Source organism: Triticum aestivum, chromosome 2D, assembly GCF_018294505.1.
Source record: "Triticum aestivum cultivar Chinese Spring chromosome 2D, IWGSC CS RefSeq v2.1, whole genome shotgun sequence".
Lineage (NCBI taxonomy): Eukaryota > Viridiplantae > Streptophyta > Magnoliopsida > Poales > Poaceae > Triticum > Triticum aestivum.
This window is the reverse complement of record NC_057799.1, coordinates 453,938,800-454,227,157: the sequence shown is the minus strand read 5'-3', so window position 1 is coordinate 454,227,157 and position 288,358 is coordinate 453,938,800.

Genomic DNA, 288,358 nt, shown 5'->3' with positions numbered 1-288,358 from the left:
TAGCTAATTCGTTCTCCATCCGAATACCGTTACTAGATTCAACTCAGACTGTGGTCCTTACTCAAGAACATGGTTATCCAACAGGATATATCCTCTGCAGAGGGAGCACTATTTTCCCACGAGTAACGGATTTACTTAGTCCATCGGGACTAATTCCGCCTACGGCCTTTTAATTGAAAACACGCCTGACCTGCACACACCAGCTTAACTCACCGATGTCTGGAATCACCCACGACACCTGCCAAGCAAAACTCTAAGTGGGGAGGCTACAACCTCGACGTAGCATGGGATCAAATTTCTATATGCGCGCTCTAAGGGGTGCCCCCCTCTCGGTCCCAACCGGAAACACCCATGCCCCCGGACCAAGTGGCATGCCTACCGGAGGCCTCCGGTATCTTCCACTATGGCCTCTCTGTACGGTGTGTGCTTTGGTAAGGGGTTGACAACTTACTGAACCATACCCCGTCTGCGACAGGGACAAGTGGTGGTACCAACAAATAAGGAAGTTACTGATCAAGACTCGATCTACGACCGACTCAGGTGGTACAAGTATCCTCCAACAATATTACCATTAGTGGAATAATCCACCACTCATCAAGCCTCTCCATGCCATACCGGACATACTCGTCTCGACGAGGGACTAGGGACAAGCTCGTGTCTACCCAAGACCACGACTTTCCCGGCTTCCTTCCGGTATGCATGAGGAGCTAACGAGGATGATCCAAAACACTAGTGTATCCATTGCTGACCACAAAATATCTCCAAAAAGCACTCATGCACGAGACTTTATCGTTACATAAAGATAACGCATACTCCAAGCCAAATGGTGTTGTAATCGTATCAAAACACCACAACAAAATATTATGCCAGAGTTCAGAAATGCTTGCCTTCAAGAGTATGCAAGGGATGCACTTTTTGAAAGCTTTCTCTTCTCTCCATTATCCCTATTTTGCAAAATATCCAAATAACAAATATTTCAAACACAGTACAAAAAGTTGTCTCAAATATTTTTGAAATAAATCTTAAAATAAACTAGATGAAATTTGAAAGAGGTAGGAAAAAGAATCAACTCATTTGGAGTTTTATTTTAAAAGTTATAGCCAGTCAAAGATCAGTCAAAGTTCTATTTTATAAAAATCAGAAAAAGGAAAACGCTTCGGGGGAGAATACGCTTTCGAAGCAGAGACGACGTACTCGGGACTCTGCGCTTTCACTTAAACAGAGAGAACGGCCGCGCGGGTCACTGACAGTGGGTCCGGGGGGCCCACTGGTCAGGTTTGACCGTTCTTCCTCTCCCTCGTTTCTCTCTGCCCGAACAGGGCGGGGCTCCGGCGATCGCCGTCGGTGAACGGCAGCTCCCCACGGGGTCCCGAGGGCAGGGATGGATCTGTCAGACCGAGGCGGTTCTCCGGTGGGTGCTAGGCAGGCGGGGACGGAGGAGGTCACCGGCGGCGAGCTTCGCGGCGGACGATGGTTCGGGGGCAGAGTGGGTTTTGGGCTCCAGGGGTCCTTGGTCGAGGCCGAGGCGCTAGGCAGCTCCGCACGACTATGGGGAAACTCTTGGTGGTGTTGGATTGGCGGGGGAAGCTCCGGTTGCAACGAATGGCACTGGATTGCGGCGGCGACCGAGCTGCCCGGAGACGAGGAAGAAAGGTCTTTCCCCGACGATTGCTAGCTGCGGGAGCACTACGGGGGTGGACTGGGGTTGCCTGAGTGCTCGGAGGAGCACGGGGCCTCCTTTTATAGCACGACGGGGCTGGCTCCGCGGCGGTGGATAAGATCGACGACGGGTCGCCGTTGCTGTAGCTGCAGGGCGTTCGTGGCGGCGACGAACGCGTGCCGACGAGCATGAGGATAAGCACGGGCTGTTCCCTGGGGCAGCTGGCGTGCGCGGGTGGCTTGGGCGGCGCCGTCCACGGCAGAGCCCGCTGCCAACGCCGGCGTGCCGCCAAGGGAGATCTGGCGGCGGCGCTGTAGGGCGCCAGTGCGGCTTGGAGCGTACTGGTGAGAGGGCGAGTGTGTGGCGCGGCTCTGCAGGCGAGCTGGGTCCAGTGACGGGACGCGTCGACCCGAGCGCACGCACGTGCAAAACGCGCGCTCTGGCCGCGCCCAGAGCACGCACAGCAGGTGTTCGACGAAATGCCAGTGCGCGCTAGGGAGCTTGGGTGAGGCTGGCAGTCAACAGGCCAGGGTTAGGGACATCTGGGAGGTTAGTGGACATGCTGGATGGGTCAGGGGCTCAAGTCCACAATGCAAACCAGAGGACATGCCAAACTTGTTCCTGCACACAGGGTGTTCGACAGAATGCCATGGGCAACTAGGCAATTCTTGGGGTGGCCAAACTCTCCAGATCCTAGTCTCTTTAGGAGCTAAAGAAGGTGGTAAGGCTAGTTTGGCAAAAACAGAAACTTGATAGTGCAAGATTTTGAGAAAACCAGTTTTGGGCAGAAACTAAAGGCTGACATTGCATGCACCAAAAATACTCCAATGGGTCCAATCTCCTGGACTTAAGAGTTTGGTAGGGAGGACTATAGGTAGGAAAAAGCTCAAAGGTACTAGAGCAAAATAAAATGGGGTTGCAGTACAAATCACCAAACTGGACCAGAATAGAAATGAAGATGATTCACTCGAATTTTTCAAAGAACATCACTGGGTTTTTGCATGAAGATGAATTGTATGCATCCACTGACATCTCCAAACACTTGGAAGAATTTTTAAAGAAACATTTAAATGGGTTGTAGTGCAAAAGTGCCTACTGGACCAGATTGGAAAAGTTAGTGTAGAGCTCAAAATCTCCAATGGCCAAAAGGTATTTTTGCATAAAAGTGATGTGGAAACATCACATGACATCCCCAAATTTTGGTGGAAATTTTAAATGCATTTGTCAAATGGTTGTAGTGCAAAACAGGCTCCAAGTTCAAAAGAAATCATTTTAAAAGGATAAGGCTCTGAGAAAACAAATCTAGCAAATTTAAATCCACTGATGAAGAATTGTTTTATCGTAGAGAGTATTCAAGTCCAACAATACTCTTTGAAGGTTTTTCCACTAGAGGCAAAAATCCAAAATCACAAAGGGTAAATCTTGACAAATGGAAAAGTTTTATTTCCTGGAAATTTTTTAAATCAATAAAACAAGGCCAAAATTTTGGGGTGTCACACATTCTGCACTCCAAACACCCGGAGCAGTGTGACGACTGGATTACATGTGAACACATCAGGACTTTCGGCAGTTGGTTGGAAACACGTCTTAGAGGTGACAACACTGTTTCTGATGAGCTGTACTCGTTGGCCAGGGGACCATCTTCAACTGTATTTGTCGGCGTTCTGGGAACGGGGGTCCCCAGACTTGCCTGCCTGCGGCCCACGGCGTGGCTCTGTGAGCGGGCCCGTACGGCCCATCTTCACCAACAAGCTTTCAAGACCCTCGCGAGGCGGAGGACACAAGATCTCCTCGGGAGCGGCCTCACCAGGCTGGCTCGCGAGGGGCGGAGAGATCAAGGCAAGGCAAACCTCGCGAGGTTCTCGTGACGTGAGCCATGACGATCGAGACCAGGTGGGCGCTAGGCGGGCGCCAGCACGCGCAGTGTCCTTGTTTCCTCTTTGGTGCTAAGGGGGCAAGTGCAGGCGAGGAGTACCGAGGCGGCAAGCAAAGGTTTCCCTATCGATGCAACGAGACCAAGACCGGCAGGACGGCAGGACGGAGGTCACCGTGGAGCCCAAGGCGGCATCACCACCAGAGCCTTTGGCAGGCGAAGACTACTTTTGTCAGGATAAGTTGTATTAGCTGTCCCCTTTCAAATTGGCCGTTGTGGGATCCCTTCCCGCTCAATATTTGGGAAGAGGACCCGGGCCTCTATAAATAGGACTAGCCACCACAGTAGGAGGGGACGGGAAGAGAGCAATCCCCACACCCCCTCAAGTTTACCAAGCACAAGAGCACCTCCCCTCAGGAGGCTGTTCTTCCCATTGTACTGTTCATCCTCAGCCCAAGAGGCAATCCACCACCACCACACTGGAGTAGGGTATTACACCACAGCGGTGGCCCGAACCAGTATAAATCTTGTGTCCCTTGTGTTGCAAGTTCGTCGAGCTAGCCTAGAGATCGCGAAGCGCGTGAGGGCGTAACTTGTGAGGGAGAGATCTTCGCGTGCACCCCAGAGTTCGAACCTTAAGGGTTTTGCCGGAACCCGAGATCCGACATTTGGCGCGCCAGGTAGGGGTGTGCTGGAGTTTTCCTTCCGTGATCCGCGTCCCATCGCTTCGTCGCATCGATGGCGGACGCCCGCCGAGCCCGCGCTGAGCGCGGGGCCACCCGCATCGCCCAGATGGCTCCCGTCGGCGGGCCACCCCGTCGTTCTCCGTCGCCTGCCGTCAACGCCGCCACCGGCCCGGCGGGGAACGAGCAGCAAGCCTCCTTGCTGCACCCCATGGTGCGGCGGGACAGCCGCACCGCCACTCCATCGCTGACCCCGGCCGGCTTGCCATCTCATGCCCGTCGCGCTCCCGTGGATGCGCAAGCCGCGCTGTGCATGGCGCGTGAACTCCTGCGCTACCGCCCCATCAACGACCTCTATGAGGACTCGCTGGACCGCATCGCCGAGCTTGTCAGCGCCGTAGGGGGCTCCCCCGCGCCGTCCCTCTCGCTGCCTCGTCCGCCGCCAGCTACGGGCGACGTAGCTCTCAGAGCACCTCCACCACCTCTGCACCAAGACGGCGCCCTGGCACCAAGGCGCGCGGCTCCGCGGCGCGACCCACCGCGTCCGGTGCCCGTGCGCGAAGAAGGAAGCTGCCAAGAAGTCCCTCGCCCGCGAGAGAACGCTCCAACGCTCCCCGCACCGCCATGTCAGGATCGCTTGCTGCGACAGGGCCCTGCGCCGCTTGCCGTGGCGGCATGCGGGCGCCAAGACCAAGCTCCACCTCCAAGACGGGCCCCGGTGACCACGGCCGGTTGCCGCGCCTTCACCCCTGAGCTGCGTAGCGTCACCTGGCCGAGAAAGTTCAAGCCAGACCTGCCTCCGCACTACGACGGCACCCCCGACCCCGCGGAGTTCCTGCAGCTCTACGAGCTGAGCATCGAAGCGGCCAACGGCGATGAGAAAGTCATGGCGAATTGGTTCCCCATGGCGCTCAAAGACGGCGCTCGTTCGTGGCTCCTGAACCTGCCTCCAGGCTCGATCTTCTCCTGGGACGAGATGCGCGACCGCTTCGTCGCCAACTTCCAGGGCACTCGCGACCGCCCCCGTCCGCGGGTGATCTGCGCCGCGTCAAGCAACAACCAGGAGAGACCCTTCAGAAGTACATCCAACGCTTCGACAACGTTCGTCTCAAGATCCCCAAGGTGACGGACGAGGCCATCATCTTGGCGTTCTCCGACGGCGTCCGTGACGTCAAGATGAAGGAGGAGCTCGCCATCCACGAGGAGCTGTGCACATCCCTAGAGCTGTTCAACCTGGCGACCAAGTGCGCAAGGGCTGAGGAAGGGTGCCTTTCCCTTCTCGAGCTCCCAGCTGCCGACTTGGAGGAGAAGAAAGCCAAGACCATGGACGTGAAGCGCAAGGGAGCAGCCGTGCTCGCGGCAGAGCCAGACTCGAAGCGCGGCAGGGACCAACCCGAGTCATCCAAGAGCAGTCGACCGTTCTGCGCCTTCCACAACGTGCACAGCCACAACACCAACGATTGTCAGGAGCTCAGGGCCATTCTCGATGGACGCTTCGGTCAACGCCCCGAGCGCAACTACCGGTTCTATGGCCGAGGAGGAGGACGTGGCGGAGAACGCTGGGACGACCGTGGCCCACGCCAGGAGTGGCGCAATCGGCCTCGTGAGGACCGCTGGCAGGATCAGCCTCGCGAGGGCACCTAGAGGGATCAGCCTCGCGAGGGCACCTGGAGGGATCAGCCTCGCGAGGACCGTCCTCAGGGCAATGCTGGGCTTCCTCCGCTGCCGCCACCGCCAAGAAGGAATGATGACCACCATCAAGATGAGGGAGCTGGGGGATTCAAGGAGCCATGTGCTATCGCCTGCATCTTGGGTAGGGCTCAAGCCCCACCCTCACAGCGAATCTTCAAGCAGTTTGCCCGCGAGGTGAACGCAGTCCTCCCCAAGCTCGAGGCCACACGCCCGCTCAGGTGGTCCAAGTGCACCATCACTTTCAGTTTGGCAGATCAGCTTAAGTGTGCGGCCACTGCTGGTGTTCTCCTGATGCTTTGTTCGCCCGTCATCAGCAACATACAAGTCACCAAGACCCTCATCGACGGCGGCGCAGGACTCAACGTCTTGTCCGTCGACACATTCGACAACCTGCAAGTCCCCTACGACCAGCTTCAGCCTACCAAGCCTTTCTCAGGAGTGACCGACGGTTCCACCACACCGATAGGGCAGGTCCGCCTCCCTGTCACCTTCGGAGAACGCAACAACTACCGCACTGAGCTCATCGACTTCGACGTCGTGCACATCCGTCTGCCATACAATGCCATCCTCGGGTATCTAGCCCTGGCAAAGTTCGTGGCGGTGACGCACCACGGCTACAACGTCCTCAAGATGCTAGGGAGCGGCGGGATCATCATAGTCCTCTGCGAAGAAAGAGATGCGGTGTGCTCCCTCGAGTGCGCCTTCCAAGCTGCGTCAATCGAAGACCCCGACAACAACGCAGCTCGATACCCTCCTGAGGCTGTCCCCAAGAGGAAGAATCAACTACTCCGTGCAGGACCTCAGGAGGGTGGCTTCGCGAAAGGTACCTCGTCAGGATCAGCGCCCGCGCCTGGGGCGCCTCCCTCCCTTGCATAGGAAGGCGCGCCCGATGCCCTCCTTGGGCAGGGCTCGGGGGCTCTCTTCTGGAGGGCCTCAGACCTCGCCAACGCCACGAGGGAGGCGCTCGGGCACCACTTGGAGGCGTGCTTCGCGGCACGTCTCCCTCAGGTGGACACCAGGCGAGGAGCGCCCACTGCTCAGGAGTTCATTACCAAGACCACTCAGGAACTGCAGGATGCAAGAGCCATGCGCGGCGACCGCCGCTCACCGGGCGCAACTCCCCATCCAGGCGAGGATGCTGGGCTGCGTCTGCATCGACGTCCCAGGGCTCAACCGGGCCGCGTCTCAGGAGCTCTTCTGGCCTTCGCGCGTGGGACGCTACGAGGGCCCACCGCACAACTATGTTCACATGCCCTTCGGCCTGCCGAGCGTGGCATCCGCTTATCAGCGCAACCTGCGGCGTGTCCTGGCATCCCAGGAGGCCAGGCACCACGCCGTCCTGACGGAGACGGTCCTCAAGGAACCGCCTGGACCCCCAGAGCCTCCCGAGGCTCAGGGCCCCGGCGGCTCGTGAGGAGCAACCCCTTCGCCGCGTACCTTCAGCTGCCTCAGCATCCCTTCATCAACAGAACCAGGTGACATTTTCCATGTTTATTTAGCTGGGAGCGCCCCTCGGTCTGCATCATTCCCAGGCCGCGTGGGTCCGTCCCTGTGGCATGTATCCATTTTTACGTCTTTAGCTTACCTTGTTGGGGGCGCCCCTCGGGCTGCATCATCCCCAAGCCGCTCGGGCCTGACCCAGTGGCATGTATCTTCCCTGCATTCACTTGAGCCAGTTTGTTTCCATGCTTAATCTATCTATGACTATCACCTGCTTGATTGTCACCCACCACGGGAGCTGCTCACGCTGGCACGACGCTTGTGCTCGGGTCCGTCCCTGCAACGTCGACAAACCTGAGCGGTCGAGCTCTGGCTCGCGGCACGCCCCGCGCACGTCACCTCACCAGGCCCTCAGTGCCTTCGTCTCCTCGCGGAGCAACCGGTAGCAGACCGGCAACCATAATGGTGAGCTGTGTTTCTCCTTGTGCTGGCTTGCAGGAATTCCCTGAGGACGACGGCAGGCGGCACCGCGAGCTCCCTCTTCTCCCATGCAATCTGCTTCCGTGTTAAAAGGGGGGCTCCTGAGCATCGCGACTCAGGAGCTCTTACTGGCACTCCAGCCCTCACCCCCTGGCCTTGACCACGGCATCGCGACCTGGCATACCAGTGGCGGCTGAGCTCGCTCGAGGGCCGGGACCTGAGGACATAGAGCACAGAGGTGAACATGGAGAAGAGGAGGCTCGTATGGGCCCAGGCTAGCTGTGCTACAGACACCTACGCACGAATCTGGCGCATCGCGAGGAATCGACCCCGGACCGTCAAGATAAGTCTCGCGCCCGGGTTGGCTAAAACCGCTAAGGCCTAGGAATCACACTAGCCGCAGCCCTGCCGCGGTAACATCACCCCCCTTTCTTACCTCCTGATGTCTGCTTGAGCACTAAAGGGGACCTCCTGAGCATCGCGCCTCAGGAACTCTTACTGGACCTCGGGCCGCTCACCTCCTGGCCTTGACCACGGCACGCAACCTAGCATACCAGCGACGGCTGCAGCCTGCCTGGGGACCGGGACCTGTCACCGTAGAGCACCAAGTCATCACGAGGATAGAAAGGGGAGACCAAGCCGAACCAGGACTCGCGCCCGCGCAAGTTCATAATAAGGATGATATCGACAAAAGACATTACAGACCCTTTACACGCCCCCACGGGGTACCTCTCGATTCTTCGCAGGAAACAAAAGGGAAAAGCTTCAAGGAGTCATATCTACACGCACCCCTGCAGCTGACGCCATCATCAACAGTGGGCCACCAGAGGCCGGCGCCAACCTGATCCAGGTCAGCGGCGGCGGCCGGCCGCTGCAGCCCTCCTTCGGGCTCGGCGAGAGCTTGGAGGCACGTAGCTGTCGTCGCTCGTCTCCGGAGTCTCGTAGAGCTCGGGAGAATCGCTGGACTCCCAAGCGTCGCTGCGGCCTCCGGAGGAGCCGCTGGAGACGGGGACAGTAGGCCCTGCCCCTGCTGCAGCGTCAACCTGCCGACCCCTCCCAGAGCAGCACTCCAGACGACGGCCGACCCTGAAGAGCAGCGTGGAAGCACCGTCATACTCGAAGTGGATCGCGAGGGCGCCCTCCGCACGGCACACTCGGGCGACCTCACCCCAGCCTCGGGTCATGAAGATCTTGCCCGAGGAGATGGCTTCAACCTCCGCTCCAGTCGCTGGCGCGTCGCAGTCGGCGTGCTGCAGCCAAAGCGCGAGGGGCCCCCTCGGCGACATCTCGGCAGAGAAGAAGGAGGGGAAGCGGATCCAGGTGCTCAGGGGCATCGCTGCCCACAGGACCAGCTCATGCGAAGAGTCCGCAGCATGGACTCCAGGGGCAGCAATGCGCGCCACCGCGGTACGACGACCATGGCCGCGGGACGCGCGCCGCCGCTCGCCGCTTCTTCCTCCTGAGCCTTCGGCTTGGGTGTACAAGGGCAACGGGTACCCAGGAGGAGGCCTCTCGCACCAAGGCCTCGTCACCACCTGCATCGCCGCTGTGTCGCTGCGGTGGACCGGCCTCTTCTTCGGCGGGAGTGGCCCCACCCGTCGAGGGGGGTCTTTCCTTTCTCCGCAGCAGAAAACCTTCGGATGGGCACCATTGGTGTCACTGCTGGCAATGGAGCAAGGGGGAGAAGCGAGCGGAATGGGAAGAGATGGGCGACGGGGGCTCTGCCCCCTTCCCCATTTATAGCAGGAGAAGGCCAACCAGCGCCCCCATGATCACAGGCAATGATGGTTTTTCCTTACATGTCGCAGGGACTTGTCAAGTCAGGCAGTTGCCGAGGCAGCGTGGGGAAGCGGAGACGCCCACGTCCAATCAACCGCCACGCGTCGACCAAGGCCGCCGGCTATTGGGGCCCGCAGCGCTCCGCACTTGCCCGTTGGTTTTGCCTCGAAGCCAAGTCCGAGCGCGCCTTGGGCCCGGGGGCTACTGTCGGCGTTCTGGGAACGGGGGTCCCCAGACTTGCCTGCCTACGGCCCACGGCGTGGCTCTGCGAGCGGGCCCCTACGACCCATCTTCACCAACAAGCTTTCAAGGGCCCCTCGCGAGGCGGACGACACAAGACCTCCTCGGGAGCGGTCTCACCAGGCTGGCTCGCGAGGGGCGGAGAGATCAAGGCAAGGCAAACCTCGCGAGGTTCTCGTGACGTGAGCCATGACGATCGAGACCAGGCGGTCGCTAGGCGGGCGCCAGCACGCGCAGTGTCCTTGTTTCCTCTTTGGTGTTAAGGGGGCAAGCGCAGGCGAGGAGTACCGAGGCGCCAAGCAAAGGTTTCCCTATCGGTGCAACGAGACCAAGACCGGCAGGACGGCAGGACGGAGGTCACCGTGGAGCCCAAGGCGGCGTCACCACCAGAGCCTTTGGCAGGTGAAGACTACTTTTGTCAGGACAAGCTGTACTAGCTGTCCCCTTTCAAATTGGCCGTTGTGGGATCCCTTGGGATCCCTTTCCACTCAATATTTGGGAAGAGGACCGGGGCCTCTATAAATAGGACTAGCCACCACAGTAGGAGGGGACGGGAAGAGAGCAATCCCCACACACCCTCAAGTTTACCAAGCACAAGAGCACCTCCCCTCAGGAGGCTGTTCTTCCCATTGTACTGTTCATCCTCAGCCCAAGAGGCAATCCACCACCACCACACTGGAGTAGGGTATTACACCACAACGGTGGCCCGAACCAGTATAAATCTTGTGTCCCTTGTGTTGCAAGTTCGTCGAGCTAGCCCAGAGATCGCGAAGCGTGTGAGGGCGTAACTTGTGAGGGAGAGATCTTTGCGTGCACCCCAGAGTTCGAACCTTAAGGGTTTTGCCGGAACCCGAGATCCGACAGTATTGACTTACAAAGGGTACGAGATAAAGGGGAATACATTTTACATGATCGCCCAAGATCAAAAGAGCACCAACCAAAAGCGGTGTCCGCTTTGATGCAGCAACCAAGAGGGGAAATGACACATATTATGGTTACATAGTGGACATATGGGAACTTGACTACGGACATGATTTTAAGGGCCCTTTGTTTCAGTGCAAATGGGTCAATCTGTCAGGAGGCGGGGTACAGGTAGACCCACAGTACGGAATGGCAACAATGGATCTGAACAATCTTGGATACACAGACGAACCATTCATCCTAGCCAATGATGTGGCGCATGTTTTCTATGTGAAGGACATGTCTACTAAACCGAGAAAAAGAAAAGATAAGGAAGCGAATACATCATACGATGAGCCAAAGCGCCACATAGTTCTTTCAGGAAAAAGAGACATCATGGCATTGGAGGGCAAGACAGACATGTCTAAAGATTATGAAAAGTTTCATGAAATTTCTCCCTTCAAAGTCAAGGCTAACCCAAGCACCCTGTTAAAAGATGAAGATTATCCATGGTTACGAATGAGTTTTCGTCCGAAAACCCTGATACTTCGAAAGAGATTGTCCATTTTGTACATGAAGTGCATCCAGTTTTTGCCGTAACCCTCTCAACTTTTTAGCACATGCTATGTGGGTGAAATAATGATACCATGCCAACTTTCAACCTTGCAGAGTTCATTTGTAGCGCTTTTCAATTTCAGGGTCATATAGCTAAAAAATCAGTAAATGCATGAAAATAAACAAATGAAGTCAGAAAGGGTTGAAAATTGATGATGTGGCTTTGAATGGTGCATTTTGAACACACAAAAAGTCTGGAGTTCAAATAAGTTCAAAAAAATGAAACCCCTTTGTAAGAGATGAGTTTTTGTTCGAAACCCTGATACTTCGAAAGAGATTGTCCATTTTGTACACGAAGTGCATCCAGTTTTTGCCGTAACCCTCTCAACTTTTCAGCACATGCTATGTGGGTGAAATGATGATACCATGCCAACTTTCAACCTTTTCATAGTTCATTTGAAGTGCTTTTCAATTTCAGGGTCATTTAGCTCCAAGAATGAACTAATAGCAAAAAGAATGAACTAGAAAACTTTTATGAAACTCTAATAGCAAAAAGAATGAATTAAAAATAATCAATTAAAATATTCTGTTATGATCAACTAAAACAAAACTATAATACTCTTCAATAGCAAAAAGAATCAACTAAAAAGCTTTTATAAAACTCTAATAGTAAAAGGAATCAACTAAAGATATTTTATAAACCTCTCGTACTTTTTAAACTATTTTTTTATAAAATTTATGCAACTTAAATTATCAAAGTATTTTTTAAAACATTAATAGCAAAAAGAATTTTCATAAAGATTTTTTTGTTAGAAACTTTAATAGCAAACTAAAATAACAAAATCTGTTTTTGATTAGAACAGACATTTAAAATAACCTAAAAATTATCTAAAGCAAAATGAATGACTCAAAAACTCTATAAATTTAAGTAAAGCATAAAACAAAAAAAGTACAGAAAAAAATAAAAAATGCCGCCTACAGGGCCACCACGGCCTGCATACGACTAGAAACCCAACTAGCATGTTGGGCCAGGATGCAGGCCCGCAGCGGGCCTAGTAGGCCCATATGCATAGTAGTGTTGGATTAGGCCCGTAGGCCTGCAGTTCATAGGAGTTCGAGAGGGATGAGGCATCAGAGCTTATAAACCGGTGCGGGGCTCTCTCAAGTAGCGAGGTGGGAGTAAACTCCCACCACGCCGCTGTGCAAGGCAATTGGTCCCGGTTCGTGGCACGAACCGGGACCAATGCCCCCCTTTGGTCCCGGTTCATGCCACCAACCGAGACCAAAGGGTTGTGCTTCCGCCCTTTCACCTGGCCAAAAGAGACCTTTGGTAGCGGTTGGTGGCACGAACCGGGACCAAAGGGGGGTATTGGTCGCGGTTGGTGCCACCAACCGGGACTAAGGCCTTTGCCATATAAGCCAAGACTTAGCAGTTTCTCCTCATTCTCTCCCCCGACGCCGAAACGCACTCGACGCCGCCAGGCTGCTGGCCTCGACGCCGACGCCCTCGCCCTCATCGGGCCTCCTCGCCGTCGCTGCCCGTGATCCGGCGCCGTCGTCGTCGCCGCCAAGCTGCCCCGACGCCGTCCCCGCTCCCACTATGAGCCACCGCGCCGTTCCTCTCCTCTTCCCCCCTGCCCTGCGCTACCGCCGCGCACCGCCCCTGCCCTGCGCTGCCGCCGCGCCGCCGCCCCTGCCCTTTGCTGCTGCTGCGCGCCGCCTCTGCCCTGCGCGGCCGCCATGCCGCCGCCCCTGCCCTGCGCTGCCGCCGCGCGCCGCCCCTGCAAATTTGACAAAAAATACATAAAAGTTAGAATTTTTTCTGTGTGTGTATGTTATATGCATATATGTATGTGTGTCTATGTATATATGTATGTGTATATATGTGTGTATATGTTCATAGCATTTTTTTTCATATATGTATTTTTTTGTCAATTTATGTATATGTTCATATATATGTGCATATTTAGAAAAAAATTGTGTATGTATAGGAAAATTGTGTATGTATAGGAAAATTGTGTATGATCAAAGTCATTTATGTATATGTTCATATTTAGAAGAAAAAGAAGGAGAGGAAAAAGGAAAAAAAGAAGAGGAAGAAGGAGAAGAAGAGGAGAGGAAGAAGAGGAGAAATAAATAAGAAGAGGAAACAAAAGAAAAACAAAAGAGGAGAAGAAGAAGGAATAGAGGAGAAGAAGAAAAAATAGAATAATATTATTCTATTTTTTTCTTTTTCTCCTCTATTCCTTCTCCCTCTCCTCTTTTTTTCCTTCTTCTCCTCTATTCCTTCTTCTTCTCCTCTTTTTTCTTCTTCTTCTTCCTCTGTCGAGGATTTAACTGACATGCTCGACTACGCCTCCGAAGACATCTGTGGTATGGACGACGATGCCGGAGACGAGCAAGGCCAAAACCCACCATTCACCGGACGCTGGACGGCCACCTCCACATATGATGCGTATATGGTGGACACACCCAAAGAGGACGACGACGACGGCGAGAAGGATCCGGTTGAGGACAAGCCCGCTGAAGCACCTCCGAAGCGTCAACGTCAGCGGCGCCGCTCAAAATCACGTCGCGACAAAGATGGAAATGCTGGCACCGGAGACAATAATTCTCCGGAGATTGCCGAAGACCCTGAAGCCCCTGTCGAACCAACATCCGAACAGGATGACTGGGAGGATGGGCAAGTTAACCCCGAAGATCCTGCCGGGAACGAGGGCTCGGAGGACAGTAACTACCTACCGATTTCCGAAGGCGATGTGAGCCTCGGCGACGAAGATTTCATCGCGCCGGAGGAACCCCTCGAACAGGAGCTCTTTAAGCACCGGCTAATCGTCACAGCAAGAAGCCTGAAAAAGAAGCAGCAGCAGCTTCAAGCTGATCAGGATTTACTCAATGACAGATGGACTAATGTCCTGGCAGCCGAGGAATACGGCCTCGAACGCCCAGCCAAGAGTTACCCGAAGCGCAAGCTACTACCACAATTTGACGACGAAGCCCGAGAGCCCATACCGCCAACGCGTGATGCTGCTAACAGACCTGACCGACCACCACGTGGCCGGGACAAAGCGACAACTCAAGCCGAACACCAGCCCGCACCACCTCGCTGTAGAGGCAGAGAAACAACGGCTCCAGGATACACCTACGACCTACGACAGGACCTGGACAATAGAGCCGGCCAGACTAGATCAATCTACGGATCAAGGGGCGTGCCCCAGCACGAGAAGACGGCCATCAGGCCTGGTGCGACAAGCACAACCTAACCCGGGCAGAAAATCGCATACAGACTTCATCCGAACTGCGTCGAGACGTTGCCCGGTACAGAAGCACCACACACCCCCTATGCTTCACCGATGAAGTAATGGAGCACCAGTTCCCAGAAGGGTTTAAACCCGTGAACATCGAATCATACGATGGTACGACGGATCCCGTAGTCTGGATTGAAGATTTTCTTCTCCACATTCACATGGCTCGCGGCGACGATCTACATGCCATCAAATATCTCCCCCTTAAACTTAAGGGACCAGCACAACACTGGCTAAATAGCCTTCCAGAAAACTCCATTGGCAGCTGGGAAGATTTGGAAGATGCCTTTAGGGACAACTTCCAGGGTACCTATGTACGGCCCCCAGATGCCGATGACCTCAGTAACATAGTCCAGTAACCCGGAGAGTCATCCCGGAAACTCTGGACCAGGTTCTTAATTAAAAAGAACCAAATTGTAGATTGTCCGGACGCCGAAGCCCTCGCGGCCTTTAAACACAGCGTCTGCGACGAATGGCTCGCCAGACACCTCGGCCAAGAAAAGCCGAAGTCCATGGCAGCCCTTACCGCACTCATGACCCGCTTTTGCACGGGAGAAGACAGCTAGCTTGCCCGTAGAAGCAATAGCACCAGCGACCCCGGCACCTCCGAAGCCAGGGACGGCAATGGCAAGCCATGACGCAACAAGCACAAGCGTCGAATCAATAATGACGGTACCGAAGATACGGCGGTCAACGCCGGATTCAGTGGCCCTAAATCCGGCCAACGGAAGAAGCCTTTCAAAGGAAACAGAGATGGTCCATCCAGTTTGGACAGAATACTCGATCGGCCTTGCCAGATTCACGGCACCCCCGATAAGCCTGCCAATCATACCAACAGAAATTGTTGGATTTTTAAACAGGCCGGCAAACTCAATGCCGAACACAAGGGGAAAGGGCCGCCCAGCAAGGATGACGACGAAGAGCCTCGTCAACCGAACACAGGGGGACAAAAGAAATTTCCCCCCGAGGTGAAAATGGTGAATATGATATATGTCACACATATCCCTAAGCGGGAGCGCAAGCGCGCATTACGGGACGTCTACGCCATCGAGCCGGTCGCCGCAAAATTCAATCCATGGTCGGCTTGTCCGATCACCTTCGATCGAAAGGACCACCCAACCAGTATCCATCATGGAGGTTCGGAAACTTTGGTCCTCGATCCAATCATCGACGGATTCCACCTTACGCGAGTCCTTATGGACGGTAGCAGCAGTCTCAATTTGCTTTACCAGGACACTGTCCGCAAATTGGGCATTGATCTGTCAAGAATCAAGCCCACTAAAACTACCTTTAAAGGAGTAATACCTGGTGTAGAGGCCCATTGCATGGGCTCAATAACATTGGAAGTCGTCTTCGGTTCGCCAGACAAGTTCTAAAGCGAAGACTTGATCTTCGACATTGTCCCCTTCCGCAGTGGCTATCACGCACAGCTCGGACGCACCGCTTTTGCCCGTTTTAATGCAGTCCCACACTATGCCTATCTAAAGCTCAAGATGCCCGGTCCACATGGCGTCATTACAATCAATGGAAACATGGAACGCTCCCTCCATACTGAGGAGCATACCGCAACCATCACGACTGAAGTACAGAGCGGCCCTGTCAAGGCGCACACCTCATCGGCTATCAAGCTGCCAGACTTTATTACACAAGTCCGGTCAATTCCGCACGCTGACAGCTCGGCAATTCCAGAGCTAGCTTAGCAGTTTCGCCTCCATCGATCGCCACGTACGTCCGCGAAATTCGTACCACGTGTGCATAATTATGCACTCAAAATACCTCGGGCATCAGCGGAGGCACAATACGGACAGGCCTACAGTACGGTTCAACCCTATATGGCCTTCCCCTTTTCTTTAAATATTTTTTCTCTTTTACCACAGGTGAATCAAAACCTATTCATCCTAAGGACCTACAAGGACTCTCTCCGAGCCCGGTTTCGTACAAATAGTCGAAGACCAATCCTCTCAAGGAATCTTTCTCTCTAAGGCGAAAGCGGCACAGATGTGCGGCAGGAGGTCCAAAGGATTTTGTAGACCAAAACCTTATGCAAGAACCTGTATAGAGCTTTTCCCCTTAGTCTTAGACCCCCAGCATGTAAAATGGCCTTGGTGATTATGGTACCCTCTGTAAGATTACGTTTTGACGTATCAATCAGATTCTAGTGAACACAATTTTTATTCGGTATCGCCTTTATTCATAGACTGAAACCGTCTCTTCAGTTGTGTCACGCACACACCTCGGCACAAATTGCTAGGGGCTCTATATGGCAACATATGTGTTGCCAAACAAAAGCCCGAACAGCTTTATAGCACAATTCGGCGTCCCGAGCTTGGCATTATATGCATCGGCTCCGAATCACGTCTTTGGTCAATAGTTGGGTTGCCCGGCTCCTGTGTTTGCTATCTTATGTTACGTCTGACCGGCTAGGGTAGTAAAGGGAGAACTACTGTGATTGTGTTTCCGGTTCGTCCGGTTAAGCACCTCAGTAGAGAAAGCTCAAAACTGATTGTCATGATGCGGCGAGAGCTGGTCAGCCACTCGGCGACTTATTAAAATCTTTAGCAATTTTTTCCGTATTACACGAAGGACTATTTTCCAGTCACATATGTAACGCATCTGCATCCGGATAGCCGCGTACATACTAGGGGTACCTCGTAGACCCATCGTCAAACTCCTATGGCTAAGTGAGAATGGTAAAGCCTCATAGTCCGATTACCTGGTTCGCCGCACTGACACCTCCTTTACGGACCAAGACGTTGGATCAAGTGTGATCATGTGCTATTCTGAACACCCCCGTAGTATCTACGTGGGGGCTAAAGCCGACGACTAGAAAACTCAGGAATAGAAAAATGGCCGCACAGGAGGATAGAACTTTCCGATAAAGGCACAAATATATCGCAAAGCCTTAATACATAATGAAAACATCCAGGCAGATCAGGTACATCCATTGGAACATAATGTCCTTTGAGCACTGACCCTCTATCAAGCGGGCACCCTCTAGGACGTCGTCTAAGTAGCGCTCCAGCGTGCAGTGGTCCTTGCCTCTGGGAGGGCCCTTAATTGCAACATCGGTGGCCTTCATCTTCTCCTAGTACATCTTGACGCGGGCGAAGGCCATCCACGCACCTTCTATGCACACTGACCGCTTGACTGCGTCAATTCGCGGCACTGCATCGACAAATCGCCGCATCAAGCCGAAATAGCTGCTCGGAAGGGGTTCGGTTGGCCATAGCCGAACTATGACGTCCTTCATGGCCGCTCCGGACATCTTATGCAGCTCGGCCCACTGCGCCATTTGGTCGTTCAGCAGCGCCGGGCGCTCCTGCGCTGCGAACTGTGACCAGAACAACTTCTCCATCGCATGTCCCTCCTGAGCCTGGAAGAATTGCGCGGCGTCGGCGACACTCTTGGAAAGATCCGCAAAAGCATCTGGAGAACTCCAAAGTTGATTAAGCAAGGCATATCTCTGATCGCCAATTTTAGTTTGTAAAAGAAAGGGTTTACCAGCCGCTATCTGTCCGGCCTGCCGGATCTCCTCGCGAGCCGCTCTGGATTCGGACTGCGCGTCTTAGGCCTCCTGAAGGGCTTTGTCGAGTTCGGTTGCCTTGGCTTTATTCTCCTTCTCGAGGGACTCACACTTGCAGGCGTCATCCTTGAGCTCTTGCTCTATGATGGATATCTGCTCCTCGAACTGGCGCCGGGTGGCCTGTTCGGCCTTCAAATATGTAGCCGCTTTATCAGCGGCCGCATTGCTTACCTTGGCCTTCTCCTTGGCCCAGGCAAGTTCACCCCTGAGGGTCTCGACCTCGGCAGCGCCATCTGCAATTATCCAAATAACGATGTCTGATTTTCAACCTAGTGTTCGCACATTCATATAGGCACAAAAGGGATGTTCGAAGCATACCTTGCGCCTCGTCGAGTCACTTGTTAATGAGGACAATATCCTCATTGGCCAGCTTCAGTTTCTGCTTTAGTTCGGAAACCTCCGCGGCCTGGGCGGTTGCCGCTAACTGTGAAGCCTATTTTTCCAATCAAATAAGTATGTTACTTCCCGCAGATATCTATAGATCCTCTGTTCGCCCTTCTTCATGGGCCGACCAGAGTCTCAGGGGCTACTATCTATATACAGGCGTATAGTTCATATGGAAAGCGGCTAAAGACATTACATCGCATACCTCGAAGCCTGTTAGTAGGCTCGTGAAGGGTTCATTCAGCCCACTTTTGGCGGACTGAATCTTCTCAACCACCGTACCCATCAAAGGTACGGTGCTCCTCCAAGACGGACGCACTCTGCAGTACGTCCATCAGGGTGTTCGGCACCTCCGGGTTCATGGAGGTCACCGCAGTATTAGGCGCTCCCCCTCCCTTGAAGGGGGCCGCTCACCCGACTCCGGATCCGTCTCCGGAGCGGTATTCGGCTGGGGGCCGAACAACCCAGGGCCCCCATCGTTGGTCTTCACGGGGACCGCACCCCCTATGCCCTCGACGACCGAGGTATTGCCCTCTGGTGCCGTGTTGATGGTCCCCTGTACCTCTTGGTGATTTGGAGAAGTCCTCTGGGATGATACCTCGATATCATCCACCCTAGGGGGCAAGGAAGCTTGTGGTGGCGTCTCACTCTCCATCATCTCCGGCGGTAGATCCCCCAATGACGATGACACTTGAGGGAGATCGTGGGCCGGACTGAAACACGTAATTTAACATGATTATCTCAATTCACAAAGGATTGGAAGTATGTGAAGCATCCTTAGGTACTTACGATGCGGCAATAGTCTTGGTCCGGGGGCGGTTCTTGGGGATTGCTTTGGTGTCCGAATCTGAGTCGTCCGAAAAGGATATCCTTCCCCTCTTGGACGCTCCCTCCTCCGGATCTGCGGAGGCCTCCCTCTTTTTTCCTTTGAGAGGAGGGTTCTCTTCTTCCTCCTCCCCCTCCTCCTCGTCTTTGTCTTGGGAGGAAGGAGCCTGGGTCCCTCCGGACGTAGCGCCCGGAGTACCTTTGTGGTGGAGGCCATCTTCGGCCTCCTTGCCCTTCTTCTTCTTGTCTTTCTTTGCCGGCGCCTGATAGGGCGCCGGGACTAGCATCCTCATTAACAGAGGTTCGACTGAGGCTTCGGGGAGCGGAGCCGGACATCTGATCCGTTCCGCCTTCTTTATCCAGCCCTGTTCAAGGGGTGGAATTTCAGTACCCCTCCCTAAATATTGACGAACTAGGTAATGTTCAGAAATTTAACACTTACTAGGGAGGCCGGATTGTTGCAGTCGAGGCCGGTGTCGTCAGACGTCCTTGGCCACGTCTTCTGACTCTTGAAAATCAGCTTCGAGATCCCTTTGTGCGTCGTGCCAAAGAATCACTGCAGGGTCCGTGGCCCTTCCGGATTAAACTCCCACATGTTGAGAGGCCGTCGTTGGCAGGGAAGAGCTCGGCGGATAAGCATCACTTGGACCACGTCGGCAAGGGTGATGTCCTTTTCTATCATACTCTTGATGCGCTTTTGCAGCATCAACACCTCGTCAGAGGATCCCTAGTCTAGACCTTTATTGGTCCAAGATGCGAGCCGCAGCGGAGGACCGGATCTGAAAGCAGGAGTGGCCACCCACTTGGTGCCGCGGGGTTCGGTGATGTAGAACCACTCCTGCTGCCATACCTTTAAAGTGTCCACAAATGTCCCTTTAGCCAGGTAACATGGCGGAGCTTGCTCACCATAGCGCCGCCGCACTCGGCGTGTTGACCGTCGACCACCTTTGGCTTCACATTGAAGACCTTGAGCCACAAGCCGAAGCGTGGGGGGATGCGGAGGAATGCCTCACACACGACGATGAACGCCGAGATGTGAAGGAAGGAATTCGGGGCCAGATCGTGGAAGTCCAGCCCATAGTAAAACATGAGACCTCGGACGAAGGGATGGAGGGCAAACCCGAGTCCTCGGAGGAAGCGGGGGATAAATACCACCCTTTCGCCGGGCTTTGGGGTAGGAATGACTTGCCCGGGATAGGAAGCTTGTGTGTAATCTCCGCTGTCAAGTACCTCGCTTCCCGTAGATCCTTGATGTCCTTCTCCGTTACGGAGGAGGCCATCCACTTGCCCTGGGAACCGGATCCAGCCATGGCTGGAGGAGTGGGGGTGAAGGGAAAGATTGGGATTGGGGCGCTTGAGCTCGAGGATGTAGAGGCAAGAAGGAGGAAGGTGCGGGGAAGAGGGATAGATCCTTATCCTTTTATAAAGGCAATGAATGTCAAGCGCCCCCTCCCCGGCCTTAAAATTTTCCTACTCCCAAGGGGTCGTGCGGATGGCACGGTTGGATTACCCAAGCCCTCATTTATGTGAATCCCGTAATAAGGGGGCCCGATCTCTGCTTTGACAAGACGTGTGTCGGATGTGGGGTTCCGGCAAACCCTTAAGGTTCGAACACTAGGGTGCGCGCGGACTCTTTTCCTCCTACCGATCTGTGCCCTAGCTCGCTAAGATCTCGTGGACGAACTCGACGAACTCGCAACACAGAAAGACACGAGATTTATACTAGTTTGGGCCACCGTTGTGGTGTAATACCCTACTCCAGTGTGGTGGTGGTGGATTGCCTCTTGGGCTGGTGATGAATAGTACAGAGGGAAGAACAGCCTCCTGAGGTTGAGGTGTTCTTGTGCTTGGTGTCTTAGCGGGTGAGAGCTGGGTGAACTGCTCGATCGGATCAGATGGGATCCAGCCGAGATGAGGTGTGATCAGATGCCCCTACTGTGGCGGCTAGCTCTACTTATATAGGCCCTGGTCCTCTTCCCAAATATTGAGCAGGAAGGGAGCCAACAACGGCGGGCAAATTTGAGGGGGACAGCTAGTACAAGCTATCCTGACAAAAGTGGTCTTCGCCTGCAAAAGGCTCTGGTGGTGACGCCGTCTTGGGCTCCACGATGACCTCCGTCTTGCCGTCCTCCTGGTCTTGGTCTCGTTGCACCGATATAGCAACCTTTGCCTGATGCCTCCGTACTCCTCGCCTGCGCTGGCCTTCTTAGCACCAAAGAGGAAACAAGGATGCTGCGCGCGCTGGCGCCCACCTGGTGTCGATCGTCACGGCTCACGTCACGAGGGCCTTGTGAGGTTTGCCCCGCCTTGATATCTCCGCTCCTCGTGAGCCTGCCTGACTAGGCCACTCTTGAGGAGGTCTTGTGTTGTCCGCCTCACGAGGCTTGGCCCCTCGTGAGGGTCTTGGATGCCTTGTTGATGAAGATGGGCCGTACGACCTGCTGGCTTAGCCACGCCGCGGGCCGCAGGCAGGCAAGTCTGGGGACCCCGTTCCCAGAACACCGACAGTAGCTCCCGGGCCCAAGGTGCGCTCGGGCTTGGCTTCGCGGCGAAGCCAAGGGTCAAATACAGAGCACCGCGGGCCCCAAAAGCCGGCGGCCCCGGTTGACGCATGGCGGTTGATTGGACGTGGGCGTCTCCGCTTCCCCATGCTGCCTCGGCAACTGCACGACTTGACAAGTCCCCGCGACATGCAAGGAAAACCATCATTACCTGCGATCGTGGGAGGCGCCGGTTGGCCTTCTTTCGCTATAAATGGGGAGGGTAGCGGAGCCCCCGTCGCCCATCTCTTCCTCGCTTGCTTGCTTCTTCCTCCTTGCTCCACTGCTAACAACAATGGCGCCTATCAGAAGGTTTTCTGCCGAAGAGAAGGGAAAGGCTCCCCGGGACGACCCGGGGCCACTTCCGCCGAAGAAGAGGTCGGTCCACCGTCGTGATGAAGAGGCGATGCAGGTGGTGACGAGGCCTTGGTGCGAGCGGCCTCCTCCGGGATACCCGCTACCCTTGTACGCCCAAGCCGAGGGCTCAGGAGGACGGAGCGACGAGCAGCGCCGCCCACACCGCATCCGGGGTCACCACGCCTCAGCGACGCGCGTCGTCACCCCCGCAATCCATGCCACGAACTCCTCGCGCGAGCTGGTGCTGTGGGCGCCGATGCCTCCAAGCTCCTGGATCCGCTTCCCGCGGTTCTTCTCCGACGTGATGCCATCGAGGGGGCCGCTCGAGCTTTGGTTGCAGCACGCTGACTGCAGCGCTCCGGCGACAGGAGGAGATATCGAAGCGGTCCCCACCGGCAAGATCTTCATGACTCGCGGCTGGGGCGAGATCGCGCGGGTCTGCCGTGCGAGGGGTGCCCTCGCGATCCACTTTGAGTTCGATGGTGTCTCCACGCTCTTCTTCAAGGTCTTCGATGTTGAGGGCCACCGCCTGGAGTGCTGCTCCGGAGAGGGGCGTCAAGCTGACGCGCGCTTCGCTCGCGGCCACTCCAGCAGCAGCATCCCTTGGGAGTCCAGCAGCTCTCCTGAGCTCTATGAGACTCCGGAGATGAGCGATGATAGCTACGTGCCCCCGAGCTCTCGCCGCGCTCGAAGCAGAGCCGCAGCGTCTGGCCGTCGCCGCCGCTGATCTAGATGGGGTTGGCGCCGGCCTCCCGTGGCCCACTGTTGATGATGGCGTCTGCCACGGGAGGGTGTAGATAGGATCCCCCTTAGTTTTAGCTTTTGTTCCCTGCGAAGAATCATGAAGTGCCCCGTGGGGGCATGTAAGGGTCTGTAATGTCTTTTGTGCCTATCTTCCCTGTTATGGGAATTTGGTGAAGGCATGTCCCGTTAAGGCTCGGTCCCCCCTTTCTTTCCTCGCGATGGCTTGTTGCTCTATGTTGATAGGTCCCGGTCCCCAGGAAGGCTACAGCCGTCGCTGGTATGCCAGGTCGCGTGCCGTGGTCAAGGCCAGGAGGTGTGCGGCCTGAGGTCCAGTAAGAGCCCCTGAGGCGCGATGCTCAGGAGGTCCCCCTTAGCGCTTAAGCAGCCATGGTAAGGCGATAAAGGGGGTTGACGTGGGCGCAACGGGGTTGCGGCAAGGCGTGAATGACCATTAGGCCCGAACATTTAGCCGATCCGAGGGCGGGACTTATCTTGTTGACTTCGTGGCGACTCCTGACGTTGCGCTAGGGCTGCGCGCCTACTTGTGCGGCATAGCTAGGCCGGCCCATACGAGTTTCCCTCCCCCCATGCTCTCCTTAGTGCTCTACGTCCTCAGGTCCCGGCCCTCGAGCGAGCTCAGCCGCCACTGGTATGCCAGGTCGCGATGCCGTGGTCAAGGCCAGGGGGTGAGGGCTGGAGAGCCAGTAAGAGCTCCTGAGTCGTGATGCTAAGGAGCCCCCCTTTTAACGCGCAAGCGAATTGCACGAGAGAAAAGGAGACTCGCGGTGCCGCCTGCTATCCTTCCCATGGGATCCCTATGAACAGGCACAAGAAGAAACATGGTTTGTCGTTATAACTACCAGCCTGCCGCTGGTTGCTCTGGATGAAGTGAAGGCACTGAGGGCCTGGTGAGGTGACGTGCGCGGGGCGTGCCGCGAGCCAGAGCTCGGCCGCTCAGATTTGTCGACGTGGCAGGGACAGACCCATGCACCAGCGCCGTGCCTGTGAGGAGGCCCCCGTGGGAGGCGATGGTCGAGCAGGTGATAGCAGTTGGCAGGTTAAGTATCAAAAGCAGATCAGCTTAGGTAAATGCAGGAAGATACATGCCACTGGGTCCGGCCCGAGCGGCTTGGGGATGATGCAGCCCGAGGGGCGCCCCCAGCAAGGTAAGCTAAAGACATAAGCAAAGGGATACATGACACAGGGACGAACCCATGTGGCCTGGGAATGATGCAGCCCGAGGGGTGCTCACAGCTAAACGAGCTTGGAAGATGTCACATGGTTCTGTAGACGAAGTAGAATTGGTGCAGCTGAAGACGTGCGTCGAAGGAGTGACTCTTCATGAGCCACCGGAGCCCTAAGCCTCGGGAGGTTCCCTGAAGACCATCTCCATTTCCTCCAGGACGGCGTGGTACCTGGCCTCCCGAGCCGCCAGGACACGCCGCATGTTGCGGAGATAGGCTGACGCCACGCTCGGTAAGCCGAAGGGCATGCGAACGTAGCTGTGTGGCGGGCCCTCGCAGCGGCCCACACGCGAAGGCCAGAAGCGCTCCTGAGATGCGGCCCTATTGAACCCTGGGACGTCGATGCAGGCACGCAGCCCAGCATCCTCGCCAGGATGGGGAGCTGCGCCTTGTGAGCGGCTGTCGCCTCGCATGGCTCTTGCATCTTGCAGTTCCTGAGTGGTCTTGGCGATGAACTCCTGAGTGGTGGGCACTCCTTGCCCTGTGCTCTCCTGAAGGAAACGTGCTGCAAAACACGCCTCCAAGTGGTGCCCAAGCGCCTCCCTCATGAGGTTGGCGAGGTCCAAGGCCCTCCAGAAGAGAGCCCCCGGGCCCTGCCCGAGGAGGGCGCTGGGCGCGCCTTCCTATGCGATGGAGGGAGGCACCCCTTGGATGGACGCTGATCCTGATGAGGCTCCTGCCACGACGCCATCCTCCTGAGGTCCTGCGCGGCGCAACTGCTTCTTCTTGGGGATGGCCTCTGGAGGGCCCTCACTTCTGCTGTCGGATCGTTGATTGCTGCAGCTCGGAAGGCGCGCTCGAGGGAGCACACCGCATCTCTCTCTTCACATGGGACCGTGATGATTCCTCCTCTTCCCGGCATCTTGAGGACGTTGTAGCCGTGGTGGGTGACTGCCATGAACTTGGCCAAGGCCGGATACCCGAGGATGGAGTTGTACGACAGGCGGATGTGCACGACGTCGAAGTCGATGAGCTCGGTGCGGTAGTTCTTGCGCTCCCCGAAGGTGACAGGCAGGCGGACCTGCCCTATCGGTGTGGTGGAACCGTCGGTCACTCCTGAGAAGGGTTTGGTTGGCTGGAGCTGCTCATACAGCACTTGGAGGTTGTCAAACGTGTTGACGGACATGACGTTGAGCCCTGCGCCGCAGTCGATGAGGGTCTTGGTAACCTGCACATTGCTGATGATTGGGGAACACAACATCGGGAGGGCGCTGGCGGTGGCCGCGCACTTCAGCTGATCTGCCGAGTTGAAAGTGATGGCGCATTGGGACCACTTGAGCGGGCGCGTTGCTTCGAGCTTGGGGAGCACCGCGTTCACCTCGCGAGCGAACTGTTTGAAGATGCGCTGAGAGGCTGGGGCCTGGGCGCCGCCCAAGATGCATGCAATTGCACGCGGCTCCTGGAAGCCCCCAGCCCCCTCGTCCTGATGGTGGTCGTCGTTCCTTCTTGGTGGCGGCAGCGGGGGAAGACCGGTGTTGCCTTGGGGGCGATCCTCACGAGGCTGGTCCCTCCAGGCCCCCTCGCGAGGATGGTCCTGCCAGCGGTCCTCACGAGGCCTGTCGCGCCACTCCTGGCACGGGCCACGGTCGTCCCAGCGTCCGCCTCCACGTCCTCCTCCACGGCCGTAGCCCCGGTCGCTACGCTTGGGGCGTCGACCAAAGCGTCCTTCTCGTATGGCTCTGAGCTCTTGACAGTCGCTGGTGTTGTGGGTGTTCAGGTTGTGGAAGGCGCAGAACGGTCGGCTGTTCTTGGATGACTCGGGCTAATCTCTACCCCGCTTGGTGTCGGGCTCTGCTGCTAGCACTGCTGCTTCCTTGCGCTTCACATCCTTGGCCTTGGCTTTCTTCTCCTCTGTGCCCGCAGCTGGCAGCTCGACGAGGGAGAGGCGCCCCTCCTCAGCTCTTGCACACTTGGTCGCCAGGTTGAACAGCTCCTGGGATGTGCACAGCTCCTCATGGATAGCGAGCTCTTCCTTCATCTTGACATCGCGGACGCCGTCAGAGAACGCGGAGATGATGGCCTCGTCCGTGACCTTGGGGATCTTGAGGCGGGTGTTGTTGAAGCGCTGGATGTACTTCTGGAGGGTCTGTCCTGGTTGTTGCTTGACGCGGCGCAGGTCACCCGCGGCCGGAGGGCGGTCGCGAGTGCCCTGGAAGTTAGCGATGATGCGGTCGCGCATCTCGTCCCAGGAGGAGATCGAGCCGTGCTGCAGGTTCAGGAGCCAGGAGCGGGCTCCATCCTTGAGAGCCATGGGAAACCAGTTCGCCATGACTTTCTCATCACCGTTGGCTGCTTCGATGCTCAGCTCGTAGAGCTGCAGGAACTCCGCGGGGTCGGCGGTGCCGTCATAGCGAGGAGGCAGATCCGGCTTGAACTTGCCTGGCCAGGCGATGCTACGCAGCTCGAGGGTGAAGGCGCGACAGCCAGCCGTGGTTGCTGGGGCCCGCTTTGGAGGTGGAGCTTGGCCTTGGCGAGGTCCGTGCGGCGCTGCTGCGGGCGGCCTGCGGTCTTGACGAGGCGGCGCGGGGAGCGCAGGTGTAGCTTCTCGCAGCCACGGGATTTCTTGGCAGCTTCTCTCTTCACGCGCGGGCACCGGGCATGGTGGATCGCGCCGCAGAACCGCGCGCCTTGGTGCCAAGGCACCGTCTTGTGGCAGTGGTGGTGGAGGCGCGCCATGGGTCTCGTTGCCCATGGCTGGCTGAGGGTGAGGCAGAGAGAGGGACGACGCCGGGGAGCCCCCTGCGGCGCGGACGAGCTCGGCGACGCGATCGAGCCACTCCTTGTAGAGGTCGTCGACTGGGTGGTAGCGTAGCAGTTCGTTCGCCGCGAGGAGCGCGGCCCGCGCCTCCATGGGAACACGGCGCGCGTGCGACGAAGAACCGGCCGGGGTCAGCGATGGAGTGGCGGTGTGGCCGTCCTGCCGTACCGATGGATGCAGCGAGGACGCCTGCTGCTCGTTCCCCGCCGGGCCGGTGGCTGCGTTGGCGGCGGGAGACGGAGAACGACGAGGTGGCCCGCCGACGGGAGCCGTCTGAGCAACACGGGCGGTGAGGGCAGCCCGACGCTCAACTCGAGCACGGCGAGCGTTTGCCATGGAGACGACGGAGCGACTGATCGACGAGAGGGAGGCTACGGCGCACCCCTACCTGGCGCGCCAAATGTCGGATGTGGGGTTCCGGCAAACCCTTAAGGTTCGAACACTGGGGTGCGCGCGAAGTCTTTTCCTCCTACCGATCTGCGCCCTAGCTCGCTAAGATCTCGTGAACGAACTCGACGAACTCGCAACACAGAAAGACACGAGATTTATACTGGTTCGGGCCACCGTTGTGGTGTAATACCCTACTCCAGTGTGGTGGTGGTGGATTGCCTCTTGGGCTGGTGATGAACAATACAGAGGGAAGAACAGCCTCCTGAGGTTTAGGTGTTCTTGTGCTTGGTGTCTTAGCGGGTGAGAGCTGGGTGAACTGCTCGATCGGATCAGATGGGATCCAACCGAGATGAGGTGTGATCAGATGCCCCTACTGTGGCGGCTAGCTCTACTTATATAGGCCCTGGTCCTCTTCCCAAATATTGAGCGGGAAGGGAGCCAACAACGGCGGGCAAATTTGAAGGGGGACATCTAGTACAAGCTATCCTGACAAAAGTGGTCTTCGCCTGAGAAAGGCTCTGGTGGTGACGCTATCTTGGGCTCCACGATGACCTCCATCTTGCCGTCCTCCTGGTCTTGGTCTCGTTGCACCGATATAGCAACCTTTGCCTGATGCCTCGGTACTCCTCGCCTGCGCTGGCCTTCTTAGCACCAAAGAGGAAACAAGGACGATGCGCACGCTGGCGCCCGCCTGGTGTCGATCGTCACGGCTCACATCACGAGGGCCTCATGAGGTTTGCCCCGCCTTGATATCTCCGCTCCTCGTGAGCCTTCCTGACTAGGCCACTCTTGAGGAGGTTTTGCGGTGTCCGCCTCGCGAGGCTTGGCCCCTCGCGAGGGTCTTGGATGGCTTGTTGATGAAGATGGGCCGTACGGCCTGCTGGCTTAGCCACGCCGCGGGCCGCAGGCAGGCAAGTCTAGGGACCCCCGTTCCCAGAACGCCAATAACGTGTCACCGAAGGTTGCATCTCGAAATGCGAAGCGAGAGGACAAAAAGCAATTCGAAACAATGAAGTGGCCAGACATAACGTCTCGCCAGTAAAACTGTCAGGAAAGACATATCGTGTTCTTTGATTTAGTATTATGCCCTTGCGATAGTGGGTTGTAACTGTTAAACAGAGCCAGATATAGTTCTTGATTGATCAACTACTTTGAAGTGTTCGGAGGAGGAACCCGCCTTGCAATGCCGAAGACAATCTGCGCGCCGGACGTATCGTCATTGAAGCCTGGTTCAGGGGCTACCGAGGGAGTCCTGGATTAGGGGGTCCCCGGATGTCCGGGCTATGAGACGTGGGCCGGACTCGTGGGCCGTGAAGATACAAGATGGAAGCCTTTCCCCCGTGTTCGGATGGGACTCTCCTTGGCGTGGAAGGCAAGCTTGGCATTCGGATATGAAGATCCCTTTCTCTGTAAACCGACTCTGTATAACCCTAGCCCCCTCCGGTGTCTATATAAACCGAAGGGTTTAGTCCATAGAGGCAATCATAATCATACAGGCTAGGCATCTAGGGTTTAGCCATTACGATCTCGAGGTAGATCAACTCTTGTAACCCCTATACTCATCAAAGTCAATCAAGCAGGAAGTAGGGTATTACCTCCATTAAGAGGGCCCGAACCTGGGTAAACATCGTGTCCCTGTTTCCTATTACCCTCGATCCTCAAACGCATAGTTCGGGACCCCCTACCCGAGATCTGCCGGTTTTGACACCGACAATGGCCAACCGATTGAACCCAGGCGGACCAAGGAAGCATTTTTTGCTCAGTGCGGGGCTATTGTTAGGGACATGATCCCGATCAGCATCCAGCAATGGAATAAGCCTAAGAACAAAGACCCTCAAGTTCCTTATGTCAAGGATAGATAGAAAGATGATCTTTGGGCCGCGCTGAAGGAAAATTTCAGCCTACCACCAGAGGAGGATCCGGATAAGCCAGTTATAGAGCCATTGGTCAAGGCTCATGCTCTTAAGAAGATGGCAGATCTATTCAGGAGGTGGAAGAATGAGTTGAAATCAATGTATGTCGACAAAGGGAAGACTCCAGAATTCACTTGCCAATTTGAGAAGATAAGAGATCACTGGCCCGCATTTGTGGCCTACAAGACATCGGAAAGGAGTAAGAAGATGTCAGAGACAAACAAGAACAATGTTGCAAAGAAGTTGTATCACCATCGCACGAGGTCAGGTGGCTACCTCAAAGCCCGGCCGTTGTGGGACATGGCCGAGAATGACCTGCTTGCTAAAGGGGTCGAACCAGAGACATTGAACTGGCCAGACCGTTCAAGGACTTGGTTCTTCGGGGTTGGGGGAACCTTGGACCCTGCAACAGGGAAGTGCGTTTGGACGAATGAGCAACTTGAAATACCCGTCAAGAAGCTTCAGAATGTATTGCCGCAATGCAGCAAGGGACGTTCGTTCCCAACAGAGAGAATGACAAGCTCACCGAGGCCCTCGGGAATCCTGAGCACACTGGATGAACACGAGGCACGCCAGGCTCCGTTGCATGGAAGGTTGGGTTTCCCGACGTAGGCGGTTACAAAACCCGGGAGAGGAGGAGGAAACTGGAGCAGTGTGAACTGCAGAAGCTGAATGCAAGAGTACGAAAGCTAGAGGAACAAGTTGAGAGCCAGCGAGGTGTCGGAGCTACCCCAGAAGGTACCCCGCCATCTCAACGGAGAAGCAGCGGGCTTCCACCCAACTCGTTCAGCAGCCTAACTTCACGGATCCTAGCTACCCCGTGGATGCGATCACGGAGGCTCAACATTGCCAGCTTATGACGCAATGGCAGAACCTCAAAGTCAAGGCGGCTGTCGGCTCTGTTGCACCTCCTGAACCCGACGCAACTTTTCACTGTCGTCCGATTACACAAGGCTATGTTGTTGTGATGGTGGATGAAGTAACAGAGGGATTTGAGGAGCTCGAGCTTGACCACCCTATAGGTGAAGGGGAGACTTAGCTGGGTCTTGCTCTTAAGACTCCATGTCTATGGCGGAAGGAGCACATCAAGCTTCCGAACTGGATGCCTCCGCCTCTCCTCCTCCTCCGGCGAGTCAGGGCACTCCGCCTCCTCCTCCGCGAGTGATCAGGGCACTCCGCCTCCTTCTCTGGTTGCTCCGGCGCGTGAGGGAGGCACTCCGCCTCCTTCTCCGCCTGCTTCGGCGCGTCCGAGCAGCCCGCCTCCTCCTCCGACTCGTCATCAACGGCGGAAGACAGAAGCCGCCACTCCGGCTGCTCCGACGCGTCGGAGCACTCGGCCTCCTTCTACTACTCGTCAGCAGCAACGGAAGAGAGACGCTGCCGCTCCGTCGTCTAGCAGTACAGCCAGAGGCGGGAGGCAATACAGATTCGGTCCATCTCTCAAGCCTCTAGAGAAGTTACCATACGAGATGACCATGGAGGAAAATGCGAAGATCTGTGAAGCCCAAGTGAAGGACTTCTTTGAAACGCGAAGAGCTATGAAACATCCACCTCCGGAGGAGAAGATAGATCCGGTGAAAGCGAAGCACACTATCAATGCCTTGAAGCGATCACCACCGCCTCCGCCGGATGACAACCATGTCCGCTGTCTTATTAAGACACTTCGAGATGCGCGGGACTTGGGAACTACTTCAAGTGATAAAATGTTAGCAGAACAAAGAAGTGGGAAAAAATTCCCCAACTCGGAGAACATGAGAACCAATCATGCCCCCCGCTCAAGGTGTCTAGCGATATCGTCGCAAATCTGCCACGGATGCTGCCTAGTACCAATCATGGTGATTACCTGCCCAACGATGTACATTTTGATACAATGGAGGTGGATGAATTCAGATACCAATACGGGAAGCCTCTCGTCAAAGATGGAAGTCCTCCTCTAACAACGATGATGCGAAGATTCCATCAATGGTACATGAAAACCTGCAGCGAGTCTGGGAAGGATGCTTTGACGATGAGAATTAAAGAGGACCATGACTTCATTGGACAAGAACTATTAACTGTCGATTTCCATGATTTTTTCCAGTTCTACAATCAAAAGGCCCTCGACAAATCATTCGTGGCTTGCTACTGTATGTAAGTACTACTTTCTGTAATCAAGTCTCTACTAGCACAAATGCCCGTGCGTTGCAACGGGAAAAAAATTCTGTTCTTATAAACCATGTCTGGTCGGGTCGAGGAACTATATCACGGGATAAGTTGCTTATGATAAAAAAATGTATAATTTGAGGATCACGAGTTCATGACATGGAGCTTAGGACATGGGTGCGATTCAGAGTAAATTGATCTGCTGACAACATTTTCTTTTCGTAAAACTTTTGATCTATTCTGAACATCATGGTAACATAAAGAACATCAAAAATAATAAAATGTAGTAAGTAATAACAATTACGTCGAGCATTTCAATGGAAAATAAAATTGTTGCAAATTTATTTCTAATATTAATGCCCATGACAACGTCTGGGAAAGAAATCTAGTTCCTATGAACAAAGATAGAACTTGGGGTACGATTCGAGTAAATTGATCTGATTAACAATATTTTCTTATGGAAAAAGTTCTGTTTTATTCATAGCATCATTGTGATAATATAAAGCACATTAAAAGTAATTAAATTTAATGAGTATTCGAAACTACATCATATGTTTCAACGAAAAATAAAATTAACACAAATTTAGTAAGGAATATTAATGCCGATGGCAACGTCCTCCTCTACCATGCATTATAAACCAATGTGCAACATCCTCTCCAATCATTGTGCAATGTCTTCCTTTCATTATTTTGTTGTTACTTGTGCGCCCAATCCCAATGGATGGTACTTTCTTTCTACCTTGCATGTATGTGAAGCCCCATAATTACCCCACAATTCTGGGAATTATTTCCTACCCAATCGATGATGCATCTTTTTTTTAGATGCATGCCAAGCTCCCATGGTTGCGATGGTCAAGACTCGAGACTGCACTTGGTAATTCTACACAAATATGGCAATGGAAAAGAAAGATAAGGGTACCTGTCCACGTAATTGAAGCTTGGTAGTGGTCATGGCATGCTGGTTCAATTAGCTTGGAGCAATCCCAGGTCAAGGTCACAACAACGGTGATTTGGATGCATGCATGGTTGTAAAGCTACATCGACAGCACTCGGTCCTTCAGCCTCTGCCGCTTTTTTTATCTAATGAATTTTGCTGCTCTACTCCTGCTGCTATTGTATCACACAACATAATTTGATCGAAAGACGAAATCTGCGTCCACTGCGACCACAAGGCTGGGTACGAATCCTTTTATGACTGTGATTGAGACGTGTGTTCTCAACGAGTTCATTTTAACTGCGTCACCTGCATAAGAGAACTCGGCAAGGATGGTCCTTGTCGTCGGCAGCGGCGAGGCCGCAAACAGAGGAGTTGAGCCGGATAAGCTGCAAGACGCTCTTGTAGAATGCTGGCTCAGGTATGCGGCTCGACGACTGCTTTCGGAGACGCCGAGTACAAACGCCACGCTTGAACGATTCTCTTTGGAGAGATACACGTACAAGGCCGAGATACACGTACAAGGCCAATGCTAGCTAGCCAACGCTAGCGCCTTGATTAGAACATATAAGTTGAGCGGATCGATTTCGCCGGCTACGGACGCACACACGATGAGATGGTAGTCGACGATAACCGGCTTGCCGACGGCGCGCGGTGATCAGTACGTGCGCCAACGCCGAGGACGTGGAGGCGGAGCAGAACTGATTTCTTCCAGCGGAGGTATCCATCCTCTCCGTCCAGAGCAAAGGCAACGGCGGCGACGATATTGATCCCTTCACATCTGCCGTGTTGTGATTCTTCCTACGATCTCACGATTTGAGCAACGACTTCGATCCCGATCTAGCATCGAGGTGAGAAGCGGCGGCGGTGGCGGCTTCGTGCGTGTGGAGGACGAAGGGATTGTGTTCGTGATGTCTTTGTTTGCTCGTAATATGTAACCTGGTGGAGGCCCTATGCTTTCAGGAGGAGTCATGCCCGTGCTCTCTCCTTCGAGGCCCAATACAATCCTGGTGGCCCAATCGATCGAATCGTCATCTTTCTGCGACACTTATTATTATTATTAGAACCACCTCACGTATTAGTACCACCTCACGTATATGTTTTAAATTCAAACTGAAAGCGTAAATTCATAGAAAGAAAGCGTATTGTGACGGTGAACCCAAGGATTCAATCCGTGCTTTATTATATTATATATATATATATATATATATATATATATATATATATATATATATATATATATATATAATATCGCATGTCCTCTTTCTGTGATGTCTCAAGACCCCTCTTCTCTCTCACACACATACACACACATGCATGTGCCTTGTATTTTGACATGACACCTGAACCCACATCGGCCGTTCATCACCTGATCACAATGTATCCGGACATGGTCGATACCAAGGCGACGAGCTCATCCACGACAGCTGCTAGGTTCAGGTGTCACAATGTATCCGGACATGGCTTTAATCTCTTTAGTGACCGGTCCAACAGCTGCTAGGTTCTTCTCCCTAGCATTCAGCGTGCCCACCACCGTTCTATTATCCAGCTCAACATGCAGCTTCTGCACATGCGACTCCGCAGCTAGTTGAACTCTCATTCTGCATGCAAGGATTTCTGAAAACTCTGACCGGAAACGGTGGCAGACCGCCCCTCTGAATGCACCTGTGCGATCCCTGAGCAGCTTGCAATTTGCACGTACATGCATGACATATCTCAGTAATTTGAAATGAGCCCAGTTTCATTGAACCGATGCTTGACGCAAGGGACGCAGGAAGCAACGAATACCGATACGACTTCCCTACTTCCAGATCAAGAGAACACGCAAGAACATAAAAAATAGCACGAAGTTCATGGCATATAGAAAATTAACAGGTCGATATGGAGGAGGCGGAGCTTGGCCTGGCACTATGCTCGAGCTAGCAGGGATGGCCGAGCCGCCGAGGTCAAACCACCATGGCACCACCGTCGTGGGCATCCTTTTGCAGCCTTAGCTGACGCTCCACCCCTGCCTCTCGTCCGCTCCTTTCTCTCCTTCCTCACATCTCTCCCTGTCCAAACTCTCTCTTCTCTCCCTCGACAGGAACCGGAGAACGCCGCCGCCATGGGCGACCATGGAGCTCAGTGCCCCGCCTTCCTCCACCTCGCTCGTGACCCCCTCTACACCGGATCCACCTAGAGCCAAGCCTTGTGTCGCGTCTTCCCCGCTGAAACTGGCGTTATCCGGATGAGAACTCCAGCGCCGCCCGCTTCGATCCCGAGCACCGTCGTCTTCGATCCCTGCACCGAGCGAGACGACCTCCGCGTTGACCACGCCCTCGATCTGGCAGCCCAGCCGCTCGCCCGCGTCTGAGCCGCGCCACCCCCCAACCAGCTCTTGCAGCGCCCAGCCGGCCCACACCAAAAAAAGTCAGTTCTATGCAGGCCCAAGCCCAGCAACGAAACTAACGAATCTAGGAGCTACGTAAGTGATTTTTGTGCGATGTAACGACAGAACGACCGCGGAGCAATAGTACCACCTCGGATGTAGAAAATAATATAGGTGAAAAAACTGAAAGCGTAAATTCACGGGAAGAAGCGTATTGTGACGGTGAACCCGACAAAGTCAATCCGTGATTTATTATTATGGATATATATATATATATATATATATATATATATATATATATATATATATATATATATATATATATATATAGGGATAGATATATAGCTCAGCTCTTTCATTACATGTATATATAATTATCCTCACTATATTATGCAGATTGAAGATCGTCGAATGGAGAAAAGCACAAATTTATGACATTGGGTTCATTAACCCAAATGTCATACATGAATATACGGTTAAACACAGCATCTCAGAAACCGAGGACAACTTGCTCAAACCGTTGCTCAAAAATCAAAGCAAAGATAAAATACTCTTTCCTTAGAACTTCAAGTGAGTGTTACTATCTCATCCACATTCGGTACTCGAGGTTATAGTAATGTAACTGATGAGTTATGCATGCGTGCATAATTTCCACTTTATTCTCCTAGCGGTTAAGCTTGCGCGGGGAGAAGTAACCGTCTTACACTCCAGACGAAAAGATCCCGAGGAGTATGCGAACATGACTCGAATGCTCGAGAAGTAAGTTCAATCGATCATTATACCACCATATCGGCAACTTTGTTCATTTCCTGATATCAAGTAATTATTTTCTTTGCCTGGCAGGGTTTGGAAAGAGATCACCACAATTTCTCCGGGACAGCCGACCGAGCTGCAATTTAAACACCCGAAAGTAAGTACTACTACCTAGTTCCACGCATCTCCCATTGATTCTAGCTAGTTTCATCAATACCATTTAGCATGCTTGCTTATTAGTTTGATTGACCTCTATTTCTCGTAAAGTGCTTGTGGCAGGAAGCCGGGAATGATTTCTGTGGATAGTATGTTTGTGAGTTCATCTACAACGTGGCGGCCTCTAATAAGCGGGGCTACTCTGAAAAACAATATGAAGTGCGTAAGAAAAAATATTCACAATTTTATTTTATTACCTTCATTTGTGTTGAGTTTCATTCATACACATGTACTGACCCTCTTCTTTAATTTAGATCTGGCAGATGCGGGATGAACTCCTATCACATGATCGCATAAAAGCAATTCAAGAGGAAAATCACGGGATTCTTTCTTGACCACGTCATCAATAAATCCGGAGAATACCATGTGGCACTTGACTTCAGATGTTAGGGATTGTAAGAGATCCTATATTGTATATATGTAGCTATTAGCATCGGATAGATATACGAAAACTTGTTGTTCGATCAATCTCTCGGAGAAGGAGGAGGTGGATCACTTCTCTCTGTATATGTTCATGACGATCTTGTGTACTTAATAGTTTCCTTCATTTGCTTACTAGCTAGCATGTCGCGAGTTCTCTCTCTATGTATAGTACGTCGCATCGACCAAGCATGGAGATAAGAGAGGTCACTTCTCTCTATTAGCTAGCTAACACAATATATGAAACCCCTAAATTAACCCTCCAAACCCCCCAACCCCCCTTTCAAAAAGAAACAAAAACCCCAGTCCCTGAGCTGCTGACGCGTGGATGCTTTTTGGTCTCGGTTGGTGTTACCAACCGGAACCAAAGGCCCTCCTACCTGGGCTCGCCGCAGCGGCCACGTGGAGCCCCACCTGTCCCGGTTTGTAAGAGAACTGGGACTAAAGGTCATGGGCTTTAGTCCCGACCCTTTAGTCCCGGTTCCAGAACCGGGACAAATGGGCCTCTGGAACCGGGACAAATGGGCGTTTTTCTACTAGTGCCTAAGGCATGACATGGACAATTCCACGACTAGAAAAAGGGTTCCACTATAATCTTTGAAGCGGTGGCCGATCAGGAGACTTGGATTTGGCATGCTTTTTTCAGAATGGTTGGATCTTGCAATGACATCAATGTTCTTCAATGGTAGTCACCACTCATGGATAGGATTGCAAATGGTGAAATTCCATCGGTGGAGTTTGTAGCAAATTGTCATACATACAACTATGGCTACTATCTTGTGGATGGCATCTACCCAAGGTGGCAAACATTTGTGAAGCGTTGACAAAACCACAAGGTAAGAAAAATCTTGATTTCCACAATGCTCAGGCGGCGGCTAGGAAAGATGTGGAGAGAGCTTTTGGGGTTTTGCAATCCCAATTTGCTATTGTGAGAGGACCGGCTAGATTTTGGGATCAAAATATCCTTTGGTACATCATGAACGCTTGTGTGATCATGCATAACATGACCATTGAGAATGTGCATGGGCGAGATTTAGACTATTCTCAGTATGAGTTATTGGGACATCCCGTGCGAGTCCGGAGGAGGGTTGCGAGGGTGGCCCACTTTATTGCCTCCTATCATGCCATTCGACGTGCCGAAACACATGATGACCTTCAAAAGGATCTAGTCGAGGAGTGGTGGTCATGGGCTGGGCGACAAAACTAGTTTGATGTTGTATGTTTGTTGTACTGTTGACTATTTGTTGCATTGTTCATGAACTATTTGTTTTATTGGAAAATAAACTATTTGTTTGGGTTGTAATAATAATGCAACTATTTATTGTTGATTTATTTTATGTGTGTTTGATCTTGTTGGTTCTATGTTGAATGGGAAATGTTGTTTGTGCTAGGCGCGCGCTGTAATTTAGCGCCCCTGTTGGACGCTTCCTGCGGCGCGCAATATATAGCGCCTCTGCTAAAGCAAAACACCTGCCGAGCGCGCTAAAAGCTATTTCGGTGCTGCAAAAAAGTTTAGCGCGCCGCGCGACCGCGCGTCTATTAGAGATGCTCTTAGGGCATCTCCAAAGTGAACCCTCAAACCTTTCCTAAGAGCAACTTCAACCGGGCGATTCAAACGGACACGCGCTTTGCCCGCTTCTCGTCTGTTTGGGCGGCTTAGCAGATGCCCATGCCTGGTTTCGCGTTTGGGTTGACGCTTGCGCCCAACACTGATCCGGCCCTTTTTTTTGCGCACGTGAAAATAAAAAAAATAAAAATATTTTGAAACTAAAAATGTTAATTAAACATAATGCCAGCCATAAAGGCCGGCGAGAGTCCACATTACATTAAACATTAATAAACAAAACAAAAAACGAGGCGCGCTGCCCTAGGCGTCCTCATTGGCGTCGGGCCGGTGAGTTCGATGAGCGTCGGCGGCAGGCCGACCCAGGGGAACACCGTCTCCCATACTTTGGCGACGTCCTCCGCTGCTGGCTGGATGAAAGTGCAACTAATCCCTGGGTGGTTTTGGTAATTCTTCACAACATATAGCTCATTGAACGAATATCCATTCAATATAATCTTTTCAGAAAGTTCAATGATTGACATGGCATGGACTAGAGACATGGACCCCTCAAAATGCCAAGGACACATATTGGCTCAAGCTCAAGACTCTACATTTTAATTTTACTGATCCAAAATCACATTGAGTCCATAGGAAAAGCCAATACTATTAAAAGGGGATGAGGTGTTGCTTAATTGCTTGCTTGCTAAAAATGCTTAGTGATATGCTCCAAAAGCCCTCAACCACTTTCTCATATCCACATATGTCCAAAACCAAAAGTCAAACGCGGCCCCACCGATTTGATCTATCCGGCGCCACCGAGTTCATTTGACATAGCCACTGCCAAAAACCCTAATCAGTTCGGTCTCACCGATAGGGATATCGGTCTCACCGATTGCAAACTCTCTGTTTTCCTTTGTAACATTTTGGTCTAACCAAAATGAGCGATCGATCCCACCGAGTTCGCAATGCAAACTCTCTGTTTCCTTTTCGTAACATTTCGGACTCACCGAAATGAGCAATCGGTCCCACCGAGTTTTCCTGACCAACTCTCTGTTTTCCTACTACAAAAATCGGTCTCACCGAGTTCATGTGATCGGTCTCACCGAGATTACATTATGCCCTAACCCTAACACAATCGGTTCCACCGAGTTGACATGTCGGTCCCACCGAAAAGCCTAAGGTTCAGATTTTGAACTAAATCGGTCTGACCGAGTTTCACTATTCGGTCCCACCTAGTTTGGTAAATTGTGTGTAACGGTTAGATTTTGTGTGGAGGCTATATATACCCCTCCACCCTTCCTCCATTCGTGGAGAGAGCCATCAGAACGTGCCTACACTTCCAGCATTCATTTTCTGAAAGAGAACCACCTACTCATGTGTTGAGACCAAGATATTCCAATCCAACCACAAGAATCTTGATCTCTAGCCTTCCCCAAGTTGCTTTCCACTCAAATCATCTTTCCACCAAATCCAAATCTGTGAGAGAGAGAGAGTTGAGTGTTGGGGAGACTATCATTTGAAGCACAAGAGCAAGGAGTTCATCATCAACACACCATCTATTACCTTTTGGAGAGTGGTGTCTCCTAGATTGGTTAGGTGTTACTTGGGAGCCTCCGTCAAGATTGTGGAGTTGAACCAAGGAGTTTGTACGGGCAAGGAGATCGCCTACTTCGTGAAGATCTACCCTAGTGAGGCAAGTCCTTCATGGGCGATGGCCATGGTGGGATAGACAAGGTTGCTTCTTCGTGGACCCTTCATTGGGTGGAGCCCTCCGTGGACTCGCGTAACCGTTACCCTTCGTGGGTTTTGAAGTATCCATCAACGTGGATGTACGATAGCACCACCTATCGAAACCACGCCAAAAATCTCCGTGTCTACATTACGTTTGCTCCCTCTAAACTCCTTCCCTTTACCTTCATATGCAATGATTTACATTCCGCTGCTATACTCTTAGAATTGCATGTGTAGGTTGATTGCTTGACTTGTGATAAGTTGCTAAAATCTGCCAAGACTTAAAATTGGGAAAAGGCAAGATTTTTATTTGGTCAAGTAGTCTAATCACCCCCTTCTAGACATACTTTCGATCCTACAAGTGGTATCTGAGCTTTGGTCTCCATTTGCCTTGATTTCCATAGCTTTGTTGATCATAGCCTTGGTTTCACAACCTAGGAGAGTATGGCGTCTAGCGAGGGAAATTACCACCGTAGAGGTCCTTACTTCGATGGTACTAATTTTGCTAGTTGGAAGCATAAGATGAAAATGCATATTCCTGGACATAACACTGCCGTTTGGGCTATTGCGTGTATTGGCTTGCAAGGTGAATTCTTTGATGGGACAGAACCAAATCGTGAAGCTACCGCAGAAGAATTGAAGATGCTGCAATACAATGCTAAAGCTTGCGATATCCTCTTCAACGGATTGTGCCCCGAAGAATTCAACAAAATCAGCCGTCTTGAGAATGCAAAGGAAATTTGGGATACTTTGATTGATATGCACGAAGGTACCGACTCCATCAAGGAATCCAAATTGGATGTGCTTCAAAGTCAGCTTGACAAGTTCAAAATGAGGGATGGTGAATGTGTCGCTGAAATGTACTCTAGGCTTGCTCTCATCACAAATGAGATTGCCGGCTGATACGTCTCCAACGTATCTACTTTTTCTCACGCTTTTCCTCTTGTTTTGGACTCTAATTTGCATGATTTGAATGAAACTAACCCCGGACTGACGTTGTTTTCAGCAAAACTACCATGGTGTTGTTTTTTGTGCAGAAATAAAAGTTCTCGGAATGGAACAAAACATTGCGAGGATTTTTTTATATCAATAATAAGAATTTCTGAGCCAAGACCTACCGGAGAGGGGCACCTGGGTGGGCACAACCCACCAGGGTACGCCCCCCTCTCCTGGCGCATCCAGGTGGGTTGTACCAACCTGGTGGCCCCACAGACGACCCCCCTGATACTATAAAATCACATTATTCCAGAAAAATCAAGGAGAAAGAATTATCGCGTTCCGCGAGACGGAGCCGCCGCCAAGCCCCGTTCTTCCTCGGGAGGGCAGATCTGGAGTCCGTTTGGGGCTTCGGAGAGGGGGATCTTCGTTCTTCGTCATCAACAACCCATGTCCATCGCCAAATCCATGATGCTCCCCACCGGGAGTGAGTAGTTCCTTCGTAGGCTCGCTAGTCAGTGAGGAGTTGGATGAGATACATCATGTAATCGAGTTAGTTTTGTTAGGGCTTGATCCCTAGTATCCACTATGTTCTTAGATTGATGTTGCTATGACTTTGCTATGCTTAATGCTTGTCACTTTGCACCCGGGTGCCATGAACTCAGATTTGAACCATTTATGAATTCATCATTATATCCATGTGTTAGATCCGATCTTGCAAGTTATAGTCACCTACAACGTGTTATGATCCGGTAACCCCGGAGTGACAGAAACCGGGACTTCTTCCAGTGATTACCGTAGTTTGAGGAGTTCATGTATTCACTATGTGTTAATGGTTTGTTCCAGTTCTCTATTAAAAGGAGGCCTTAATATCCCTTAGTTTCCAATATGGACCCCGCTGCCACGGGAGGGTAGGACAAAAGATGTCATGCAAGGTCTTTTAATAAAGCACATATGACTATTTACGGAATACATGCCTACATTATATCGATGAACTGGAGCTAGTGCCGTATCGCCCTAGGTTATAACTGTATCATGATGAATATCATCCAACAAGTCACCGATCCAATGCCTACGAGTTTATCTTATATTGTTTCTGCTAAGTTACTACTGCTATCATCACTGTTACACTTGCTACAAAATTACTGTTATCACTGTTACTGTTACCATTGCTGCTGTTACTATTATCAAAACTATCAAACTACTTTGCTACTGATTACTTGCTGCAGATAATTAATCTCCAGGTGTGGTTGAATTGACAACTCAGCTACTAATATCAAATATTCTTTGGCTCCCCTTGTGTCGAATCTATAAATTTGGGTTGAATACTCTACCCTCGAAAACTGTTGCGATCCCCTATACTTGTGGGTTATCAAGACCTTTTTCTGGCGCCGTAGCCGGGGAGCATAGCAATATTTGTTGAGTCACTTGGGATTATTATCATATTATCACTATGAAGAATCTGAAGGATCCAAAGACTAAGATATTTCCCTCAAAGACGAGGGGAGGTAAGGAACTGCCATCCAGTTCTGCTTTAGATTCACCTTCTGTTTTGAGTAAACTTGCAACACCACCACATGCTATCAATTCTAATATGTCGCAAGTTATTGATGATGCTACTTCTGCATGAATGATGCTTATGATGATGCTAGTACCACTACAAAAAAAAGACACATTCGTGACATTTTGGGCCGAACGAAAATCTTTTCTGTCATACTTATGACACTTCTATGATGATAATTGTGACAAAACCCGGTATCATCATAGATGTGGTGGGGTCCTACTTCTATGACAAAAAATCATGACAGAAAATGGGCTTTTCGTCCTGGGCGGGCCGGAGACGCAGCTGCATGACATTCTTTGGGCCGTCCATGACAGAAAAAACCGTGGTAGAAGCGAGGGCGCGGAAAATATCGGGGAGTCCCCGGTTACGGTGGGTGGTCGGGGGCCGAGCGATGCGCGTTTCTCTCGTACATACGCGCGTGTGTGCGAGGCGTTGGGGTCTAACTGAACCCGAGTGATTGCACTGCAGGCTACGCGTTACTGAACCCGAGCGATCGATCGATGGCTGTTAACTGAACCTGATCGAGCGATTCCTTCGCTACTGCTGCTAACTGAAGCCGATCGATGCTGCCTCTGGATGAACAGTGAGCGTTGCACGGGGGGGGGGGGTGGATGAACAGTTCCCGGTGGGGGTGGATGAACAGGACCCCGTGGCGTTGCCTCTGGATGAACAGTGAGCGTTGCTGGGGGTTTGGATGAACAGTTCCCGGTGGGGGTGGATGAACAGGACCCCGATCGTTCGAGCCGTTGGGGCTGGATGAACAGGACCCCGTGGAGGGCAGGATGAACAGGACCACCCGGTGGAGGGCTAGGATGAACAGTAGCCCGTGGAGGGGTGTTGAACAGGAGCCCGTGGAGAGGGCTGGTTGAACAGTAGCCGGTGGAGTAGCGCGCGTGGAGGCTGATGAACAGGAGCCCGTGGATGAACAGTCGCAGGTGGAGGCTGGAGGAGGTCGACGGTGGATGAACAGTAGCCCCGTGGAGGCTGGAGGGGGTCGACGGTGGAGATGAACAGTATCCCGTGGAGTCCCGTTTTGTCGGTACGCCACACCCTCCCGATGAACAGGACCCCCGTTTCGACCGTAGCGCTCCAACACAAGTCCGTTTCTCCGTTTTTGCGGTACGCCACACCCTCCCGATCAACAGGACCCCGTTTCGACCGTAGGAGGTCCGTTTCCTCCGTTTTGCGGTACGCCCAACCCCTCCCGATGAACAGGATCCCATTTCGAACGTGGCCGGTCAAACACAAGGCCGTTTCCTCTGTTCTGCAGTACGCCAGGCCTCGTTTCCATCGGCTGTTCCATCCAAGCCCTCCCGATGAACACGACGATGCATTCCGTTCTGACCCAGCCGGTTGGCTCCCCATGAACACGACGACGATGTTGTTTCTCCGTTCCGACTTAGCCATGTACACGAGCCCTGGCCGTACGTATGCGCGAGTAGGCGTTCGAGACCCTGCCCGTATGTACGTACGTGGCCGTATTTTCTTTCTTGCACACTGGCCGCTGTACGTACCTGTACATGCTACGTGCGCGCCTCTACATCGACCAGTATGTACGTACACGTTCGTGACCAGAATGACAACGCTATGTACGCTTCGACTAGGTGGGTCCCGACTGTCAGGCACTTCCTTGCCTGCGAAGATGTAGCTAGTGGGTCCCAGCAGTCAGGGGGCGAATCAATTTTTTTGCCGGATGCACTTCCTTGCGTGCGAAGATGTAGCTGGTGGGTCCCAGCAGTCAGGGGGAAACGTTTTTTTCACGACATACGGTGGCCCGTCTGGTGGGTCCCCGCTGTCAGGTGGAGGAATAATTATTTTGCATGTAATAAGGAGGCACTTCCTTGCTGCGGCCGTGGACCCAGCTGTCAGCCTCTCCACGTATAGTCCACGTCCGATGGAAGCCGTTCCTTGACCACGTTGACCACGCCGCGCAGAGAGCACCAGGGCGGTGGACGACGGCGAGGCCTAGGAAGGGGACGACGTGGAGCCGGGGAAGACGCGGCAGTGGATGCCCACGCGTAGAGGAGTACGAGGGTTCACTGGTTCGCTGCGGTGTGAGGCTGCCGTCGCCGGAGAATAACAGGGGGTGTGGGTGAGTAGAGGGATGGCCTGGCCAGCGGTAGGAATAGTAGGGGGCGGTGAGGCCTCCGCGGCAGCACAGTCGACCACGGGAGATAGGAGCATGCGGCACGACCGGCGCTGCTTTGGGCGGCTGGAGCAACAAGACCAGAGGTTGAAGAAGCACTACGGCCGTTGGATGGACATCGTACGGTCACTGGAGCTAGAATCGTTCATATTGACTAAGTTGACAAATCACTCCGTCCCCGTCAACTTAGTAGGCCCACAAGTCAGCCTCCCACCAAGGTGGGTCCCAACTAGCAGGGGGAGTATTCATTTTTTTGTGCGTAATAAGGAGGCACCTCTGGTGGGTTCGAGCTGACAGCGGGGGGAACGTTTTTTTCGCAAAATATGTTGGCCCGTCCGGTGGGTCCCAGTAGTCACGGGGGAAACAATTTTTTCGCCAAATATGGTGGCCCATCCGGTGGGTCCCTGCTGTCAGGTGGAGGAATAATTTTTTTCCGCGTAATAAGGAGGCACTTCCTTGCGGCTGCCGTGGACCCAGCTGTCAGCCTCTCCACGTACAGTACTCTTTCGGTGGAAGTCGTTCCTTGACCACGTTGACCATGCCGCGCCGAGAGCGCCAGGGCGGTGGACGACGGCGAGGCCTTGGAAGGGAACGACACAGAGGCAGGGAAGACTCGGCAGTTGTTTCCCACGCGAAGGGGAGTACGACTGTACGAGGGTTTACTGGTTCGTCTGCTGGCGCCGGAGAATAATAGCAGGTGTGGGTGAGTAGAGGGATGGCTAGGCCAGCGATGGGAGTACGATGGGGCGGTGAGGCCTGCGCGGCAGCACAGCTGGCCGCAGGGAGGAGGGAGCAGGCAGTCCCGCCGACGCTTGTTTGAGCGGCTGGAGCAGGAAGAGCAGAGATTGAAGAAGCATGATGGCCATTGGATGGACATCCAACCGTCACTGCTTGTGCGTCAACCTTTTTTAAGGAAAGCCTCAAATCTGTGGAAAACAGCATACAACCCATCTGCCATTATTTCTTATAATTTACAGTCCATTTGCTAATTCTTAAGGTTTTTTCGGAGCCCATATTCTTTTTTTTAGCATTACAACCCATATTGTGGCCGCAGTTAAAAAATTATACAAAATTTTGCATATTTCGGTGCAGTCCGAACTATTTTTAATCCCGAAATTTCGAGTCACATTCAAACTGATTTTAAAAATAAATGTATATCAATATAAAATCCAACAAATTGTCCATGCATAAAAATTAATGCAATTTAAAATCTCGAAATGAAAAAAAGAAATTTGAAACTAATTGCCGGTTTGATGTGTTTTAAAAATGTACAGCCCATTTCTCATTACTGATAGGCCATTTTCTCGGCCAGCTGAATGAAGCTCTCCTCGTCTTGAAAGATTTGCAGCCCAACAGGCCTGACAAAGCGACTTACTTGGCAAATCACAAAAAGACTGGGCCATGGCCGTGGACCCAGCAGCGGCCGTGGACCCAGCTGTCAGCCTCTCCACGTACAGTTCTCTTCTGATAGAAGTCAGTCGTTGACCACATTGACCACGCCGCGCCGAGAGCACCAAGGCGGTGGACAACGGCGAGGCCTAGGAAGGGGACGACGCAGAGCTGGGGAAGACGCGGCAGTGGATGCCTAGGCGGAGAGGAGTACGCGGGTTCACTGGTTCGGCTGCGGTGTGAGGCTGCCGTCGCCGCAGAATAACAGGGGGTGTGGGTGAGTAGAGGGATGGCCTGGCGAGCGGTGGGAGTAGTAGGGGGCGGTGAGGCCTCCGCGGCATCACAGCCGGCCACGGGAGGCAGGAGCACGCGGCACGACCGGCGCTGGTTTGGGCGGCTGGAGCAAGAAGACCAGAGGTTGAAGAAGCACTACTGCCGTTGGATGAACATCGTACGGTAACTGGAGCTAGAATCGTTCATATTGACTAAGTTGACAAAGCCCTCCGTCCCCGTCAACTTGGTAGGCCCACAAGTCAGCCTCCCATGATGCTGGGTTCCAGCTGGCAGGGGGAGTATTCATTTTTTTGTGCGTAATAAGGAGGCACTTCCTTGCGTGCGAAGATAGCTGGTGGGTCCGACCTGTCAGCGGGGGGCATGTTTTTTCGCGAAATACAGAGACCCTTCCGGTGGGTCCCAGATGTCAGGTGGAGGAATCAAAGACTTGAGAAGGCGTACAGAACAAGCTAGTGTACCAGTAAAGAGACGTTGCTGAGTTTTAGAAAAAAGAGAGACGTGCTCCTGTAGCTGGTTCGAATCCAAACCTAGACTATGACTATATATGGTGCTATGCTACTCTGCAAGTAATGAAACTGACATATCCAACGTTCGCTTCTCCTCTTCTCTACTTACTCTGCCTAGCATCAGAAGCTCTGGCCGCAGCAACCATGTCCGCTGGCTGCTCGTCCACCTGCTCTTCAGCAGGCAACAACCAAATATGCGCCAAGTCCCCACCCGTACCATCGCCTGTGGGTCTCATCACACCCCCGCCGGCACGCGCACCGCAGTCGGTTGCTCATCGCAACCCGCTGCCGTTGGTGTGGTGCCACTGCTGCAAATCACGCAGAGTCATCCGTCGCGTCTCAACCACAATCCTCAACCCTGGCCGAGTCTTCTACAAATGCCCGAATCATGGGGTAATAATATGTTTAAGTGTTGTTCTGCTGCTTTCAGTTGCTGATTTTTTTAATAGTTTGGTTGATGATCTTCCAATTTGATTCGTGCATAAAAGGGAAGATTCGTGTGATTTGTATTTCTGGGAAGTTGCTGATGTGGGGGACTGCAACTACGCTGATTATTTGGTTAGCCGAGGAATCCCAATACCAGCAGGTTGGGGTGTTGGACAAGTAACTGAAGGAACGGCAGAAGAGGAAGATGCAGAGCAGAAGGTTAAAGATGCAGTTCCTCTGATCATGGCCAAGCAACAGCTGTTGAACGGCCTTGACAGCAATGAGGAGATGAAAGAGCTTGTGAAGATAATGGGCAAAATCGATGTGCTCTGTAGGATGATTGTCTCTTTATTTGCAGTGTATGTAGCACTCGTGATGTATTCAGTGGCTATGACATGAGCACTTTGCTGAAACTAGTAATGAATGAAACCTGTGTAGCAGGCTGGGCGTCGTGTTGTGAGCATCTAATGATTTCTATTAACGGAAATCAGGGGGTATCCCCTTTTGCTCATAAATAAATAAATAACAGAGCCCCTTTTGGTAATAAATAAATAAATTAGCAGAGGACCTGTCGGGTCAGCTTTGTTCTCATTCGAAGACGTCGAGCAAATTGCAGTCCAACAGCAAACTATGTCATCAAATTCAAGTTTCACAGCCAAATATGAGTACAACTAAACAACAATGTCATCATGTTTTAGTCGTCATACAATCACCAAACACAAATCAGCATACATAACAAGTGATGTTCTCACAGGAAAATACTAAACAACATGTTCATCAGGTTTCAGTTGTCATAGCAAACACAATTTCACATAGTAGATAAAAAAACGTCTTCTGACAGGCAAATACGACAAAAGCAATGTAATCATCATCCGCAGCAGCAGCGTCAACATCTTCGCCATGTGTATCAGTCTGAATCGTAATTCCCCATGGTGTCATCTTCTTCTTCGTCCTCAACGTCCTCGAACGTTGGCTTCTTCTTGATCAACTCTTGTATGTCCACAGCACGACAGGCAATCTTTTCGCCGGCGTCATTAACGTGATGGTTCTCAAAGATATTAGGAACATCTGTGTTATCTTGTACATCAGGAGCAGTGTAAGCATCATCTTGTTGTGCAACTTCATTAAACGAATTCCTCTGCTCAAACCTTTGCACTACTCTCCAGTCATCGCTACGTGCAAATGTGTCTTCCAAGAAAAATATCTGTGTTGCTTGATTTGCCAAAATAAAAGGCTCGTTGGTCTGGTACGCCGCCTTGACATTGATGGATTTGAAATAATCATCAGCTCTGGGTTTTGCGATCCTGGAAAACATGTTATACCAACGACAGCACAACAGAACCACACACCGATGATCCTTGAAACTGGAGATATACTGCAACTGAACAATGTCTGTTATGTTAGCATACATTTCAGTTGTCTCTTTGTCATACGTATCCGTGCTCATGATGGCACTGTTTTGTGTCTTCCTGCCTTCGTCTCGTGCAAGGGTGTTGTAGCGCACATCTCCAACAATGCAAGATTCATAATGTCTTACCCGAGTATCAGGACCCATTGCTAGTGAGTAAAGGGCATCATCAACTGCCTGCCCATCCTCCCGCATCTTCTTAACCTATGGTTAGAAAATAGACAAGCTGATCATCTTATGTACTCAATATATTAAAAAAAACTGACAGTGCAATTCAAAAGCTTACATGGCTCTTGAACCATTTCGCAAATCCTGCCATAACCAGTTTGTCAATGTTTCTTGGATTTTGCGGCAGTAACTCCTTTTTGTAGATGCTGCACAACATAGTGATCGCGTCAAACATCTAATATATAAGAATGCTGCAAGTTTAGTAGATTACGATGTATAAGCTGCAGTACTTAGCACTTACTTGATATAAGGTAGTATCTCAGGACAGTTATTCAACACATACCAAACCATTTTGTCCAAATCTTTAGGTTTGTCCTCTTGTCGACTCTTCCCTGTAACTCGAACAGAATAATCGAAAACATTGAGCCCGGGATTGTCTTCATCCACGTCTTTGCTAAGCTGATCAGCTGTTTCAATGTATTTTGAGCAGAATGTCAACGCTTCTGTAGCAATGTAGGCCTCTGCAATGGAACCCTCGGGTCTAGCTCTGTTCCTAACATAGCCCTTGAAAGTGCCTAGCCGCCTTTCAATAGGGTACATCCAGCCATACTGTACTGGACCTCTAAGTAGTGCCTCATCAGGTAGATGAACAGCCAAATGCACCATCACATCAAAGAAGGCTGGAGGATATATCTTCTCAAGGTCGCATAGGATAGTTGGTATCTTGTCTCTAAGACGCTCCAAAGCATCTATCCTGATATTTCTACTGCAGAGTTCCCTGAAGAATTGTCCCAACTCTGCAACTGCTCTGTATAAGTCAGGGCGGGCCCAATCCTCTAAGGATAACAGGTAAAACCCTTTGAAGTAGGACGTGGCAGTCATGAGTTTTCAACCCTTGTACCTTGTCTCCATCTGCACTGACTCTCCTTTCAGGGTTGGAAGCAAATCCATGTGGGAATCTCACACGTGACAGGACCTTGCAGAATTCTTTTCTTTTTACCTTGTCCAAGACGTACACAGCTGGTGCCATATCCCGTGGTTTACCTTCATCTTGCACCTGCAAATCCTTTCTGATACCCAGGTGTGTCAAATCAATCCTAGATTTTAAGGTATCTTTCGTCTTGCCTTCAATATTAAGAAGTGTGCCGATAATGCTGTCACATATATTTTTCTCGATGTGCATCACATCAAGATTATGCCGCAGATCCAAATCTTTCCAATACTCCAAGTCCCACAAAGTGGACCTGCGGGTAAACAATAATCTCTCTTCTGCCCTGCCACGCTTCCTTTTCCCGCTACCATTATCAGGATGGTTTCCTGGTGTAATATGCCTGACCTTCTCTAATTCCACTTGCAACTCATCGGCGGTGAGCCTCTTTGGCGCATCACGGTTTTCATGCTTTGCATTGAACACATGTCTTCGGTATTTTCTAGGATGCGGCTTGTCCTTGGCAAGGAAACGGCGGTGTCCAATGTAACAGATCTTGCTAAGTATTGCGTATGACAGCGGATTCCTGTCACAGCGAACACATGCATTGTAACCATGTGTCGTTCGCCCTGACATAGTGCCCAAAGCCGGATAATCATGGATGCACCAAATTATAACAGCACGCAGAAAGAAATCAGCTGGTGGGCTGCTATATAGGTCTCGAGTGAGAACACCCCTCCATAGCTGTTGAAGTTCCTCCACAAGAGGCTCCATGAACAAATCAAAATCCTTTCCAGGACTTTTTGGACCTGGGATGAGCAAGGCCATCATGTAGTTTGATTCTTTGGTGCAGACATTTGGAGGCATGTTGTAAGGGATAACAAGCACTGGCCACATGCTATATGTGGCGCTCTGGTGGCCAAATGGGTTAAATCCATCTGAAGCTAAGCCAAGTCTAATGTTTCTCGGGTCAGCAGCAAACTTTTCGTGCTTCTGATTGAAGCTTTTCCACTCACTACCATGAGATGGATGGCTCATTACATTCTGATCTCTGAAATCCTGGTTCCTAGAATGCCACAGTACATCCTCTCTTGTTTCAGCATCATGAAACAACCTCTGCAATCTTGGTGTAATTGGAAAATGTCTCAGAACATTATGAGGAATCCTCTTCACAGCATCGCCATCTTTCCATCTTGATGATTTGCATTTCGGGCATTCACTTAAGTTGGCATAATCCTTCCGGAACAGAACACAATTATTCTTACAAACATGGATCATATCATATCCAATTCCAACTGCACGAAGGAAATTCTTCATTTTACTGTAGGTGTGTGGCAGCTCAGACGCATCTGGGAAAGCTTTGCGGAAAGCAGCCAACATCGCATCGAATGATTTGTTGGTCATCCGCTCAGATGTCTTAACCTGAAGAAAGGTGACCATAGCTGAGAATACTGACAGCTTATTTCCTGGGGTGACAGCCACGTTGCATTGTTCCAACATGCGGGCCCACCGTTTTTCTTCTGCAGGTGAAAGTTCACGGAATGCACGAGCATTTCGTAGCATTGTTTCAATGTTGGTCAAACTCACTGGCTCCGCCACCACCTCCTCCTCCTCCTCTTCCACCTGAGCATCAGGCAGATCAAGATGGTGATCTGCTGCTTCCACGTAGTCAATAACATTGACGTTCACAGCTTCACCATGATGAACCCACCTAGTATATGTGACCGACATCCCATACAAGTGTAGATGATTTTGCACAGTTGACTGGGGTCTTGTAACTGAATTCATACAACTGCTACACGGGCAGAGCACATCTGATTTCGGACCACCGTACTCAGCTCTGATAAAGTTCATGAAGTTTTCAACCCCCTCGACATATGCAGCGGAGAATCTTCGAGCAGAAGTTATCCAAGTCCTGTCCATCTGTTAGACATACAAATTAGTTCTTCTACTAGATATTACAGGAAAAACATATATGCTTTTTTATGAAGTCCAGAAGAAAATACCTAGGTCGATGTCTAAAGCTATGGCAAGATATTTGGACGAGCAGATCTAAGTAACGAAATATATGTAAAGCTAATTCAGCAAACAGATTTGAGTGCTAAATTATGGCAGGCTGTTTCAGCAGTCAATGAGGCCGAGCACACAGCCATCGAACTATCGAAGGCCATCGCAGCAACAAAGATCGAGTATAAAACGGTGTAGAGCTATTTCACCTAACAGATTGGCTACTAGACCATGGCAATCTACGTCACAATAAATATATGGCAGGATATTTTAGCAACTAATCGGCCTTGGCATGCCATCTCAACTAAGCAGATTGAGTGCAGAACAGGGCAAGGAAGCTTCTTAAGCAGAGCATATTGACTGTAAACTACTTCGGCAAACAGTGAGATTAACAACGTCTATTAGCTAACATTCAGCGCTACACCGACATGCACGGGGTCTCAGTCTAAAATGCACGTACCGTGGGAGAAGCTGACCGCCGTGCGTCTCCACACGAACATCGCTAGCGGTGGCGGCGCTGACCGCCGTGCGCCTCCACAAGAATGTCGCCAGCGGTGGCGGCACGGCTAGGGGACAACAGTCTACGATAGCATACTGTGGGAGCGAGAGGATCACCGTGCGTCTCCTCGACGAACCGCGGCACCAACGTATCAGCGTGGCGGGGAGGGCGGCTTTGGCAGAGCGAATGGAGTGGAGGGGGACGGGGGGAGGGGGGTTTGGGGAATATTATTGGCTAGTTGGCCGAAGGGCAGTTGAATCTAGGATTTGGGGGGAATTTTTGGGTGGGGGGGAGGATTTTCGCGCGGTGGGCGGGGGGAGTTTGGCGCATGGTAGGTTTCTCCAAGTGCAGTCCCACGTGTGAGTGAAGAGGCAAGCCGAAGCGCGTTCCGTTTGCATGAGCCGTGTGCAGGACCGAACGTGTGTGGGGTGCAATGCGACCGCGACAGGGGTGCTGTGAGTGTACCACCTTTTTTCCTTTTAAACTAGGTGCTTCGCCCCCTCAAAAAAACTTGTTGCTTCGCGCGATCCATCGATACTACTACTAGTAATCCGGTAATCCCGACTAAAACGGCGCGGCCGGGTCTTTTCCCGCGCGATATGCTGGGAGGTTGGCTTAGTTGGGTTTTTTAGGACGAGTAATGCTACACCTACGTAGTCCCAGTTACGTAATTAACATAATGTGAAACGTGTGAGCTGTTGATTGTAGATTGGGGGGAGGGAGGGGCCCACCACCATGAAAATCAGGGGAGGAGAGAGAGAGGCAATTTACGTTAACCCTTTCGTAGGTTCCCGTAGATGTAGAAAAATGTGAAATGCGTGAATGTGCATTTGCAGATAAGGCCTTCCCTCGTTCATCCTTTTCTCCCACAAGATCTTGATCTTCCGTGCAACGCACGGGCATCTTGCTAGTACTCCTACAATATACTATATTATTGTGAAAGTTCATATACACCGGCCGAGATTAATGCAAACACGGCAGATTTTCATTACATTTCAAACTTTTATAGGACAGAAAAATAAAAGAAACCCGACCCTAAACCTATTCTACGGCGGCGACCGACGTCCTCCATCTGCGATCTCCATGTACGGGGGCGGGGTTCAAGACCCGTGAAGTGAAGGTGCGGTCTCCGGCGAGGAAAAGTAGAACACGGGAGACGGACCGGCCAGTTGGCACACCATGCCCTGCCGCCTCCCATGCCCTACTCATCCTCGGAGGAGTCCCCGACCTCGGCGGTGCCGGACGTTGGACGGCGGCAAGTAGGACGCGTGGCTGACGGTGCTCCCGTCGTCGGCCGCCAGCGTGGCCACCGCTTGTGCGGCGACTTGAGCGAGGGCGGCGACCTCGAGCTCCATCCCCGAAGACAAGCTCGCCCGCAGAGCGTTCGCGCTTGCGGTCATGGCGGATGTGGTGCCAGGTAGGAGGACGATGCGCTATGGTGTGGAGGTTAGCTGGGCGTTGCCGCTTTAAGTAGCGCATTCCGGTGAGGCCAAGCGTCCTGGTGCGTCATTAAGTCGCCGGAGTTGGTTCCTCGGGCACCGAGCCTCTTAACGACGGCATACGGACGGACGGCATGAATGCGGGCAGCTGGCGCCGGCTGGGAACGCACCGCGCGACGGCGCGAGGGACGAGGGTTTTTGGTGTGCCAGGGTAGTCAGCTGCGGTCGTGGCAACGTTGGAGATGCCCTTTGCTCACATGCGATCGACGCATGTCATTGAAAAAGCAAGACGACCCGGCATGGTCTCAGGTCCTGAGGATGCAGTTGGCCGCGCTACACCACTCCGCGGACGCGTCCCGGCGCCCCGTGCATCCTCGACGAGCCGGGTGTTGGGGTGTGTTTGGATTGTGGCCAAAGTGCACCTTACCAAAATTTTGGTCATGACCCAAAGATTGGTCTTTGTTTGGATGGTTGCCATTTTTTTGAGGTTTTGGTCATGACCCAAAAATGGATGGTTGCCATTTTTTGGCATGCCAATGAACTCTAGCCAACTCTAGTTCATTTTTCTTGCCGATGTCGGCCAAATCATGGGCAACCAAAACCTCAACCAAAATTTTGGCTACCCAATGCTTTGATGGGGCAACCTTGGGCACAAACCAAACATACTAGCTGTTGGTCGTGCCACAGCACTAACGCCACCCTCGGCACACTGAAACCGACCGTGTCTAGCGACGATGAGCGTGTCGCTCACCGCGGTCGCCGTGTCCAGAGGCGGTGCTGGAGCTGCGCCACGTTGTTGGCCCCCACGACCCACATGAACGGTTGCCGGTGGCGAGGAGGTCGTGGGCCAGCTCCTCCATTGGACTAGTTTGCGCTACGTCGTCCCGACAGGTGTGCCCCACATGTCGGTTTCCCTGTTTTCCCGGCCATATTCGAGCGTCAGTGCTCCGCGTTGCGCATTAGGCCTTTCACTATGTAGGCCAAGCGAGACAACTTATTGTTTATTTGAGCCGGTCAAGTATAATCATGTGGCGTTTGCTTATTTCTCATTCATCTCCAACCCTCTTCTCCATCGATCATGTCGCCCTCCGGTCGAGTCCATCCTCCCGCATGCCTCATTTGAACATTCTGCCGAGTATCATTCGCATGTGGGCCTAGACCATGCTTGTATTTCCAATGTTTATTTGTAATTTGTCCGACATGCATACAAACAAACGGTTCGTTTGAAGTTTCACTTTGCCTCCACTACGTGTCGCTTCGCGTCTTAGTTTTGGCATCCCATTCGGTTCATGCATGCCCCGACACATGTTGACGAGATCGATTGATGTTCAGAGATCAATTGCGTGTCGTGCAAGGAGATAAAGGTTTGGTCTGTTTCTATGATAGAAATGACCCGCGGGGGGGGGGGGGTCTGTGTGGATCAGAGGGAGTATATTGTACGTTCATAAGCGAAACGAACGTATTGTACCCACCCTAGTCCTCTTTCAATCGATCTCCGGACCCCGAGATGAAATCGAGAGAGAACGAGTGGGGGCATGTGTGATACCTAAGGCGGATTCAAAATTTTGAACCGGTGATCATAGCATCCGCAAATCATATATAAAGGGTATTCAATGTTCGTTTCGTTTTTGAACGTACAATATACTCCCTCCTATCCTTTCTAGTTTACATATAAGTTTTATGTGTAGTCAAAGTATCTCTACTTTGATAAAAAAAGTATCAACATTCAACAACGCCCAATCAATATTGTTAGATTCGTACGTACTCCTAGATTTGTACTCGAGATGGTTTCCAATTTGTTTTCAACCACGTGAATGTGCTTGTTCTCGCGCATGCTCTTCCTACTAGGATTTCGCCACGTATAGCCAGTCCAATAGTAACTTTTTTAAGCTCCCTGTCCAATAGTACTAGTGGAGTACTGACAACATCTGTACTAGAGTATGCAGTGCTCATAGTTGTACTCCCTCCTTCCATTTATATAGGGCCTATGTGGAGGAGAGAGATGTGAAAAAGTAAGGGGAGTGAGCTCTCATGCAAGAGCCTAGCTATATACGCATTCCTAGTTAAATACGTACAATAAATATGAAGAAAGAGATGGAGAGGAGATGGAAAAAAGTACTAATACAATAGCCAACCTTATAATTTTTTTGCGGGAAATAGCCAACCTTATAGCCCACACTACTGTATGAGTGCATATAATAGATGATGGCTATAGATGACATGGCAGTTCCTTATAGCCATCGACTGGCTATATTATTAACCATGCTCTAATGCGTTTTTCAAAACCGCATTTGACTATTGACAAGATTAATAGTACATGAGATGTATAATGTGAAAATTATATCATTGGAAGCTCCTTTCACATACGTATCCCTGCCTTACCCTCCCTTTCGGTCACTTACTGGCGGACCCCATGCTTGCTAGGCCCCGCATGTCAGTTACTCAATGGGTTCGGCCATGTCAGGGGATCCTCATCCGTAGTATACTCCCTCTGTTTTTATTTACTCCGCATAAAATGACGCGGGCGGGGGAGGGGGAAGGACGTCGGTTTGCTCTCAACTGCGGTCCCACAAGCGAGCGAAAACGCAAGACGAAGCGCGTTCCATTCGGTGAGCAACGTGGAGGGTCCAGCGTGCCGGGCTGCAACGCGAAGGCGACAAGAGCGATGTACAGTCAAAACCGATTGACCGGTCGTCACCGGAACCACTATTCACACCAGAACCTTCGCTGCTCGGCCTACGCCAGCCACTGCCCTAAAACCACACCTAATCTCCAGCCCCTTCCCCACCTTTCGATCCCCTAGCCTGCATCAAGCGTCCCCTAGTTCGCCGGAAAGCCATGGTGCGCCGCAAGATCACGTACTACAAGATGCTGACGCCGGAGCGCCGCGCAGAAATCGCGGCGGCGGTCGGCGCCAGAGACCTCCGTTCCCAAGCTCGCTTTGCGGCGGGCCAATCCCCGAGTTCTCTGGAGCCAAGCTACGAGGAGGAGGAAGCCGATCCAATGTTCATGGCAGAGGTCGCGGCGCAGAAGGCCCCCGATGGGTATGAGACGATGGACGTCGACTTCGTGCCGGCGTCCGAGTCCCCCATGGTGCAGGCAGACCAGCGGTTCAACCTGGCGATACTAAAGGAGGACCGGGAGGTAGAGGCTCAACTCGACGCGGAGCGCGCGCATGCCGCTGCCATCGAGGCCCTCCTGCAGGCGGAACCGGATGTCGTGGATGTGAACCGGGCGGCGGAGGCTCAACTTGAGGCGGAGCGCGCGGATGCCGCTGCCATCGAGGCCCTCCTGCAGGCGGAACCGGACGTCCTGGACTTAAACCGGGCGGCAGAGGCTCAACTCGACGCGGAGCGCGCGGATGCCGCTCTCATCGAGGCCCTCCTGCAGGCGGAACCGGATGTCTTGGACTTGAACCGGGCGGTGGAGGCTCGATTCGACGCGGAGCGCGCGGATGCCGCTGCCATCGAGGCCCTCCTGCAGGCGGAACCAGACGTCCTCGACTTGAACCGGGCGATGCTCTCGTCCGTGTAGAGCGCCCGCACGCTCCGCGTGAATGAGTAGCTGGAGGCTGAGGACAACCACAGTGCGGAGACACACGTTGGCAGCTACGGCTGGTTCGCGCCGGCAACCAAAGACGATGAGGCCGTCTCGTTTCACGAGCAGTGATAGTTTTTATTTATGTTGTTGTTTTTATGGATCTTTTGCTGTGTAAAAACATATATTGTTATGCAAGTCACCTGACTTGGGTTAGTCTACCATTTTAGGCGGTTGGATGAATATCCTACGTCTCCTAACCCTTCTTCCTCACCTCTTCTTCTTCCCCAACAGACCACCGCACGGGCCGTACGGATACTCCCCAACATGCGGTTGGATAAACATACTCTATGAACGAAATTTATGTGTCAGCGGTAGGATGGCTGGGTTTGGTTTGTTCACATGCGACAACACGTGTCAGTGAGGGTGCGTTCCCTTGGTTGGGCTTGCGGCGTGCAGGAGCGACTGTGCATGTGAGGGTGCGGTGCGACCGCGGCGTGCAGGAGCGACCGTGTGAGGGTGCGGTGCGACCGCGACAGCCGTGCGCAAGTGTACCTCCTTTTCATTTTGAAAACTTTAGGCAAGCTTGGCAAAAATGTGTGGCGAAGTATGGCAATGCAAGGCCTAGACCCAAACAGGATAAGTACGTAGTACTACATAGTAGGAGTACTAGTGTTAAAAAAGAAAGGCGGGGTTTTCCTTCGCGGGATTAATCGATACAAATCCTCATTTCACGTGTCAATTAATGCGTATTTTTTTCTCCAAAGCCCAAAGAGCTAACCATCTCACTCCTCATCGCTTGATTAATGCAGCGCCATGCAAACCAACCTTCTCACTTCCGCATGCATGCAGGGGATATTAATGTCCTTGGTTGCTAGTACGAGGCAAACCCCATCAATTTTGCCTCGATTAGTGTTAGTGGCCTTTTGCAAATTGTAATTTTGATATACTGGCCTTGTGTACAAAAAATGGAGGTAGTAACTATATTTGACTTCCTTCCCCATTGCGGTGACGTCGACGATATCTCGAACGTTGTGGTTTGGCGAAGTGCGTTCGACGGAGAACACCATTGAGGGAGACCACGGTAAGTCGTTCGCAAGTGCCGCGTGCAAGCCGAGACAACCGCCTTATTTGCATCCAGGAAGTCCGTTGAACCAAAGGACGCGTAAATGTACTAGTACTATTCGTACACAATAGCGTCGTCCATCCAGCTTAGTGCGGTGAGATGGTTTCTCGAAGAAGACGATGGAGAAGCGGAGTCAGCGAAGAGTGAAATGATGGTTGCTTCGTCCGTGCTTTGTGATTTGACGCCTCACTGCTTTGTGATTTATGATAGAAGGGACAGGGGAGTAGACTCTGTCCTCTATACTGTACATGCGTCCAAGCACGGGAGAAAGAGGAGAGACGTTGCATTTTCTATTCCTTCAATCAATCAATCAATCAATCAATCAATCAGGGAGCTTCGGTTCCATCCTTTTGGCTTTGGCAACACCGTCCATAATGGTTCCCACGATGCCAAAAGCTATTTTCACATTTGGCTACACATTGTGGATGCCCTTAACCGTACCACTTGGTTTTGCTCCTGTGTGCTATCTATACAAATCTCAATTATGTTGATCTAAAAAATTATAGAATCAAGATTAGTAAAAAGGAGGTGATTTTGCCGCGCGGATGGCGGGGAGGTTTATTATTTTTAGAGGACGTTGTCCTGGCGGTTTGCTAACATGCGGTCCCACGTGTCAGTGCTTTACCAAGCCGATCCGCTTCCCACATGAGGTAGAATAACGGCAGAAGCAACACGAGGTTAACTTGAAGAAGATGAGGGAGAAGCGGATTCAGCAACGAGTGAAATGATGGTTGCTTCGTCCCTCCAACTTCTTTTTTAGCATTATTACTTCGTCCCTCCAACTTAACTGCGGGAAAGGTGCAGCTTTGTGATTGATGCCTCATTGCTCATTACTACGCCGGTGCCATGACTGGGCGCTTCACCCCGGCTGCTCTGCACTGTATTCCGGTATGGCACGTGGACCCGGTAGCTTGATGCCCCACATGTCGGCGAAAGGGACTAGAAGATTTATGAAAGCGAGCGCTCCACTCTTACGACGGAGGAGTACACGACTTGTACTGTATATAGTACTGTAGTTTTGCTGTTTCGCACGATCCATCGATACAAACCCGATTAAACAGGAAAGGGCGGGATTTTTCCCGCGCGGTATATGATACAGGCCATACATTTCAAAGGCAATTTTAATGTATGCAAACTGAATAATTAAGTAACAATATGATATCTAGTAAAACTAAAAACACATATGATTTATTGTGTTAGAGTGTAGTAGTAGTGCTATATTGCATAGTTGTTAGATGTAACATGCGAGAGCGTGTAGAGATGTAGTTTTGGAGGGCCTATAGAGAGAAAAGCGTAATACGTTCACTGAACTTCAGAATAAGCTGATTACAATCACTATATACGTTTTGCGGTGATTATACGGTCACTTGCTCACGGTTCAGCATCGGATTGCACTCTGTTGACTGGCCAAATAGTCTGCGTGGCACCATGTTGACTAGTTAAATTGACCACGTACCTTGTGGGTCCCACCTATCAGTTCGCATAGGGAAAAGTTCAGATAAACACAAATTTACGTAGGCGCGACAAGACTCCACCCCGTGCGCGGGAATCACCTGGTTGTGTATGTGTTTGTCAGGGCCTGATGTGTGCGCATGCACGTGTAGGTTGAGCACTTGAGCGTGAGAGTGTGTGTTGGTTGTGTGGTGTACTGGTGTGTGCATGCATGCGTGCGTGTGTGCGTGTGAGTGTTGCGTGCGTGCGTGGCTGCGTGTGTACGTGTGAGTGTTGCGTGCGTGCGTGGGTGCATGTGTTCGTGTGAGTGTTGCGTGCATGCAGTTCGTGTGCATGCGTGCGTGTGTGTATAATCACCACACCAGCTCCTGTGTGTTAGAACAGACGGCTCAGCATACCAATACAAGGCCACCTTGTCCGCTGTGCCCGCGGTCATGACTTCGAACCACCGTCCAATATTTTTTTGTCGCTTGTTTTCATTCTTACTAGCAAGATGCCCGTGCGTTGCACGTAACATCAAGATGCATTTGTATGACTAGTTTATCTTGTGAGAGAAAAGGATGAACGAGGGAAGTGAAGGAAATATGCCCTAGAGGCAATAATAAAGTTATTATTTATTTCCTTATATCATGATAAATGTTTATTATTCATGCTAGAATTGTATTAACCGGAAACATAATACATGTGTGAATACATAGACAAACAGAGTGTCACTAGTATGCCTCTACTTGACTAGCTCGTTAATCAAAGATGGTTATGTTTCCTAGCCATAGACATGAGTTGTCATTTGATTAATGGGATCACCTCATTAGGAGAATGACGTGATTGACTTGACCCATTCCGTTAGCTTAGCACTCGATCGTTTAGTATGTTGCTATTGCTTTCTTCATGACTTATACATGTTCCTATGACTATGAGATTATGCAACTCCCATTTACCGGAGGAACACTTTGTGTGCTACCAAACGTCACAACGTAAATGGGTGATTATAAAGGTGCTCTACAGGTGTCTCCAAAGGTACTAGTTGGGTTGGCGTATTTCGAGATTAGGATTTGTCACTCTAATTGTCGGAGAGGTATCTCTGGGCCCACTCGGTAATGCACATCACTATAAGCCTTGCAAGCATTGTGACTAATGAGTTAGTTGCGTGATGATGTATTACGGAACGAGTAAAGAGACTTGCCGGTAACGAGATTGAACTAGGTATCGAGATACTGACGATCGAATCTCGGGCAAGTAACATACCGATGACAAAGGGAACAACGTATGTTGTTATGCGGTCTGACCGATAAAGATCTTCGTAGAATATGTGGGAGCCAATATGAGCATCCATGTCCCGCTATTGGTTATTGACCGGAGACGTGTCTCGGTCATGTCTACATAGTTCTCGAACCCGTAGGGTCCGCACGCTTAAAGTTACGATGACAGTTTTATTATGAGTTTATGTATGTTGATGTACCGAAGGAGTTCGGAGTCCCGGATGAGCTCGGGGACATGACGAGGAGTCTTGAAATGGTCGAGACGTAAAGATCGATATATTGGACGACTATATTCGGACTTCGGAAAGGTTTCGAGTGATTCGGGTATTTTTCGGAGTACCGGAGAGTTACGGGAATACGTATTGGGCCTTATTGGGCCATACGGGAAAGAAGGAAAAGGGCCTCAAGGGTGGCCGCACCCCTCCCCTTGGTCTGGTCCGAATTGGACTAGGGAAGGGGGGCGCCCCCTTCCTTCCTTCTCTTTTTCCCTTCCTCTTTTCCTATTCCATATGGGAGGTGGAATCCTACTAGGACTAGGGAGTCCTAGTAGGACTCCACACTTGGTGCGCCCCCTCCTAGGGCCGGCCTCCTCCTCCCTTGCTCCTTTATATACGGGGGTAGGGAGGCACCCCATAGACACAACAATTGATCCTTGAGATCTCTTAGCCGTGTGCGGTGCCCCCCTCCACCATATTACACCTCGATAATACCGTTGCAGAGCTTAGGCGAAGCCCTGCGTCAGTGGAACATCATCATCGTCACCACGCCGTCGTGCTGACGAAACTCTCCCTCAACACTCGGCTGGATCGGAGTTTGAGGGACGTCATCGAGCTGAACGTGTGTAGAACTCAGAGGTGCCGTACGTTCGGTACTTGATCGGTCGGATCGTGAAGACGTACGACTACATCAAACCGCGTTGTGATAACGCTTCCGGTGTCGGTCTACGAGGGTACGTGGACAACACTTTCCCATCTCGTTGCTATGCATCACCATGATCTTGTGTGTGCGTAGGAATTTTTTTGAAATTACTACGTTACCCAACAGTGGCATCCGAGCCTGGTTTTATGCGTTGATGCTATGCACGAGTAGAACACAAGTGAGTTGTGGGCGATATAAGTCATACTGCTTACCAGCATGTCATACTTTGGTTCAGCGGTATTGTGAGATGAAGCGGCCCGGACCGACATTACGCGTACGCTTACGCGAGACTGGTTTCACCGTTGCGATCACTCGTTGCTTAAAGGTGGCCGGCGGGTGTCTGTCTCTCTCACTTTAGTTGAACCGAGTGTGGTTACGCCCGGTCCTTGCGAAGGTTAAAACAGCACCAACTTGACAAACTATCGTTGTGGTTTTGATGCGTAGGTAAGAACGGTTCTTGCTAAGCCCGTAGCAGCCACGTAAAATATGCAACAACAAAGTAGAGGACGTCTAACTTGTTTTTGCAGGGCATGTTGTGATGTGATATGGTCAAGACATGATGTGATATAATGTGTTGTATGAGATGATCATGTTTTGTAACCGAGTTATCGGCAATTGGCAGGAGCCATATGGTTGTCGCTTTATTGTATGAGATGCAATCGCCATGTAATAGTTTTACTTTATCACTAAGCGGTAGCGATAGTCGTAAAAGAAATAAGTTGGCGAGACGACAACGATGCTATGATGGAGATCAAGGTGTCGCGCCAGTGACGATGGTGATCATGACGGTGCTTCGGAGATGGAGATCACAAGCACGGTGCTTCGGAGATGGAGATCACAAGCACAAGATGATGATGGCCATATCATATCACTTATATTGATTGCATGTGATGTTAATCCTTTATGCATCTTATCTTGCTTTGTTTGACGGTAGCATTATAAGTTGATCCTTCACTAAATTATCAAAGTATAAGTGTTCTCCCTGAGTATGCACCGCTGCAAAAGTTCTTCGTGCTGAGACACCACGTGATGATCGGGTGTGATAGGCTCTACGTTCAAATACAACGGGTGCAAAACAGTTGCACACGCGGAATACTCAGGTTAAACTTGACGAGCCTAGTATATAACAGATATGGCCTCGGAACACGGAGACCGAAAGGTCGAGCGTGAATCATATAGTAGATATGATCAACATAGTGATGTTCACCATTGAAACTACTCCATCTCACGTGATGATCGGACATGGTTTAGTTGATATGGATCACGTGATCACTTAGAGGATTAGAGGGATGTCTATCTAAGTGGGAGTTCTTAAGTAATATGATTAATTGAACTTGAATTTATCATGAACTTAGTCCTGATAGTATTTTGCAAATTATGTTGTAGATCAATAGCTCGCGTTGTTGCTTCCCTGTGTTTATTTTTGATATGTTCCTAGAGAAAAATTATGTTGAAAGATGTTATTAGCAAAGATGCGGATTGGATCCGTGATCTGAGGATTATCCTCATTGCTACACAGAAAAATTATGTCCTTAATGCACCGCTAGGTGACAGACCTATTGCAGGAGCAGATGCAGACGTTATGAACGTTTGGCTAGCTCAATATGATGACTACTTGATAGTTTAGTGCACCATGCTTAACGGCTTAGAATCGGGACTTCAAAGACGTTTTGAACGTCATGGACCATATAAGATGTTCCAGGAGTTGAAGTTAATATTTCAAGCAAATACCCGAGTTGAGAGATATGAAGTCTCCAACAAGTTCTATAGCTAAAATATGGAGGAGAATCGCTCAACTAGTGAGCATGTGCTCAGATTGTCTGGGTACTACAATCGCTTGAATCAAGTGGGAGTTAATCTTCCAGATAAAATAGTGATTGACAGAATTCTCTAGTCACCATCACCAAGTTAGTAGAACTTCGTGATGAACTATAGTATGCAAGGGATGACGAAAGTAATTCCCGAGCTCTTCATGATGCTGAAATCGACGAAGGTAGAAATCAAGAAAAACATCAAGTGTTGATGGTTGACGAGACCACTAGTTTCAAGAAAAGGGCAAAGGGAAGAAGGGGAACTTCAAAAAGAACGGCAAGCAAGTTGCTACTCAAGTGAAGAAGCCCAAGTCTGTACCTAAGCCTGAGACTAAGTGCTTCTACTTCAAAGGGACTGGTCACTGGCGGCGGAACTGCCCCAAGTATTTGGTGGATAAGAAGGATGGCAAAGTGAACAAAGGTATATTCGATATACATGTTATTGATGTGTACTTACTTGTATTTATAGCAACCCCTCAGTATTTGATACTGGTTCAGTTGCTAAAGAGTAGTAACTCGAAAACAGGAGTTGCAGAATAAACAGAGACTAATAAAAGGCGAGGTGACGATGTGTGTTGGAAGTAGTTCCAAGATTGATATGATCATCATCGCACACTCCCTGTACTTTCGGGATTAGTGTTGATACTAAATAAGTGTTATTTGGGGTTTGCGTTGAGCATGAATATGATTTGATCATGTTTATTGCAATACGGTTATTCATTTAAGTTAAGAGAACAATTGTTGTTCTGTTTACATGAATAAAAACCTTCTATGGTCATACACACCAACGAAAATGGTTTGTTGGATCTCGATCGTAGTGATACACATATTCATAATATTGAAGCCAAAAGATGCAAAGTTAATAATGATAGTGCAACTTATTTGTGGCACTGCCGTTTAGGTCATATTGGTGTAAAGCGCATGAAGAAACTCCATACTGATGGGATTTTGGAACCACTTGATCATGAATCACTTGGTACTTGCGAACCGTGCCTCATGGGCAAGATGACTAAAACACCATTCTCCGGAACTATGGAGAGAGCAACAGATTTGTTGGAAATCATACATACAGATGTATGTGGTCCGATGAATGTTGAGGCTCGTGGCGGATATCGTTATTTTCTCACCTTCACAGATGATTTAAGCAGATATGGGTATATCTACTTAATGAAACATAAGTCTGAAACATTTGAAAAGTTCAAAGAATTTCAGAGTGAAGTTGAAAATCATCGTAACAAGAAAATAAAGTTTCTACGATCAGATCGTGGAGGAGAATATTTGAGTTACGAGTTTGGCCTTCAGTTAAAACAAATGTGAAATAGTTTCACTACTCACGCCACCTGGAACAACACAGCATAATGGTGTGTCCGAACGTCATAACCGTGCTTTATTGGATATAGTGCAATCTATGATGTCTCTTACCGATTTACAACTATCGTTCTGGGGTTATGCATTAGAGACAGCTGCATTCACATTAAATAGGGCACCATCTAAATCCGTTGAGATGACGCCTTATGAACTGTGGTTTGGCAAGAAACCAAAGTTGTCGTTTCTTAAAGTTTGGGGTTGCGATGATTATGTGAAAAAGTTTCATCCTGATAAGCTCAAACCCAAATCGGAGAAATATGTCTTCATAGGATACCCAAAGGAGACAGTTGGGGACACCTTCCATCACAGATCCGAAGGCAAGACATTCGTTGCTTAGTATGGATCCTTTCTAGAGAAGGAGTTTCTCTCGAAAGAAGTGAGTGGGAGGAAAGTAGAACTTGATGAGGTAACTGTACCTGCTCCCTTATTGGAAAGTAGTTCATCACAGAAATCTGTTCCTGTGACTCCTACACCAATTAGTGAGGAAGTTAATGATGATGATCATGGAACTTCAGATCAAGTTATTACTGAACCTCGTAGGTCAACCAGAGTAAGATCCGCACCAGAGTGGTACGGTAATCCTGTTCTGGAGGTTATGTTACTAGACCATGACGAACCTACGAACTATGAAGAAGCGATGGTGAGCCCAGATTCCACGAAATGGCTTGAGGCCATGAAATCTGATATAAGATCCATATATGAGAACAAAGTATGGACTTTGATTGACTTGCCCAATGATCGGCGAGCCATTGAGATTAAATGGATCTTCAAGAGGAAGACGGACGCTGATAGTAGTGTCACTATCTACAAAGCTAGAATTGTCGCAAAAGGTTTTCGACAAGTTCAAGATGTTGACTACGATGAGAGTTTCTCACTCGTATCTATGCTTAAGTCTGTCCGAATCATGTTAGCAATTGCCGCATTTTATGAAATATGGCAAAGGGATAAACAAAACTACATTCCTTAATGGATTTATTAAAGAACAGTTGTATATGATGCAACCAGAAGGTTTTGTCAATTCTAAAGGTGCTCACAAAATATGCAAGCTCCAGCGATCCATCTATGGACTGGTGCAAGCATCTCGGAGTTGGAATATACACTTTGATAAGTTGATCAAAGGATATAGTTTTATACAGACTTGCGGTGAAGCCTGTATTTACAAAAGGTGAGTGGGAGCACTACAACATTTCTGATAAGTATATGTGAATGACATATTGTTGATCGGAAATAATGTAGAATTTTTTTGCAAAGCATAAAGGAGTTTTTGAAAGGAGTTTTTCAAAAAAAAGACCTCGGTGAAATTGCTTACATATTGAGCATCAAGATCTATAGAGATAGATCAAGACGCTTGATAAGTTTTTCCAATGAGTACATACCTTAACAAGATTTTGAAGTGGTTCAAAATGGAACAGTCAAAGAAAGAGTTTCTTGCCTATGTTACAAGGTGTGAAATTGAGTAAGACTCAAAGCCCGAGCACGACAGAAAATAGAAAAAGAATGAAAGTCATTCCCTATGCCTCGGCCATAGGTTCTATAAAGTATGCCATGCTGTGTACCAGATCTATTGTATACCCTACACTGATTTTGGCAAGGGAGTACAATAGTGATCTAGGAGTATGTAACACCCCGCATGTAACTTGCCATATTTGTAACTCCGACTCTTGCCATTTCCGGCTATGTGTTATGTTTTTCCCTCCGTTGTCGGGTTTTGTCTTTCGTTTTGTATTTTGTCTTGTATGCATTTTTATATCATGTCATCATGTGCATTGCTTTTGCATACGTGTTCGTCTCATGCATCCGAGCATTTTCCCCGTTGTCCGTATTCCAATCCGGCGCTCCTGTCTCCTCCGGTGCACCCCTCTTGTTTTCTTTCGTGTGCGTGTGTCAAACGTTCTCGGAATGGACCGAGGCTTGTCATGTGGCCCTAGTATACCACCCGGAGACTACCGGTCAAGTTTCGTTCCATTTGGAGGTCGTTTGGTACTCCAACGGTTAACCGGGCATCCGCAAAGTCCATTTGAGTGTCCAGCAAAACCCCCCTCTAAAACCAGCCCAAAACCCACCAAACTCTTTTTCATGCTCTAGGTCGTTCGATCACGATCGTGTGGGCGAAAACCGCACCTCATTTGGAGTCTCCTAGCTCCCTCTACCTATAAAACTACATCCCCTCCCGAAAACGCTCGCAGTCCAACCCTAGACCCGCTCCTCGCGCCGCGCCGGACGCGTCCGCCGCCGGCCGGACAAAACCGCCTCCGCCCGCAGCCAATAGGCGTGCGCCACGTCACCCCTCGGGCGCCCCACATCGCCGCCCGCGCCGGCCCGTGAGCCCGCCGCGGGCCCGCCGGCCCGTTCACCGCCGCCCGCGCCCCGCGCCTGCCGCCTCCACCGCGCCCGCGCCGCCGCCGCCTTGCTCGCCGCCGCGGCCATCGCCGGCCGGCCCCGCCACGGCTCGCCGCGCCCGCCGGCGCCCCTCGCCGCCTCTCCCCCGCGCCCTCCGGCGCCCTCCTCCGTCGCCGGCCCGCCGCCTCCACTCCGACTCCGGCGGCCGGAGCCCCGAGCCCGAGCACGAGCATCGCCAGATCCGATCGATCCTGTACGCGTTGACTTCCTCTTCGTCCCCGTTTATTTCTCTAAGTCCTTCAATTTTCTCAGCATGTGCACTTGTTCGTGATGCTATAACTCCTTGCATGTAGCTCCGATTCGCGCGTGTAATATGTCAAATTGTTCCTCTCGTGATGCTCTTCACTTTGTTCAATTGCACCATGTTCATTAGAGGTCATCTTGATGCCCAAATCTCTGTGAACCTGTTTTCTTTTGCACTTTTGCCATGCTTGTTTGAGCTTGATATATTATGATCTAGCCGTAGCTCAGTGTTCATCTTTTGTCAAGCATCTCCTGTAGATTACTGCCATATGCTTTGTTGCTATGTTGGAGTGCTGTAGCATTGTTGCTTGTTGCATTTTAAGTGCTATCTTGCTGTTAATCGTAGATTCGTGTCATTCTTGTTTTGCTTGCCATTTGCAAACCGTGCATCCGATTCCGGTGATCTTTATATCGATTTGGACCGAAATCATCTCATCTTTCCAGTGGCATGCTTGGTTTGCCAAGTTACTGCCATGTTCATCATTTTCCTTCCGGAGCACGCATATGCATCGCATATCATATCTTGCATACCATACATGTTTTGCATCATGTTGCTTGCGCATTCCTCGTTGTTGATTGTGGTTCCGTTTGTTTGTGTTCTTGTCTTGGGTAGAGCCGGGAGACGAGTTCGTGAACCAGGAACCCGTCGAGTACGCTTACGAGGATCAAGCTTTCGACAACTCTGAGAACCTTGCAGGCAAGATGACCACCCCTCGAAATCACTTCTATCCTTGGTATTCTAGTTGTTCGCTCCATTGCCATGCTCCACTACCTATCACTTGCTATATCATGTCTCCCATTTTAGCCATGTCAGCCCCTAACCATCCTTTCCTAGCAAACCGTTGTTTGGCTAAGTTACCGCTTTTGCTCAGCCCTTCTTATAGCGTTGCTAGTTGCAGGTGAAGTTGAAGTTTGTTCCATGTCGGAACATGGATATGTTGAGATATCACAATATCTCTTATTTAATTAATGCATCTATATATATTTGGTAAAGGGTGGAAGGCTCGGCTTTATGCCTGGTGTTTTGTTCCACTCTTGCCGCCCTAGTTACTGATATACCGGGATTATGTTCCTTGAGTTTGCGTTCCTTACGCGGTCGGGTGATTTACGGGACCCCCTTGACAGTTCGCCTTGAATAAAACTCCTCCAGCAAGGCCCAACTTTGGTTTTACCATTTGCCGCCTAAGCCTTTTCCTCCGGGTTTTCGCGAGCCCGAGGGTCATCTTTATTTAAACCCCCGGGCCAGTGTTCCTCTGAGTGTTGGTCCAAACTAGAGCCACTTGCAGCGCCACCTTGGGGAAACTCGAGGATTGGTTTTAGCTGTACGTAGTGTTCATCCGATGTGCCCTGAGAACGAGATATGTGCAGCTCCTATCGGGATTTTTCGGCACATTCGGGCGGTTTTGCTGGTCTTGTTTTACCATTGTCGAAATGTCTTGTAAACCGGGATTCCGAGACTGATCGGGTCTTTCCGGGAGAAGGTTTATCCTTCGTTGACCATGAGAGCTTATGATGGGCTAAGTTGGGACACCCCTGCAGGGTATTATTTTTCGAAAGCCGTGCCCGTGGTTATGAGGCAGATGGGAATTTGTTAATGTCCGGTTGTAGAGAACTTGTCATTTGACCCAATTAAAATATATCAACTGCGTGTGTAGCCGTGATGGTCTCTTCTCGGCGGAGTCCGGGAAGTGAACACGGTCTGAGTTATGTTTGACGTAAGTAGGTGTTCAGGATCACTTCTTGGTCATTGCTAGATGACGTCCGTTCCGTTGCTTCTCTTCTCGCTCTCATTTGCGCTAGTTAGCCACCATATATGCTTTTGCCGATGCAGCTCCACCTCATTACTCCATCCTTTCCTACAAGCTTAAATAGTCTTGATCTCGTGGGTGTGAGATTGCTGAGTCCCCGTGACTCACAGATTCTACCAAAACAGTTGCAGGTGCCGACGATGCCAGTGTAGATGATGGCGTCGATCTCAAGTGGGAGTTCGACGAGGAACGTGGTCGTTACTATGTGTCTTTTCCTGATGATCAGGAGTGGAGCCCAGTTGGGACGATCGGGGATCTAGCATTTGGGGTTGTCTTATTTTCATCTGGATTTTGACCGTAGTCGGTCTATATGCTTGTATTTTGGATGATGTATGAATAATATTTATGTATTGTGTGAAGTGGCGATTGTAAGCCAACTCTTTATCCCATTCTTGTTCATTACATGGGATTGTGTGAAGATGACCCTTCTTGCGACAAAACCACTATGCGGTTATGCCTCTAAGTCGTGCCTCACCACGTGGGAGATATAGCCGCATCATGGGCGTTACAGAGTAGATCACTGGACAGCGGTCAAAATTATCCTTAGTGGAATAAGGATATGTTTCTCGATTATGGAAGTGACAAAAGGTTCGTCGTAAAGGGTTACGTCGATGCAAGTTTTGACACTAATCTAGATGACTCTAAGTCTCGGTCTAGCTACATATTGAAAGTGGGAGCAATTAGCTAGAGTAGCTCCGTGCAGAGCATTGTAGACATAGAAATTTGCAAAATACTTACGGATCTGAATGTGACAGGCCCGTTGACTAAAATTATCTCACAAGCAAAACATGATCACACCTTAGTACTCTTTGGGTGTTAATCACATAGCGATGTGAACTAGATTATTGACTCTAGTAAACCCTTTGGGTGTTGGTCACATGACAATGTGAACTATGGGTGTTAATCACATGGTGATGTGAATTATTGATGTTAAATCACATGGCAATGTGAACTAGATTATTGACTCTAGTGCAAGTGGGAGACTGAAGGAAATATGCCCTAGAGGCAATAATAAAGTTATTATTTATTTCCTTATATCATGATAAATGTTTATTATTCATGCTAGAATTGTATTAACCGGAAACATAATACATGTGTGAATACATAGACAAACAGAGTGTCACTAGTATGCCTCTATTTGACTAGCTCGTTGATCAAAGATGGTTATGTTTCCTAGCCATAGACATGAGTTGTCATTTGATTAACGGGATCACCTCATTAGGAGAATGACGTGATTGACTTGACCCATTCCGTTAGCTTAGCACTCGATCGTTTAGTATGTTGCTATTGCTTTCTTCATGACTTATACATGTTCCTATGACTATGAGATTATGCAACTCCCGTTTACCGGAGGAACACTTTGTGTGCTACCAAACGTCACAACGTAAATGGGTGATTATAAAGGTGCTCTACAGGTGTCTCCAAAGGTACTTGTTGGGTTGGCGTATTTCGAGATTAGGATTTGTCACTCTAATTGTCGGAGAGGTATCTCTGGGCCCACTCGGTAATGCACATCACTATAAGCCTTGCAAGCATTGTGACTAATGAGTTAGTTGCGGGATGATGTATTATGGAACGAGTAAAGAGACTTGCTGGTAACGAGATTGAACTAGGTATCGAGATACCGACGATCGAATCTCGGGCAAGTAACATACCGATGACAAAGGGAACAACGTATGTTGTTATGCGGTCTGACCGATAAAGATCTTCGTAGAATATGTGGGAGCCAATATGGGCATCCATGTCCCGCTATTGATTATTGACCGGAGACGTGTCTCGGTCATGTCTACATAGTTCTCGAACCCGTAGGGTCCGCACGCTTAAAGTTACGATGACAGTTTTATTATGACTTTATGTATGTTGATGTACCGAAGGAGTTCGGAGTCCCGGATGAGATCAGGGACATGACGAGGAGTCTCGAAATGGTCGAGACGTAAAGATCGATATATTGGACGACTATATTCGGACTTCGGAAAGGTTCCAAGTGATTCGGGTATTTTTCGGAGTACCGGAGAGTTACGGGAATACGTATTGGGCCTTATTGGGCCATACGGGAAAGAAGGAAAAGGGCCTCAAGGGTGTCCGCACCCCTTCCCTTGGTCTGGTCCGAATTGGACTAGGGAAGGGGGGCGCCCCCTTCCTTCCTTCTCTTTTTCCCTTCCTCTTTTCCTATTCCATATGGGAGGTGGAATCCTACTAGGACTAGGGAGTCCTAGTAGGACTCCACACTTGGTGCGCCCCCTCCTAGGGCCGGCCTCCTCCTCCCTTGCTCCTTTATATACGGGGGCAGGGGGCACCCCATAGACACAACAATTGATCCTTGAGATCTCTTAGCCGTGTGCGGTGCCCCCCTCCACCATATTACACCTCGATAATACCGTTGCAGAGCTTAGGCGAAGCCCTGCGTCGGTGGAACATCATCATCGTCACCACGCCGTCGTGCTGACGAAACTCTCCCTCAACACTCGGCTGGATCGGAGTTCGAGGGACGTCATCGAGCTGAACGTGTGTAGAACTCGGAGGTGCCGTACGTTCGGTACTTGATCGGTCAGATCGTGAAGACGTACGACTACATCAAACCGCGTTGTGATAACACTTCCGCTGTCGGTCTACGAGGGTACGTGGACAACACTCTCCCATCTCGTTGCTATGCATCACCATGATCTTGCGTGTGCGTAGGAATTTTTTTGAAATTACTACGTTACCCAACAGGAAGGCCTTATTTGCAAATGTGGAGAGGTGTGTGGGTACATCTTAGGCAAAATTTTCATAGTTTCTTTCCTATCCGTCAGATATAAATCGGGCGGCCTATATTGCAGGATGGCAGGCACACCATCATCACCAACTCTGTTTGTTATAAGAGTGTATTTTATCCCTACTCTTATAAAAAGCATAGCCGGTGATGATCGTGTGCCTGCCATCCTGCAATATAGGCCGTCCGATCTATATCTGACAGATAGGAAGGAAACTATGGCAATTTTGCAAAAATATACCCACACCCCTCTCCACACTTGCAAATAAGGCCTTCCCTTGTTCATCATTTGCTCCCACAAGATAAACTACTCATACAAATGCATCTTGATGTTCCGTGCAACGCATGGGCATCTTGCTAGTATTTTATAAGAGTGTAGATGTAGAGTAGATACAAGCCGACAGGTGGGCCCGATGGTAGTGAGATAATGTGATGCAACACTAGAGGTGCCACGTGGAGCGTTTAACTGGTCAACTAGTCGTGTCTTGAGCAAATACAGAGTTGTACGGTGAGCCCGTGACTGTATAATAACCACAAAACGTAAATGGTGACCGTAATGAGTGGATTCTGAAGTCCAATGCATGTATCGTGCTTTCGCTTCAAATACAATGATCGTCACTGTATATATCGCGAGAGAAAGATGAAACATGCGTGAATGTCCTGGGGGCTTACTTTTGGAGGACCTGGAGATAGTTTGTGTGCGTACCTGAAAGGGGCGTAGAGGGGGGTATGCGATGGAGAGAGAGATGCTCTTTGTTTCTCTTTATTATGACTACCTTTATATATAGTATAAAAATATACAAATTCACAGTGCGGAATAAATATCATTGTGGGCACCATGCAATGCAAACTTTCATACTCCTCCATATAACTTTGTAATGTTGTATATATGTAGAAATTCTAAAATATTTTTTTGGCCACACTTTATTCAAAAGGAATGTTGTATGCGAAATAAACGTGAAGAGAGGGCTTTTTAGATCAATGGGGTACGTGATGTAACATGTGTGAATGTGTAGTTGATGCATTTGGCAGGGCCTAGAGAAGTATGTGTGTGTATTACATATTCGAGAGAGGCATGGATAGAGGGGCCGACAGGGGGCGTGGGAGAGATAGCACGAGAATGAGAGTGGTCTAGAGAGAGAGATGAATATGATGTCACAGCGAGAGATTCCCTTGAGTGTGTATATGCAAGGGGGAGTGGATAGAGGCACCAGGAGAATATATTTTTTGTGTGTGGTGTCTGTGTTGGTATGTGTGGGTGTGAGAAGATAACGAGACATGGGGGCAGAGGGTGTGTCACCGCGTGAGGTCCGGTGGGTCGAGGTGAGGCCCTTCGTTCGGTTCCGTCCCGCGCCACATTGGTCGGCCCGTGACGCATTTAGGGAGACCCATGGATGACTAGTCGTACAAGACAAAGATAGCATAATTGTGAAGGACTCTATGTCCACTGACAAAGCCGGCTAGGATTTGTAACCCTGGGTTCTCGGACTAAGGTAACCCCTTTATCTCTGATATTACTATTCATCCAACCTAACTTTAAGGGGCATCCTACAGAATGCTCTGCTAGAATCATACTCGTCGATTAGGAAGAGAGGTGTGAGACAATGCGTGAGAGACATGCCTAAAGATAATGTGCATACAGGAGACACGTAGGCAGGTCTATGTATATAGAAAGGGTCGATGGGGATTGTGCGTGTGTATGCTTGCGAGAGGAAGAGTGCTTGTGATAAAGGTTAGTGAAAACAGTCGTAAATGGTTACGAGAGGGAGGGAGGGTTATATCGAGAGCATGTGTGCGAGAAAGACACCTCGGGAGAGAGTGTGTGAGCATGTGTGAGAGACCACCGATGGAGAGTGAAACTACACGTACAAGACTGCTGTACACATTGATTAAAGATATAAATTGTATCCAAATATTAGGATGGGATCATGATATTTGCAATTCGCGTAAGGAACGGTCATTGATCCATCAGACATCTAGATTCTATCGAATTTGAGCATGTCTATGTTATTATTCGACACAATTGATCCACATAGTTAGTATTTTGAACTCCAGACAATGCATCGCTTTAGCAATCGAATATAAACGTGAGTATAGTTCATGTTGTGTGTGTAAAGCACATTATACATACGAAAGTTACACAATGAACATTATAAATAGCTACCTATGAACTAGCATACATTTGAATTCAACTTAAGGTGGTTTTAAAAAATCGAATTCAACATGAAGTCCATTCAATTATTTGAATTTGATATCATGGCGTTTGTAAATCATACCTAAATTATGGGGGCACCAATCTTTGCTCTGATTTTGTACATAATAGCATATGTAGTCGTGTACAAAATAGATTCTAATTTAGCTCCTCCATTCCAAAATAATCATAGTTATAGGATTTTCAAGTGTCAAAATTTCAAAAAGAAGCGGATAATTTAATGAGGTTTTCAAACATACAAGGTCAAATTTAACGTTGTCTATTTAGGTCAATCCTCAAAGTTCAAGAGTACTCTAAACGTGAATGCTTGTGTTTCAAAATTTCGAACGAAGCGCCAAAAGAGCTACTCGCCCGAAACTGCGTGAGACCAATGTTTGGTAGTACAAGGAAATTACTTTTCTAATAACTCCGACCCGTGAAACCTACCGGCCCGACATCCAAAGGTCTAAACCGGGGTAGTTTTGTAGCTTCATCTAGACGCCACGCAACCGCCTCCGAAAAACATTCATACACAATGGCCGCCTAAGCACACATGCGCGCAGCTGAAATCGCTCCTGCCCACTATTTGGGACACCTGGGATTACCATCCTAACCCCGACCCGCAGTAGGGCCGTAATTTAAGAGGGGGGCAAAGTTTGTACTTTCCCCAAATTTCAAACAAGCGCGTCCCATCTTCTGTTCAAAAAAGCCAAAAACAAGAGCGTCCCAGACCGAGATATGGTTCTCCCCCTCCCCCCCGCCCACCCGTCCGATTCCCCATTCGTACTCCGTGGGCGCAAAAACTACCTCTTCACCAGCCACGAAACCCCGGCGTCCTCCGTCCGCCACCCCATTCCACCCATCAACCGCCGCCCTCCTCCATCACGCCGGAGCCGATATCCCAACGTCGTCGTCCACCGCAACCTCAACCGCAACGCCCTCCATGGCTAGTAGTTGAAGCCGAGGCCGAGCCGTCCGTACCCGAGCCAGTTCAACCACACCGTCCTGCGTCTCACCGCTGCCGCTCCAACTTCGCCACTCTCCACCGCACCGGAGCTGTGCCTGCTACGCCGTCCTTCCACCTCAGATCTGCTTCCCCTCCGCTGACATACGACCACGGCAACACAGTAAACAATTTGGCCATGGGTTCGTCCAAGAATCCACGGTTCTCCAAAACATTGGTTCCCCCGGGAGAAAAAAGAAGATCGCCGCGACATAAGGAGGAGACCACACTAGCAACCGATAAGGGTACTCCTCTTCCCTTATTCATGCAAATCTTACGTGTCCGCTTGCACGGTATTCATCCAACAGAAGACACTAGTTGACCGCTTCTTCTTGATACTAGATGTTCCTAGAAACTCGCGATGCACAAGGTTTCTCCTCATATACTCTTTCACCTTAGCTAGAGGTCCGTCGCCCCCCTGTATTTCAATTCCTGGTCACTTGATTCCCAATTAACGGAAGCATTCCCCGGCGTAACAGGCGCTAGTCCGCCTATTAAGCCGGGGAAGCAGCACCTCGGTGTTTATCAGCGCCTCGGTGTTTATCTTAGGGGCGTGTGGGGCCTAGAGCTAGTGGCGCCCGATCTGGAGGTCGGCCGGGATTAAAGGGATGGCCTGGGGGCGCTGCCAAGCACGGAGGTGGTGTGAGGTCGAGGGGAGGGCGGGGCGGTGGAGGCAGGGGTCTGGGCCGGTGGTCGCTGGCGGTTCGAGAAAGATCGTCAACAGTGACTGGCGGGAGGTAGACGAAGGCCATCTGCCCGTTCCTTATAGATCGGACGGTTCATTAAAAAAACCGACTGACCTATTTATTTTCAGTCGACTGTTATCTTGACATGACCACATCTGGTGGTGTGCTGGAGGAGTACCTGCATTTCCTGTGCTCATATATTAGAAAATCATACGGAGTAGAATCTAATTTTGTTTGCCATGCAATGTTGTAGAGCTATCATATGTCTCCTGTCATTTATTTTTCAGCCACCTGCTATCTGCTACTTTTACAGTGCACTAGTTCTGCACACACTTCACCCATACTCTCACTATTGTGTTTTTATGCAAGGGTATTTCAGACCCTGCCTTGACAGAAGCAGAAAAGATAAGAGAGAAGTCGCTCCTGCGTGGTACGCGGCTAAGCCAGACACGTTTCAAGACTATAAAGGGTGTAGTGTCAGCAGATGGAGACGGGGAACGTAGCTCTGGAGTTGATGATCTCGCTCGCCATGAACCACCATCCCAGGTGCTTGCTTTAACTTCACGGTGTCATATGTGGTTGCATGTTCCATATGGTGTCTAGCTTGTATTCGAAAGGCCGAAGTCGGTCTTTATTAAGATAAGGAAAGATATTTTTTACATGAACCACCATCCCGTGAGCACCAGAAGACAAATAGCTAGTCAGGGCACTGGCCGAGCCAGTGACAAGCCCAGCAAAGAGAGGCATCACCTGGAAGCCAACTAAAAAGCCGCGATGGTGGCGAAGCAGCCCACCTCCCACCAGGCTCTCAGGTCCTAGATGATCATGCTTACCACTCCAGCCGGATGTCTAGCTTGTATTGCTTCCAATTTGGTTAAATTGCATCTGCTTAGCTTACACATTATACCTTTGAATATGACATGCCTTTCTGTTTTTGGTACATACTAGTACATCTGTGTATTAACCATGTTCTTACATCAAACTAATGTTCTTGTGTATCCCTCATCAATCACTTATGATGAGGCAGTCAGGCAAGCGGAATACTCCTCATTTAAAGAATGCAGCGTCAGCCTCCCGACATGATTCTCAAGAAACAGCAAGGCTAGATGAAGATAGTGAACGTAGCTCTGTAGTTGATTACCGCATTTCCCCTACACTAGCATCGCAGGTGCTTGCTCTAACTTGGCAGCGTGATATGTGGTTGCATGTTGCATATGGTGTCTAGATTGTAATTCTTCCAATCTGGTTAAACTGCATGTGCTATTCTGCTTAGCTTATACATTATACCTGTTAATGTGACATGCCTTCCTGTATTTAGTACATAGTACATCTGTCTATTAAGCATGTCCTCACATAAAACTATTGTTTTTTTGTATCCCGCATAAATCAATATGACGAGACACCTTCAGTATATGCAGTGTGATATTAGTTGCATCTTTGATATGATTTATAGCATGCGCTGCTTCTAATTTGTTGAAATGCCATTTATGATGGGACACTTTTAACTTGGCAGAGTCATATTGGTTGCATCTTTCACGTGGTGTCTAGCTTGCATTGCTTCTTATTTGGTGAAATGGTTTCTGCTTAGTTTACACAAACAGTTGTGAATATGCCATGCCGTCCTGTTTTTCGTATTATTCCATCCTGGAATCATGTGTTTGCCTTACATCAAAGTAGTGATTGTCAGTATCATGCACGAATGAGTTCTGAAGAGTGAATTTTATTGCTTTTTCTTGTCGGTTTTACTTGACAATTCAAAATCAATAAAGCGGAAGGAAGTTAGCAAGGCAGCGGATGAAGGTGCTCCTTCCAAATGGAGGGCCTCTACATATTCTACTCCTCCATCCCCCAAGATGATTTCCAAGACAACACATGCATAGACACTCAACGTAGCTGTGTTGGTGATGAGCACGTCTCCCCTAGTGCACCATCACAGGTGCTCCCTCTAACTTGGCACTGTTATATGTGGTTGCATGTTATGTATGATGTCTAGCTTGTATTGCTTCTAATTTTGTTGAATTGCATCTGCTTACTTTACACATTATACTTGTGACTAAGACACGTGTTCCTGTTTCTAGAACATACAATATCTGTCTATCAAACCATGTTCTTACATCAAAGTACATTTGTTCTGAAGAACTAAATTGTTATTCTTTTTTCTTGTCGGCTTGACTTAACATGGCACTGAGAAAGAGGAAGCAAGACAGAACGACAGGGAAAGGGAAGCGGAACACTCTTGCAGATTCTGCTGGTACTGATGGTGCAATAGAAGGTCAAAGTCCAGCGGAAAATTGTACCGACAGGGTATCCCATGCTACACGAGCTGCAGAACAAGCCAAACAAAAACAAATAGCTGCCACCAAACAAGCAGAGACAACCCTAGTTGTTGCAACACCTTCCACAGTACACCAGCTGCACGATTTACTCGTTCGTCAACTCAACTAGCAGCACGTTCCCAAGCTCCCTTGCCACCTGACACTACTTTCGAAGCACTCTTGACACAAGATGAGTTGGCAAGATCAGATGAACTTTGTGAGCTTCAACAGCAAGAAGGTAGTTGCTGGAGTCAAGTTACAGTTGCATGCTTCTTTATATGTAGTCTCACAGTTTGATGTACACTAACACTTCCTATGTTTGTTGTTGGACTAGCACCTAGGCGCAAGAGGAGACAAACATCAGGGATAATGCTCGATAGGTTAACTAAATCTAGAGGAGGAAGAATGGAGATCCATTTTGAGGCAGGTTTAAAAAGGCCACGTGATGCTACAGAGTCATCCAAGTTAGTATCAGAGGCAGCGGTTGTTGTTAGGTGTCATGTACGTATCCTCCCAACATGGATTCAGTATAGGAATGACAAAGACGAAACCCAGTTCAACACCTTCCTCGACCATTTATCTGTAAGTATGGTTATGTATGGAAACTAGTAATATCAGCTCGCTCTGTCCAATACTTTCTAGGTTGCTGATAATGAGACTCCCATAATTTTCAACAGATGAGGTTCAAGTTGGATAGCCAAGATGATGCAACCAGACAAGCTTGCACCCATGTTTTCAAGTCTGCTCTGCGACAGTATCGGTATAACTTGAGGAAAACTCACTTTGAAGGCAATGCTAACAGTGAACTTGCCCAAACATCTCCAGTGGAAAATATATCTGATGAAGACTGGAGAGGCCTTGTTAAACACTGGTCCGATCCGAAGTATTAGGTACATTATATATATGTGATCAGATCACATGTTGAAGTCCTATTTACGCATGTGCCACACAAATCTATCTTCTTGTAGGTGAACTGTTCAAAGAACAAGGCCAACCGTACGAAAGTGAAATTCCAACAGACGACAAGATCTTGTAGCTATATTGCACACTGCGAGGCTCTTGTAATTAGCTGCTGTTTCACTCTTTCCGTTGTACCATATTATCATATCTATATTGACTTGTTCCAAATGCAGAGGAAAGCCCGCAAGGACCAAAAAGTACCTGAACCAAATGTTGTGGAAATCTTCAAGGACTGTCACACCAGCAAGAAGAAGGGCATGACTACACCAGTCAAAGCCGCTGTTGTAAGTCCTTAATCCTCATGCCTTTTAACTACTACTTACTCTGACTTGTGCCTTGAACTGCATGGTTTGCAGCCAATGTCTATTAATCTTTTCAATTTTATACACAATTGTCTTAGCGTATCATTGCACCTTACAAGGTTTAAAAGAGAGGAGTGATGTTCCTTTGATCTTGACCTGTAATCTAGTTCCGTGCTGGACTTGCCCACACAACGTTACAATTGCCTGTTTGTTTGTTCTCAGTTGTTTTGTGATATGAATGATGTCATACTATGCTTACCGTATTATAAACTTCGTCTCTTTATCCTTAGCCCTCAATACAATGTGAAGAAATAGACAATACATTAGCGATGGTACATGGTCATATGTTTGGAACCTGGTTTTATTATGTACTTTGCAATAAAATACAACTATTATTTTACATGGGTTCACCAGAATAAGTTTTGTATATAGACCAAAGCTATTTTGTTTGGTTTTGCTGCCTCCTTAATATCTTCTGTTTTGGTACTACTAATGTAAAACCACAACTTTTTAGTGAGCTATGGAAAAAATGGTGGAACCGCCACCTTCTGAAGGTGGCGAGGCAACTATAACCGCAATGTCAGCTCTTGCTGCAGTGGGTCAGTACCTGTCCACTAACAGTGCCAAAAGCACGTTCCTGCGTAATACTGGGTTGGTTGTTAAGGCAATCTCGTCCAAACTGCCTCATGATCAAGATATGCAAGCTCAAAACAATGTTGTATCTGCGCTCCAGACACAAGTCCATTCCCTAACAGAGACCCTTTGTGAAACAAGGAGAGACATTGTTCGATGTTGTCAAGATATGCATGGTTTTGAAACCAGACTATCAGACATTTGCTATGTTGTTCAGGAGCCTAGGAGAACTGAAGGCCAAGGTTATGGTGCTCCATCGGATAATACAACATGAAAACATAACAGTCAGGTCAAATGAACTGAGCTTCTGAACTTCTGGTGGTGCATTTATCTGCTAGGCTGTTAACTTTTATGCCAACCTTCCTTTTGTTTTATAGTTGTAATTTGTTTTGGTGCGATACAAAATTTGTTCTTAACGTGCAGCCACCGGCTGAAGAAAACATCAAGCCATTTTTGTATAGTGTAGGGTGTTCCCTATATTTGCACTGGTGGCGAACTTTGATGCCGACCGGCTGTAGTTTACATGGGTCTCCTACGGGCCGTAGAAACAATGGGCCTTCTACGTGGCGTAGAAACAATGGGCCTTATACGGGCCGTAGACACAATGGGCCTTCTATGGGCCGTATCATCAATGGGCCTTATACGGGCTTATGATCGGTTCGCCAAACATGGGCCAATAACAGACCACATTATGGCCGTAAATGGGCTAGAGTTGAAATCGTCCGTTCATGGGCCGACCATAACGGGCCGTCGTTAATCGGCCGTATTTTGATGACGCTATCAAAACGGCCCAACGTATTAACGGGCCACAAACGGGCCAACTGTAACCACGGGCTGAATTTGGCCCACAAGCAGAAAATGACAGTAACGGGCCGTAAGTAAACGAATGTGGAAATGAGCCCAAGAATAAATGGGCCCCGAGAAGGCCGAAAGATAACATGGGCTGGAAATGGTCCAACTGAATAATGGGTCGTTAATGGGTATAAAGTGATACACTGTTCATTACGGGCCAGTTTCACCATGGGCCGTTAATGGGTATAAAGTGATACACTGTTCATTACGGGCCAGTTTTAGCACGGGCCGTTAATGGGCCGAGAGTAATAAGGGCCTCATATGGGCCGAAAAACGTCATGGGCCATACATGGGCCGGAAGTTAAAACGGGCTGGAATTATATTGGGCGGCCCAGATGACGCTACTGGGCCTAATTCGGTTAGGCCGTAAACGGGCCCTGGGTTAGCGGGCCGTAAATGGGCTATATGCGAACAGGCCGTTAACAGGCTTGCCGTGGGCCAGCGCGCCACCTTTTGACCAAGTCAAACGGGCCGGCCTTTTCACAGGAATGGGCCTCTGTTGGGCCGTGCCACGTGTCGACGTATCATAGGCGCTTTGTGTCCAATGAGTGGATGACATCTGTCCCAACGGTGAGCTGACAAGTGTTTCCTCCAGCCAATGATGATTTTACACGTGGAAAATCCCCATTGGTCGGGGCTGTTAACGGGTTATCGGATCCAAAACCGGACCTGATAGCTTAACGACGTTCCATTATGGTGGATGCCACATGTCGGTCACCCTTGACGAAAGCACTTCTGTGGCGCGCGATTTATCGTCATGGAAGTGGACACTTCCGTGATGATAATTTTGGTAATGTCATGGAACACTTCTACGATAGCACAGGTATGACTATCTTGATTCTGTCATAAAATTGTCATGGATGTACATGCATGACAAAAAATGCGGCCTACTGTGACAAACACGTATCATCGCAGAAGTGTATTTTTTTGTAGTGTACCTTGCTTGATAATGATGATGTGCCACTTGGTGATTTTCTTGATGCACAAATTGCTAGAGTAATACAACATGATGTTGTTGAATCTGATGATGAGCTTGAAACTGAATCTCCTGAAACACCTGCTAGAACTAGCCCTCCTAGATATGAATTGCCTAAGGTACCGGAAGGTTATGTTATGAATGAGGAGACAACTAGAGATATTCTTGCTTGTAAGGATAGAGATGATCTAGAGAAATTACTATGCAAGTATAAAGAAAATTCTCTGAATGCTAGAATGAAATGTGATCCTAAGTTCATTACTTCACCTATCTTTATTGATGACAAGGATTATGAATTCTCTGTCGACCCAGAGTTAATTACTTTGGTTGAATATGATCCTTTCCATGGTTATGAAACTAAAACTGTTGTGGCACATCTTACTAAGTTGAATGATATAGCCACCCTTTTTACTCATGATGAGAAAACTCGCTATTACTTTATTCTCAAATTATTTCCTTTCTCATTAAACGGTGATGCTAAAGCTTGGTACAATACTCTTGCTCCTGGTTGTGTGCGTAGTCCCCAGGATATGATTTATTACTTCTCTGAAAAATATTTTCTTGCTCATAAGAAACAAGCTGCCTTACAGGAAATATTTAACTTTGTGCAAACTAAAGAAGAGAGTCTCCTAGATAAGAAACAAGCTGCCTTACAGGAAATATTTAGCTTGGGGGAGGCTTTGCGAGTTACTTAATGCTTTGCCTGATCATCCTCTTAAGAAAAATGAAATACTTGATATCTTCTATAATGGACTAACCGATGCTTCTAGGGACTTCCTAGATAGTTGTGCTGGTTGTGTTTTCAGGGAACGAACTGTTGGACAAGCTGAAGAATTATTGAATAACATATTGAAAAATTATGATGATTGGACTCTTCCTGAACCACCGGCCAAACCCACTCCGAAGAAGAGGGGTATATTATATCTCAGTCCTGAAGATATGCAAGAGGCAAAGAAATCTATGAAGGAAAAAGGTATTAAAGCTAAGGATGTTAAAAATTTACCTCCTATTGAAGAAATACATGGGCTTGATACACCACCACTGCCTAAGGTGGTAGAGGTAAATTCTCTTATGAAGTTCAATGAAAATGACAATCCTCACAATATGCATCCTAGTCAATGCCTTTATGAGTTTGAATACTACATTAGAAAACAAGATCACTTCAATGCAAATGTTATGAAACAGTTGAAATATAATTCTGATATGAGTGCTCGCTTGAGTGACTTGTTATTTAGAATTTCAAATGATGTTAGAGGTGTTGGAAAACATGCTTCTATGGTTCAAACTCAACTAGAAAAAGTTGCTAAATCTCAAAGAGAATTGCTTGATGAAATGAATAATAATATGCATGACTTTGCTGTTAGAGTTGCAACTAGAGGAGGTAAAATGACAGGAACCACTTTATCCTGAGGGACACCCAAAAAGAATTGAACAAGACTCACAAAGAAATAACACTAGTGCACCTAGTTCCTCGAGAAAGAAAAAGAAGAAGAAAAATGATAGGACTTTGCATGCTTCGAGTGAACCTGAAATAGAAAAACCTCCTGATAATAAAAATGAAACTTCTATCTCAGATGCTGAAACTCAATCTGGTAATGAACACTCACCTAGTGATAATGAAAAGGATAATGCTGATGTTCATGAAGACACTCAACCAAATAATGAAAAAGAACCAGATAATTATGTTCAAATAGAACCACCTGTTGATCTTGATAACCCACAACCTAAGAATAAAACATATGATAAACGAGACTTCATTGCTAGAAAACACGGTAAAGAAAGAGAACCGTGGGTTCAAAAACCTATGCCTTTTCCACGCAAGACAACTAAAAAGAATGATGATGAAGAATTTGAACGCTTTGCTGAAATGCTGAGGCCAGTCTTTTTGCGTACTCGCTTGACTGATATCTTGAAAATGACTCCTTATGCAAAGTATATGAAAGACATCATCACAAATAAGAGAAAAATACCGGAAGCTGAAATCTCCACTATGCTTGCTAATTATACTTTCAAAGATGAAGTGCCTACAAAACTTGGAGATCCGCGAATACCAACTATACCTTGCTCCATCAAAAAGAATTATGTGAAAATTGCTTTGTGTGATTTAGGAGCTGGTGTTAGTGTTATGCCTTTCTCTTTATACAAAAGACTTGATTTGAATAAACTCACACCTACTGAAATATCTTTGCAAATGGCTGACAAATCAACTGCCATACCTATCGGTATCTGTGAGGATGTGCCCGTTGTTGTTGCTAATGTTACTATTTTGACTGACTTTGTTATACTTGAGATGCCCGAGGACGACAACATGTCGATTATCCTCGGTAGACCCTTCTTGAATACTGCAGGCGCTGTTATTGATTGCAATAAAAGCAAGATCACTTTTCATATTAATGGTAATGATCATACGGTGCACTTTCCGAAGAAACAATTCCAAGGGAATAGTATTAATGTTATTGAAAAATCTCTGACAATCACTATTGGAAGTTTTCAAAGACCTCTACCTATTGTCAAAAAGAAATATGAAATGCTTATTGTCGGGGACATCCATATCCCCATTGAGGTAACTTAGTGATTTACGTAAGTTCTTCGGTTTCATGCTAATCAGAAGTGGTTGTTAAGAAGACCTGATCAACCTTATTAATGAATCATTTTTGAGAGGTATGAAGTTGATGAATTTAGTAAGCACTACCTTTGTCCTTAGTTTTTATTAGTTAAATAAAATAAAATGTCATGTTTTGTCTGTTTTCTGAATTCCCCGTGCAATAAAAAAATGACCCAAAAATAAAAGTTCTCAGAATGCCCTGAAAATTGAACATGATTTTTTTTGAATATTTCTGAATTTTTGGTGCAAATAATACCAGAGGGAGCCGCACCAGCTGGGCACAACCTACCTGGACGCGCCAGGACCCCCAGGCGCGCCCTGGTGGGTTGTGGTCCCCATGTGGGCCCCCTTACTTATCTCTTTAGCCCACATGTCGGGGGTGTCATGTGACATATGCCAGAGGATGGATTATCATGGTGGGGGAGAGTAAGACATCGCCGGTGCCTGGAAACGGGATAAGGCGTAGACATGTACACCGACGCTTCTTACCCAGGTTCGGGGCTCTCCTAGGAGATAATGAAGGAAATATGCCCTAGAGGCAATAATAAAGTTATTATTTATTTCCTTATATCATGATAAATGTTTATTATTCATGCTAGAATTGTATTAACTGGAAACTTGATACATGTGTGAATACATAGACAAACAGAGTGTCACTAGTATGCCTCTACTTGACTAGCTCGTTGATCAAAGATGGTTATGTTTCCTAGCCATAGACATGAGTTGTCATTTGATTAACGGGATTACATCATTAGGAGAATGATGTGATTGACTTGACCCATTCCGTTAGCTTAGCACTTGATCGTTTAGTATGTTGCTATTGCTTTCTTCATGACTTATACATGTTCCTATGACTATGAGATTATACAACTCCCGTTTACCGGAGGAACACTTTGTGTGCTACCAAACGTCACAACGTAACTGGGTGATTATAAAGGTGCTCTACAGGTGCTTCCAAAGGTACTTGTTGGGTTGGCGTATTTCGAGATTAGGATTTGTCACTCCGATTGTCGGAGAGGTATCTCTGGGCCCACTCAGTAATGCACATCACTATAAGCCTTGCAAGCATTGTAACTAATGAGTTAGTTGCGGGATGATGTATTACGGAACGAGTAAAGAGACTTGCCGGTAACGAGATTGAACTAGGTATTGAGATACCGACGATCGAATCTCGGGCAAGTAACATACCGATGACAAAGGGAACAACGTATGTTGTTATGCGGTCTGACCGATAAAGATCTTCGTAGAATATGTGGGAGCCAATATGAGCATCCAGGTTCCGCTATTGGTTATTGACCGGAGACGTGTCTCGGTCATGTCTACATAGTTCTCGAACCCGTAGGGTCCGCACGCTTAAAGTTAGATGACGGTTATATTATGAGTTTATGTGTTTTGATGTACCGAAGGAGTTCGGAGTCCCGGATGAGATCAGGGACTTGACGAGGAGTCTCGAAATGGTCGAGACGTAAAGATCGATATATTGGACGACTATATTCGGACATCGGAAAGGTTCCGAGTGATTCGGGTATTTTTCGGAGTACCGGAGAGTTACGGGAATTCGTATTGGGCCTTAATGGGCCATACGGGAAAGGAGAGAAAGGCCCCAAAGGGTGGCCGCACCCCTCCCCATGGACTAGTCCGAATTGGACTAGGGAGGGGGGGCGCCCCCTTCCTTCTTTCTCCTTCTCCCTTCCCTTTTCCTACTCCAACAAGGAAAGGAGGAGTCCTACTCCCGGTGGGAGTAGGACTCCCCCCTTGGCGCGCCCTCCTCCTAGGCCGGCCGCCTCCCCCCTTGCTCCTTTATATACGGGGGCAGGGGGCACCCCATAGACACAACAATTGATCATTGATCTCTTAGCCGTGTGCGGTGCCCCCCTCCACCATATTACACCTCGATAATATCGTAGCGGTGCTTAGGCGAAGCCCTGCGTCGGTAGAACATCATCATCGTCACCACGCCGTCGTGCTGACGAAACTCTCCCTCAACACTCGGCTGGATCGGAGTTCGAGGGACGTCATCGAGCTGAACGTGTGCTGAACTCGGAGGTGCCGTGCGTTCGGTACTTGATCGGTCGGATCGTGAAGACGTACGACTACATCAACCGCGTTGTGTTAACGCTTCCGCTTTCGGTCTACGAGGGTACGTGGACAACACTCTCCCCTCTCGTTGCTATGCATCACCATGATCTTGCGTGTGCGTAGGAATTTTTTTGAAATTACTACGTTCCCCAACAGTGGCATCCGAGCCTGGTTTTATGCGTTGATGTTATATGCACGAGTAGAACACAAGTGAGTTGTGGGCGATATAAGTCATACTGCTTACCAGCATGTCATATTTTGGTTCGGCGGTATTGTGAGATGAAGCGGCCCGGACCGACATTACGCGTACGCTTACGCGAGACTGGTTTCACCGTTGCGAGCACTCGTTGCTTAAAGGTGACTGGCGGGTGTCTGTCTCTCTCACTTTAGTTGAACCGAGTGTGGCTACGCCCGGTCCTTGCGAAGGTTAAAACAACACCAACTTGACAAACTATCGTTGTGGTTTTGATGCGTAGGTAAGAACGGTTCTTGCTAAGCCCGTAGCAGCCACGTAAAACTTGCAACAACAAAGTAGAGGACGTCTAACTTGTTTTTGCAGGGCATGTTGTGATGTGATATGGTCAAGACATGATGCTAATTTTATTGTATGAGATGATCATGTTTTGTAACCGAGTTATCGGCAACTGGCAGGAGCCATATGGTTGTCGCTTTATTGTATGCAATGCAATCGCCATGTAATTGTTTTACTTTATCACTAAGCGGTAGCGATAGTCGTAGAAGCAATAGTTGGCGAGACGACAACGATGCTACGATGGAGATCAAGGTGTCGCGCCGGTGACGATGGTGATCATGACGGTGCTTCGGAGATGGAGATCACAAGCACAAGATGATGATGGCCATATCATATCACTTATATTGATTGCATGTGATGTTTATCTTTTATGCATCTTATCTTGCTTTGATTGACGGTAGCATTATAAGATGATCTCTCACTAAATTTCAAGATAAAAGTGTTCTCCCTGAGTATGCACCGTTGCCAAAGTTCGTCGTGCCCAGACACCACGTGATGATCGGGTGTGATAAGCTCTACGTCCATCTACAACGGGTGCAAGCCAGTTTTGCACACGCAGAATACTCAGGTTAAACTTGACGAGCCTAGCATATGCAGATATGGCCTCGGAACACTGAGACCGAAAGGTCGAGCGTGAATCATATAGTAGATATGATCAACGTAGTGATGTTCACCATTGAAAGCTACTCCATTTCACGTGATGATCGGTTATGGTTTAGTTGATATGGATCACGTGATCACTTAGATGATTAGAGGGATGTCTATCTAAGTGGGAGTTCTTAAGTAATATGATTAATTGAACTTAAATTTATCATGAACTTAGTCCTGATAGTATTTTGCAAATTATGTTGTAGATCAATAGCTCGCGTTGTTGCTTCCCTGTGTTTATTTTTGATATGTTCCTAGAGAAAAATTATGTTGAAAGATGTTAGTAGCAAAGATGCGGATTGGATCCGTGATCTGAGGATTATCCTCATTGCTGCACAGAAGAATTATGTCCTTGATGCACCGCTAGGTGACAGACCTATTACAGGAGCAGATGCAGACGTTATGAACGTTTGGCTAGCTCAATATGATGACTACTTGATAGTTTAGTGCACCATGCTTAACGGCTTAGAATCGGGACTTCAAAGACGTTTTGAACGTCATGGACCATATGAGATGTTCCAGGAGTTGAAGTTAATATTTCAAGAAAATACCCGAGTTGAGAGATATGAAGTCTCCAACAAGTTCTATAGCTAAAAGATGGAGGAGAATAGCTCAAGCAGTGAGCATGTGCTCAGATTGTCTGGGTACTACAATCGCTTGAATCAAGTGGGAGTTAATCTTCCAGATAAAATAGTGATTGACAGAATTCTCTAGTCACCATCACCAAGTTAGTAGAACTTCGTGATGAACTATAGTATGCAAGGGATGACGAAAGTAATTCCCGAGCTCTTCGTGATGCTGAAATCGACGAAGGTAGAAATCAAGAAAAACATCAAGTGTTGATGGTTGACGAGACCACTAGTTTCAAGAAAAGGGCAAAGGGAAGAAGGGGAACTTCAAGAAGAACGGCAAGCAAGTTGCTGCTCAAGTGAAGAAGCCTAAGTCTGGTCCTAAGCCTGAGACTAAGTGCTTCTACTGCAAAGGGACTGGTCACTGGAAGCGGAACTACCCCAACTATTTGGTGGATAAGAAGGATGGCAAAGTGAACAAAGGTATATTGGATATACATGTTATTGATGTGTACTTTACTAGTGTTTATAGAAACCCCTCGGTATTTGATACTGGTTCAGTTGCTAAGAGTAGTAACTCGAAACGGGAGTTGCAGAATAAACAGAGACTAGTAAAAGGCGAGGTGACGATGTGTGTTGGAAGTAGTTCCAAGATTGATATGATCATCATCGCACACTCCCTATACTTTCGGGATTAGTGTTGAAACTAAATAAGTGTTATTTGGTGTTTGCGTTGAGCATGAATATGATTTGATCATGTTTGTTGCAATACGGTTATTCATTTAAATTAGAGAATAATTGTTGTTCTGTTTACATGAATAAAACCTTCTATGGTCATACACCCAATAAAATGGTTTGTTGGATCTCGATCGTAGTGATACACATATTCATAATAATGAAGCCAAAAGATGCAAAGTTAATAATGATAGTGCAACTTATTTGTGGCACTGCCGTTTAGGTCATATTGGTGTAAAGCGCATGAAGAAACTCCATACTGATGGGATTTTGGAATCACTTGATTATGAATCACTTGATGCTTGCGAACCGTGCCTCATGGGCAAGATGACTAAAACGCCGTTCTCCGGAACTATGGAGAGAGCAACAGATTTGTTGGAAATCATACATACAGATGTATGTGGTCCGATGAATATTGAGGCTCGTAGCAGGTATCATTATTTTCTGACCTTCACAGATGATTTGAGCAGATATGGGTATATCTACTTAATGAAACAGAAGTCTGAAACATTTGAAAAGTTCATATAATTTCAGAGTGAAGCGGAAAATCATCGTAACAAGAAAATAAAGTTTCTACGATCTGATCGTGGAGAAGAGTATTTGAGTTACGAGTTTGGCCTTCAGTTAAAACAATGTGAAATAGTTTCACTACTCACGCCACCTGGAACACCACGGTGTAATGGTGTGTCCGAACATCGTAACCGTACTTTATTAGATATGGTGCGATATATGATGTCTCTTACCGATCTACCACTATCGTTTTGGGGTTATGCATTAGAGACAGCTGCATTCACGTTAAATAGGGTACCATCTAAATCCGTTGAGACGACATCTTATGAACTGTGGTTTGGCAAGAAACCAAAGTTGTCGTTTCTTAAAGTTTGGGGTTGCGATGCTTATGTGAAAAGGTTTCATCCTGATAAGCTCAAACCCAAATCGGAGAAATGTGTCTTCATAGGATACCCAAAGGAGACAGTTGGGTACACCTTCTATCACAGATCCGAAGGCAAGACATTCGTTGCTAAGAATGGATCCTTTCTAGAGAAGGAGTTTCTCTCGAAAGAAGTGAGTGGGAGGAAAGTAGAACTTGATGAGGTAACTGTACCTCATCGCTTATTGGAAAGTAGTTCATCACAGAAACCGGTTCCTGTGACACCTACACCAATTAGTGAGGAAGTTAATGATGATGATCATGAAACTTCAGATCAAGTTGTTACTGAACCTCGTAGGTCAACCAGAGTAAGATCCGCACCAGAGTGGTACGGTAATCCTGTTCTGGAGGTTATGTTACTAGACCATGACGAACCTACGAACTATGAAGAAGCGATGGTGAGCCCAGATTCCGCAAAATGGCTTGAGGCCATGAAATCTGAGATGGGATCCATGTATGAGAACAAAGTATGGACTTTGATTGACTTGCCCAATGATCGGCGAGCCATAAAAATAAATGGATCTTCAAGAGGAAGACGGACGCTGATAGTAGTGTTACTATCTACAAAGCTAGACTTGTCGGAAAAAGGTTTTTGACAAAGTTCAAAGTGTTGAATACGATGAGATTTTCTCACTCGCAGCGATGCTTAAGTCTGTCCGAATCATGTTAGCAATTGCCGCATTTTATGAAATCTGGCAAATGGATAAACAAAACTGCATTCCTTAATGGATTCATTAAAGAAGAGTTGTATATGATGCAACCAGAAGGTTTTGTCAATCCTAAAGGTGCTAACAAAATATGCAAACTCCAGCGATCCATCTATGGACTGGTGCAAGCATCTCGGAGTTGGAATATACGCTTTGATAAGTTGATCAAAGCATATAGTTTTATACAGACTTGCGGTGAAGCCTGTATTTACAAGAAAGTGAGTGGGAGCACTACAGCATTTCTGATAAGTATATGTGAATGACATATTGTTGATCGGAAATAATGTAGAATTATTCTGCAAAGCATAAAGGAGTGTTTGAAAGGAGTTTTTCAAAGAAAGACCTCGGTGAAGCTGCTTACATATTGAGCATCAAGATCTATAGAGATAGATCAAGACGCTTGATAAGTTTTTTCAATGAGTACATACCTTAACAAGATTTTGAAGTAGTTCAAAATGGAACAGTCAAAGAAAGAGTTTCTTGCCTGTGTTACAAGGTGTGAAATTGAGTAAGACTCAAAGCCCGACCACGGCAGAAGATAGAAAAAGAATGAAAGTCATTCCCTATGCCTCGGCCATAGGTTCTATAAAGTATGCCATGCTGTGTACCAGATCTATTGTATACCCTACACTGATTTTGGCAAGGGAGTACAATAGTGATCTAGGAGTAGATCACTGGACAGCGGTCAAAATTATCCTTACTGGAATAAGGATATGTTTCTCGATTATGGAAGTGACAAAAGGTTCGTCGTAAAGGGTTACGTCGATGCAAGTTTTGACACTAATCTAGATGACTCTAAGTCTCGGTCTAGATACATATTGAAAGAGGGAGCAATTAGCTAGAGTAGCTCCGTGCAGAGCATTGTAGACATAGAAATTTGCAAAATACTTACGGATCTGAATGTGACAGACCCGTTGACTAAAATTATCTCACAAGCAAAACATGATCACACCTTAGTACTCTTTGGGTGTTAATCACATAAGCGATGTGAACTAGATTACTGACTCTAGTAAACCCTTTGGGTGTTGGTCACATGACGATGTGAACTATGGGTGTTAATCACATGGTGATGTGAACTATTGATGTTAAATCACATGGCGATGTGAACTAGATTATTGACTCTAGTGCAAGTGGGAGACTGAAGGAAATATGCCCTAGAGGCAATAATAAAGTTATTATTTATTTCCTTATATCATGATAAATGTTTATTATTCATGCTAGAATTGTATTAACTGGAAACTTGATACATGTGTGAATACATAGACAAACAGAGTGTCACTAGTATGCCTCTACTTGACTAGCTCGTTGATCAAAGATGGTTATGTTTCCTAGCCATAGACATGAGTTGTCATTTGATTAACGGGATCACATCATTAGGAGAATGATGTGATTGACTTGACCCATTCCGTTAGCTTAGCACTCGATCGTTTAGTATGTTGCTATTGCTTTCTTCATGACTTATACATGTTCCTATGACTATGAGATTATGCAACTCCCGTTTACCGGAGGAACACTTTGTGTGCTACCAAACGTCACAACGTAACTGGGTGATTATAAAGGTGCTCTACAGGTGCTTCCAAAGGTACTTGTTGGGTTGGCGTATTTCGAGATTAGGATTTGTCACTCCGATTGTCGGAGAGGTATCTCTGGGCCCACTCAGTAATGCACATCACTATAAGCCTTGCAAGCATTGTAACTAATGAGTTAGTTGCGGGATGATGTATTACGGAACGAGTAAAGAGACTTGCCGGTAACGAGATTGAACTAGGTATTAAGATACCGACGATCGAATCTCGGGCAAGTAACATACCGATGACAAAGGGAACAACGTATGTTGTTATGCGGTCTGACCGATAAAGATCTTCGTAGAATATGTGGGAGCCAATATGAGCATCCAGGTTCCGCTATTGGTTATTGACCGGAGACGTGTCTCGGTCATGTCTACATAGTTCTCGAACCCGTAGGGTCCGCACGCTTAAAGTTAGATGACGGTTATATTATGAGTTTATGTGTTTTGATGTACCGAAGGAGTTCGGAGTCCCGGATGAGATCAGGGACTTGACAAGGAGTCTCGAAATAGTCGAGACGTAAAGATCGATATATTGGACGACTATATTCGGACATCGAAAAGGTTCCGAGTGATTCGGGTATTTTTCGGAGTACCGGAGAGTTACGGGAATTCGTATTGGGCCTTAATGGGCCATACGGGAAAGGAGAGAAAGGCCCCAAAGGGTGGCCGCACCCCTCCCCATGGACTAGTCCGAATTGGACTAGGGAGGGGGGCGCCCCCTGCCTTCTTTCTCCTTCTCCCTTCCCTTTTCCTACTCCAATAAGGAAAGGAGGAGTCCTACTCCCGGTGGGAGTAGGACTCCCCCTTGGCGCGCCCTCCTCCTAGGCCGACCGCCTCCCCCCTTGCTCCTTTATATACGGGGGCAGGGGGCACCCCATAGACACAACAATTGATCATTGATCTCTTAGCCGTGTGCGGTGCCCCCCTCCACCATATTACACCTCGATAATATTGTATCGGTGCTTAGGCGAAGCCCTGCGTCGGTAGAACATCATCATCGTCACCACGCCGTCGTGCTGACGAAACTCTCCCTCAACACTCGGCTGGATCGGAGTTCGAGGGACGTCATCGAGCTGATCGTGTGCTGAACTCGTAGGTGCCGTGCGTTCGGTACTTGATCGGTCGGATCGTGAAGACGTACGACTACATCAACCGCGTTATGTTAACGCTTCCGCTTTCGGTCTACGAGGGTACGTGGACAAAACTCTCCCCTCTCGTTGCTATGCATCTGTCGGGACCCCGATTCCAAGTCACACCGATCTAGCCTGTAACACCTCATATCACTTTGCGGCCTCACGCACGGTACTCCCACGGGTGTCGCCTTACCATGGCCCGGGACCGTTTGCGCCTTTTGGCTCACGTATATGACAATGTCGCTAGCATCCATATGACAGAGAACCCGGGCCGACATGGCTAGTCATGAACCCAAAGCGGCACTAACGTATGGGGACAGGCATACATGAATCAACACCGAACGTGTCGGTCAACAGCGTGCGAATCCAGGCTGTAGCACTGGGCTAACAGGACTCCGGGAACCCGGGCTGTAGCAGGCTAGGCAGGACTCCGGATGTCACCGCGTGACATTTCCCCGAAGGGACAGACACAGGAGCGATATGAAACACATGCCGGCCAGTCAAGTGTTCCGGAGCAGTAGTGCTGGGCTAGCAGGACTCCGGTGAACCGGGCTGTAGCGGACTACTATGGCTCATGGGAGCACAAGACTACATTTCCCCATAGGAGAGGCTACCAAGGATAAACAACCAGGTTGTCGGATCCCACACATACCAAGCATTTCAATCATACACACAATATGCTCGATATGTGCAAATACAACATGGCATCACAACAAGACTCTACGACTCAGAGTATTTATTCATTAGGCTCCGAAGAGCCAGATATTACAAACATGGGTCTCATGACCCAACATTCAGAGCATACAAGTCAAAGCACATGCGGAAGCTTAACATGTCTGAGTACAGACATCTACAAATGAAAAAGGCTGAGAAGCCTGACTATCTACCAGATCCTGCCGAGGGCACAAGATCGTAGCTGAGGTATCAAGCTAAACGTCGAAGTCCACACGGAAACTACTAGCGAGACTGGCGTCTCTCTGCAAAACATAAAATAGGCAAACGTGAGTACAAATGTACCCAGCAAGACTTACATCAGAACTAGCTACATATGCATCGGTATCAACAAAGGGGGTGGTGGAGTTTAACTGCAGCAAGCCAGCTTTGACTCGGTGGCTATCCTAACTACGACTGCAAGCAACTCTTTTGAGGTGGCGCACACGAGTCCACATAATCACCATATCAATACTCCACTATGGATCCGCTCCCGTCTCCCTACGAGAACGCCATCCATAGCACTCACGCTTATCTTGCGCATTTTAGAGTATCCACTTTCACTTGTCTATGAACTGTTATAGGCAACCCAGAAGTCCATTTCCGCGGACACGGCTATTCGAATAGATGATGTTAACCCTGCAGGGGTGTACTTTGTCACACACGCTCTCGCCACTTACCACCATGTACACGTCGTGTACCTCGGCAACCTTCAAGCGGAAGCCTGGCGGGGGAGTCGGCCACAGCCTACCTAAACACTCAAGTCTCTAGTCCAGGTTTATCGCCTATTCAGGTTCCATCCGCAGGGAGTCCGGCCGAGGTTTCCACATACGGCCCCGAACGATGTGTGCAGGGTTCCCGAGACACCAAACGGGCGCCCGGTACACCGTGCCACGTGCCTACCGCATCACAGCCCACCCCTCGGTCAGCGCTGTCCACGGCCTCCAGCATACTACTAACACCAGAAACTACTTGCAACTCCTGGACAGAGGACAAGGGTGATTAAGAAGCCGAGAGGGTCCATTGGTTTCGGGCCCAATGCGTGGTAGTAACTGTATCATGGATCACAAACACAGAACTCAGTTCCTGAGGACGGCTTCAATGAGACAACCCACCATGTACTCCTACATGGCCTCTCACCGCTACCTTTACCAAATCGTGTTCACACACTTAGCTCACACACAGTAGGACATGTTCATCACCATTCCAATTCATCCCCGACGAATCAGACCCGACTCAACTCTAAGCAGTAGCAGGCATGACAAACAAGCATGAATGAGTAGGCACATCAGGGCTCAAACAACTCCTACTCATGCTAGTGGGTTTCATCTATTTACTGTGGCAATGACAGGTCATGCAGAGGATAAGGGGTTCAACTACCGCAGCATGTAACAGTTGAATCGTTGTTGTCCTAATGCAGTAAAGAGAGCAGGAGCGAGAGAGTGGGATTGTATCGGAATGAACAAGGGGTTATGCTTGCCTGACACTTCTGAAGATAGTATAGCTCTTCATCGGTGTCATCGATCTCATCGTCGGAATCACGGCTATCGAGAGGGGACAATCACCCGCAAACAAGGAAGAACACAATCAATGCAATGCACAATATGATGCATGATCATGACATGGCAATATGACGTGATTTGGCCTAATGCAACTAGCAACAGTAAGGTTTGGGTTGATTTGAACTCAAGGTTCAAATTCAAATTCAAACTATGAATTCAAATAGTGCATTATCATGTTTTCACCTATACAGCAGGTATAACTTAGTTTGACATGCATGAAAATGATACAGATGGATAGATTGCATTTTTCTGATAATTTTTCATATATAAATTATTCATTCTGAGCTACGGTTGATTTTATATGATTTTTTAGAAGTTTATACTATTTTCTGGAATTTCCTGATTAAAAATAAATCCAGAAAATGTAATACTGCGTCGCCTGACGTCATCACTGCGTCAGCGAGTCAACGGCTGGCCAGGGTCAAACCTGACCCGTGGGACCTGCCTGTCAGTCTCTCAGTGCCTAATTAAGTTTAGGTTTTAAACTAAACTAACTTTTAACAGGGGCTGGCCCCACGTCAGTGGGTCAGGGGGGAAGTCAAACCCCGGTCAAGCAGGGTCAAACCCACCGGCGTCGTGACGCCGGCGAGGCCAGACGCGGCGGGGCACTCGGGCGCGGGCTGTGGTGCCCCGTTCGCAGCGTGGCTGGGCTCGTTCGAGAGCCCAGACCAGCGCGCGTCGGGCGGTGGCGCCAGTCGGGCCTGGGGTGGCCGGAGGCGATGGCGAGGAGCTCGACCGCGCGGCCGGAGCTCGGGCGCACTCGGGAACGGGGCTGCGGTGGCCGTGGAGTGGCGTGCTTAGCTCCTACGGCACCTACGCGGCGCGGTGAGTACGTGGGTGTGCTCGGTTGGGAGCTATGACGACTGTGGCCACGGCGGCGAGAAGCTCGGGCGGCGCGTGGTTCGGTGCTCGTGGGGAACGGTGCTACGGCAACCAAACGGGGAGCAGGGTTAGGGGGGAAATGACCGGGTGCTCACCGCGGTCACGAAGAGGTTCTCGGCGAGCTCGGGGAGGCACGGACGGCGTCGGAATTTGGCGGCGGCGATGCACGGCTGTGCGCGGAGACGACGGGTCGATGGCGAGGCGACAGGGCGTCCGGCGATGCTCGCGTTGAGGGGAAGCTTCAAGGCGTCGAGGCGGAGCTCGTGGACTCATCGGCGGGGCGAGGGGTGGCCGGTGGCCACGGCAACGGCGACGGTGGCGACGGCTCCGTTCGGTGGTGCTGCGGGGAGAGAGACAGGGGAGGGGAGGAAGTGCAGCGAGTGAGGGAGAAGTGAGAGGGGGTCGGGGAGGTGCCGTGGCACTCGTGGAGGCGTCCAGAAGCGGCGGAAGCAGGAGGTGGCCTCGCGCGCGGCGACCACACGCCCGGCGTCCCTCTGGCGTCCTTCTGGCGCGAGGTGGGAGACGGTGGCGGCTCTGGTGGGCTGGGCCAGCTCCTGGGCCGTGGTGGGGCGCCAGGTATGTCCAGGTGAGGGGCCCAGTGGCCTTCTCTCTCTCTCTTACTTAATTGTTTCTGTTTTCTAGTTTAATTTGTTTTGTTTTGATTTAGTAAAATACTAAACCATTTTATAAAATCCTGGAAATAATTAGGGGTGCTGTCTGAATTATTCCAGTGACCCATAACAATTTCCAACATTTTTGGAGCACCTAAAATGTATATAGCATTTAAATAGCTCCAATTCAAATATGTTTGAATTAATTTCAAAGACCATAAATGCCTTGGAAAAATGTGCATGACCTCTGGTAAAGGTTTTAACCTTTTTCCATAAATAATGAACATTTTTGAAGGGCATTTTGGGTTTAATGAAAATATTTTTATTTTGAACCTAGTTGAATTCATTTGGTGCTAGGGTTTGGTCATCCCAAATTCAAATTCATTTGAATTAGACATGATGACATGAATGCTTTCATGCAACTAACTACAAGCAATTCTAGGGCTGTGACAGCATCACCATGATCTTGCGTGTGCGTAGGAAATTTTTTGAAATTACTACGTTCCCCAACAGATAACACCCCTAGTCCTGCTCTGCGGGGTCTCTGCATGATCACTAAATCAACAATGGTGGCTACAAGCTTGCTCCTTGAGCTGTTTCTCTAGAGGAGGAAGAAGAACAAGGGTAGCCCTAGCTTCACTCTCTCTATGTGTGTGTGGGTGCTCTCTATGAGGCTAAACCATTTGCATGGGTGCCCTGGGGGGTTTATATAGGCCTACCCCCCAAGGGAACAATGGTAATCTGGCCGGGTGTAGGACTCGACTGTCAGTGTCTATGGTCGCCGGCTTCTCCGCCGGCCGCTGGGGCCCGCCGCCTGGTGGGTCCCGCCGGCTGTCTCGTACTCGACCGACAAGCCGCGCCCGCCGTTGGCGGGTCCTGCCGGCTTCTTAGTACTGTGGTAGTGCCACTGATGATGCACGTTTTGTCGGGGAGAGCATGGCTACAGTACCGCCGCCTGGCGGGTGTTCACTGTAGCCATACCCCGTCTCTTCTGATTAATGGAGCACAGACTTTGAGGGAGGGGGAGGGCCACCTGGTGGGGAGTCGGCGTCCCCGTGAGCCGACTGGTCAGGGCTTGCCGCCCGCTGGCTTCTCGCGGACAGGTAGGGCCCGCCGCCTGCAGGCCGTACCGACAGCCCATCGTGGGAGCATGGCCTTCTCTGCTATGGATGATATCATGGGCTGCGTGGCAACAGTGCCGCGCCGAGCGAGGGATGTGCGCCCAACGCGCTGCACTGTGGCCACGCTCCGCCCTGGATTCGGGGGTGGTAGGCCGGGCTGTAGCCACCCCACGTCTCGTCGTAATTATGTGGGTGCTAACTTTGAGGGCACAAGGGGCCGCCTGCTAGAAGTCAGCCCACTCCGTGGCCGTCTTCTAGATTCCACCGCCTCCTGGCAGCCGACTGCTTGGACCAGCTGGCCCCAAGAGGGCAGTCGTTTATCTTTGATGTTTGAGGAGCGCGACCAGCCCCGATGTCTTGAAATACCAAGGGAGCCGGATGAGGCTACCCGTGGTCATTTACTCTCACAGTAGTCCCCGAAGCTGATGGGGCGCTGCGGCTGAAAAGGCAAGGAGCCTCAGCGGCTTCCTACTCCGAGTGGTTCATTGATCTTGCTTCGTCCATCTGCCAGAGCGCGGACTGTGAGGAGTCGGTCATGACCAGGCAGGTCGCCTAGTGATTTCTTGAAACGTCGTGGCGGGAGGCAAGTGGCACGCCAGCCGAGCGCCAGGCTTGCCGCCTGCTGCCCGCACGCCATGCGGCGTCAGCCAGCCGAACCTGCCTGCCAGCCCACGCGAGAGACAGGACGTTGCCGCATGCCGGGGCCCACCACTACTGGGCCTCAGCACGCGCGCAGATCCGCTGCGGCCGAGGCAGACAGTTGGGATTCCGTGGCAAAGTAAATGCATGCCGTTACCGCGCAGTAAAAGTGGGGTCGTGGGGTCGTGGGGGCAGTTAATCCCGTGATCCCCATGTCCCACCCCCTCGGCTCCGCCGCCAGGGGCTATAAGTAGGGGGAGGAGGGGTGTCGGTGTCAAAACCGACGGATCTCGGGTAGGGGGCCCGAACTATGCGTCTAGGATCGATGGTAACAGGAGACGCGGGACACGATGTTTACCCAGGTTCGGGCCCTCTCTATGGAGGTCATACCCTACTTCCTGCTTGATTGATCTTGATGAATATGAGTGTTACAAGAGTTGATCTACCACGAGATCGTAATGGCTTAACCCTAGAAGTCTAGCCTATGTGTATATGGTAATGAATATCTGCCTTCCGGACTAACCCCTCTCGTTTATATAGACACCGCGGGGATCTAGGGTTTACATGGAGTCGGTTACATAAGAAGGAATCTTCATAGTTGGTCACCAAGCTTGCCCTCCACGCCAAGTAGAGTCCAATCCAGACAAGGTGCAGTCTTCGGCCTTCATGTCTTCACAGCCCATCAGTCCGGCCCATGGATAACAGGCCGCACGCCCGAGGACCCCTTAGTCCAGGACTCCAACAGTAGCCCCCGAACCAGTCTTCAATAGCAAGGTGCTCGGCACACATATTGTCTTCGGCATTGCAAGGCGGGTCCCCCCTTCAATAATCTCCAAGTAATGTATTCGGCCATTGATCCAATGTCGCCTACTTGGCTTCCGCACATTAAATAATCTTCATCCTCCACGTGTCGAGCGAATGTGGAAAGTCAGGGTATTTTTGTGAATAACACCCCATCCAGGCGAGGAAGAGCGCCTATTTAAAGAGATTGGATCCCAAATCCATTCAGCGCTACGCAGAAGAAATCCCCAGAGACTGCTTAGGAGAAACCATTCCAGCATGGCTAGTGTTCCCAGCTCCTCCGCTCGTCCCGGCCTAGAGAAAGGCAAGTGGGAGAGGTGTTCTGTGTCTCATAGCCGATTGACGAAGTTGCAAACGCAGGGATTCCTTCCTCATGCAGATCTAGTCCCTGTTTGATCGGGGGTCGCTTCCTTCAATGAGGGGACTCAGGCAGAGGACTTCCCCAATCCGTCCGGGGGAGAGCGAGTGTGCTTTGTCCCCTACCTACTAAGAGGCGTTGGATTTCCAATCCATCCGTTCCTCCGAGGGCTTCTGGAGTACTACGGCCTCGAGCTGCACAACTTCACTCCGGCCTCTATTCTGCACATTGCGGGTTATGTCGCTTTATGCGAACTATTCCTGGGCACCGAGGCTCATTTCGAGTTGTGGAGGAAGCTATTCTGTCTCGTCCCGCGCAATCACGAAGGGTCAATATTTGAAGTGGGCGGAGCCAAAGTATGGCGCGTCGCCGATACCGGATATCCATCCGGCACACCAAGGAAGGCACCTGATGAATGGCCCTCCGAATGGTTTTATATAGAGGACGTTGCACTTCCCGACCCGGTTCGAAAGGGTCTTCCTGAATTTGTGCACATCCCGCTGAAGAAACGCCACAGTTGGCGTCCCCGGAGTCTTGAAGAGGAAGATGGAGCGGAGGTTCGTCAGCTGATGAGCAAGATAAAAGAGCTAACTTAGTCCGGACTCACAGTGATCGAGGTTATGGCGATCTCCATAGCGCGAAGGGTTCAGCCGCTCCAATACAGAGGGCTTCCAATGTGGCACTACAATGGGGACGACGACACTTCTCGCTGCTTTGGCTAAGATATTAGCCAAACTGTTCAAAGGGGAGGAAAAGGAATTTCTTCGCATCAAACTCAGAGACGGGTACTCTATGTATAACCATCCCAGTTGGGCCCAACCCCTCTGTTTTTACTCCTTCCATCTCCGAATTGCCTTTGATAAATTTCTAGTTTGTTTGCTTATGACAGCACTGGCGAAAGGTCACCGAGGGATTTTATAGTCCCTCACCACAGCCGGAGGACCACAACTGGGAGCTTGATCCCGGGTTTGAAAAGGATCCGGATATATTTGTGGTGCTCGCGGAGGGGGTGTTTTACCAGACGAGCTCTGATGGCACAGAAGTGGCCATCATTGCCGACTACCCTGGTCATCTTCCTGCTTCACAGGTAAGTGATCAAGAAACACCTTCTCTGAGAGGGTGCTCTTACTCTGCCTCATCCACCGCATTGTCGCGCGTTCTACAGGGGAGGCGTTTGACGACACCGAGGAAATCGGTTCCTGCGCCGGGCAGGCCTTCGAAGAGGAGGGCCGGTGAAGGCACCGCGGGCCCTCATCGAGGAGGTACGGATGAATATATTTTTCAGTGTCCGTGTCCAACTATGACCTATGCGCCTGTTTGATTACAAGAAAAAGGTTCGCCAAACTATGTCCAGGGATCCGGCTGGCCGAGCTCCCAACAACCAAGATTTAGATCCAGTCGGGGAGACGGGGGCCGATGTAGGAACAAAGCCAGACTGCCCTTCGGTCGAGGGTTCGGACAATATGTCTGTTACCAACTCGGAAGTAGAGAGCGCCATGAATCATCGGCGCTGCAGAGCTGTTTTGCGAGACCCAAAGTTCTCGGATGAGGAATTTAATGCCTTTAGCTCGGGTGACGCATACATCCGAGCTGCTCGAGATAGGCTTAGAAAAGCCATGAGGCAATATGTGACAGATGTGGAGGTAAGTTTTCTTTGTTAAAAAAGCATAGCCATATACCCGTAGCCCCCAAGACTGAAAGCATTTGGCACAACTGATTTAAGGATTGTTGAACAACTAGGTCGTCGCAGAGAGGAATAGTCTGCTAGCCCAAGAGCTAGAGCAGTGTCAGGCGCAGCTAAAAGCTGCTATCGCCGAACTGGGAGACTTGAAGAAGTCGTCCACTGGTAACGTTCCCTCCATCGAGGAACAGTAAGTGTATACCAACTGTGCTAATACTGCCACTGATCGCATAATAGGGTTGCCTGATCAACTTGAGAACAAGTGGAAGATCGCCCAAGAGGGAGAAAAAGAGGCAAAGAGGCAACACGCTGCAGGCGAGCGTGTGTTGACCCGCGTTAGGGATGAGAAAAACAAGCTACATGATTCCAACACTAAGTTGGGTGAAGAGTTGAAAGATGTGCGGTCCCAGCTAGCCGACTCCGTAAAGGAGAACAAGAAGCTGCGGGGCGGAATGTTCAGTATGTTTCCGAACTTGTTGTTTTTTAGTAGTTCGGAGATAAATGGAACTGATATAGGTATGCTTGCAGGTATATTGATGGGGCCGTCCTGAAGAGGAGGTGTCCGGATCAGCAAGTGATCTGCTGCAAAGATTGTCGCAGGTGCACGAGCATGCTCAGCTGGCCATGCGGAGTGTTGCCAAGGCCTTATGGCCATCTGCCTCCCCTCCGGGAAGTATGGAGGAGCTTGTAGAGCTTTCAAGGGAGCACGGCGGCGTATCCGGCTATGGAAGATATCGGCCTGCCGAGAGGGTGCGCGGGAAGGCTGGGCCATGGTGAAAACGCGATATACCAAGCTGGACCCGAATCATATGGCCAGGGTCGGACCACTAGGGTCAGATGGGGAAGAAATTCCCGTAAGTTTAGTATATGACCAAGTAGAGGTGGCCACAAAATATTCCCAACAGGATTGTAAGCTAGACTGCCTGTTGGATGGTATAGAGGAGGAAGTGTTTGAGTCCAAGTGACTATGTACTTTCCTCACCATGTGAAATTCTAGCTGAATTGTATATCATTTGTCATGGCAGACCTTTTCGCTTCAACCTCCGGACCCGAAGGTGCGGAGTGTTTCCGAATACCGTTACGGCCGAATAGGCCGGGGTATGCGTGGAAAACTAAGCGTAGGGGTCATAGTTGCTTGAACAGACAAGTTGTATCCGGCTAGTTATGTTATATTACATTGAGATTGTAAGAAACATCTTCCAGGGAGAATAGTTCCGTTAAGGGTTCCTTTCCCTGGGTGTGCATGCATTAGTAGACATGTCCGAATTGTGATGTAAAAATCACAGTGTGTATAGCTTCTGGGGGTTCACAATAGAGTGAGTACAAAGAATATTTTTCATCCACCGACCGAATATTCCCTTAAGAATGCTAGCTTTCGGCTTCACCCAGTCTGAGGTACACATCCGGATGACCCGGCAGTAACAATCGCAGAGGTGCTCCCTTTACCACCTAGCCGAACAATCGGGAACGTAGGGGTAAGCACAGGAGCCAGGCAACCCAGCTTGGCCAAAACTTAAGTCATATCGATGCATATAATGGTGAAGAAAAGACACACGGGAAAAACGCGTATGTATGATGAGCTTGACGCTCGGCAAATAATGTTAACAAGCTTCTGTTCAAGAAGCCCCCAGGTATAGTGGATGTACATATGTAAAGATGTGTACGTCAGCGGTGTTCGGTCGAGCCGAATGAGAGTTTTAAAGCGAGAAAAAAAGAATTGTGTAAAAGGGAGAAAAAGTAGTGGAAACTATAGGGGAGAAGGAGACTAACAAAGAGTTCGGCGCTTAGGCATAGAACCTTCGGAGTCTGGCCGCGTTCCAGGGGTTCGGCTCTAGGCGATTGTCTGATGCGTCACGAAGACGGTACGCTCCTCCGGTAAGAACTTCGTCAATTATGAAGGGACCCTCCCATTTGGGCTTGAGTTTGTCCTTTTTCTTCTCCGGCAAGCGTAGAACGAGTTCGCCAACATTGTAAGTCTTGGCCCGTACTTCTCTGCTTTGATATCTTCGAGCCTGCTGCTGATAAAATGCTGAATGGGCTTTGGCGACGTCGCGCTCCTCCTCCAGGGCGTCTAGGCTATCCTGCCGATCCAACTCGGCCTCTTTCTCTTCATACATACACACTCGAGGTGAGTCATGTATAATATCGCAGGGCAATACAGCCTCTGCACCGTACACCATGAAGAAAGGTGTGTATCCGGTAGTACGGTTGGGCGTGGTCCGCAGCCCCCAGAGTACGGAGTCAAGCTCCTCGACCCAGTGTTTGTCTGATTCTTTCAAAGACCGCACTAGCCTGGGTTTGATGCCGCTCATAATAAGACCATTAGCTCGCTCGACTTGACCGTTTGTTTGCGGGTGGTAGACAGAGGCGTAATCGAGCTTAATGCCCAGATTAGCACACCAGGTTTTCACCTCATCAGCTGTGAAATTGGAACCGTTATCAGTGATGATGCTGTGCGGTACACCATAACGGTGCACCACATCGGATATAAATGCGATCACCGGTCCGGACTCGGCCGTTTTAACTGGTCTAGCCTCTATCCACTTGGTGAATTTGTCCACCATGACCAGCAGATATTTTTTCTTATGGCTTCCCCCTTTAAGGGGTCCAACCATGTCCAAGCCCCAGACCGCAAAGGGCCATGTAATGGGGATTGTTTGTAGGGCGGTTGGGGGCATATGGCTTTGGTTGGCGAAGAGTTGGCATCCAACGCAGCGCTGGACGAGGTCCTGTGCGTCTGCCCGGGCCGTAGGCCAATAAAATCCTGTCCGGAAGGCCTTGCTGACAAGTGCTCGGGCTGCGGCGTGGTGCCCACCGAGACCGGCGTGAATTTCTGCCAAGAGTTGCCGCCCCTCCTCCTCGGAGATACACCTTTGAAGGACTCCGGTAGTGCTTTTCTTGTAGAGCTCTCCCTCGTGAACTTTATAGGCCTTCGAACGCCGGACGATGCGGCGAGCCTCGTTCTGATCTTCTGGGAGCTCCTTCCTATTAAAGTAGGCCAAGAATGGTTCGGTCCACGGGGCAATTACTGCCATGATAAGGTGGGCCGATGGTGTTATTTCGGTGGCTGAGCCTCCGATGATATCGGCGTGTTCGCTATCTGTGTTTGTGTTCGGAACGGGACTGTCGTTGCTGTCTCCCCCTTGCCACACCACGGATGGCTTAAAGAGCCTTTCGAGGAAGATGTTAGGTGGGACGGGGTCGCGCTTAGCGCCGATGCGAGCAAGGACGTCTGCCGCCTGATTACTTTCGCGGGCGACGTGATGAAATTCGAGCCCCTCGAACCGAGCCGACATCTTCAAGACGGCATTGCGATAAGCTGCCATCTTTGGATCTTTGGCATCAAAGTCTCCATTAATTTGGGATATTGCGAGGTTTGAGTCCCCGCGCACCTCCAGGCGTTGTATGTCCATTGATACGGCCATCCGAAGGCCATGTAGCAAGGCCTCGTATTCGGCTGCGTTGTTGGAGTCTGTGTATAATATTTGGAGTACGTACTGGACGATATCTCCTGTGGGGGACGTTAATACGACGCCCGCCCCTAGCCCTGCCAACATTTTGGAGCCGTCAAAATGCATAACCCAGTTGGAATATGCGCCGTACTCTTTAGGGAGTTCGGCCTCTGTCCATTCGGCGACGAAGTCAGCCAGTACCTGGGATTTGATGGCTCGACGTGGTTTGTACGTGATGTCGAATGGCAGGAGCTCAATGGCCCATTTGGCAATCCGGCCCGTTGCATCCCGGTTGTTGATTATATCATTGAGGGGCACTTCGGAAGCCACCGTGATCGAACACTCCTGAAAGTAGTGTCGCAATTTTCGAGATGCCATGAAGACTGCATATGCTATCTTTTGATAGTGAAGGTACCGGGATTTGCATGGTGTGAGGACGGTGGATACGTAGTATACCGGCTTTTGGAGCGGAAATTTGTGTCCGTCCTGTTCTCGTTCGATGACGAGTACGGCGCTCACCACCTGGTGTGTTGCCGATATATATAGGAGCATTGGTTCGCCGACGTTTGGCGCGGCCAGGATTGGGTTGCTTGCCAAAAGGACTTTTATTTCCTCCAGTCCGGCTGTCGCTGCGTCTGTCCATTTGAAGTTATCGGTGCGCCGCAGAAGGTGATAAAGGGGCAGCGCCTTTCCCCCCAACCTGGAGATAAAAGCGGCTTAAAGTTGCCATGCACCCGGCGAGTTTTTGGACCTGTTTGAGTTCGGTTGGCGTGGCAAACTGCGACATAGCTCGGATTTTCGCTGGATTTGCTTCAATTCCTCTATTGGAAACGATGAAGCCCAGTAGTTTACCGGCGGGGACGCCGAAGATGCATTTTTCCGGGTTAAGCTTGATGTCGTATGCGCGGAGGTTGTCGAATGTTAGACGCAAGTCGTTTATTAGTGTTTCGACGTGTCTAGTTTTGATGACGACGTCGTCCACGTAGGCCTCCACTGTCTTGACGATCTGTTTCTCGAGGCATGTTTGGATCATGCGCTGGTAGGTGGCGCCGGCGTTCTTGAGCCCGAAAGGCATGGTGTTGAAGCAAAACGGCCTGTATGGTGTAATGAATGCTGTTGTAGCTTGATCGGACTCCTTCATTTTGATTTGATGGTACCTGGAATATGCATCGAGGAAACATAGCGAGTCGTGTCCTGCGGTAGCATCAATGATTTGATCAATGTGAGGAAGGGGGAAGGGATCTTTAGGGCGCCAGGATTTATCCTTCTTTGGTACCATTACCAAGTTTGCCAGCTAGTCCGGATGTTTAATATCTTTGATGAATCCGGCCTCGATGAGTTTGGCTAGCTCCTCCCCCATAGCTTGTCGTTTGGGTTCGGAAAAGCGCCGCAGGGTTTGTTTGACCGGCTTATATCCCTTTAGTATGTTGAGGCTGTGTTCGGCCAACTCATGTGGGATTCCTGGCATATCTGATGGGTGCCAGGCGAATATATCCCAGTTTACGCAGGAAGTCTCGTAGTGCTGCGTCTACTGAGGGGCTGAGTTGCGCTCCGATAGAGGCTGTCTTCTTCGGGTCTGTTGGATGGACCTGAAATTTGACCGTTTCTTCTGCTGGCTTGAAGGAGGTAGATTTGGGTCGTTTGTCCAGGATAACATCATTTCTGTCGACAGTGGAGCGTAGTGCGGTTAGTTCTTCAGCCACAAGGGCCTCAGATAATGCCTCGAGGGCCAAGGATGCAATTTTGTTCTCGACGCGGAGTGCTATATCCGGATCGCTGACGAGGGTGATTATTCCATTAGGCTCGGGCATTTTTAGCTTCATATACCCATAAGGGGGTATGGCTTGAAAGCGCATGAAGGCCTCTCGCCCTAACAGGGCGTGGTATCCGTTGTTGAAAGGGGCCACCTGGAAGGTTATTTCTTCGGATCGATAATTCTCCGGCGTGCCAAATACCACATCGAGTGTAATTTTTCCCGCACACCACGCTTCCCGACTAGGAATGATACCACGAAAGGTCGTGCTGATTTTCTCGATGTGGCTCCTATCTATTTCCATCTTGTGGAGCGTGTCCTCGTAGATGAGGTTTAGTCCGCTGCCGCCGTCCATGAGGACCTTTGTAAGTCAAAAACCGTCCACGATGGGACTGAGGACTAATGCAGCTAGCGCTCAGACTGTTCTGTATTTGGGTTCATCACTGGCGTTAAAGGTTATGGCCGTGTCGTTCCAGAGGTCAATTGTGGCGACCTGGCAAACATCGGCGAGATCGCGCAGTGCCCTTTTACGCTTATTGTTTGAAGCGAATATCTTGAAGACTGTCAATACTCTAGTGTCGTCGTTTGCTGGAGGGTGCTGTTCTGGGGTGTCCTTGATAAGGATGTATTCGCCGCTCTTGGTTACCTGCCGAAGTATCCAACATGCTCTAAGGCTATGGGTTGCAGCGGTATCCGGCGTCGTGTGTATTTTGCACGGGCCATTAAGCCATCCCTCCAGAACGGTGTCGTTCCGTATAGCGGCTTTGTGCTTTTTGACTGTTGGACTGGGCATGCCCCGAGGGTACGCCCTTTTCGCCTGTAGGGGAAGTTGGGTTGGGGCTGGTGGTTCCCAGCGAGCTGCCCGAGTTTCCCAGGCGCTTTCCATCGCGCAGTATTTTTGTATGATGGTTGCTAAGTCAGCAAATTTTAGTATGCGGCGGCGATTGATGGCGTTGAGGATTCCTTCATCCGCGCAATTTTTGCGGAACGCTGATATTGCGTCCTCGTCACGGCAATCTTTTACCTTGTCCTTGACAAGGAGGAATCTGGCCCAGAAGTGGTGGACCTTTTTCTGATACTGTTGTTTTATGCTCATGAGAGCCTCTGTATCTGGGTGGGTGGGTGGAATGAAATCCGAACCCTGACCCGATTTTGGATCCGGAGTTTGAAGATCTACCGGCCCTGGCAGTTCGGGTTCCGGGATATCGACTGTTTTTTTAGGCTCATCGTCCAACTCCATGTTCGGGGGACGGGACATGCCTTTCTGCCTGAGAATATCCGGCCCTTCAAGATCGGAGATCCGGACATAGTTCGTCCTCAATATAGTAGAAGAGTTGCTCCGCTCCTCGACTACCGCTATCTGGTGGGTGATCGGCGGAGTTTTAATTTCTCTCTGGTCAGGTTTAAGCCCAACCCAATCATAGTCTGTAGCGACCCCCAAGGCGGCCATGCGATCTAGGAGTTCGTTCAACAATGATAACTCCGTTGGATCCATCCGGGCGGAGTATTCGGGATCAACACGGAGGCGATTTTCGATGACTTGAGAGGTCATCGTCGGCTTAAGGGCCGACCTGGCGGCCATGACGAAGCCGCCCAGCTAGAGGGTTTGGCCTGGGGCCAGGGCTCCTCCGGAGATGATATTATCCTTGAAAACAAGGCGAGCCATCAACCCTCTTGGCGACGGCATAGTGGAACTCCCAATGAAAGCACCAATGTCGGTGTCAAAACCGGCGGATCTCGGGTAGGGGGTCCCGAACTGTGCGTCTAGGATCGATGGTAACAGGAGACGGGGGACACGATGTTTACCCAGGTTCGGGCCCTCTCTATGGAGGTAATACCCTACTTCCTGCTTGATTGATCTTGATGAATATGAGTGTTACAAGAGTTGATCTACCACGAGATCGTAATGGCTAACCCTAGAAGTCTAGCCTATGTGTATATGGTAATGAATATCTGCCTTTCCGGACTAACCCCTCGGGTTTATATAGACACCGGGGGATCTAGGGTTTACATGGAGTCGGTTACATAAGAAGGAATCTTCATAGTTGGCCGCCAAGCTTGCCCTCCACGCCAAGTAGAGTCCAATCCGGACAAGGTGATGTCTTCGGCCTTCATGTCTTCACAGCCCATCAGTCCGACCCATGGATAACAGGCCGGACGCCCGAGGACCCCTTAGTCCAGGACTCCCTTAAGGGGGTGGCAGAGGCACGCGCACCCTCCTCTCCCTTCACCATTCTTCCTCTTCTTGCTGCCACTCCATTCCCGCACTTTGCCGAAGTGCTGCCGCAGCCCATCATCACGAAGCCTGTACTCCCCGCGGCATCGCTGCTCCGCCGCGGGCTCGCGCATTTGTCGTCGCGCCGCCCTCCGTCGAGCTCATGCTCTCATGGCGCGCGAGCGGGCCAATGACTGGGACGGCTCGAACATCCACGATGATCACCTCTCCTTCTTCCGCCAAACGCGGAGGCTGCCCGGCGAGGGCTACGTACAGGTACGCGCTCCGCCCGAGAAGGAGATCTTGCCGGCGCAGGAGGAAGGCGAACACGTCGTCTTCCGGTCGCATTTCCTCCGCGGCTTCGGCCTACCGGCAAGTGGCTTCCTCCGGTCCTTCCTCCAGTTCTATCGCCTCCAGCCGCACCACCTCACACCGAACATGGTGGTGCTGCTGTCCGCCTTCGTTACTCTCTGCGAGGGTTACCTCGGCGTTCTCCCCACCCTCGAGCTCTAGGGGGAGTTCTTCTACACCAAGCTCGGCACTGCCGCCAAGGGGGAGGCGGCCCAGTGCGGAGCCTTCATTGCGGTGCTGCGTCCGGGCGCCGGGAATTGCTTCCCGGCTATCAGCTTGACACAGTCGGTCAAGCTGTGGCAAAAATCATATTTCTACATCAAGAACGTCCACCGATGCTGGATTTCGTGAACCAGCCGGCTTATACAACTGCCCCACCGGCTGAACCCCACACCAACTGGACTTTCAAGCCGAGGACGCTGTCGGCCGCCCCCACCGCTGCCATCGCTCGGCTCAATGTGATGACAGAGTCGGAGGGCCTCAAGGGGTCGGACCTGCTGACCGCCTTCGTGGTGCGCCGGGTGCTCCCTCTTCAAGGTCGGCCTTATCTGATCAGCCGGATGAGCGGGCATCGAGACCCATGCCGGATGTGCACCAAGGAGATGCCGGACATGGAAGTGGCCCGGCTGGTGAACTATATCTAGAACTGCAAGCTCTCGGAGGCAGAGTGGCAGTTCGGAAGCGACCATACTCCCACGCAGCCCACTGCCCGCGGTGAGTTTTCAACTCTTTTCTCTTTATTTGCCGGGTTCTGTTTAGCGCCTGATCAGTCGGTCACGATGCAGGTCTTCACAACCCAGCGGGCAGCCAACACCCTAGAGAAGGGTCAGGAGTACCTGCCGGACCGGTCAGTGAGTGATGCGGACGACCCCGACTTCAGGGCGGCCGCCCTGGAAGAAGACGATGCCACATGTGGCGGTGGCGGAGCAGGCGGCTCCGGAGGAGGCGGTGTCGAGGACTAGCCGGACAACGACGAGGAGGAGGCCAAACCGCGCCGCCCGCAGGGCATCGACAAGGCGGGCACGAGCTCCTTAGCGGCGCCGACCGCACTAGGCGGCGTGCCGAAGCGCTGAGCCAGCCCGCCGCTGTTCGGCAGCCGGCCGAAGAAGCCCCAGAACACGGCCGCCGCGACCAGGCGGCAGGAGGCTGCCGCCAAGGCGTCCCAAAACAGCCCCCGATGGTGTCGGCGTAAGTGCTCGATTTTCTTGTGTTTCCTTTTCTTCTTTCTTGTAGACTCTTTCTGAGTTTGTTCTTTTTCTTGTTTGAACAGGCCCCACTCTCTCTTGAGCGGTCGGCCTCTGCTTCCGTGATTGAGGCGACGGAAGGTTCCACCAACACCCGTCGTGTTGACCCATGCGCCGAGCTCCAGGCAGCAACGGAGCAGAACACGCAGGAGGCGTGCAAGGAGTGGGAGGAGGCAGAGCGGCAGAAGGCGGCGGCAACCAAGGCGGCGTAGGATGAAGCGGATGCGACCACCAAGGCTCAGGCCGACGCCGCGGCCAAGGAGCAGGCGGACGCGGCCGCCAAGTTGCAGGAGGTGGAGGTGGCCCACAGCCAGTCTCTGCGACTCGTCATCCCACTGCGCTCCGCGCCACCCGCGCCCGAGATCCCAGCGCCGACTGGGGGAGCCAGCAATGACCAGCCGGTCATGGAGAGGGGAGGGGGTGACGTCATCATCTTGGGGGCGGAGGTGCCCCCACAAGTGCCGACTGCTGATGCATAGAGCAGTCGGCCTGAAGTACCACCGGCGCCACCAGCTGGCAATGAGTTAGTGGTGGGCTCGACTCCGGTGGTCCGCACTCCGGGGCGCCGTCGTTCGGAGAAGGCGGCATCAGCGCCAAGGCCGCTGGACTTTGGGGCCCCGAGTTCTTCGACCCCTGACGCCGAGGCCAGCAGCGCCGCCCCATGAGAGTGGACTCCTGGGGGTGGGACGGGCGTGCTGAATCGGGCGGTGAATGACGTCCAGGCCCATATTCAGGCCCAAGGCGCCGCCCTCCAGCAATACACAAAGGAGATCTTGGCGACGCATACAGCCATCTGGGTATGTCTCTTGATTGCTTGTTTTTGATTCTTGCGATCTTCTTGAAACCTTCCGTGGGGGCGCGCCAGCGCACCCACTGGGTGTAGCCCCCGAGTTCCAGGCCGGCTGCTGAGCAGGTAGCTCAGAACTTAAAAGTAAGTTCCGAGTGCTAACCTTTTTCTTTTCTCTTATGTTGTCTTCGTTGCAGGACTACCACAACATCCGCGCGGCCGCCTTCAACTCCCATGTCCGGCAGCTGGCCAAACGGATCGCCGACCTGTCCGATAGCCGGAGTAAGCACTCCACCCTTATTCTCACGGGGGCGCGCCAGCGCACCCGCGGGGTGTAGCCCCCGAGATTCGGGTTGACTGCTGAGCAATCGGGCCGGATGTTCCAGCAACTACTTTTTTCTTTTGTTGATTTGCTGACTATCTTTTCTTTCTTGTCTTCTGCAGGAGCCAATGGCACATTGCAGCATCAGCTGGGCGAGGCCCAAACCTCGCTCCATGCTAAGGAGGAGGAGTGTCGCAAGGCGGCCGAGGAGCGCGACCGCCTGGCCAAGAATCTAGTTGACCAGGCGGACCAACACAAGGCGGCCCTCTAGGCGGCGAAGGACAGCGAGGCCAGCCTCCTGGCCGAGTTCGAGTCCGAGCGCTCAGTCTGGGCTGAGACGGAGAAGGCGCTGACCGATGGCTATGGCGCGATCGAGGATATGATCGACGGTGCGTTATCCTTCCTTCCTCTTCGCCGCCGACCGCTGTATGAGCCGGCCTCAGATTTCAGATTTCTTCTTTCTGCCTACGCAGAGTTTTTCCCTGGTTATGCCGTTGCCACCAACCAGGCCATCAACGAGCGGAGACAGGCTGGCGCACAAATCACGCCCAATGCCCCTCGGTCCCTTAGCGAGCAGCTTCTTGTCGTCCAGGCTTGTCTCCAGCCGGCTCATCGGATGCTCCGCCACCTGCAGCGTGTCGGAACCCAGGTGATCTCAGCCCTCTGGCCAGGCATCCAGGCTCTGCGCACCCCCAGGCGGACCACCGACTAGATGGAGGTGGCCGTCGGCCACTTCGTGGCGTGGAAGGGCTCCTCAGCCCGGGCAGGCGCACGGCGAGCCTTGGAGTTCGTCAAGACGTGGTATCCTGGGCTGAGCCTAGACTAGCTGGCCACGTTTCAGCCGGAGGCCCGCGAGGAGTTGGCGGCGGTGGCGCCTGCTCTCACTCGGCGTGCGGCAGCGATTGACGAATACACCGAGACCAGCGTCTTCGTCCCCGAGTTGGACGAGGAAGGTGCCGAGGTGCCGCCGAACTGGTTCGGGCTGAACCCGGACAACAATGAAGACTCGATGGAGGAGATCGCCTCCAACGACGAAGGCGAGGAAGAGGAGGGCGAGGATGGTGAAGACGACGCGCCGGAGGACAGGGCGGATGGCCAGCCTCAGCTCGACCGTGCCTCAGGCAACGAGTCGCGTGCGAGTGCATCGACTGCTGCTGATGGCGATCAAGCCGAGACTCGCCAGGCGGCCACTCCACCAGCCGGCGCCGCCGACTCCACCAGCCCGCCGGACCCGTCTGCTGCTCCTTTGGCCTAGGCGGCCAATTTTATCTTAACTTTCCCTGCTTTTGTAGTCTCGCGAACAAACTTTGTTAAATTTGCATAGTTCCACCCGCTGGGGGTGTATTCAAACTCTATTGAATGCTGGACGAGGGCCTTTTGCTATGTAAATAACTTTTGCCGAGTCCCAACTTGTCTTGCTTTCTTGCTCTTTTGGCTTTTTCCTTTGCCGCCTTCCCTTGGTTGCCGTCTTGCCAGCCAGAGAGCCGCTCTGCGGTCTGTGGCTGGGTCAAGTACTTGGCCGTTTGGGAAGGCAAGTACTTTGGCCATTTAGAATGTAGAAAGTTAAGTAAGAAGTCGGCCGGCCGGCTGCTCAGCAGCCGGTCGGTGAGGCGAGGAGCCGGCTTGGCCTACGTGAATGCTTTGGTCCTTCATTTTTCATGTGGGCACCGTTTCTGGCCTTTGACTCTTGCCAGACGGACAGTCGCTCTGCGAGCTGCGACTTATGGCAAGAGAGGGCTTAGATGCCGGCACATTACTTGTCCGACTGCAGGTAACACCAACATAGTACAAGGCGGCAAGCCCCCGGGACGACTAGTCGAACCCGGTGCCAGGAAGTAGAATAGAATAACACATTCATAGGCATAGAGCTTGTCATATAGATAAAAAGGGTAGCCCCCGAGTGCTCCTAAAGGGACCCGATGTCTTAGCGCTTAATACAAAAGGTAGCATGGTACATACTGCATCAACTGTAAAATCTCCGGAGGAGGTTTGCGTTCCATGGACGCTCCGATTCCTTGCCAGAGTCGTCTCTCTTGCGTGCTCTGGGCTTCTATGCATCGATCAGGTAGTAGGAGTCATTGCCCAATGCTTTGCTGATGATGAAGGGGCCTTCCCAAGGGGCCGAGAGCTTGTGCTGGCCGGCTATTTGTTGGATCAGCCGGAGCACAAGGTCTCCCTCTTGGAAGGATCTTGGCTTGACCTTGCGACTGTGGTATCGACGCAGGCTCTGCTGGTAGATGGCGGACCGGCTGAGTGCCAACAGCCGGCCCTCTTCAAGCAGATCGACGCTGTCTTCTCGTGCTTCCTTCGCCTCCGCTTCTGTGTACATGGTGACGCGAGGTGAGTCGAACTCAACATCAGTTGGGATGACAGCCTCGGCCCCGTACACAAGGAAGAAAGGAGTGAAGCCGGTTCATTTGTTCGGAGTGGTGTGCAGGCTCCAGAGGACGGCCCGTAGCTCGTTGATCCAGCTGCCGACCGAGCGCTCTAGGGGCATGACCAGTCGGGGCTTGATACGGGATAAGATGAGGCCGTTTGCTCGCTCGACCCGGCCATTTGACTGCGGATGGGCAACATACGCTTAGTCCAGTCGGATGCCGTGTGTCGCGTAGAAACAGGCCAAGGCGCCTTTGGCAAAGTTTGTGCCATTATCGGTGATGATGATGTGTGGTACACCGTACCGGACGGTGATGTCTGCGACGAAGGTCACAGCAGTCGGGCCGTTCAACTTCTTGATTGGCTTTGCTTCAATCCACTTGGTGAATTTGTCCATGGTGACAAGCAGATGGGTCATGCTGCCGCGTGCTTTCTTGAATGGTCCCACCATGTCCAGCCCCCACACGACAAAGGGCCAAGTAAGGGGGATGGTCTTGAGTGCAGAAGCTGGCAGATGTTGCTTGGAGCTAAATTCTAGCATCCCTTGCAATGCTTGACCAAATCCTTGGCGTCTTCCAAAGCAGTCGCCAGAAGAAACTATGGCAGAAAGCTTTGGCGACAAGGGACCTGGAGGCCGCGTGGTGGCCGCACTCGCCTTGGTGGATATCTTTGGGGATTGCTTGGCCCTTCTCTGGTTCTACGTAGCGCTGGAAGACCCCAGTCACGCTGCGTGTGACAAGCTCTCTGTTTACTATCGTGTAGGCTCCTGCTCGGCGCTGCACTTGCCGGGCCGAGATCTCATCAACCGACAGCTCTCTGTTCACCAGGAATTTGAGGATGGGCTGTGACAATGATGGTGCTTCGACTTCATGTACTGCTATCACGACCACTTGTACTAGGGCGGTTGGGTTGGGGGCGGTGGGTTGGAGTCAGCCACCGCTTGCTGCACTGTTGAAGTCCTCGGGCCGACTGCTGCAGTCCCCGAGCCGCTTGTGAAGTACTCGGGCCGACTGTTGTAGCCCCGGGCCGGGTTGTGAAGTCCCTGGGCCGTGTGCGACTGCTGCAGTCCCCGTGTCGCCTGCCGAAGTCCCCGGGCCGGCTGTCGCAGCCCCCGAGTTGGATCCGACTGCTTCGGGGGCAGCCGGCATGAAGATGGACTCGGATTCTAGGGAAGGCTTGATTGATGGCTTGCGGAGGCACTGGAGGGAAACGCCGGCTGGTATCGCTTGACGGGTGGAGCCGATCCGTGCCAGGGCATCAGCTTGCTCGTTGTCGTTTCGTGGCACGTGAAGGAACTCGCACCCCTCAAAATATCCACTGAGCTGCTGGACGAGGAAGCGGTAGCTTGCCATATTTGCATCCTTGGCGTCCCTGTCGCCCGACGACTGCTGGACCACCAAGTCTGAGTCACCGTAGCACAGGATCCGGCGGATGCCGAGTTCTTTGGCCAGCCGGAGTCCGTGTACAAGTGCCTCATACTCGGCCACGTTGTTGGAGGCTGTAAAGTGGATTTGCAATGTGTATCTGAGCTTGTCGCCTTTCGGAGATGTAAGGACAATGCCGACTCCCAAGCCGGTGCACATCTTCGAGCCATCAAAGTGCATCCGCCAATGAGTGGAGTTCGGAGCTGGCGGCAGGTACTGGGTCTCGGCCCAGTCAACGAGGAAGTCGGCCAGTGCTTGGGACTTGATTGTGGTACGTGGCTGGTAGAAGATGGTGTAGGGGGCCTCGATGGCCCATTTGGCCACTCGGCCTGATGCATCTCTGCTGCCTATGATCTCGGCAAGCGGGGCGGTGCAGACAACCGTGATGGGGTGCTCTTGGAAGCATGGCTTGAGCTTCTTGGCGGCAAAGTGCACGCCGTAGCACATCTTCTGGTAATGGGGGTAGTTCTGCTTGGAGGCCGACAGCACCTCGCTCAAGCAATACACATGCCTCTGGACCAGCAGTGCTTTGCCGTCTTCTATGCGTTCCACCACCACTACCATGCTGACCACCCGGCTGGTGGCGGCGATGTAGAGGAGCATGGGCTCCTTAGCAGCCGGGGCGGCCAGGACAAGCGGCGTGGTCAACATCTTCTTGAGCTGGAGAAAAGCTTCATCCGCCTTGTCGTTTCACTCAAAGTGAGTGGTTTTCTTCATGAGCTGATACAGGGGAAAAGCCTTCTCGCCCAGCCGACTGATGAAACGGCTGATGGAAGCCAAGCAGCCGATGAACTTCTGAATGTCTCGCAGTCGGGTGGGTCTCTCCATCCTCTCGATGGCCTTGATTTTCACGGGGTTGCACTCAATGCCACGTTCTGAGACCAGGAAGCCAAGGAGCTGGCCGGCTGGTACTCCAAAAACACATTTCTCCAGGTTGAGCTTGATCTGAAACCGGCGCAGATTTTCAAAAGTTTCATTGAGATCTTCCAAGAGGGTACCACGCTTCTCCGTCTTCACCACAATATCGTCTACATAGACGTGGGCATTTCTGCCGAGTTGCTTGAGGAGGCACTTCTGCATGCAACGCTGAAATGTGGCACCGGCATTTCTCAAGCCGAATGTCATGGTCAGGTAGCAGAAGGCCCCGAATGGTGTGATGAAGGCGGTCTTCAGGCGGTCTGCCGGGTCCAACTTGATCTGGTGGTAACCTGAGTAGGCATCCAAAAAACTCAACAGCTCGCATCCGGCTGTGGAGTCTATCACTTGGTCAATCCGAGGCAAAGCAAACGGATCCGTGGGGCAGGCTTTGTTGAGGCTGGTATAGTCAATACACATGTGCCATTTGTTGTTCTTCTTTAGTACAAGAACTGGGTTGGCAAGCCACTCTGGGAAAAACACTTCCATAATGAAGTCGGCTGCTAGGAGCCGGGCTATCTCTTCACCAACAATTCTTCTCTTCTCCTCTGACAGTCGGTGGAGGGGTTGCTTGACTGGTTTTGCATTCGGTCTGACATGTAGCTTGTGCTCGGTGAAATCCATCGGAACACCCGGCATGTCTTTTGGAGACCAAGCGAAGATGTCCCGATTCTCACGGAGAAAATCGATGAGCTTGCTTTCCTGAGGTTGGTACCTACAATAGCGTGCCTCTCCCGGTGCTCGGGGTCCAAGGGGATCTTCTTTGTTTCTTTGGCCGGCTGGAAAGAGCCCTGGGTCTCTGACTCTTTGGGCTCTGGTGACAGGTCCGGCTGCTTGCTGGCCATGGCCACCACCCAGTCCAGGAGCTTCTTCTCGGCAACAATCACTAGGGACACGGCCAGCCGGCTGCTGGCAGCAGCACAGGCAGACGATTTCCTATAGTCTCGAGCTATAGTGATAATGTCCTTGGTTCCCGACATCTTCATCTTGAGGTAGGCATAATGTGGCACTGCCATGAACTTGGACAGAGCAGGCTGGCCAAGCAGCGCGTGGTAGGGGCTCTCCATGTCAACCACCTCAAACTAGATTGCTTCGTGGCGGAAGTGATCTTTGTCTCCGAAGAGGACGTCTATCTTGATCTTGCCGATTGGTGAGCAGGAAAGGCCAGGTACAATGCCGTGGAAGACAGTCCGACTGGGCTGGAGTTGCTTCTCTTTGATGCACAACTTCTCCATGGTGTCGCGGTAAAGGATGTTGATGCTGCTACCGCCGTCTATCAGAATCCGGGAGAAAAGAGCAGCTCGCCTCTCTGTTGCAAAGGTGGCATCCGACACCAACACATAGGAACCCAGAGAGGGAATCACCTCCGGGTGGTCAGCTCGGCTCCAGTTGATGGGCTTCTCAGACCAGTGCATGAACTCTGGGGCTTCTGAGGCGACTGCATTCACCTCTTGGTGCTGCCGACGCCGGCTATGCTTGTCATCGGCCACACTGGTGAAGACAACATAGGCTCTGTGCTCTTCAGGGAATTCGTCTAAGATGGCACCGACTGCTGGACGGGCCACCGGTTGCTGAGGAGGAGGCAGCGGCGGGCTAGCAGGCGGAGGAGTTGGCAGTCCTTCGCCCTTGGAATTTCGGGTGAGCCAGTGGCACTTTCGGGTGGTGTGGTTGAGGGAGTCCTGGACTAAGGGGTCCTCGGGCGTCCGGCCTGTTAGCCATGTGCCGGACTGATGGGTCGTGAAGATGCGAAGACCGAAGACTGTACACGTGTCCGAATGGGACTCTCCTTGGCGTGGAAGGCAAGCTTGGCGACCGAATATGTAGATTCCTTTCCTTTGTAACCGACCTTGTGTAACCCTAGATCTTCCCGGTGCCTATATAAACCGGAGGACTTAGTCCGGAAAGGATAGATACTCATTACGTAGTCATACATGCTAGACTTGTAGGGTTTAGCCATTATGATCTCGTGGTAGATCAACTCTTGTAATACTCATATCCATCAAGATCAATCAAGCAGGAAGTAGGGTATTACCTCCATAGAGAGGGCCCAAACCTGGGTAAACATTGCGTCCCCTGTCTCCTGTTACCATCGACCTTAGATGCACAGTTCGGGACCCCCTACCCGAGATCCGCCGGTTTTGACACCGACATTGGTGCTTTCATTGAGAGTTCCACTGTGCCGTCAATGAAAGGTTCGATGGACCCTTCAATCATGATAGTGATGCTGTCCAAGGAGAAACCTTCCTCCCCGGACAGATCTTCGTGTTCGGCGGCTTCATACTGCGGGCCAACTCGTTTGGCCACATGGAGCAGATCGATAGCTACGCCCCTGGCCATCAGGTCAGATTTGGGAGTTTGAACTACGTTGCAGACATCCGCGGAGATTTGATCTTCGTCGGATTCGAGACCGCGGTGACCGCTCCCGGTCACCTTGACGAACATGACCTAAATTTGTCGTCAGACCGCATCCAGGAGACAGCTCCTGTGACTGCTTCGGCCTTAGATCCAGAGCACACTACGGCATCCAAGGATTGGAGGTTCAACCCCACCATGGAGGCCACAGATTCTCCGGCGCTGGAGCCGCATATGGACTTAATCCCACGCAATACTCGTGTCACCGGAACTCCGGACTCTTCTCTGGGTATGAGTTCTGAACCATGCGAATCTGCGGATACCGAGCTTGAGCATTTATCGATCTTCGAGTTCAGCGCCGCAGACATCTTCCAGCACTCGCCCTTGGGCGATGTGCTAAACTCATTAAAGAGCATGTCCTTGGCGGGGGACTCACAACCGAACTCTGTCCGGTTCGGACTAGGGGCTGATGATCGAGAATTTTGCTTCCCACCCGCCACCCACTTCATAGCCATTGTCGAGGATTTAACCGACATGCTTGACTATGGCTCCGAAGACATCGCCACTACGGACGACGATGCCGACAAGGAGCAAGGCCAAAATCCGCCATTCACTGGACGACGGACGGCCACTTCTTCCTACGATGTATACATGGTGGACATGCCAGGAAAAACTAACAATGATGACAAAGAGGATCCAGTTGAGGATAAACCTCCTGAGAGACAGCCCAAGTGCCAACTTCCTCGACACCGTTCTAAGTCACGTCGTTCCAAAGACTGCAGTACGGGCACCGAAAAAAAATAATACTCCGGACGATGTCGAAAATAATGAAGACCCCGTCAAGGTAACCTCCGAACAGGGGGAACGGGAAATTGGGCAAGATAGCCCTGATGAACAGGCCATACACGAAGACTCGGAGGACAGTAATTATCTTCCGCTCTTCGAGGAAGAGGAGAGCCTCGGCAATGAGGATTTCACCGTGCCTGAGGAACCTCTCGAGCAGGAGCGCTTCAAAACACCGGCTAATAGCCACTGCAAGAAGCCTGAGAAAGAAGCAGCTGCAGCTCCAAGCGGACCAAGGTCTGCTCAATGATAGATGGACCGAAGTCCTCGCTGCCGAAGAGCACGGCCTTAGTGGCCCAGCCAAAAGCTACCCGAAGCATAGATTGCTACCTCAGTGCGATGACAAGGCGCTGGAGCCCGTACCATCATCGCACAATGCGGCAGGTCGACCACAAGTCAGTCCGGATAAAGCGACAACTCCAGCCGAACACCAGACCGCCCCACCTCGCCGTAAAGGCAAGAACAAAACAGCTTGGGGATGTACATACGACCTTCAACAGGACTTGGATAGTAGAGCAGGACACACAAGATTGATCTACAGATCGCGAGGACATGCCTCGACACGTGACGACTACCTATTTGGACATGACAAACCTAGCCACGCGCAGGCCGAAAACCGCAACTGGACTCCATCGGAGGTACATCGCAGTGTGGCCCAACATAGAGGCGCCGCACACCCTCTTTGCTTCACAGACGAAGTAATGGCGCATGAATTCCCAGACGGGTTCAAAAACAGGAATATCGAATCATACGACGGAACAACGGATCCTGCGGTATGGATCGAGGACTTCCTGCTCCATATCCACATGGCCCGCGGAGATGACCTTCATGCCATCAAATATCTACCACTAAAACTCAAAGGACCAGCTCGGTACTGGTTAAACAGTCTGCTTGTGTAGCGACCAGACCTCAAATGGTCTGTGCTGCTGTGCACCATTGTCATCCCTGGATCAGTAATGCTGACACGCACAGTACAAATGGAGGATTTATAACAGAGTAACAATCACACACTTATTACATCGAATATCTCCGAAGAGATTAAGTATGATAAACATGGCTTAAGGCCATCTAACAACGATAACAACGGAAGACTTGGAAGATAAGTGAGTCCATCAACTCCAGCGGCATCACTGAGTATAAGACCACGACCTAAGGCACCTTACTCGTCGTCTGAAAAGTCTGCAACATGAAACGTTGCAGCCCGAAAACGGGTCAGCACATAGAATATGCTGGCAAAGTACCACATAGAGAGTAATGAACAATAATAATGCTATACTACATGCATATTTGGCTGGTGGAAAGCTCTATGGTTACAGTTTTGCGAAAAGCCAATTTTATCCTACTTCAAAGGAATAAATTTTATTTAACTATCATGGTGGTTGTGAAACATTGAGAAGGTACCTCCAACTCAATCCCAATTAGGTGTCATCATTAACCCAGCAAAATTAATTAAAAGTAACATAGTGATGAGATTCAAATGATAATCCAGGTACTAGATACTCAAGTTGTCCATAACCGAGGACACGGCTAACCATGATTAGTTTGTACACTCTGCAGAGGTTTGCGCACTTTTCCCCACAAGACTCGATCGCCTCCGCTTGATTCTCGCACTACATGATGTTTGAAAAACGGATGACCGAGACACAGTCTTTCAGAAACAATCACTCTTTACTCTGGATGGACCGGTACACCTACTTTCCCCTACATCTGCTAGCCCACCTCTTCAAGAGATCCTGTAACCTACTCAACTATGCTAGAGCCCATAATAGCTTGTGGCTGCACACGGAAGTTTCTAGCATGAATAATCTTATGATCCCTTTGAGCCTGGGTGGCGGTCCTTATACAAACAGACAACACTGGGTTCTCCAGGTGCCCCAGTCCACCTAGATGTGAGTTTTAGTTGCCACCTTAAGTTGAACCATTAATAAACATCTCACATCTGTCATGGAAAATTCACTCAAACCTAATCCACGTCTACGAGCATAGCATGGCAATAATAAAAGCATCGTAGAAGTAACTCCCAAGGGTTTGAATAGAAAACAGGTAATAGGTACTACCTCAACTACTTCCCAATACCCACAATTTAATTAGATCCTATTCATGCAATTGTTTGAGGAAAAGATCTAATGCAATAAAACTGGGTATGAAAAGTATGATCAAAGTGTTACTTCCCTTGCTGATGATCCGCAAAACCTAACGAGTCGAAGTAACAAGCGGCACACTCCGGGTACTCTATCGCAAACAAACAAGCAAACAATCAGTACTCATCTAATGCACAGGTAAAACTCGAATGAAAGATCCAACCAGAAAGTTCAACTTAAGAACTCCGGTTTGCAAAAAGAATCAACTCGAAAAAAGCAACGAAAGTCAACGGCGAAAGAAAATAGCTTCGTTTACTAATCTGGATCTAGGTCAAATTTTACTGTAGCAAAAACTTGTTTGAGTAGGTTAAACGGAAAGAGAATTTCGAGACGAAACTCTTGGCGCTTGAATCGCCTGATTCCGATAAACGAGCGAGAAGTTAAACAGAATCGATGTTCGATCAGAAATCAAATCTGAGATAATCGCGGAAAAGTCCGACGAACAGAAAAACGGACGAATGGTTAAACAACGGACGTTCGTTAACAGAGAAAAACCGACGAACGCGTTCGTTAAATCGAACGGTTCGGTGAACGCTCGCAAAATAATAAAACCGAAAAAAAACCGATCTAGGGTTTTTTTTAAACGAATGGTTTTTTTTAGAAAAGAAAACCGGCAACCGAACGGGCGGCGAGGTACCTCGTCGGGGGCGTGCTCCGGCGGGGCTCCGGCGGGTCGAGGCGAGGGGCGGCGGGGTCGGGCGGCTCGGGGCGAGGGCGGGGCTCCGGCGGCGGCGCGGGCTCCGGTGCGGGCGGCGGCGGGTGCGATGCGGCGGCGGCGGGGTGAGGTGAGAGGAGGGGGGTGCGGGGTATTTATATGGGGGGCGGAGGTTTCTTGGGGATGGGGGCGCCGGCGGGGCGTGCGGAGCTCGGACTCCGAGAGGCGGCGGCGGCCGTGCCGTGCGCGAGGAGGAGAGGGCGCGGGGTGGGGCCGGCGGCCTGGGCTCGGCCCAGCGCGGGCGCGCGCGCAGCGTTTTTTTTAAATGTTCTGCGGGAAATAATTCACAGAAAAATAAATAAAAATCAGAAAAATATAAAATAAAATTTCCCCGTCTAGTTAGAAAATCTAGAATAGGGTGAACATTTTTTAACACGAAATAAATATTTGGAAAAACATGCAATATTTTTAATGCAATAAAAATTGCAAATAAAATCCAAATAAATTCCAATAAATGAGTTTAACATTTTTCCTCCAGTATTTCAATTGTTTTGGAGAAGTCATATTTTCTCCTCTCGTTTATTTTTAGAATGAAATATTTTTCCGGAGAGAAAATAATTAAAACCAAAATCCTTGTCTTATTATTTGATGAAAATCAAATATGAAAATTTGAGAAAAATCCCCAACTCTCTCCGAGGGTCCTTGAGTTGCTTAGGATTTATTGAGGATTTGTCAAAATGCAATAAGACATGATATGCAATGATGATCTATGTATAACATACCAAATTGAAAATTTGGGATGTTACAAACCTACCCCCCTTAAGATGAATCTCGCCCTCGAGATTCGGGTTGGCTAGAAAACAGGTGGGAGTGGTCTTTCCGTAGATCTTCCTCTCGCTCCCAGGTGGCTTCATCCTCCGTGTGGTGACTCCACTGGACTTTGCAAAACTTGATAACCTTGCTGCGGGTAACTCGGCTGGCATACTCAAGAATCTTAACTGGTTTCTCCTCATAGGTCAAATCACTTTCCAGCTGAATCGCTTCTAGTGGCACAGTATCTCTCAGCGGTATCTCAGCCATTTCTGCGTGGCACTTCTTCAACTGAGAAACATGAAATACATCATGTACTTCAGACAATCCTTCGGGCAATTCCAGCTTGTAAGCAACCTCTCCCATACGTTCCAACACTCTGTATGGGCCGATAAACGGGGCGCTAACTTTCCCTTAACTCCAAAGCGCTTCACTCCTCGAAGTGGTGATACTCGAAGATACACTCTGTCTCCGACTTCGTGAACTGTCTCCTTTCGTTTAGAATCAGCATAACTCTTCTGCCCGGACTGGGCTACCTTGAGCCTATCGCGAATTAACCTCACTTTCTGTTCAGACTCCTTAATCAAATCTGGTCCAAACAACTGACGGTCTCCAACTTCGTCCCATAACAACGGTGTTCTACACCTCCTTCCGTACAAAGCTTCGAAAGGGGCCATCTTCAAACTGGTTTGATAACTGTTGTTATAAGAAAACTCCGCATATGGCAAATTGTCGTCCCAACTGGATCCGTAATCTAGTGCACATGCTCTCAACATGTCCTCCAAAATCTGGTTGACTCTCTCGGTCTGTCCATCTGTCTGTGGGTGGAAAGCTGTACTAAATTCCAGCCTGGTTCCCAATGTTTCATGTAACTGCTTCTAAAACTTTGAGGTAAATTGGGTTCCTCTGTCTGATACAATGGTCCTCGGAACTCCATGCAAACATACGATCCTGGTCATGTAGATCTTGGCCAACTTAGCACTGGTGTAAGTGGTCTTCACTGGAATGAAATGAGCCACTTTCGTCAATCGGTCGACTATAACCCATATTGAGTCATAGCCTGAACGAGTCATGGGTAATCCTGTGATAAAATCCATGCCTATTTTATCCCACTTCCATTCGGGTATCGGCAATGGTTGTAGCAATCCTGCTGGCTTCTGATGCTCTGCCTTCACTCTCTGACACACATCACAAACTGCTACATACTCCGCAATATCCTTCTTCATTCCGGTCCACCAGAAAGTATTCTTCAAATCCAAATACATCTTGGTATTCCCTGGGTGAATCGAGTACGGTGAATCATGGGCTTCCTGCAGAATCAACTTCCTGATCTCCGGATCATTTGGCACATAAACGCGGTCCTCAAACCATAAGGTATCGTGCTCATCCTCACGAAATCCCTTGGCTTTTCCTTTGCTCATCTTCTCCTTTATCTCTTCAATCTCCTTGTCTGTCTTCTGAGCTTCTCTGATCCTTTGCATCAAGGTAGACCGAATTTCCAATGTCGCTAAATAGCCTCTTGGGACTATTTCCAAACATAGCTCGCGAAGGTCCTCGGCTAACTCCTGAGGTAACTCTCCTGTCATGAGGGTATTGACATGACTCTTGCGGCTCAACGCGTCTGCTACTACGTTAGCCTTTCCAGGGTGATAATGCAATCTCATATCATAATCCTTAATGAGCTCCAGCCATCTCCTCTGTCTGAGATTTAACTCCTTCTGCGTGAAAATATACTTCAAACTCTTGTGATCCGTGTACACCTCACAATGGTTTCCGATGAGAAAATGTCTCCATGTCTTCAATGCATGCACCACGGCTGCTAACTCCAAATCATGCGTAGCATAGTTCTTCTCATGGGGTTTAAGTTGTCGTGAAGCATATGACACAACTCTCGGCACCCGGTGGTGAAGTACTCTATGGCTTGCACTTCGTGCACTCCTTCGCAGGAGTTGCGCAGTTTAGCCCATCGCGTCAAGTAGTCGCGGGTGGACTCGTCCTGGCCTTGAATGCACAGCGAGAGCTGGCGAGGCTTGGGCGGCCGCTTGTAGGTGCTGGTGAAGTTGCGAATGAACACTTCGACAAAATCTACCCAGCTGTTGACGCTGTAGGGCTTCAGGCTGTTCAGCCATGTCTGGGCCGTGCCCTGGAGCATGAGCGGAACGTACTTTATGGCAACGCACTTGTTGTCGTTTGCTATGTTGACGGCCGTGGAGTAGTCGACCAGCCAATCTTTTGGCTTCACGGAGCCGTTGTACTTGGGCATGTCTCGTGGGAGCGAGAACCCTTTTGGGAAGGGCTCGTCACGAATGCGGGGGCCGAAACAAGGCGGGCCCATCGCATCTTCTTCTTCTAACGCCAGGGATAGAGCGAGGTGGTCGATCCGATGGTGGGCGTCATTCTCCCCGACTCCTTCGTGGCGGCCCAGCCGGTCGCCGAGAGTCGGGTGCTCAACAGGCGGCGGGGAAATGTGCCTCTCCCTGCAGGGAGGAGGAGGAGGCGGGTAGTCATCCCGTCGTTCCACTACTCGTGGGCAGCCGTCTTGGTCGCGCTCGATGGTGAGGCATGTGCGGCTACGGCTAGCAGCCGGCTCTCGGCCTCGTCTGTTGCGGACGCCGCCTGTCGGCATCCGGGAGGTCGCACCTTGGTCTTGGCGGGGGGGGGGGGGAGGATTCTTGACCCACTGTCCGGGCTCTTCTGCGCGGCAGCCGGCTTCTTGCTGCACGGCAGCCGCGTCGCTGAGCTGCTGAACGCGCTCCGTCATGTAGCGACGCTCATCGCCCTCTAGGTGATCCAGCTCGTCTGCTGTCGCCTGGGCAGCTCGTATGTTCTCCACGGGCGTGACATAGACAGGGCGGTCAACCCTGAACATGCTAGCAATGGCAGCGCCACACCGTCGAACCGTGCCTACGCGGCTGGGCCTACCAGCAGCCGGCATGCCGCCAATGGCGCGGTCGATCTCACGTTGGTAGGCCTCGGAGAGGCGTCTCATGGTAGCCAATTTCTTGGCGTTCTCGACGAGGGAGACGTGGTAGGCTTCTAGTGTCACAGCGTCAGCGTCTTCTGCAATGGGTGCGGACAAGTCCTACAGTGCCGCCTGCAGCGGGTCCTGAGCGGCTCCGCCAGATACTCCATCGTGGCTGATGATGAGCACCTCCGTGATGGTGCTGCCGCCGCTATCCGCTCAAGGAAGTGGATCATCGATGACCACCAGGTTGGTGGGGAAGGCATCGAGGGATGCCGTGTCGGAGTCGACAAGCATCGGGTTGGTGGAGCCAATCGACTCTAGGTCGAAGGCCGGCTCGTTGGCGATGTGGAGCTTGCCAAGGAGGTCGATGAGGCAGCTCTAGGAGCTGGCTGCCCCCGCGTCGGCTGCGGGCTCGTCGGATAGGCGGACCTCGCCGATGAGATCAGCAAGGCAGCTTGCTGCGCAAGCGACTTCTGCGCCATGCAACGCATCGGTGCAAACGCCATCGGCCGTGCCGGGCTGGCTGCGCTCACCAGGGAGGAAGAGGGTTCCCGTCCAGAACAGATCTCCGGACGACGGTGCACCTGGCCCCATGGTGGGCGCCAAAAGTCAGGGGTGTCGTGCGAGATATGCCAAAGGATGGCTTATCATGGTGGGGGAGAGTAAGACGTTGCCGGTGCCTGGAAACGAGATAAGGCGTAGACATGTATGCCGACGCATCTTACCCAGGTTTGGGGCTCTCCTAGGAGATAACACCCCTAGTCCTGCTCTACGGGGTCTCCGCATGATCACTAAATCAACAATGGTGGCTACAAGCTTGCTCCTTGAGCTGTTTCTCTAGAGGAGGAAGAAGAACAAGGCTAGCCCTAGCTTCACTCTCTCTATGTGTGTGTGGGTGGTCTCTATGAGGCTGAACCCTTTGCATGGGTGCCATGGGGGGTTTATATAGGCCTACCCCCTAGGGGTACAATGGTAATCTGGCCAGGTGTAGGACCCGACTGTCAGTGTCTATGGTCGCCGGCTTCTCCGCCGGCCGCTGGGGCCCGCCGCCTGGTGGGTCCCGCTGGCTGTCTCGTACTCGACCGACAGGCCGTGCCCGCCGCTGGCGGGTCCTTCCGGCTGCTTAGTACTGTGGCAGTGCCACCGATGATGCACGTTTTCTCGGGGAGAGCGTGGCTACAGTACCGCCGCCTGGCGGGCGTTCACTATAGCCATCCCCCGTCTCTTCTGGTTAATGGAGCATAGACTTTGAGGGAGGGGGAGCCACCTGGTGGGGAGTCAGCCTCCCTGTGAGCCGACTGGTCAGGGCTCGCCGCCCTCTGCCTCCTCACGGACAGGTAGGGCCCGCCGCCTGCGGGCCGTACCGACAGCCCGTCGTGGGAGCATGGCCTTCTCTGCCATGGACGATATCATGGGCTGCGTGGCAACAGTGCCGCGCCGGGCGAGGGATGTCCGCCCAACGCGCTGCACTATGGCCATGCTCCGCCCTGGATTCGGGGATGGCAGGCCGCGTTGTAGCCACACCCCGTCTCGTCATAATTATGTGGGTGCTAACTTTGAGGGCACGAGGGACCGTCTGCTAGGAGCCGGCCTCTCTGGAGGCCGCTTGCTAGGAGTCGGCCCATTCCGTGGCCGTCTTCTGGATTTCGCCGCCTCCTGGCAGCCGGCCGCTTGGACCAGCCGGCCCCAAGAGGGCGGTCCTTTGTCTTTGATGTTTGAGGGCGCAGCCAGCCCCGATGTCTTGAAATACCAAGGGAGCCGGATGAGGCTACCCGTGGTCATTTACTCCAACACCACATCATCACTTACCTCCAGGGAAAATCTCCATTGGTCTCTCTCCCGTGTTCTTGAGCTCAAACCCGCGGATTTCGATCTCTTTGCTCGAAGCTCCATTTCCGAAACTGTTTCCGGGGATTGTTGCTTCGTATGTGACTCCACCGTTTGTGCAATTAATTTTTGCTTTAGTGGTTTATACTTTGAATAATTAGCTACTCTTGGTGCTGCTGTAGATGTGCTTGCATGTTGAATTCTTACTGTTCTAAGTAGTTTGAATGCTTTCTATGACCTCTATGTATCCCTATGAGTAGTTCCTATGAATTTTATAAAGTTTTGTTGACAAATTTTTGTCACCTCAATTTTTTTTTCAGAAAATTGTACGCGGACATGAATATCTTCAGGAAGTTTGGCTCTAAGAAGAACTCCAAGGGTGTTATTGGGGAGTCTTCTGATAGTGATCTCCATCCTCGGAGGTTGGCGGAAGTACGGTCGTGTGAATGGCCGCACACCCCTTTCCTGGAAGAGGCTGGAATCCTTCTGGAGTTCACGCAATATATTGCTAATGCTGGCCTCACCGACTTCATCGCAGATGAGTGTGACCAGCACCAAATCCTCACAAACATCTTTGTTCATAGCTTTACTTTCTTGCCTAGAAATAATCTTCCTGAAGTGAGCTTTGATTTATATGCTGAAAACCATCAGATACCACTTACTGAGTTTTGTGACATATGAATGATCCCTTCTGATGGGAGCTTGACTGAACCTAGGCCAGTTGGGTTTGAGGACTTTTATCGTACTTTGACTGTGGGAGATAAGAGAGGAGTGTCAGCCACCACTGCTGTTAGCTTACACTTTCCTGCTGTACATTAATTTGCTTTATTTGTTGCTAAGAGTCTGTTTGCTAGAAAGAAAGTAGGTGCGCTCAGCGCACCAGACTTTGTTGTTTTACGCCAGGCACTCGAGGGTGGTAACACTTATAGGTTGGGAGCTATTGTGGCCCGTCGCCTACATCTTAATAAATCCTGGGGGAAATACATGGTGGGATTTTTGCTACTCGATTGGCAGCTCACTTCAATGTTGAGATACGCCCTCATGATTACCCTTTGACCAAGGTTTATCTGGACCGTGCAGCCATGGAACACCATCACTTTCTTGCACATGACCTGATATTGCCATTCCATATAAGCTGGTATTTAGCGTTAAAACTCGTGATGTTATCCCATTGCCTGCACCTACTTTGTTTGATCCTTTTGCCAGGGGCGGATATAGGATTATGCCTGTGGACATCATCGCCTACCGGGACGCTCAGGCTGCTGCGGAGGTAGCACATGAGGAGCCTCAGCAGTTGGATGAGTGGATGCCAGCTCCTCAGGATCCCTACTACCCTCCAGGCTACTGATCGATAACCAAGTTAGGCCAAAAGCCTAAGCTTGGGGGACTACGTGTTTCTCAACGACATTATATTCAGATCTACATACCATTATATTTGTCGGTGTTCACACTTTTTCATTGTATCATCCATGCTTAGATTTATTTTCTTGCTTTCTTCTTGTGTGTTTGAAAAACTTTAAAAAAACCAAAAAATTAGTTGTAGTAATTTACTTTCTATGCATGCTTAGTAGTAGTACTAAAAAGAAAACCCAAAAAGATTTCCTTGTTCTTCTTTTGCTTGTTGGGAGCTTTCCCGTGTAAATAGTTTTTCTCGTTTTTGTTTTTCTCTTTTAATTTGCCTGCTGAAGAAAACTAAAAACTCCAAAAATATTTCAGTGTGTTTCTCTGAATTCCTTTTCTTTTTATTTGAGTTGTACTGAGGAGAAGACCATGATGAAAATGTTGAGTGGCTCTCATATGAATAACTGTTGAACTAATAAAGAGCACATTTTACCTTGTCTTTTCCTGTTGAATAAAATGTTTGTAGATTCCAGCTTAGTCCACGACACTCTTGCACTATTATTATTTTCATATCGTTCGGTCGTGCAAGTGAAAGGAAATAATGACGACATTCGATGAACTGGCCGTGGCAGAGAGAAACTAGTATGAACTCGACTTGTTCTGTTTGTGTAAATATGTTTAACCTAGTATCCATGATTCAGCCCATTATGAATAAACATGTTTGCAATGACAATTAGATATTATAGTTTCTCGTGCCATGCATATGTAGCTGGGAGTTGATAATGATTTATCTTGGATATCAACATAGCGTTAAAATGATTGTGATGTAGTATGATGATATGGTATCCTCCTCTGAATGTTCGAGTGGCTTGACTTGGCACATGTTCATGCATTTAGTTGAATCAAAACCAACATAGCCTCTATGATATTTATATTCATGGTGTCCATATCCTACTCATGCTAGTGTCCAAGGTTACTTATGCATAATGCATGGCTATGATCGTTGTTGCTCTCTAGCTGGCCGCTTCTCAACCTAATTGCTAGCCTTCGCCTGTACTAAGTGGGAATTCTGCTTGTACATCAAAAACCTTGAACCGAAAGTTATTCCAGATGAGTCCACCATACCTGCCCATATACGGTATTACCCTGCCGTCCTAAGGAAATTTGCATGTGCCACCTATAAAAAACTTCTAAAAACTATCCTTTTGTGTGCCTGGATCGTTCATGGAACAACAGGAGGTGGTCGATATCTTCCATGCTAAGCGGGTTATTCTCAGGTCGAGTGTTTATTCACTCGCCATCGCACGATAAAATGGGCGGTAATAGGGATGCCCAGTCCCAAACTGCAAAAATGAAAAAGACTTCATCTCTTAAATAATCAAACAACTCCCAATGGAGTCAAAACCTTTACTTTTATCGCTTGGGAACTGCAACTAGCGTGCTTAGCACGGAAGATGTTGACAACCGATGGTCGTGAAGTGAATAAGAAGGGTGCATGTCTCAAAATAATCATTTATCTCTGTTTTAAAAATTGAGCTCTGGCACCTCTGCAGATCACTGCTTCCCTCTGCGAAGGGACTATCTATTTACTTTTATGTTGTGTCATCACCATCTCAAACAAGCGCTAGAAACTGAGAGAGCACAACTGTCATGATTTATGCATTGTGTATAGCTAATGTTGGGTGCATCATGACTGGATCTTTTCTACCATGAATTACAATGTTTAGTCGCTGCTTGGACTTTGGAGGTGCTTTGCATTTATGTTTTGCGGTCTCAGAAAGGGCTAGCGAGATACCATTATTGTCATATTATATCATGGTTGTTTTGACAACGTGTTGCCATTTGAGATATCTTATTATTGCTTGCTAGCTAATTATGTCATTGATATGAGTCATTATAATCTTTAAGTGTTATTGTCGACATGGTTAATTATAATGCTGGCTGAAAATCTGGGTGTTGTTTAAGCTTATTTATGCAAACAAGAGCAAAAGAGTTCGTAAATTTTTTTCTTTCTCACTTTCAGTTTATGAACTGAGTTGCTTGAGGACAAGCAAAGGTTTAAGCTTGGGGGAGTTGATACATCTCCAACGTACCTATGTTTTCTCACGCTTTTCCTCTTGTTTTGGACTCTAATTTGCATGATTTGAATGAAACTAACCCCGGACTGATGCTGTTTTCAGCAGAACTACCATGGTGTTGTTTTTTGTGCAGAAATAAAAGTTCTCGGAATGGAACGAAACTTTGCGAGGATTTTTTATATCAATAACAAGAATTTCTGGAGCCAAGACCTGTCGGAGAGGGGCATCTGGGTGGGCACAACCCACCCGGGAGCGCCCCCTCTCCTGGCGCACCCAGGTGGGTCGTACCCACTTGGTGGCCCCGCAGACAAACTCCCTGATACTATAAAATCACATTATTCTAGAAAAAATCAAGGAGAAAGAATTATTGCATTCCACGAGAAGGAGCCGCCTCCAAGCCCTGTTCTTCCTCGGGAGGGCAGATCTGGAGTACGTTTGGGGCTCCGGAGAGGGGGATCTTCGTTCTTCGTCATCATCAACCCATCTCCATCACCAAATCCATGATGCTCCCCATCGGGAGTGAGTAATTCCTTCGTTGGCTCACTGGTCGGTGAGGGTTTGGATGAGATTCATCATGTAATCGAGTTATTGTTAGGGCTTGATCCCTAGTATCCACTATGTTCTTAGATTGATGTTGCTATGACTTTGCTATGCTTAATGCTTGTCACTTTGGGCCCGGGTGCCATGAACTCAAATCTGAACCATTTATGAATTCATCATTATATCCATGTGTTAGATCTGATCTTGCAAGTTATAATCACGTACTACGTGTTATGATCCGGTAACCCTGGAGTGACAGAAACCGGGACTTCTTCCAGTGATTACTATGTGTTAATGCTTTGTTCCGATTCTCTATTAAAAGGAGGCCTTAATAGCCCTTAGTTTCTAATATGGACCCCGCTGCCATGGGAGGGTAGGACAAAAGATGTCATGCAAGTTCTTTTAATAAAGCATGTATGACTATTTACGGAATACATGCCTACATTATATCAATGAACTGGAGCTAGTGTCGTATCGCCCTAGGTTATAACTGTCTCATGATGAATATCGTCCAACAAGTCACCGGTCCAATGCCTACGAATTTATCTTATATTGTTTCTGCTAACTTACTACTGCTATCATCATTGTTACACTTGCTACAAAATTACTGCTATCACTGTTACTGTTACCGTTGCTGCTGTTACTATTATCAAAACTATCAAACTACATTGCTACTGATTACTTGTTGCGGATAATTAATCTCTAGGTGTGGTTGAATTGAAAACTCAGCTGCTAATACCTTCAAATATTCTTTGGCCCCCCTTGTGTCGAATCTATAAATTTGGGTTGAATACTCTACCCTCGAAAACTGTTGCGACCCCTATTCTTGTGGGTTATCACCGGCTTAGAAAGTGAAGAGATGACCGACAGATTCATCATCAAGAAGATCCTAAGAGCCTTGGATGGAAAATATGATACCGTGTGCACATTAATCCAAATGATGCCCAATTACAAAGATCTCAAGCCAACCGAAGTCATTGGAAGAATTGTTGCTCATGAGATGTCACTCAAGGATAAAGAAGAGCTTCACAACAAGTCTATTGGTGCTTACAAAGCCTCATGTGATGCTCCTACATCATCAAGTGAGAAACAAGTCTTCAATGAAGAATTGAGCCTAATGGTGAAGAACTTCAACAAGTTCAACAAGAGTTGAAGCAAATAAAGAAGTTCCAAGTCAAGGTCCTACAATGACAAAAGATCTTCTAGTCGTGAGCGTAATTGCTACAATTGTGGAAGACCCGAACACTACTCCAATGAGTGTACAGCTCCCTACAAAAGAAGAGAAGACTCGCCTAAAAGGAGAAGCAAAAGAGAAGAATCACCTCCAAGAGAGAGAAGGAGTAGAGATGATCGTTATGAACGAAGAACCTCTCGCAGAAGTAAGGATTCGAAAAGAAAGGACAAGTCATCAAGGAGCTACATGAAACGAAGACATCAAGCTCACGTTGGTGATTGGGTTTTCGGCTCCCACTCCGACCACCACTCCGAGAGAAGTTATCACTCCGACTCCGAATATACTCAAGATGAAGGTGTTGCCGGTCTAGCACTTGTGTCAACCAACTCCTACGACATATTTGACTCACCAAATGAAGGAATTGGAAGATGCTTCATGGCTAAAGGCCCAATGGTATCACACCCCGATTATGTTGATTTCAATAGTGATGAAGATGATTTTCTAGGTGATGATGATTTACTTGTTGACAACTCTAGTGATGAAAACTATGATGAACTTGCTATTAATCATGCTAATAAAGATAAAATGAATGACGATGATAAGGAGATTGAGAGTCTAACTAAAGAAATAAACACTCTTAAGTTAGCTCATGAAACTACCATAGAAGACCATTGAGAGCTTTTAAAGACTCATGAGAAGCTACGCTTTGAAAAGCTCAACCTAGAGCAAGAGCATGAGTTCTTAAAAGCAATCAATGATGATCTTCGTAAGAAAAGTTCTTCTTACATTGCCAAGCGTTTACTCTTGTCTACTTACATGCCACAAGAACAAGAAAGATTCTTCATCTAGTAGTAACAATAATCATGCTAAATCCAATATTGTTGCTTCTAGTAGTTCTCTTGATTCCACTAATGATTCTCTTAGCCAAGTTACACTTGAGCAAGAAAATAGCTTATTGAAGGGAATTATAGAGAAAGGTGTTTACAAGAGCCTTGTCGGAAGTAAGCAATTTGAGGAAATTGTACGCAATCAAGGAAGGCACCGGAAGAATCAAGGTATTGGTTTTGAACGAAAGTTAAATGCCAATGGAGTTGAGTGGGAAGAAGATCACTACCCCAAGATGAAGTTTGCTCCTCAACAAGAGAAATATGATCCTACCTCCTTTAAGGGGACACAAGCTCAAGATGATCTTCCACCACAAGACCACAAGCAAAAAGGCAAGGACAAGCTTCAAGAGGAGATTGATGCATTTGAAGAAGCTCCTAAGGCCTTGGTCTAGTGGGTTCCCAAGTTCTACTTCATCAAGTACGACTACAACTCCAAGGATTCCCATCAAGATGATGTGGATCCCGAAGAAGAAGAACTAGAGAGTTCTTGAGGGTGACTTCGCCAACATATTTCATTCATATAATTTTGGCAAGAACAACTGCAATCAATTTCCACCTCTTGCACTAGTTCAAGGTGTCACAAACCCTCTTGTTGGTAAGACAAGTGACAAGGTAACCTAATGCTTTCATGGACATCATCTTGTGTGTACCTCACTCTATGTCTAGGGATATCCTTGTTTGTTCCTTGTGGGACTAACCCATCTAGGTATTGAAAGTGCAACTCACTCCAATGGATTGCTCCAAATGATCTACATCAACATTGAGCATCCACATCTTCAACATCTACATGAAGTCATCATTGACAAAACCCAAGGTTCTCTAGGGGGAGCTTTACTCTAAGAATTGATCTAAAGCAACTCTAATGGTGTGAACACAACTATGCTTTATGTAAAAGTGGTAACCCCACTTGTGCTTAAACGGTGAGTATGACCTATGATCAAACATTCTCATTTGACTCCTAAGTCAATATACTCATATATAGATGACTTAGTCATCGCCAATTGCTTGATAGATGCTAGAATGTTTGTGCATGCTTTGTCACATATTTCATTTGCCATCTTATTGTGTGAGCATGTTGATTGCATATTTTTCTTATTCGAGGACATCCATTTGTTGTTTAGATTGTTTGGTCTTTTCTTTTTGCCAAATGGATGGACAAGAATGCCTAAGAAGTTCCTCTAGCTATCTATGCTTTTCTCGTCTCAAATTCTATTCATGCTACATCACAAAGTTTGATCAAGTCAGATTTGAACCCTTTGGGTGAGGAGCACTCGGAGTCACCGGTTCATCATAGACTTCAACTTCCAAAACCTCTCTGTGTATTTCGGTTTGACCGATTCATCCCTTTCGGTCATACCGAGTTCACTGAGTTGATCTAGGTTTTCAATCTTGGTGCAACCGATTAGAACCGTTCGGTCACACCGAGTTGCAGTAACCGCTTGCGATTCTGCATCTCGGTGCCACCGAGTCGTTCCACTCGGTCACACCGACAGGGTCAGGATATAAATACCCACGGGTCAAATTTGGAAATTTCTCTGAAACCTTTTCGTTCGCGTGTATCCTGCTCTGCCGACTCGGATCTCTGGATCGTCCTCTCATTGCCAGCAACCCCCTGCCGCTGGTCTCCGCCGCCGTCAACGGGAATCTTCACCGCCATTGCCGCCGTAGCGAGCTCATCGCCAATTTAGGGTATGAGTTCGATCCTTTGTTCAATCTTTAACTCCGATTCTTAGCACAAAGTCAATGCCATGATTCTTACCACATATGAGATCATCCTATCCAATAAAAACTTCCTTTAGATTAGATTTGATTCGAGAATTTAGGGTTAGGGTTCCGCTGAACTCATCTCGGACCAACCGAATTGTAGAAATCGGTCTCACCGATTTGGCTTAGGCCATTGCTCTTGCAACCTTCGGTCTGACCGAAAATTGCAAATCGGTGCGACCAAGTTCAACTCTCAGTGAAACCCTAGCAATCTCGGACTCACCGAACCGTGTCTCAGTCTGACCGATCTCACTAGTTCAGACTCCAAAGTTGCTTCGGTGACACCGAGTTTAACAAATCGGTAGCTCCGAAATGCTTTTTGGGGAAAACTAAAACCAAGTTTTTGACTCAATTGTTTTGCAAAATCTCTGCACTTTGTGATGCTCATCCACTCTATCTCATCTATATCTATTCACAGGGTCAGCTCTTAGTTTGCAGTGTCAGAAATGTCTGACCAGAGTGATAGCCAGAACAAGTCTGAGGAGCAAGTTAATCTGAGTGAGGGCACTAGTCCCTCTGGCAACTATGATGATGGGAGTAGAAGTACTCCTAGCAACCTTCCTAAGGCTGCTACTAGGCAGAGGAGAAAGAGAAATTCTGATTCTGAAGATGAAGATTATGTTGCTGCTGAGGTGGAAGTCAGCTCAAAGAAGAAAGTGGTTAAGAAGGAATTTGGTACAGCTGCTTCAACAAAGCCTGGTCTGAACAAGAAAACTCCTGCCAGAAGGATTCCCATGTCCAAGCCCAGGAAAGTTCCAAAAAAAGAGACCATGAAGTTCACCATTTAATAATCTAGTGATGATGAGGCAGCTGGAGATGGGAAGAAGGAAAGAAAGAAAGCCAGAACCACCACTGCCAAAGTGCTTGGATATCCTTCTATGCAAAAATCTGACGAAGAAGATGAAGAAGAGGATGCTGCACCAGCACCTAAAGCTCAGAAGCTGATGGGGGATGCCATCAAGTCTGGGGCTGCTCCATCAAAGCCCAAGACTGCCCCCAAAGCTCCTACTCTAGCCCCCAAGTATGCACCCAAGAGAAGCACAAGAAACATACCAGCTGCTGAGAAGAACAAGGCCCCGGTGCCTGAAGTGGAAGAAGAAGAGGAAGCCCAAGTGCTTAGAAAGTTGAAGCCCAAGATCCCTGATCACGATGATACACATCCAATGGCTGAAAACATGAAGATAAGGAAGGATGCATGTCTCATACTGTGGAGACAGTCAGATCCTTATGCCTCAAGAAGGAGAACTGCTATAGATTACATGTTCCATACCAAGGAACAAACAAGACTTCTATGAGACTGTGCTCGTGGACAAGAAGCCCATTGTCTGTGACATGAAGTGAGTAGATTGGAAGTACATTGACAACAATGAAGACCACTTCCCTGGAGTTCATGGAAGTTTCAGACTCAATGGAGTTAATGTCTTTGTGGGTCAGAAGTTGACCAAGTGGAATGATGAGCTCATTATGCAGTTCTATTCAACAACTCACTTCTACCCTGATGGAAGGATTGTTTGGATGTCTGAAGGTACAAGGTACCAGTCAACCATTGCTGAGTGGGCCAAGCTAATCAACGCCCCTGCAGAGCATGAAGATGACACTGATGTGTATGCCAAGCCAAGAAAGGGACATAACTCCATGGCACATATGTACAAAGAGATTCCAGATGCAGACTTAGAACATCACAAAGTTTGGCTATGTCTATTATCTCCTGCCAAGTCTGCCTACTATCAATACTATCCTGAGGCACACTCTGTTGCCCAAGTCTGGAGATCACATGATGATAAGAGGGCATTCCATCAATTTTCTGCATATGTTTGATGTGCCAGAAAAATTCAAAGTGATGACATTCATTGTAGAGACAATCAAGAGGACAGCTGCTGACCAGAAGAGATCATGTGGGTATGCTCCACACATTCAGATGCTCATCAACTCCAAGATGGGCACAAGCACATACTTGTTGGGCAAAGAGCACCTTCCCCTGAGGCCAGACTTTGAGGACAACGCAGTTGTCATGGGTGCCACAGATCCTACTTCAGTAGAAGCTCAGGAGAAGAGAGAGAAGGCAAAAGCAGAGAAGGCAGCCAAGATGCCAAGTGCTGAGGAGGCTTCACAAGTTTTCCTCAAGTCAAGACAAGATCAACTTGGATATATTATTCAAGCCACTTTGAGGATTGAGAAAGGATTGGCCACCCTGACTCAGAATCAAGAGAGCCTTGAAAGGATCATTGAAACAATGTTCTATGATCTAGACTTGAAGGTTATAGAGATGCAAACAGCTGTTGAGCAGCTCCAGGATGAAGCTGAAGAGAGCAAAGGGAAAGCTACCACTGAAGCTTTTCAGAGAGTGCCTAGGGCATAGAGATCTGCAGCAGTGCCAGTGACAAACACTAGAGCTACTACGTCAGCACCTGCAGCCGCAACCTCAGTCGCTCCTTCAGTTGCAACTCCACTAGCTCCAACAACCTCAACAGATGCATTTGTCCGAGGAGTCCTCTCCACGCCACCTCCCGAAGATCAAGCCTAGAGAGCCGCGTAGCACTATGCATTTTCAAGCTTTTTGGTAACATGTTGCCAAAGGGGGAGAAAGTGTATAGATCATAGGCTTCGAGAGAGAGAGAGAGAGCTTTGCTTCTATTGCTAGCTTATTTGCTACTTGTTCGTTTGCTTGCTTGGATGATACTTTATGTGTGTGTGTGAGATACTTGTATGGTCACGTGTTTGATCATATCATACTTTAATGCCTATGCTTGAATGATGATATTATCTATCTCTCATGTATGATTATTCCTATCTTGCCTTGGTGATGAGTGCATATTTTATTTACTATCATTTTGAGCGCTCCACCAAGATGTATGTGACATGGAAGAGTAACCCATGATCCTAATCGATTGTGCATTTGCATTCAAAAGCAAATTTTATATAATGCACAAATTTAGGGGGAGCTCTTGCTTATCACATACTTCTCAAAGCGACGACGTATTTCATTCTTATTATCATTTGTCGAATCTTTGATCTATATGTTGTCATCAATTACCAAAAAGGGGGAGATTGAAAGTGCAACTAATCCCTGGGTGGTTTTGGTAATTCTTAACAACATATAGCTCATTGAACTAATATCCATTCAAGATAATCTTTCCAGAAAGTTCAATGATTGGCATGGCATGGACTAGAGATGTGGACCCCTCAAAATGATAAGGACACATATTGGCTCAAGCTCAAGACTCTACATTTTAATTTTAGTTATCCAAGATCACATTGAGTCCATAGGGAAAGCCAATACTATTAAAAGGGGATGAGGTGTTGCTTAATGGCTTGCTTGCTCAAAATGCTTAGTGATATGCTCCAAAATCCCTCAACCACTTTCTCATATCCACATATGTCCCAAACCAAAAGTCAAACTCGGCCCCACCGATTTGATCTATCTGGCGCCACCGAGTTCATTTGACAAAGCCACTGCCAGAAACCCTAATCAGTTCGGTCTCACCGATAGGGATCTTGGTCTCACCGAGATGGGATTGCAAACTCTCTGTTTCCATTCGTAACATTTCGATCTAACCGAAATGAGTGATCGGTCCCACTGAGTTGCAATGCAAACTCTCTGTTTCCTTTTCGTAACGTTTCGGTCTCACCAAAATGAGTGATCGGTCCCACCGAGTTTGCCTGACCAACTCTATGTTTGCCTATTACAGAAATCGGTCTCACCGAGATTACATTATGGCCTAACCCTAACACAATCGGTCCTGCTGAGATGACATGTCGGTCCCACCGAAAAGCCTAACGTTCACATTTTGAACTAAATTGGTCTGATCGAGTTTCACTATTCAGTCCCACCGAGTTTGGTAAATTGTGTGTAACGGTTAGATTTTGTGTGGAAGCTATATATACCCCTCCACCCTTCCTCCATTCGTGGAGAGAGCCATCAGAACGTGCTACACTTCCAGCATTCATTTTCTGAGAGAGAACCACCTACTCATGTGTTGAGACCAAGATATTCTAATCCAACCACAAGAATCTTGATCTCTAGCCTTCCCCAAGTTGCTTTCCACTCAAATCATCTTTCCACCAAGTCCAAATCTATGAGAGAGAGTTGAGTGTCGGGAGACTATCATTTGAAGCACAAGAGCAAGGAGTTCATCATCAACACACCATCTATTACCTTTTGGAGAGTGGTGTCTCCTAGATTTGTTAGGTGTTACTTGGGAGCCTCCGTCAAGATTGTGGAGTTGAACCAAGGAGTTTGTATGGGCAAGGAGATCGCCTACTCTGTGAAGATCTACCCTAGTGAGGCAAGTCCTTCGTGGGCGATGGCCATGGTGGGATAGACAAGGTTGCTTCTTCGTGGACCCTTCATGGGTGGAGCCCTCCGTGGACTCGTGCAGTCGTTACCCTTCGTGGGTTGAAGTCTCCATCAACGTGGATGTACGATAGCACCACCTATCGGAACCACGCCAAAAATCTCCGTGTCTACATTGTGTTTGCTCCCTCTAAACTCCTCCCCTTTACCTTCATATGCAATGATTTACATTCCGCTGCTATACTCTTAGAATTGCATGTGTAGGTTGATTGCTTGACTTGTGATAAGTTGCTAAAATATGCCAAGACTTAAAATTGGGAAAAGGCTAGATTTTTATTTGGCCAAGTAGTCTAATCACCCCCCTCTAGACATACTTTCGATCCTACACTGGACCACCACCAGTTGGGCTTCCCCATGCGGGCGCGACGCTCCTCCTCCGCCTCGCACTGTCGTATTCTAGGTTCCGGCAAACCCTTGAGGTTCAAACACTGGGGTGCGCACGAAGATCTCTCTCTCCCTAGCTTGCTCTCACAATGATCTCAAGGCCTAACGCGACGAACCCAAAGAACAGGAGACACGAGGGTTATACTGGTTCGGGCCACCGTTGCGGTGTAATAACCTACTCCAGTGTGGTGTGGTGGATTGCCTTGTAGGCCGAGGATGGACAAGTACAAGGGATGTACAAGCCCCCGAGGAGAGGTCTTCTTGAGCTCGGTGAGCTTGTGTGTGTGGATGGTCTGAATGATCCCCCTCCCTAGGGTGGTGGCTAGTCCTATTTATAGAGGCCCCGGTCCTCTTCCCAAATATTAGGCGGGAAGGGATCTCACAGCGGCCAATTTTAAAGGGAGACAACTAGTACAAGTTATCATGACAAAAGGTGGTCTTCGCCTGCCAAAGGCTCTGATGGTGACGCTGTAGTGGGTTCCGCGGTGACCTCCATCCTGCCATCCTGCTGGTCTTGGTCTCGTTGCACCGATATGGAAACCTTTACCTGATGCCTTGGGACTCCTCGCCGATGCTTGCCCCTTTAGCACCAAAGAGGCAACTGGTACTCTGCGCCCGCTGGCGCCCGCCTGGCATTGATCATCACGGCTCACATCACGCGCACCTCGCGAGGTGCCCCTTGCATAGATATCACCGCTCCTCAGGAGCCAGCCTAGTGTGGCTGCCCCTGAGGAGGTCTTGGCGCCGTCCACCTCGCGAGGCTTGGCCCCTCGCAAGGGTCTTGAGTGGTTGTTGACGAAAATGGGCCATACCAGGCCGCTGGCTGAGCTACGCCCTGGGCCACAGGTAGGCAAGTCTGGGTACCCCCATGCCGCCTTGGTAACTGCCCGACTTGACGAGTATGTCGGATTTCAGGTTCTGGCAAAACCCTTGCGGTTCGAACACTAGGGTGCGCACGAAGATCTCTCCCTCCTCCTAGCTTGCTCTCGCAACGATCGCACGGCCTAACTCGACGAACACAAAGAACAGAGGGACACAAGATTTATACTGGTTCGGGCCACCGATATGGTGTAATACCCTACTCCAGTGTGTGTGGTGGATTGCCTCTTGGGCTGAGGATGAATAGTTACAAGGGAAGAATAGCCTCCTGAGGAGAGGTGTTCTTATGCTCGGTGAGCTGGTGTCGTGTCTCTCCAGCCGATCTGGATCTCTCGCCTCTACGGTGGTGGCTAGTCCTATTTATAGAGGCCTTGGTCCTCTTCCCAAATATTGAGCGGGAAGGTATCCCACAACGGCCAAGTTTGAAGGGGGACAGCTAGTATAAGTTATCCCGACTAAAGGTGGTCTTCGCCTGCCAAAGGCTCTGGTGGTGACGCCGTCTTGGGATCCACGGTGACCTCCGTCCTGCCGTCCTGTTGGTCTTCGTCTCGTTGCACCGATATGGAAACCTTTGCCTGATGCCCTGGGACTCCTCGCCTGCGCTTGCCTCTTTAGCACCAAAGAGGAAATGAGGACACTACGCGCGCTGGCGCCCGCCTGGCCTTGGTCATCATGGCTTGCATCACAGGGAACTCGCGAGGTGCCCCTTGCCTTGATCTCTCCGCCCCTCGCGAGTCAGCCTGGTGAGCCCCCCCCAAGGAGGTCTTGCGTCGTCCGCCTCGCGAGGCTTGGCCCCTCGCGAGGGTCTTGAGTGTTTGCTGGTGAAGATGGTCCGTGCAGGGCCGCTGGTGGAGGCACGCCATGGGCCGCAGGCCGACAAGTCTGGGGACCCCCATTCCCAGAACGCTGACGGTAGCCCCCGGGCCCAAGGCGCGCTCAGACTTGGCTTTGAGGTGAAGCCAAAGGGCAAGCGTGGAGCGCCGCGGGCCCCAACTGCCTGCGGCCCCGCTTGACGCGTGGTTATTGATTGGACGTGGGCGTCTTCGCTTCCCCATGCTACCTTCGTAACTGCCCGACTTGACGAGTCCCTGCTGCATGCAGAGAAAAATCATCATTACTTGTGATCGTGGGGATCACCGGTTGGCCTTCTCTTGCTACAAATGAGGAGGGGGCGGAGCCCCCGTCGCTCATCTCTTCCTGCTCCGCTCGCTTCTTCTCCCATGCTTCGTTGCTAGTAGCAACACCCATGGCGCGTGCGAAGAGGTTCTCAGCCGCAGAGAAGGGGAAGGCCCGCCAGGAGGGGCTCGGTTCGCCGCCGCCCAAGAGAGGGCGCAGCCGCCAACGGAAGCACGCTGCGACCCTCGCCGTGGCCCCTCGCGGCCGCGGCGGCGCCTCTTCGCGTGGTGGGAGTCGCCCAGGTCGTGGCTCCCTGTCGACGAAGGGAGGCGCGCCATGGTCGCGCGGCCTCCCCGGCTGTGCTTCCACTCGGCGGAGGTGCTGCCGGAGTTCGTCGTGTGGTCGGAGTACCCGACCGGCACCTGGCTTCAGCTCCCACGCTTCTTCGCCGGCGAGCTGCCGGGCACAGGTCCAGGCGTTCTCTGGCTGCAGGCGGACGGCTGCTGCAGCAAGGCTTCATGGGTCGAGGTCGAGGACTCTGTCGCGGGCAACGCGGCCCTGGCCCGCGGCTGGCAGACGTTCACCCGCGCACATGGTCTGGGCCGGCGGTGCACCCTCCACTTCAAGTATGACGGCAAGGTGACCCTCTACATGAGGGTGTTCGGGGAAGATGGCCGCCGCGTCGGGTGCTGCCCTGAGGACAACGATGGTGGTGAGGTGCTCGGCCTTGGCGACAACCGCGATGAGGGTGAAGGCGGGCTTGTCCTTGGCGCCAGCCATGGCTCGTCCAGCTACGGTGACTCTTCTTCCGGCGACAGCTCCAGCAGCGGCGGCTACGACCAACCGCCGCGTCGCCGCGCCCGCTTTGAGGGTGGCAGTGGGTCGTCTCGTCGCCATGCCCCAGTGAAGCACGATGAGGGATCTGGCTGAGCTCAGGAGAGCGCCATGGGTCCATCCTCGTGAACTGCTGCAGGGGCACGCGCCACTTTTGTTTCGTTCTTCCTTTTCTTCCTGCAGTGAGAGAGAGACAAGTATGGGGCCCCGTAGGGGCATGCAATGAACCATAATTTCCAAGTTGCTATGCTATGTTTATTGTTCCTGTGTCATGTTGCAGCATCAATGTTTTATGTAAGCGCGTAGAAATGACTTAGCTCGACGCGCTTGAAGCAGTTTCCGCCTCATGAGGAGCGCGTTTCCCAGTACCTGGCGAGGCCTCGTTGACTTGGGAGGCGTCTTGGGACTGCAAAAATTCGTTAGGAAACTCTTATTCTTCCGAGCCCTTCCAAGCCCTGGTCGCGAGCGCAGCTGGCCATGACCCGGCGCTTCACATTGCGGTACCCGAGGGGCACGGATTGAGAGGGGTGCGCCAGTTTGCGAGCTCGAGCGAGGGTGCCTCACGAAGAACAGGAAAAAATGCTCACGAGGGCACCTGTGCAGCCCCCTCGCGAGGCATGCGAGGGAGAGTACGGGCCAAAACAAGGAACGGAGGGCAGAAAAAGGAGGCAAAAGGCGATGAAGCCAAGCCGGCAAGGAATATCAGAGAGCATATTTTCGTTAAAGAGGGGCAAGCCAACTGCGGAAAGCAAATGAAAAGCCGCGTCCAACACCTAGTCTAGTCTTCATGTCTTCTCACCAGCGCGGAGCTAAGTGCTGCCAGTAGGACGTGGGAGGGAGCCCCCAAGGCCCGAGGGCGGCACTCCTGAGACTCCGGGGTGTGTATAGCCCCACTCATTATTACGTGAGAGTGTCACGAGTGCAGACCTTCACAGGCATTTGGCCTTGCTTCACAGGCGCCGGGCCTTGCTTCATGGGTATAACTTCCGGAGGTGCTGGATGTTCCAGGCGTTCTGGATGGGGATCCCGTCCTGCGTCCCCAGGCGCGCGGCGCCAGGCCTGGAGACGTGGGCGACCCAAAACGGGCCCTCCCACATGGGTGAGTGCTTGTGCAGCCCTTCCCTGGAGAGCACCCGCCTTAGGACGAGATCACCCACCTCGAGCGTCCTAGAGCGGACGCTGCGGCCGTGGTACCGCCGCAGCGCCTGCTGGTACCTTGCGGCTCGGAGCGAGGCTTCACGGCGGCGTTCCTCCCCCAGCACGAGGTCCATCCCCCGCATGGCGTCCTGCTGCATTTCATCAAACGCCAGGACCCGCGCGGAGCGATGCCTGACCTCGTGTGAGAACCACTTCTGCCCCGTAGACGAGGAAGAATGGGGTCTCGCCTGTCGGCTTGGTGGCGGTGGTGCGGATGGACCACAACACGGACTGGAGCTTGTCGTGCCAGCCCCTGCCGCAGGCCTCGAGCTTCTTCTTGAAGGTCCTGGTCTTGAGGCCCCTTAGGACTTCCGTGTTGGCGTGTTCGGCTTGGCCATTGCTCTTGGGGTGCCCCACGAAAGCGTTGCAGATCTGCGTTCCAAGGTTAGCACAATACGTTTTGAAGAGATTGCTAGTGAACTGTGAGCCGTTGTCGGTGATGTGTCACGACCGGTTTTTCAATAAAATAATTATTGAGAGACCAATCCCTTTTACGGACCAGCGAGGAAGAATTCCTTCTCACTGGTAGACAATATCTTGGTCACAGAAGAAAAATACCAGGAGTACTAAATATAATACAAGGTTGAGCGGAGACTGCCCAACAATTTATTACATGCACGCCGATAAAACAAGATGGCGGATAAGGTGGCAAACTACTAACTCACGATAATAACGGTGGTGGAAATATCACCGCGAAGCGAGTGACATGATTCCAGAAGACTACAGCTCTTCGAGCATCGGAGTGAAGCTCGAGAAGACTTATTGCGGGTGGCGGAAGCGTATACAATACAAGTGACCAAAATCCGGGATCGCGCAGGACTGACTGGGACTCCTCTAGGCGTCGGACACGCTATCAAACTCTTCATCCAAGAGATCGCCTTCGTCAACATCTGGCCAAATCAACAAGCCAGTGAGTACTATGGAAGTACTCGCAAGACAGTTCGGACATAAGATATAACAAACGTAAACATGAAGCATATGAACAATTAACCAGTGCGTTCAGACATAGAGATAATAAATACTGGGTGCCAAGCGAGGGTCTGAATGACGCCTCGAGCGGAAACTGTAGAATAGTAATACTGGTGCCAAACGAGTGTCTGAAAGACTCCTCGAGCGGAAAATGCGGAATAATAATACTGGTGCCAAACGAGTGTCTGAAAGACTCCTCGAGCGGAAAATGCAGAATAATAATGCCACAGTCGGGTGTCGAGGCGACACCACATAAAGGGCTTATAACAGAAAATAAAGGCAGTCCATGCCACAGTCGGACGTCTGAGCGACATCACATAAAGGGCTTATAATTGAAGTAAGAAAAACAAAGACATGCCACAGTCGGACGTCTGCGCGACGTCACATAAAGGGCTTATATTACAGCTCAATAATACAATAGTTCGGGAACATAAATTATCACAAGCATGAGGTAATTATAAAATTAGTCCATCCACAGGAATAACAATAAATCTGGATTTACCACTTGAGCTTGTTCACCGGGGACAAGTTTTCCACGCGGATAGATATGGATATAATGTTTTCACTACTTGATCATGGATACGATGACTTGGAAGGAATTGACTCTGCAGAGTTTGTACTTAACCACAGCCAACATATTTCAGTAGTCACGGGGACTAGTTCCGTCTACGGTGTTTTGGAAGAAACACGTCTAACCAGTACACACCCAATTCAACCTTCCGAAGCCAGGGATCACCCTCGGCAACGTTCAAGAAAAACCTTGAGACGGGGAGGCTACAACCTCGCGTAGCATGGGATCAAATTTCTATACGCGCGCTCTAAGGGGGTGCCCCCCCTCTCGGTCCCAACCGGAAACACCCATGCCCCTTGACCGGATGACTGGCTTTAATCCTAGGCCAAGGTACCATCATCCCGGCCTCTCTGTTTGGTGTGTACACGGAAAGAGGTTACCAACTCACTACACCGCATCCTGGCAAATGAAACATGTGGTAGCACGGAAGGGGGAAAGAACGACAACGTGACTCCATCCACGTTAACGTCAGAAATAGTCGGATGATGCAAGGCTGGTATGCTACAACAGTACCACCTTGCTGCCCTTCATCTCACCACATGATTAGGCCATCTCTCACCAGAGATCATCGCAACTATGGAACATGCGGGAAAAAGAACGATAACGTGGCTCCGACCACGTTAACGTCGGAGAAAGTTGGATGACGCAAGGCTGGTATGCTACAACAGTACCACCTTGCTGCCCTTCATGTCAGCACATGATTAGGCCATATCTCATCAGAGATCATTGCGACTTTGGAACAAACAGGTAGTTGCTTTACAAGCAACGAGGTATTTACCGACACTCATATGCCACGCACAAACTTTCAAGCAAACATGCAAAACACATATCATATCAAATGTTCAAACATGCTTGCCTGGTTCGGAGAAGTCGGAGTCTAGCTCGGCGAAGTTCGCGGCTCCGTCACCTCTCCCGGAACCTACGGCAATCACGAAAACGGGCACTAACGTGAAAACCAAGGGGTGCACAGAAACTTCTCCAGATATTTTTCAAATAAATCCCATAAAAAACTAGACAAAATTTGAAGATTGTCAGAAAAACAATCACTCAAAAATCCCTTTTTATTAAAAAGTTATAAAGGTTTCTGTCGAGGGACTTATCTGTAATGAAACAGAAAAGTTCCAGGGTTTTAACTGAGAAAACAGAAAACGGTTCGATTGGAAATGCGCAAGCTCAAGAGGGAAAGCGTATTTGCCCGAAGGCGCCAACAGAAAACGGTTCGGGGGAAAATAAAACAGAGGCTGACACGCGGGGTCCACATGTCAGGTTTGAAAAGCTCGCCGGCGCCCGAAGACTGCGGTGGACGCCGGCGTCGAACCACGGCGAGTTAGGAGGATCGGAGGGTACCAAGAGCTTCAGCGTCTTCTTCCGCGTCGGTGGGTGGTGGACTCGTCCAACGGGGAGCACCACGTCGACGGCGACACTATCTCCGGCGGACGGCGGCTCGGGTGAGGATGGGGAACTCCGGTGGAGGGCTGCAAACTTCGAATTGAAGCGTGGGTCAGCAAGAGGGATGCATGGTGAAGCTACTGGCAAAAGAAGGGAGGTGGAGGAGCACACGCGGGGGCGAATCGAGCTGGACCCCGTGGCGGGTCGCGGCGGCCGGAGTCGAGGAAGGAGACCTCCTCGGGGCTCTTCCAGTGGCTAGGCGTGCTCTAGGTGGAGTGCAGGGGTGGTGTGTGCTCGAGTTGAAGCTTGGGGCCTCTATTTATAAGCGGATCGACCGGGTGGCCGTGAGCGGAGAATCTCCGGCGAGCGATTACGGCGGAGCAGTGGATTTTCAGGAGGTTTGAGTGGCCAGGCAGCATCAGTGGAGGTTACTGGAATCATTCCACAGCTAAACGGAGTTGGTCTTGGCGTAATGGCGTCGGTCCACGGTGAGGTGGCCGCACGGGCTCGACGGCGGCAGAGAGCGCGCTCTGCGCCCTGCGGTTCACGACGAGAGTGGCAGCGCGTTCGGGGGAGTGGAAGGCCACGCGGCGAGCTCCGGTGGTTTGGGTGGCGCTGGGTGGCGTCGTCGGCGCCGTGCCTCCCGCTGGTGGCCGCAAAGCCGCCGCTGGCGTTGGTCACGGGGCGGCGCACCTTTTGCTGCTCGTCGCTGACGCCCGCAAGGTGCCAGGCGTTCGTGCGGTGCAGGAACAAGAGGGAGGGGACGAGGACCAAGGCGACACAGTGGCACTGGCGAGATTGACGTCCATCTCTGAAGAAAACGACAGTGGGCACTGAACTGAACTCTGAATTTTCTGAACTTGACAATGACCATGCACTGCAGGTGTTCGACAGAAAGATTTTGCAATGAGATAAATTTTTCTGGAGCTGGTACTTGGTGAGGTGACCACTCAATGCACCCAGAGGCTGCCTGATTTTACTTGGAATTTTTGGAGAAGGTTTTGAATGAATTTCACCAAATTTGACAAATCTGGTCCAAACTTGCAGTAGGTGTAGTTTGAAAATTTTGAACTGAAGACCAGTGGATCTTCATGGATCTAGGTTGAGGGTTCAAAGGACTAGGAGGGGCAAAAGGTTTGGGGGCAAAAATCAAGACAAAAAGTGGAGTTCCTTTGTAATCTCCAAGTGCTAGAAGAGAAGGCAAAAATTTGTTTGAATAAGATTTAAATGAAAAAAAATCACAGGGGGAGGTTCAACTTGCTGGATTTGATGCAAATCATGATCCAAAGGTGAGGGAAGGGTTAGGAGAGAGGATTTGCACTAAGGCCATGGCAAGAAGGAATTGTTGAAAGTGGCAAAGGGTTATTCCAAAAGCCATAGTGCAAATTTCAAAGAGATTTTCAAAAGGCATTTCCCAAGTGAAAAGTATTTTGTCTTGAGTCCAAATGAAAAGCAAGAACCTCCAAGACCAAAGACAGATCTTGGGTGAATCCGAATAAAACTTTTGCCATAAAGAAAAGAAAGTATTTGGAAGGGAGAGTTCTCTTGAAGAAAAATTTAAATCACTCCCCTCAAGTCAAATAAAATCTTTTGAAAAATCCAAATAAAAACTTGGGTGTCACATGATGATGCGGTTAGGGACCCAAAAGCGGCTTACGAGGCCCTTGATGAACTTAACTACTGACCCGGCTGGGATGGTGCGGACAGCTTCCACTTCCGCCCATTTGGTGTTGTTGATGGCGACGTAGAGGTAGTGGTAGCCTCCAGGCGCTCGAGGGAATGGGCCCAGGATATCCAGCCACCAGACCGCGAACGGCCATGAGAGTGGGATAGTCTGGAGGCCCTGAGCTGGCTGGTGGATCTGCTTGGCGTGGAATTGGCAGGCCTCGCAGGATTTCACCAGCTCGGCCGCGTCGTTGAGTGCCGTGGGCCAGTAGAACCCGATGCGAAAAGCCTTGCCGACTAGGGTGCATGACGATGAGTGGTGCCCGCAGTCTCCGCCATGTATGTCGGCCAGCAACTCATTCCCCTGTTCCCTGGAGATGCATCATAGAGAAACATCATTTGGCCGCTTCCTGTATAGCTCACCGTCCTGAATGCAGTACACCGTAGCCTGCCGGGCCACACACTCCGCGTCCTCTTCCTTCTCCGGCAATGTGCCTTGCGTAAGGTATGCCTTGAACTCCTCGATCCAGCACCCCTCCTGAGGCTCGAGCGCTAAGAGCAGGCGCGCTCCCGAGGTCGGGCCGCAGGCGGGGGCTCCCGAGGCTGGTGGCTGGGGGAGTTCCTCCTGAGGTGGCGCCGGTTCCGCTGGCGGAGGTGCTGCCGAAGGCTTGAAGAGCCGCTCCTCGAAGATGCCAGGCCCTTGGGATAGCTGCTTGGATGCTCTCTTGGCAATGTCATCGGCCTACTTGTTGGTGCCACGAGGCACATGCTGTAGCTCCAGGCCCAGGAACTGCATCTCCATTTTGCATTCCTCCGTGAGGTATGCCTCCATGTGCTCATCCTTCGACACGTACGCCTTGTTGGAGAAGTTGACGAGGAGCTGCAAGTCTCCCTTGATGGTGAGGCGTTTCACCCCCAGGGCCACGGCAGCATTGAGGCCGGTGATGAGGCCCTCGTACTCTGCGATGTTGTTGGAGACCTTCTCGCCCCGCTGGAAGCAGAGCTGCACAGCGTAGCAAAGCTTGTCCTGAGTGGGCGAGATGAGTACTGCTCCACCCCCGCGCCCTGGCGTGTGAACGCGCCGTCGAAGTACATGACCCAGCCATCCGGAGCTTCAGTCCCTGCCGAGAGGGATCGGTTCTCGCCTGCTTTGAGTTTCGGGGTGTCGGTCCATTCTGCCACAAAGTTGGCATGCGCAGCCCCCTTGATGACCCTGGTCGTGCTGAACTCCAAGTCAAACGCTTGCAGCTCGATGTTCCATTTAGCAACCTTTCCCGCGGCATTGGGGCTCCTGAGCACTCTCTCCAGCGGGTAAGAAGAGACGAGCTTGATGGGGTGACCCTGGAAGTAGTGGCGTAGCTTACGCGAGGCCACCAGGAGCGCGAGCAAGAGCTTCTGAGGCATGGAGTATCATGCTCTCGCATCTCGTAGCACTGTGCTGACGAAGTACACCGGGTGCTCGACGAGGGCGGGAGAGCTGACGGTGTCTTTGGCTCCCGGGGACTGAGGTGCTTCTTGTGGATTTCCAGCTTCAGGGGCTTGATGACTTGCCGGGGCAGCCGCTGTCTCAGGAGCATCACCTCGGTGTTGCGCCGCCTCGTCCGGCTTGGCGGGCTCTTGACCTGGCGCTCCTCTCTGAGGGCAACCAACACCGCGCTGGCGAAGTTGGGTGTGGCAGACAGGTAGAGTACCAAGGGCTCGAGAGGACAAGGTGCCACCATCACCGGTTTGCTTGTCAAGTATCTCTTGAGGTCTTGAAATGACAGGTTGGCCTTGGGGGTCCACTCGAACGAGCCCTTCTTCTTCATCAGCTTGAAGAACGGCAAGGCACGCTCCCCCATCCCGGAGATGAAGCGGCTCAGCGAAGTTACGCAGCCTCCAAGCTTCTGCATCTCCTTGAGGATTTGTGGTGGGCTCATGTCTTCGATTGCCTTGACCTTCTCCGGGTTGGCCTCGATCCCCTTGTGGGAAACGAGGAAGCCCAGCAGCTTGCCGGATGGGACACCAAACACGCACTTCTCCGGGTTGAGCCGCAATTCCACCTGGCGCAGGCTCGCGAAGGTCTCCTCCATGTCCTGAATCAAAGTTCTCGCCTCCCGAGACTTCACCACAATGTCGTCGACATAGGCCTCAGTGTTTCTCCCGAGTTGCCGTCCCAAGGCGATGTGCATCAGCCGCTGGAAGGTTGCTCCTGCGTTGCGCAGTCCGAGTGGCATGCAAGTGTAGCAGTATACCTCGCACGGGGTCAAGAAAGCCGTTTTCTTCACATCTTCTGCCGCCATCTTGATCTGGTGGTAGCCCGAGAATGCATCCAGGAAACATAGCAGGTCGCACTTGGCGGTGGAGTCGACAATCTGGTCGATGCGCGGTAGCGGGAATGGGTCTTGAGGGCAGGCCTTGTTGAGGTTGGTGAAGTCGACGCACATGTGCTCCTTCCCTCCTTTCTTCGGCACGACGACCGGGTTCACCAGCCACTCTCGGTACCGGACCTCACGAATGACACCTGCTGCCTCCAGCTTGCGGGTTTCCTGGACGATGAAAGACTGCTTCTCCGTGGACTGTCGCCTTGCCCTCTGCTTCACAGGGCGCACATTGGGGCATACCTTCAGATGATGCTCAGTCACTCCTCTCGGGACCCCAACTAGCTGCTTGCGCTCCCAGGCGAACACTTCCTTGTTCGCCCGCAGGAAGTCCACCAACTCCCTTTCTTGATCCGGGGCAAGGTCGGCGCCTATAGTAAAGGTGGCGCCTGAGGCTCCGTCCTCGTCGACCAGTATTTGCTTCGTCTTAGCTTGACCTTGAGTGAATAGGTGCTTCTTCTTGGTCGGCGTAGTCCCCTTGGTCCCGGGTACGGCCTTGTCGGCCGGGCAAGCTGCCGCTGTGGCCCCGAAAGCGAGTTTGAGGGCCGCCAAGGCTTCCTTGGTGTCTCCGGCCACGGTGAGGATGCCCTTGCTCCCTGGCATCTTCATGAGGTTGTAGGAAGGATGAGTAGCTGCCATAAACTGGGCCAGAGCTGGGTACGGTAGGTCGATGCGGGCGATGTCAAAGTAAATTAGCTCGGTGCGGTAGTTGTCACATGTGTCGAAGGTCACGGGGAGACGGATCTGCCCCAGGGGGTTGGAGGAGCTGCCGCCGACCCCGGAGAAGGGCTTGCTAGGGTGGAACCGCTCAAGCGGTACATGAAGGAGGCTAAAAGCCTCCACAGAGAGCATGTTGAGGCCGGCGCCGCCGTCGATGAGGGTCTTGGTGACGGCTACGCTGCAGATGGTGGGCGTGCAAAGCATTGGGAGCACGCCCGAGACGATGGTGCTGACTGGGTGATCCCCCGAGTCGAAGGTCAGGTCGGCCTTGGGCGCCGCCCAACCCGGGGGAGGCCCCTGCCGCGTAGAGGCGGTGCCGATCTGGCAAAAGAACAGCTTGGTGTGACGTTCCGAGGGCGGCGCCTGCGAGCCGCCCAGGAGAGCCGCGATGGCGGGGGGGTGCAGGTCCCCCGAAGCACGCGATGAAGAGGTCGCGCAGGTACTCCCAGGAGGCCACAGAAGATCCCGGCAAGTGGAGGAGCCAAGCATGCGGCACGCCAACGAGGGCCATGGGGAGCCAGTTGGCCATGACCTTATCATCGCCCCAGCCTCTAGAACGGCATCCTCGTATGCCAGCAGGAAGGCCGCCGGATCCGCCGGACCATCATAGCAGTGTGGCGTCTCCGGCTTGAACTCTTATTCTTAGCAATGCGACGTCTCCAGCAGTGCGGGCTGAGGATGAACTCGTAGCAGTTCACCATCGTAGCAGTGCGGCGTCTCCGGCAGGAAGGCCGCGCTTGTCCATGAGAGCCGCTCGGAGAGGCGAAGCCATCGGGGGGGGGGGGCGGAGCTTCGGAGCACGCCTACCTGGCACGCCAAATGTCGGATTTCGGGTTCCAGCAAAACCCTTGAGGTTCGAACACTGGGGTGTGCACGAAGATCTCTTCCTCCCCCTAGCTTGCTCTCGCAGCGATCGCACGACCTAACTCGACGAACCCAAAGAACAGAGGGACACAAGATTTATACGGGTTCGGGCCACTGATGTGGTGTAAGACCCTACTCCAGTGTGTGTGGTGGATTGCCTCTTAGGCTGAGGATGAACAGTTACAAGGGAAGAACAGCCTCCTGAGGAGAGGTGTTCTTGTGCTCGGTGAGCTGGTGTGGTGTCTCTCCAGCCGATCTTGATCTCTCGCCTCTATGGTGGTGGCTAGTCCTATTTATAGAGGCCTTGGTCCTCTTCCCAAATATTGAGCGGGAAGGGATCCCACAACGGCCAAGTTTGAAGGGGGATAGCTAGTACAAGTTATCCTGACTAAAGGTGGTCTTCGCCTGCCAAAGGCTCTGGTGGTGACGCCGTCTTGGGCTCCACGGTGACCTCCGTCCTGCCGTGGTCTTGGTCTCGTTGCACCGATATGGAAACCTTTGCCTGATGCCTTGGGACTCCTCGCCTACGCTTGCCTCTTTAGCACCAAAGAGGAAATAAGGACACTGCACGCGCTGGCGCCCGCCTGACCTTGGTCTTCATGGCTTATGTCACAGGGACCTCGCGAGGTGCCCCTTGCCTTGATCTCTCTGCCCCTCGCGAGCCAGCCTGGTGAGGCCGCCCCCGAGGAGGTCTTGCATCGTCCGCCTCACGAGGCTTGGCCCCTCGCGAGGGTCTTGAGTGTTTGCTGGTGAAGATGGGCCGTGCAGGGCCACTGGTGGAGCCACGCCGTGGGCCGCAGGCAGGCAAGTCTGGGGACCCCCGCTCCCAGAACGCCGACAGAGTCCCTGCTGCATGCAGAAGAAAAGCCATCATTACCTTCGATCATGGAGGCCGGCGGTTGTCCTCCTTCTGGCTATAAATGAGGAGGGGGGCGGAGCCCCCGTCACTCATCTCTTGCTCCATTCCGCCCGCCTCCTCTTCTTCCTCCTAGCTCAGCCGCTGTCGGCGTTCTGGGAACGGGGGTCCCCGGACTTGCCTGCCTGCAGCCCACGGCGTGGCTCCACAAGTGGGCCCGTACAACCCATCTTCAACAGCAAGCACTCAAGACCCTCACGAGGGGCCAAGCCTCATGAGGCGGACGTCACAAGACCTCCTCGGGAGTGGCCTCACCAGGTTGGCTCGTGATGGGCGGAGAGATCAAGGCAAGGCGAACCTCGCGAGCTTCTCATGACGTAAGCCATGACGATCAAGGCCAGGCGGGCGCCAGCGCACACAGTGTCCTTGCTTCCTCTTTGGTGCTAAGGAGGCAAGCGCAGGCAAGGAGTACTGAGGCATCAAGCAAAGGTTTCCATATCGGTGCAACGAGACCAATACCAGCATGACGGCAGGACGGAGGTCGCCGTGGAGCCCAAGACGGCGTCACCACCATAGCCTTTGGCAGGCGAAGACTACTTTTGTCAGGATAAGTTGTACTAGCTGTCCCTCTTCAAACTCGGCCGTTGTGGCATCCCTTCCCGCTCAATATTTGGAAAGAGGACCGGGGCCTCTATAAATAGGGCTAGCCACCGTAGTAGGAAAAAACTCGTCTCGAACTCATTCAGTTCATCCACACACCCACCAAGCACAAGAACACCTTACCTCACGAGGCTGTTCTTCCCCTTGTGTTGTTCATCCTCTGCCCAAGAGGCAATCCACCACCGCCACACTGGAGCAGGGTATTACACCACAACGGTGGCCCGAACCAGTATAAATCTTGTGTCCTCATGTTCTTTGGGTTCGGCGAGCTACTCCATGAAATCGTGGAGTGTGAGAGCGTGGGAGAGGAGAGATCTTCGTGTGCACCCCGGTGTTTGAACCTCAAGGGTTTTGCCGGAACCCGAAATCCGACATTTGGCGTGCCAGGTAGGGGTGCGCTGGAGCTTTCCTTCCGACGATCTGTGCTTTTCCGCCACCGGGCTCCGCCCCCAGGGGAAGCGCAGCACTTCCCACTCCGACGACCAATGCCAGCGGCGGGGCCAAGGGGCTCCGAGCCTTGGCCCTCGCCTTACGACAGGTGCAGTGGCTGCCCAAGTTCAAGCCAGAGATGCCACCGCCCTACAACGACGCGGCGGATCCGGTGGCTTTCCTGCTGGCGTACGAGGAGGGCATCCTCAAAGCTGGGGGCGACAACAGGGTCATGGCCAACTGGCTTCCCATGGCCCTTACGGGCGCACCGCTTGCCTGGCTGCTCACCCTCCCAGGATCTTCCGTGGTGTCTTGGGAGGTGTTGCGCTACCTCTTCACCTCACGCTTCGCGGCGCCGACACGACACGCAGTAGCGGCCCTCCTCGGTGGCTCGCAAGCGCCGCCCTCAGACCGCCACCTCAAGCCGTTCCTTCGCCAGATCGGCACCGCTTCCACGCGCCAGGGGGCTCCCCCGGGCTGGGCGGCGCCCGAGGCCGACATCACCTTCGACTCAGGGGACCACCCCATCACTACCACCGGCTCGGGTGTGCTCCCAATGCTTTGCATGCCCACCATCTGCAACGTGGCCATCACCAAGACCCTCATCGACGGCGGTGCCGGCCTCAACGTGCTCTCCATGGAGGCCTTCAGCCTTCTTCACGTACCACTCGAGCGGCTCCGTCTCACCAAGCCTTTCTCAGGAGTTGGCGGCGGCACCGCCCACTCCCTGGGACAGATCCGCCTTCCTGTCACCTTCGGCATGCGCGACAACTACCACACCTAGCTGGTCGACTTCGACATCGCCCACATCGGCCTCCCATACAACACCATCCTCGGGTACCCAGCTCAGGCCCAGTTTATGGCAGCAACCCATCCGGCTTACAACCTCATGAAGATGCCTGGGAGCAAGGGCGTCCTCACAGTCGAGGGGGACACCAAGGAGGCTCTGGTGGCGCTCAAGCTTGCCCTCAAGACCGCCGCGGCGGTGCAGCCCGCCGGCGTGGGCGCCTCCAAGGCCAAGGGAGCCGCACCAACCAAGAAGAAGCAGTTGTTCACCCAAGACAAGGTTGAAACCAAGCAGGTGCCAGTCGATGAAGACGGGTCCTCAGGAGCGACCTTTACCATAGGTGCCAACCTCGACCCTGATCAAGGGGAGCGTTGGTGAAGTTCTTGCACGCGAACAAGGAGATATTCACATGGGAACCCAAACAGCTGGTGGGGTCCCGAGAGAGGTGATTGAGCATCACTTAAAAGGTGTGCCCCAATGTACGCCCTGTGAAGCAGCGGGCGAGGCGACAGTCCACGGAGAAGCATGCCTTCATCGTCCAAGAAACCCGCAAGCTAGAGGAGGCAGGTGCCATTCGCGAGGTTCGGTACCCTGAGTGGCTGGAAAACCCCGTTGTTGTGCCGAAGAAAGGCGTGAAGGAGCGCATGTGTGTGGACTTCACCAACCTCAACAAGGCCTGCCCCCAAGATCCGTTCCCGCTTCCACGCATCGACCAGATCGTCGACTCCACCGCCGAGTGTGATTTCCTGTGCTTCCTGGATGCGTTCTCAGGCTATCATCAGATCCAGATGGCGGTAGAAGATGTGGAGAAGACCGCCTTACTGACCCTGTGTGGGGTGTACTGCTATACTTGCATGCCTTTCGGACTGCACAACGCGGGAGCGACCTTCCAATGGCTGATGCACATCACCTTAGGGCGGCAGCTCGGGAGAAACGCGGAGGCCTATGTCGACGACATTGTGGTGAAGTCTCGGGAGGCGAGAACTTTGATCCAAGACCTGGAGGAGACCTTCGCGAGCCTATGCCAGGTGAACTTGCGGCTCAACCTGGATAAGTGCGTGTTTGGTGTCCCTTCCGGCAAGCTGCTGGGATTTCTCGTGTCCCACAGAGGGATCGAGGCAAACCCAAAAAAGGTCAAGGCAATCGAAGACATGAGTCCACCGCAGACTCTCAAGGAGATGCAGAAGCTTGCCGACCATGTGACTGCATTGGGGCGCTTTATCTCCAAGCTGGCAGAGCGTGCCCTACCATTCTTCAAGCTGATGAAGAAGAAGGGCCCATTCGAGTGGACTCTTGAGGCCGACCAAGCATTTCAACACCTCAAGAGATACCTGACCAGCCCGCCAGTGATGGTGGCGCCTCGACCCCTCGAGCCCTTGGTGCTCTACCTATCTGCCACACCCCACTCCGCTAGCACAGCGTTGGTGGCCCTCAGAGAAGAGTGCCAGGTCAAGGGCCTGCCAAGTGAAACCACCAGGCCGGACGAGGCGGCGCAGCACTAAGGCGAAGCTCCTGAAGTAGTGGCTGCTTCGGCAGACCACCAAGCCCCTGAAGCCGAAGATCCCGAAGAGATACCTCGACCCCCGAAAGCAGAAGACTCCGTTAGCTCCCCCGCCCTCGTCGAGCACCCGGTGTACTTCGTCAGCACAGTGCTGCGGGATGCGAGGGCACGATACCCCATCCCTCAGAAGATCCTACTCGCGCTCCTGGTGGCCTCGCGCAAGCTGCGCCACTACTTCTAGGGTCACCCCATCAAGGTCGTCTCGGCTTACCCACTGGAGAGAGTGCTCAGGAGCCGCAATGCTGTCGGGCGAGTCGCTAAATGGAACATCAAGCTGCAAGCGTTTGATTTGGAGTTCAGCACGACCAGGGTCATCAAGGGGGCTGCGCTCGCAGACTTTGTGGCAGAATGGACCGACGCCCCAGAGCTCGAAGCAGGCAAGAACCAATCCCTATCTCTAGGGAGCGAAGCGTCGGACGGCTGGGTCATGTACTTCGACGGTGCGTTCTCACGCCAGAGCGCGGGGCTGGAGCGGTGCTTATCTCACCCACCCAGGACAAGCTCTGTTACGCTATGCAGCTCTGCTTCCAATAGGGCGAGAAGGTCTCCAACAACATAGCAGAGTACGAGGGCCTCATAGCTGGCCTCTGGGCTGCGGTGGCCCTGGGGGTGAGGCGTCTCACCATCAAGGGCGACTCGCAGCTCCTCGTCAACTTCTCCAACAAAGTATATGAGCCGAAGGACGAGCACATGGAGGTGTACCTTGGGGAGGTGCGCAAGATGGAGAAAAAGTTCTCGGGTCTAGAATTGCAGCATGTGCCTCGTGGCACCAACAAGGAAGCTGACGACATCGCCAGAAGGGCATCCAAGCGGCTACCCCAAGAGCCTGGCGTCTCTCAGGAGCGGCTCTTCAAACCATCAGCAACACCACCACTCTCAAGAACAGTGCTGCCTCAAGAGGAGCTCCCTCAACCACCTGTCTCAGGAGCCCCGGCCTGCTGCCCGACCTCGGGAGCGCGCTTGCTCTTCGCGCTCGAACCTCAGGAGGGGTGCTGGATCAAGGAATTCAAGGAATACCTGACGAAAGGGACACTGCCGGAAGAGGAGGACATGGAGTGTGTGGCCCGACAAGACACGGCGTACTGCATCCGGGATGGTGAGTTATACAGGAAGCGGCCAAATGGCGTTTCCCTGCGTTGCATCTCCAGGAAGCAAGGAAGAGAGCTGCTGGCTGACATACACAACAGGGACTGCGGGCACCACTCGTCGTTACAGACCCTCGTCGGCAAGGTGTTTCGCAGTGGATTCTACTGGCCCACGGCGCTCAACGACGCGACTGAGTTGGTGAGGTCCTGCGAGGCCTGCCAATTCCATGCCAAGCAGGTTCATCAGCCGGCTCAGGGCCTCCAGACCATCCCACTCTCATGGCCATTCACGGTCTGGGGGCTGGATATCTTGGGCCCGTTCCCTCGAGTGCCGGGGGCTACCGCTACCTCTATGTCGCCATCGACAAGTTCACCAAGTGGGTGGAGTTAGAAGCCGTCCGCACCATCCCAGCTGGCTCCGCGGTCAAGTTCATCAAGGGTCTCGTGAGCCATTTCGGGGTCCCCAACCGCATCATCACCGATAACGGCTCGTAGTTCACTAGTAATCTCTTCAAGACATATTGTGCTAACCTTGGAACACAGATCTGCTACGCTTCGGTGGCGCACCCCAGGAGCAATGGTCAGGCCGAACACGCCAACGCGGAGGTCCTGAGGGGCCTCAAGACCAGGACCTTCAAGAAGAAGCTCGAGGCCTGCGGTAGGGGCTGGCACGACAAGCTCCAGTCCGTGTTGTGGTCCATTCGCACCACCGCCACCAAGCCGAGGGGTGAGACCCCATTCTTCCTCGTCTATGGAGCAGAAGCGGTTCTCCCTCACGAGGTCAAACATCGCTCCGCGCGGGTCCTGGCGTTTGATGAGGCGCAGCAGGACGCCACGCGGGGGATGGACCTCGTGTCGGGGGAGGAACGCCGCCGTGAGGCCACGCTACGAGCGGCAAGATATCAGCAGGCGCTGCGGCGGTACCACTGCCGCAACATCCGCTCCAGGACGCTCGAGGTGGGTGACCTCGTCCTAAGGCGGGTGCTCTCCAGGGAAGGGTTGCATAAGCTCTCACCCATGTGGGAGGGCCCGTTTAGGGTTGCCCATGTTTGCAGGCCCGGCGCCGCGCGCCTAGAGACGCTGGACGGGGTACCCATCAAGAACGCCTGGAACATGCAGCACCTCCGGAAGTTCTACCCATGAAGAAAGGCCCAGCGCCTGTGAAGAAGGCCCAGTGCCTGTGAAGGTCTCCGCTCGTGACACTCTCACGTAATAATGAGTGGGGTTGTACATACCCCGGAGTCTCAGGAGTGCCGCCCTCGGGCCTCTGGGGCTCCCTCCCACGTCCTAGTGGCAGCACCTAGCTCCGCGCTGGTGAGAAGACAAGAAGACTAGACTAGGCGCCGGACACGGCTTTTCATTTGCTTTCCGTAGTTGGCTCGCCCCTCTTTAATCGAAATTTGCTTTCTGGTGTTCTCTTGTTGGTCTCGTCCTGTCGCTTTCTACCTTTGTTCTGCCTTCGTTTCTCTGTTTGTCCTGTACTCTCTCGCGCGTCCCTCGCGATGGGGCTGGACAGGTGCCCTCGTGAGCGTCTTGTTTTTTCACAAGGCACCCTCGTTCGAGCTGCAAGCTGGCACTCCTCCCCTAATCCGTGCCCCACGGGTACCGCGATGCGAGTCATGGCTGGCGGCGCCTGTGATCAGGGCTCGGAATTCCCTAACTAACAAATTTTTGCAGTTCCCAAAAAGCCTGGCCAGGTGCTGAGGAATGTGCGCCTCGTAAGGCGGAAACTACTTCAAACACGGAAAGCTAAGTTATTCCTATGCGCCTATATAAGACATTTATGCTGCGACACGACACAGGAATGATAAACATAGCATAACAACTCAGAAACCACAGTTTTGTTGTGCGCCCCTGTGGGGCCCCATACTCGTCTCTCTTGATGTAGGAAGAAAAGGAAGAACAAAGCAAAAGCGGCGCATGCCTCTGCAGCGGTTCGTGAGGTCGGACTCGTGGCGCTCTCCTAAGCTTAGTCGGACCCCTCCTCGCGCTTCACTAAGGCGCGACGGCGAGATGACCCGCTGCCACCTTTGAAGCGGGCGCGGCAGCTGGTCGTAGCCGCCGCTGCTGGAGCTGTCGCCGGAGGTAGAGCCGCCGTTGCTGGGCGCGAGGTCGTGCTCTCCATCATCTCAACCGTCGCCAAGGCCGAGCACCTCATCGTCGTCGTTGACCTCGGGGCAGCACCCGGCGCGGCGACCATCTTCCCCAAACACCCTCACGTAGAGGGTCGCGTCACCGTCGTACTTGAAATGGAGGGTGCACCGCCTGCCCAGGCCGCGCGCGCGGGCAAACGTCTGCCAGCCGCGGGCCAGGGCTATGTTGCCCGGGACGGAGACCTCAACCGCAACCCAGGAAGCCCTGCTGCAGCAGCCATCCACCTGCAGGCAGAGCCCGCTTGGACCTGCGGCCGGCAGCTCATCGGCGAAGAAGCGCGGGAGCTGAAGCCAGTTGCTGGCCGGGTTCTCCGACCAGCCGACGAACTCCGGCAGCACCCCCGTTGAGTAGAAGCACAGCCGGGGAGGCCGCGCAACCACGGCACGTCTCTCTTCACCGACAGGGCTGCCACGACCGGGGCAACCCCCACCACGCGAAGCGGCACCGCCGCGGCTGCGGGGGGCCGCGGCGGGAGTCGCGGCTGTCGGCGTTCTGGGAACGGGGGTTCCCAGACTTGCGTGCCTACGGCCCATAGCGTGGCTAAGCCAGCAGGCCGTATGGCCCATCTTCATCAACAAGGCATCCAAGACCCTCGCAAGGGTCCAAGCTTCGCAAGGCGGACGACGCAAGACCTCCTCTGGAGTAGCCTAACCAGGCAGGCTCGCGAGGAGCGGAGATATCAAGGCAGGGGAAAACCTCACGAGGCTCTCGTGACGTGAGCCATGACGAACGGCACCAGGCGGGCGCCAGCGCGCGCAGCGTCCTTATTTCCTCTTTGGTGCTAAGGAGGCCAGCGCAGGCGAAGAGTACCGAGGCATCAGGCAAAGGTTGCTATATTGGTGCAACAAGACCAAGACCAGGAGGATGGCAAGACGGAGGTCATCGTGTAGCCCAAGACAGCGTCATCACCAGAGCTTTTCACAGGCGAAGACCGCTTTTGTCAGGATAGCTTGTACTAGCTGTCCCCCTTCAAATTCGCCCCCCATTGTTGGGTCCCTTCCCGCTCGATATTTGGGAAGAGGACCAGGGCCTGTATAAATAGGTCTAGCCACCACAGTAGTAGGCATCGAATCCTCACCCGCACAAGTTCGACAAGCACAAGAGCACCTCAACGTCAGGAGGCTGTTCTTCCTTTGTACCGTTCATCATCAGCCCAAGAGGCAATCCACCACCACCATACTTGAGTAGGGTATTACACCACAACGGTGGCCCGAACCAGTATAAACCTCGTGTCTCTCTATGTTGCGAGTTCGTCGAGTTCATCCACGAGATCTTTGCGAGCTAGGGCGTAGATCGGTAGGAGGGAAAGACTTCGTGCGCACCCCAGTGTTCGAACCTCAAGGGTTTGCCGAAACCCCACATCCGACATTTGGCGCGCCAGGTAAGGGTGCGCCGGAGCTCCTCTCCACCAACCTGCGCCCCGTGCCGCCGCACTTCGCTCCAATGGCGGGTGCCCCGCCATCCACTTCCGCGACCCACGTCGGCAGCGGGGAGTCCGGGTACCGAGCCCTGGCCCCCGCCCTGCGGCGAGTGTAGTGGCCAACCAAGTTCAAGCCGTAGATGCCGCCGCGTTACGACGGCGCGGCAGACCCGGCACCGTTCCTGCTGGTGTACGAGGAGGCCGTCCTCGAGGCCAGAGGCGATGACAAGATCATGGCCAACTGGTTCCCCATGGCCCCCGCCGGCGAGCCACGCGCTTGGCTGCTCAACCTCCCGGGATCCACGGTGGCATCCTGGGGGGGAACTCCGCAATCTCTTCACCACGCGCTACGCGGTGCCGGTGCACCACGCAGTCGCGGCACTGCTGGGTGGCTCTCAAGCACCGCCTTCAGATCTCCACGTCAAACCTTTCTTCCGTTAGATTGGGGCAGCCTCCAAGCGCCCGGGGGCTCCGCCGGGTTGGGCTGCGCCGGAGGCCGACCTCACCTTCGGCTCGGAAGACCACCCCGACTCCACCACCGGCTCCGGAATGCTCCCAATGCTCTGCACGCCCACCATCTGCAATGTGGCCGTTACCAAGACCCTCATCGACGGCGGCGCTGGCCTCAACTTGCTTTCCGTAGAAGCCTTCAGCCTTCTTCACGTGCCGCCTGAGCGGCTCGGCCTCAGCAAGCCCTTCTCGGGAGTGGGCGGTGGAGCCGCTCACTCTCTGGGGCAGATCCGCCTCCCTGTCACCTTCGGCGCACGCGACAACTACCGCACCGAGCTGGTGGACTTCGACATCGCCCGCATCGGTCTCCCGTACAACGCCATCCTCGGGTACCCGACTCTTGCTCAGTTCATGGCGGCGACTCACCCGGCCTACAACCTCATGAAGATGCCAGGGAGCAAGGGCGTCCTCACCGTCAAGGGAGACACTAAGGAGGCCGTGACGGCGCTCAGGCTTGCCTTCAAGACCGCGGCAGCAGCACGGCCAGCCGGTGCCAGTACGCCCGAGGCCAAGGAGACCGCGCCCACCAAGAAGAAGCAGTTGTTCACCCAAGACAAGGCGGAGACCAAGAAGGTGCCGGTCAACGAGGATGGGTCTTCAGGAGCCACCATCACCATAGGAACCGGCCTCGACCCGGGACAAGAAGAAGCTTTAGTGAGGTTTTTGCGCGCGAACAAGGAGATATTCGCGTGGGAGCCCAATCAGCTGGTAGGGGTCCCGAGAGAGGTGATCCAGCATCATCTAAGGGTATGCCCCAACGTACGCCCCGTGAAGCAGCGAGCAAGACGGCAGTCCACTGAGAACCAGGCCTTCATCGTCCAAGAGACATGCAAGCTGGAGGCGGCAGGTACCATCCGAGAAGTTCGATACCCCGAATGGCTGGCGAACCCCGTCGTGGTACCGAAGAAAGGCGGGAAGGAATGGATGTGCATCGACTTCACCAAACTTAACAAGGCTTGCCCCCAAGATCCGTTCCCACTTCCACGCATTGATCAAATCGTCGACTCGACCGCCGAATGTGACTTGCTATGTTTCCTGGATGCATTCTCAAGATACCACCAAATCAAGATGGCGGTGGAGGATGTGGAGAAGACAGCCTTCCTGACACCATGGCGGGCGCAACCTTTCAGCGGTTGATGCACATCGCTTTGGGGCGGCAGCTCGGCAGAAACACAGAGGCTTACGTTGATGACATAGTGGTCAAATCTCGTGAGGCGAGGACGCTGATTCAATACTTGGAGGAGACCTTCGAGAGCTTGCGCCGAGTGAACCTGAGGCTTAACCCGGAGAAGTGCATATTTGGCGTCCCCTCCGGCAAGCTGCTAGGGTTCCTCGTATCCCACAGAGGGATCGAGGCGAACCCGGAGAAGATCAAGGCCATCGAAGACATGAGCCCACCACAGACCCTCAAGGAGATGCAGAAGCAATTGGGGCGGGTGACTACATTAGGGCATTTCATCTCCAAGCTAGGCGAGCGCGCCTTACCCTTCTTTAAGCTCATGAAGAAGAAGGGCCCGTTTGAGTGGACCCCGGAGGCCGACCGAGCCTTCCAAGACCTCAAGAAATACCTCACCAGCCCTCCGGTGATGGTGGCACCGCTGCCTCTCGAGCCTCTGGTGCTCTACCTTGCCGCCACACCGTACTCCGCCAGTGCGGCGCTGGTGGCGGTTCGGGAGGAGCACCAAGACAAGGGTGTGCCGCGCCAAGCCAGAGCTGATGCATCGCGGGGTCAGGAAGGCGCAGCAAGGCCAGAGCTGATGCATCTCGGGTCCTACAGAAGCTCCTGAGGACGGTCAGGTCTCAGGAAACCCACCACCTCAGGATATGCCACAATCTCCACAGGACCTGAGCCTCGACAGTGTGCCAGCCCTCATCGAGCACCCGATGTACTTCGTCAGCACCATATTGCAGGACGCGAGGGCGTGCTACCCCATGCCGCAAAACCTCCTGCTCGCACTCTTGGTGGCCTCGCGCAAGCTGCGGCACTACTTCTAGGGCCATCCCATCAAGGTTGTCTCAGCCTACCCATTGGAGAGGGTACTGAGGAGCCCTAACTCAGCCGGAAGGGTTGCTGAGTGGAACATCAAGTTGCAAACATTCCAGCTGGAGTTCAGCACTACCAGGGTCATCAAGGGAGCCGCGCTCGCCGATTTTGTGGCAGAATGGACAGACGCCCCGGCTCTTGAGGAAGGAGAAGACCGGTCCACCTCCCCAGGAAGCGAGGCACTAGACGGCTGGGCCATGTATTTCGATGGCGCCTTCGCGCACCAGGGCGCGGGGGCTGGAGCAGTGCTCATCTCGCCCACTCAGGACAAGCTCTACTACGCCGTGCAACTCTGCTTTCAGCACGGCGAGAAGGTCTCCAACAATATCGCAGAATACGAAGGCCTCATAGATGGCCTGAAGGCTGCGGCGGCTCTAGGGGTGAAGCGCTTAACCATCAAAGGCGACTCGCAGCTCCTCGTCAACTTCTCCAACAAGGTGTACGAACCAAAGGACGAGCATATGGAGGCCTACCTCGCGGAGGTGCGCTAGATGGAAAAGCAGCTCTTGGGCCTTGAGCTACAGCACGTGCCCCGGGGCACCAACAAGGAAGCCGACGACATCGCCAAGAGAACGTCCAAGCGGCAACCGCAAGATCCCGGTGTCTTCGAGGAGCTGCTCTTCAAGCCATCAGCTACGCCACCTCTTTCGAGCACGACCCAGCTTCGGGAGGAGCTCCCACCGCCTCCGGCCACAGGAGCCCCGGCCTGTGGCCCGACCTCAGGAGCTCGGCTGCTCTTGGTGCTCGAGCCCCAGAAGAAATGCTGGACCAAGGAGTTCAAGGAGTACTTGACGCACGGGACGCTGCCGGAGAAGGAAGAGGACGCGGAGCGCGTGGCACGGCAAGCTATGGCATACTGTATCCAAGATGGCGAGTTATCTAGGAAACGGCCAAACGATGTCACGCTGCGCTGCATATCCAGTGATGAAGGAAGGGAGTTGCTGATTGACATACACGGCGGGGACTGTGGACACCACTCATCGTCACGGACCCTCATCGGCAAGGTGTTCCGCAGCGGATTCTACTAACCTATAGCACTCAACGATGCAGCCGAGCTGGTGAAGTCCTGCGAAGCTTGCCAATTCCATGCCAAGCAAATCCATCAGCCTGCTCAGGGCCTCCAAACCATTCTGCTCACATGGCCATTCGTGGTCTGGGGGCTGGACATCCTAGGCCCGTTCCCCCGAGCGCCAGGGGGCTACCGCTATCCCTACATTGCCATCGACAAGTTCACCAAGTGGGCGGAAGTGGAAGCTGTCCGTACCATTCCAGCCGGCTCTGCTGTCAAGTTCATCAAGGGCCTTGTGAGCCGCTTCGGGGTCCCCAACCGCATCATCACAGATAACGGCTCGTAGTTTACTAGTAACCTCTTCAAAACCTACTGTGCTAACCTTGGAACGCAGATCTGCTATGCTTCGGTGGCCCACCCCAGGAGCAATGGTCAGGCTGAACGCGCCAATGCGGAGGTCCTGAGGGGCCTCAAGACCAGAACCTTCAAGAAGAAGCTGGAGGCCTGCGGCAGGGGCTGGCACGACGAGCTCCATTCCGTGCTGTGGTCCATCCGTACCATAGCTACCAAGCCAACGGGCGAGACCCCGTTCTTCCTCGTCTACGGAGCCGAAGCGGTCCTCCCTCACGAAGTCAAGCATCGCTCCACACGGGTTCTGGCGTTCGATGAAACGCAGCAGGACGCCATGCGGGGGATGGATCTCGTGCTGGGGGAGGAACGTCGTTGCGAAGTTGCATTAAGGGCGGCAAGGTATCAGCAAGCGCTGCGGCGTTACCACTGCCACAACGTTCGCTCCAGGATGCTCGAGACGGGTGACCTGGTCCTGAGGCGGGTCCTCTCCACGGAAGGGCTGCACAAGCTTTCGCCCATGTGGGAGGGCCTGTTCAGGGTCGTCCACATCTCCAGACCTGGCACCGTGCGCCTGGAGACGCAAGAAGAGACACCTATCCAAAACGCCTGGAACATCCAGCACCTCAGGAAGTTCTACCCATGAAGCAAGGCCTAGAGCCTATGAAGCAAGGCCCAGAGCCTGTGAAGAAAGGCCCAGAGCCTGTGAAGAAGGCCCGGTGCCTGTGAAGAATCGCCGCCCATGACACTCTCACGTAATAATGAGTTGGGGATGTACACGCCCCGGAGTCTCAGGAGCGCCGGCCTCAGGCCCTGGGGCTCCCTCCCACGCCTAGTGGACAACACTTAGCTCCGCGCTGGTGAGAAGACTTGAAGACTAGATTAGGTGCCGGACGCGGCTTTTCATTTGCTTCGTAGTTGGCTCGCTTTTCCTTAATCGAAGTTGCTCTTGGTGTTCGTTGCTGATTTCATTCCCTCTCTCGCATGCCTCGCGAGGGGGCTAGGCAGGTGCCCTCGCGAGCATTTTTCTTCTCTCTGCCTTCTCGCGCGAGCATTTCTCTCCCCGCCTTCTTGCGAGCCACCCTCGTTCGAGCGTGAAAGCTGGCACATCTCTCCGAATCCGTGCCCCTCGGGTACCGCGATACAAAGCACCAAATCAAGGCTTGGGTGGACGGCAGGTCCTTTAGTGCACCCCCTAACGAATTTTTTGCAGTTTCTGAGCAACGCAGACACCTCGTGAGGGAAAGGGCGTCCCAAATGCGCCAGGTTAAGTTATCTTTGCATAAAATAACAACACGGCATGGGAACAACACGCACAGTGCATTAACCAAAGAACCACAGTCCGATACACGCCGCTCTGGGCCCATACTGGTTTCGTTTTCTGATGCAGGGAAAAAGAAAAAGCTAAACAAAGCGGCGTTGTAGCAATCCGCGGAGGCAGGCCCTTAGCGACGCCCCGAGCCTAGCCAGACCCCTCCTCGCGCTTCACGGAGGCGCGACGACGAGATGACCCGCTGCCTCGTTTGAAGCGGGCGCGGCGGTGCGGTGGCTGGTCGTAGCCACCGCTGCTGGAGCTGTCACGGGAGGAAGAGCCGCCGTAGCTGGAGGAGACGCGGTCGCCGCCGAGGGCAGGCTCGCCCTCATCCTCGCCGCCACCATCACCAAGGCCGAGCACCTCCTCACCGTCATTCGTTCGGGGCAGCACCCGGCGCGGCGACCATCTTCCCCGAACACCCTCACATAGAGGGTCGATCCACCGTCATACTTGAAGTGGAGCGTGCACCGCCGGCCCAGGCCGCGCGTGCGGGCGAACGTCTGCCAGCCGCGGGCCAGGGCTATGTTGCTCATGGCAGAAGTCTCGACCGCAACCCAAGAGGCCTTGCTGCAGCAGCCATTTGCCTGCAGCCAGAGTCCGCCCGGACCAGAGGCCGGAAGTTCACCGGCGAAGAAGCGCGGAAGTTGGAACCAGTTGCCGGCCGGGTTCTCCGACCAGACAACAAACTCCGGCGACATCTCTGTCGTGTCGAAGCGCGGACGAGGAGGCCGCGCCACCATAGCACGCCTCCCTTCATCAACTGGACCGCCATGGTTGGGACGATCCCCTCCGCGTGCCGTGGCGCCGCCTCGACGGTGGGCCACGGCGGGGGTCACGGCGTGCTTGCGCGGACGGCCGTGACCGTGCTTGGGCGCCGGGGAACCGGGGCCCTCGCGACGGGCCTTCCCCTTCTCGGCAGCAGAAAACTTCCTTCATGGTGCCATCGCAGGCACTGCGAGCAATGAAGCAAAGGAGAAGCAAGCAAGCGAGGAAGAGATCAGCAGCGGGGGCTCCGCCCCACTCACCATTTATAGCAAGAGAAGGCCAACCGGCGTCTCCCATGATCGCAGGTAATGATGGCTGTCCTTGCATGTCGCAGCGACTTGTCAAGTCGTGCAGTCGCCGAGGCAGTGTGGGGAAGCGGAGACGCCCACGTCCAATCAACCGCCACGCATCAACCGAGGCCGCATGCTTTTGGGGCCCGCGGTGCTCCGAACTTGACCCTTGGCTTCGCCGCGAAGCCAAGCCTGAGTGCACTATGGGCCCGGGGGCTACTGTCGGTGTTCTGGGAACGGGGGTCCCCAGACATGCCTGCCTGCGGCCCACAGCGTGGCTAAGCCAGCAGGTCGTCCAGCCCATCTTCATAAACAAGGCATCCAAGACCCTCGCGAGGGTCCAAGCTTCACGAGGCGGACGACGCAAGACCTCCTCTGGAGTAGCCTAACCAGGCAGGCTCGCGAGGAGTGGAGATATCAAGGCAGGGCAAAACCTCACGAGGCTCTCGTGATGCGAGCCATGACGAACGGCAGCAGGCGGGCGCCGGCGCGCGCAGCGTCCTTATTTCCTCTTTGGTGCTAAGGAGGCTAGCGCAGGCGAAGAGTACCGAGGCATCATGCAAAGGTTGCTATATTGGTGCAACAAGACCAAGACCAGGAGGACGGCAAGACGGAAGTCATCGTGGAGCCCAAGACAGCGTCACCACCAGAGCTTTTCACAGGCGAAGACCGCTTTTGTCAGGATAGCTTGTACTAGTTGTCCCCCTTCAAATTCGCCCGCCATTGTTGGCTCCCTTCCCGCTCGATATTTGGGAAGAGGACCAGGGGCTCTATAAATAGGTCTAGCCACCACAGTAGTAGGCATCGAATCCTCACCCACACAAGTTCGACAAGCACAAGAGCACCTCAACCTCAGGAGGTTGTTCTTCCTTTGTACCGTTCATCATCAGCCCAAGAGGCAATCCACCACCACCACACTGGAGTAGGGTATTACACCACAACGGTGGCCCGAACCAGTATAAACCTCATGTCTCTTTGTGTTGCGAGTTCGTCTGCGAGATCTTTGCGAGCTAGGGCGTAGATCGGTAGGAGGGAAAGACTTCGCGCGCACCCCAGTGTTCGAACCTCAAGGGTTTGCCGGAACCCCACATTCGACAGCAGCGTGCTTGCGGGGACGGCCTGTGGGTACCACGACTCATAAGTCGTGATCACCGAATGCACGTGTACAGTGATCCCAGAGATCAATGCTCACTGAACACACAGAAGCTGTATAACAAGAGTCTTACATCCATTCATACCGTCTTACATACATTATGACCATTATGGTCAAGTCTTGAGTATAACTTCGCAGCGGAAATCTTCGTCGATAACTTGGACCCATGCCATCTGCCTTAACCCTACAGGCATTCTGACTGGGAAGTGTCCTAGCTCGCACGATCGTCACCAAAGAATTCTTCAATATATCTTGTCTTTCATGCCTAGCCAATAAAATAACCAGTGGCAAGCCAATGAGTACTTTGAATGTACTCGCAAGCAACCCATGTTTTGGTTCAAGATACAACAATGCATGATATAGGTAAATTTTTGCAGAAAGCTAGTTTTGAGTGCAATGACATGTTCAACAACTTGTAAGACATGCATCAGGAGAATTCATTTAACCATGAGGACAGGTTACAGATATCAACATAAATAGAGTGGGCATCAACCCAACTCAATCATGTCAAGTCCTTTGACTTGACCCAAGTTGTTCTCCCCACTTATCCAAACACACACCGGTTTGTAAACCTGTGGACGTAGCCCAAGAGCGGTTACCCAACTGTCCTTGACCATGGACACGGCTATTCGAATAGTTTTACACCCTGCAGAGGTTGCACACTTTACCCACAAGATCCGGGGAACTTACATGTCATCCACGACCCGCGGTACCTCAAGTACCCGGGGTAAGCACCCGATCACTATCTTTCCCTAGACGACACTAAGATAGAGTCCACTCGATTGGTAGTAACCCCCGTGCCCAACATTTCACATCTTAAAAATATGGAGCCTTGCTCCCATATTCATCACATACCACAAGCACGGGGTACCAACGGTGTGTCCGGTGCCCTGTGAAAACAGTCATGGCCGCCCTACCTGGCACGACCCCGTCCCGACAGAGCGCAACAACGACTCTCCCGTCACTAGTAATGCAGGATCCAAGCTAGTATCGGCCTAGGTAATCAATAATGCCCTTTCCCATATAAGGGTAGAGTGGTTGCGCATGTAAGGTTGGAATAACGGTCGCAACTTAAACCAATCCATTTTGAAAGCAACACACACACTTGCCTCGGTACACCACTTCGTCATCAAGCGGTTACCCAACTCATTATCTCCCTCGGGCATAAGTGGCACCCGACAGGGTTTTCGAAAAGTCTTTTGAAAATACTTTGTCTCCATCACCATGCATATTCCCGTCCGTTTTTGCGTTGCAACTACTTTAGCATCCTATCTACTCCCACCGGCATAACCCTCATAAGATGGTAGGGTCATGCACAATGCAAGTATCAACGAGGAAGTAACGGAGGCAACCCATCAAGTGGTTACCGCCACATCATGATTCTGTTGCAACAACAATATGGTGCTATAGGACATGCATAAAAAGGGTTTCATAGACATGGTCAAAGGGCTGCTAGCCTGGTTCATCAGAGTCTTCAAGTCTTCTGGTCCTTCTCCAAATACTCCGTCTACTTTGTCAACTAATGTCAGAAAAAATCACAATAAGCAACACAACAAGGCAAAAATAAAAGTGCTCTAAAAATATGAAGTTGACTTTTCTAGGACTTCTCTGGTTATATGAAAAACAAGAGTGGTTTCATTAGGATTGGATCAGTGAATATTTCTGAACATTTCAATATGATGGAATCAAGGGGTTTATGGATTTGCAAGAAGTGTACAGAAATATATTTTTGAAAAATGAGCAAAGGTACCCATTTAACAAATCATGATTTTAGAAGCATCTAGGAGTTGGTTTCACTGGATTTAGAGTTCAAATGAATTTCCTATGAATTTGCAAAGTTGGTTAACATGAAGAAATGACTCATTATTTTGTGGGGTACTGTCACAACCCTAGTTTAGCCTTTGCTTGTCCTTGCATGATCATCATGTCTAAATTCTGAAATTTGAATTGAGGGAATTTTCAAAGCCTCAGAAACCTTTTAAAAATAATCAACATTTAATTCTCATCAAATGAGTCCAAAGAAATGTTCCTGTTACTCTGTGAAAATATTGGTAAGAGGTAAAATTCAAACAAATGTTTTTGGAATCACAGAAATATTTATTTTGGGCCTTTGACTTAAATCAATGACATATTTGAGTTGAATTTACTTTTTTTATATAAGAAATAAAGTTCAAATATTTTTGTAAGTTGCGTGTGACCTTGGACTAGTTTCTAAGCTCACATAACAATCTACAGAAAGTTCAAAAAATGATTTGATGTTTTAAATCAAATCAAAACCAATTGCAGAAAATAGAAAACATTAATAAATAGAAAAACCATAAAAGAGAGAGAAGAGAACCCACCTGGAGGCCCACTTACCTGGCGGCCCGCTGGTGGCCCAGCCCACCACCACAGCTCCTGTCGTCTTCCTCCTCAGGCCAGTAGGCAGGGCGTGTGCCCGACGCGCGCGCACACGCGCCGGCCACCTCCTGCTTGCCTGCATGCCGCTGGACCCACCCGAGGGCGCCATGCACCCCCGACCCTCTGCACCTCCTCCCTCCTTGCAGCTCTCTCCCCTCCCCTCTCGTCTCTCTTCCCGAGCGCAGCCGTCGCCACCGCTCACCGTAGCCACGGCTACCGTCCACCTATCGCCCTACCGACGTGCCCCCGAGCTCCGCCACGACGTCGTCATCCTCCCACTGAGCCACGCGGTGCCAGAAGCCCTGTGGCATCTCCAATGCCACCGTTTTCCCCCTCGGTCGTCCGAGATCGCCGCCGCCCGTACGTCACCGTCCGGCCTTCCCCGAGCTCACTAGCCTGATCCGCGAGTTCCCTGTGAGCCCCTCTTTCCTCCGCCCCTCTCCCCGTCGTCTCTTGCGATCTCTAGTCGTGGTTCCCACCTCGGCCGGAGCCCGTCGCTGCCGCCACGAAGCTCGCCGTCGCTAGCAGCCCCGCCTGGCCAAACCAAGCATGTAGTCGTGCTCCGGGCATCCCCAGGAAGCCGCAGCACGCCTCAGGTCGCTCGCTAGTGCACCATAACCCTCGCGCCTGAGCTCGTCGAGCTCCAGCCGCCGCACTTGCCATCGCCGCCGTCGCTGTACTGCACCCCAGCTGCTGCCGCTAGCCGAAATGGATGCGTGCGAGCCTAGGCGTCTCATAGAGCCCCTCAGCCGCTCCTTTGGTCGCCGGAGGGCGAAACCCGACGCCCTCCGCCGTCTCTGGCTCCGCCGGCGACGAGCAACGGGTCAACTCCGGCGAGTTGACCCGGGTTTGACCCCTATTTGACCCCCCCAAGGGTCACTGACGCGTGGGCCCGCCCCTGTTAATTTTTAATTAGGTTTAGTTTAGTGCTAATTAACCTAGATTAGTGCTTAACCTAACACTAACTAACTCTGTTAGTTAGTTGTGTCACTGACCAGTGGGCACCACTGATCAGGTTTGACCTGGACCGGGTCTGTTGACTTGCTGAGGTGAGCATGACGTAGTGCTGACGCTGAAAATATTTTCTGTGATTTAAAATAAATCAGAAATGATTTATTTAATTCAGAAAATATCCAAAACTTGTAAAAATCATATAAAATCAACCGTAACTCCAAATGAAACAAATTATATATGAAAAATTATCAGAAAAATCCAAAGAATCTGTTTATGGCATTTTCATGCATGTTTGAGCAACCTAAAGCTACTGTATATGCCAATTTGAATTAATGGCATTTGAAATGCCTTATGTGGAGTTTGAATTTGAATCTTGCGTTCAAACCAACTCCATTTAAATCATTGCTAGTTGCATTAGCTCAAATCACAGCATGTTGCCATGTCACATTCATGCATCATATTGTTGCATTGCATTGATCGTGTTCCTTCTCTGTTGCCGGTATTTGTCCCCTCTCAGTAGACGAGGTTCCGACGATGAGTTCGATGACACCGATGAAGAACTATACTATCTTCAGAAGTGCCAGGCAAGCAAAACCCCCTTGTTTATTCCGATACAATCCCACTCTCTCGCTCCTGCTCTCTTTTACTGCATTAGGACAACAACGATTCAACTGTTACATGCTGCGGTAGTTGAACCCCTTTTCCTCTGCATGACCTGTCATTGCCACAGTAAATAGATGAAACCCACTAGCATGAGTAGGAGTTGTTTGAGCCCTGATGTGCCTACTCATTCATGCTTGTTTTTCATGCCTGCTACTGCTTAGAGTTGAGTGAGGTCTGATTCATCGGGGATGAATTGGAGGTGTGTGAGCATGTATTACTGTTGAGAGCTAAGTGTGTGAACACGATTTGGTAAAGGTATCGATGAGAGGCCATGTAGGAGTACATGGTGGGTTGTTTCATTGAGGCCGTCCTTAGGAACTGAGTTCTGTGTTTGTGATCCATGATCAGCTACTACCACACATTGGGATCCTTAATTGACTCTCTCGGCTTCTTAACCACCCTTGTCCTCTGTCCAGGAGTTGCAAGTAGTTTCTAGTGTTTGTAGTATGCTGGAGGCCGTGCGCAGCGCTGACCCGAGGGGTGGGCTGTGATGCGGTAGGCACGTGGCCGGGTATGTCAGGCGCCCGTTTGGTGTCACGGAACCCTGTACACATTGTTCGGGGCCGTATGTGGAAACCTCGGCCGGACTCCCTGCGAATGGAACCTGAATAGGCGATAAACCTGGACTAGAGACTTGAGTGTTTAGGTAGGCCGTGGCTGACACCCTCATTGGGCTTCTGCTTGAAGGTTGCCGAGTACATGTCATGTAAACGGCGGTAAGTGGTGAGAGCGTGTGTGAAGAAGTACACCCCTGCAGGGTTAACATCATCTATTCGAATAGCCGCGTCCGCGGTAAAGGACATCTGGGTTGCCTATAACAATTCATAGACAAGTGAAAGTGGATACTCTAAAATGCGCAAGATAAGCGTGAGTGCTATGGATGGCCTTCTCGTAGGGAGACGGGAGCGGATCCATAGTGGTGAATTGATTGGTGAATATGTGGACTCGTGTGCGCCACCTCAAAAGAGTTACTTGCAGTCATAGTTTAGGTTAGCCACTGAGTCAAAGCTGGCTTGCCGTAGTTAAACTCCACTACCCCCCTTTGTTGATACCGATGCATATGTAGTTAGTTCTGATGTAAGTCTTGATGGGTACATTTGTACTCACGTTTGCCTATTTTATGTTTTTGCAGAGAGACGTCAGTCTCGCTAGTAGTTCCGCGTGGACTTCGACGTTTAGCTTGTTTGCTCAGCTACGCTCTTGTGCCCTCGGCAGGGTCTTGTAGATAGTCAGGCTTCTCAGCATTCTTCATTTGTAGTTGTCTGTACTCAGACAAGTTAAGCTTCTGCATGTGCTTGATGCTTGTATGCTTTGTATGTTGGGGTCATGAGACCCATGTTTGTAATACTCGGCTCCTCGGAGCCTAATGAATTAATACTTGAGTCGTAGAATTATGTTGTGATGCCATGTTGTATTTACACATATCGAGCATATTGTGTGTATGATTGAAATGCTTGGTATGTGTGGGATCCGACAACCTAGTTGTTTATCCTTGGTAGCCTTTCTTATGGGGAAATGTAGTCTTGTGCTTCCATGAGCCATAGTAGTCGCTACAGCCCAGTTCACCGGAGTCCTGCTAGCCCAGCACTACTGCTCCGGAACACTTGACTGGCCGGCATGTGATTCACTTCGTTCCTGTGTCTGTCCCTTCGGGGAAATGTCACGCGGTGACATCCGGAGTCCTGCCTAGCCTGCTACAGCCCGGGTTCCCGGAGTCCTCTTAGCCCAGTGCTACAGCCCGGATTCGCATGCTGCTGACCGACATGCTCGATGTTGATTCATGTATGCCTGTCCCCGTAAGTTAGTGCCACTTTGGGTACACGACTAGTCATGTCGGCCCGGGTTCTCTGTCATATGGATGCTAGCGACACTATCATATACGTGAGCCAAAAGGCGCAAACGGTCCTGGGCCATGGTAAGGCGACACCCGTGGCAATACCGTGCGTCAGGCCGCAAAGTGATATGAGGTGTTACAGGCTAGATCGGTGTGACTTAGAATCAGGGTCCTGACATGTACACAAAGTATTAAGAAAAATGTTCATAACCTAAGTTATGAACTTAGATGTATCTGAAAATTTGAATCATGGAATTTGGATCAAATTTGAGCTCTCTGTGATTTTCTAAAGTTCATCACAGAAATAAGAAAATTGGGATTTACTAAATAAGTGTGAAGGAAAGTGCTCTGGAAAAATGTGCATGATGCACCACGAGGTATAACATGGTTTATGGAGTCACTAGAAATTGGAATCACCAAATTTGGACTTTATTTGATTTGTTTGTGGATTTTAGAAGCTTGCTGGAAAAAGAAAAAGAAAAAGGGCTTAACCTTATAATACGCGCCGGGCGAGGCTTAGCGCCAGAACCCACTGGGCCGGCCCAGCTGCTCGGCTGCACGCACGCAGGCGGCCACGTCGAAGGCGGTTTTGCGGTAGTATGTAAACGCGCGGGGGGGGAGGCGGAAAGAAGCGAAGCCGCTTCCACTTAAACGGGTGGGCCTGCCACTGGGTCGCTGACGCGCGGGACCCAACGGCAGGTCGCCTTCAACCTCCCGCGCGGCGCGAGGGGAAACAGAGGAGGCGAGGCTGAACGGCGCCGGCGCTCTCCCCGGCGGCACCGACCACCTCCGTGGGCGCCCGGCACACCGGCGTGCTCGGGAGAGTCTGACGCATCCTCCGAGGTACTCCACGGGCGCGGGGGCGGTCTGACGTGAGCGCCCCATCGTCCATGGCGGAGGAGGCCGACGGCGAGGTTCAGCACGGCGAGGTAGACGCGGGGAGGAGGAACTGGAGCTCTGGGTGAGTCAGCGGTGGTGATGATAGGGCGCTGGAGTGGCTAGGTGGGAGAGAGAGTGGCTGAGGCGCCCGGATTTTGGCGGCGGCTGACGGCTTGGCTCCGGCCTTGGAGAAGGATGGAGGGCACGGGAGGAAGGATGGGTTGGCCTGGGTGGTGTTCGGGAGAGAGGGAGAGCAAATGGAGCAGAGAGTAGGGGCCAGGACAGCCTTGAGTAGCCGGCCCATGGCTCACCGTGGACCTGGCGCACGGGTGGCCGCGGCAATGGCTCGGGCGGCCAGGAGGGAGGGAGTGGGATTGTCTACGGCGTTCGTGGGGGTGGATTAGGGCGCCAGGAAGAGAGAGAGGGAGCGGGGCGAGCTCCGGGTGGAGCCACGAGCTCGCACGCGCATTGGCGGGCTCGGGCGGCTCTGGGCACGCGCGGCACGGGCAGGACAGAGAGGGAAAGGAGGGGGCAGCGTGGTGGCGTGTTGCGGACGTCGAGGCACCTCGACTGGCGCAAGGGGGAGGCTCGAGGTGATCGGGGGTTGCGGCGTCAACGGTCGCCTGCTCTGCCTCGCGCTCCAGAGCGCGTCTTTGGCCGGCATCCGCGGATTTTCCGCGCGCACCCGCGCGTCCACTTGCGTCTGGGGGCTCTGGGAAGGAGTAAACAAAGTGGAAATGGCATTGGATGCCTTGGGGAGCCAGTAGAAGAGAGGAGGGGTGGAGAGAGAGTGAGAATGCTTCTGCCTAGAGAAGAAAAAAGAGCTTTTCACCCCCTTCATCATGGCTTCTCGGGCAGGGAAAGATGCAGGGGGTTAGAGGAGTATCACATGAGGTTTTAGTACAAATTTGGACTCAAGGAGATTAGTGGAAATGGCCAGAACATGCATTTTAAGTTTTTGCCGGAACGTGTTTGGTGTAGGTTTGGGCAAGCAAATGCATTCTCCTTGCCATCATATTTACCAGGAGTGAGTGGTATCACATAATAGTAGTGACCACCAATTTTGAGGCCAATTGGAGAAAGTGGCCAATGCAACTTTTGTAAACCCTAGAAATCAGCAGAAATGGCTTTACCAAGATTTAGTCATGCAAATCTATTCTCCTTGATGCACCACTTGGTGTAGTGTCATCATTTGAGGATTTGAACATGTCCACAAAAATTCAGATCAAAAGGACACACTTGGCAATGTAGAGTTGTTCAAATTTGGTTCTAGACAAAAAGGATTTTAGAACACTTTGATCATGATATCCTTCTCTCCAACTTGTGCCATTTGGTCTAGATGCATTATTACACCATTTGAGCATGTGCACCAAGTTTGAGAGCATTTGGACATGTTTGACAGTGCAAAGTTTTTCAAACTTGAAAAAGGACATAAGTGGTTTTGAGAGGGTTTCATGGGGTTATACTGTTCTCCATGACATGAGACTTGGCAATATCATCAAGCTGGCCATTTTTTAAAAGGTAGAATTTTCCTGGATTTAATGGAGGACATTTCCTATGTAAATATTTCAAAAGCTTGAAATATCCAGAAAGGGTTTTTGAGGGATTTGACCAATAATTCGAATATGACCATGTGTTGAAACTTATATATGGAAAATATATGTCCACTGAGTTTCCCTGAATTTTTCAAATATTTTTGAAGCTTTAAAATAATTTTAACCTATTAAAGACCATTTCTGGTCTTAAGAAAAAGCCTTTAAATAAAATAGGAAAATGACTTTTAAAATTGTATTTTTGTGGTTTATGGGAGTCCTATACCTAATAGGTTTCAAATATACTTTTTGAAAGATTTTTCACACCCTTAATTAAGTACTTGTAGTGCAAATCTCAATTCAGGGGTTTTTGGAAAACTATTTTTTGAAAATACTATTTGGCCAAATTAGTTTTGTAAGAAATTATTTTTTATGTCCTATACACATGGCATGATCATTGGGAAAGGTTTTTGGACCAAGGAGAAGGAGTATAAGAGTTGGAGAATTTATTTGATTTTTAGAGCACTTGCAAACAGCAGTCAAACATTCAATCAAAGCAAAGACAAAACACTCAAAAGTTTTTGTCAAACCACATTTTATCATGATTTATTAGCTTAAGTGTTGTGGCATGAAAATCAGGGTGTGACAGACCTACCCCCCTTACAAGAATCTCGTCCCCGAGATTCCCAGACTAGGCGCGAAAAGGGATACAGAAACTTGGATCTGGGGTAGTCTTCAAGTCCTCATGCTGCTTCTGCTTCCGTGTGGTGCTCCATTGAACTTGAAGTACTTGATGATGTGGCTTCATGTATGACGTTCTTCTTGATCCAGGTTGCTAATGGGTGGCTCGCAGTAGGTTAGATTGGGCTAGGGGTCGATGGCTCGGTGGTCGATGCCCTCGTAGAGATCGGGCTAGTTAGGAAGTTGGAAACACTTCCGGGGGTGTGTCGCGTGGAAAACGCTGTGCACAGTGGGTAACTCATGTGGTAACTCCAGCTGGTAGCCGTCTACCCTTCGTCTCGAAGTGATCTTGGAGGGGGCTGGTAAATCTTGGTGTGAGCTTCCTTTTGACATGGAAATACTTAGTTCCTTTGAGAGAAGTGGCTTGCAGATACACCTGGTCTTCGACGAGAAAGTTCACTCCTTGACGATGGTGGTTGTTATAGTTCTTTCTCCTTGGCATGGCGGTCTTCAAATGTTCCTTGACTAGCTGAACGGCTCTTCTTCCGTCTTCGGGTAGACAAGTAGGTCGCCAAATAATGATGACAACTATCTTGTCTAAGTACTCCATGAAGTCTTTGTTGACGGGGTACATAAAGTAGGATGGGGTATGGGTGATGGTCATGGTTGAGTGTTGGCCAGGGTCTACTTGACCTAGAACCAAAGCCCGTGGTTGTGATTCCGACCATATCGTGGCTTGGTGGGGCTTAAGGGTTTCAAGGATTCTAGTGTGCGAGTGAACGTTTATCACCTTATCCTTAAGCACGGTTCCTGAGATGCCAATTGTTCTATCATATCATATTACCGAAAGAATCATCTCGTATAGGTCAACTCCAATCATCATTCATCCTATTCATATCCTGATGACTCCCAAGAGGAGGTCTAACAAAATTATACATGTCTACGATCCCCAAAAATCATATGTATGGCTATCTCTATGTAAAAATCCATGGGTAGAGCACACAAGCTGCTAAGCTTCAATTTAACATGACAATCCAAGTGCTCAGCCTATTCTTCGAAGGTCTAAGATAATGCATCTCTGTCCTAAGGAAACATGTCATATGCCACTCCAAGATCTAATTTCCTTTCCTATGAATCGACTCCAAAAGCCCATTAACTACATAATTCATTAATTCTACAAATCCAATGTCTATGGTGTTCCACATGATCTTCTAATGTCCTATAATCCCCAAACACTTGAAAAGGCTATCTCTACTATAGTCAATCCACCAATTCCCATTATCATGCTCAAGTAAATTCCAAGATCAAGCTCATACAGATCCCTAGATAAACTCCGACAATTAATCCAATCTCCTAGTTTATTGTCCACCGAGAAACATGGTATCACGATCAAGATTATCAGTCTGAATCCAATTTACTCCGAACCATGTAGACTTACTCAGCATCTATACTCAACTAGAATCACCTACTTAAATCCAAATCTCTTGTCCAACGAGAATTTCTATATGTCTCCCCCAAGTCATTATCATAATGCCAACCATCTTCTATGAACGTCCCCTTGGCTAAGTCAAAACCTTATACTTCCAGGAGTTTCAGCTTGCGATCATAATTGTCCTATAAATCCAATTTTCTCAGGGGGTAATGAAGCTATGCTTCTCTATTGACATGATCCCACCAAGTTCATCTATCAACATGAAAGCCTTATAATCCACCAAAGAGTCTCAGATAATTCCTCAAGGTCACTGATATAAACTCATCAAGTCATTTGTCCTCTGTTCATATATCCCCAAATTGGTCTCCTATGGCATCGTCAGTTCTGGTGCTACCTTAGGATGGTAATGTGCTTGCTCACTATGCCCACTAGTTCAATAATGAACCCAGTGATAAGCAAGGCTTACTGTAGCTTAACTTGTTCTCTTGTGATTCCGTAGGTTAAGCTCATGGTTAAGGATTCGAGCTGGGGTATCTTGTGAAGTCTCGAAGGGTCTAGGAATGGGTTTCTAGTCTGGGGGGTTAAACATAACTCTACGGGGTAGCACTCGGTCATGGAGGTTGTAGCAAAAGTCTTCACTGCTAGTTGGCTGCCGAGGTGGAATTCTTGGTGCATCTTGTCTTGCTAGCCTTCAGTTGATGAGAGAGATGAGAGGGAGAAGTAGCATAGAGGAGGGGGATGCCTAAAGGGGGTTCAATAGTGCAGGTGTAAACAAACGGGTGCCAATATGGGCCAAACAAAAGAAACAAGGTAAGGAAGGTGATATAGTCGCGTACTTGTTGCCTAGGGCAAAAGTATCAAAACACAAACAAATAAAAACAAGCAACACACAATCATGGTTCTATTTGAACCATCATACGGACTCGACTGCGCATAGGGGGTACACGACTCATCCTACCCTAGAGGTTCTCGGATTCAGTAGTCGTGCTTTGCTCCGTGCCTCATGCAGTCTTCTGGGTTTTCCTCAGGTGTCGCTTGTAGTTGTTCGATGAAACGATCCAGGTTGAGCCTGAAGATTCTTCAACAACTTCTCACCTGATGAGCTGATGGGGTGAAGGTGGTTCCTCATAGCTGGCATTGACTCGGTCTTCTGTTGTCTTCTTAATCACGACGATCCCTTTTGCCTCCTAAGGCGTCGATGGTACCACGTAGGTATACCTTTATGCAAGGACATCAACAAGGCATAGTAGATGTCCAACATGTCGGTTACGTTGATGACAACATCGACACCAAGAGCGGGGGATGAAGAGAACCGTTTTCCTGCTCACTATAATGAGGCGGACCAAATGGCGAGGTTCTCATCCACCGGTGGTTGCCGATACAACAATGGTAAGTACATGGTTGCTCTATTAGCGATGTATATCATGATCTTGCATATCTTACACCCTGATCGTCATAGGACAAGGTTGCATCATCCTGGGGCAAATTCAAAGGTATCACCATCCTCTGGGTCTTCATGTCCTGATTCCTTGAAGACGTATCTTCTGTTGGCATCGTCTTGCTGTGGTGTCGCCAATCTTGTGTTCAGAAGAGGTGGGTGAATGTCTGACAAGGCACCTTCCTTCTAGATTATCCACGAGGATTACAAGGAATCCAGTGGTCAGGGGCATAAGGGTTCTAGTGACCATAAGTTTTGAAGGGGAAGAGATCAATAAGGAAAGTATACCTTAGTTTTCGAAAAATTGAGAAGGGAACAGAAGTATAGATAGTTTTGAAAACTGGTAATAGTTTTGGAAATAGTTTTAACCCTAACTAACGACCATGCTAACTAAGGCTTCCTATAGTCAGGATGGCTCTGATACCACCTCTGTGGGTACCCCGACTCATAAGTCGTGATCACTGAATGCACGTGTACAGTGATCCCAGAGATCAATGCTCACTGAACACACAGAAGCTGTATAACAAGAGTCTTACATCCATTCATACTGTCTTACATAAATTATGACCATTATGGTCAAGTCTTCAGTATAACTTCGCAGCGGGAATCTTCGTCGATAACTTGGACCCATGCCATCTGCCTTAACCCTACCGGCATTCTGACTGGGAAGTGTCCTAGCTCGCACGATCATCACCAAAGAACTCTTCAATATATCTTGTCTTTCATGCCTGGCCAATAAAATAACCAGTGGCAAGCCAATGAGTACTTTGAATGTGCTCGCAAGCAACCCATGTTTTGGTTCAAGATACAACAATGCATGATATAGGTAAATTTTTGCAGAAAGCTAGTTTTGAGTGCAATGACATGTCCAACAACTTGTAAGACATGCATCAGGAGAATTCAATTAACCATGAGGACAGGTTACAGATATCAACATAAATAGAGTGGGCATCAACCCAACTCAATCATGTCAAGTTCTTTGACTTGACCCAAGTAGTTCTCCCCACTTATCCAAACACACACTAGTTTGTAAACATGTGGACGTAGCCCAAGAGCGGTTACCCAACTGTCCTTGACCGTGGACACGGCTATTCGAATAGTTTTACACTATGCAGAGGTTGCACACCTTACCCACAAGATCCAAGGAACTTCCGTGTCATCCACGACCGCGGTACCTCAAGTACCCGGGGTAAGCACCCGATCACTATATTTGCCTAGATGACACTAACATAGAGTCCACTCGATTGGTAGTAACCCCCGTGCCCAACATTTCACATCTTAAAAATATGGAGCCTTGCTCCCATATTCATCACATACCACAAGCACGGGGTACCAACGGTGTGTCCGGTGCCCTGTGAAAACAGTCATGGCCGCCCTACCTGGCACGACCCCGCCCCGAGGGAGCGCAACAATGACTCTCCCGTCACTAGTAATGCGGGCTCCAAGCTAGTATCGGCCTAGGTAATCAATAATTCCCTTTCCCATATAAGGGTAGAGTGGTTGCACATGTAAGGTTGGAATAACAGTCGCAACTTAAACCAATCCATTTTGAAAGCAACACACACACTTGCCTCGGTACACCACTTCATCATCAAGTGGTTACCCAACTCATTATCTCCCTCGGGCATAAGTGGCACCCGACAGGGTTTTCGAAAAGTCTTTTGAAAATACTTTGTCTCCATCACCATGCATATTCCCGTCCCTTTTTGTGTAGCAACTACTTTAGCATCCCATCTACTCCCACCGGCATAACCCTCATAAGAAGGTAGGTCATGCACAATGCAAGTATCAATGAGGAAGTAATGGAGGGAACCCATCAAGTGGTTACCGCCACATCATGATTCCGTTGCAACAACAATATGGTGCTATATGACATGCATAAAAAGGGTTTCATAGACATGGTCAAAGGGCTGCTTGTCTGGTTCATCAGAGTCTTCAAGTCTTCCGGTCCTTCTCCAAATACTCCGTCTACTTTGTCAACTAACGTCGGAAACAATCACAATAAGCAACACAACAAGGCAAAAATTAAAGTGCTCTAAAAATATGAAGTTGACTTTTCTAGGACTTCTCTGGGTATATGAAAAATAACCAGAGTGGTTTCATTGGGATTGGATCTGTAACATACCAAAATTCTAAATTTTGGAATGTTATAATAAAAAGATAGATTTGATTGATTGTTTGATTGTTGTGTGATTGAGTGAGTGAATTCGAAACTTTTTGAAAGTTAAATGAGAGGGAATAAAAGGACTTTCCCAAACTTTCATTTTTGCTTTTATGATCCCCGTGAATTCAAATTCTTTCATCACAAAACCCTCGAGAGAAGATGACATGACTTCTTCCATTTATTTAAATGAAAAGGGGTGTTGAAAATATTTGAATATCATTTGAAAATATTTCCAATTCAGAAACTTCAAGCAACTCAATGATTTTCATGAGAGAAGATAAAATGACTTCTTCAAAACATATGAAATATGAGTTGGAAGTTTAAAAGGATCTAATTTAAAGTCCTTTTGGAAATTATTTTCAATTTGGAGTATTTGGGTTTTATTCAAATTATTTTTCTCCAAAATAAAAATATATGGAAAATAGGGTAACATGATTCCCTACAACAGAAAATTGGAGAGAAATAAATTTGAATTAATTTTGGTATTTTGAAAATGATTTTTATTGGATTTTAGTAGAGCAGTAGCACTCTTTGATTTATTTGAATTTTTGTGGATTTTATTTAATGCTAGAAAAATGCCCATGTTGTAGGAAATATTTTTCTGAAAATTTTGATATATAATATGCCTATGTACAATTTTATTTTTGTTTTCGTTATACAGTTTTCCTTTCTGTTTCTAATAAAAAAAACTGTACGTGCCGCCCAAATTTTATCCGTCGCCTACGTGCACAGTGCACCCATGCCGGCCCATGTTGTTTTTTTGGTTATGTTTGCAGGAAAAAAATATTTTTTCTTTTTCTTAATTTTTTTCTTCTTTTAGTGTTTGAAAAAAAACAGGCCGGCCAAAGCTTTAGGCCCATGCACTTTTCTCTTCTCTTTTTTTTTCGTCTACATTTAGTCCCACATTGCCTAGCCTTTGACTTTAAACTTTTTTTCCACCAATAAATATAGACCCATAGAGCCTCCAAAAATCATCCGATTCGGGTTAAATTAAAATTTTGATTTGACTAGATTCCTTAAAGAAAAATATATTTCTCCTCTCCGGCGAGACTTTTCGAAGTTGTCTACTCACTCCGAAGTCGTCTTTTAAGTATATTTATTCGTTCTCTGTATTTATACGTTAGACCTAATTTTTTTTAGCCGTAGCTATTTTTCTTCTGCAAAACAGCTTGGCCCTGATTTTTCAAATAGCCATAACTTTTTACTCGTTCATCCAAATTAGATGAAACCAGCGCCTATAGTTTTGTTTCTTTTTCACCTATCTAGTGAACCTGTCACATCAACTTTTTGAAATTTTCAAATTTCGAAATTTGTTCAAATTTATATTCAAACTTTGTCTAATCGTAACTTGAGTTTCGTAGCTCCGTTTGAGTTGATTCTTTTTGCAAAGCGAAGCCCTTGACCTAAACTTTCTGATAAGGCCAAATCCATCTAATTTTGGTACTGTTAGAAATTGTTTTATGTTGCAAGAGTTATTAGCTTGGTTTTGAAGTTTTCCAAATTGTTTTCCTCGTTCTTTCTGATCTTTTGAGTGATTGCTTATGTGTGGTTACCATTGCTTGCTTACGATAGATTGACCGGAGTGTGACGAGTAGATCTATCCAGAGTATTGAGTGTGAATCATCTTCATCAACACTGCAGCCAAGTAACACTTTGATCATACCTTTTTACTACCCAGTTTAATTGCATTAGACCAACCCTCAAACATTGCATGGTTAGGATCTAATTAAATTGTGGGTATTGGGATGTAGTTGAGGTAGTACCTATTACCTGTTTATTATCAAACCCTTGGGAGTTACTTCTACGTTTGCCTATATCGCTATGCTATGCTAGTAGACGTGGATTGGGTTTGAGAGATATTCACGACAGATGTGAGATTGTTAATTAATGGTTTACTTAAGGTGGCAACTAAAACTCACATCTGGGTGGATTGAGGTACCTGGGTATTCCAGGATTGCCTGTTTCTTTTGGACCGCCACCCAGGTTCAAAGGGATCATGAGATTATTCATGCTAGAAACTTTCGTGTGCAGCCACAAGCTATTATGGGCTCTAGCATAGTTGATTAAGTTGTGTGAACTCTTACAGTGGTAGACTAGCAGATGTAGGGGATGTAGGTGTACCGGTCTACCCATCATAAGGTGCTAACGCTTCTGAAAGACTGTGTCTCGGTCATCCGTTTCTCAAACATCATGTAGTGCGAGAATCAAGGGGAGGCGATCGAGTCTTGTGGGGAAAAGTGCACATACCTCTGCAGAGTGTACAAACTAATCATGATTAGCCGTGTCCCCGGTAATGGACATCTTGAGTATCTAGTTCGTGGATTATCCCGTTGATCTCATCATGTTACTTTAATTAATTTTGTTGGGTTAATGATGATACTTAATTGGGATTGAGATGCTGTCAACCATCTCAATGTTTAACAACCACCATGATAGTCAAATAAAATTTATTCCTTTGCAGTAGGGAAAAATTGGCTTTTCGCAAAAACATTATAACCATAGAGCTTTTCCACCAGCCATATATGCATGTAGTGATAGCCTTTGTTCATCATTTCTCTATGGTGTGAATTTGCCAGCATATTCCATGTGCTGACCCGTTTTCGGGCTGCAACGTTTCATGTTGCAGGATTCTTACGACGAGTAAGTGATACGTTAGGGTTACGATTTCTACACTCAACTTTGCCGTTGGTGTTGATGGGAATCCACAACCTTGTTACTTCCACTATTTGGATTGAGGTAATAGTATTTACGTTACTTTATACATGTGATTTACCTCTGTTATAAATCCTCGAGGACTGTGTGTGTCAGCATACCGATCCAGGGATGACACTTAAGCACAGAGACTTGATCCATTCGGGTCGGGTCGCTACAGGATCAGTGAATATTTGTGAACATTTCAATATGATGGAATCAAGGGGTTTATGGATTTGCAAGATGTGTACAGAAATATATTTTTGAAAAATGATCAAAGGTACCCATTTAACAAATCATGATTTTAGAAGCATCTAGGAGTTGGTTTCACTGGATTTGGAGTTCAAATGAATTTCCTATGAATTTGGAAAGTTGGTTAACATGAAGAAATGGCTCATTATTTTGTGGGGTACAGAAAGTATTAAGAACAATGTTCATAACCTAAGTTATGAACTTAGATGTATCTGAAAATTTGAATCATGGAATTTGGATCAAATTTGAGCTCTCTGTGATTTTCTAAAGTTCATCACAGAAATAAGAAAATTGGGATTTACTAAATAAGTGTGAAGGAAAGTGCTCTAGAAAAATGTGCATGATGCACCATGAGGTATAACATGGTTTATGGAGTCACTAGAAATTGGAATCACCCAATTTGGATTTTATTTGATTTGTTTGTGGATTTTAGAAGCTTGCTAGAAAAAGAAAAAGAAAAAGGGCTTAACCTTATAATACGCGCCGGGCGAGGCTTAGCGCCAGAACCCACTGGGCCGGCCCAGCTGCTCGGCTGCACGCACGCAGGCGGCCACGTCAAAGGCGGTTTTGTGGTAGTACGCAAACGCGCCGGGGGGAGGCGGAAAGAAGCGAAGCCGCTTCCACTTAAATGGGCGGGCCCGCCCACTGGGTCGCTGACGCGCGGGACCCAGCGGCAAGTCGCCTTCAACCTCCCACGCGGCGCGAAGGGAAACAGAGGAGGCGAGGCTGAGTGGCGCCGGTGCTCTCCCCGGAGGCACCGACCACCTCCGTGGGCGCCCAGCACACCGGCGTGCTCGAGAGAGTGTGACGCATCCTCCGAGGTACTCCACGGGCGCAGGGGCGGTCTGAGGTGAGCGCCCCGTCGTCCATGGCGGAGGAGGCCGACGGCGAGGTTCAGCACGGCGAGGCAGACGCGGGGTGGAGGAACTGGAGCTCGGGGTTAGTCAGCGGTGGTGATGATAGGGCGCTGGAGTGGCTAGGTGAGAGAGAGAGAGAGTGGCTGAGGCGCCCGGATTTTGGTGGCGGCCGACGGCTTGGCTCCGGCCTTGGAGAAGGATGGAGGGCATGGGAGGAAGGATGGGTTGGCCTGGGTGGTGTTCGGGAGAGAGGGAGAGCAAATGGAGCAGAGAGGAGGGCCTGGGACGGCCTTGAGTAGCTGGCCCATGGCTCACCCTGGACGTGGCGCATGGGTGGCCGCGGCAACGGCTCGGGCGGCCAGTATGGAGGGAGTGGGGTTGTCTACGCCGTTTGTGGGGGTGGAGTAGGGCGCCAGGAAGAGTGAGAGGGAGCGGGGCGAGCTCCGGGTGGAGCCACGAGCTCGCACGCGCATTGGCGGGCCCGGGCAGCTCTGGGCACGCGCGGCACGGGCAGGACAGAGAGGGAAAGGAGGGGGCTAGTGCGGTGGCGTGTTGCGGACGTCGAGGCACCTCGACTGGTGCAAGGGGGAGGCTCGAGGTGGTTGGGGGTTGCGGCGTCAATGGTTGCCTGCTCTGTCTCGCTGTCGGAGTAAGTGGCCACGGGTAGCTAAGCCGGCTACCCCTGGCTCTTCAGAAAATTTATCAGGCCTTTGGGCCTTCAAGCACTCCAAGCATTTGGGCCGCCTTCCCGGGCCGACTACCATTAAAGCCGACTCCCGGAGGGCGACCCAGCCTCGCCGACTCCAAGAAGCCGGCCAAGAAAGACACCGACTCCTAGAAGCCGGCCAAGACCACAACCACTCCTACATAACGGTGACCTGACGGGGCATGGCCACAGTGCGGCCCACGACCCCCGAGCCCGAGGCGGGCATGGCTACAGGAGGCCGTACGGGAGGGATGTCTCCCGTGCGGCCCGGCACTATAGCCACGCCAGCTACGACGTCATCCACGACCCCCTCCTGTACGGCCCAAGGACCGCGGGCCCCTTCAGCCAGAGAGAGGCGTGAAGGCGGCCCGGCTTTCCCTAGTCGGCCGGGAGCATAGCCGGCCTCCGGAATCCGGCTACTCCCTTCCTCGAAGCAGGAGCCCCATTAAGGAGACAAGACGAGGTGAGGCTACAGTAATAGCCCCCGAGGCGGACCACTGTAGCCATGCTCACCTCGACAAAGCCCTCATCATCAGAGGCGCGGCTACAGTAAGCAGCCGCCGACAAGTCCCTAGGCGGTGGGGCCGGCCTGTCGACCGAGTAGCCGGCAGCCGGCGGGACCCAGCAGCCGGCGGAGAAGCCGGCGATCATAGACACTGACGGCTGGGACCAGATCCCAGCCGGATTACATTGTACCCCCGGGGGGTAGGCCTATATAAACCCCCCGGAGCACCCATGCAAAGGGTTCGCATCCAAGATAGCACACGCACACACACCATAGATAGAGAGAAGCAAGAGCTAGCCTTGTTCTTCTTCTCCCTTGATCCCAACAGCTCTAGGAGCGATTGTAGCTACTCTTTATCGAGCTAGTGATCATGCGGAGACCCCGCAGAGCAGGACTAGGGGTGTTATCTCCTCGGAGAGCCCCGAACCTGGGTCAGATTCGCCGGCATGCATGTCTTCGCCTCATCCCGTTTCCAGGCACCGGCGACGTTTTATTGGCTCCCACAATTATAAGCCATCCTTTGGCATATGTCGCACCAACCACCCGACATTTGGCGCCCACCGTGGGGCCAGGTGCACCGTCGTCCGGAGACCTGTTCTGGACGGGAACCTTCTTCCTTCCCCGCGAGCGCAGCCAGCCTGCTGCGCCCGATGGCGCTTGCCCCGACGCGCTGCAAGGCGTCGACGACGTCTGTGCAGCGAGCCGCCTCGCCGATCTGCTCGGCGAGACCCGCATCTCCGATGGGCCTGCGTCCGACGCAGGCACCGACTACCCCGAGAGCCGCCTCGTCAGCCTCCTCGACCAACTTCACGTCTCCAGCGAGCCTGCTGCGGACATGGAGTCTGTCGGCTCCACCGACCCGATGCTCATCGATTCCGACACCGCGTCGCTCGACGCCTACCCCTCCGACGTGGTGGTCTTCGACGACCCACTCCCTCGAGCTAACAGCGGCAGCAGCGCTGTCACCGAAGTGCTGGTCATCAACCACGTCTCCAACTCGGCCGGGAGCGCCCGCGACGCTCAGCAAGCAGCGACGCACGACCTCTCCATCCCCCTCCCGGCCGACGCCGACGCCGAGACCCTGGAGGCACGCCGTCTCGCCCTCATCACAGAGAGCAAGAAGATAGCCTCGATGAGGCGCCTCACCGAGGCCCACCAGCGCGAAGTCGACCGCGCCGCCTTCGGGACGCCGCCGCCGAGCGGCCCGAGCCGAGCCGGCTTCGTCCAGAAGCGCGGCGCAGCCGTTGCCAGCATGCTGGGCGCAGATCGCCCCGTCTACGCCACCCCGCTCGAGAATCTGCGAGCCGCTCAGGCGGCAGCAGAGGAGCTCAATGGGCTGGGAGCCGATGAGCTCCCTTACATGACAAGACGGATCCAGCAGCTGATCGACGCGGCTGCAGAACGACACGAAGCCGGCGCCCGAGCTGATAGCCATCCCCCGCGCCGGGAGCACGCCGCGACGTCCCGCTCGCCGACTGCGAGCGGCACGCGCCAGAAGAAAGACAAGGAGCCGGCTGCCAGCCGCAGCTGGACCCGCATCACTATCGAGCGCGACGCGGAAGGCCGCCCTCGGGCGGTTGAACATCAGGGAAACCTACCTCCTCCTCCGCCTCGAAGAGAAAGACGCCTCACTCCACCGCCTGTCACCCATCCGACTCTTGGCGACCGACTCGGCCGCCGAGAAGGAATCGGCGAGAGCGACGCCCGCCACAGGATCGACCGCCTTGCTCGGTCCCTGGCGTTAGAAGAAGAAGACGATGTCGGCCCGCCATGCTTTGGCCCCCGCATCCGCGACGAGCCCTTCCCCAAAGGGTTCTCGCTCCCCAGAGACACGCCCAAGTACAACGGCTCGGTGAAGCCGGAAGATTGGCTCATCGACTACTCCACAGCCGTCAGCATCGCCAACGGCAACCGGCGCGTTGCCGTGAAGTACGTCCCCCTGATGCTGCAGGGCACGGCGCGCACGTGGCTCAACAGCCTCAAGCCCTACAGCATCAACAGCTGGCTGGACTTCACCGAGGTTTTCGTCCGCAACTTCACCAGCACCTACAAGCGGCCTCCCAAGCCTCGCCAGCTCTCCCTCTGCGTCCAAGGGCCCAACGAGTCGACCCGCGACTACCTCACGCGATGGGCCGAGCTCCGCAACTCCTGCGAGGGAGTGCATGAGGTCCAGGCCATCGAGTACTTCACCGCCGGGTGCCGAGAGGGCACCCTCCTCAAGCACCGACTCCTCTGCGACGAGCCCGCCACCCTCGACGAGCTACTCGTCATCGCCGACAAATACGCCACTGCCGACTCCTCCATGAAGACCGAGCTCCGAGTGGACGCCTCGGGGAAGGTAGTCGCTCCGGCTCCCAAGCAGCCGGCTGGCCGAGTCCCTCGTGGTGGCGGAAGAGAAGAAGATGCTGGAACGGGTTGTGGCCATGGCCGGCAAGCAGCCGACCTTGTCCCCCAACCCTAAGGACTGTGATGCGCAGGGCTCCTTCCAGCCTGCCAAAGAGACGAAGAAGATACCTCTAGACCCGGAGCACCCGGAGAGGTTCGCCGTGATTGGGGCGAACTTGGACAGTAAATAGGAAGGCGAGCTCGCCGACTTCCTCCGTGAGAATCAAGACATCTTTGCATGGTCCCCAAAGGACATGCCGGGTGTCCCGAAGGATTTCGCCGAGCACAAATTACATGTCCGAGCTGATGCGAAGCCGGTCAAGCAACCCCTCCGCCGACTATCAGAAGAGAAGCGAAGAATCGTAGGAGAAGAGATAGCCCGGCTCCTTGCAGCCGGCTTCATCACGGAAGTGTTCTTTCCAGAATGGCTTGCCAATCCAGTTCTGGTTTTGAAGAAGAATAACAAGTGGCGCATGTGTATAGACTACACAAGTCTGAACAAGGCCTGCCCAAAGGATCCGTTTGCTTTGCCACGGATTGACCAAGTAATAGACTCTACAGCCGGATGCGAGTTGTTGTGTTTTTTGGATGCATACTCAGGGTATCATCAGATCAAGTTGGACCCAGCTGACCACCTGAAGACTGCCTTCATCACACCCTTTGGAGCTTTCTGCTACCTGACAATGACATTCGGCTTGAGAAACGCTGGTGCCACTTTTCAGCGTTGCATGCAGAAATGTCTCTTGAAACAACTCGGCAGAAATGCCCACGTCTACGTAGACGACATTGTGGTGAAGACAGAGAAGCGCGGCACCTTGCTGGAAGACCTGAAGGAAACATTTGCCAACTTGCGCCGATTCCAGATCAAGCTCAACCCCGAGAAGTGCGTGTTCGGAGTGCCAGCCGGCCAGCTGCTCGGCTTCCTGGTCTCCAAACACAGCATTGAGTGCAACCCTGTCAAGATCAAGGCCATCGAGAGGATGGAGATACCCACCAAGCTGCGAGATGTGCAGAAGTTCACTGGCTGCTTAGCCTCCCTGAACCGTTTTATCAGCCGACTAGGAGAGAAGGCTCTCCCCCTGTACCGACTCATGAAGAAGTCCACTCACTTTGAGTGGAATGATCAAGCCGACCAAGCCTTCCATGAGTTGAAGAAAATGTTGACCACTCCGCCTGTCCTGGCCGCGCCGACTGAGAAGGAGCCCATGCTCCTCTACATCGCCGCGACAAGCCGAGTCGTCAGCACTGTTGTTGTGGTCCAGCGCCCGGAGGAAGGCCGAGCCCAGCTGGTCCAGAGGCCGGTCTACTATCTCAGCGAAGTACTATCTAGCTCGAAGCAAAACTACCCGCACTACCAGAAGATGTGCTATGGGGTGTACTTCGCCGCCAAGAAATTGAAGCCCTACTTCCAAGAGCACCCCATCACGGTCGTGTGCACTGCCCCGCTCGCCGAGATCATAGGCAGCAGGGATGCATCCGGCCGGGTGGCCAAATGGGCCATTGCCTTGGCGCCCTACACGATCTTCTATCAACCCCGCACCGCCATCAAGTCGCAAGCATTGGCCGACTTCCTCGTCGACTGGGCCGAGACCCAGTACTTACCGCCGGCTCCCGACTCTACCCATTGGCGGATGCACTTTGACGGGTCCAAGATGCGCACCGGCTTGGGAGCCGGCATCGTCCTCACCTCTCCCAAAGGCGACAAGCTCAAGTACACGCTGCAGATCCACTTCGCCGCCTCCAACAGCGTGGCCGAGTACGAGGCGCTCGTACATGGGCTCCGGCTAGCCAAAGAGCTCGGCATACGCCGGATCCTGTGCTACGGCGACTCCGACTTAGTGGTCCAGCAATCATCTGGCGATTGGGATGCCAAGGACGCGAACATGGCGAGCTACCGCTTCCTCGTCCAGCAGATGAGCGGACACTTCAAAGGGTGCGAGTTCCTTCATGTGCCAAGGGCCGACAACGACCAAGCAGATGCCCTAGCACGGATCGGCTCCACCCGACAAGCCATACCGACTGGCGTCTCCCTCCAGCGCCTCCTCAAGCCGTCCATCAAGCCGTCTCCAGAGTCGGATTCCATCTTTGTACCGCCTGCGCCAGAAACAGCCGGATCCGGCTCAAGAAATCCCGCAGGCGGCACGGGGACTTCGACGACTGCCCCGGGAACCGACGTAGTCGCACCCGGCCCGGGGACTGCAGCAGTCGGCCCGGGGACTGCAATGACGCAAGAAGCGGTGGTCGACCCCAACGCAACACCCAACCCACCCACCCGAGTCATGGTGGCCACGATAACAGCAGAAGAAGTGACAGCTCCCTCATGGGCCCAGCCCATCCTCAAGTTCCTAGTCAGCAGAGAGCTGCCGACCGAGGAGATCGCAGCAAGACTAGTGCAATGACGAGCCGCAGCATACATAATAATCAACAGGGAGCTGGTGAAGCGCAGCGTTACTGGAGTCTTCCAGCGTTGCGTCGAGCCAGAAAAAGGAGTGGCAATCCTCAAAGACATCCACCAAGGCGAATGCGGCCACCACGCCGCCTCAAGATCCCTCGTGGCCAAGGCTTTCCGCCATGGGTTCTTCTGGCCGACTGCCTTAGAGGATGCTAAAGAAATAGTCAAGACCTGCAGAGGATGTCAAGTCTTCAGTTCCAAACAACACCTGCCGGCTTCTGCCCTCAAGACCATTCCCCTCACCTGGCCTTTCGCCGTCTGGGGACTGGACATGGTGGGGCCTTTCAAGACGGCCCGCGGTGGCATGACACACCTGCTCGTTGCGGTGGACAAGTTCACAAAGTGGATCGAAGCCAAGCCCATCAAGAAGCTGAGCGGGCCGACTGCCGTGACATTCATCACCGACATCACTACTCGGTACGGCGTGCCGCCCAGCATCATCACCGACAACGGCACGAACTTCGCCAAAGGCGCACTGGCACGTTTCTGCGCGACACAGGGCATCCGACTGGACTTAGCGTCCATTGCCCACCCGCAGTCAAACGGCCAGGTCGAGCGAGCAAATGGACTTATCCTCTCCGGCATCAAGCCCCGACTGGTTGTACCACTGGAGCGATCGGCCGGCTGCTGGCTCGAAGAGCTGCCGGCTGTCCTCTGGAGTCTGCGCACTACACCCAACAAGTCAACCGGCTTCACTCCATTCTTCCTCGTGTACGGTGCCGAGGCTGTCATCCCAACAGACATCGAGTTCGACTCGCCTCGGATCACCATGTACACGGAGGAGGAAGCCAAAGAAGCAAGAGAAGACGGCGTCGACCTACTGGAAGAAGGCCGGCTGTTAGCCCTCAGCCGGTCCGCCATCTACCAGCAAGGCCTGCGCCGCTACTACAACCGCAAGGTCAAGCCAAGATCCTTCCAAGAGGGCGACCTTGTGCTCCGGCTGATCCAGCGAACAGCCGGCCAGCACAAGCTCTCGGCCCCTTGGGAAGGCCCCTTCGTCGTCAGCAAGGCACTCGGCAACGACTCCTACTACTTGATCGACGCGCAAAAGCCAAGAGCACGCAAGAGAGACGACTCCGGCAAGGAGTCGGAGCGACCATGGAACGCAAACCTCCTAAGACGATTTTACAGCTGAAAAGCAGTATGTATCACGTTACCCCTTTTTGTATTAAGTTACAAACCAACAGGCCCCCCGAACAGTACTCGGGGACTGCCTTTTATTTATCTATGGATGACGAGTGTCATATCCATGAATGTCTTATTACATTTTGAATTCTTGTCCGGCACCGGGTCCGACTAGTCGGCCCGGGGACTGGCCGCCTTAAGCTATATTATAAGTTCTTCCCGAAGTCAGCAAAGTAGTGCGCCGGCTCCCCAGTCCTCTCTTGTTGAAAGTCGCAGCTCAAAGAACTGACTGTCCGACTAGCAAGAGAGAAGACAGAAAGGACGCCCACACGAAAACGGCTAAGGAACAACTAACCTATATAGCAAAAAGACGGCCTCCATATATGCCTGCCGGCTGTCACAGCAGCCGGCTGGCCGGCTTCCTAAAAACTTAGCTTAAGTCCGACCGAGCTAAAAGTACTTCCCCCTCCCCAATCGGCCCGGCACTCCCCGGCTACAGATTGCAGAGCAACTGTTTGACTAGGGAGACGGCAACCAAGGGAGGGCGGCAAAGGAAAAAAGCAGAAGGACAAAAAGCAAAAGTACAAGGAAAAGCCGATCGCATAACTTATATACATAAAAGCCCCCGATAGGCGGCAACAGACTTGAGTTTCAATACACCCAGTGGGTGGAACTGCGCAGACTTAACCAAAAACATTGTTCAAAAGTAACAAGATAGGAAACAAAAGAAAGAAGACAAAGGCGCGAAGGCCGAGTTGGTCGGTGAAGGCAGCTCGCCGGCTGAAGGAGTGGCCGCCTAGCTGGTCCCGGCTTGACCGCCTCCCGCAACAGGAGACGCACTCGCACGCAGCGTAGTGCTGGAGGCGCGGTCAGGCTGGCCGGCTGCTCCACCAGCCGGCTCGACGTCTTCACCCTCCTCCTCCTCCTCTTCGCCCTCGTCGCTGGAGTCGATCTCCTCCGCCGAGTCCCCGCCGTGCGCCGGGTCCAGCCCGAACCAATCTTCCGGCTGGGCGACTCCATTGTCGTCCACCTCGGGGGCGAAGACGTTGGTGTCGGTGTAGTCGGCGATCGCCGAAGCTCGCCGAATGATGGCCGGCCGGGCCGGCTCCAGCTCCGCGTCGGCTTGCTGCCGCCAGGTGGCCAGCTGGTCCAGATTCAGGCCTGGGTACCAGGCCTTGACGAACTCCAGCGCCCGCCCGGCGCCGGAGCGAGCCGCTGACGCCTTCCAAGCCTCGAAGCGCCCGACGGCCACCTCCAGCCAGTCGGCGGTCCGGCTGGGAGTGCGCGGGATCGCTTGGCCGGGCCAGAGGGCGGCCAAGACCTGCGACCCGGCACGCTGAAGCCGGCGGAGCAGCCTGTGAGCCGGCTGGATACGAGCCTGGATCGCCAGGAGCTGCTCCTCCAGCGAGCGGCCGGCAGTCGGCGAAATCTCGAAGCCGGCTCGCCTCTTCTCCTGGCGACGAGCTTCGATGGCCTGGTTGGCGGCAGTGGAATAGCCGGGGAAGTACTCTGCGCAGAAAAGAAAAGAAGAACCCCAAGTCAGAAAAACAAGTCAAAATGACAGATGGCAAGAAAGGACGAAGGGGTAGACGACTTACCGTCAACCAGATCCTCAATCTGGCCATAGCCGGAGACCAGAGTCTGCCTGGCTTCGTCCCAGGCGACCGCCTCCGTCTCGAACTCGGCCTGGAGGGCGGCTTCGCGGTCCTGCGCGGCCTTCAGCGCCGCCTTGTGGCTTTCCTCCTGGTCGGCCAGCTTCTTGACCAGGCGATCGCGCTCCTGCACCAAGGCGGCAAGCTCCGCGTCCTTGGCACGAAGAGCAGTCTGGGACTCCCCCAGCTGTGCCCTCAGACTGGCGTTGGCCGCTGCAGAGATAGAAGAACAAGAAGAACGATGAGAAAACATCAAGGAAGATCCGAGCCGACTGCTCAGCAGTCGGCCCGAATCTCGGGGACTACACCCAGTGGGTGCGCTGACGCGCCCCACATGAGATAGAGATCAAGTCACATACCTCGGCTTTCAGCGAGATCGGCGGTCTTCTGCGTCAGCTCCCGAGCCTGGGAGTTGAAGGCGGCCGCTCGGAGGTTGTGATAGTCCTGCAAGATGGACAGAAGATCGACGTGAGAACGAAAGCAACGACGAGAAATCATCAAGGAAGATCCGAGCCGACTGCTCAGCAGTCGGCCCGAATCTCGGGGACTACACCCAGTGGGTGCGCTGACGCGCCCCCACGAGAGAAATCAAGAAGAAAATGAGAATACTAACCCGGATGGCAGCCCGCGTGGCGAGGAACTCGTCGGTGAACTGCCGCAGCGCCGCGGCTTGGCCCTGGAGCCGGGTCCGGACGTCTTGCGCGGCGATGTTCACTACGGCCGACCCTCCGCCTGGCGTCCACCCGGAGGTAGCGCTGGCCGCCTCCGCGTCTTGGGCCGACGAGCTGGAGCCCACGGCCGGCCGTGGCTCCGACGCCGCCTTCTGCGGCTCCGACGCGGCCTTCCCTGCGCGCCGGCTTGGCGGAACCCGGACCGCCACCGCAGCTCCCGCGGCCGGCTCGCCTTCCGCCGACTGTGCGGGCGCAGGCTCGGTCTGACCGCCTTGGGCCGCCCTGGTCGGAGGAGTCGGCCCCGGCGCCTCCCTCACGAAGATGACGTCGTCACCGCTCCCGCCCAGACCCGGCTGGGAACCGCTGGCTCCCCCTGGCGAGGGATCCGCGTCCCCGGGCGCCATGGCGCGCAGGGGGGTGACCATCAAGGCCTCCCCTGCCGCCGCTTCGGCCTCGGCCTCTGCCTGGGCCTTGGCTGCGGCCTCGGCGAGCGCCTTCGCCGCCTCCTCGTCCCGAGCTGCCTGGGCGGCGGCTGCCTTCCGTGCCTCCGCCTCCCGCGCTTCCCGCTCCTCCCGCGCCTCCCGCGCGTTCCTTTCCGTCGCCTCCAGGAGGGCGGCGCGGGGATCCACGCGGCGGGCGGTGCTCCCAGAGCCCCCCGGCGACTCGACAACGGAGCCGGCGGCCGCCCGCTCGAGTGACAGTGGAGCTCTGATCAAAGAAAAGAAGACAAAGGTTCAGAAGACCACCCAAGAAAAGAAAGAAGGAGAATACACAGAAAGAAAGAAAGCTTACGCTGACACAGCCTGCGGCTGCTTCACCACTTTGCGGAAGCGAGCCGCCTTCGCGGCCGCTTCTTCCCGCCTGGTGGCCGCCGCCCCACCCCTCGGCTTCTTCGTCCGGCTACCGAACATGCCCTGGGTGGCGCGACGTTTCTGGCCTCTACCCCGAGCAGGCTGCGCGCCGGAGGAGCCCGCGCCGCGTCCGGAGGCTGGCTGGCGGGGCAGGACGGCTTCGGCTTCGTCCTCGTCCGGCCAATCATCGAAGGTCGCGGAGAGCCCGGCGCCGCCTGCTTCGCCGCCGGCTTGGCCACCAGCCGGCTCGGCGGCTTCCTCCATGTGGACCGCCCCCAGATCGGGGTCCTCCTGGTCGTGCTCGGTCCGGTCGGGGACGAAGCGGCGCTCCACGTCCGCCCCGCTGGCCGGCCGAAGCAGAGGACTCTGTCGAAAGAGCGAACCGACTGAGTCAGAGTCGGCCCGGAGGAACTCGGCCACAAAGAGAAAAAGAGAAGGGGAGTGTACCGTAGGCGGAGGATTGGCGCGGCTGTATGGCTCCTTGCCGAATTGCCAGTCGTCGGGAAGCTGGCAGTTGGCGAGGTAGTTCACCATGTCGGCCGCGTCGGCCCGCGGCATCTCCATGGTGCACATCCGGCTCGGGTCGAGCTGGCCGCTCATCTGACAGATCAGATGAGGCCGGCTCTGGAGCGGAAGGACCCGGCGTGTGACGAACGCGGCCAGGAGGTCGGGCCCCGTCAGGCCCTCCGTCTGGACCATCACCCGCAGGCGGGCGATGGCGGCGTTTCCTCCCTGCGACAGCGTCACCGCCCGGAAGGACCACTGGGGCAGCCTCCCCGCCGGCGGGCCGGCTACGTAAGCCGGCAGGTTGACGTAGTCGCCCCGTGGAGCGATGTTCCGCACGTAGAAGTATGATTTCTGCCACTTCTTCACCGATTGGATCAGCGTGATGACGGGGAAGGGGTTGTCGGCGCCCGATCTCCGCGACGCGATGAAGGCGCCAGTGTGGGCCGGCACGCCCTGGCTGCGCGTACCCAGCTTCGACTGGAAGAACTCCCCCCAGAGCTCCAGGGTGGGGAGGACGCCGAGATAGCCCTCGCACAGGGTGACGAAGGCCGACAGCAGCACCACCGCGTTGGGGGTGAGGTGGTGCGGCTGGAGCTGATAGAAGTCCAGCCAGGTGCGGAAGAAGGCGCTCACTGGCAAGCCGAAGCCGCGCAGGAAGTGCGAGCGGAAGACCACCCGCTCGCCATCCCGCGGCGCCGGCCTGATTTCTTTCTCCGGCGCGAGGCGGACCTCCACTTTGTCCGCACTGGGAAGACGCCGTGTGTCGCGGAGGAAGTCGATGTGGTCGTTGTGGACGATGGAGCCATCCCAATCCCCGCCGCGCTGCTCTACGTGGGGAGGCATGGCGGAAGCTAGCACGGCGGCGGAGGAGCGTGCGGAGGAAGAGCGCGGCGGCGAGGCGCTGTTGCGAGAACGAGCAAGGCGAGAAGACGAAGGAAGTAGGAGGAGCATCCGAGGGTCTGCCGCCCTCCACCTCCCCCTACTTATAGCCTCACGCGGCCGAAGAGGCCGGACGTGGGGGGGAGACGTGGGATTAACTGCGCTCACTCCCCCCACGTCTCGCGTTTACTACGCATAAGTGCGAGCCGAAACTGCCGCACGGAACGTGCGGGCGGTTTCGGGATACAAAAGATCCGCGCCTGGGCCGGGGCGTGGACGTGGTAGGCCCCCTCTCTGCGGTAACGTCCCGTCTCGCGCGTGGGCTGGCAGGCTTTCCGGCTACGTGGCGCGCCTTCGGCCCGCGGCCGGCCCGCGGCCCGGCGCGCATGCCAGCGGGTTCCCGCCCTCCGACTCCAGAAGATTTCGGCTCAGGCGACATGCCTGACCAAGGCCGGCTCCCAGCTGCCGGCTTGTCGCGATGGGAAGCTGATCGAGCTTCTCGAATCCTACTCCCCCTCGAAGCCCGATCAACTTCGGGGACTACTGTCGGAGTAAGTGGCCACGGGTAGCTAAGCCGGCTACCCCTGGCTCTTCAGAAAATTTATCAGGCCTTTGGGCCTTCAAGCACTCCAAGCATTTGGGCCGCCTTCCCGGGCCGACTACCATTAAAGCCGACTCCCGGAAGGCGACCCAGCCTCACCGACTCCAAGAAGCCGGCCAAGAAAGACGCCGACTCCTAGAAGCCGGCCAAGACCACAACCACTCCTACATAACGGCGACCTGACGGGGCATGGCCACAGTGCGGCCCACGACCCCCGAAGCCCGAGGCGGGCATGGCTACAGGAGGCCGTACGGGAGGGATGTCTCCCGTGCGGCCCGGCACTGTAGCCACGCCAGCTACGACGTCATCCACGACCCCCTCCTGTACGGCCCAAGGACTGCGGGCCCCTTCAGCCAGAGAGAGGCGTGAAGGCGGCCCGGCTTTCCCTAGTCGGCCGGGAGCATAGCCGGCCTCCGGAAGCCGGCTACTCCCTTCCTCGAAGCAGGAGCCCCATTAAGGAGACAAGACGAGGTGAGGCTACAGTAATAGCCCCCGAGGCGGCCCACTGTAGCCATGCTCACCTCGACAAAGCCCTCATCATCAGAGGCGCGGCTACAGTAAGCAGCCGCCGACAAGACCCTAGGCGGTGGGGCCGGCCTGTCGACCGAGTAGCCGGCAGCCGGCGGGACCCAGCAGCCGGCGGAGAAGCCGGCGAGCATAGACACTGACGGCTGGGACCAGATCCCAGCCGGATTACCATTGTACCCACGGGGGGTAGGCCTATATAAACCCCCCGGAGCACCCATGCAAAGGGTTCGCATCCAAGATAGCACACGCACACACACCATAGATAGAGAGAAGCAAGAGCTAGCCTTGTTCTTCTTCTCCCTTGATCCCAACAGCTCTAGGAGCGATTGTAGCTACTCTTTATCGAGCTAGTGATCATGCGGAGACCCCGCAGAGCAGGACTAGGGGTGTTATCTCCTCGGAGAGCCCCGAACCTGGGTAAGATTCGCCGGCGTGCATGTCTTCGCCTCATCCCGTTTCCAGGCACCGGCGACGTTTTATTGGCTCCCACAATGATAAGCCATCCTTTGGCATATGTCGCACCAACCACCCGACACTCGCGCTCCAGATAGCGTCTTTGGCCGGCATTCATGGCTTTTCCGCGCGCACCCGCGCGTCCACTTGCGTCTGGGGGCTCTGGGAGGGAGTAAACAAAGTGGAAATGGCATTGGATGCCTTGGGGAGCCAGTAGAAGAGAGGAGGGGTGGAGAGAGAGTGAGAATGCTTCTGCCTAGAGAAGAAAAAAGAGCTTTTCACCCCCTTCATCATGGCTTCTCGGGCAGGGAAAGATGCAGGGGGGTAGAGGAGTATCACATGAGGTTTTAGTACAAATTTGGACTCACGGAGATTAGTGGAAATGGCCAAAACATTCATTTTAAGTTTTTGCCAGAAGGTGTTTGATGTAGGTTTGGGCAAGCAAATGCATTCTCCTTGCCATCATATTTACCAGGAGTGAGTGGCATCACATAATAGTAGTGACCACTAATTTTGAGGCCAATTGGAGAAAGTGGCCAATGCAACTTTCATAAACCCTAGAAATCAGCAGAAATGGCTTTACCAAGATTTAGTCATGCAAATCTATTCTCCTTAATGCACCACCTAGTGTAGTTTTATCATTTGAGGATTTGAACATGTCCACAAAAATTCAGATCAAAAGGACACACTTGGCAATGTAGAGTTGTTCAAATTTGGTTCTAGACAAAAAGGATTTTAGAACACTTTGATCATGATATCCTTCTCTCCAACTTGTGCCATTTGGTCTAGATGCATTATTACACCATTTGAGCATGTGCACCAAGTTTGAGAGCATTTGGACATGTTTGACAGTGCAAAGTTTTTCAAACTTGAAACAGGACATAAGTGGTTTTGAGAGGGTTTCATGGGGTTATACTGTTCTCCATGACATGAGACTTGGCAATATCATCAAGCTGGCCATTTTTGAAAAGGTAGAATTTTCCTGGATTTAATGGAGGACATTTCCTGTGTAAATATTTCAAAAGCTTGAAATATCCAGAAAGGGTTTTTGAGGGATTTGACCAATAATTCGAATATGACCATGTGTTGAAACTCTTATATATGGAAAATATATGTCCACTGAGTTTCCCTGAATTTTTCAAATATTTTTGAAGCTTTAAAATAATTTTAACCTATTAAAGACCATTTCTGGTCTTAAGAAAAAGCCTTTAAATAAAATAGGAAAATGACTTTTAAAATTGTATTTTTGTGGTTTATGGGAGTCCTATACCTAATAGGTTTCAAATATACTTTTTGAAAGATTTTTCACACCCTTAATTAAGTACTTGTAGTGCAAATCTCAATTCAGGTGTTTTTGGAAAACTATTTTTTGAAAATACTATTTGGCCAAATTAGTTTTGTAAGAAATTATTTTTATGTCCTGTACACATGGCATGATCATTGGGAAAGGTTTTTGGACCAAGGAGAAGGAGTATAAGAGTTGGAGAATTTATTTGATTTTTAGAGCACTTGCAAACAGCAGTCAAACATTCAATCAAAGCAAAGACAAAACACTCAAAAGTTTTTGTCAAACCACATTTTATCATGATTTATTAGCTTAAGTGTTGTGGCATGAAAATCAGGGTGTGACAGACCTACCCCCCTTACAAGAATCTCGTCCCCGAGATTCCCAGACTAGGCGCGAAAAGGGATACAGAAACTTGGATCTGGGGTAGTCTTCAAGTCCTCATGCTGCTTCTGCTTCCGTGTGGTGCTCCATTGAACTTGAAGTACTTGATGATGTGGCTTCATGTATGACGTTCTTCTTGATCCAGGTTGCTAATGGGTGGCTCGCAGTAGGTTAGATTGGGCTAGGGGGCGATGGCTCGGTGGTCGATGCCCTCGTAGAGATCGGGCTAGTTAGGAAGTTGGAAACACTTCCGGGGGTGTGTCGCGTGGAAAACGCTGTGCACAGTGGGTAACTCATGTGGTAACTCCAGCTGGTAGCCGTCTACCCTTCGTCTCGAAGTGATCTTGGAGGGGGCTGGTAAATCTTGGTGTGAGCTTCCTTTTGACATGGAAATACTTAGTTCCTTTGAGAGAAGTGGCTTGCAGATACACCTGGTCTTCAACGAGAAAGTTCACTCCTTGACGATGGTGGTTGGTATAGTTCTTTCTCCTTGGCATGGCGGTCTTCAAATGTTCCTTGACTAGCTGAACGGCTCTTCTTCCGTCTTCGGGTAGAAAAGTAGGTCGCCAAATAATGATGACAACTATCTTGTCTAAGTACTCCATGAAGTCTTTGTTGACGAGGTACATAAAGTAGGCTGGGGTATTGGTGATGGTCATGGTTGAGTGTTGGCCAGGGTCTACTTGACCTAGAACCAAAGCCCGTGGTTGTGATTCCGACCATATCGTGGCTTGGTGGGGCTTAAGGGTTTCAAGGATTCTAGTGTGCGAGTGAACGTTTATCACCTTATCCTTAAGCACGGTTCCTGAGATGCCAATTGTTCTATCATATCATATTACCGAAAGAATCATCTCGTATAGGTCAACTCCAATCATCATTCATCCTATTCATATCCTCATGACTCCCAAGAGGAGGTCTAACAAAATTATACATGTCTACGATCCCCAAAAATCATATGTATGGCTATCTCTATGTAAAAATCCATGGGTAGAGCATACAAGCTGCTAAGCTTCAATTTAACATGACAATCCAAGTGCTCAGCCTATTCTTCCAAGGTCTAAGATAATGCATCTCTGTCCTAAGGAAACATGTCGTATGCCACTCCAAGATCTAATTTCCTTTCCTATGAATCGACTCCAAAAGCCCATTAAGAAAAAGCCTTTAAATAAAATAGGAAAATAACTTTTAAAATTGTATTTTTGTGGTTTATGGGAGTCCTATACCTAATAGGTTTCAAATATACTTTTTGAAAGGTTTTTCACACCCTTAATTAAGTACTTGTAGTGCAAATATCAATTCAGGGGTTTTTGGAAAACTAAATTTTGAAAATACTATTTGGCCAAATTATTTTTGTAAGAAATTATTTTTATGTACTATACACATGGCATGATCATTGGGAAACGTTTTTGGATCAAGGAGAAGGAGTATAAGAGTTGGAGAATTTATTTGATTTTTAGAGCACTTGCAAACAGCAGTCAAACATTCAATCAAAGCAAAGACAGAACACTCAAAAGTTTTTGTCAAACCACATTTTATCATGATTTATTAGCTTAAGTGTTGTGGCATGAAAATCAGGGTGTGACACGGCCTCGTCCATGCTTGGGCACCGGAGAGCCGGGCCCCTCCTGACGGGCCTTCCTCTTCTCCGCGACGGAGAACCTCTTCGACGGCGCCATTGGTGTCGTTACTGGCAATGGAGCAAAGGGGGACAAGCGAGCGGAATGGGAAGAGATGGGCGATGGGGGCTCCGCCCCCTCCCCATTTATAGCAGGAGGAGGCCAACCAGCACCCCCCACGATCACAGGTAATGATGGTTTTTCCTTGCATGCAGCAGGGACTTGTCAAGTCGGGCAGTTCCCGAGGCAGCGTGGGGAAGCGGAGACGCCCACGTCCAATCAACCGCCACGTGTCGACCAAGGCCGCAGGCTGTTGGGGCCCGCGGCACTCCGCACTTGCCCTTTGGCTTCGCCTCGAAGCCAAGTCCGAGCTCGCCTTGGGCCCGGGGCTACTGTCGGCGTTCTGGGGACGGGGGATCCCTAGACTTGCCTGCCTGCGGCCGACGGCGTGGCTCCACAAGTGGTCCCGTATGGCCCATCTTCACCAGCAAGCACTCAAGACCCTCGCGAGGGGCCAAGCCTCGCGAGGCGGACGACACAAGACCTCCTCGGGAGCGGCCTCACCAGACTAGCTCGTGAGGGGCGGAGAGATCAAGGCAAGGCAAACCTCGCGAGGTTCTCATGACGTAAGCCATGACGATCAAGGTCAGGCGGGCGCCAGCGCGCACAGTGTCCTTGCTTCCTCTTTGGTGCTAAGGAGGCAAGCTTAGGCAAGGAGTACTGAGGCGTCAAGCAAAGGCTTCCATATCGTTGCAATGAGACCAAGACCAACATGACGGCAGGACGGAGGTCACCGTGGAGCCCAAGATGGCGTCACCACCAGAGCCTTTGGCAGGCGAAGACTACTTTTGTCAGGATAAGCTCTACTAGCTGCCCCCCTTCAAACTCGGCCGTTGTGGATTCCCTTCCCGCTCAATATTTGGGAAGAGGACCGGGGCCTCTATAAATAGGTCTAGCCACTGTAGTAGGAAAAAACTCGCCTCGAACTCATTCAGTTCATCCACACACCCACCAAGCACAAGAACACCTCACCTCAGGAGGCTGTTCTTCCCCTAGTACTGTTCATCCTCAGCCCAAGAGGCAATCCACCACCGCCACACTGGAGTAGGGTATTACACCACAACGGTGGCCCGAACCAGTATAAATCTTGTGTCCTCGTGTTCTTTGGTATCTGCGAGCTAGTCCGTGAGATCGTGGAGTGTGAGAGCGTGGGAGAGGAGAGATCTTCGTGCGCACCCCATTGTTCGAACCTCAAGGGTTTTGCCGGAACCTGAAATCTGACAGCCGCCTTGCAGCGACACTCATGGCGCCAGTGAACAGGTTCTCGGCCGCAGAGAAGGGGAAGGCTCGCCAGGAGGGGCCTGGCTTGCCACCGCTTAAGAGGGGGCGTGGTCGCCCCCGCAAGCACGCCGCAAGCCCCGCTGTGGCCCCTCGTGGGCGCGGGCGAACTTCCTCGGGGTCCAGTGTCATCCTTGGCGGCCGCGGCGGCGCCTCTTCACGCGGCGGAAGCCGCCCGGGACGTGGCAGCACCGTCAACGAAGGGAGGCGCACCATGGTCGCTCGGCCTCCCTGGCCGCGCTTCCACTCGGCGGAGGTACTTCCGGAGTTCGTCGTGTGGTCGGAGAACCAGGCCGGCACCTGGCTTCAGCTTCCGCGCTCCTTTGCTGGCGAGCTGCCGGCCCCGGGTCCTGGCGGCCTCTGGCTGCAGGCCGACGTCTACTGCAGCAAGGCTTCGTGGGTCGCGGTGGAGGTCTTTGTCGTGGGCAACGTAGCCCTGGCCCGTGGCTGGCAGACGTTCGCCCGCACGTGCGGCCTGAGCAGGTGGTGCACCCTCCACTTCAAGGATGACGGTGTAGCGACCCTCTTCGTGAGGGTGTTTGGGGAAGACGGTCGCCGCGCCAGATGCTGCCCTGAAGACAACGATGGTGACGAAGTGCTTGGCCTTGGCGACGGCCGTGACGAGGATGAGGGTGAACTTGCCCTCGGCGATGGCCACGGCTCGTCCGGCGACGGCAGCTCCTCCTTCGATGAAAGCTCCAGCAGCGGCGGCTACGACCAGCCTCCATGTCGTCGGGCTCGCTTCGAGGACGGTGGTGGGTCGTCCTGTCGCCGCGCCCCAGTGAAGCGCGAGGAGGGCTCCGGATGAATCCGGGGGGACCGACCCTCGTGAGCAGCCACGTCGTAGGGGCCGCTTTTGCCTATCCTTTCCCTTCCCCTTGTCTTGTAAGAAACAAGTATGGGGCCCTGCGAGGGCGTGTAATGAACCGTAATGCTTATGCTGCTTTGTGCTACGTTTATTGTTTCTGGGCTGTGTTGTGGAATTTTATGCTTTACGCAGGCGTAGAGGGATAACTTAGCTTGATACATTCGAGGTGGCTCCCACCTCGTGAGAGCGCGTGCCTCCTGGCATCTGGTGGGGCTTACCTGCTGCCGGCTCGAGAGACCTCGCGAAGCTGCAAAAATTCGTTAGGAACCCCATATCCCTCCTTGCGCGAGGCCTCAGGCATGGGCTGATCATGGCCTAGCGCACCACATCGCAGTACCTGTGGGGCATGGACTTAAAAAAGGTGGGTGGGCCGATTACAAGCTCAAACAAGGGTGCCTCGTGAAGACCAGGGGAGTGCGTACGCACGCGCACCTGTCCAGCCCCCTCGCGGGGCGCGCGAGGGAGTGCGTCGGCAACTTCCACCCTCCCTGGCGCAAAACAAAGAATCGAGGGAAGGATCAGAAAGAAGAGGGGGTTCAACCAAGTCATCGAGAAACACCAGAACTTCAAATTCCATTAAAAAGAGGGGCAAGCCAACTACAGAAAGCAAATGAACAGCCGCATCCGACACCTAGTCTAGTCTCCTCACCAGCGCGGAGCTAAGTGCTGCCACTAGGACGTGGGAGGGAGCCCCCGAGGCCCGAGGGTGGCACTCCGGAGACTCCGGGGCGTGTACAGCCCCACTCATTATTACGTGAGAGTGTCACGAGCGAAGACCTTCACAGGCACTGGGCCTTGCTTCATGGGTAGAACTTCCGGAGGTGCCGGATGTTCCAGGCGTTCTGGATGGGGATCCCATCCTGCGTCTCCAGGCGCGCGGAGCCAGGCCTTGAGACGCGGGCAATCCTCAATGGGCCCTCCCACATGGGTGAGAGCTTATGCAGCCCTTCCCTGGAGAGCACCCGCCTCAGGACGAGATCACCCACCTCGAGCGTCCTAGAGCGGACGCTGCGGCAGTGGTACCGTCACAACGCCTGCTGGTATCTTGCCGCCCAAAGCAAGGCTTGATGGCGGCGCTCCTCCCCCAGCACAAGGTCCATCCCCCGCATGGCGTCCTGACGTGCCTCGTCAAACGCCAGGATCCACACGGAGCAATGCTTGACCTCATGAGGGAGGACTGCTTCAGCGCCGTAGACAGGGAAGAATGGGGCCTCGCCTGTTGGCTTGGTGGCGATGGTGCGGATGGACCACAGCATGGACTGGAGCTCGTCATGCCAACCAGTCCGCAGGCCTCAAGCTTCTTCTTGAAGGTCCTGGTCTTGAGGCCCCTCAAGACCTCTACGTTGGCGCTCTCGGCTTGGCCATTGCTCCTGGGGTGTGCCACTGAGGCGTAGCATATCTGCGTTCCAAGGTTAGCACAATACGTCTTGAAGAGATTGTTAGTGAACTGTGAGCCGTTGTCGGTGATGATGCGGTTTGGGACCCCAAATCGGCTCACGAGGCCCTTGATGAACTTAACTGCCAACCCGACTGGGATGGTGCGGACGGCTTCCACCTCTGCCCACTTGGTGAACTTGTCTATGGCGACGTAGAGGTAGCGGTAGCCTCTGGGCGCTCGAGGGAACGGACCCAGGATATCCAGCCCCTAGACCGCGAATGGCCACGAGAGCGGGATAGTCTGGAGGCCCTGGGCCGGCTGGTGGATTTGCTTGGTGTGGAAGTGTCAAGCCTCGCAGGACCTTACTAGCTCGGCTGCGTCGTTGAGTGCCGTCGGCCAGTAGAACCCACTCCGGAACACGTTCCCAACTAGGGTGCATGATGATGAGTGGTGCCCGCAGTCCCCGCCGTGTATGTCAGCTAGCAGCTCGATCCCTTGCTCCCTGGAGATGCATCGCAAGGAAACATCATTTGTTCGTTTTCTGTACAGCTCACCGTCCTGGATGCAATATGTCGTAGCCTGCCTGGCCACGCGCTCCGCGTCCTCCTCTTTCTCCGGCAGCGTTCCTTGCACCAGGTATGCCTTGAACTCCTCGGTCCAGCACCCCTCCTGAGGCTCGAGCGCCAGGAGCAGGTGTGCCCCCGAGGTCAGGCTGCAGGCGGGGGCTCCCGAGGCTGGTGGCTGGGGGAGTTCCTCTCGAGGTGGTGTAGTCTCCACGGCCGCGGGAGTCGCCGAAGGCTTGAAAAGTCGCTCTTCGAAGACACTAGACTCTTGGGGCAGACGCCTTGATGCTGACGCCTTGACGCTCTCTTGGCGATCTCATCGGCCTCCTTGTTGGTGCCGTGTGGCACATGTTGTAGCTCAAGGCCCAAGAATTGCTTCTCCATCTTGTGCACCTCCACGAGGTACGCCTCCATGTGTTCGTCCCTCGGCTCGTACACCTTGTTGGAGAAGTTGACGAGGAGCTGGGAGTCGCCCTTGATGGTGAGACGCTTCACCCCAAAGGCTGTTGCAGTCTTGAGGCCAGCTATCAACCCCTCGTATTCCGCGATGTTGTTGGAGACCTTCTCGCCCCACTGGAAGCAGAGCTGCACGACGTAGTATAGCTTGTCATGGGTGGGCGAGATGAGTAAGGCGCTAGCCCCCGCACCTTGGCATGTGAAAGCGCCATTGAAGTACATGACCCAGCCATCCGGTGCTCCGTCTCCTGGCCAGAGGGATCGGCTCTCGCCTGCTTCGGGCTCCGGAGCGTCAGTCCATTCTGCGACGAAGTCAGCGAGCGCGGCTCCCTTGATGACCCTAGTCATGCTGAATTTCAACTCAAACACTTGTAGTTCAATGTTCCACTCAGCGACTCTCCCCGCAGCATTGGGGCTCCGGAGCACCCTCTCTAGTGGGTAGGCTGAGACAACCTTGATTGGGTGGCCTTGGAAGTAAGGGCGGAGCTTGCGTGAGGCCACCAAGAGCGCGAGTAGGAGCTTCTGTGGCATGGGATATCGTGCTCTTGCGTCCTGTAACACTGTGCTGACGAAGTATACTGGGTGCTCGATGATGGCGGGAGCGTTGATGGAGCCTGTTTCCTCCAGAGGTTGTGGTGCCTCTTGAGGCGAGCGGACCTCAGGAGCTTTGTCACCCACCGGGGCCTCCGCAGGCCCAAAAGCGCCGTCTTGTGGGGCCTAGCCTCCCGTGGGGGCCGTCGTGGCTTTAGCAGCGCCATCTTGGCACCGCACCATCCCGGCTAAAGGTGCGGCATTGCGCGGTCCGCTCTTGGCCTAGCGCTCCTCCCGGATAGCCACCAACGCCGCGTTGACTGAGTGGGGCGTGGCGGCCAGGTAAAGCACTAGGGGCTCAAGGGGACGAGGCACTACCATCACTGGAGGGCTGGTCAAGTATCTCTTGAGGTCTTGAAACACCAGGTCGGCTTCTGGGGTCCACTCGAATGGGCCCTTACTCTTCATCAGCTTGAAGAATGGCAGGGCGCGCTCCCCTAGCTTGGAGATGAAGCGCCCCAACGAGGTCATGCAGCCCGTGAGCTTCTGCATTTCCTTGAGAGTTTGCGGCGGGCTCATGTCATCTATCGCCTTGACCTTCTCCGGGTTGGCCTCGATCCCCCTGTGTGACACGAGGAAGCCCAGTAGCTTGCCGGAGGAGACCCCAAACACGCACTTCTCTGGGTTGAGCCGCAGGTCCACCTGGCGCAGGCTGGTGAAAGTCTCCTCCAGGTCCTGAATGAGGGTTCTTGCCTCCCGAGACTTTTCCACGGTGTCATCGACGTAGCCGTCGGCGTTCCTCCCTAGCTGCTGGCCTAGGACAGCGTGCATCAGCCGCTGGAAGGTCACCCCAGCGTTGTGCAGCCCGAATGGCATGTAGGTTTAATAGTATACCCCACACGGGGTCAAGAAGGCGGTCTTCGCCACGTCCTCCACCGCCATCTTGATCTGGTGGTAGCCCGAGAATGCGTCTAGGAAACATAGCAGGTCGCATTCGGCGGTGGAGTCGACGATCTGGTCGATGCGCGGAAGCCGGAACGGGTCTTGGGGGCAGGCCTTGTTGAGGTTGGTGAAGTCGACACACATGCGTTCCTTCCTGCCTTTCTTTGGCACGACGACGGGGTTCGCCAGCCATTCCGGGTATCGGACCTCGCGAATGACACCTGCTGCTTCTAGCTTGCGAGTTTCCTGGACGATGAAGGACTGCTTCTCCATGGACTGTCGCCACGCCTTCTCCTTGTTCGCATGCGGGAACTTCACCAATGCCTCCTCTTGGTCCGGGTCGAGGTTGGCGCCTATGGTGAAGATGGCTCCCGAGGATCCATCCTCCTTGACTGGTACTTGCTTCGTTTTGGCTCGGTCAGAGTGAACAGCTGCTTCTTTTTTGCCGGAGTGGCCCCCTTAACCGCCGGGGCGGCTTCGTCGGCCGGGCGTGCGGCCCTAAAGGCGAGCTTGAGGGCTGTCAGGGCCTCCTTGGTGTCTCCAGCCACATTGAGGACGCTGCTGCTGCCCGGCATCTTCATGAGGTTGTAGGCCAGATGGGTCGCTGCCATGAACTGACCCAGGGCAGCGTACCCGAGGATGGCATTGTACGGGAGGCCGATGCGGGCGATGTCGAAGTCGATCAGCTCGGTGCGGTAGTTGTCCCGGGTGCCAAAAGTGACCGGGAGGTGTATTTTCCCCAGGGGGCTAATGGATCCGTTGCCGACCCCGGAGAAAGGCTTGGTGGGGCAGAGCCGGCCGTACGGTACGTGAAGCAAGCCGAAAGCTTCCACGGAGAGCACATTGAGGCTAGATCCGCCGTCGATGAGGGTCTTGGTCATGGCGATGTTGTAGATGGTGGGTGTGCAGAGCATTGGGAGCGCGCACGAGCTAGCAGTGGAGCGGGGTGGTCCCCTGAGTCGAAGCTGAGGTCGGCTTTGGGCGCCGCCCATCCTGGAGGGGCTCCGTGCTACACAGAGGCGGCGCCGATCTGATGGAAGAACTGCTTGACATGGTGGTCCGAGGGCGGTGCCCGTGAGCCGCCGAGGAGGGCTGCGACAGGCGCCGGCGCCGCGAAGCGTGTGGCAAAAAGGCCGCGCAGCTCCTCCCAAGAAGCCACAGAGGATCCCGGCAGGTTGAGCAGCCAGGCGCGTGGTGCGCCAGCGAGGGCCATGGGGAACCAGTTGTCCATGACCTTGTCATCACTGCCATCCTCCAGAACAGCCTCCTCGTATGCCAGCAGGAAGGTCGACGGATCTGCCGCGCCGTCATAGCGGGGTGGCACTCCGGCCTAAACTTGGGTGGCCACTACACCCGCCGTAAGGCGGGGGTGAGGGCCGTGAGCCCCATGGCACCGTCGCGGGCATCTGTCGGTCCGGCCGGAGGAGCGGTGCCGGCCATGGGGGCCAAACTGAGAGGTGAAGCCGGCGGAGGAGCGGAGCTTCGGTGCACCCCTACCTGGCGCGCCAAATGTCGGATTTTGGGTTCCGGCAAACCCTTGAGGTTCGAACATTGGGGTTCGCACGAAGATCTCTCTCTCCCTAGCTCGCTCTCGCAACAATCTCAAGGCCTAACTCGACGAACCCAAAGAACAGGAGACACAAGGATTTATGCTGGTTCGGGGCACCGTTGCGGTGTAATACCCTACTCCAGTGTGGTGTGGTGGATTGCCTTGTAGGCCGAGGATGAACAAGTACAAGGGATGAACAACACCCCGAGGAGAGGTGTTCTTGAGCTCGGTGAGCTTGTGTGTGTGGATGGTCTGAATGATCCCCCTCCCTAGGGTGGTGGCTAGTCCTATTTATAGAGGCCCCGGTCCTCTTCCCAAATATTAGGCGGGAAGGGATCCCACAACGGCCAATTTCAAAGGGAGATAACTAGTACAAGTTATCCTGACAAAAGGTGGTCTTCGCCTGCCAAAGGCTCTGATGGTGACGCCGTAGTGGGTTCCGCGGTGACCTCCATCCTGCCGTCCTGCTGGTCTTGGTCTTGTTGCACCCATACGGAAACCTTTGCCTGATGCCTCGGGACTCCTCGCCTGCGCTTGCCCCTTTAGCACCAAAGAGGCAACTGGTACTCTGTGCCCGCTGGCGCCTGCCTGGCCTTGATCGTCACGGCTCACGTCACATGCACCTTGCGAGGTGCCCCTTGCATAGATATCTCCGCTCCTCGGGAGCCAGCCTAGTGTGGCTGCCCCTGAGGAGGTATTGGCATCCTCCGCCACGCGAGGCTTGGCCCCTCGCGAGGGTGTTGAGTGGTTGTTGACGAAAATGGGTCGTACCAGGCCGCTGGCTGAGCCACGCCTTGGGCCGCAGGCAGGCAAGTCTGGGTACGCCCGTTCCGACGACGCCGACACGCGCTCCCACTGCATCTGACGCTCACCGTCGGCGCGCGCCCGCCACTGTTGGAGGTAGAGCTGCTTATGCGCCGGAGCCGCCCCAAGCCAGATGGGGGCGCACTGACCCACTCGCGCACCACTCCATACCAAGTGAACCGCTGGGTCGCCGGCACAACCTTGACAGGGGACGGCGGCATGACGTAGTCGCCGGAAGCGGAGAGCGTGATGGCCTCCTATAGACGTGCCCGGTACGCCACCTCCTCCTCCGGCTTGCGCCACTCGTCCTCTATGCTGTTCTGCACGGTGATCGCTAGTGCCTCCTAGTAGGCGGCCTCCTCCTGGTCCTCCTCGCCGGGGTGCCAGCACGGACATGTTGGACACCATGCCGGTGCTGCTCCTCGTGCTCGAGGGTGAACCAAACCTCCCAATCGGGAGAGCCTAGGCGTCAGCCGGGTTGAGGCACTGCTTCGGCGCCAGCAGCTCCCGTCGGCGCCGCACCTCCTCCACGTGTGCTCGCGGCGTCCGCGGCACCGCCGGCACAGGGATCCGCTCTGGATCCAAATGCCAGTCGTGTGGCAGCGTCACGTCAGGGTACGGGAGGGGGACGCGGTTCTCGCAGCGCCACCTCTCCTGGTGCACTAGGACGCTGACCCGCTGCCTCGCTGAGTGGGCAGGCGCCGGCGGAGGCAGAGGGGCGCGCGAAGAGACGGCGGGGGCCTTCCCTTGTACTTGGCGGAGAAGAACCCCATGGTGGCGCTAGGGTTTTCGCCGGCAGGGGAGCAAGATGGTGGCTAAGATGTGGACGGGAGGCTGGAAGTGGATGAGCTCCCCCCCTCCGCATGCTTGGATTAAAGATGGACTGCCGCCTTCGCTAACACGAGGGCCTGCAATGGGCGCCGAGGGGACGCGTGACGCGTCTGCTTCGTGTCCGCGCCAATGCCTTTCAGGCATAGAAATGGGTCGGCGTAGACATGAGGCAGACACATTTTGGGTTTGGGTCAGTGCATTGGGTCATGTTTTTGTCCGCTGTGACCCAAATGGGCATGGGCGTCCGAAATGGGTTGCCCGGTTGGCGGTGCTCTAACTTTCTGTATCATGGAAGCCATCCAATGTGGTCCTGTATCGGTCCGCGATGCGGCCTGGACATGTTTTCTCCTGCAAACCGGAGAGAAACGTGGGGAGGTTGCAAGAGTCTGAACCGTTGTCATGCCTGTTTCAGACCATCCTAGTCCACCAAAAACATTTCCCCCTTTCGCGTGTGCTTCCCGCCCGGCGCCAGCTGCTCGCATCCATGCCACTGTAGAGCACGCCGCTTCAAGTTGACGACAGCTCAGGGAGGACATGACCTCTCGTTGTCTCTGCCATTGAAGCGACACGCCGGTCAAGGGTGCAGCCCGCCGCATGCTCTGCTAAACACGTCCGGCCGAACACGCCTCCTCGCCGCGTTCAAACGCCTCAATTAAACCCATGTGGAAGATGATAAAGGTTGTCAGAATCGCAATTTTGAATCGGATCGGAGCTTTGATGGTAGGATCGCAAATCGTAGAATCTCCACTATCAGGATTGTAGAAACGTAGATTCTAAGAACTAAAATCGTAGAATCATAGGGGTTAGTTTGGATCATAAATTCGTATAATCGTATAACAGAATCGTGATTCTGACAACCTTGCGATAAATCTACTTCAGCCATACATCTGTTCAGGAGCATGACGGCATTAAATGCAACATCGGCCAAGCTCCTCCCGTCCACCCTCTATTTAAACGAGGCCAGTCGTCGGGCAAGAATATCACCACTCCACTGCTCCCCATCTCCTCCTTCCACCAATTTCTTCACTCTTTTGATGGCATCTAACGAGTAGGAAGAGCAGTTCTGTGACATAAAGCCGGTTGGATGGCCCATCGAGCCCGGCGGTTACGAGCGAGGCAGCTCGGTGCTCCACATATCTTACCTAGCCCGACAGAGTCAGTTGCCTCCCCAAGCCAGCGCGTGGTTCAATAACTTGCTGCTCCGGGCTAGCTCAAGGTGGAGTGAAGAGTTGCTCCATGCCGGCATGACGAGGAGCACCGCGGCACGGGCATCCTCGCTGATGTCGACGACGCCGCGTCATACCGCGCCTCCAGTGTTTGCGACAACGCCATCCACTATTGACACATGCATAGCCGCGCCATGCAGGCAGAGAAACCAGCTGGCTGCACGGAAGCCACCAGAAACTGCGCAGGAAGAATGCAAGCTGCGGTAGTCGGGCGAATTGCCGCCAAGAGAGGCCGACGAGCATGAGATACGCGTATATTTTCTTGGTGAGCTAACTGGCTAGCAGTCGGTGATCATGAGTAGAAGTGTTCGATGGGTTTACCCAAGTTCGTGGTGTTTGGTTTTTTTGCGAGAAAACTTTTGATCTATTCATCAACTGTCAAGGTAATACAAAGAACACAAGAAGTAAAATTTATATCCAGGTCCGTAGACCACCTAGCGACGACTACAAGGACTGGAGCGATTCGAAGGCATGCCGACGTCATCACCCCTCCCTCGTCGGAGCAGGGCATACATTTTTGTAGTGGACAGACAGGAAGTTATCGTGCTAAGGCCCCATAGGACCAACGCACCAAAACAACAACCACCGCCGATGAAGAGAAGCGTAGATCAGAAGGATCCAACTTGTAGACACACAGACGTAGACGAACGAAGACCGGATCTGATCGGATCCACCAAAGAAAAACGTCGATCGGATCCCACAAGATCCGTCGGATACAAACCTCCACATGCCTTCCGACAATGCTTGAAACATCATCAAGACGGGGGGTAGGCCGGGAGGACCTTATCCCATCTTCAAGAAGCCGCCACCATCTCATCTTCTTGAGCATGGCACAAACCCTAAAAAACTCAAAAAAGCACCAAAAAATGAAGCCCTCCCGCCGGCAAGGGCCGAGATCCATCGCGTCTGGGTGGTCTAGGGACAATAGGAGACGAGGCAGACCGACATGCACCGATGCCGACGAGTGGCAAGGAAACCCTAGATGAGAGTTCGTAGGAGGGCACGACTGAAGGGGTGTCTCACTACGGTGTTTGGTTTGACTTTGACTCACAACTTGTTTCTACAGTAATGAGAAGAAATGCTCATGTCCTCGAAAAATCATGGAGTTCATCAGAGAATGGGAATCTCCGAGAGGAAGAGGAAGGGAATGAGAAACGTTTATAAATGGACGACGGACCCAAGATTCCGCTGGCTGCACACGCACCGCGGATTAGTCTAATCGTGCGTCCACGAGTCACTGCCCAGCCTCACGCACGCATCATTTTTTGGTGGGCCTCGCTTCGCATCTTACCCACCACTTGAATCCCGTCTTATCTACTCAGTCGTTGTCCCCTTTTCCTCTAGTTCCCATGGAGCTCATCACCAGCAGCCATGGAAGTCCCAAGGGTAAAGTCATTTTGAGCGTTTCCATGATGTACCGGTAAACAATCCATCGTTCATGCATGCATTCAGATTCGTGCCGCTGTGAATACTCTATTCTCACTTTTTTGCTATACCGGAGTTATACTTCATCAAATACAGCTAGTAGCCCCCACCTTTGTCGGTGATATGACATGCATGGCAGCATGTGACAGCCCACTCTCTCCTTTCTCTCATACATAAATCCACATTTTATTTCACCTTAGCTAAATTAAACCGTCCATATCATTTAAACTATAAGTTCATTTTTGAAATAATTCATATATTTGAATTCCTGACGCTTAGACCTTTAAAACAAGACCAATCTTGGATACATTTCAAACACGTTCAAATTCCAATGTTTCGCATTTCATATGTGAAGCAAACCCATTTCACTAGAAAATTATGGAAAACTCATATTTCAATAGAAATATGTGAACCAACCTATTTTAGAGAAAACTTTTCTTACCCAAATATGAAACTGAAATGTCAACTTGTGAAACTGGTTATTTCAAAATGTGTAATGGTTTATTTCAAAAGAGTGAAATATTTTATTTTCAAAAATGTACAATTGAAATATATGTGATTCTTGTGAAGCAAGCTAGTGGAAAGTGAAATGTAGGTTCTGAATTGTGAAACAGTAAATACAGAAAGTGAAATTGCAATGTATAATTGTGAAACTAATTTTTTGGGAAATGTGTGATAATTTATTTCAAAAGAGTGAAATAGGTTATTTGAAAAATGTGCAATTGAAATATATGTCATTTTTGTGAAACAAGGTAGTAAATAGTGAAATGTAGCCTTTGAATTATGAAGCTGATTATTTGAACATTTGTAGTAGTTTACTTCAAAAGAGTGAAATATGTTATTTGAAAAATGTGCAATTTAAATAGGTGTTTTCTTTTGTGAAGCAAGCTAGTGAAAAGTGAAATGTAGGTTCTGGACTATGTAATAGTCACTATAGAAACTGAAATTGTAATGTATCATTGTGAAACTGATTATTTTGACATGCAAAATATACGTTTGAAATTAAACGTGCTCAAAACATATCCAAGATTGATCCCATTTTAAAGGTTTTGGCACAAGGAGTTCAAATATAAAAAAGTTTCAAAAAAGGAATATATGGTTTAAAAGATATGGATGTTTTAAATTAGCTAAGGCGGAAGAAATATTTGGATTTATTGTGTGGGAGAAGAAAAAGTGATTCTGCCACACTATCATGCATGCATGTGAAGTACACTGGTGGGGCCTAAGTGCTAAAGAGAGAGAGAGAGAGAGAGAGAGAGATAATACGAAGGTGAATAATCTAGAAAAGAAGTGCAATACAATGATACTTGGCCCACATAGTGTGAGATGGCAGCTCCCAATTGGAGACCAACTTGCCGGCACCTCACGAAACTGCGCAATTTTCCGCTTCGAAGTCCCAAGTCCTTCTCTCCCACCTGCCTCGCTCCACAAAATACGGAGAGCTTGGGCCGGCCGTCCTCCTCCGCGATTTTTCTCAGATCCCTGTCCTCCCCCAACGACGAGCTCCATGCATGCTGTATCGACTTCCTCCCATAGTTTACACACGGAGAGCAGGCCACTACTGCAAGGGAAAAGGTGGAACCGACAGCCATGGAGCTGCGACCACGGGCGGCGTGTTATTATTGCTGGAACAAGAGTATTTTGTTGCTGTAACCGTCTATTTCTTTTTGCTACAATCAATTTTGTTGGAATTTGCTATTTTGTGGGATTTTGCTGGAACCAAAGTAATTTGTTGCTGGAACCGTTTGTCTTTTTGCTACAATCAAATTTGTTGGAGTTTTTGGTGTTATGGGATTTTTGCTGGAAACCGAGGAAATTGTTGCTGGAGTCAACAATGTTTTTTGCTGCAATAGACTTTTGACAGAGAGTTATTGTTTCTAGGATTTTTGCTAGAAGCAGAGTAAATTGTTGCTGGAACCGGCTGTATTTTTTGCTACAATTGATTTTGATGGAGAGTTGTTGTTTCTGAGATTTTTGCTGGAACCAGTATTTACACATGCTGGAACCGGCATCAGCAGGAGCTGCAACCGATCGGGGAGTGTTTTGGAGCTGTATGCAGCGAGGAGGGGACGATACTGGAATGACAGATGCTGGAATCGGCTTCGTCGGGAGCTGCAACGATCGTGCTCGAAGATGGAACCAAGGGAAGCATGCATGGTGCAAGGGGAAGGTGCTGCAAAACACGAGCGGGCTCGTCAGCGGGGATGCTTTGAGCTCGACAGCGAAGTGGGTACTTCAAGCTCGCCGGTGGGTCTCCCGTGTAGTGCGGTTTCAAAGACGGCCTCTGCGGGGTGCAGTGTTCGTGAGGGAGGAGGGAACGAGGAAGAAACAGAGGAGCGATCGACTAGTCCTCATTAGTCTAATCGAAGCGTTGCGCGGCGACCGGCCCCTATCACTCGCCGAAGGGAAAGGCCGTGGTGATTTTTCTGGTTTCATTTACCTGCCGACAGTAAAGCGACGGTGATATTGAAAGGCATTCACTCGTTATCAACGAATGATCCGGGAAGAATGATCACACATGATGTCACATTCTTGGCTATTACTTTGCTTTGATTATCAAAATGGATCTACTAAACCACTCGAGTAAATAGCATAAAACTACTAGAATTCAGGCTAGGGTTCCAAAAAACTACCAGTTTTTAATTTTTCGGTGATAACTACCAACTCATGGGTCGACTATTTCAAAAAAAAACTTATGACCGATTGATTAACAACTGATCACGATTATCAGGTTAGGCCCGCACCTAAGCGAACCGTTTATTTGACCGTTAGCTGACATGTGGGGCCCACATGTCGGTGTTCCTTCATCATAATCTAATAATTTAAAAAAGTAATCAGGCCCCTGCAATTATTTTAGAAAAGAAAGCAAGTACCTACAAACTATTCAAAAAGCAATTGGATCCCTGTAAACTTCTGGAAAACACAATCAGGTTCCTATAAACAAATTAAGAAGGCAATCGGGTCCCTCTCGTGGCTGTGCTCCAAATCAAGAGGAGCTGTGCCCGCAGCCGTGCTCGCCGGCTAGTACTTGCCTTGAGGAGCTCACCGGCCAGCAGCCATGGCACTGCCACAGAGCTTCCTTCCCGCCCTTTGTTGTCTAGTGTGCGCAGCCGCAGGGCTTCCTTTCATTGCCCTTCGTCGTCCTGCGTGGGCCACCATGGAGCTCTTTCCATCGTGCGTGCCGGCTATCGCCTTCTCTAGCCGACGAGCCTCTCTTCTTCCCTCTTCCTCGCGTCGACCTCTCTACTTTCCCTCTTCCCTATCGTGTGGCCTCTCTCCCTTCCCTCTTCCTCGCCTGGGTCGTGATGGGTGGAGCAGCTCGACGAGCTCGGTCCAACGGCACCGGCTAGAGGTGGTGGTGGCATGGCTGGCCTCAGCACGGAGGCGGGGCTCGACGTGCTCGGTCTAGCGGCACCGACTGGAGGTCGTGGCGGCTTGGACGACCTCGGCATGGTGGCAGGTTCGACGTCCTTTTTCTAGTGGCTCTAGCTGGTGGTTGTGGCGGCGGGCTGGCCTCAGCGCGGAAGGAGGCTGCGGACGGGGCTTTGTGCGGTGGCGTGAGCCAACAATGTAGCCGTCGGCTATGGTCTCTGGTGTGCTTTGGTGTAGGGAGAGAGAGGAGAATAAGAGTGCTAGAGAGGATAAGAAAATGAGGAGAGACATCGACATGTGGGTCCCACATGTCAGTTAATGGCCAAATAGACGGATCGTTTAGGTGCGAGCCCGACTTGTCATAATCAGGTTTAATTTTTATAGAACAATCATTTGGAGTTTTTGAAACAGCCAACCCATGAGTTGGTAGTTATCAGCAAAAAAATAAAAACCGGTAGTTTTTTGAAACCCTAGCCTGAATTGTAGTAGTTTTATGCTATTTACTCAAACCACCCTCATGTGGGGCGTTAAGATTTGTATTGCTCAAGACATGGCCATAATTAGGATCAGAACTTACATGAAAGGGCATTGCTAGTCGTCAACTAATTGATTTCCTAGGTAAACCAGTCGGGTTTTAAACCGCCAGATCGATCCCTTGGAGTCGTGATACGTCTCCAACGTATCTATAATTTTTTATTGTTCCATGCTATTATATTATTTGTTTTGGATGTTTTATATGCATTAATATGCTATTTTATATGATATTTGGGACTAACCTATTAACCTAGAGCCTAGTGCCAGTTTCGGTTTCTTTTCCTTGTTTTAGAATTTCGCAGAAAAGGAATACCAAATGGAGTCCAAACGGAATAAAACTTTCACGATGATATTTCTTGGACTAGAAGACACCCAGGAGACTTGCAGTGCAAGTCAGAAGAGCCACGAGGAGGCCACAAGGGGGTAGGGCGCGCCCCCCATCCTTGTGGGCCCCTCGGTGACCTCCTGACCTAGGTCTTCCTCCTATATATACTCTTATACCCCAAAAACATCCAGGGGAGCCACGAAACCACTTTTCCACCGCCGCAACATTCTATACCCGTGAGATCCCATCTTGGGGTGTTTTCCGGCATCTTATCGGAGGGGGAATCGATCACGGAGGGCTTCTACATCAACACCATTGCCTCTCCGATGACGTGTGAGTAGTCTACCACAGACCTACGGGTCCATAGCTAGTAGCTTGATGGCTTACTCTCTCTCTTTGATTCTCAATACAAAGTTCTCCTTGATGTTCTTGGAGATCTATTCAATGTAATACTCTCTTGCGGTGTGTTTGCCGAGATCCGATGAATTGTGGATTTATGATCAGCTTATCTATGAATATTATTTTAATCTCCTCTGAATTATTTTATGCATGATTTGATATCTTTACAAGTCTCTTCGAACTATCGATTTGGTTTGGCCAACTAGATTGGTTTTTCTTGCAATCGGAGAAGTGTTTAGCTTTGGGTTCAATCTTGCGGTGCTCGATCCTAGTGATAGAAGAGGAACCGACAAGTATTGTATTGTTGCCATCGAGGATAAAAAGATGGGGTTTTCATCATATTGCTTGAGTTAATTCCTCTACATCATGTCATCTTGCTTAAGGCGTTACTCCGTTCTTTATGAACTTAATACTCTAGATGCATGCTGGATAGCGGTCGATGTGTGGAGTAATAGTAGTAGAAGCAGAATCATTTCAGTCTACTTGACACGAACGTGATACCCATATTCATGATCATTGCCTTAGGTATCGTCATTACTTTGCGCTTTTCTATCAATTGCTTGGCAGTAATTTGTTCACCCACCGTAATATTTTCAATCTTGAGAGAAGCCTCTAGTGAAACCTATGGCCCCCGGGTCTATTTTCCATCATATAAGTTTCCGACCTACAACTCTAGTTTCCTATTTACCTTCTTTTGCAATCTTTTACTTTCTGTTCCAGAAACGAAAAATCAATCTTTTACTTTCTGTTCCATAAACCAAAAATATTACTTTACCGTTTATCCATCTCTATTAGATCTCACTTTGTGAATATCCGTGAAGGGATTGACAACCCCTTTGTCACGTTGGTTGAAAGTTGGTGTTTGTTTGTGCCGGTATTTGGTGGCTTGTTGCGTTGTCTCCTACTGGATTGATACCTTGGTTCTCAAAACTGAGGGAAATACTTACGCTACTTTGCTGCATCACCCTTTCCTCTTCAAGGGAAAAACCAACGCAAGCTCAAGAGGTAGCAAGAAGGATTTCTGGCACTGTTGCCGGGGAGATCTACGCCAAGCCAAGACATACCAAGTACCCATCATAAACTCTCATCCCTCGCATTGCATTATTTGCCATTCGCCTCTAATTTTCCTCTCCCCCACTTCTAAAATGATTTTTGAAAAGATTCTCCTTTTCTTTGCTCCTCTTCCGTTCGGTTATCGCTAAAAAGGATAGTAGTACAGATGGGGGAAACTTTGATGCTTTTGTAAATTCAGACCCACATGAAGAAACTACTATCTTGCATGCTAAGAAATTCCACATAGGTAGTGGAAATATTATTGGAAAAGGGGTTATTCAAGATTTCTTTACTTGTGCCGGTGCACTCCCCACTATGGGTGGATCTATCCTCCATAAAACTAGTAGCCTTGCGGATGCTATATCTTTGCTTATTGTTGAACTTGAAAGACAATTTGTTCACATGCACCCTTCCATACAAAGGATTTTTCTAGAGTTTTCCAATATTGAGCATTCTTCTGTTAAGCGCCCGCCACTATATTCCTAGCTCATGAGTTTAGATTTATTATGAAAGAAGCTAGTGAAATTTTTGCTCATTATAAAGTAGATGGTGGTCGTGCTCCCATATAGATAATTCTCTTTAATCAAGAGGATATAATGTGTTTACGATCTTTAGATCATGTTGCTTACAATGAGAATTTAAGAAAGAGGGTTCCTACCGATGTTTTAGTCAATAAGATTTCTGAGCTTAATGATGATTTTGCCATTCAAAGAAATGGTTTGGGTTTCTCTCTTGGACACAAGCTCATGACTTTTTGCCAAACGGATGCTTATAAAGATGAGTTGGTCATACAATATGAAGGGCCGAAGGAGGAACTAATTCCTCCCGAGATCGATCTTGGGGATTCCTATCCCATTAAATTTAGCCCTTTTGATTACTTTTGCTTGCATCAAAGAAAACTTGTTGCTGAACGAAGGGAGTATGAGATGAGCTTTCGAGATTTGCCTTATCATTATTACGATTATACTTAGATCTATTCGTGTTTTTATGCCTAGCTAGGGGCGTTAAACAATAGCGCTTGTTGGGAGGCAACCCAATTTTATTTTTGTTCTTGCTTTTTAGGTCCTGTTTTGCAATAAATTTTTCATCTAGCCTCTGGTTAGATGTGGTTTTGTGTTTTAATTAGTGTTTGTGCCAAGTAAGACCTTTGGGATGGCTTACGGTGATAGTTGTGTTGATCCTGCTAGAAATCAGAAACTTTTGCGCTCAGGAAAACAATTCTTATTTTCTGCTGGAGCGTGGAAAAACTCTGAATTTTTTACACAAGATTGATATATGAATTGCCTCTGTTGTCCTAATTTTTCAGAATGTTTGGAGTTACAGAAGTATTAGAACAATTCTGATCTTCGCAGACTGTATAGTTTTTTGACAGATTCTGTTTTTCGCGTGTTGTTTGCTTATTTTGATGCATCTATGGCTAGTATCGGGGGGTATGAACCATGGAAAAGTTGGAATACAGTAGATATTACACCAATATAAATAAAGAATGAGTTCACAACAGTACCAAAAGTGGTGATTTATTTTCTTATACTAACGGAGCTTACGAGATTTTCTGTTGAGTTTTGTGTTGTGAAGTTTTCAAGTTTTGGGTAAGGATTTGATGGACTATGGAATAAGGAGTGGAAAGAGCCTAAGCTTGGGGATGCCCAAGGCACCCCAAGGTAATATTCAAGGATGTCAAAAAGCCTAAGCTTGGGGATGCCCCAGGAAGTCATCCCCTCTTTCGTCTTCGTCTATCTGTAAATTTACTTGAGGCTATATTTTTATTCACCACATGATATGTGTTTTGCTTGGAGCGTCTCGTATGATTTGAGTCTTTGCTTTTTAGTTTGCCACAATCATCCTTGCTGTACACACCTTTTTGGAGAGACACACATGAATCGTAATTTATTAGAATACTCTATGTGCTTCACTTATATCTTTTGAGCTAGGCAAAATTGCTCTAGTGCTTCACTTATATCTTTTTAGAGCACGGCGGTGGTTTTATTTTATAGAAATTGATGAACTCTTATACTTCACTTATATTATTTTGAAAGTCTTTAGGACAGCATGGTAATTTGCTTTATTTATAAGATTAATCCTAATATGATAAGCATCCAAGAGGGATATAATAAAAACTTTCATATAGAGTGCATTGAATACAATGAGAAGTTTGATTCCTTATGATTTTTTTGAGATATGAAGATGGTGATATTAGAGTCATGCTAGTAAGTAGTTGTGAATTGGAGAAATACTTGTGTTAAGGTTTGTGAGTCCCGTAGCATGCACGTATGGTGAACCGTTATGTGATGAAGTCGGAGCATGATTTATTTATTGATTGTCTTCCTTATGAATGGCGGTCGAGGACGAGCGATGGTATTTTCCTACCAATCTATCCCCTAGGAGCATGTGCGTAGTACTTTGTTTCAATGACTAATATATTTTTGCAATAAGTATGTGAGTTCTTTATGACTAATGTTGAGTCCATGGATTGTAGCACTCTCAACTTTCCGCCATCGCTAGCCTCTCTAGTACCATGCAACTTTCACCGGTACCATAAACCCACCACATATCCTTCCTCAAAATAACCACAATACCTTCCTATTATGGCATTTCCATAGCCATTCCGAGATATATTGCCATTCAACTTTCCACCGTTCCGTTTATATGACCTGCTCCATCATTGTCATATTGCTTTGCATGATCATGTAGTTGACATCGTATTTGTGGAAAAGCCACCGTTCATAATTCTTTGATACATGTCACTCTTGATTCATTGCACATCCCGGTACACTGCCGGAGGCATTCACATAGAGTCATATTTTGTTTTGAGTATCGAGTTGTAATTTTTGAGTTGTAAGTAAATAAAAGTGTGATGATCTTCATTAGTAGAGCATTGTCCCAAATGAGGAAAGGATGATGGAGACTATGATTCCCCCACAAGTCGGGATGAGACTCCAGACGAAAAATAAAAAGAAGAAAATAAAACAGGCCAAAAAATGAGAGAAGGCCCAACAAAAAAAGGGGAAAAGAAAAAAAATGAGAGAAAAAGAGAGAAGGGACAATGTTACTATCCTTTTTACCACACTTGTGCTTCAAAGTAGCACCATGATCTTCATGATAGAGAGTCTCCTATGATATCATTTCCATATACTAGTGGGAATTTTTCATTATAGAACTTGGCTTGTATATTCCAATGATGGGCTTCCTCAAAATTGCCCTAGGTCCTCGTGAGCAAGCGAGTTGGATGCAAACCCACTTAGTTTTCTTTTTGAGCTTTCATAAACTTATAGCTCTAGTGCATCTGTTGCATGGCAATCCCTACTCACTCACACTGATATCTATTAATGGGCATCTCCATAACCCATTGATACGCCTAGTTGATGTGAGACTATCTCCTTATTTTTGTTTTCTCCACCACCACCGTCTATTCCACCTATAGTGCGATGTCCATGGCTCATGCTCATGTATTGCGTGAAAGTTGGAAAAGTTAGAGAACATCAAAAGTATGAAACAATTGCTTGGCTTGTCATCGGGGTTTTGCATGATTTAAATATTTTGTGTGATGAAGATGGAGCATAGCCAGACTATATGATCTTGTAGGGATAAGCTTTCTTTGGCCATGTTATTTTGAGAAGACATAATTATTTTGTTAGTATGCTTGAAGTATTATTGTTTTTGTGTCAATATTAAACTTTTGTTTTGAATCTTACGGATCTGAACATCATGCCACAATAAAGAGAATTACAAGGATAAATATGTTAGGTAGCATTGCACATCAAAAATTCCGTTTTATCATTTACCTACTCGAGGACGAGCAGGAATTAACCTTGGGATGCTTCATACGTCTCCAACGTATCTATAATTTTTATTGTTGCATGCTATGATATTATCTGTTTTGGATGTTTTATATGCATTAATATGCTATTTTATATGATTTTTGGGACTAACCTATTAACTTAGAGCCCAGTGCCAGTTTCTGCTTTTTTTCCTTGTTTTAGAGTTTCGCAGAAAAGGAATACCAAAGGGAGTCCAAACGGAAGAAAACTTTTGCGATGATTTTTCTTGGACCAGAAGATGCCTAGGAGACTTGGAGTGCAAGTCAAAAGAGCCACAAGGCGGCCACAAGTGTGGAGGGTGCGCCCAGGGGGTAGGGCGCGCCCCCAACCTTGTGGGCCCCTCGGTGACCTCCTGACTTAGATCTTCCTCCTATATATTCTCTTATATCCAAAAACATCCAGGGGAGCCACGAAACCACTTTTCCACTGCCGCAACCTTCCGTACCCGTGAGATCCCACCTTGGGGCCTTTTCCGGCATCCTGCCGGAGGGGGAATCGATCATGGAGGGCTTCTACATCAACACCATTGCCTCTCCGATGAAGCATGAGTAGTTTACCATAGACCTACGGGTCTATAGCTAGTAGCTTGATGGCTTCTTCTCTCTCTTTGATTCTCAATACAAAGTTCTCCTCGATGTTCTTGGAGATCTATTCGATGTAATACTCTTTGCAGTGTGTTTGCCGAGATCCGATGAATTGTGGATTTATGATCAACTTATCTATGAATATTATTTGAATCTCCTCTGAACTATTTTATGCATGATTTGATATCTTTACATGTCTCTTCGAACTATCAATTTGGTTTGGCAAACTAGATTGGTTTTTCTTGCAATGGGAGAAGTGTTTAGCTTTGGGTTCAATCTTGCGGTGCTCGATCCTATTGACAGAAGGGGAATAGACACGTATTGTATTGTTTCCATCAAGGATAAAAAGATGGGGTTTTCATCATATTGCTTGAGTTAATTCCTCTACATCATGTCATCTTGCTTAAGGCGTTACTCCGTTCTTTATGAACTTAATACTCTAGATGCATGCTGGATAGCAGCCGATGTGTGGAGTAATAGTAGTAGATGCAGAATCGTTTCGGTCTACTTGACATGGATGTGATGCCTATATTCATGATAATTGCCTTAGATATCGTCATAACTTTGCGCTTTTCTATCAATTGCTCGTCAGTAATTTGTTCGCCCACCATAATATTTTCTATCTTGAGAGAAGCCTCTAGTGAAACCTATGGCCTCTGGGTCTATTTTCAATCATATAAGTTTCCGATCTACAACTCTAGTTTCCTATTTACTTTCTTTTGTAATCTTTTACTTTCCATTCCATAAACCAAAATTAATACTTTACCGTTTATCCATCTCTATCAGATCTCACTTTGCGAATAACCGTGAAGGGATTGACAACCCCTTTGTCGTGTTGGTTGCAAGTTGGTGTTTGTTTGTGCAGGTATTCGATGGCTTGTTGCGTTGTCTCCTACTGGATTGATACCTTGGTTATCAAAACTGAGGGAAATACCTACGCTACTTTGCTGCATCACCCTTTCCTCTTCAAGGGAAAAAGCAATGCAAGCTCAAGAGGTAGCAAGTCGCTGAATCCATCAACGCACGCGACATCTTTTTTGGATCAACAAGGAGAGCCCCTGGCGCCATTACTATGAAAGAAGCCCGAAAACATGTCCGAATACAATGTGCAGCTACAAAGACAACATACACACACAAAACTCTCCTGCCTCTTTAGCACTAGAGAGATAAACTTCAGAACACATTATTACAGGAATAAATCATGTCTACTGAGATTGTCAAACAACTATAGGACTACAAGCAGTAATTGGTAGCATGATCATCTCTTTTTATTCTCGGAGAACCGTTGGTGATTGGCCGGGCTCCAAGACAGAAGAAGGGCTTTACAATCCCTCAATGGATTGTAACCAACTGTTATGAACCTAGATACAATCCTTCAATGGATGTCGGATACAAGGATTCTCAAGATATAGGTACTGGATACACAAATGGCAGCAGCAAGAAGGGGGATTTGGGAGAGAAGAGTAAAGGTAGGGAGGAGATTAGAGAAGAGCCAAAGGTGGAGAGGAGGTCAGCCGAAGCTACCGCCTCTGCCTAAGAAACCAATTCGATGTTCTTTGATCCCCTTCTTAGGTGCCCCACAGTCAGTTCAACATTCTTCAATCCCCTTCTCAGGTACCCCGACACTCCCTCTTGTACTATAGCTATCGCAAGATGGGTCATTGGACCATCCAGCAGGGACACGATAGGGCCCAAGGTCCAGTAGAAGATAGGTCCATGACACCCCCTATTGGGGATATTCTCCATGGAATGACCTGGCCAGGAGGAAATGACTCGGCCTGAATCCACCGGTTCATGGGTCACTTCGACCTGCCAGGCCAGCACACATGTTGAAGGCCCAAAAGATAAGGATGTGGCTCAGTGGAGGCTGACTCATGGAGGCGCCTGACAAAAGCCCAGATATGAAGATTCTTACTTGGAAGATAAGATAGAGAAAGTAGAATAGAATACGGGTTGTACTACGACCTGGAAATTGCTGTAGATCAAGGGACTTGTCTATTATATAAAGGGGAGCCCCTGGGACAAAAAGACTCAAGTTGTAATCTCTCGAAAGTTAGGTTAGCGAATTCGCATCCTTGTAATCGAGATCTGCAGCAATATCAATCAAGCAGGAAGGATGTCTTTAACTCCACCATGAGGGGCCGAACCTTGGGAAACTCATGTCCTTCGTTCTCGATCAACCCTGTTCAAGCGACCACCTAGTTGTGATGGCTTCGAAACTTAGATCTTTCACGAGGACATCTGCCGTGACAGAACCACGATAAGTGGTGCCCATCATGGGGCCTACGCACGGTGGTGTTGAGTTCTTGGAGGGAGCCCTTCCAGGGATCGAGGGATACGCCATCAGCCGGATGACAAGAGTCGTCGCGGCAAGCTCTACATTGATGATTCAGGCTGGGGCCCTGATGTCTACTATGCAACCTTCTTCTTGTAGACTCGTGTTGGGCCTCCAAGCGCAGAGTTTTGTAGGACAGTAGCAAATTTCCCTCAAGTGGATGATCTAAGGTTTATCAATCCATGGGAGGTGTAGGATGAAGATGGTCTCTCTCAAACAAACCTGTAACCAAATAACAAAGAGACTATTGTGTCCCCAACACACCCAATACAATGGTAAATTGTATAAGTGCACTAGTTCAGCGAAGAGATGGTGATACAAGTGCAATATGGATGGTAGATATAGGTTTTTGTAATCTGAAAATATAAAAACAACAAGGTAGCAAGTGGTAAAAGTGAGCGAAAACAGTATTGCAATGCTTAGAAACAAGGCCTAGGGTTCATACTTTCACTAGTGCAAGTTCTCTCAACAATAATAACATAATTAGATCATATAACAATCCCCCAACATGCAACAAAGAGTCACTCCAAAGTCACTAACAACGGAGAACAAACTAAGAGATTATGGTAGGGTACGAAACCACCTCAAGGTTATTCTTTATGATCGATCTATTGGGCTATTCCTATAAGTGTCACAAACAGCCCAAGAGTTTGTACTAAAATAACACCTTAAGACACACATCAACCAAAACCCTAATGTCACCTAGATACTCCAATGTCACCACAAGTATCCGCGGGTTTGATTATACGATATGCATCACACAATCTCAGATTCATCTATTCAAACCAACACAAAGAACTTCAAAGAGTGCCCAAAAGTTTCTACCGGAGAGTCAAGACGAAAAAGTGTGCCAACCCCTATGCATAAGTTCATAAGGTCACAGAACCCGCAAGTTGATCACCAAAGCATACATCAAGTAGATCATGTGAATATCCCATTGTCACCACAGATAAGCACATGTAAGACATACATCAAGTGTTCTCATATCCTTAAAGACTCAATCCAATAAGATAACTTCAAAGGGAAAACTAAACCCATTACAAGGAGGTAGAGGGGGAGAAACATCATAAGATCCAACTATAATAGCAAAGCTCGCAGTACATCAAGATCGTGCCAAATCAAGAACAAGAGAGAGAGAGAGAGAGAGATCAAACACATAGCTACTGGTACATACCCTCAGCCCCGAGGGTGAACTACTCCCTCCTCATCATGGAGAGCGCTGGGATGATGAAGATGGCCACCGGTGATAATTTCCCCCTCCGGCAGGGTGCCGGAATAGGGTCCCGATTGGTTTTTGGTGGCTACAGAGGTTTGCGGTGGCAGAACTCCCGATCTAGGTTCTGTTCTGGAGGTTTGGGGATATATATAAGAGGTGTTGGCATCGAGAACAAGTCAGGGGAGTCCACGAGGGGCCCACAAGGTCGGAGGGTGCGCCCTAGGGATTGGGGGCACCCTCCACTCTTGTGGAGGCCTCGGGACTCCTCTGGTGCATCTCCGGTACTCCGTGGGCTTCTTTTGGTCCAAAAACTATCGTCGTAAAGTTTCAGGTCATTTGGACTCCGTTTGATATTCCCTTTTTGTAAAACTCAAAAACAAGGAAAAAACACAAACTGGCACTGGGCTCTAGGTTAATAGGTTAGTCCCAAAAATCATATAAAATAGCATATAAAACATCCGAGATAGATAATATAATAGCATGGAACAATGAAAAATTATAGATACGTTGGAGACGTATCAAGCATCCCCAAGCTTAATTCCTGCGCGTCCTCGAGTAGGTAAATGATAAAAACAGAATTTTTGATGTGGGATGTTACCTAACATATTTATTCATGTAAATTTATTTATTGTGGCATGAATGTTCAGATCCGTATGATTCTAAACAAAAGTTTAATATTGACATAAAAATATAATACTTCAAGCATACTAACAAGGCAATTATGTCTTCCCAAAATAACATGGCTAAAGAAAGCTTATCCCTACAAAATCATATAGTCTGGCTATGCTCCATCTTCGTCACAGAAAACATTTAAATCATGCACAACCCCGATGACAACCCAAGCAATTGTTTCATACTTTTGATGTTCTCAAACCTTTTCAACTTTCACGCAATACATGAGCGTGAGCCATGGACATAGCACTATAGGTGGAATAGACGGTGGTTGTGGAGAAGACAAAAAAGAAGGAGATAGTCTCACATCAATTAGGTGTATCAACGGGCTAAGGAGATGCCCATCAATAGATATCAATGTGAGTGAGTAGGGATTGCCATGCAACGGATGCACTAGAGCTATAAGTTTATGAAAGCTCAAAAAGAAGACTAAGTGGGTCTGCATCCAACTTGCTTGCTCATGAAAACCTATGGCATTTTGAGGAAGCCCATCATTGGAATATGCAAGCCAAGTTCTATAATGAAAAATTCCCACTAGTATATGAAAGTGACAATATAGGAGACTCTCTATATGAAGATCATGGTACTACTTTGAAGCACAAGTGTGGTAAAAGGATAGTAGCATTGCCCCTTCTCTCTTTTTCTCCCATTTTCTTTCTTTTTTCTTTTTTTGGGCCTTCTCTTTTTTGGCCTTTTCTTTTTTTATTTCCTCACATGGGGCGTAACAATGCTCTAATAATGAAGATCATCACACTTTTATTTACTTACAACTCAAGAATTACAACTCGATACTTAGAACAAAATATGACTCTATATGAATGCCTCCGGCGATGTACCGGGATGTGCAATGAATCAAGAGTGACATGTATGAAAGAATTATGAACGGTGGCTTTGCCATAAATACGATGTTAACTACATGATCATGCAAAGCAATATGACAATGATGACGCGTGTCATAATAAAACACAATGGTGGAAAGTTGCATGCAATATATCTCGAAATGGCTATGGAAATGCCATAATAGGTAGGTATGGTGGCTGTTTTGAGGAAGGTGTATGGTGGGTGTATGGTACCGGCGAAAGTTGCGCGGCACAAGAGAGGCTTGCAATGGTGGAAGGGTGAGAGTGCGTATAATCCATGGACTCAACATTAGTCATAAAGAACTCACATACTTATTGCAAAAATCTATTAGTCATCAAAACAAAGTACTACGCGCATGCTCCTGGGGGGATAGATTGGTAGGAAAAGACCATCGCTCGTCCCCGACCGCCACTCATAAGGAAGACAATCAATAAATACCTGATGCTCCAACTTCGTTACATAAAGGTTTGATACGTCCGCAACGTATCTATAATTTTTTATTGTTCCGTGCTGCTATATTATCAATCTTGGATGTTTTATAATCATTTTATAGTCATTTTATATCATTTTTTGGTACTAACCTATTGACATAGTGCCAAGTGTCAGTTGTTGTTTTTTGCATGTTTTTTACATCGCAGAAAATCAATACCAAATCAAATGCAGGGAAACTTTACGGAGATCTTTTATGGACCAGAAGACACCTAATGGGCCAAGGCAGCGCCTGAGGGTGCTCCGAGGAGAGCACAACCCACCAGGGCGCGCCAGGAGGCCCAGGCGCGCCCTGGTGGGTTGCGCCCACCTCGGGTGCCCCCTGGACCGCCTCTTTGCTCTATAAATACCCCAATATTCCAGAAACCCTAGGGGAGTCGACGAAAATCAATTCCAGCCGCCGCAGAGTCCAGAACCACCAGATCCAATCTAGACACCATCACGGAGGGGTTCAACACTTCCATTGGTGCCTCTCCGGTGATCCGTGAGTAGTTCTTTGTAGACCTTCGGGTCCGTAGTTAGTAGCTAGATGGCTTCCTCTCTCTCGTTTGATTCTCAATACAATGGTCTCTTGGAGATCCATATGATGTAACTCTTTTTGCGGTGTGTTTGTTGGGATCGGATGAACTTTGAGTTTATGATCAGATCTATCTTTTTATATCCATGAAAGTTATTTGAGTTTGTTTGATCTCTTTCATGCATGATTACTTATAGCCTCGTATTTCTTCTCCAATATTTGTTTTTTTTTGGCCAACTTGATCTATTTATCTTGCAATGGGAAGAGGTGCTTTGTAGTGTGTTTGATCTTACAGTGCTTGATCCGAGTGATAGAAAGGGAACCGACACGTATGTATCATTACTACAAAGGATAAAATGATGGGGTCTATCTCTACATAGATAGATCTTGTCTACATCAAGTCATTGTTCTTATCGCATTAGTCCGTTTCTCCATGAACATAATACACTAGATGCATGCTAGATAGCGGTCGATGTGTGGAGTAATAGTAGTAGATTCAGGCAGGAGTCGGTCTACTAATCTTGGACGTGATGCCTGGGTATCGTCATGATTATTTGAAGTTCTATCAATTGCCCAACAGTAATTTGTTTACCCACCGTTTGCTAATTTTCTCAAGGGAAGCCACTAGTGAAAACTACGGCCCCGGGTCTCTTTCTCATATTATTTGCCTTCGCGATCTATTTTATTTGCCTTTTACTTTCAGATCTATTAAACCAAAAATACAAAAATACCTTGCTGCACTTTATTTTATTTGACGTTCGGTCTATCAATATTTACAACTCTCTCACGTTCATTTGCCAATTTCTGGCACCGCTACCCGAAAGGGATTGACAACCCCTTTTACACGTCGGGTTGAGAGTAGTTGTTATTTGTGTGCAGGTGCTGTTTATGTTGTGTTGCTTGGTTCTCCTACTGGTTCGATAACCTTGGTTTCATATCTGAGGGAAATACCAACCGCCGCCATGCTGCATCATCCCTTCCTCTTTGGGGAAATACCGACATAGCTTCAAGCGACATCAAAAGGAATTTGTGGCGCCGTTGCCAGGGAGGATCTTCAACATATACCAGGTTCCTAATCACAAATCTCATCTCCTCGCAATTTACATTATTTGCCATTTGCCTCTCATTTTTCTCTCCCCCACTTCACAAAAATTTGTCGTTTTATTCGCCCCCTTTTTTGTTCGCCGTTTTTTTGCCGGATCTATTTTTGAGTGCAATCTTGTTGCATAGCCATCATGACTCAAGAGAACACCAAGTTGTGTGATTTCTCAAATACCAACAACAATGATTTTATTGGCACTCCGATTGCTCCTCCCACCACTAGTGCGGAGTCTTGTGATATCAATTCTTCTTTGTTGAATCTTGTTATGAAAGATCAATTTTCCGGTACTCCTAATGAGGATGTCGCGTCCCATCTTAATACCTTTGTGGAATTATGCGATATGAAAAACAAAAAAGATGTGGACAATGATGTTGTGAAGATGAAATTATTTCCATTTTCTTTGCGTGATTGTGCAAAAATTTGGTTCTCTTCTTTGCCTCGCAATAGTATTGATTCTTGGAATAAGTGCAAAGACGCTTTTATCACTAAGTATTTTCCGCTCGCAAAAATTATTTCCCTTAGAACCCATATCATGAATTTCAAGCAACTTGAGCATGAGCATGTTGCACAATCTTGGGAACGCATGAAAATGATGCTAAGGAATTGCCCAACTCATGGGTTAAATCTTTGGATGATCATACAATTTTTTTTGCAGGATTGAATTTTGTTTCTTGAAATCTTGTAGATTCCGCTGCGGGTGGTACTTTTATGGAAATTACTTTGGGTGAATCTACCAAGTTGCTTGATAATATTATGGCAAATTATTCACAATGGCATACCGAAAGAGCTCCCACTAGTAAAAAAGTTAATTCGGTTGAAGAAATTTCTTCTTTGAGTGAAAAAGTTGATGCTCTTAAGAAATTGGTTGTTAGTAAAAGTGCTCCTATTGATTTCAATGATATGCCTTTGTCTACTTTGATTGAGCAAAATAGTGATGCCGTAGATGTGAATTTTATCTCTCGAAATAATTTCAACAGCAATGCTTATAGAGGTAATTTTAATCCGAGGCCTCTTCCTAGTAATTCCTATAATAGTTATGGTAATTCCTATGGAAATCCTTCTTATAATAATAATAGGAACACCTCTGATCTTGAGAATAATATTAAAGAATTTATCAACACGCAAAAAGTTTTCAACACTACCATAGAAGAAAGGGATATTTAAATTAGTGCCCCTGGTTCCTTAGTTGTGCTCACTTTTCCCCACGCTCCAAACATTTGCTCACTTTTCCCCTCTTCCATAGCTGAAACTCTCACAAATGCTCATAGCGGGCGTTTGCCGTCTTGACCGTCCATTGACCGTTAATTGCTAACGAGTGGGGCCGAGTCTTCGTCTGACTGTTGCTTGCTGACAGGTGGGACCGCAAGGAGACACGTATTGGGCAGCTTGTCTGAATCTGAAACAGATCTAGACAGGCCGCACTGCACCGCGCCGCCCCGCCCCCTCCGCCGGCGTCGTGCCGCGTCCACCGCAGTTGTTTCCTCCACCCTATGCCCCTATTATGTTCGTCGGCGACGCCGCGTCTCCGCCAGATATAGCCCACCTCCCCATCTGGGATTACATAGCGATGTTGAGTGAGGACGCCCGGAATGCGGTCGACCGTGGAGAGGATTGGGTCGAATCCGCGGCAGATAATTCATGGATTAAGCCTGGGTAAGCATTGTTTCCTCTCGAATTGACGTTCTAAGTCGTATTGTAGGCCGTATTTGACTTCTGTTTGCTTGAATCGTTCGAATTTGTGCTCGATTTTACCCGGCTAACTGAAGCCTTTGTTTCCTTCAACAAAATAGGATTGATCCCGCGCTGGCTTTCTGGCTGGCGATTAGAATGGAAACTAGTGTGCTGCGTGGTACTAAACCGCATTTGATTTCATCATTTTTCTATCCCCAAAGTGGTAGAAACCAGCATATCTTTCAAAGATTTGCGAGCTGAGCTCCTAAACACCTATCCCTGGAGTGATGCCGATGCTGTTGAACTGAATTACTTCAGCAGTGACGAGCAAAGATTTCTCCCACTAACTTGCGACGATCATATGCCGTTGCTTTTTGCTGGGATTGCTGGCTGCCGATTCGGTAAACTCCAAATCGATGTGCTTCAGCCACGCGCAGAACGGGCGAAGGGGAAGGGAGTTCAGACATCATCTGTCTGTGCTAATAGCCAGCACCCCGGCACTCCTTGTAGGTCGACACCAAGTAAAGCAAGTGGTTCATGGAGCCACAACATGCCTGCTGCCAATTCTGGTTCCGATTCAGCTGCTGCTTCTCGTGTACCTTCTGCAGTTGGTGTAGAAGAAGATGCAGAACCTGACGAGGCTGTGCCTACAAATGATGATGAAGACGAGATGATGTTTCCTGAACTGGTCGATGTAGCCAGTCAGCAAGCAGTGGATGACGAATATATGGAGGAGCCCATCAGCCAAGCTAGGTTTGATGACACTGACGATGAAGAGAAGGTGGAGAACATGGACAGCTTAATCGAGGATGAATACGATGGTGATGACATGCCAACAATTGAGTGGAACAGGGAAAAACCTGAGCTTAGTGTAGGTACCATTTTCCAATCAATGGTGGACTATCGGAATGCAGTGACAACATGGTGCATTATATCTGAAAACACCTATAAGATTAAAAGGAGTGAGCCAGCAAGGTTCACAGTTTTTTGTCCATATCCTAGGTGTAGGTGGAAGTTGCATGCATCTCGTATGAGAAAGAGCAAATATATTCAGGTAATCCAAGTTCAGTTAGTAATTTAGTTTCAGATCATTGAGTAAGGTTTCTTAACTATTTTTTACCCTTTTATTTTGTTTCAGATAAAGAAAAACCCACACAAGCACACCTGTCCACCTGGAGGGGGAGGGGGGAAGGCCAAAACCAAGCTAGCAAAAACTAGGTGGGTGGCAGATGCTATATTGGATTGGCTGAGAGAAGAACCTGGACTTGGTCCAACAGCACTCCATGGGAAGCTTTTTGAGAAGTACAAGATAGAAATTCCTTACATGAGAATTTTCAATGCTAGGGAAAAGGCTCTTGACAGAATTAATGGTCAATGGAATGACAGTTTTCAGCTGCTTTACACTTTCAAAGCTGAAGTGGAGATGGCAAGTCCAGGGAGTGTTGTAGAGATTGACAAGCATACAGTTCCATTCAAAATAAAAGGGAAGTCATTTCAGAAGGAGTGCTTCAGAAGGGCTTTTGTTTGTTTCAAGGCTTGCTGGCAGGGGTTTCTAGATGGTTGCAGGCCCTATTTGGCTGTAGATGCTACACATTTGACTGGAAGATGGAGAGGACAGCTAGTAGCAGCTTCTGCAGTTGATGGACACAACTGGCTATTCCCAGTTGCATTTGGTGTGGTGGAGGCAGAGTCTGAGGAAAGTTGGGTCTGGTTTCTGCAGCAGTTGCGCAACATTATAGGCACACCCCCAGGTTTAGCTATACACACAGATGCTTGCAAGGGTTTAGAGAGTGCAGTGGAAATTGTATTCCCTGGAGTGGAGCATAGGGAATGTATGCGACACCTAGCGCATAATTTCAAAAAGAAGTTCAAAGGTAAAGTTTATGATGAGAACTTATGGCCAGCATCATACACATGCAGCAAAAGGAAGCATGAACACCATTTGAGAGTGTTGTATGCTCAAAATCCTCTTGTGAAGGAGTACAGCACATCATGGTAAGGTGTGGTCAAGAAGCAAATTCAACGAAATCTGCAAAGTAGATTATGTGACCAGTAACCTTGCAGAATGCTTCAATTCAAAGTTCAAGTCAGTGAAAGGGCTCTTGTTGTGGCAAGCATTTGACAAGATGAGGCAAATGATCATGATAAAGATGGCTCTTCGCAAAAGAATTGCAGAAACACAATATGTTGGTCATCAAATGCTCCCATCACTGATTAAGGCATTGCACTTGAAGGCAAGAGGACTGAAGATGAAATATATTCGATATGGTACATATGAGGGAGAGGTTACCTATACTGACACTAAAAATAGGGTATGGAGGTATCCTGTGAACCTAAGTACTAGAGAATGTACTTGTAGGCAATGGCAGATCCGTAGGAAGCCAAGCATACATGCCCTACATCTGATGACCGTTATCGGGGGTGCAGATGGTGAAGTTGATCAATATTGCTCTGAGTATTTCTCTGTTGCCAAATTTATGGCTGCTTATGCTGTCAATGTGCCTGCACTATTGGGGAAAGATCAATGGAACATAGTAGATCCAGGGTTCAAACTCCACGCTCCTGTCATTACTAGACCACCAGGAAGACCAAGGAACCAGAGGATTAGAGCAGGTGAGGAGGACCGTCTACCAAAGAAGCGTGCTTGCAAAAAATGTGGAGTTCTGGGGCATATTGCTAGGCTTTGTACCAATGTAGTGGATGCATCATTTGGAGAGGAGGAAAGATGGATAGCAGCCAATGCTGAGGAGAATGCAGCAGCAATGGAGACTGAAGATGCAGTGGAGAATGCAGCATCAAATGAAGCAGTGGAGAATGCAGAAGATTTTGAAACCATGGCCTTTGATGGTTTTGAAGCTATAAGAGAGGAAGAGGAGGGGTAATTTTTCCAATTGTGCCTTTAAAGATTACTGAACCCATAGATGACCGTCAAATGGTCGTCAAGTGCTCGGCGAGTGGAACTACTCCATCAGCACCTCCACGGGGAAAACCCCAAGTAAAGCCCAAGATCAAAAGGAACAAGAGTCTGAAAGAAAAGAGCATCTCAACTAGGGAAACCAGGAGCAAGACGGTGAAGCGAGCTGGAAACACAAGGAGCAAGTCGAAAATTTGAATTAAGTTGTTGGGAAATGTTTGTGTTGTCAATTTGAGGGCGAGTCGATCGCTTAAAACTTGGTAGATTTGTATTAAGATGTTGGCATCTTAAAACTTGGTTGATTTGAGCTACTGTGAAAACTTATCAGTTGTAATAATGTTGCTTCTACTTTGGTTTCTTATTTGAGTCAGAATTCAAATTTCCATCAAAATTTGAATTTAAATCAATATTTGAATTTGGGCCAAAATTTGGATTTGAGCCATAGTTGAAGTTGAACATTGGAGGTTCATTGCTGTGTGCGATGTATTTGATCGAGCATTTGAAGTCCAATATTCCTAGGTGAACAGTCCGAATGAGAAATGTACTAGAAACGAGCTCGAAAGCTAGGGTAAACAGCCCTATTTGAAATCAAGTTTTTTTTGACCTTGCCTAAATGAGGCATATATATTTTTATTAACACTTGTTCCATATATATAGGGTAAAAACGAAGTCTCACTATTTGTTGATTAATATTCATATTACTACATTTTTTTGAAAAAATATGCTTTTAATTCAAAACCGTCAAATAACATGTTTTAGATATGAAAATGAAAAAGTAAGTTCAGATCCTTCTTATTCACTCCAAAATGAAGCTATGGAGATTTTTCTGATTTTTTTTGAATTATTTTGATTTTTTTCAAACCCTAAACCCTCTCTCCCTATTCTACGAACTCTGAACATGTTCACAGGTGATAGCTCATTTGTGTGAAGCCTTTTTTCATGAAAATGACCTACACCAAGTTTATATTTTTTTCTCATAACCTTGTCACATATGACGGCTATGTGCGCAAGAATTACAACATTTTGAATTTTTTTTAATTTTTTAAAACATTTGAACTTCAAAAAATGATTTTTCAAAAAAACGCCCCTATACCGAGTTTATATTTTTTTATGGTAACTAGGTCTCATAAACGGACGAATTACGTTTGTTTTATATTTTTGCAATTTTTTCTAATTTAGTTATGGCCATTTGAAATCTGGTCAAACCCTAATAACCCCGTTGACTCGCTCATAACCCCGCAGAAATGCTCCAAACCCTAGCGTCGAACGTCCGCCGTCGGATCCTACCAAGCACCAAACACCACCCGTCAGATGTGGGGCAGGCATGCGCGATCTGCCTGATGCATCCTGATTGGCTACTGCACTGTCCTTCTCGGGTTTTTACAATCTGCCCCACTTTACATATGAAATTGTATTTTTCGCACATGACCACCACATGTCAGTGTTAAGAGTTGGTTCAAATATTCAAACTGCAAAATACAATGTGGCAAATCATCAATATAGCTTCCCCTTCTCCTCTTCTCCATCTGACAGACAAAGGCATCGAGCAGATCGAGCAATTCCTCTGTTTCTTTCCCCATCTTCTCGTTCTTCTTCGTCTCGAGCAATTCCTCTATTTCTTCCTCTCGGGCGATATGTCGACCTCCTCGTCAGCCCCCCGTTCCACGTGGCCGGTGTATGGTCCAGTGCCGATGACTCGATGCACTGACTGCCCACGGACTGCGCCACTGAAGTGGTTGACTTCGAAGGAGGAGAAGAATGGGAACTTTGGGCGCGAGTTCGTCAAATGCGAGAGCAAGCCAGAGGGGCAGGTTAGATCTGAGTTTTCCTCGCATCCTTTATCTCTAATTTCTCAAAAAATCTTTCATATTTGGATTTAGGTTACATGATTTCGTTTTCAGATCGTGAAGAAATGCCACCATTTCAAGTGGATGGATGATTACATCCAGAGGCTTCAAGGGTTGGGCTTGCTGGATTCGAGGGGGAATGCAATCCGCGAGTTCAATCTGCCGCATGACAGTGCCGCTCCGGCAACAGTAGCGCATCCGGAATACCCGACGGTTGTAGATGTCGAACTGAAGACGGAATTGAAGAAGATGAACAAGAACTTCAAGCAGCTGATTGAGTTGAAGAAGCAATCCAATCTAATAGCTTTAGGAATACTTGCTCTAGGAATTTTTTTACTTGATGGTCATCTCTCGTTAGAGATGTTTGTCTACTATTGTTGCCACTGTTTAGCAATCCAAGTCTGTTTATCTCAAATGCAACTCTGTTTAGTGCAACTGCCGATCTCTCAATGTATGCAGTTTACTGTTAAGTTTCGACACTTTCAGTTTCGGCAGAAGACAACTACCAGTTCAGCTAATAACCTCGAGTGTTGGATCATACCCTACCTCGTCAGATGACAGTAAGTAGTACTTGAGCAGCACAAGGGATATACATCAAGTTCATCTCTTCTCTCTCGCACTTGCCAAACTTTTGTCCTCGAGTTCGTCAGTTCTGCTAGAAAAAAAACCTAGTTCGCGGGCCCAAAGAGAATCAAGCTGCAATAGGCCCACAAAGGATAAATGAGGCCCAGAAACAAGCGATGTTTCTTTTTTTGTTTAGGAACGATTGCTTTGTTCTTTTTTTGTTTCTGATTGCTTTTTTCATTAATTTGATTGCCCAATCTCTTCTATCTCATTGAGGAATTTTTTGGCTTTCCTTTATGGGTCCCTTCATTTTTTAGAATCAAAGTATTTGCAAACCGCAGTATTATTATGCCTAGCGAACCAATACTTCATGATTGGAAAAAGAGGTCCAACCCTCTTTTTTATATACTTCAAACATAGTGTAGTTTTCTACATATTAAAGTATATAAAACTACACTTTTGACTAAAGCCAAACATCTCAAAGTATTTGATACTTCAATATTTATGAAAACCAAAGTATTCTTGGAATACCTAAAAAATACAGAGCTCTCAAACCAAAGCCGTGTACAAATGTACAATATGTTCTTATTTTTAGAAGGCATCTATAAACACATCATTTTTAGTTAGTTTGGTTAATTTTTCCCACGCCAATTAGCCGTGTCTAAACGTGGGACAAACAAAATACAAACATAACAAAGCATTAATATAACACACATAACTTAACTTAGATAGGGTTGCTAGGGCAACATAAGTTCTTACATATAACACGACACCGATAGATAATAATAATTAACCTTACACGCATAGATAGGGTAGCTAGGTCGGGCAACACACACACCAAACTCATAGTACATAGTAGATAGGGTAGCTAGGGCAACAATGCCATGTCTTCACCATCGTCTTCACCTTAACCACCGGCTTCACCGTCTTCTTCGCCGCCGGCTTCAGTACTGCTCCTCCTCAAGGCCGTTGTCGCCGAGGTAGTACGGGAGGCTGTGCATGCGGTTGCGAGCGGGGAAGACGCTCTCGAAGTCGGTGAAGATGTTATAGGGGGTGAATGCGATGAACTCGCACCCACACCAATACACCTTGCCGAGCAGGTAGTAGGCATCGAACCTGTTGGTGAAGTGGACGACGAGCCCTACCACCGGAGCGTTGGCGTGGGGACGCTGCTCCACGAGGTTGAACATGGGCAGCGTGCCCGCCGGGAGGTGGTGGAAGCCCGCACGGAGGAACCCCCGTGCAAGCTCAGTGCTACCCCTCCAGCGTGAGAATGCCCACACGCGCGCGGAGCGATGCATGGACGACGACGTTGGCGGGGTACCGCCGTTCCGGCACGGTGGGCGGCTCTTGGAACGTCGGCCCGTTGTACTGCATCTTGAACGCTTCGCTGAGTGGAACGGCTTTGGCTTTGGCGGGAAGAAGAGAAGTGGGAGGCGCAGATGGATCTGTAGAAGAAGAGGCAATGAAGGGCAGTTTAAATAGCCGGGGGAGACGAAGTGGGTACACGCGCAAACGGCGTAGATCGTGACTCAGTGCGTGCGTGAACCGATGCGATCATCAATGTGTGAACGTGAATCGATGCAAGCGTGCTTTGCGTGCTCTGTGTTGGCAGCTGCCTGCCTCCCCCTTCTGCGTGCTCTGCGTTGGCGGCTGCCTGCCTCCCACAACTGAATCGAGCGGCAGCCGTGCGGCGTGAACCGATGCCACGACATATGGACGCGAGCGTGCGTGCAGCCTGCCCCTTCTGCCACCGGCACGTATGCCTGCTACATGCGAAACGACGCTGCGGAGCGACTTAATCCACCGGGAACTGTGCAGCACGGATCGATGCGTGTGTGTCGGCGTGCATGCATGCGTTTAGGTCTAGGTCACTAGATGCATGTGTGGCGGTGTTCGCATGCATAGCTGGCTACATCGATGCCAAAGCCGGGCATGCATAGCAGGCTGCATCCCTTGATAGCAGGCTTTTTTAATTTATTACCAACAAACTAACGGGCCCGTCCTATGAACACAAACACGGCCCAACCAGCGAAGCCACAGCCACAGTCAATAGAGTCCAACGTGGCCCCACAAGTCAGTTAACGGCCAAGACGGCAAACGTCTGTTATGAACATTTGTGAGAGTTTCAGCTAAGGGAGTGGGGAAAAGTGTGCAAAAGTTTGAAGCATGGGGAAAACTGAGCACAACTAAGGAATTGGGGGCACAGATGGAATAAGCCCTAGAAGAAAAGTTGAATAAGATTGATGATTTGTCTAGAAGTGTTGGTAGAATTTCTCATGATGTGGAAAATCTCAAGATGAAATTTTTTGTGCCTAAGGTAGAAGAATTAATTAAAGCTCTTTATGTTTCTATGGATGAAAGTAAGAAAAGAACCTCTATGCTTAGAGCTAAACGAGAATTCTTAGAAAAAGCGTTTTCTAGTGATTACTTTCGCAAAAGTGATGAATATCCTAAAATGATTGGTGTTTGTTCTATTGATTCCTTGTTTAGTAAAGTTAAGACTGATGAAAAAGTGACTGGAGAAAAGTCAACTTTAGTTAGAAGGCGTCCCGATAATTCGAAGGGTGAAAATCTTGTTGAGAAAATTGATAAAAGTGGGTTTGAAGAGGTCAAAACTTTAGCTAGTGATGTGCCCACTCTTTTGGATTACAAAGACTTTAATTATGATAGTTGCTCTTTGATTGATTGTATTTCTTTGTTGCAATCCATGGTAAATTCACCCCATGCTTATGAACAAAATAAAGCTTTTACTGAACATATTGCCGATGCTATGATGAAAGCTTTAGAAGAAAAGTTGGAATTAGAAGTTTCAATTCCTAGAAAATTGCATGATGAATGGGAACCTACTATCAAAGTCAAGATTAAAAATTATGAGTGTTTTGCCTTGTGTGACTTGGGTGCTAGTGTTTCTACAATTCCGAAATCTTTATGTGATGTGCTTGGTCTTACCGATATCTAATCATGTTCTTTAAATTTGCACTTGGCGGATTCTACTATTAAAAAGCCTATGGGAAGAATTCATGATGTTCTTATTCTTGAAAATAGGAATTATGTGCCCATAGATTTTATTGTTCATGATATTGATTGCAATCCGTCTTGTCCAATTATTCTTGGTAGACCGTTTTTACGCACTATTGGTGCCATGATTGATATGAAAGAAGGCAATATTAAGTTCCAATTTCCTTTGAGGAAGGGTATGGAACACTTCCCTAGAACAAGAATTAGGCCACCATATGAATCAATCATGAGGGCATCTTATGGATCTCGAAACAAAGATGACAAAACTTAGATCCTTGCTTTATGCCTAGCTAAGGGCGTAAAACTATAGCGCTTGTTGGGAGGCAACCCAATGAATAAAATTTATTTTCCTTTTTGCTTTCTGTTCTTGGGTGTTAGCAAAATTATGCTACTATTATGATTGTGTTTTTTGTGTTTTAATTAGTGTTTGTGCCAAGTAAAGCCTTTAGGATCTTCTTAGGTGATAGTTGTTAGATCTTGCTGAAAAAAAGAAACTTTTGCGTCCAGAGTTACAATCTTCAATATTCGCAGAAGCAACGAACAACTCTGAAATTTTTACAGTAGATTGATATGCCAATTGCCTCTGTTGTCCTAATTTTTCAGAACTTTTGGACTTATACAAGTATGAGAACAATTCGCATCTTTACAGACTGCTTTGTTTTTGACAGATTCTGTTTTCGTTGTGTTATGTGCTTATTTTGATGATTCTATGGTTTTCTTTGAAGAGTTTTTGCCATGGAAAAGTTAGAATACAGTAGACATAAAGCAATTACAAAATTTGAATAAGTTTTCTGCAGTACTTATAGTAAGGATTGGTTTTTGATACGTCTCCAACGTATCTATAATTTTTGATTGTTCCATGCTGTTATATTATCAATCTTGGATGTTTTATAATCATTTTATAGTCATTTTATCTCATTTTTTGTTACTAACCTATTGACATAGTGCCAAGTGCCAGTTGTTGTTTTCTGCATGTTTTTATATCGTGGGAAATTAATATCAGACGGAGCCCAAATGCCACAAACCTCCACGGAGAATTTTTATGGGCCAGAAGGAACACAACGGGCCCTGGCTGTGCCTGGGGGTTGCCCCGAGGGGGGCACAACCCACCAGGGCGCGCCCTGGTGGGTTGTGCCCACCTCGGGTGCCCCCCGAACTGCCTCTTTGCTCTATAAATACCCCAATATTCCAGAAACCCTAGGGGAGTCGACAAAATATTCATCCAGCCACCGCAGAGTCCAGAACCACCAGATCCAATCTAGACACCATCTCGGATGGGGTTCACCACCTCCATTGGTGCCTCTCCGATGATGCATGAGTAGTTCTTTGTAGACCTTCGGGTCTGTAGTTAGTAGCTAGATGGCTTCCTCTTTCTCACCGAATCCTCAATACAATGGTCTCTTGGAGATCCATATGATGTAACTCTTTTGCGGTGTGTTTGTTGGGATCTGATGAACTTCGGGTTTATGATCAGTTATATCTTTTTATATCCATGAAAGTTATTTGAGTTTCTTTGATCTCTTATATGCATGATTACTTATAGCCTCGTATTACTTCTCTGATATTTGGGTTTTGTTTGGCCAATTATCTTGCAATGGGAAGAGGTGCTTTGTAGCGGGTTCGATCTTACGGTGCTTGATCCCAGTGACAGAAAGGGGACCGACACGTATGTATCATTGCTACTAAGGATAAAACGATGGGGTCTATCTCTACATAGATAGATCTTGTCTACATCATGTCATCGTTCTTATTGCATTACTCCATTTCTCCATGAACTTAATACACTAGATGCATGCTGGATAGCGGTCGATGTGTGGAGTAATAGTAGTAGATGCAGGCAGGAGTCGATCTACTAATCTTGGACATGATGCCTATATAATGATCATTGCCTGGTTATCGTCATAATTATTTGAAGTTCTATCAATTGCCCAACAGTAATTTTTTTACCCACCGTTTGCTATTTTCTCGAGAGAAGCCACTAGTGAAACCTACGGCCCCCGGGTCTTCTTTTTCATATATTTGCCTTTGCGATCTATTTTTCTCTTGCATTTATTTTCAGATCTATTAAACCAAAAATACAAAAATACTTTGCTGCACTTTATTTTATTTGCAATCTATTTATTTAGTCTATTACAACTTTCTCCCGTCCGCACGCCGTTTCTGGTGCCATTACCCGAAAGGGGTTGACAAACCCCTTTAACACGTCGGGTTGCGAGGTGTTGTTATTTGTGTGCAGGGGCTGTTTATGTTGTGTTGCTTGGTTCTCCTACTGGTTCGATAACCTTGGTTTCATATCTGAGGGAAATACCTACTGCCGCTCTGCTGCATCATCCCTTCCTCTTTGGGGAAAGACCGAAGTAGCTTCAAGCGACATCAAAAGGAATTTCTGGCACCGTTGCCGGGGTGGATCTTCAACATATAACAGGTTCCTAATCAGAAATCTCATCTCTCGCAATTTACATTATTTGACATTTGCCTCTCGTTTTCCTCTCCCCCACTTCACAAAAATTTGCCGTTTTATTCGCCCTCTTTATCGTTCGGCTTTTTCTCATCAGATCTTTTGTTTGCTTGTGTTGCCATGTGCCTTCTATATGCTTGCATCTTCGCTTGCTAAAAATCTATTGATATGGATTCCCATCCACTTGTTAATATTTTTAAAAGATCCAATCATGATGAACCAATTGCTAGTGAGTTGAGTGCACTAGATTATCTTATGAAGTTTTGCTTGAGAATCGTGAATCTGAAAATTTTGATGATTATGAAGTGATTCATGATAGCTCCTTTAATGAAAAGCATGATTGCAATAATTTTACTATAAATTCTATTAATGTCAATTGTGCTAATAATATGCAAAACCCCGAGCATGGGGATGCTTGTTTTGTCATGTCCGCTACTTATTGCAATGATCATGATTGGGGTGATAATGTTTCTTATGATCTTGAAAATTTATTTAAGCCTCATGATGAATATGTTTGCGATAATATTGAAAGTGGGTTTGGAAGAGTGTCAACTTTAGCTAAAAATAATCCCACATATTTGAAGAGTGTTCAATCTTGTGAAAGTTTTTATGAAAGTGGGTTTGGAGAGGTCATGACTTTATTTGATGATAATCCCACTATTTTGGAAGAGTGTCAACTTTGCATGCAGGTGGATTGTCGGGGGGATGAACCCCAGGCAAGCAACGGAACCCGGATCCTTTTCAAAAACAACGGGTCCAACATCGCCCTTCAATCCTGTTCGCACTTGGCCGGGTCGCTCGACCTGGCCAAGTCCCTCGACCCGACCAAGTTCCTCGACCCGGCCAGACTCCTCGACTCGGCCCCAACTATGAACTCAAGACTTCTGCAACAAGCCAGCACCACCCTTGGCATGTTCTCCAACCCGGCCAAGGGCCAGTGGCAGTCCCATCCCAGCCGTACGAATGTGACGAGTCTCCACCAACTGATGACCAAAGCCACAGTGCCCCGCCCATGCCTCTGGTCAGCCGGGCGTGGCAACAGTGCCCCCCACATACTCGCCGACCAGGGCCGGCGTGGCAACAGTGCAATCATCGTTACCCATGACGCCAGCAAGCGGCGACCTGACGGGGTGCCACTATAGCCCACTCAATCCGGCCACTCCCTGACGATCGACAAGACGGCCAACAGTGCCCCCGTACCGGCGGGCCCCGCGGCCGGAGAACCCGGCGAGCCCTGACCCCCGGTGGGTCCCAGCACCGGCTTCCCGGATGATGACAACCCGGCCCCACGGCCTTGTAACATTACCATTGTACCCCTGGGGGGTTGGCCTATAAAACCCCCAGGAGCCTTCATGCATACGGGCAACTCTCTCACTCGCACAGGCGATCACCCATCCACACTCACATAGCAAGCCACACCCGAGGAGAGGGAGCGGCCTAAGCCTTGGCTCACCTTCCTCCTCCCTCCATACAGCTCTAGGAGCAACTCTGTACTGATACATATCAACTACACTTGGCAGGACTAGGGGTGTTATCTCTCCGAAGAGCCCCGAACCTGGGTATGTCTTGCGTCCCGTGATCGCTCATGCCAACCTCGCCTTTGGAGCCCACCAGTGCCCTCGAGCCTCCTCCTCTCTTTAGCCATCCCTTGGCATCTGCCGTGCGCCCACCATGACAGTTGGCACCCACTATGGGGCAGCTCGAGGTCCTGGCCGGGAGCATGCTTCAGATGGGGCTCCTCTCCGACTCCGACGAGCCCGTCACGCTGGCGGATGATGTCATCGACGCACTCGCCACCTTCTTCGCCATGTTGGGCATCTCCGACGCACCCGCGACCGACGAGTACCCCAGCGAGGTACTTGACTTTTCCGACTCCGCCCTCTCCCTGAGCGGCGGCACTTCCGTCGGGGCAATGGACCTCTGCGTGGAGGTCTTCGTCACCGACACCAGCGCCTCTTCCTCGTCGAGCGCGGCGAGGAAGGCCGCCGAAGCCAAGGTGGCAGTAGAGCGGGCCAGCCCGTCCAAGCCACTGCGCGCCATGATGCAGAGCCTTCGCGTCCCCATCGGCACCGACATCGATGCCTCCAACATCGCCGAGGCCCGGACTAGCCTCAACGAGGACCGCCAGCGCCTGCTGGACCTCACCGAGATGCTCGCCGCCACGCAGTGTCGCCTCGACTCCGCTCAGCTGGAGCGCAACGCCGGCTACGGCTTCATGCCTGCCGCGCCCGAGCCAAGTCGGGTCGCCGACGTGCGGACCCAGCCTGGCGTGATCGGGCGCGCTTTCGGCGCCGTCCCTCCTGTCTACGAGACTCCCGTGAAGAACATGCGCGCTGCCCAGGCGGCCGCGGTCGGCATGGACCAGGTCTCATGCGAAGAGCTGCAGGACCGCCTCAAGAGAGTGAACGACCTCCTCGATGCGGCCAACGCGCAGCAGGGCCGCCTCAACCAGCTTGCCAAGCCGGTTGGATCCGGCTCCGCCCGCGTCGCTGGACCCGGCGACATCCAGCACACGGCGTCTTGACCACCTGGCGAGGCGCACTCCGGCCGCACCCGGACCCGGTGGAACCCCGCCCCGACGACCGCCGGCGGCTTGGCGGCGAGCCAGCCTCGGAGGTCCGACACCAACTCGACCCTCTGCTCCAACCCAGTCGGCGTCCGACTGGAGGCGACCCGTACCCCCGCGGCACGGTCACCGACCGGCTGGGCCCGCGCACCATCAACGACACCGACGCCCGTCACCGCCTCGACCGACTCGCCCTCTCACAAGAGATGGAGGAGACCAGCCCCGTCGGACCGGCGTGCTTCGGGCCACGCATTCGGGGCGAGCCCTTTACTAAAGGGTTCACGCTCCCCCCGCGACACCCCCAAGTACAACGGCATCGTGAAGCCGGAGGACTGGCTCACCGACTACACCACCTCCATCGGCATCGCCGGCGGTAACCACCGCCTCGACGTGCGCTACGCGCCTCTCATGCTCGAGGGGTCGGCCTGCACCTGGTTGAACGGTCTGCCGGCCGGCAGCATCAACGCATGGGTCGACTTCAAGCAAGCCTTCGTGCACAACTTCACCGGCACCTACAAGCGACCCGGCCGCCCCAGTCAGCTCGCCATGTGCGTGCAGGGGCCGGTGGAAACCGGCCGTGAGTACCTCGCACGCTGGACCGAGCTCCGGAACAGCTGCGAAGGCGTCCACGAAGTCCAAGCGATCCAGTACTTCGTCAACGGGTGCCGAGAGGGCACCCTCCTCAAGCACAAGCTCTTGCGCTCTGAGCCGGCCACCATGGCCGCGCTCATGGTGACGGCGGACAAGTACGCCAACGCCGACTCCACCATGAAGATCCAGGTGGCACTTGATGAAGCCGGCAAAGCAAAGCCAGTTTCCCCTCCGAAGCCGGCCGACGAAGGAAGCTGGCAGCAGCACAACCAGCAGAACAACAAGCGCAATGCCGACCAACCGGCCAATCGCTACGATAACCAGCTCGTCGCGGCCGCCGAGCAGGCGCCCGCGAACGACCCGGCCGCCAAACGCCGGCAACCCGCCATGAGTTTCGAGGAGATGCTAGACACTCCCTGCAAGCAACACAGCGGCGCGAGGCCGCCCACGCACACGCTCCGTCAATGCGCCATCACCAAGCATCTCATGAGGTGCGACGTCCCGCCTCCACCACCGCCGCCAGCTCGTGGCGCGATGTGCGACGACGCCTACCCGGCCCAGAACGCGACCTACGTCGTCTTCACCAGCCTCGGCAACGACAAGCGCAGCGAGTGCCTCCTTCGGCAGGAGGAGAACACCGTCATCCCGGCCAAGACAGAATACATGCACTGGTCGGAGCGCCCGGTCACCTCGACCCAAGAGGACCACTCGGCCGTCATGCCGAACCCGGGTGGTTACGCCCTCGTCCTCGACCCCACCATCGTTGCGCCTCAATGCACGTGCAAGTTCTCCCGGGTTCTCGTCGACGGCGGCAGCAGCATCAACATCCTCTACCGCGACACCCCGACCAAGCTCGCCCTCGCGGCCAAAGACCTGGAGCCGACCCGGATAATCTTCCACGGCATCGTTCTCGGCCTCTCCTGCTCTCCGATCAGCCGAATCCGGCTCGACGTCCTGTTCGGCGACAGCAGGCACTTCCGACGCGAGCCGAACTGGTTTGAGGTGGTGGACCTGTCCAGTGTGTACCACGCGCTGCTGGGCTGGCCCAGGCTCGCCAAGTTCATGGCGGTCCCCCACTACGCCTACCTGAGGATGAAGCTGCCGGGTCCAAAGGGCCTCATCACCGTCACCGGCGACTACCGCAAGTCCCTGGAGTGCGCCCGAGACGGCGCCAAACTAGCCAAGTCGCTGGTCATAGCCGAGGAGCGGCGCCAACTCGACCGGATCGTCGCCCGGGCCCAAGAGGCGTCGGCTGCACCGATCCCGGCCGAGGAACCGGCCGACGAGGCCTCTTTCAAACCCTCCAAGGAGACCAAGAAAGTGAAGCTGAACCCGGAAGATCCCAACTGCAGCAAGTACATTGTCGTGGGCACCCGCCTCAACAGCAAATAGGAAGGCGAGCTCGTCGACTTCCTCCGTGAGAATCAGGATATTTTTGCATGGACCCCAAAGGACATGCCAGGTATTCCGAGGAAGTACGCCGAGCACAAACTCCACATCCGCAAGGACGCAAGGCCCGTTCGATAACCCGTCCGACGTTTCTCCGAAGAGAAGAGAAGAACCATTGGTGAAGAGGTTGCCAAGATCTTTGCGGCCGGCTTCATCATGGAAGTGTTTCACCCCGAGTGGCTGGCTAACCCAGTCCTCGTCCTGAAGAAGAACAAGATCTAGCGCATGTGTATCGACTACACCAGCCTGAACAAGGCCTGCCCCAAAGACCCGTTCGCCCTCCCGCGGATCGACCAAGTCATCGACTCCACTGCCGGGTGTGAGCTCCTGTCCTTCTTGGATGCTTACTCCGGCTATCACCAGATCAAGCTGGACCCGGCCGATGCCCTACAGACGTCCTTCATCGCGCCCTTTGGGGCGTATTGCTACATCACCATGTCATTTGGCTTGAAGAACACCGGCGCCACTTTCCAGCGCTGCATGCAAAAATGCCTGCTGCCGCAACTCGGCCGCAATATCCACGTCTACGTGGACGACATTGTGGTGAATACCAAGCAACACCTCGCGCTCCTTGATGACATGAAGGAGACTGCGAGTACAAGGACAAGCTCAACCCGGAAAAATGCGTTTTCGGCGTCCCGGCCGGGAAGCTGCTCGGCTTCCTCATCTCGGAGCGCGGCATTGAGGCAAACCCGAAGAAAATCAAGGCCATCGAGCGCATGCGCAAGCCGGCTCGGCTGCACGATGTTTAGAAGTTCACCGGCTGCTTGGCCTCGGTCAGCCGGTTTCTTAGCCGGCTAGGCGAGAGGGCCTTGCCCCTATATTAGCTGATGAAGAAGACGACGCCGTTCGAGTGGAACGACCGGGTGGACGAAGCCTTCCGGGATCTCAAGCGCATGCTCTCCACCACACCAGTCTTGGCCGCACCGGCCGAGAAGGAGGCGCTGTTGCTCTATATCGCCTCAACCTCACGGTCGGTCAGCACGGTGATGGTGGTCGAGCGACCAGAGAAGGGCAAGATCCAAGCCATCCAACATCCCGTCTACTACCTGAGCGAGGTGCTCTCCGCCTCCAAGCAGAACTACCCACACTACTAGAAGATGTGTTACGGGGTGTACTTCACCGCCAAGAAATTGAAGCAGTACTTCCAAGAGCACGTTGTCACCGTGGTCAGCACGGCCCCTCTCAGCGAGATCATCAGGTACCGGGATGCCTCTGGTCGGGTCGCCAAGTGGGCGCTCGAGCTAGCCGGCCACACCATCCTCTACGAGCCCCGCACTACGATCAAGTCCCAAGCTTTGGCCGACTTCCTCGTCGACTAGACCGAGACCCAGTACCTGCCACCGCCGCCGGACTCGACGCACTGGCGCATGCACTTCGACGGCTCGAAGATGCGACTCGGCCTAGGGGCCGACATCGTGCTGTCCTCCCCCAAAGGCGACCGGCTCAAGTACGCACTGCAGATCCACTTCGCCGCCTCCAACAACATTGACGAGTATGAAGCCCTTGTCCACGGCCTCCGGTTGGCCAAGGAACTCGGCATCTGGCGCATCCTGTGTTATGGCGACTCGGACCTGGTGGTGCAGCAGTGCTCCGGCGAGTGGGACGCCCACGACTCCAACATGGTGAGCTACCGCTTTGTCGGGACCCCGATTCCAAGTCACACCGATCTAGCCGGTAACACCTCATATCACTTTGCGGCCTCACGCACGGTACTCCCACGGGTGTCGCCTTACCATGGCCCGGGACCGTTTGCGCCTTTTGGCTCACGTATATGACAATGTCGCTAGCATCCATATGACACAGAACCCGGGCCGACATGGCTAGTCATGAACCCAAAGCGTGCGAATCCGGGCTGTAGCACTGGGCTAACAGGACTCCGGGAACCCGGGCTGTAGCAGGCTAGGCAGGACTCCGGATGTCACCGCGTGACATTTCCCCGAAGGGACAGACACAGGAACAATATGAAACACATGCCGGCCAGTCAAGTGTCCAGAGCAGTAGTGCTGGGCTAGCAGGACTCCGGTGGACCGGGCTGTAGCGGACTACTATGGCTCAAGGAGGCACTAGACTACATTTCCCCATAAGAGAGGCTGCTAAGGATAGACAAGTAGATTGTCGGATCCCACAGATACCAAGCATTTCAATCATACACACAATATGCTCGATATGTGCAAATACAACATGGCATCACAACAAGACTCTACGACTCAGAGTATTTATTCATTAGGCCCCGAAGAGCCAGATATTACAAACATGGGTCTCATGACCCAACATTCAGAGCATACAAGTCAAGGCACATGCGGAAGCTTAACATGTCTGAGTACAGACATCTACAAATGGAAAAGGCTGAGAAGCCTGACTATTTACTAGATCCTGCCGAGGGCACAAGATCGTAGCTGAGGTATCAAGCTAAACGTCAAAGTCCACACGGGACTACTAGCGAGACTGACGTCTCTCTGCAAAACATAAAATAAGCAAACGTGAGTACAAATGTACCCAGCAAGACTTACATCAGAACTAGCTACATATGCATCGGTATCAACAAAAGGGGTGGTGGAGTTTGACTGCAGCAAGCCAGCTTTGACTCGGTGGCTATCCTAAACTATGACTGCAAGTAACTCTTTTGAGGTGGCGCACACGAGTCCACAAATTCACCATATCAATACTCCACTATGGATCCGCTCCCGTCTCCCTACGAGAACACCATCCATAGCACTCACGCTTATCTTGCGCATTTTAGAGTATCCACTTTCACTTGTCTATGAACTGTACAGGCAACCCAGAAGTCCTTTACCGCGGACACGGCTATTCGAATAGATCATATTAACCCTGCAGGGGTGTACTTCGTCACACACGCTCTCGCCACTTACCACCATGTACACATCGTGTACCTCGGCAACCTTCAAGCGGAAGCCTGGCGAGGGAGTCGGCCACGACCTGACTAACCACACAAGTCTCTAGTCCAGGTTTATCGCCTATTCGGGTTCCATCCGCAAGGAGATCCGGCCGGGGTGTCGCTCACGGCCCCAAACGATGTGAACAGGGTTCCCAAGCCCACCTCGACGGATGGATCTACGCTTGGTACACCGTGCCACGGTGCCTAGTCTGTCCCAAGCCCACCTGTACCGGGTGCCACTTGGTAGACTACTAACACTACCCACAAACACCAGAAACTAGTTGCAACTCCTGGACAGAGATCAAGTTGATTAATAAGTCGAGAGGGGAACTTAAGCATTCCAATGTGTGGTAGTAACTGTTCATGGATCACAAACACAGAACTCAGTTCCTGAGGACGGTTTCAATGAGACAACCCACCATGTACTCCTACATGGCCTCTCACCGCTACCTTTACCAAATCGTGTTCACACACTTAGCTCTCGCACAGTAGGACATGTTCACCACTTTCCAATTCATTCCCGATGAATCAGACCTGACTCAACTCTAAGCAATAGCAGGCATGACAAACAAGCATGAATGAGTAGGCACATCAGGGCTCAAACAACTCCTACTCATGCTAGTGGGTTTCATCTATTTACTGTGGCAATGACAGGTCATGCAGAGGATAAAGGGGTTCAGCTACCGCAGCAAGTAACAGATAAATCGTTGTTGTCCTAATGCAGTAAAAGAGAGCAGGAGCGAGAGAGTGGGATTGTATTGGAATGAGCAAGGGGGGTTTTGCTTGCCTGGCACTTCTGAAGATAACATTGAGTCTTCATTAGTGTCAACGATCACAGCGTCGGAGCAGCGTCTACCGAGAGGGGACAATTACCGGCAAACAAGGAAAACCAATCAATGCAATGCAACAATATGATGCATGAATGTGACATGGCAATATGCTGTGAATTGAGCTAATGCAGCTAGCAACAAGTGCAAGGGAGTCCATTTGAACCAAGGGTTCAAATGCAAACTCTAGTTTGAGCATTTAAAATGCCATTTGAATGTTTTCACTTATACAGCAGGTATAAGTTGGTTTTTCATGCATGAAAGTGGTACAGATGGATAGATTAGATTTTTCTGATCATTTTTCATATATAACTTATTTGATTTGGAGCTACGGTTGAATTTCTATGAATTTTAGAAGTTTGCACCATTTTCTGGAATTTCCTGAATAAGAATAAATCCAGAAAAAGAGTTATTGCGTCAGCATGATGTCAGTGTGACATCACGAGTCAACTGGGGCGGTCCAGGTCAAACCTGACACGTGGGGCCTGCATGTCAGTGTCACATCTAACTAACTAAATTAGTTAACACTAATTAAATGCTAATGCTAAACAAACAGGGGCATGGGCCCACCTGTCATAGGTTCAGGCCAGTCAAAGCCCGGTCCACCGGGGTCAACCCACCGGAGTTGACCCGCGGCTCATCGCCGGCGAAGCCAGAGACGGCGGAGACGTTCGGGTTTGCATCTCCGGCGACCAAAGGGGCGGATGAGGGCATCTACGCGGAGCTGGGACTCGCCCGCATCCATCTGTGCAAATGGCAGGGGCTGAGGTGGCCCGAGCTCACGTGAGTTTGGTGACCTGCAATGACGACGGCGACAGGCGCGGCGGCGGGAGCTTTGGCCGCGGTGGCCAGGGGGACTAGAGGAGGGATTCGACAGCGGGGAGAGAGGGGTTGGGAGCAGGAGCTCACAGGGATGCGGTAGAGAAGGTCAACGTGCTCGGGAAAGCGTCGGAGGCGACGGATTGATGACGGCGATCTCGGCGCCCGTCGGTGGTAGATGATGATGATGGCGTCACTGCAGTGCTTCCCGGCTTGCTTGGCTTGGTAGAGGTGACAAGGACGACGGCACGGAGCTCATGGGCATGTCGGAGGGGCGAGGGGGTGGCTGTGGCTGCGGCGGTGCACGGCGGCGCTCCCTGACACGTTTGGGTGCGAGGTGGGGAGAGAGCAGAGAAGGGGAAGGAAGCCGAGGGAGAGTGAGAGAGCGGTCGGGGGCTGCGTGGCGACTCCAGGGTCGTCCAGGGGAAGCGGCAAGCAGGAGCTGGCAGAGAGCGGGCGCGCGCGGGGCGACCACGCGCCCAGTCCTTCTGGCAGAGGAGGAAGATGACAAGGGGGGGCACTGGTGGGCTGGGCTGGCCACTTGGGCGGCAGGTAAGCGCCAGGTAATTCCTCTGTCACTCTTTTCTTTAATTGTTTCTGTTTTCTATTTTCTGTAATTGTGTTTGGCTTTATTAAAAATGCCAGGGCATTTCCAAAAATCATGAAACTGCTCATGATCACTGTTGGGAATATATCCTCCAGTAAACATTTTAGTTCATGATTATTTGAGCATTTAAAATATTTAATAGCATTTAAATGCCCAAATGCAAATAGAGTATGATTAATCCAGAGCCCAAATATGTCATGGAAAAATGTGCATCACCTCTGATTACTGTTTCCAGCATTTTCCAAGAATGATGAACATTTTTGAAAACCATTTGGATTTACTGGAAATATTTTGGTTGAACCTACTGAATTCCTTTAATGCTAGGGTTTAGGCAATCCCCATTTCAAGTTTCTTTCAAAGTTTAAACATGATGCACACATGAAGCTAGCCTAGTGCAATATGAGAAGCTAGGGATGTGACACGCTTCCTAGTCCAAAAGCTGTCTGGATTCTTCGCGGGTTGCGAGTTCCTCCACGCCCCGTGCGCAGAGAATGAGGCGGCCAACACGCTCGCCAAGATCGCCTCGTCCCATCAGTCCATTCCGTCCGGCGTCTCCCTCGAGCATCTGCACAAGCCGTCTGTCAAGCCGTCTCCGGACTCTGAGTCCATCCACGTCCCAGCCGACCCGACCGCGCCTCAACCCGGCCCAGTGACTGCTCCACTCAACCCGGCCGCGCGTCAACCTGGCCCGGGAACTGCCGAACCCAGCCCGGGGACTGCCGAACCCGGCCCAGGGGCTGCTAGACCCGGCTCGGGGGCTGCCGCCCCAGATCCCGAAACAGTGGCCGTCTTCGCCGTGGTGACGGCACCATCCTGGGCCCTGCCCATCTCAGAGTTCCTGGAGAACGGGGTCCTCCCCATGGACGAGACTGAAGCTCGGCAAGTGCAGCTCCACCGGCATATTCCAGCGCTGCGTCGAGCAACACAAGGGCATTGAGATCCTCCTCGACATACACCAGGCGTGTGCGGACACCACGCCGCCTCACGGTCCCTGGTGGCCAAAGCATTCCGCCATGGTTTCTACTGGCCCACGGCCCTCGAAGACGCAGAGTCACTCGTCCTCAAGTGTGAGGGATGCCAGCGCTTCAGCAAGCGTAGCCACCAGCTGGCGTCGGCACTCCGAACCATCCCGATCCCCTGGCCCTTCGCGGTCTCGGGACTCGACATGGTAGGGCCTTTCAAGACCGCTCGAGGCGGCATGACGCACCTGCTGATGGCGGCGGACAAGTTCACCAAATGGATCGAAGCAAGGCCGATCAAGGAGCTGGATGGGCCAACGGTCGTTCGATTCCTCGAGGACATCGCGGTGCGCTTCGGCATGCCGAACAGCATCATCACGGACAACGGCACCAACTTCGTCAAGGGTGCGCTCGCGCAGTACTGCTCCATCTCCGGAATCCTCCTCGACCTGGTTTCCGTCGCGCACCCGCAGTCCAACGGCCAGGTCGAGCGGGCCAACAGCCTCATCCTATTCGGCATCAAACCGTGACTTGTCGAGCCGCTCATCCATTCACCCGGCAGTTGGCTTGACGAGTTGCCGGCCGTCCTCTGGAGTCTCCGCACCATGCCAAACAGGTCGACCGGGTTTACCCCGTTCTTCCTCGTCTACGGAGGAGAAGCCGTCATCCTGACCGACGTCGAGTTCAACTCGCCGCGCGTCACGATGTACATGGAAGCCGAAGCCAAGGAAGCCGGCGAAGACGGCGTCGACCTGCCCGAAGAAGCACGTCTCCTAGCGCTCAGTCGCTCAGCCATCTACCAGCAAGGCCTGAGGCATTACCACAGCAAGAAGGTCAAGCCCATCGCTTTCCGGGAGGGAGACCTCGTCCTCCAGCTCGTCCAAGAGTAGACCGGCCAACACAAGCTGTCCACCCCATGGGAGGGCCCCTTCATCGTCAGCAAGGCCTTGTGCCACCGCAACGCGTACTACCTCATCGACGCCCGCAAGTCAAACAAGCACAAGAGGGACACCGCCGGCGAAGAAACAACCCGGCCATGGAATGCAGAGCTCCACCGCCCGTTTTACAGTTAGCCGTGTGCACATATGTATCACTGCCTTTTGTAATCATCTGAAAACTATGGGATTCCCGAACGACGCTCGGGGGCTGCCCTTTTTGCGACGAAGCTATTTTTGTCTCCTACATTTTTGCATTGCTTTCCTATTAAACCAACCCGACCGCCGGGTTGACTCGCTCGACCCGGGGGCTGGCCGGCTTGGCCACCCGCCGTTCTCCTCAGCGGCTCCTGACGCGTTGGATCGCCACGGTCTCTCACTTCGCCCTAAGCCGCAGAACCGGTTTCGGCTGTTGGCTGGCAAGCACATGAGACAAAAGCACGAGCGTGCGACGAACACTAAGTCAAGAACCGCCGGGTCACCCAACCCGGCCCCGCCACTTTAAGTTTCTGCACAACCGGCTGTTCGCCTACCCGGCCCCGCCGGATTGCCGCCAGCCGGCCCAGTGGGTGTTTCGCTCACGCTCAACATTTCGAAAGCCTAAGTATCACATGCTCCTCTCAAAGGCCGAACCCCTTGTCACGGACCGGAGCCTCGGCCGTCAGACTCACGGGGGGGGACCAAAGGGGGAAAGTTGTGAAAAAATGGCTCCACAGACAGAAAGCAAGAGCGCAGGCATCCACAAAGTTTCTGCATACCGCTGGGTCGCTCAACCAAGCCTCACCACTTTAAGTTGCCGCACGACCGGCCGCTCGCCAACCCGGCCCCGCCGGATTGCTGCCAGCCGGCCCAGTGGGTGTTTCGCTCACGCTAAACATTTCGAAAGCCTAAATGCTGTACGCTCCTCTCAAAGGCCGAACCCCTTGTCACGGACCGGAGCCTCGGCCGTCAGAATGGCGGGGGAGAAGCCCAGGAGGGGAGAGTGCAGGAAAAGGGCTCGAAAAAATGAAAAGCAAAAGCGCAAACATTCACAAAGTTCATGCATCATAAGTTCATAAACAGGCCCAAGGCCAGAGTTTATTACACCCAGTTAACCCCCAGTGGGTGGGTGGACCTGCTACCTAACAAAAATTGTTACTAAGTTAAAAATCAGGCATCCTCGCCGCCGGATCGCGCAGCTCCCGGGTCCGCTGAAGTGCCGGTGTCCTCCTCCCCAGCGCTCGCGTCGCGGTAGACGCCTGTTTCCTTGGAGCTGCCCTCCGAGTCATCTAGAAGCAGGCCGTAGTCGTCGGCAGGCACGACTCTACCATCCTTCGACTACTCCGGCCGGTACTCGTCATGGAAGGCGAACCCGACGATGTAGCTGGCCCAAGTAGCTATCCGGCCGGCCTCCGCTTGCAGCCGGCTCTCTGAGCTAGCTCATTGGCCCATCAAGGCGTCCAGCGACAAGTCCGGATGCCAAGACGTCGCAAACCGGAGCGCCATCTCGGCACCAGCACGGGCAGCGGAAACGCGCCAGTCATGGAGCCGATCCGGCCCCGCCTCCAACCACCGCGCCAGCCGCGTGAAGCTGGTCGGTGCGACGGAGACCGGCCAGAGGGCCGTCATCATTTCCGCGCCGGCCTTAGAGAGCCACCCCATCTGATCGCCCAGGACTCGCAGACGAGCCTCGGCGGCGGTCAAAATCTCCGAGAAGGTCCAGGCCACCTGCGGGTCAGTCCCGGAGCTGACGATCCCCTGCGGATCGCGCCGAAAGCGGACCGCCTCCTCCGCCAGCTGGCGTGTCTCTGGGAAGGCCCCTGTTTAGAAGAAAAGAAGTCAGAAGAATGTCACCAGGGACAAGGAGCCGGGTCCACAACCCGGCAGAACCCAAGAAAAGCACTTACTGGAGAAGGACTCTTCCAGGTGCTGCACCTCGAGCAACGTACCGTGCCGCTCCCGGGCAACGGTGCGGTCATGCTCCTGCAGTGCCTTCTCCAGATCGGCGACCTTGGCAAGGGCCGCCTTCAGCTCGGCGTCCTTGCCCTCGGCCGCCTTCACGGCCTCCTCGCGGCACCGGGTCTTCCCCTGTCGGGTCTCCTCTGCCGTGGCTACCAGCGCCTTCAGACGCCCCACCTCGGCCTGAAGCTACCCCTTGTTGTCGGCCAGCTTGCCGCGTTGCTGGTCCACCTCAGCGAGGGCCCGCTGCGCCTCGACGACCTTGGCGGCCTCCTCCTTGAGGCGCTCCACCTCGACCTCAAGACGACCCTTGTCACCCGCCAGTTGCTCACGCAGCTGGCCGGCTTCGTCACGCGCCCGCCGGGCTCCCGTCGCCTCCACCCTCGCCCTCTCCACCTCCGCTCCAAGCCGACCGGCGTCGGCAACAAGCCGGTCATAGTGGAAGCCAGCCAGAATCAGCCGGGTCCTCCAAGACAACACCTCGGCTGCAGAAGAAAGATTCAGAAACAAAGTACTATTTTAAGATTCAACCCAACTGCTACGCAGTTGGCCTGAATCTCGGGGGCTACACCAAGTGGGTGCGCTAGCGCGCCCCCACTACAAAAGAGCAAGCAATGAATGTACCTGCCGCGGCACGGAGCTCCTCCTCCTTGGTAGCGAGCCTTTCCTTGAGACGCCGGTGCATCTCAAGGAGCTGGTTGAAGACACCGACCCGGTAGAAGTCCAGTTGATGCAAAAAGCAACGATCAATACGAGACAACAACATAAGATTCGACCCAACTGCTACGCAGTTAGCCCGAATCTAGGGGGCTACACCCAGTGGGTGCGCTGGCGCGCCCCCACAAAGAAAAAGCAGAACGCAACGGAGAACTTACAAACCCAGCGCGCTCTAGCTCCTGCGTCGCCTCCACCTCGGCCTGGGCGAAGGCCTGGATCCGGTCCATCCGCCCTCGCAGGCGCCGGGTCACGGCGGGCATCGCCGCCTCCTCCTGGGTCGGAGGCCCGAAGAAGACCTTCCTAGTCCCGCTCCGCGACGCCTGCGACCCGGCAACCCCGCGACCCCTGGGCCGGGGCACCAGGGCGTGCCCCCCGCTGGCTGCCTCCCTTGAGGCCGGCGCACCCTCTGGCTCCCTCTCTGGATCTGACGCCGGCTCAGAGGCCGGAGCGGTCCGTGGCTCCACCACCAACGGCGCCTCGCTCGTCGGCGCCTGGGGGGCCCCCTCCGGCGCCATCCGCAGCGCCTCCGTCGCCGCCGCCTCCGTCGACCCCCGCCCGCTCGACCACGTCGGTCCACGGCGGGGTATCGTCCCCAACGACCACGACCTCCCGGTTGAGGTCCATCACATCCGCACGGCCGCCTCGGTCGTGCTCCCCCTCCAACGACGGCACAAAAAACGTCGCCGCAACCACCGTCCCAGCCGGCATCTCCGGCCACGCCGGCCCCTCGCCGGCCCTAGCCCACATCGCCGCAGCATCAACCCACGCCCAGGTCGACGCCGCCTCCATCTTCGCCTCGGCCCGGTTCCGGTCGCGCCAGGCTAGGCCTTCAGTATCGGCTGGGTCCAGACCAAGATCAGGATCCGCCCGCTCCTCCTCCTCGACCCGGTCCACGGTACCGGGCCGCCTCCTCTGGAACGCGGCGCCCTTGTGGACGCGGCGTCCGCCGCCGCCAACGCCAGCGATATCGGCGACCTAAAACCCCAAGACGAACTAAATACAGGCCAGACAGAGCCGCTCGGCGACTCGGTTCAAACCAAAATAAACTCACCCTGGCACCACCGGAACGGCAGGCATCGCCGCCCTCTTCTGCTGCGCACCGCACCTCCTCTTGGTGGGTAGCTTCGCCTCCCCGGCCGGGTCCGCCGCGCGCTTCACGGTCGGAGCTCGCGGCACGATGCTGTCCTTCCCGTACGGCTGCCTCGCCGCCGGCGCCCCCTGAGACGACCCGGCTCCGCCCGCGCCGCCGCCCCCAACACCCGGCGCCGCTACACCAACAACTCACGTCAGCACGCCCAATGCCATCCCACGACCGGCAACTCAAGAATTAAAAACAAGAATTACCGGCTCGGCGCCCTGCGCCCGCGTCGGCGGCCGCCTCCTCCTCCCCGCCGTGGGCCTCGGGATCCTCCAAGGCGACCCGCACCACCTGCGCCCGCTCCCGGTCATAAGGATGCCGGATGGCATTCAGAAGCACCTCCCGTGTCGCGTCGGGGCGGATAAGAAGATAAGCATCAGCGAAATATGGAGACCAAGGACTCACCATCGGTGCCGGGTTCACGCGGGTGTATGGGGCTTTCCCAAACTGCCAATCCTCCCGCAGGTTGGCCTTGGAGATGTCGTTGACCCGGCGCGCGACCTGGTCCACTGCCAGCCGCAAGTTTGCCATGCGGTTGGGGTCCTGAAGGCCAGTCATCTGACCGATGAGGTGGCTGCGCTGCTGCAGTGGCAGCACTCGGCGGACGATGAAGGCGGTGATGAGGTGGGTGCCAGTGAGCCCCTCCCGCTCCTTCATCACTGACACCCGCTCGCACAGGTTGAGCACCTCCTGCGACGGATGCTTGGGGTAGTACCCCCAATTCTGCTTATCCCTCGGCGGCGAATTGACGAAGGGCGGCAAATTGATGCGGTCCGCACTGAGGTTGCGGACGTAGAAGAAAGAATTCTGCCACTTCTTGGCAGAATCCTCCAGCGGCATCTTCGGGAAGTCAGCGCCCGACCGCTTGAAGATGATGGCTGCCCCACACTCAGACATCTCCCCGGCCTTCGGCCCCTGCTGCTTCAAGGAGAAGAAGCCCACCCAGAGGTCGATCGAAGGCTCGACCCCTAGGTACCCCTCGCAGAGGGTGGCGAAGCCAGATAGCTGCACGATGGCGCCGACGCCCAGATGATGGGGCTGGAGCCCGAAGAACTCCAGGAAATCGCGGAAGAAGCCGCTCGCAGGAAGCCCGAACCCGCTCTTGAAGTGGGGGAACAAGACAACGCGCTCTGTTCCCTCGGGCCGCGGCTCCCACTCGCCCTGCGGAAGGCGCGCGGCGACCTGTATCGCCCCCGGCAGGCGCCTGGTGGTGCGAAGGTAGGCGATGGCAAGGTCCATCCAGTGTGACCACCACGAGAGCTTTGCGCGCGGAAAAGGGGCAGGTGGTGATGCGGTGGGCGGCATCGGGAGGATGCTCGCGAACACCGGGCAGAGCGGCGAGGCAATCGTGGCGGATGACCACTTGCTCCCCGCCGACGCCGTTTTTGACTTTTCTCTTGTGCATCTGAATCAAGCGTGACGGTCGAGCCCATCCACAAGCCCGACGGCAAAGCTCTGCTCAAGGCAACGGGCGTCGCGGTGTGCGGCGGTTTCAAGAAGCAGAGGAAGGAAGACGAAGGCAGGGGCGTGAGCGAGAATGATTTCTGCCACCCCCTCCTCGCCCCAATTTATAAGCCACAGTTCGAAATGTGGGGGAGTGGGATCGTTCGCGCTCGCCTTTCCCACTTCCCCTCAATAACTGCGCACGTACGTAAGCAATAACTACCTCGAGAATGGCAACCGACTTGCGGGCCCCAGCACGTCGCCCTGTCCTGTTGCGCGCGTGGCCTGTTAGACCCCTCCGGCTCCCAAACACCACGTGGCACCCGCGCGAGGCCCAAAAGATTGCCTCAAAATTCGGTGGACTCTTCGGTTTCCCGCCGCTGCCAGGGTGTCGCGGTCCGGCTTCCGGAAGCCGGCACACAATGGGTGTTGCCAGACTCGGCAGTCACAAAATCCGCCTTCGCAAGGGGGGAAACTGAGAAAGCCCTCCCATCTGAAGACGACGGACCTTCACAGCTTCGGGGACTACTGTCAGGGGGATGAACCCTAGGCAGGCAACGGAACCCGGATCCTTTTCAAAAACAACGGGGCCAGCATCGCCCCTCAATCCGGCTCGCACTTGGCCGGGTCGCTCGACCCGGCCAAGTCCCTCGACCTAGCCAGACTCCTCGACTCGGCCCCAACTACCAACTCAAGACTTCTCCAACAAGCGAGCGCCACCCTTGGCGTGTTCTCCAACCGGCCAAGGGTCAGCGGCCGTCCCATCCCAGCCGTACGATGGGACGAGTCTCCACCAACTGATGACCAAAGCCACAATACCCCGCCCATGCCTCTGGTCAGCCGAGCGTGGCAACAGTGCCCCCCACCTACTCGCTGACCAGGGCCGGCGTGGCAACAGTGCAATCATCGTCACCCATGATGCCAGCAAGCGGCGACCTGACGGGTTGCCACTGTAGCCGACTCAACCTGGCCACTCCCTGACGATCGACAAGACAGCCAACAGTGCCCTCGTACCCGGCGGGACCCACGTCCGGAGAACCCGACGAGCCCTGACCCCCGGCGGGTCTCAGCACTGGCTTCCCAGATGATGAAAACCCGGCCCCACGGCCTTGTAACATTACCATTGTACCCCTGGGGGGTTGGCCTATAAAACCCCCCAGGAGCCCTTATGCATACGGGCAACTCTCTCACTCGCACAGGCGATCACCCATCCACACTCACGTACCAAGCCACACCTGAGGAGAGGGAGCGGCCTAAGCCTTGGCTCACCTTCCTCCTCCCTCCATACAGCTCTAGGAGCAACTCTGTACTGATACATACGAACTACACTTGGTAGGACAAGGGGTGTTATCTCTTCGGAGAGCCCCGAACCTGGGTATGTCTTGCGTCCCGCGCTTGCTCATGCCAACCTCGCCTCTGGAGCCCACCAGTGCCCTCGAGCCTCCTCCTCTCTTTAGCCATCCCTTGGCATCTGCTGTGCGCCCACCACGACATGGATCATAAAGAGAAAATTTTATATGATAGTTATATTATTGAATTTGATTATGATCCTACATATAATTATTATGAGATAGGAAAATATGGTTGTAGAATTTTCATGTTATTAACTTTCCTCTCGTTGTATTGAGATTGTCAATGTTTTATTCCTCTCCTTTGCATATGCTAGATATTTCTTGTCTTGATAATTTGTTTTCCTTTAAATTTCTATGCATAGGAAGTATGTTTGTCAGGACCCCGATTCCAAGTCACACCGATCTAGCCTGTAACACCTCATATAACATTGCGGCCTCACGCACGGTACTCCCACGGGTGTCGCCTTACCATGGCCCGGGACCGTTTGCGCCTTTTGGCTCACGTATATGATAATGTCGCTAGCATCCATATGACAGAGAACCCGGGCCGACATGGCTAGTCGTGAACCCAAAGCGGCACTAACGTATGGGGACAGGCATACATGAATCAACATCGAACGTGTCGGGCAGCAGCGTGTGAATCCGGGCTGTAGCACTGGGCTAACAGGACTCCGGGAACCCGGGCTGTAGGAGGCTAGGCAAGACTCCGGATGTCACCGCGTGACATTTCCCGAAGGGACAGACACAGGAACGATATGACTCACATGCCGGCCAGTCAAGTGTCCAGAGCAGTAGTGCTGGGCTAGCAGGACTCCGGTGAACCGGGCTGTAGCGGACTACTATGGCTCAAGGAGGCACTAGACTACATTTCCCCATAAGAGAGGCTGCTAAAGATAAACAACTAGATTGTCGGATCCCACACATACCAAGCATTTCAAACATACACACAATATGCTCGATATGTGCAAATACAACATGGCATCACAACAAAACTCTACAACTCAAGTGCTTTATTTAAAGGGCTCCGGAGAGCCTTACATAACTTGTTCATACAGATAGGGGTCACATGACCCGACACTCAAGTCATACAATCATACAAGCACATGCGGAAGCAAACTGTCTGGGTACAGACACTAGAAAGAAAGAAGGCTTGACGAAGCCTGTCTATCTACATAGGCCCTTCACAAGCCTAGATCACCACCTGGGTGGCGCGTCACTCGTCGTCGTCGAGTTCTAGTAGAACCCGTCAGAAGGGGCGGTGTTGTCGTCTGAAAACAGTAATTAGGCAACATGAGTACAAAGGTACTCAGCAAGTCTTACAACAGATCCTACTATACATGCTCATTCTCAAGAAGGTAGTGGGGTTATTGCAACAAGCCAGCTTTGACTCTTGGCTAAGCTATCCTACGATACACCACTTGTGAAATAGTTTTCGCACACGAGTCCACTAATCACCATCTCAATACTCCACCGTGGATCCTCCCTCGTCATCCAACGAGAGGGCCATCCGCGGTACTCACACTTATCTTGAGGCTTTTAGTAGTATCCATTTACTTGTCTATGAACTGCATAAGCGACCAAGTAGTCCTTTACCGCGGACGCGGCTATTCGAATAGTTTCATACCCTGCAGGGGGTGTACTTCGTCACACACGCTCTCACCACTTATCGTCGCTACACGACGTGTACTCGGCAACCTTCAAGCGGAAGCCCAACGTGGGTGTCGGCCACAGCCTACCTAAACACTCGAGTCTCTAGTCCAGGTTTATCGCCTATTTAGGTTCCATCCGCAGGGAGTCCGGCCGAGGTTTCCACATACGGCCCCAAACGATGTGTGCAGGGTTCCCGGACACCAAACGGGCGACTCGGTACACCGTGCCACGAGCCTACCGCATCACAGCCCACCCCTTGGTCAGCGCTGTCCACGGCCTCCAGCTTACTACAAACACCAGAAACTACGTGCAACTCCTGGACAGAGGACAAGGGTGATTAAGAAGCCGAGGGGGTCCATTGGTTTCGGGCCCAATGTGTGGTAGTAGCTGAATCTTAAATCACGCATACAAATCTCAGTTCTTAGGGACGGTCTCAATGAAACAACCCACCATGTACTCCTACATGGCCTCCCATCGATACCTTTACCAAATCGTATTCAACACTTTACTCTCTTCACCGACACACACACTTTCACTCTAGTTCATCACCCTGATGAGCCAGACCTGACACAACTCTAAGCATAGCAAGCATAGCATTGTAGGAACACAACAAGGCTCAATCAACTCCTACACATGCTAGTGGGTTTCATCTAGTTACTGTGGCAATGACAGGTCATGCAAAGGAAAGTGGGTTCAACTACCGCAACACACAGCAGTTTGAATCGCGTTGTCTTAATGCAGTAAACGAGAGCAGAAGCGAGAAGATGGGTTTGTATCGAAATGATCAATGGGTTGCTTGCCTGACGGAGTGGTGGTGGGATTCTGCCCTTCAGTTGGATACTCGTGAATATCCTCGGAGGCAGGACCTACCACAATGAACACATCGAAGCACAATCAACACCAAGCAAGTGCAACAATATGATGCATGCATGGGACATGGCAAAATGGATGTATTGGGCTAATGCAACTAAGACCAGATGGGTTTGGACTAATTTGAATCAAAGATTCAAATTCCAAGTTCATAAATGGCCCATATTAGTGCTTTATCTTGTTCTGTATAAAACAGTAGGTTAACTTGCTTAATCATGCATGAAACCAGTACAGATGGATAGAATAGATTTTTCTGATCATTTTTCATATATAAATCTTTTCATTCTGAGCTATAGATTATTTTCTATGATTTTTTGAAGTTTGTGATAATTTCTGGAATTTCCAATATAAGAATAATTCCAGTAAAAGCTTTACTGCGTCAGCCTGACGTCAGTGTGAGGTCAGCAGGTCAACGGGGTCGTCCAGGTCAAACCTGACGTGTGGGTCCCCTGTGTCAGTGACACTGTTAGGTAATTAGTTAATTAGGATTAGTTTTAATTCTAACTCAGATTAGTTAGCAGGCGGGCCCCACTCGTCAGTGACCCTGGGGGGGTTGACCTGTGGTCAAACCACATTGACTCGCCGGCGTTTAGCCGCCGGCGACGTCCAGACGCGGCGGTGGAGTGCGGGATCCCCCTCCGGCGACCAAAAGGACGGCAGAGAGTACCTATGTGTAGCTGGGGGCGAACCGCGTCGACTGGTGGTGGTAGAGGAGCTCGGGGTCGCCGGAATCGACGCCGGCGACGAGCCGGGCGGCTGCCGGGTACGGGCGTAGTCGAAACCGTAGCTAGAGAGCACGGCGAGGGGCAAGCGATGGCGCTACGGGTTCCTGGCGTTGCGGTGGAGCTAATGGCTACGGTGGTGCGGCCGTTAGATGGCCGGAGCCTCGTCGGCGATGAGCTCGTGCGGCGGCGCGTTCGGGTGAGCTTCGTGCGGTGGCTATAGCGCTCGAGAGAGAGAGAGAGGAGAGGATGGGAAGGTGGCCATGCTCACGGCGGTTGCGACGGAGCAGACGGCGAGGTCGGAGACGAGCTGTAGCAGTGGCGACGGCGGAGGGGATCTCCGACGGTGAGCGGCGAAGGCGAGGTCGGTGACGGAGCTTCGGGGAAAACGAGCGCTCGGGGCTCGGCTTGCTCGAAGGAGTGGGCGACGGCGGTGCTGTAGGACACGGTAGTACGGCGCGAGGTCGACGGTGGGCGCGGCTACTCCGGTGAGGTGGCTGCGGCGGCGTCGGCCATGGTGGGGAGAAGGCGAGGGAGAGGCGATGGGGTTGAATGGCGATGTCCGGGGGCTCGGGGCGCGTCGAGAGAGGTCGGCCAGCTCATCCGCGGCGGGGGCGGCAAGCTGCTGGCGCCGTGGCGAGCTCACGCTCGCCGGCGTCACCTCTCTGCCTGCTCTGGCGAGAGCAGGCAGCTGACTGGCGCGGGCCAGCACAGTGCTGGCCGCCAGGTGGGCTGCCAGGTAAGTCTTCTGCCTTCTGTTCTTTTCTCTTTTTTATTTATTTCTGTACTGTGTTTTGAAATAGTAAAAATACTATTTCATTTGGAAAAATCCTGAAAATATTCTGAGGCACCTTTGAGATTATTCCCAACAGCCTAAAAATACCTTCAAGATTATTTGGGCATTTAAAAATATTTATAGCATTTAAAATGCCCAAATGCAAATACTTATGGCTTGTGCAAAAATCCAAGATGGCCTCCAGAAATATGAAACCATTTTTGGCAGAGGTTTTAGCCAAGACCAAAGGTGGTGAACATTTATGGAGGGCATTTCAGGTTCATTGGAAAATTTTTAGTAAACCCTAGTTGTTCCAGGGGGGTGCTGGGGGTTTCTGGCATCCCCATTTCAGGTTTCTGTGAAATGTAGCCATGATGCAACACTCTAATGCATGAACTAACTAGGATGTGACAATGTTAGACTTAAATTTGTTTGTCACATGTTTCATGATGCTCTCCTTGTTTTTCAATTATTATCTTTTGTGTGAGCATCGTTGAAATCTTATGCCTAGCTAGGGGCATGAAACTATAGTGCTTGTCAGGAGGCAACCCAATGAATAAAATTTATTTTTGCTTTTTGCTTTCTGTTTTTGTGTGTTTACACAGTTATGCTACTGCTATGATTGTGTTTTTTGTGTTTTAATTAGAGTTTGTGCCAAGTAAAACCTATAGGATCTTCTTGGGTGATGGTTGTTTGATCTTGCTGAAAAGACAGAAACTTTGCGCTCACCAAAACAATTCTCATTTTTTATCAGAAAGAGAATTTGCCTTGATACTTTTTGCAGAAGATTAATATACAAATTACCCTGGTCGTCCTATTTTTTCAGAATTTTTGGAGTTACAAAAGTATTCAAAAAAGTCAGATTGCTACAGACTGTTCTGTTTTGACAGATTCTGTTTTCTTTGTGTTGTGTGCTTATTTTGATGGCTCTATGGTTTTCTTTGATGAGTTTTTGCCATAGAAATGTTGGAATACATTAGATATAATACAAAAACAAAATATAAATTGGTTTGATGTAGTACTTATAGTAGTGGTTTGATTTCTTATACTAACGGATCTCATGAATGTTTTGTTGAGTTTTGTGTGATTGAAGTTTTCAAGTTTTGGGTTACCTTACGATGGATGAAGGAAGGATGGAAGAGCCTAAGCTTGGGGACGCCCCCGCATCCCAAGATATTATCCAAAAATGAGCAACCAACTAAGCTTGGGGATGCCCCCGAGTGGCATCCCCGCTTTCTTCCAACGACTATTGGTATTTTACTCGAAACTATATTTTTATTTGTCACATGATATGTGTTTTGCTTGGAGCGTCTTGTATGATATGAGTCTTTGCCTGTTTTATTTTGTGTTTTAAGTCATCAATCCTGGCTGGACACACCTATTTGAGAGAGCCAAATTTATGTCATGACTTGTTAGAATTGCTCTCTATGCTTCACATAAATTTTTATGAGCAATGGACTTGCTCTAGTGCTTCACTTATATCTTTTTGAGCACGGTGTGCTTTAGTATTTTTGAAGAAATGCTCTATTGCTTCACTTAGATTTATTTGAGAGTTAGTAAATTTTTTTAAGAAATTCTCTCTTGCTTCACTTAAATTAATTTGAGAGAAAGAAAAATTATGCTCATGATCTTCACTTATATTTGTTTGAGCTTATCAAAAGCAACATATGAAAATTAGTTCCAAATTGATAGATATCCGAGGAGGATATAATAAAAACTTTCATGAAGATCATTGGACAAAATAAACTTGATTCTTAGTAATAGTTTTGAGATATGATGATGTGATATGTGAGTCATGTTAATGAGTAATTATGCTTTAGTAAGAATATTGGTGTTAAGGTTTGTGATTCCCTATGCAAGCATGAAAGTCAATAATTATGCAATGAAATTATATCCTACTTGTGGTGCATTATTCGGTGTTAATTATGCTTAATGCTCGCTTATGAGATTATTCGTTTCTTGGTTGGTCGATTCTCAATCTTTTGCTAGCCTTCATTTTGCGCTAAGTATGATCACTACTTGTGCATCCAAAAACCCTTAAACCAGTTTTGCACATGAGTCCACTATATCTACCTATATGCGGTATTATTTTGCCGTTCTAAGAAAATTTGTATGTGCCATCTCTAATTTTCAAAATAAACTTTTCTTTTGTGTGTTCGTTCCGCTCGCGGAGCGGTGAGGGGTGGCTAATATTTTCCATGCTAGATGTGTTATTCTCACGATGAGTGTTTATTCACTTGTCATTGCACGAGAGTAAGGCAAAGGTATTAGGGATGCCAGTCCCAAAATGAAAAATGAATTAACTTGTCAAATAATAAATTCCTTGGGATGTGTTGGTATGGAAGGCACCCGTGGATACGGTTAGCCATGGAAAGTGAAAGTATGGTTGAAAAAGGAATAAACTTTATTTTCTGTTTGGGAACCGCCTATGATATATCTAGCATGGAAAGTGTTGGGAACTCTAATTCGTTTTCGTTGGTGGGAAGGATACACCTCCCAAAATGTTTTTATCTCTCAATTTTTGCTTTGAGCTCTGGCACCTCTACAAATCCCTACTTCCCTCCGTGAAGGGCCTTTCTTTTACTTTATGCAATTTTTATTTTCAAATTTGAGTCTCCATCTTCTCTTATAAAAGCACCAACTAGGAGGCACTATGATCGTACTTGAGCATTGGGTGTAGTTAATATGCGAGTGTGTTTCATGAATGGATCAATGATTGAGCATTATGGGCTAGGGATAGCTTATTTTAGCATTGATATTTTGAAAGACATGGTTGCTTGTTGATATGCTTGAGTATTTAAGTTATCATGTCAAAACTAGACTATTGCTTTGAACAATATAAAAGTCCAAATATCCATGCTATGAAGAAAAGAATAAGATATGACATGTTAGGCAGCATTCCACATCAAAAATTATGTTTTTATCACTTACCTACTTGAGGACGAGTAGGAGTTAAGCTTGGGGATGCTTATACGTCTCCAACATATCTATAATTTTTTATTATTCCATGCTGTTATATTATCAATCTTGGATGTTTTATCATCATTTTATAATCATTTTATATCATTTTTTGGTACTAACCTATAGACATAGTGCCAAGTGCCAGTTACAGTTTTTGCATGTTTTTTACATCGCAGAAAATCAATACCAAACGGAGTCCAAATGTAGCGAAACTTTACGGAGATTTTTTATGGACCAGAAGACACCTAATGGGCCAAGGCAGCGCCTAGGGGGTGCTCCGAGGAGAACACAACCCACCAGGGAGCGCCAGGAGGCCCAGACGCGCCCCGGTGGGTTGTGCCCACCTCGGGTGCCCCAAGGACCGCCTCTTTGCTCTATAAATACCCCAATATTCTAGAAACCCTAGGGGAGTCGACGAAAATCAATTCCAGCCACCGCAGAGTCCAGAACCACCAAATTCAATCTAGACACCATCACGGAGGGGTTCCCCACTTCCATTGGTGCCTCTCCGATGATGCGTGAGTAGTTCTTTGTAGACTTTCTGCATGAACTTAATACACTAGATGCATGCTGGATAGCGGTCGATGTGTGGAGTAATAGTAGTAGATGCAGGAAGGAGTCGGTCTACTAATCTTGGACGTGATGCCTATATAATGATCATCGCCTGGATATCGTCATGATTATTTGAAGTTCTATCAATTGCCCAACAGTAATTTGTTTACCCACCGTTTGCTAATTTTCTCAAGGGAAGCCACTAGTGAAAACTACGGCCCCGGGTCTCTTTCTCATATTATTTGCCTTCGCGATCTATTTTATTTGCCTTTTACTTTCAGATCTATTAAACCAAAAATACCTTGCTGCAATTTATTTTATTTGACGTTCGGTCTATCAATATTTACAACTCTCTCACGTCTGTTTGCGAATTTCTGGCACTGCTACCCGAAAGGGATTGACAACCCCTTTTACACGTAGGGTTGCGAGTAGTTGTTATTTGTGTGCAGGTGTCGTTTACGTTGTGTTGCTTGGTTCTCCTACTGGTTCGATAACCTTGGTTTCATATCTGGGGGAAATACCTACCGGCGTTGTGCTGCATCATCCCTTCCTCTTTGGGGAAATACCGATGTAGCTTCAAGCGACATCAAGGTTCACCATACATGCGTGCTACAGGACTCACAAACCTAAACACAAGTATTTCTCAAATTCACAACTACTTACTAGCATGACTCTAATATCACCATCTTTATATCTCAAACCAATCAGAAGGAATCAAACTTCTCATAGTATTCAATGCACTTTATAAGAAAGTTTTTATTATATCCCTCTTGGATGCCCATCATATTAGGACTAAATTCATAACCAAAGCAAATTACCATGCTGTTTATAGGATCTCAAAATGATATAAGTGAAGCATGAGAGTTCAACAATTTCTTCAAAATAAAACTACCGTCGTGCTCTAAAAAGATATAACTGAAGCACTAGAGCAAATGACAAAGTACTCCAAAAAAATATAAGTGAAGATCAATGAGTAGTCAAATAATTATGTTGCTATGTGAGGACTCTTTATCATAAAAGAATTTCATATCTTAAGTACTTTATTAAAACAACAAGCAAACCGAAATAAAATGACATTCCAAGGATAGCACATATCATGTGAAGAAACAAAAACTTAGGCTCAACCGATACTAACCGATAATTCTTGATGAAGAAAGGTGGGACGCCTACCGGGGCATCCCCAAGCTTAGATGCTTGAGACTTCTTGAAATATTATATTGGGATGCCTTGGGCATCCCCAAGCTTGAGCTTTTGTGTCTCCTTAATTCCTTTTATATGATGGTTTCCATAAATCTTGAAAACTTCATCCACACAAAACTCAACAAGAACTCGTGAGAAAAGTTAGTGTAAATCAAATGCAAAACCTTATCATTCTATATTGTAGCAAATCACTAAAATTTTAATTTCACATTGCATAGTAAATGCCTCTGCATATTTAATACTCCTATCCTCAAATAGAATCATTAAACAAGCAAACATATGCAAACAATGCAAACATAACATCAATCTGTCAAAATAGGACAGTCTGTAAAGAGTGCAATTGTACTCATACTTCCCTAACTCCACAAATTCTGAAACATTACCACACTGTATAAAATTTGTTGCTACTCATTGTGAAAAAAATTCTAGATGTTAACACGTTCTGAATTTCCAGAAGAATTCAGACAATGGTAGAAAACTTTCTGTTTTCAAAACAGCAACATATAGACATGCAAAATAAGCATGGTAAAGGATATACTTGACCTTTTTATTGAACTAAAAGATGCCAAACATTACTCTATATAACAGCAAGAAAATACTAATAAAATAAAATGATGCTGCAAGCAAAACTCATATCATGTGACGAATAAAAATATAACCCCAAGTGAGGTCGCCAATAATGTTGAAGACAAAAGAGGGGATGCCTTCCGGGTTATCCCCAAGCTTAGTTGCTTGGATCTTCCTTGAATATTACCTTGGGGTGCCCTTGCTATCCCCAAGATTAGGGCCTTATCACTCCTTATTCTCCTCATACCGATATCTCACCCAAAACTTGAAAACTTGAATCACACAAAACTTAACAAAACCTTCGTGAGATCCGTTAGTATAATAAAACAAATCATTATCTTTGGTACTCTCAAGAAAAGATTCATAATTTTATCACATGATGCCTACTGTACCCTATCATTTCTACAATTTATATTAAGCAATATAAGCCATAGAAACTAGAAAACAAGCAAACTATGCATCGAAAACAGAATCTGTCAAAAACAGAACAGTTTGTAAAGATCTGAATTAAGGTCATACTTCTGAATTCCAAATATTCTGAAAAATTAGGACAACATAGAAAATTTGTATGCAAATAACTGTAAAAATTCAAAAAAATTCCACGTCCCAGTAAAAGATAGGAATTTCTGAACTGGACGCAAAAGTTTGTGTTTTTGCACAGAATCAAGTCAACCATCAACCACACTATCCCAAAGGCTTTACTTGGCACTTTATTGAAACAAAAGCTATAAAGCATGATTACTACAGTAGCTTAATCTTGTGAACACACAAAAACAGTAGGGGTAAATATTGGGTTGTCTCCCAACAAGAGCTTTTCTTTAATGCCTTTTTAAGCTAGGCATGATGATGTGAATGATGCTCACATAAAAGATAAGAATTCAAACATAATGGGAGCATCATGAAGCATATAACTAGCACATTTAAGTCTAACCCACTTCCTATGCATAGGGATTTTGTGAGCAAACAACATATGGGAACAAGAATCAACTTGCATAGGAAGGCAAAACAAATGCAACTTCAAAACATTCAACACATAGATAGGAAACTTGAATATTGCAATATGTAAGAGCACATGTTCCTCTCTCATAATAATTTTTAGTGGCATCATGAATGAATTCAACAATATAACTATCACATAAAGCATTCTTTTCATGATCCAGAAGCATAATATTTTATTACTCTCCACATAAGCAAATTTATTCTCATGAATAGTAGTGGGAGCAAACTCAACAAAATAACTATCATGTGAGGCATAATCCAATTGAAAATTAAAAATCATGATGACAAATTTCATGGTTATCATTATTCTTTATAGCATACATGTCATCACAATAATCATCATAGATAGCAACTTTGTTGTCATAATCAATTGGAACCTCTTCCGAAATAGTAGATTCATCACTAAATAACGTCATGACCTCTCCAAATCCACTTTCATAATTATCACAATAAGATTCAACACCCTCCAAAATAGTGGGGATCATTACTTCCTAAAGTTGATACTCTTCCAAACCCAATTTCATCAATATAATCATCATAAATAGGAGGCATGCTTTCATCATAGTAAATTTGCTCATCAAAACTTGTGGGGCTAAAAATATCATTTTCATCAAACATAGCATCCCCAAGCTTGTGGCTTTGCATATCATTAGCATCATGGATATTCAAAGAATCCATACTAACAACATTGCAATCATGCTCATCATTCAAAGATTTTATGCCAAACATTTTATGAACTTCTTCTTCTAGCGCTTGAGCACAATTTTCCTTTCCATCATTTTCACGGAAGACATTAAAAAGATGAAGCATATGTGGCAACCACAATTCCATTTTGTTTGTAGTTTTATTTTATAAACTAAACTAGTGATAAAACAAGAAACTAAAAGATTCGATTGCAAGATCTAAAGATATACCTTCAAGCACTAACCTCCCTGGCAACGGTGCCAGAAAAGAGCTTAGTTGACGAGTGTTACTCCCGCTTACCTAGCCTCCCCAGCAACGGCGCCAGAAAAGAGCTTGATGTCTACTATGCAACCTTCTTCTTGTAGACTCGTGTTGGGCCTCCAAGCGCAGAGTTTGTAGGACAGTAGCAAATTTCCCTCAAGTGGATGACCTAAGGTTTATCAATTCGTGGGAGGCGTAGGATGAAGATGGTCTCTCTCAAACAACCCTGCAACAAAATAACAAAGAGTCTCTTGTGTCCCCAACACACCCAATACAAGGGTAAATTGTATAGGTGCACTAGTCCGGCGAAGAGATGGTGATACAAGTGCAATATGGATGGTAGATATAGGTTTTTGTAATCTGAAAATATAAAACAGCAACGTAGCAAGTGGTAAAAGTGAGTGAAAACGGTATTGCAATGCTTAGAACCAGGCCTAGGGTTCATACTTTCACTAGTGCAAGTTCTCTCAACAATGATAACATAATTAGATCATATAACAATCCCTCAACATGCAACAAAGAGTCACTCCAAAGTCACTAATAGCGGAGAACAAACTAAGAGATTATGGTAGGGTACAAAACCACCTCAAAGTTATTCTTTCTGATCGATCTATTGGGCTATTCCTATAAGTGTCACAAACAGCCCTAGAGTTCGTACTAAAATAACACCTTAAGACACACATCAACCAAAACCCTAATGTCACCTAGTACTCCAATGTCACCACAAGTATCTGCGGGTTTGATTATACGATATGCATCACACAATCTCAGATTCATCTATTCAAACCAACACGAAGAACTTCAAAGAGTGCCCAAAAGTTTCTATCAGAGAGTCAAGATGAAAACGTGTGCCAACCCCTATGCATAAGTTCACAAGGTCACAGAACCTGCAAGTTGATCACCAAAACATACATCAAGTAGATCACATGAATATCCCATTCTCACCACAGATAAGCACATGCAAGACATAAATCAAGTGTTCTCAAATCCTTAGACTCAATCCGATAAGATAACTTCAAAGGGAAAACTCAATCCATTACAAGGAGGTAGAGGGGGAGAACCATCATAAGATCCAACTTTAATAGCAAAGCTCGCGGTACATCAAAATCGTGCCAAATCAAGAACACAAGAGAGAGAGAGATCAAACACATAGCTACTAGTACATACCCTCAGCCCCGAGGGTGAACTACTCCCTCCTCGTCATGGAGCGCACCGGGATGATGAAGATGGCCACCGGTGATGATTTCCCCCTCCGGCAGGGTGCCGGAACAGGGTCCCGATTGGTTTTTGGTGGCTACAGAGGTTTGCGGCAACGGAACTCCCGATCTAGGTTCTGTTCTGGAGGTTTGGGGATATATAAGAGGTGTTGGTGTCGAGAACTAGTCATGGGAATCCACGAGGGTCCCACAAGGTCGGAGGGTGCGCCTGATGACCCACAAGTATAGAGGATCAATTGTAGCTCTTTTCGATAAGTAAGAGTGTCGAACCCAACAAGGAGCAGAAGGAAATGACAAGTCGTTTTAAGTAAGGTAATGTCTGCAAGTGCTGAAACGGTAAGTAGTGAGTAGTTTGCTAGCAAGATAATTTGTAACAAGCAAGTAATGATAGTATCAATAAGTTTGCAGCAAGGTAGCCCAATACTTTTGAGGCAAAGGATAGGCCAAAACAGTCTCTTATGATAAGCAAAGCTTTCTTGAGGGTACACGGGAATTTCATCTAGTCACTTTCATCATGTTGGTTTAATTTGTGTTCTCTACTTTGATAATTTGATATGTGGGTGGACCGGTGCTTAGGTGCTGTTCTTACTTGAACAAACCTCCTACTTATGATTAACCCTCCCGCAAGCATCCGCAACTACGATAAAAGTATTAAGAATAAATTCTAACCATAGCATTAAACTTTTGGATCCAGTCGGTTCCTTACGGAATAGTGCATAAACTGGGGTTTAACCTTCTGTCACTCTCGCAACCCACTATCTATTTACTACTCCACAATGCATTCCCTTAGGACCAAATATGGTGAAGTGTCATGTAGTCGACGTTCACATGACACCACTAAGGGAATCACAACATACATACTATCAAAATATCGAACACATATCAAATTCACATGATTACTTGCAACATGATTTATCCCGTGACCTCAAGAACAAAAGTGACTACTCACAAATAATGAACATGCTCATGATCAGAGGAGTATTAAACAGCATCATGGATCTGAACATATAATCTTCCACCAAATAAACCATATAGTAATCAACTACAAGATGTGATCAACACTACTAGTCACTCCCTAGAAACAATCTATAGTTCCGGTAACAAGATTGAATATAAGAGATGAACTAGGGTTTGAGATGAGATGGTGCTGGTGAAGATGTTGATGGAGATTGCCCTCCCCAAGATGGGAGAGTTGTTGGTGATGATGATGACGATGATTTCCCCCTCCGGGAGGGAAGTTCCCCCGGCAGAATCGCTCCATCGGAGGGCCAAAGTGCTCCCGTCCAAGTTCCGCCTCGAGACGGCGGCGCTCCGCCCCGAAAGTCTTCTCCTTATTTTTTCTAGGTCAAAATGACTTATATACCAGAAGATGGGCACCGGAGGTGGGCCGAGGAGGCCACAACCCACCAGGGCGCGCCTGGGGGGCCTGGCGCGCCCAGGTGGGTTGTGCCCACCTGGTGGCCCCCCTCTGGTGTTTATTGGCTCCAATAATTCTTAAATAATCCATAAAAAATCTTCGTGAAGTTTCAGCTCATTTGGAGTTGTGCAGAATAGGTGGCCTGACATAGCTTTTTCAGGTCCAGATTTCCAGCTGCCAGAATTCTCCCTGTTGGTGTGTACCTTGCAAATTATGAGAGAAAAGGCATTAAAATTACTCCAAAAAGCATTATTATGGATCAAACATTATAAATAACAGTAAGAAAACATGATGCAAAATGGACGTATCAACTCCCCCAAGCTTAGACCTCGCTTGTCCTCAAGCGAAAACCGAAATCAAAAAACATGTCCACATGCTTTGAGAGAGAGGTGTCGATAAAAACAAAATATGGACATAGAAGCATCATGTTGATTATTATAACAACAACAAATTTAAACATAATACTTTTATCATAGAACTTCTATCATACACTTCCCATGAATAAGTAACAGTTCATCACATAATCGAAGTATAAAGCAAAAACTCTATTAGAAACCAACAAACTATGTTCTTAGTCAACTTTGCAACTACAATTCATCATCTTTTCAGGAAGGGTCACGTGTCGGAGCCTTTAGGCAAGTCCACATACTCAACCATCATATAGTCTTCTATGATTGCTAACACTCACCGAGTACACATGAGAAAAACATTTCAACCGGACACATAGAAAGATAGGGGCTTATAGTTTCGCCTCCCAACATACTCACCTCAAGGGTGATGTTAACAATAATAACTCATGCTATCTATATTCAACTGGACATATGTGCCTAGATCTTTCCTCACCACATGATGCTTGCCAAAAGAGAAAATAAAAAAGAATAGAAGGAAAACTTTGACTCTTTGCATAAAAGTAAAAGATAGGCCCTTCGCAGAGGGAAGCAGAGGTTGTCATGCGCTTATTTGTTTGTATGCTCAATCCCTTAGTGCAAAAGAACGTCATGTTACATTGCCCCTTAAGATGACAACCTTTATTATGCAGTCTGTCGCTTTTATTCTTTGTCATCCAAGTTCGTGCAACGCTCAATTTTCTCTTACACTAAACAATCTCACACATTTAGAAGCAATTTTTATTGCCTTTTTGCACCGATGACAACTTACTTGAGGGATCTTCTAAATCCCTAGGTAGGTATGGTGGACACTTGAAAAAGATTTGGGTTTAAGGGTTTTTGGATGCATTAGTAGTATCTCTACTTAGTGCGGAATTTTTGGCTAGCAAAGATAGGGGCAAGCACCACATGTTAAAGGATCTATGACAATATTTCTTCTATGTGAATATAAACAAACATAAACCATTACGTTGCCTTCCTTGTCCAACGTCAAAAATTTTGGCATATAATATTTTGATGAGGGCTCACAATCACAAAAGATTTCTAGGATGGTATATTTATATGTGAATCTTCCATTCCCTTATTAATTCTTTCATGAGTTGCATCACTGACTAAAGCTATGTTTGTCAATCTCTAATAAAATTTTCTTACTTATAATTTTCCTTATGTGGTGCTATCACCTACCATAGGATTAGTATATGATCTTACTGATTTATTTCCTTTCTTTTATTTGCTTTCTTTCTCTTTTTCTTTTCTTTATTTGCAACATGAAAGTAAAGAAAGTAAAAACTCAAGCTAAACTTTATTATATAACTTGCACGCGATTACAATGATAGATCACTAAGCAAACTCTCAAAGAGGAAAAGGATCGAACTAGACTTTATTTCATCTAAAGCAAAAAGATCAAACTAAGATAAGTAAAAGCAAAAAGATAGTGGGATGATACGATACCGGGCACCTCCCCCAAGCTTGGCGAAAGCCAAGGGGAGTGCCAATACCCGATACTCAGTTCTCCTTTGGTGGTGAAGAAGGTGGTGGTGGTGATGATGAAGAAGGTAATGGTGGAGGTGAGAAGATAGGGGGTTTGCCCTTTGCCTCCTTGAACTTCTGACTAAGAGTAAAATTCTCCATCATCAACTCACAATTATCTATCTCGAGCTTTATTATCGTCTTGCATAACGCCTCCATGCTTTCGTTTTTGAACCGAGGAGGGATCGATTCATCTTCATCTTCTTCAGAAGTCCAGCTATAGTGCTTCTCATCCCCATAGGACTTTGACTTTGCGATGAGATCAGCAACATAGCTCTCTCCCTCAGAGTCTTGGGATGACATATTTTCAGATCTGCACAGAAAACAGCAAGAAAAGAGAACAAAGGATTTTTCCGCGATACGGTGGTTAACAGGTTTGGGAAGTATATATAGATTTTTTTTTATCTTGGAGGACAAGTATACAAGAGAAAAACGGAGTACGGGAGGTGTCCCACATGGGCACGACCCACCTGGGCGCGCCAGGCGCGCGCCTTGCTGTCTTGTGCCCACCAGGGGACGCTTCCTGGAAGTTTCTTTATTTCCAAAATTCTAAAATATTCCAAAACAGAAAGAAAAAATTGCGGATTTTTTGGAGTATGTTTACTTACCATATCACGTACCTCCTTATTTTGACGATTCTGGAGTGTTCCGGAAGGACTCTTTTATGTGCTCTTCCGGTGTCAAAGCTTGGATAATATTGCTTTCAACATTAATGGGCGTACCTGAGATATAATGCTTTATTCATTGCCCATTGACAACCTTCGGGTTAGTACCTTCGGAATTATTTATTTTGATGGCTCCAGACCGGTAAACCTCCTCGATGACATATGGGCCTTCCCATTTCGAGAGGGGCTTCCCTGCAAAAAATCTAAAACGAGAGTTGTACAAAAGAACATATTCTCCGACTTTAAACTCACGCTTTTGGATTCTTTTGTCATGCCATCTTTTAACTTTTTCTTTGAATAATTTTGCATTTTCATAACCTTGGGTTCTCCATTCATCTAATGAGCTTATATCAAATAACCTCTTTTCACCAACAAGTTTGAAATCATAGTTGAGTTCTTTAACTGCCCAGTATGCTTTATGTTCTAACTCAAGAGGCAAATGACAAGCTTTTCCATAAACCATTTTATAAGGAGACATACCCATATGATTTTTATATGATGTTCTATTAGCCCAAGGTGCATTATCTAATTTCTTAGACCAATTTTTCTGACCTATTAACAGTCTTTTGCAAAATTAATTTTATTTCTGTATTACTAAGTTCAACTTGACCACTAGAGTGAGGATGATAGGGTGATGCAATTCTATGGTTAACATCATACTTAGCAAGCATCTTACGGAAAGCACCATGAATAAAGTGTGAACCACCATCAGTCATTAAATATCTAGGGACTCCAAACCTTGGGAAAATAACTTCCTTAAGCATTTTAATAGAGGTGTTGTGATCAGCACTACTGGTGGGAATAGCTTCTACCCATTTAGTAACATAATCAATAGCAACCAAAATATGTGAATACCCATTAGAGGAAGGAAAAGGTCCCATGTAAACAAATCCCCAAACATCAAATGGTTCAACAGCAAGTGAATAATTCATATGCATTTCTTGACGCTTACCGATATTACCTATTCTTTGGCATTCATCACAAGATAAGACATACTTACGAGCATCCTTGAAGAGAGTAGGCCAATAAAATCCAGAATGCAATACCTTGTGAGCAGTTCTATCTCCAGCATGATGCCCTCCATAAGGTTCGGAGTGACATTTCCATAGGATTTGTCCCTGTTCATGCTCAGGTACACAACGTCTAATAATACCATCTACTCCTTTATAAAGATGTGGGTCATCCCAAAAGTAATGTCTTAAATCATAGAAGAATTTTTTCTTTTGTTGGTATGAAAAGCTAGGTGGTAAATATTTAGCAACAATGTAACTAGCATAGTCAGCATACCAAGGAGTACTATCAGCAACATTTATTGCAGCTAACTGCTCATCAGGAAAACTAGCATCAATAGGTAGTGGGTCATCAAGCACATTTTCAACCTAGACAAGTTATCAGCTACGGGGTCCTCAGCTCCTTTTCTATCAATAATATGCACATCAAATTCTTGTAACAAGAGAACTCAACGAATAAGTCTAGGTTTAGCATCTTTCTTTTCCATTAGATATTTAATAGCAGCATGGTCTGTGTGAACAGTTACTTTAGGATCAACAATATAAGGTCTAAACTTATCACAAGCAAACACCACTGCTAAGAATTCTTTTTCAGTAGTAGCATAATTTCTTTGGGCACTGTCTAGAGTTTTACTAGAATAATGAATAACATTCAATTTCTTATCAACTCTTTGTCCTAGAATAGCACCAACAGCATAATCACTAGCATCACACATAATTTCAAAAGGCAAGTTCCAATCAGGTGGTTGAATAATAGGTGCAGAGACTAAAGCTTTCTTGAGTGTTTCAAAGGCTTCAAGACAATCATCATCATAAACAAAAGGAATATCCTTTTGCAAAAGATTAGTAAGAGGCCTAGAAACTTTAGAAAAGTCTTTGATAGATCTCCTATAGAAACCAGCATCACCTAGGAAACTACGGATACCTTTGATGTCCTTAAGACATGGCATTTTCTCAATTGCATCAACCTTAGCTTGGTCCACTTCAATACCTCTTTCAGAAATTTTATGACCCAAGACAATGCCTTCATTAACCATAAAGACGCACTTCTCCCAATTCAAGACAAGATTTGTTTGTTCACACCTCTGCAAAACTCGCTCAAGATTGCTTAAACTATCATCAAAAGACTTCCCATAAACAGAAAAGTCATCCATGGAAACCTCAACAATATTTTCGCAAAAGTCAGAGAATATAGCCATCATACATCTTTGAAAGGTAGGAGGTGCATTACATAAACCAAAAGGCATACGTCTATAAGCATAGGTTCTAAAAGGAGAAGTAAAAGTCGTCTTCTCTTGATCAGGTTGAGATACAGGTATTTGTGAAAAGACAGAATATCCATCAAGGAAGCAAAAGTGTTTGTGCTTAGATAATCTTTCAAGCATTTGATCAATAAAAGGCAAAGGGTAATGATCTTTTCTAGTAGCTTTATTTAATTTTCTAAAATCAATTACCATTCTATAGCTTGTAACAATTCTTTGTGGAATAAGTTCATTCTTATCAGTAGGAACAACAGTAATACCTCCTTTCTTAGGGACACAATGAACAGGACTTACCCATCTACTATCAGCTATAGGATAGATTATACCTGCTTCCAGAAGTTTTAATATTTCCGTTCTTACCACCTCTTTCATCTTCGGATTTAACCGACGTTGGTGATCAACAACGGGTTTAGCATCAGGTTCCATATTAATTTTGTGCTGACATAGAGTGGGACTAATGCCCTTTAAATCATCAAGAGTATATCCAATAGCAGTTCGGTGCTTCCTTAGAACTTTCAATAATCTTTCTTCTTCATGTTCTGAAAGGTTAGCACTGATAATAACAGGATATATCTTCTTTTCATCAAGATAAGCATATTTCAAAGTGTCTCACAATTGTTTTAATTCAAACACAGGATCACCTTTAGGTGGAGGAGGACCTCCAAGAGTTTCAATAGGCAAATTGTGTTTAAGTAGGGGATGTTGTTCAAAGAAAATTTTATCTATTTCATTTCTTTCATGCATATGTAAATCATTTTCATGGTCTAGAAAGTATTGTTCTAAAGGATCAGTAGATGGCACAACAACAGAAGCAAGACCAATTAATTCATCCTTACTAGGCAATTCTTTTTCATGATGATTTCTACTAAACTTGGAAAAATTAAACTCATGAGACTCATCGCCAAAGCTAACACCAACATTTTGTTTCTTGCAATCTATCTTAGCATTAACTGTGTTCAAGAAAGGTCCACCAAAGATAATGGGACAGAAGTCATCTTGTGGGGAACGAAGAACAAGAAAATCAGTGGGGTATTTTATTTTCACACACAAGACTTCAACATCTCTAATAATTCCACAAGGTGATATGGTGTCTCTATTAGCAAGTTTAATAGTAACATCTATCTCTTCTATCTCTGCAGGTGCTATGTCTTTCTTAATTTCTTGATATAAGGTGTAAGGAATGGCACTCATACTAGCACCCATGTCACAGAAACCATGATAACAGTGATCTCCTATTTTAACTGAAATGACAGGCATGCCAACAACTGGTCTATGTTTATCCTTTTTATCAGGTTTAGCAATTCTAGCAGCTTCTTCACAGAAGTAAATAACATGCCCATCTATATCTTCTTCCAAGAGATCTTTAACCATAGCAAGATTAGGTTCTACTCTAATTTGTTCATCTAGTTTAGGTGTTCTAACATAGCTTTTGTTAACCACAGTTGAGACCTTAGCATGTTCCTTTATCCTAACAGGAAAAGGTGGTTTCTCAATATAAGCAGTAGGAACAACTGGATCAACATTATAGAGTATAGTTTCTTCTTTAACTGATACCGGTTCTTTAATTCCTTCTTTAATAGGTGGGTAATATTTAAACCACTTCTCTTTAGGGAGTTCAACATGAGTAGCAAATGACTTACAAAAGGAGGCTACTATCTCAGATTCAAGTCCATATTTAGTGCTAAACTTTTGAAAAGCATCGGTATTCATAAAAGATTTAACACAATCATACTTAAGCTTAATACCTGACTCTTTACCTTCGTCGAGTTCCCAATCTTCAGAGTTGTGTTTAATTCTTTCCACAAGATCCCACCGGAATTCAATAGTCTTCTTCATAAAAGAACTAGCACAAGAAGTATCCAGCATGGTTTGATCATTACGAGAAAGTCGAGCATAAAAGTTCTGAATAATAATTTCTCTTGAGAGCTCATGATTGGGGCATGAATATAACATTGAATTAAGCCTCCCCCAAGCTAGAGCGATACTTTCTCCTTCACGAGGCCAACAATTATATATATAATTCCGATCACAATGAACTAGATGCATAGGTCAAAATTTTTGGTGGAACTCCAATTTTAAGCGATTCCAATTCCATGATCCAATATCATCGCATAGCCTATAACATGCCAATGCTTTTCCCTTCAAAGATCAAGGGAAAACCTTTTTCATCACCTCATCTCCGGGTAATCCTGCAAGCTTAAACAATTCACAAATTTGTTCCACATATATCAAGTGCATATCATGATGTTCTGTTCCATCTCCTGCATAAGGATTAGCTAGCAGTTGTTCTATCATACCAGAAGGAATTTCATATTCAATATTTTCAGTAGGTGCAGTAGGTTGAGGGGCAATTAATTGTGGTTCCGGACGAGGTGAAGATACCCCGAACAAACCCCTAAAGAATTGTTTTCCATAGTAACAAGTGACAATAAATTTCAGCACATAGTAATAATTTTTCCTTACCGATTTCCACTTACCAAGAGCGCTTCACTCCCCGACAATGGCCCAAGAATAGAGACTTGATGACCCATAAATATAGGGGATCAATTTTAGCTCTTTTCGATAAGTAAGAGTGTCGAACCCAACGAGGAGGAAATGACAAGTAGTTTTCAGTATGCTAATGTCCCCAAGTGCTGAAACGGTAAGTAGTGAGTAGTTTGATAGCAATATAATTTGTAACGAGCAAGTAATGATATTAGCAATAAGTATGCAGCAAGGTAGCCCAATCCTTTTGAGGCAAAGGACAGGCCAAAACGGTCTCTTATGATAAGAAAAGCGTTCTTAAGGGTACACGGGAATTTCATCTAGTCACTTTCATCATGTTGGTTTAATTTGTGTTCGCTACTTTGATAATTTGATATGTGGCTGGACCGGTGCTTAGGAGCTGTTCTTACTTGAACAAACCTCCTACTGATGATTAACCCTCCCGCAAGCATCCGCAACTACGAGAAAATTATTAAGAATAAATTCTAACCATAGGATTAAACTTTTGGATCCAATCAGTCCCTTACGGAATAGTGCATAAACTCGGGTTTAAGCTTCTGTCACTCTCGCAACCCACTATCTATTTACTACTCCACAATGCGTTCCCTTAGGCCCAAATATGGTGAAGTGTCATGTATTCGACGTTCACATGACACCATTAAGGGAATCACAACATACATACTATCAAAGTATCGAACACATATCAAATTCACATGATTACTTGCAACATGATTTATCCCGTGACCTCAAGAACAAAAGTGACTACTCACAAATAATGAACATGCTCATGATCAGAGGAGTATCAAATAATATCATGGATCTGAACATATAATCTTCCACCAAATAAACCATATAGTAATCAACTACAAGATGTAACAACACTACTAGTCACCCCCTAGCAACAATCTATAGTTCTGGTAACATGATTGAATACAAGATATGAACTAGGGTTTGAGATGAGATGGTGCTGGTGAAGATGTTGATGGAGATTGCCCTCCCCAAGATGGGAGAGTTGTTGGTGATGATGATGACGATGATTTCCCCCTCCGTGATGGAAGTTCACCCGACAGAATCGCGCCGCCGGAGGGCCAAAGTGCTCCTGCCCAAGTTCCGCCTCGAGACGGCGGCGCTCCGCCCCGAAAGTCTTCTCCTTTTTTTTCTAGGTCAAAATGACTTATATACCAGAATATGGGCACCGGAGGTGGGCCGAGGAGGCCACAACCCACCAGGGCGGGCCTGGGGGCCTGGCGCGCCCAACTGGGTTGTGCCCACCTGGTGGCCCCCTCTGGTGTTTATTGGCTCCAATAATTCTTAAATAATCCATCAAAAATCTCCGTTAAGTTTTAGCTCATTTGGAGTTCTGCAGAATAGGTGGCCTGACGTAGTTTTTTCAAGATCCGATTTCCCTCTTGGTGTGTACCTTGCAAATAATGAGAAAAGGCATTAGAATTACTCCAAAAAGCATTATTATGGATAAAAACATTATAAATAATAGTAAGAAAACATGATGCAAAATAGACATATCAGCGCCCTAGGGGGTGGGGCACCCTCCACCCTTGTGGAGGCCTCGGGACTCCTCTGGTGCATCGCCGGTACTCCGTGGGCTTCTTTTGGTCAAAAAATAATCGTCGTAAAGTTTCAGGTCACTTGGACTCTGTTTGATATTCCTTTTCTGTAAAACTCGAAAACAAGGAAAAAAACAGAAACTGGCACTGGGCTCTAGGTTAATAGGTTAGTCCCAAAAATCATATAAAATAGCATATAAATGCATATAAAACATCCAAGATAGATAATATAATAGCATGGAACAATAAAAAATTATAGATACGTTGGAGATGTATCAAGCATCCCCAAGCTTAATTCTTGCTCGTCCACGAGTAGGTAAATGATAAAAACAGAATTTTTTATGTGGAATGCTACCGAACATATTTATTCATGTAAATTTCTTTATTGTGGCATGAATGTTCAAATCCGTAAGATTCTAAACAAAAGTTTAATATTGACATAAAAACAGTAATACTTCAAGCATACTAACAACGCAATTATGTCTTCTCAAAATAACATGGCCAAAGAAAACTTATCCCTACAAAATCATATAGTCTGGCTATGCTCCATCTTCGTCACACAAAACATTTAAATCATGCACAACCCCGATGACAAGCCAAGCAATTGTTTCATACTTTTGATGTTCTCAAACCTTTTCAACTTTCACGCAATACATGAGCGTGAGCCATGGGCATAGCACTATAGGTGGAATAGACAGTGGTTTTGGAGAAGACAAGAAAGAAGGAGATAGTCTCACATCAACTAGGCATATCAACGGGCTATGGAGATGCCAATCAATAGATATCCATGTGAGTGAGTAGGGATTGCCATGCAACGGATGCACTAGAGAGCTATAAGTTTATGAAAACTCAAAAAGAAAATTAAGTAGGTGTGCATCCAACTTGCTTCCTCATGAAGACCTAGGGCATTTTGAGGGAGCCCATTGTTGGAATATCCAAGCCAAGTTCTATAATGAAAAATTCCCATTAGTATATGAAAGTGACAATATAGGAGACTCTCTATCATGAAGATCATGGTGCTACTTTGAAGCACAAGTGTGGTAAAAGGATAGTAGCATTGCCCCTTCTCTCTTTTTCTCTCATTTTTTTCTTTTTTCTTTTTTCTTTTTTTGGGCCTTCTCTTTTTTTGGCATTTTCTCTTTTCCTTTTTTTTATTTCCTCACATGGGACAATGCTCTAATAATGAAGATCATCACACTTTTATTTACTTACAACTCAAGAATTACAACTCAATACTTAGAACAAAATATGACTCTATATGAATGCCTCCAGTGGTGTACCGGGATGTGCAATGAATCAAGAGTGACATATATGAAAGAATTATGAACGGTGGCTTTGCCACAAATACGATGTCAACTACATGATCATGCAAAGCAATATGACAATGATGATGTGTGTCATAATAAAACGGAACGGTGGAAGGTTGCATGGCAATATATCTCGGAATGGCTATGGAAATGCCATAATAGGTAGGTATGGTGGCTGTTTTGAGGAAGGTATATGGTGGGTGTATGGTACCGGCGAAAGTTGCGCGGCACACGAGAGGCTAGCAATGGTGGAAGGGTGAGAGTGCGTATAATCCATGGACTCAACATTAGTCATAAAGAACTCACATACTTATTGAAAAAATCTATTAGTCATCAAAACAAAGTACTACGCACATGCTCCTAAGGGGATAGATTGGTAGGAAAACACCATCGCTCGTCCCCGACCACCATTCATAAGGAAGACAATCAATAAATACCTCATGCTCCAACTTCGTTAC